Below are 219,092 nucleotides of genomic sequence, written 5' to 3' on the forward strand. Positions count from 1 at the left end.
ATATTGTAGACCAAGAAACCAGTTTTGTGAAAAAGAGGAGTTTCCATGCAGTCGAGAGATTATGAAATTATTTTCAAGGATGTTCACTGGAAAATTAAGGTATTCAGAACCACACTATTGATGATCACATTGGAGCATTTCATGCCCATTGTTAAGTACATGATTTAAGAAGAAAACAAGTGAATAAAGAAAATACGTAATCAACCTATGACATGAAAGGAAATTTCCAGAACAAATGTTCTTAATGTGCCATTTGTGCCATTGCTTCACATTTACAAAAAGACTTCAGACCCAGTGCTTTGTGTCTTTTAGGGTGGCCTGTCTCTTCCCCCCAACAAGCTGGAGCCAGGCCAGTTTTACTTTGAGATACTACTGTGATCGAACATATAAACGAGGCCTGACAGCACATTTTGGATCGCGAAGAAAAGCTGAGAAATTTGGCTCCAAAATGGGACAGATTGAAACAATTTTTACCAAAGGGATAGGAGACTACAGAAGAAATGGATTCAGCAAAGGCAGCATCATATCATTTTGAAAAGCTGGATGCGAACAAGTGCCACATGGGCAGTTCTTGTTAGAAGGATTGAGTATGCTGCCCGTTATGCAGGAGCATGTGCCGGGCTGATAAAAGTATTTCCCTGCGTTTCAAACTGATGCTGACATTGCCTTACACGGAGCTGCATATGAAGATTTCTCTCCTTTCAACATTGTGTGGAAACCTGTGGGAGAAATAGACCCGAGGCCAAAGGGCCTTTGGAGCTTCTTGCTTGAAAATCATGCACTGAATTTTGAAATGCCTGCTACAATCAGGGTCTTACACAAAAAACAAACAGGGTCCAGTACGATAGTCTAGTGGCTAAAGTCCTCGCCTTGCACACACCAGGATCCCATATTGGCACCGGTTCTAATCTCAGCAGCCCCACTTCCCATCCAGCTCCCTGCTTGTGGCCTGGGAAAGCAGTCAAGGACGGCCCAAAGCCTTGGGACCCTGCACCTGTATGGAAGACCTGGAGATGGCCCCTGGCTCCTAGCTTCGGATCAGCTCAGTTCTGGCTGTTGAGGACACTTGGGGAATGAACAACTGGATGGAAGATCTTCCTCTCTCTCTTTTCTCTCTGTATATCTGACTTCCAATAAAAATAAATATGTTAGGGCCCGGCCCAATAGCTTAGTGGTTAAAGTCCTCGCCTTACATGCACCAGGATCCCACCTGTATGGGAGACCTGGAAGAGCTCCTGGCTTCTGGCTTCGGATTGGCGCAGCTCCAGCCATTGTGGCTGCTTGGGGAGTGAACCATCGGATGGAAGATCTTCCTCTGTGTCTCTACTCCTCTCTGTATATCCGCCTTTTCATTAAAAATAAATAAATCTTTAATAAATAAATAAATAAATAAATAAATAAATAAATAAATAAATAAATAAATCTTGGGCCCAGCGCAATAGCGTAATGGTTAAAGTCCTTGCCTTGCATGCACCGGAATCCCATATGGGTGCCGGTTCTAATCCTGGTGGCCCCACTTCCCATCCAGCTCCCTGATGTGGCCTGGGAAAGCAGTCGAGGACGGTTCAAAGCCTTGGGACCCTGCACCCACGTGGGAAACCTGGAAGACGTTCCTGGCTCCTCGCTTCGGACTGGCTCAGCTCTGGTCATTGTGGACACATGGGGAGTGAACAACTTAACGTAAGATCTTCCTCTCTGTCTCTCCTCCTCCCTGTATATCCGCCTTTCCTAAATAAATAAATACGTCTTTTCAAAACAAACAAAAAAACCTCCAGACTGTTAGCAAATTTAATCTGCTCTATGTGTTCCTGTTCCCAAAGAGAAATTTTGCTTAGCTAATTTACAGTATATAACCACGATGCCTGAGGAGATTACTACATCTGGGGTTTCCCATGACTAGACTGCCTTATAAAAAAAATGGCACAGGGAATTACGGAATTGGTGATTTTCTTGGGCAGTTATTTATTTTTTATTAGAAAGTCAGATATACAGAGAGAAGGAGAGACAGAGGAAGATCTTCCATCCACTGATTTGCTCCCCAAGCAACCACAACAGTTGGAGCTGAGCCGATCTGAAATCAGGAGGCAGAAGCTTCTTTTGGGTCTCCCTCTTGGATATAGGGTCCCTAAACTTTGGGTTGTCCTCGACTGCTTTCCCAGGCCACAATCAGGGAGCTGGATGGGAAACAGGACCACCAGGACACGAACTGGCGCTCAAATGGGATCCTGGCACGTGTAAGGCAAGGACTTTAGCCATTAGGCTGCTGTGCCAGGCCCTGGGAAGAATTTTTTGTAAAGCTTTATTTATTCATTTTTGTTGGAAAGGCAGATTTATAGAGAGAAGAAGAGATGAAAATTTTTCCATCTGCTGGTTCACTCCCCACGTGGCCACAACAGCAGGAGCTAAGCCCATCTGAAGCCAGGGGCTTCTTCCAGGTCTCCCACGTTCAAAGGACTTGAGCCATCCTCCGCTATTTCCCAGGCCACAAGGAGAGAGCTGGAGAAGTGGAGCAACCAGGATGGGAACTGGCACCCAGATGGGATCCTAGTGCATGCGAGAGGATTTAGCCAGCTGAGTGATCATGCTGATTTCTTGGTTCTTTGGAATGATTCATGGTGGAAGTCTGTGTGGATAGGGAGCCCATGTGATTCATCCAAATCAGACATTGCAGACCCAGAAGTCTCTTGGAACCAGATAGTTAATCAGTGTGTTAATCCAGACGGAGGGACCGGCACGGTAGCCTAGTGGCTGAAGTGCTTGCCTTACATGTGCAGTGCTGTGGCACAGCAAGTTAAGCCAGTCTGCAATGCTGGTATCTCTTGTGGGTACTTGTTTGAGTCTCAGATGCTCCACTTCCCATCCAACTCCCTAGTTGTGCATCTGGGAAAGTAGCAGAGAATGGCCCATGTGCTTGGGCCTCTGGACCTACATGGGGAAATCCAGAAGTTCCTGACTGCTGGGTGGAAAATCCGCCTCCTTTTATTCCTCTCTCTCTCTCCAATGCTAGTTTTCAGATAAATAAATCTTTAAAAAAGAAAAAATTATACCGTGGAGCCTGGTGTGATAGCTTAGTGGTTTAAGTCCTCACTTTGCATGTGCTGGGATCCCATATGGGTGCCAGTTCATGTCCCAGCTGCTCCACTTCCCATCCAGCTCCCCGCTTGTGGCCTGGGAAAGCAGTCGAGGATGGCCCAAAGCCTTGGGACCCTGCACCCGCGTGGGAGACCTGGAAAAGGCTCCTGGCTTTGGATTGGTGCAGCAATGGCTGTGGCAGTCACTTGGAGAGTGAACAAGCAGACGGAAGATCTTCCTCTACATTTCCTCCTGTCTGTAAGCCTGACTTTCCAATAAAAATAAATAAATCTTTAACAAGGAAGAAGTAAGGAAGTCAGGACATGTATCAGCATTCACCTGTGTTTTTGGTCTCAGTGAATAATTTTTACCAGAATCAAAAAATGTGTTAAAGTTTACAAAATGCCATCTTTCCAGCGCTCTCGTTACTTCCACCCTATTAGCTGACATTTCCCTTCCTCAGCCAGGGTTCCAATTAATATTATTTTTAGAAAACATAGACTCCAAGCATCGGGGGCAGGATTTACACTGTTGGCTCTCACCTTCTGATGGAGACTCAACCTGACCAGGTTCCACTCATCCTCACTCTGTATCCTGCAGCATTGGGTCTTTTATTGTAACAATTACTTGGCCCTTGTTGACATGTTGACTGCAATCTCCTCAAGTCATTTTCTGTATATGTTTGTCCCTGTCTAGACCATGACCTCCTCAAGGGCAAGGGCTCCCTAGCAGTATACTTCCTTCACATTTCCTAATGTACTTTTTTTTTTAAAAAAAAAAAAGATTTATTTATTTTTTATTGGAAAGGCAAATTTAAGATCTTCCATCCGTTGATTCATTCCCAGTTAACTGCAGTGGCTGGAGCTGAGCCGATTTGAAGCCAGGAGCCAGGACCTTCTTTCCGGAAGAAGCTCCTTTTTGGCTTTGGCCGTTGCGGCCACTTCGGGAGTGAAGCAGTGGACAGAAGACCTTCCTCTCTGTATATCCTTCTCTCGGTATTTCTGCCTTTCCAATATAAACAAATACATAAATCTTAAAAAAAAAAAAAAAAAAAAAAAAAAAGGTGGAACAGCTCGGACAGGAACCAGTTCCCATAGGGGATGCCAGCATTGTAGGCAAACACTTAGCCTACTATGCCACCGTGCCAGCTTCCCCCCACAGTATCCTTTCCAAGTGAAATCGAGCAGAATTTGCCTCTAATGCCTGTTGGATCATCACAGTGAGATTGTCTGTGTTCTGGTAACAATCTGCCCATATTTCCCAGGCCAGATCTTTCTCCTTCACCACCATGGCTGAATAAGATACTCCAAGAGCCCCTGTGCAATCAACAGCCCAGTCTCAGGTTTCCCTTAAGCAGGAAGAAGTGAAAGAGGCCTGAAAGGGGGCTACCATGGTGGCATAGAGGGCTCGTCCTCCACCTACAATACCAGCAACCCATATGGGTACTGGTTCGTGTCCCAGCTGCTCCACTTTTGACATAACTCCCTGTCAATGGCCTGGGAAGACATGGAGAATCACCTAAGTCTTTGGACCTCTGCAACCATGAAAGAGACCTGAAGGTGGCTGCCTGCTTGGGGTCAACTCAGGTCTAGCCATTGTGGCCATCGTTAGCCAGTGGATGGAAAATCTGTCACCATAAATCTGCCTTTTGAGTAAAAGAAGAAAAACTAGAGGACTGAGTGAGAGAACTGTGGTGGAGGGGAGGGAATTATGCTGTTTTTTTTTTTTAATGTTTATTTTTATTGCAAAGTCAGATATACAGAGAGGAGGAGAGACAGAGAGGAAGATCTTCCGTACGATGATTCACTCCCCAAGTGAGCCGCAACAGCAGGTGCTGTGCCGATCCGAAGCCGGGAACCAGGAACCTCTTCCGGGTTTCCCACACGGATTCAGGGTCCCAAAGCATTGGGCTGTCCTCGACTGCTTTCCCAGGCCACAAGCAGGGAGCTGGATGGGAAGTGGAGCTGCCGGGATTAGAACCAGTGCCCATATGGGATCCCGGGACATTCAGGGTGAGGACTTTAGCCGCTAGGCCACGCTGCTGGGCCCGGTAATGCTTCTTAAACAAAACTAGATATAAATGCTCAAACCCACCTGATCCCCTCCAACCCGATCCAGTCCTTTCATTTCACTCCTATTGTTCTCCTTTCGCTCCTTTATTCCCTTAGTTATAGGTCTTAGCTCAAGGACCTCAAGCAACTGGCTTTATGTGTCTAGAAATAGCTTTCTCCACCTCCTCCTTGACAGGACAGTTCCCAGCCTGACTATAAATGGAATCTTACCATTTCCCTGGCCTGGAGAGCCCCAGGCCGTGCCAGGGGAGACAGTCAAGGCTCCAAGGAGTAAGGCAGAGAGAAAAGCCTCGGCGGCCTCCCTCCTGACAGCATCTGTCAGGGGCAGGCTGGTGCAGCGAGCTGACGCCTGCTCTGTGCTACTCACCTAGGAACACGGACTGGATCCCTCATTTCTTCCACTTTTCTCTTTTCCCCATCTCAGGACCCGTGGTTGTGGAGGAGAATCAGGGGCCAGCTGGCCAAGACCCACCTTTTGCCGTACTCCTTGGATCTTGTCCCCCTCCCATGAAATGTAAATACTAAACAGAAATATTAAAGTGGAACAATCTCCCAGCAAACAGGAAGAAGGGCACACTTGTGATGCAGGCTGCCCTTGGGTACCTGCGGGGGGTGGAGAAGGGAGAGGCCGCCCTTCTCACTGGGTATCACTCAGCTTCCCTCAGGAAGAAAGAACTGTGGCAGGGACAAGAGCCCTGGGAAGTCCTGGGACTGAGTCAGATCGGCAGACACCTGAAAAGGCCTGAGCCAGGCAGGCCTGGAACAGATGAAAGCCAAAATCAGAAACCCAGGGGTCAAACAGCGAGAGTATGAACAAGAGCCTCAGAGGCCAGCACAGAACCAGAGGGATGGGTGTGCGAGCGTGTCTGGACTTTCCAGGCCTGCAGCAGTTTGCACAAACAACATCCCAGGGTCCCAGGTCTTCACGACCACCAATTGAATAGTCCTACCTTAGAAGAATCAGTCTACACTGTCAAGTAGGTCATCCAGCTTCCCCACATTTCTCCTCCCTTCCAAAAGGACCTCTCCTGAACTGTCCCCTCCTATGTCAGAGGCCTCTTGGATCTAACTCCCAGGTGGGCTGGCAGGACCCCCACAGGTGGGAGAAGAAACAACCACATGTGCGATTTACCCATTCACATCTTTAGGAGTCCTCGCTGCCAGGCTTGTCTGTTGAATATGTCTCAAACCAAAAATTCACCTAGAGCCACCTGGCCAGAAATGGTTATCAAAGCTGCAGCTCTCCAGGATGGAGCAGAGGACCCCTGGGATTGTTTCTGTGGTCGTGGTCTGGACAACCTCTCCCGTTAGTCAACTCCCGCCTGCCCCTCCACGCCCAGCCCAGCCCAGCCTCCGGATCCCCCAAGCAGGCATCTCACTTGTAAAAGGATATCGGTTTACATGATACATAAAAATGATACACACCATGTCTGCACCCATTGTATTTATTGCTAGAAACTTTAAACTTTTCTTAAAAAAAAAAAAAAAGTGGTTGAAAATTAGATAACATAGAAAAAGACATCCATAAGGTAGAAAGCAATATTTTCATTTACAAAGTGCTGCAAATTTGATAAAATGTTTGTTGCTGAGAATAACTCAGAAGAGCTTTTGAATGAGTAGATAGAAATTCTTGAAACACCTGAAGCATGACAAAAAAAGAGCACACCTAAGTGGACATAAAAACACTCCCCGAATTGGTCATTAAGTGAGCTGGACTTCAAGCCAATACATTTGTGAGTTGGTTAAGAGATCTAGCTTTAGGTGAACTAGTTTCAGCCAAAATGACTAGAACCAAATCAAACTGGTTCTTCTGCTGCCAGCACCCCCAAAACTCGTTGTTTAGGAGTGGTGGCGGGTCTGAAAGACTTAGGACTGAGTGTGACACTGACCTGAGAAGGGAGTGAGAGTGCACGTGTGTGTGTGCACGTGTGTGTACAAATGCACCGACATGTGCACACCCTCAGCCGTGGGGCTGGCTTATAACTCCTGGGACGGGACGCCGCAATCAGCAAGTGTCACGCCCACACCTGCTCCTCACCTCCCCAGCCGGGAAGAACAGACACCCACTCGGCTTCCCCAGGCCCACAGAGTCCCTGAGAAACAGGCAATCCATGCAGCAGGCCCACCTGGAGCAGGTCCCTGCACCCCGCAGAGATGGGGCACTCTCCTGGTCCACTGGAGAAGGCAGCCAAGAAATAACTCATGAATAAGGACTGGGATTGGCAATTCTTCAACCAGGTAACAGACAGGATACTAAAGAAAATGCCTGGCTGCTTCCACACCTGATGGCACGTGTGGGGGCATGAGAGCAAGAAGCTCCCGGGACGGCCTCTCCTCCCATCACCCAGAACCAGAACATGCTCGCCTCATGCACAAACATGAACTTCAGACACTGTTCAGAAAGGAGCTGAGCCCTCCTAGACATGGAAAGCAGGCCGGTCACCCCCACCCTGGCACTCGGAGGGCGGCTCCTCTTCAATCCATTTGGAATGTTGGAATCTTTGGGTGTCTGGCCCTTGGGGCCCTCTCTATGTGGATTCTTCTGCCAGGTCCGCAGAGCGCGTCCCCTGCCTCGACTGGCCTTGTGAGGGCCTGCCGGCCAGAAGAGTCTGTCATGGTCGTGACGGCAGTGGTGAGGCCCACGGCTCAGATGTAGTTGGTGGGGGGCTGTCGAGCGTTGAGCCGCTGCAAGTGACAGCTGTGACAGAGCAAGTGTCCGTCCAGTGGGAAGCAGCAGCAGCCTTCCTCATCACTCAGCTGCATCCGGCAGTCCTGGGGGGAGAAGGCACCCGCTTCACTTCCGCTCCAGGGCACCTTGGGATGTCACCTGGACACCCGGGAGCAGGGGGGACGGGATCAACCCAGACTGGAGGGCCCGAGAAAATACCCCAGCTGGACACCAGGTGGCGCTGCTGCAGCAGGAATAATGAGCTAAACCCCCATTTCTAGAAGTTACCAGGAGTGCCTGGTCTGGTAGAATTTAAGCCCAGGGGAAGCCAGATTCAAAAGGAACTAGACAAACTAGGACCATGGAGAGGAGCTGGAGGACAGGAAGGGGAGTGAAGATCAGTCAAGGGAACGGGAACCTTCCAGGATTTCTGAGGCTTACACCGTTCCCCTGCAAGGCTGGCTGTGTAAGACTGGGAGATGATGGGAGAGGGGGAGGAGCCAAGTCTCCCAGTAGTCAGCAACTGCACTCACCTCACAGTGGTAACACTCGAAGTGATAATCTCGGTCCATGGATATCACCCTCACGATGTCCTCGCAGCCCTGAAACAGGCAGCCTGTGGGGCTGGGCACACATGGATGCCCCCAACTCCATCCTCACAACTCCTGCCCCTGCATAGACCCCTCCTTTCCAAGAGGAGGGGTACACAAAAGCTCCCAGAGCCTCTCTCTCAATTATCTGTAGCGTGCAAATAGATGCAAATCCAGAGCATGTCCCGTGTGGAGTGCCGTTTCTGTACCAGCCCTGGCTTGCTGGACTCCCCCACCTATGCGGCGAGCAGAGGGAAGGGCAGGGGGGCAGGCAGTGCAGATAAAGCAGGCCAGGCAGGGGACAAGGACACCCAGAAGGCTTGTTCCCCCTCTGCACATACCCCCCCCACCTCCTGCCAGCCCTGAAGACTCTTCCCATTTTTCTCCAGAGCGCCCCCACCCCCACCTCTGGGCTCTCACGTCCCCACCCTCAAAGGAAATCTCCTCTGGCCTGGGATCAAAGATGCGGAGCCTGGGGCCCGGGAAGGCTGTCAGACATGTCCAGGCCCGGATGTCAGGGTCAGTGCGGGTGACCCTGAGAGCAGAGTCACACGGGAATCTCTTGCGAGAACATTCCTTAGCGCCAGCACTTCCCGAGTGAGGCTGTGCGAGCAAGTGCCCTGGCCCTCCCCAGAGGCTGCAGTGGCGGCCCTGGCTGTCCCTTGGGAGAACCCAGACGGACGGATGGACGGACTGACCTCGGAGGGGAGGATGGGCTGGCCGCAGGCCGCACACTTTGGAGCATAGTTTCTGCAAGAGAGCAGGTAGATATGAGCTGTGCTTGGGGTGCAGGGAGAATTCTAGGGCCCCAGGGGGTCCACACAGGGAGACTCACTTGTGGTAGTCAGTAACACAGTACACCTGGTTGGAGAAGTCCACTGTGAAGGGGACGCCATCCAGGCACTTGTTGCACACGATGCACCGGAAGCAGCCCGGGTGATAGGACTTGCCCATGGCCTGCAGGATCTGGCTCGCAGGTAGCAGAACAGTCAGGCCAGCTCTTCAGCCACCCTCCCTGTCCCACCCTCTCCCCTGGTACCCCACCTTAGCCAGCCCCTCCCATCATCCCAGAGCAAAACTCTGTAATTTGTGGAGACCAAGGAGTCTTTCCATAGAGGTAGAAACCCTCAGAAAGCACCCCCTGCACACACAAGGCCCAAAAGGAGGTGCTTAAAAAAAAACCCATGGGGCCTGTACAGTGGCATAGCAGGCTATTCCTTTGCCTACAAGTGCCTGTCTGCATTCCATTTGGGCGCTGGTTCATGTCCTGGCTGTTGTCACTTCCCATCCAGTTCCCTGTTTCTTGTCTGGGAAAGCAGTAGAAGACGGCCCAAAGCCTAGGGACCCTGTACCTACATGGAGACTAAGATGAAGCCCCTGGCTACTGACCAACTCAGCTGTGGTTGTTGGCAGCCACTGGGGAGTGAACCAGTGGATAGAAGACCTCTCTCTGTAAAAATCTGCCTTTCCAATAAAAATATATAAATCTTACAAAAAAAAAAAAAAAAAAAACCATACCTGGATGCTCCCATCCCTCCCCATTCTGACATTTTTTAAAATTAATTATTTTTTTCCCCACTCTGACACCTTATTATGATCTCTGGTGAAGGGTCGCAGGTAGCTTTATTTTTTAATTTTTTTTTAAGTGCTTCCCGGGTGAACAGCCAGGTGGCCAAGGCTGAGACTCACTAAATGTCCCTTATACCCCTTTCTACAGAACAGAAAATGCCAGCTCAACAGGGAAAGAAATGGGATTAAGTCATACCCTTCCCCATCTCCCACCCTGCTCTGCTGGCTTGGGCTAGGTGGCCTGGGGGGGGCAGAATCAGGAGGCCAGAGCCTGTCACGTGGGGACAGGGGTGTCACGGGGCCAGCTGCTCTGGGAGGGAGGGATGGTCACTGGCCTCCTCTCCCTTCCCCCAGCTCCAGCCCGCCCCCCACCCCTCCCTCAGCTGCGGCTCCTCCTTCACCTACCTTCTCCAGAATCAGGTGGCCACACACACAGCACTTCTCTGCTGCCTCCTGGAACCCGGAAAACTAAGGAGAGAGAAAAACCAACAAGAGGACGGTTTGGAGCTGAGTGGGGTCAGGCCCAAGCGTGGGAACCAGGGCTGGGGGGCCCTCACTCACCAGGTAGTCTTCTTCACAGTACACAGAGCCGTTGACACTGTAGAAAGCCTTGCAGCGCAAAGTCCGGCCTGGAAACACCAGAGAAGGGCTCAGACGAGGCGGTGGGCCTGGAGTGCACTGGAACGTGCCCTGGGGCACCTGCCCTCCCCGGCACACAAACAGCCTGAGTGATGCAATTCCAATCTGCTCTGGTCTCATTTCCACCAACTTTCCCACTCCTCTGCTCGCTGCACCTCCAGCCCTCCTCCCCTTACAACCGTCTCCACTAAGCAAACAGGAGAGCAAGGCCACCTGGCGCCTCCAACCAGCCGAGATGGTTAGGGCCTCTCTGAACTGGATGCTGTGCCATTTGCATAACGAAAATCCCAGGCGCACAGGCCTGGCCCTCAGGCCTTTCAGCCATGCTCTGGCCAAACCCTGTCTCCAGGGTCCAGCTCTTGCGGGGACTGCTGGGGACAAAGTGCTGTGTTTGGGAGTGCAGCCAGGCTCTTCCTTCCTGGCTGGACCAGACCCGCTTTCCCCAAGCTTGGAGGGACCCAGGGTCTGCAGACAAAGGCGGCCCATTTCCGTGCAATCAATACCCAGGAATGGGGGAGGAGCGAGGCCGAGATGGAGAATGGGCCGGCTCCCCACCTTTTGCCTTCTTCTCATCAAAATCTCCCACTTGCAGCTCTGCCCAGGGCTTCAGCAATGCTGCCTTAGAACATCACGGGAGGTGGAGAGGAAAGAGAGGAGGGCACACAGACCCCATGGAAAGGACAGACAGACACAGGCGAGCCGGGACGCGCCAAGCGCTGGAGTCAACCAGGCAGAGATAGGCGATTAAAGGTTTAGCGAAAGAATCAGAATGGGTAAGCAGTGTGGAGGGGAATGAGGGGGCTGGGGGGAGTTAAGGCCGTCCTGAGCACCCCCTCCTGTGGGCCTCCTGAACCTACAGCAGCGGGCATTCCTGGAGCGTGATGTCATCAGCTTGGCATGGCCCCAGTGGCCTGCACTCTAGTGAGGTGGCTGAACTCTGACCAGCCAAGAGAAACCCCCCCCACACACACACCCCACTCCCCACTCCTCCAGCCCATTTCCCCCCCCACCTCCTACCCTTCCCACATTCCAATCTTTCACTGTCGTCCCAGGCAACCCAGGCTGCCCGAGCCCCACCAAGCAGAGAGGCCTGAGGGCGGAAGTCCAGGCTGGGCAAGGCAGTGGGGAGGCGCAAGAAAGGGCAAGCCAGGGAGGGGAGGAGGCAGGTAGGAGGGGACACACAAGGGGCACCTGCTCTCGTTGGGCTCGTTGGGCTCCCCTAAGCAGCTGGCGGGCACACTCACCGCAGGAGCAGCAGACAAAGCACTGGGTGTGGTAGAGGCTGTCCAGGGCCTGGCAGGCGTTGCTCTGGCCGTAGATGCCCTTGTTGCACTTGATACAGGTGCCTGGGGGAAGGTGGAGGGGGAGGAGAGATTGTCAGCTTCCCCTCGGGCTCCCCCAGTTCCACACCAGGGACTCCAAGGTCCCTTTCCTGCCTCTGGGAAGAGAGGATAACAAGGACTGGGATGCAGCAAGAGTTTGGTTGGACTGCTCCATTCTCGTTTAGCTGGTTCATCCACAGACAAGATCCAGGCATCTCTGTATCTAGCCTAGCACCTGACATCCAGGAAAACCATCGCATTTCTGCTGCGGAGAAAGCTCTGGACAAGCAAGGTCCATGGTTCGATGTGGGGGACAAATGCTCAGAGAGGGCTTGGTATTACTTGGGGTGGAGGATGAGGGACAGTCAGTAGCACATGGGAGGGAGCCAACTTGGCAGAGTCTCTTGGGTCTAACTGCTTCACTGCTGGGGGACACCATGACCGCCCTCCACTGCAGGCTTCCAAGGAGAGAGAGAGGGGCGATCTGGCCCATCAGAGGGGATTCCTGGGCTGCTGAGAACCCAGGGGGTGTATTCCAGGGACCTGGGTTGGCACACCACCCCCTCCACCCCATCACCTTCTGGTATGGGCACAGGGCTGAGCACTGAAAGGCGCTATCCCAACATCCCCCACTCTCCAAGATGCCTGCACCTGGCTCGAGCAGCCGCCTCTCCTGGGTGTGTTCTTCCTTCCCTCCACTCCCCAATTCCAGGCCCATGAGTGAGGGCTCAGGCCTGTCTTTGGGGAGCAGATCCCAACGAGCCCGCCCCACCTCTCCCCCCTCCCTCGGCACACTGCCACCCTCCCTGCCTGTCGGGGCCCATCCCAGGCTTTGCCCAGGGGCTTGGGAGCCTGTGCAGCAGCTGCAGCAACTGATGGGCCCGGGCCTGCCCTGCTCCCACCCTCTGGCAGCTGGGGAAGTCTGCAGCCAGGGAACAGGGCCCTCCCGAGGGGCCGCCTAGCAGGGGCTAAGGAGATGGGAACAAAAGGGCTCTCCTCTCAGGCTCTGCCAGGAGACACCTGACCCTGGTCAGACTCCCTATCCTCATGCCAGGGGGGGTTGGGAGGAGAGAGCTCCAGGACTGCCATGCCACAGGGTACTCCTGCCCCAAGCATTTGGACACTTTGCAAAGGCCAGGGGAGAGCGTCCCAGGCATGTCTGCCTCACCTCCTCCAAGCCAGCGCACGCACCCACGTATACTTCAGCTCTTCCTGCCATTTACTGCACTCACTGCATTCCTCTGCCCTTTGGCTCTCATGGTTCAGCCAGACTTCGGTCCCAGCTCTGCCTCTCCTGGGCCTCAAAAGGAAACTGCTAAATGGGCCCTGTCACTTGGTCTCCCTTGATCAAAGTGATTTAGCATCATGTACCCCAAGCTGGGCTTGAACTATGGGGGGTCCCCTTCCAGCCAGCTGCCTCAGAACTTCCTCCCCAGCAGTTCCCTTCTGCTCTGCGGTGGGGGGTCCGGGACAGGGAGACAGGTAGAGAGGTGAAAAAGAGAGGTTTGGGAAAGGGAGGAAGGCCACCAACCCTGGGGGCTCAGCCCTTCACTTCCACCACCAAACTCACCTTTCCTCACACAATCAAGTAATGCCCGAGTTTGGGCTGAAACATCCTTAAAGACCCCAATATCCCCTCTGGCTGAGCCGCACAATTCACCCAAACTTCCTCCGCACATTGGGGAGGGACAGGAAGAGGCTGTGGTTAGCCTGAATTGTAAGCGGGTGGACGCGGGTGGCTATTCACCCAGGGGGTGAGCTTGCCCCGAGGGTTCACAACTTTTGTTCTGACTTCCGGGAGAGGAGTGTAAATGGGGGCTGGGGGGCACCAAGGGCCAGCACCATCAGGTAGGTAAACGTCCCCACTGGCAACCCTGCTGGGCTGGGCAGCAACTTGGTTCTCCCCCTTCCGTGCCCGGGCGCGTTCCATTTCCCCGACAGCGGCTGGGGCTGGGGCGAGCACCCCACCCCTGCACCCCACCCCGCGGCCGCAGCCGCAGCGGGCCCTGCCCGCGGGCACCTGGAGCGCCCGGGCAGGAGTCGGCACGCACGCGGCCCGCCCGCCCCGCCCCCCACCCGCGCATTCCCCGAATTCCTGCGGGCGGAGCCTGCGCCGGGGTGGGGGCGCGGCGCGCCGAAGCCTGTGGGGACACCCGCCGCCCAGGGGGAGCCAGCTGGGGTGGGGGGGAACACTCTCATTACCCGCACTAGGATGCCCCCCTAGGAGGTGGCCTACTGCGACCAATCAAGGCGTTAACGCCTGAGAAGCTGGGGAGGGAGACTGCGGCTCACAAAATAATCAAGGCCTCTGAATTTAGCAGGCACGAGGGTCGTGTCCCTGGGAAAATCGGTGCGAAGGGGTCAAAGCGCTTTGGGGCCCGCCCCCGGCCATCCCTCCCGTCGGCTGTCCAGCTCGAACGACCCCGCTGGGCAATCCGAGACCCAAACGCCGCGCCGGCTCCCTTCAAGTTCCTATAAGCACTCCCTCTCTTACTCACCAAAGTAGTCCTCTCTGGCCTCCGGTTCTCGCATCCGGGCCCGGGTGGCCTCGGGGACGAACGGACCTGGAGGTTCCTCGAGACCCGACGGCTCCAAGCAGGAGGGCTCCCCACGGGCGGCGGCTTCCCGTCCGCCCGTGCCCACCGTCAGGCGCAGCAACGCTGTCAGCTCGTCCTGGTACCGGGCGCCCGCGGCGCAGTCCCCATAGCCGGTCACCGAGTGTCGTCCCGGTTGCGCCCCGCGTCTCTCCAAGGGCCCCGCCGCTCCTACTCCGGCCCCGGCCAGTGCTCCGGGACTGCCCAGGGCCGGGGGATACGAGTGGCGGCTTTCCTGGCAGCCGAACCCCGCGGGCCGGTGAGCGCACAGTCTGTCCAGCGCGGCGTGGAGCTCCGGGTAGGCGGACGGGACCCCTCCGGGGGAATAGCCCGCGGGCGCCCCAGGCAGGGGTGGGCCGAATAGGCACGGCCCAGCGGGCAGGGGGCTCCCGTGGCGCTGGTCGTAGCCCATGCTGATGCCGCTGGTTCGGTTGCTGCAGGGCCGGCTGCCTCCTCCGGCTCCGCCAGCCGCCGCGCCGTCCAGCAGCAGGCTGCCCCGGGGGCTGGACGGCTTACTCGCGTCGCTGGCTGAGCTACTGGCGAAGCTGGAGCGGGGGCTCAGAGCCGGAGCCGTGGTCTCCAGCCGAAAATCGGGGGGCAAGGACTGAGGTAGAGGCAAGGCCCGAGTGGGCGGCGGTCCCCCGGGGAAGGAGCCTTCGTAGCGCGGCGTCTCAAAGGAGCTGCGCGGGTTCCATTCTGCGTCCAGCGGTCCTTGCTCTCGGGCGGGTTCCAGCGGCTCATCCCCGGGTCCCCCAGCAGCTCCTCGGGACCCTGACTTCCTAGGTGCCCCGAGCCCACTCAGACGCCCCTTGCCCGGCCCGGGGGTCCCCTCAGCCCCAGACCGGCTAGATTCACCCTTTCTGCGGCCGAACTTGGCGCTGCCGGAGTCCGACAGTCTTAACTTCTCCAGCAGGCGACTGGCTTTCTCCCCTAACCGCTCCATGCCCTCGGGTCTGGGGCCTCCGACCCCCTCCCCGCCCGGCACCCCGCAGCGTCTCGGCGGCCAGGGGCTACTTGGTCCCTGCAGCCGGACTCGGGTTGCCCAGGGGCACGGGGTAGGCACCGGGGCTTAGCGGGGAGCGGCCCGGCTGCCCCGCGCCTGGGACCCCGCAGCATCCCCCGGCGGGAGGGGCAGCGTCCCTCCACACATTGCTGGCGTGAAGCGGGATAGCCAAGGCCCGCAGCTGCGACCGTCCGGTCCGCAGGTCTGTGGACCCACGCGTCCACTCGCCGGGCCCCCGCCCCCTCGCTCTCACGCTCGCTCGGCACAGACCAACTTCTCCCAAACTTTTGTCTGCCTGGCCGGATCTACTTTCCTGGAGGGGCGGAGCGCGGCGTGCGCGAGAGCGAAGGGGCAGCGCGAGGGGAGGGGGTGGTGGCCAAGCAGGGAGCGCGGATGCGTCCCGCGACGAGGGGTGTGGGGGGACCCCCTGGAGGAGGAGACTCAGCCGGCGGCAGGGGATGCGGGAGCCTGGGCAAGGAAGGGGCAGCCAGGACGGTTACGACCCTCAGGAATGGGAACGGGACGGCGCGTTGGGGACCGGAGGGGGACTCTTTGTCTGCAGTTGGAATGCGCGGAGGGGCACAGCGAACGACGCGCTCCCAGGCCGGGGCGACGGGAGGCATGTTGTGCGCAAACAGCGTGACTTTGTTCCTAGTGTGGGCACTGTGGGAGTGCTGGGCAGAGGTGGGCACGGAGGGTGGTGGCGAGGCAAGGAGAGGCAAGGAAAGAGGAAGAAAGGGAGAAAGACGTTCGGAGACGACGTGTAGGTCAAGTGGAGCCAAGAGTAAGAGAGAGAGGTGGAAGACAGGTAGCAGAGCCCGGGCCAGGGGAGGTGTGCGAGGCCCCGGAGACAAAGGACAGCACGGGTTTGTCCGGAGGGCATGAGACACTGACAAGCTGTAATAAAAGACCCTGCTGGCTTTCTAGACCCGCGGCTGTGGGATGCTGGAGAAGGATGGAGGTGGAGGGTGGGGAATTGAGCGCGTTTGCAAGAGAGCAAGGGGGCAGGTTCCGTGACCCTACCTTGACAGGCAGGGAGATCCAGTGTCTGTATGAAGGCTTGGGGACTAAGCCCTACCTCCAGGGTAGGTCAGGTAAGAGGCATCGCAAACACCCCATGGTGTTGGGAGATGAGACTTTTAACTGGATGTTAGAAGTAGAAGGGTCAGGAATAAGGAGAAGAAAGCCCTGGCTGGGCCGTTTTAGCACCAGGCGCCTTGAGTGGGGTGTGTAGGGGGCATTGTAGCATAGTGCGTTAAGCAGCTTTCTGGGACTGCAGCATCCCACACAGGCCCTGGTGAGTCCAGCTGCTCCACTGCTGAGCTAGCTCCCTGCTCATGCACCCAGGGAAGCAGTGAAAGGTAGCGCAAGTGCTCCAGCCGCTGCCACCCACCTGGGAATTTCTGACTCCTGGTTTCTGCCTGTTCCAGCCCTATCATTTTGGAAGTGAACCAGCAGACGGAAGAGTTCTTTTGGCCTTTTTCTCTCTCTGTCTCTCTGCCTCTCTCTCTAATGCTTTCAAATTAGTAATTTTTTTTTTTAACTTTAAGCCAGTCCAGACTGTGACATAGGGACTGGGAAAGTAGAATGGAGAAGGAAAATGGGTCATTTGTATAGATAGCGAAGGAGTCTGGAAGTTATAGGTAAATAGATCATATTCTTTTATTTTAAAGATTTATTTTTATTGGAAAGGCAGATATGCAGAGAGAAGGAGAGACAGAAATATCTTCGGGCCCGGCGGTGTGACCTAGCGGCTAAAGTCCTCGCCTAGGAAGCCCCAGGATCCCATATGGGCGCCGCTTCTAATCCTGGCAGCTCCACTTCACATCCAGCTACCTGCTTGCGGCCTGGGAAAGCAGTCGAGGACGGCCCAAAGATTTGGGACCCTGTACCCGCGTGGGAGACCTGGAAGAGGTTCCTGGTTCCCGGCATCGGATTGGCACACACCGGCCCGTTGCGGCTCACTTGGGGAGTGAAACATCAGATGGAAGATCTTCCTCTCTGTCTCTCCTCCTCTCTGTATATCTGACTTTGTAATAAAATGAATAAATCTTTAAAAAAAAAAAAAAAAAGAAAAGAAATATCTTCCATCCACTGATTCATTCCGCAAGTGACTGCAACAGCCAGAGCTGAGCTGATCTGAAGCCAGGAGCTACTTTTGGGTCTCCCACGTAGATGCAGGGTCCTAAGTCTTTGGGCTGTCCTCCAATGCTTTCCCAGGCTATAAGCAGGGAGCTGGATGGGAAGTGCAACAGCTGAGTACGAACTGGCGCCTATCTGGGAAGCCAGCGCATAGAAGGCAAAGATTTAGCCACTGAGCAATGGTCCTAGGCCCAGATCATATTCTTTTCATTTCAAAATTCTGCACACCTTTTATCATTGTGATGTAGCCTTAGGGAGTAGGGGAAGAAACGAGGGTCTCATCTTTGAGGGAATTCATTTGGCAGGAACCACTTTGGCTTCTGTGTCCTAGCTGCTCTGTGTAAACTCAGGCTCCTGGGAATCAACCTGTCTCTGGTCAGACCTACAGCGTCTTCTGGCCCGAAGAGATTAGGCTGGAATCACTGGTCCCGGAGGGAAGGACTCGGGGTACACTGAGAGCCTGTTGTGAGCAACGTCTTTAGAACCAGCCATGCGGTTCCCCCTCCCTTCTGCTCTCCCACGGGCCAGGAGAAAGCTGCAGTCTTCCTTCTAATTACTCACATGCAAAACATCCACACAGTGCTTTAGGACACCAGCGCTTTGATCCTCCAGGGCGAGAGGGAGAGAGTGAGTCTTAGGAAGAGTTGAGAAGCCAGGCGGGAGTTAGTGGTGGCAGCAGTGAGCACCCATTTGGATAATCATAGCCTGTGGTGGTAGGGGCCTAGAGTGAAGGGGAGGGCCCGGCGTGGTGGCCTAAAGGCTAAATCCTCCACTTACCTGCACTGGGAATTCATATGAGTGCTTAGTTTGTGTCCTGGCTCTTCCACTTCCTATCCAGCTGCCTGCTGTGGCCTGGGAAAGCAGTAAAGAACAGCCCAAGCCTTGGAACCCCAAAGCCACACAGGAGACCCGAAAGAGGCTCAAGTGGCCTCTTATTTTTTAGGGATTTATTTATTGATTTATTTTTAGGGATTTATTTATTTTTATTGGGAGGGCAGATTGACAGAGAGGAGAGACAGAGATCTTCCCTCTGCTGTTTCACTCCCCAGCAGCTGCAATGACTAGAGCTGAGCCGATCCAAAGCCAGGAGCCAGGAACTTCTTCCGAGTTTCCCACACGGGTGCAGGGTCCCAAGGCTTTGGACTGTCCTGCACTGCTTTCCCAGGCCACAAGCAGGGAGCTGGATGGGAAGTGGAGCAGCCAGGATATGAACTGGTACCCATATGGATCACACCAGTCTCCTAGGATATATACCATCTTTTCTCTCCCAAACCAATGCAAGCATCTTTCAACCAGCGCTGCCTGAGATGCTCTCTGAGGTGTGTGACAGCATCTTCTCCCAACATCATCCCTGCAGCTGCTCTGCTATGGGAATGTAGAAATCTGAGTCTCTTGCTGCCCCTGGCCTTCTTGCTAACTCCTCCACCTTTCAGGTGCCAGTTGGAATCTCCCTTTGAGAGGGGCTCGTGCAATGGTTCTACAGGCTAATCCTCCACCTGCAAGCACCAGCATTCCATTTGGGATCCAGTCTTGTCCTGGCTACCCCACTTCCTATCCAACTGCCTGTTTATGGTCTGGGAAAACTGCACCGCAGAGGATGACCCAAGTCCTTGGGCACCTGCGCCCACATGGGAGACCTGCAAGAAGCTGCTCACTCTGGATTGGCTCTGCTTCAGCTACTGTGGCCATTTGGGGAGTGAAGCAGTGGATGGAGAGGTTGGTTTTTTTTTTTTTTTTTTTTTTTTTTCTCCTTCCTGAAAGTCTGTCTTTCAGATAAAATTTTAAAAAGAAGAAGAAGAAAGAGGGCCTGGTACGATGGCTCAGTGGCTAAATCCTCGCTGCCTTGCAAGCACCAGGATCCCATATGGGCACTGGTTTGTGTCCCACTGCTCCACTTCCCTACTTGTGATCTGGGAAATTCGTAGAGGACGTCCCAAAGCCTTGGGATCCTGCACCCACGTTGGAGACCCAGAAGAAGCTCCTGGCTCCTGGCTTTTGATTGGTTTAGCTCCAGTGTTGCAGCCACTTGGGGAATGAGCCAGTGGGCAGATCTGTCTCTTCTCTCTGTAAATCTGCCTTTCCAATTAAAAATATATTTTTTTAAGGAATAAATCTCTTTTGGATTACCTTTCCAGGCTGTAACTGCAGGTCAGTGGTCCTCTGCTATCCACTCCATTGCACACTTCCCACTCCTTACCATACACATTTCATTGCCTGTACAATTACTTCGTTTCTTTTTTTTTTTTTTAAAGCTTTATTCATTTTATTACAAAGTCAGATATACAGAGAGGAGGAGAGACAGAGAGGAAGATCTTCCATCCGATGAGTCACTCCCCAAGTGAGCCGCAACGAGCCAGTGCGCGCTGATCCGAAGCTGGGAACCAGGAACCTCCTCCGGGTCTCCCACACGGGTGCAGGGTCCCAATGCACTAAGCGGTCCTCGACTGCTTTCCCAGGCCACAAGCAGGGAGCTGGATGTGAAGTGGAGCTGCCGGGATTAGAACCGGCGCCTATATGGGATCCTGGGGCGTTCAAGGCGAGGACTTTAGCCGCTAGGCCACGCCGCTGGGCCCAATTACTTCGTTTCTTGACCAGTGAAACCTGTCGTCACCATCTAACCCTATCAACAGGGTAGCCACAGTACCCAGCAAGGTAGCTGATGCCCGGTAAGCCATTGGTATTTGCTGTAGGAATGACTGAATGGATAGAAATTCACTTCTACTTTTCATCCTATTTAAAATGTGTGCTTGTGCACGCATACACACACGTTCCCTGGAATACGGTTTGTCTGACAAGACTAGGAAATAGCTACAGATCATTCAGTCAGCTTGGTCACCCAGTGGGAAAAGTGGTAGGTAGACATAGAAACCCTTTAATCCTTAATTTCATCATCTATAAGATGGTAATAGTGAAATCTTCCTTATATAATTTGATAAATGATGGCTATTATAGCTAGATTCTGGTTCCCAAATTGTAATGAACTGTGAGACTATGGCGGGCAATAATCAAGCCAGTGACTGAACCGGCCACCAGGTGGCAGTATTTTCAAGGACTGTTCCCGATTTCCTCCTGCAGAGCAGGGCTGAAGGCTTGTGTGAGCAAGAGGTAGGATCAAGGCTGCTCCTGAGCTTTGAGTGAAACCCAGGCAGCCAGAGGAATAAAAGACTCAGAGACAGCGGAATATGTAAAGAAGGCCTCATGTTTCTTACACCCAGGATTCTCCTTTCCTCCTCCCTAGGCCTTCTGAGGCACTGTTCCTACTTAGGAATAAGCATCTTCTGGCTTGCCATTCACAGTGTGGGGAGCTCTTCCTTTCGGTATCAGTCCCTCCATCCCATGAAAGCACCCACTGGAGACTGTTTAGGATGTTGAGCAGAGAGACAAGTTGCTTTCCTGGGCTGCAGGGGGCACTCCATCGCCGGTGGAAGCCCCCGCCTCCACCACAGCAGCCCGTTTCTGGGACGTGGGGAGTGCGAGAAGCCAGAGTCATTCCTGGCTAATGGAGTTCACTCGTCCTTTTCCACCTTGATTTCAATGAATGAGTTCAACTCAGGACAGCAGGTTTTGCGCGTTTGGTCAAAGGAAGGGGAGACGGGTCCATTCGCGTCCCTTCCCTCATCCTCCTCCTCCTGGAAGTTGGGGTTATAGAGTTCTGGGGGAAGGAGCTGGACTTCCGCAGAGGGCAGCCTGTCCGAGGGTGGCCCATACACGCGGTTGGCTTTGGTGCCATGCTTGGAGTTAGCGTCCAGGTGATAGCAGAGCTCCGTGAGGCGCCGGGCCCGGAAGCGGGGAGGGCGGGCCACCCAGACCCCTGGCTCGTTCAGACTGTCCTCTTCATCTGACATCAGCTCTTCTGTTACATCTTTCCACAGGTGTTGGTCCTCGGGGCTGAAGTGGCGCATGATGCTGGATCGGTTGGCGAAAAGCTAAAGCAGGAGCCCCGGAAGGAGATGAGGAAGAGAAAGAAAGCGGGGAGTTATGTGGAGGCATGAGGCATGGATGGGGCGGTAGGCTGAGTAAAACTCTGTGTCTGCAGGAAGCCAGTGCCCAGGCCACAACTGGACCCTTGTCTTCTCTGGCCTGCTCCTGGCTCTCACCTCCCTGTTCCACCACCATGGCCTTTGACCCTTTCCAGCATGGTTTGTGAGGACTCACAAGCACAGCCTCGAGAGGAGGCCTGGAAACCTACCCGATAGCGGCGACTTCGAAGCTTCTTCTCCTCTTTCTCCTTCAGGCCTTTGAAGGGGTTCAGAGAGTTGCGGTACTCACGCCTCTTAGTAAGGAAGTAGGCCACACAGGCACCTGGGTGGGGAATAAGAACAGGCTCCTCCAGGATGGTGTGGTGTGGGCTTCTCATTTGGCCCCGGCCGCATTGAGCCAGAGCCTGGCATTGCTGTCTATACCTCAGGCCTTCTCAATGAGTCCAAGGCGTCCACTCAATCCTCTTTGGTTTTGCCCTCCATCTCCAACACTAATTCCTCTCACCAGAAGAAGACAACTGCCATTATTTTTGCACTCACCTCCCCATGTTTGGTGTCTCTCCCAACTCCCAAACCCTGACACTCTGCCAGTGGCAGATTATAGTACTTTCTCAGTGGAAGCTTTCCTAATATCTTGAAGTGAGCTACAAAAAACAGGAGAGTCTAGGAAAGCAGAAAACCCAGACTATAATATTCAGGGACAAAAGGACAGGCCTGGCTTCTGACCACCCCTTCGGAGCACCTCCGGCTTGGGCCCTGTGTAAGCATAATGCCTCAAAGTTGTTTCAGCTCTTTCTTTCTCCCATTTTCATTTCATACTGAGTACAGGAATAAATGGCAATTTGAGGTAATTCTGTGAATATATTGTAGGAGAGAAAAATAGTCCCCCAAAATGTTTTGAAATTCACTATTTTCGAAACCACCTAAATAATATCCATTATGTTTCTTCCCTGAGAATGAAGGAGTGGGAGTGTGGGAAGGAGGCAGGGAGGGGAGGCAATGAGAGTCCCTTCACCTTTCAGTTCCTTGTCCGTGTAGTTGTGGGGACTCGTCACCAGCTCCTGTTTCAGTTTTTCTAGAAGGAATTTCACGACCGAAATATTCCAAGAAGACTTGATGCTGCCCAAGAGAAAAAGGTCAAGAAGGCAGTTGGCTTTCTAAGAGCCAAGCAGAGATACCCAGCATGGTCATCGCCTTCGTGACCTGAAGGTAGGGTGCAACGGGTGCAGGGCCAGGGGCAGCCTTAGCCTTGTGGCTGGGCTGCAACATCCCCCTCTGCTTCCCTCTCCTTGGTGGAGAACCTGGGGCTGCTTCTTCTGTTAAAGGGACCTTACCTTTCAGAGCCATTGAATCTCTTGTCGTTGGTGATATGGTTATGCACATTGTGCACAAGTTTCTAGGGGGAGAAAAAGAACAGAATAAAGCCCAGGAGTGCATATTCTGGAGAGCCTCCTCTGGCTCTTGGCATGGGGGGATGGTGTCCCCAGCCCTGGCTCTGTGTCTGAATGTTCCCATGGCCTGGTGGCCATTTCTGCACACGTCCTTTCTTGGCCAGAGGCCATCCCAGCTGGTATTTCTTTCCTTTTTTTTTTTTTTTAAGGTTTATTCGTTTTTATTGGAAAGTCAGATATACAGAGAGCAGAGAGAAAGAGCGAAAAAGATCTTCTGTCTGCTGATTCACTCCCCAAGTGGCCACAATGGCTGGAGATGTGCCAATCTGAAGCTAGGAACCCAGAGCCTCTTTAAGGTCTCCCACGTGGCTGCAGGGTCCAAAAGCCTTGGGCCGTCCTCGACTGCTTTCCCAGGCCACAAGCAGGGAGCTGGATGGGAAGTGGGGCTGCCAGGACACGAATGGGCGCCCATATGAGATCCCGGGGTGCGCATGCAAGGCAAGGACTTTAGCTGCTAGACTACCGTGCCGGGTGCCCCAGATGGTATTTCTAATGCCACATCCCAGCCCCACATTTTATTGAGTTTGGGTCAAGACTCCAGGCCCTTGCCTGGTCTTATCTCTACCCCTGAAAAATGTGAAGTTTCAGACACTGGCATGAATACAACCCTAACAGCAAACAGCCAGCTTATGTGCAGCTAGGGCAACTCAAAGTAGAACATGTCTCCAAACAATAACTCCTTTAAATTTTTCCTTTGTAAGAAATTGCCCATCCACTGGTTTATTCCCTATTTGCTCCCCAAGAATAGGGCTAGGACAGACTGCAGACAGTCTTGAGCCACCACCTGCTGCCTCTCAGGGGGCACATTCATTCCAAGTGGAGCTGGGACTTGAACCCAAGTACTCTGATACACGGTGCAGGATTCCCCAGTGGCATTTTTTATTTGTTTGTTTTTTAAAGATTGTATCTATTTGAAAGGCAGAGTTAGAGAGAGAATCTTCCATCTGCTGGTTCATTCCCCAAATGGGTGCAATAGCCAGGGTGGGGCCAGACCAAAGTCTGGAGCCAGTAATACTTCCAGGTCTCCTATGTGGGTGCAGGAGTCCAAGGACTTGGTCCATCTTCTGCTACTTTCCAAGGCACATTAGCAGGGAGCTGGATGGGAAGTGCAGTGGCTGGGACTTGAACTAGCACTCACATGGGATGCTGGTGCTACAGAGGGAGGCTTAACTTGCAATGCCACAATGTTCCCCATCCCCATGGTATCTTAAGCACTGAGCTAAATGCTCACCCCCATATTTCTTTCCTTTTTTTCCCCCTCAGATGTATTTATTTTTATTGAAATGCAGATTAGATTTACAGAGAGGAGAGAAACAGAAAGATCTCTGATCTACTGGTTCAAGCCAGGAGCTTCTTCCAGCCTCTCCCTTGTGGGTGCAGGGTCCCAAGGCTTTGGGCCGTTCTTGGCTGCTTTCCCTGAGTACAAGCAGGGAGCTGGATGGGAAGTGGGGCTCCTAGGACTAGAACCTAGGTATCCCAGCGTTTACAAGTGAGGACTTTAGCCACTAGACTATCGCACCGGGTCCACATTTCTTTCAATATAAAAAATCTTGAGCTAACATGATATAGTAGCCTGTGTGCTTGGGCCCCTACCACCTATAGGGGAGATCGAGACGGAGGTCCTAGGTCCTGGCTTTGCTGGACCCAGCCCAGGCCGTTGTCCATTGTGGCTACTGCGGGAGAGAGCCATCAGGTGAAGATCGCTCTCTTTCCATTGTGACTTTATATATATAGTCTTCCGAAATCCTCTAGTAATGTTGATGACCCAAAATGGCCCCAGATCCACCCAAGGCTCTGCAGATACCTTTGCGCACGTCAGGGGTGTATGCACCATGATCTGAAATAATAGAAATGTGACTTGCAAGGACCTAGGAGATTGTCTTGTCTCACTCAGCCTCCCTTTCGTATCATTAAACAGCCTGATTTTCAGCATTGCTTATACAAATCTACTATGATGGATTCTTTTTGTGTCACCTTATTGTATCATTGAACTTCTCTAATTTTTTTTCCTCAAGTGACAGAGAGTGAGAGTGAGCACAAGACAGAGAGAGCAAGAACGAGTTCATCCTCTGGCTCATTCCCCAAATGCAAGCCGGGGTTAGAGCTGGGAGCTAGCACCTGACTCCAGATCTCCCATGTGGTGGGCAGGAGCCCATCGATGCTGGCCAGGACCACTGCCGCCCAGGTGCTGCTTCAGCAGGAAGCCGAATCGGGAACAAGGCAGCATCTTCAAGCATTTTGCTGTAGGAGGAGGGCATCTTCATGCCTTGGCAAACACCTACTCTTGTTTAACTGTTGAAAAGGTCAGCTCTCAGGCACTCTCCAGCCATTCCCTCATCTAGTCTAAACAGCTCCAGGTTCCTCGGGTAGGAGAGTCTTTGGTCTGCCAGTATGTCTCTTACAAAGTGGTGCCTGGAACTGACTGGGACTCTGTGGCTGAGATCTGGCCCACAGGAGCATTCCCTTCCCTGGGCAGGGCTCCATGCTGCTATGAATAGACCCCATGGTGCAACTGTCCTCCCTCAGTGGCCCAGCCCCAAGTCTCCAGGTCATCCAGCTCATTTCTGCAATTATTATTATTATTATTAATGTCTTTTATGGGGCTGGCATGGTGGCATGGCACGCTAAGCCTCCAAACGGAAGACCTCTCTCCTCTGTCTGAAATTCTGCCTTTCACATACATCTTCCATCTGCTGTTTACTCCCCAAATCGCTGCCAACAGCCAGATCTGGACCAGTCTGAAGCCAGGATCTTCCAGGTCTCCCACACTTGAACCATCCTCCGTTGCTTTCCCAAGAAGCTGGATGGTAGTGGAGCAGCTGGGACTTGAACTAGTACCTGTATAGGATACTAGTGCTGTGGGTGGAGAATTAGCCTGGGATGCCACAATGCTGGCCCCACTCCACAGTTTAATCAGGATGTTTACACTTCATGCTACTAAATTTAGTTTTGTTGTTCCTGATTCCATTTTCGTGCAAAGCTCCCTCAGAGAATGCCCATTTCCTGGCCCATCTTGACAGGTCCCCATCCTGATCTAGGGATTTCAGTCCCATACTGCAAAATCCCCGATTTATCCCTCTGCCTCCAACACTGACCAGCCAGACCAACTTCACAAAGTATTATGAATGCTTTGTGGCTCTATGAAAAGGACTGTTATTGTACCAGCTTCATGTTTGACATAGTTATTTTATCTCTTAGAAATCCAAACTGAATGGATCACAAAGGAAAAGGTTGAATGCCTTAGGAAAACAATTTGGGACAGTTTCAAACAAAAAAGAAGCAGGTGAATGTTGGGGCTGCTACTTGGGGCACCCACATGCTGGATCAGGGTGCCTGTTGGAATTCTAGCTGCTCTGCTTCTGATTTAGCCTCCTAAAATCCTGGGGAGCAATCAGTTATGGTTTCGGTCCTTGGGCCCCTGCCACCCACGAGGGAGACCTAGGCGCCATTCTGGGCTCTTGGCTTTAGCTGGCTCACCCCGGATGTTATTGAGCTTTTGGGAATGAACTGGCAGGTGAAAGATGACTTTCTCTCTGTTGTTCTGCTTCTCAAGTAGATGAAAACAAATAAACATTTTAAAAAGAAAAAAGGCAAAAAGGGGAGTTACAAAGTTTCTGACTCAAGTGGCTTGGAAGAGATCAGCTGATAGAAATCCAACCAGGCTTGAAGTAGAAAAGGAAAATACTCCAGACAATGAGTGTGGAGATGGCAAGGCTGCTGCTGGCTCACCTGCCTCCCGTGAGAGCTAAAAATAAACACACTTCCCCGAAGGGCTGTGGCGTTCCAAGGTATTAAGAGTTCAGGCTTGGTTTTGAGGAGCCAGGGGACCCTGGCAGCAACACGCAGAAAGCCTGGCCCACTGGGGAGCGGCTGTTCTGACTCCCTGTGAGAAGCAGCAGCTCTCCCACCCCCTCTGAGCCCAGCACCTGGCACACAGAACATTCTACGCCCCGCTGTGTGGTGGACAGCAAAGACCCTTGCCTGTGCTTCTGGCTCCTGGGCCAGCACTGTGGCATCCTCCCAGCAGGCTCCTGGTTCCAGTGGGCTGGCCAGGCTTCCCCACAGCCCCGCTTCCTGGAAGCAGTAGGCAGGAATGGCGTGGTAGGGAGGAAACCCTGATTTCACATAGATCCCTAGTGGCACATGAGTTTAAGCCTTTAACACCATGAGGTCGGGGAGCGGGGGGGGGGGGGGGGAGTGGTGCTATCCCTAGAAATGCATTTGTAGGTGTGTTGTTCCATCTCTGTCACTGGTAGCCAGAGGGACCTTCTAGGGCTCAAATCCAGGGCAGAGAAATTGAACTAGACCCCTTCTGATAAGGGAGAGGTCCCTGAACACATTCAAAGTAAGAAATGAGGGTTAGAAACAAGTCAGTGGTGATTTATGAATGGGGCCTTCCAGGCAAGGGGATCTCAACATGGAAAAACAAATCCAATGAAGGGAGGAGAGCTGACTCTGGGAAAAAAGAAGGAAGCCTTAGAAATCAAGAAGACGCAAACGGTACTCAGCTGCTTGCGAGGCATCATGGAAGGCATGGGCTACACAGTATGGTGGGATTTGGGTTTGAAGTGGATGATGACTTCCATTCCCAACCAGGACTCCTCCTGTTACCCAACATCAGCCATTAGCCAGAGAATGGGAACTCGTGGCAGATAGTACAGACATGACGTTCATGGCCAAAGGACATTCCCCATAGTCATCAGAAAGAAGGATTTGGGTAGAGTTGATCCAGAAGCCTGGGTCCCCTGTCAGAGGTCTCAGCTTCTGCACTGTGGAGCTGTGAGCAGGAGACTCCTTTGGGGGGTGGCTTGCTGTGTGTGTCATCAGAGGAGATTGTCCATAACACCTGGCCTCTTCCACAGCATCCCACTCCAGCCCCAGGGTTTCCACATGTGCCCATAGGGGACAACCCAGAGGGTGAACTCCCAGAGCGGTTAGGTTCCTGGGGTTTGGGTCAGCAGCCAGGCTGAGGGGCTCCCAACCACTCCAAGGTTTCAGACAGATCTGATACAAGCTGGATTGTGTTCCCCCTTAAGAGCCCTTGCAATGGCTAGAATCTCCAAAACTACATAACGGAACTGAGTGTTTCTGAGGAGCCTGGGCCCCTGTCACACGCAGCCTGGCTTTTGCCCCCATAGGCCCCTTTGCCCCTAACCCTGCACACTGGCTATATCTGTAGGCAGTTCCAAGTGCTACCTTTGGTGACTAATCTGCTGCCCTCAAAGATTTTCCCATCAAAATGATTAAAGGGGCTAGTGCCATGGCTCAAGAGGCTAATCTTCCATTCTGCGGCTCCGGTATCTCCCATGGGTGCTGGTTCCTGTCCTAACTGCTCCACTTCTCATCCAACTCCCGACTTATGGCCAGGGAAAGCAGCAGGAGACAGCCCAATGCCTTGGGTCTCTGAACCCATGGGGAAACCTGGAAGAGGCTCCTGGCTCCTGATTTTGGATCAGCTCAGCTATGGCCATTGTGTTCATCTGGAGAGCGAACCAGTAGATGAAAGACCTTCTCTATAAATCTGTCTTTCCAATAAATAAATAAATAAATAAATAAATAAATAAATAAATAAATAAATCTTTTTAAAAAATATTAGAATCTGGGGGATGTGATAAAATTCCCTTTTCTTTAAAAAGGAAGATATCATTCCAGTTGGATAAAGTCTGGAAACTTCACCTATATATATAGTAAGGGCACTGCTTCCCTGCAGGGCCACGAAGGACTATCCCTCCCATCCTTCCCCCTCCCACACCAGAAGAGTTTAGGCTCTGCTTCCCAAGATGTGGAGGCTTCTGGAAAGGAGAGAGATGGGGCTTACTCACCGACAGTACCAGGTCCCGCTTGCGCCTGGAGTTCTTCTGCCCACTCCCTCGTGTCCGGCACGGAGAAGCAGTGAACCCTAGAGTTTGTCGCAGCTCGCCGGTGCTCCCGGGGCCAGGTTCCTCCAAGGCTCCGTCCAACGGGGCGGCAGCACGGAGCATGTCCTCCGGCCGGGGCGGTGGCAACTTGGTCCCGTTTTCTGGCCCTGTCTCTGAGGCTGCCCGCTGCAGAGCCAACTGGGTGGCTGGGGAGAGCTGCTTGGCATAAGCAGGGACCAGTACCCGCTGTACAGCACCCTCGGAGGCCACATAGTCATCCACTAGCTAAGAACACACACAAGGACAACCTGTTAGCTGGCCCCACTTAGGGAAAGCTAGACGATCACCATTCTTTGGTAGTGGAAAGATGGTGGAGGGCACGGTGTGGGTTGGGAGACAGGGCTGTCCCCCAGTCTTTAATGGCCAATGATCTATTTCTCCTGTGGGAAACTGGACAAACACTCTGACTTTACAGCACCTACAGTGGGTTTTTCCTGGAGAATGGGCACATTTGGGGCTCTGTGGGTGTGTGCATGGCTGTCCATGGCTTGCCCTGGGTGTGAACGTAGCTGGGCAAGTGTTTGATGTAAAAGGGACTAGGGGGGCCCGGCGGCGTGGCCTAGTGGCTAAAGTCCTTGCCTTGAACGCCCCGGGATCTCATATGGGCACCGGTTCTAATCCCGGCAGCTCCACTTCCCATCCAGCTCCCTGCTTGTGGCCTGGGAAAGCAGTAGAGGACGGCCCAATGCATTGGGACCCTGCACCCGTGTGGGAGACCTGGAAGAGGTTCCTGGTTCCTGGCTTCGGATCGGCACAGCACCGGCCGTTGCGGCTCACTTGGGGAGTGAATCATCGGACAGATCTTTCTCTCTGTCTCTCCTCCTCTCTGTATATCTGACTTTGTAATAAAATAAATAAATCTTAAAAAAAAAAAAGGGACTAGGGGAGGAAATGTTGCTGAGAAAGGGAAACCAAGCAAAAGGAGAGGAAAATAAAACAGAAGCCAGGAATCCCTGGAGAGGCAGCTGCATCCCGATTCCCATCCCCTCCCCTGGCCACATCCACCTGACTGCCAGTGCCCACACTCAAGGACATCCAGGATCGGGAAAAGGCAGGAGGGGGCACCGGGAGCGGGAGAGCGGACTTCTGCAGTCAAGAAAACAGTGCAAGTAGGGGGAGAAAAAACACCGCACTATGCAGTGAAGAGCGGGGGAGGAGGCGGAGATTTATAGACCCGTGAGCGAGCGGTTTTCTGTGCTGTGAAATCTAATTCCATCCTGTCGGCTTGGAAGCCGGCCCTGCCTCCAGGAACCACAGCTTGGGGGTGGAGGGGGGCGCCGCCCAGCACGGCACACTCCTCCCTTTGGGCCCAGACCACTGGCTCTAGGTCCTGCCCAGGCACAGATGTGGCCACTGTCTGCCCACGTGGCTTTGCCAAATGGGAGTCGGAGTGGTGTGAGTGATCCTCTCTCAGCTGCAGCAGACGGACTAGGAGTTCGCTCCTGCTCCTTTGCCCCTTGGCTGCGGTGGTTAAGCCCCGTTGTGCCGTGGGAGGAGCAGAAGAGAGGGCAGAGGAGGGTAAAGTGGGAGCGCAGGCGGCTGGGTCCAGGATCTCTGCGGTGGCTTTCTGCGGTCTCCAGCTCCACCAGGCTCTCCTGGCTGTAGGCCTGGTGCCGGAACAGCGGAACAGCACAGATTATGTCTTTTCCTGCTCACAAATACACCTGCTTGTTCTCTTCTGGTCCCTCCTCTCTTACCATTACCGTTAGCTGCCCTTCGCCCTCTGCACTTTCTTCCCTTCCTCCGTCCCATGCCTTCTCCTGCCACAGCTTTAGCTTTCCGGCTTCTTTCCCTCTCCACACCCGTTCCTATCCTCTTCCTTATCCTCTGCCTCTCACCTTCTCTCCTGTCTACACTCCCGTCTCCCACTCTCCCTCTGCTAAATTCCTCCTGGCAAGCAGAGAGCCATGATCAAATATGAATGAGCCGTCTGTACATGGCAGCCATTCTTGCCGCCAGGAGAGGCAGGGGGCCTGGGGAAGAGCAGCTGAGCCAGCTGTGGAGAAGGTGCCATGCTGGGCTGCCGAGTGCGAGGGCAGGACACCACCTGACCACCCATGCACCCCAGAAGTGATCTCCAGCCCGCGACTGATGGATGGATTCAGGAAGGAAGCGGAAGCGCCGAAGCGCCAAGACACACAGGCATAAAAACCTGCTTTCTCGCCTAGGTTGGGTGCGCGCATGCGCAGCCAAAGTGGAGTACAAGCAGTGTGACCCAAGCTCCGGAGCGGCCTCCATACTCACAGGGCTGAGCAGCGGGGGCCCCTCCCCGGCGGCCAGGGCACAGCCGGTGAGCCTCAGGTCTCGTTGCGGGGCGGGGAAGCTCATGGGCCCTGGCGCCACAGCCGAGGCTGCTCCCAGTTGCCGCAGCTCCTCGATCACCACCTGTACGCCACTGCCCACGCTGTCGCACTCCTCTTCCATGGCAGACGGTACCTTGCAGGCCTCCCCTGGACTCTCCTTAAGAGGTCCCGTATCCTGCAGTGGGGTGCTGTGCGTCCGGCCGTCCCCATCTTCCTCTGGGGTGGATGCTTTCGCTTGCCTGAGCTCACCCACTTCCTCCTGGAGGCGTTTCAAGAGCTCGTTGTTGGCTCTGGCCAGCCCCAGGGCGGCCTCGGCCAGACCGACGGCCTTGTCCACCCGCTGGTAGATGATGTGCAGAAGCTGCTCGGAGCTCTGCACCGCCAGGCCGTGGCCGGTCACTGTGATGGGGGTGCTGGGCGGAGGGTTGCCCCCCTGAGCGCCTGTGCTGCCCCCGCTGCTCTCACTCTTGCAGGCGCAGCAGCAGCATCTGGCCTCGCTGCCACTGGGAGGGGAGAAGAGAATGGTGGCACTGAAGGACATGGTGACATGTACAGTGTGGCACCGAGTTCGCGCTGTAGAACTGCTGCAAAAGGAGGCTCGCGTTAGCCGGTCTCACACCGTGGCTGGGACACATGCACCGAGCACTTGCGGGTCACTCTCCTTTCTCACCAAGTGTGATCACAGGAGCCTGGGCCCCAGGCTGTGGATTCTTGGAAGCAGAAGCAGGCGGCAGGGCCAACGGCCCATGGCTGCTTCTCATGGCCTGCACAGGGGACAGATTCTTCTGTTTGCAGATGCACCACACTCCAGCTGTCACCCTCAGCCCTCACTGGCGCGGGGGATGCCTGCAGTGGCCTTGCCGCGAGGCACACTGTTAGAGAGCAGAAGACATGCTTGCTGCACCCACGCGTGGGACCCCCAGCGCTGTGGCCTACGCAACAGACAGGGGCCTCCAACGGAGCCTATGTCATCTGGAAAGATGAGATTAAGGAAGAAAAGAAAGATTTGTCTTTGTGATTCCCCATCCTCCTTCACCAGCCCGACCATAAAAGGCCAGTACTGCCCTTGGTTGCTGGGACACAATTCCTGAAAGAGCTGGAGCGCCCCTGCCACCCCAGGCTGTCACCTGCAGAACAGCACACAGCCTGCTGCAGAGCAAACATGGCACTGGCACCGAAAGTGTACGTCTTTTTCAAGGTGAGGGGAGACAGCAGACTCCAGTCATCGCTACTTCCAAGCCTGTGTTGTGTTTGTCCACTTAATTAACACCACTTTCTGTTGATATAAAGAATCAAGCTTCTGGGCCCGGCATGGTAGCGTAGCGGCTAAAGTCCTCGCCTTGAACGCGCCGGGATCCCATATGGGCCACTGGTTCTAAACCCGGCAGCTCCACTTCCCATCCAGCTCCCTGCTTGTGGCCTGGGAAAGCAGTCGAGGATGGCCCAAAGCCTTGGGACCCTGCACCTGCATGGGAGACCTGGAAAAGGCTCCTGGCTTTGGATTGGTGCAGCTCTGGCTGTGGCAGTCACTTGGGGAGTGAACAAACAGACGGAAGATCTTTCTTTATATCTCCTTCTCTTCATAGGAGGAAAAAAGAATCCTGCCTGAAGTGATAAAACCTTAAGTATGTTGACAGTTTTCCCAAAACATAGTCCCATTCTACACTGTAAACTGTATCATTACATCACAATTAAAAGAAAAGGAGAGGGCCCGGCGGCATGGCCTAGTGGCTAAAGTCCTTGCCTTGAAAGCCCCGGGATCCCATATGGGCGCCGGTTCTAATCCCGGCAGCTCCACTTCCCATCTAGCTCCCTGCTTGTGGCCTGGGAAAGCAGTAGAGGACGGCCCAAAGCTTTGGGACCCTGCACCCGTGTGGGAGACCTGGAAGAGGTTCCTGGTTCCCGGCTTCAGATCGGAGCAGCACCGGCCGTTGCGGCTCACTTGGGGAGTGAAACGTCAGATGGAAGATCTTCCTCTCTATCTCTCCTCCTCTGTGTATATCTGCCTTTGCAATAAAAATAAATAAATCTTCAAAAGAAAAGGTGGTTAGGAGACATTCCTATATTTTGAGGCTCTTTTGGATTTTTTTTTTTTTGAATCAGCAATCTCATTTCAGAAATAGCCAATATCAAGCCTCCGAGATACTAAAACATAAATCTGACAATGCATTTTAATTACACTTGGTTATTAAAGAATAGTCTTTAATTTGCTCTTTTCACCCTACGTGTCGAAGAAACGGCTTTTCTGAGCCAGATATTCACTTCTGCTAAGAACCATTTACAGCTTCGCTGTCAATAGAGTCACTAGAAGGCATCGCTAAACCTGAAACTAAAGGTTAAACCAAATTAAAACTAAAGGTTAAAGGAACGCGCTGGGCCAGTCGGTGTCAATTCACGTAGATGAATCGTTTATGTATTCTTTTCTTTCCTAAATAAGGAACTATACTGCTCCCAAAGCCTTTTATTGCTATTATTTGAAAGGCAAAGATAGAGAGATTCCCACAGCAGCCACAGTTGTGCTGGTTAGGAGCCCTGAACTCAATCCAGGGTGAACTCGGCTCAATCCAGGTCTCCCAGCTGGGCGACAGGAATGCAGGAAGCTGGAACTAAGAGTGAAGCCAATATCAAATCAAAGTACTGTGAGGATGAAATGTGAGCAGCCCAAGGTGCCAAATGCCTGTCCCAATAATTTGAAAGATTACAGTTTTTCTTTTTCTTTTTTTTCTTTTCTTTTTTTTTTTGAAAGGCAGAGTAACAAAGACACACATCTGCTGGTTCACTCTCCACCTGTCTGCAACAGCTGGAGCTGGACCTGTCCAAGGCCAAGAGCCGGGAGCTTCTTCTGGGTCTCCCACACAGGTGCAGGGTCCTAAGAATTGGAGCCATTCTTCGATGCTTTTCTGGGCCATAAGCAGGGAGCAGGATTGGAAGTGGAGCAGGGCCTGTCCCAGGTTGTTTTTGACTAATACCACTGTCTTAAACATAGATTATGAGAGAAGAAAGTTATATTTGATTTAATGCTTTCCAACTGGGTTTAGTATTAATAAAATTGGAAGTTAAAATGTTAGGCTGGCATTGGGGTAAAGCAGGTTAAGCTGCCATGCAAGGCTGGCACAGTACTGCTCCTATATCAGAGTGCCAGTTGGAATCCCAGTTGCTCTGCTTCCAACCCAGCGTCCTTCCTGCGAAGCACCGGCTTAGTGAGCAGAATGTGGCCCATGCCACCCACATGAGAGACCCAGCTGGGGTTCTGGGCTTCTGGCTTCAACCTGGCCCAACCTAGGCCATTGCAGCCACCTGGGGGCTGAACCAGTAGGTGGAAGATTTCTGTGTCTTCTCCTCCCCATAACTCTGCCTTTCAAACAAAACAAATCTATTTTTAAAAAGTAAGAAACAAACAAACAAAAAATTAAAAAACATTAAGTCCCATGGGACACTGGACAGGTTGTCTAACTCCTTTTTGGCATCAAAGTGACAACTGCTACAGTCGGTTTTCTCAAATGGCACCCAAACGGAGGTTACAATGAAAAGTAGTTTTTGTTTTTGTTTTAAAGATTTATTTATTTTTGGGCCCAGCGCCTTGGCCTAGTGGCTAAAGTCCTTGCCTTGAATGCACCAGGATCCCATATGGCCACTGGTTCTAATCCCAGCAGCCCCGCTTCCCATCCAGCTCCCTGCTTGTGGCCTGGGAAAGCAGTCGAGGACAGCTCGAAATCTTGGGACCCTGCACCCAGGTGGGAAACCCAGAGAGGTTCTTGGCTCCTGGCTTTGGATCGGCTCAGCTCTGAATGTTGCGGCCGCTTGGGGAGTGAATCAACAGACAGAAGATCTTTCTCTCTGTCTCTCTTCCTCCCTGTATACCTGACCTTGCAATAAAATATTTTTAGTAGAAAGGCAGATATACAGAGAGGAGGAGAGTCAGAGAGAAAGACCTTCCATCTGCTGGTTTACTCCCCAAATGACTGCAATAGCCAGAGCTGAGCTGATCTGAAGCCAGGAGCCAGGAGCCTCTCCAGGTCTCCCAAGCAAGTGCAGTATCCCAAGGCCTTGGGCCATTCTCAGTTGCTTTCCCAGGCCACAAGCAGGGAGCTGGATGAGAAAAGGAGCCACCAGGACATGAAACAGTGCCCATAAGGGGACCTGGCACGTGAATGGCAAAGACTCCAGCCACTAGGTTACCATGTCAGGCCCTGAAAAGTGGGTTTTGATCTGGCTGCATCATTTATGAATTATGTGAATTTAAGCCAATGATTTCACTTTCCCAAGTCCTAGTTTGCTCAGCTCTGCCCACCTGGAGTGTTCCTGTGACAATTTCAATAATCTATGTATGGTATCCAGAGATGGGTGTACAGCCAGTACCTAAACATGACAGCTGTGTGCCATGCTCACCCTGTAACCTTTTGTATTTCAGCCTGCATAACCATCCCAAAGTCCTAATCTTGAATAAAATGCCAAGGCTAAAAATAGAATTGATGGAAACTGGCTCCTATAGCTATAACCAAATTTCTAAGAAACAATAATTCAACTTTCTATGAATGTGCTTACATAAGCCAACATTGTGGTGCAGCATATTAAGCTGTCCGCTGTAACATAGGCATCGCAAGACTTGGTTGGAATCCTAGCTGGCTACTCCACTTCCAATTCAGCTTCCTGCTAATGCACCTGGGAAAGCAGTATCTGGGTCCCTGTCACCTTCATGGCTGACTTGGGTGGAGTTCTAGGCTCCTGACTTCAGTCTGGCTCAGCCCAAGCCACTGTGACCATATGCAGAGTGAACCAGCAGACTGAAGATTCTCTTTCTCTCTCTCTTTCTCTGTAATTATGTTTTCCAAAAAAAATAAACCTTTTTAAAGTAATTACAGATACAGCCCAGTGCGGTAGCCTAGCAGCTCACCTTGCATACACTGGGAACCCATGTGGGCGCTGGTTCTAATCCCAACCGCCCTGCTTCCTATCCAGCTCTCTGCTTGTGGCCTGGGAAAGCAGTGGAGGATGGCCCAAAGCTTTGGGACCCTGCACCCACATGGGAGACCCGGAAGAGGCTCTTGGATCCTGGCTTCAGATCAGCTCAGCTCTGACCATTATGGCCACTTGGGGAGTGAATCAACACATGGAAAATCTTCCTCTCTGTCTCTCCTCCTCTCTGCATATATAACTTTTCAATAAAAATAAAATAAATCTTAAAAAAAGCATTTACAAATACAAAGCTTTCTATTATATTAGTTAACTGAGGGGAAAAAATCATATGCTTTTGTTTTTTTTACTATTATAGCTTTGAACTAACGATAATAGTTAACTCTCTGTTTTTAAATGCAAAATGTATTTTCCTGCTGTAAGTTCCCTTTGCTCTTGATTTCTCTTCTGCTTTTCCACTTTGCATGTTGCCACACTGCATCCATTTTGGAATGTCACATTCAGAGCAACCGGTATGCAAATTGCTAGGTTGGGCAGAATAGAAGTGACTCCACCACCCTGCCGAAGTCCAGCTGACACTCCCATCCAGGAACGTTTGGAATGCCAAATCACCCTAACTAGGACTCTGCAGGTCAGCACCTGGCAAGATGAGTACCCTGCACTACGCGTCACATGCATGCAACCCAAGGAGCTGCTGCCTTTTCCCATCCCCCGCGCCCAAGATGTATAAAGGCCCAGTGTTTTTTTATAAATGAGCGGCCATTTCCCTTGCGTGGTCACACCACCAAGCGGAAGTAGTCCTGAACCATGTCCTGCCAGGAAGTAGCCCATCAGACTCTCTCCCCTGATTAGTAAAGCCATTTACAGGAACTAAAAGTCTCTTTCTCTCTCATTCTCAATCACCTCTGAACCTAACACAAAGCTGTGTATAAAAGCCTGGTCTAGTACAATGTAGCCCAGTGGACATTCAAATGGCTTTTGGTTTCCATGGACACTCTTGCTGACTTAATTCCTCTGCCTCTTGCTACAGTCTCGCACCTCAACTCCAAGATGCAGAAAGAAATTGGGGTCAGCAAGTAATAAAGGAGTATTTCACTTTTTATTTACTAACCAGATAACAATTTAAATGCTGAGTAGGTGATTACAAACAAAATACTCATTTCATTAGCTGGCTATATCTCTATTAGGGAAGGCAAGCAAATGAAAAGTGGGGAGAAAGTGTTTTTAAAACCCTCTAAACGGGAAGCCACACTAAAAGGATGAATCACCGGAATGGATTGTCACCGCCTAGGTACACAAATAAAGGGACAAAGTCTATACATGCAAGGAGCTCACAGGGAATTTAAGCATGGGAATGCCTAAGGAATACGGAATGCTCTAAATTTAGAATATCTGAAGCCAAAAAGCAAAAAACACACAAGTGCCTCAAAATGGCATATAGATTGAAAAAATCCTGGGGAATTAGCCTTCAGCAATATGAAGGAGGAGGACGGGGAAGGACAGGAAGAAGACCCCATGACCCAGCTGGGTCTGCAGGAGGCATCTGAGCCAAGCGGCTCGTGGGTCAGGCGCAGCGTTGACAGGTGACATGGAAACCAGTCATGGAAGCAGCAGACAAGGGAGGAGAAGCGAGATTTCTCTATAAAGGATCAGACAGGCCACGTGCTCTGTGTCACAAACACTGACCAAGCCCTGCCCCTGTAGCAACAAAGCAGCCATTTACAATATATACACAAACGACCAGAGCCATGCTCCAATAAAACTTTATAGATACTGTACTGTCACAAAATACTATCTTTGATGTTGCCATGAAAAAAAATCTAAGAGCCATTCTTAGCTGGTGGGCCACAGAATAACGAGTAGTAGTCTGAAATCTAGTCTATGGGCTGTAGCTTACTCTGACTTAGATACACAAAACAAAACAGTTCAAGATAAGGAGACTGTTTAAGTCAGTTACAACAAAGCTCATGAGAATGAGGATTGTGAACAAGACAGTGCAACATCCTGGAGGAAGAACTGTTTTGTTGGTTGGTGTAACAGTTCTTACGTAAAAATTATTCATTTGAAAAGTAGGGTGAAAAAAGTAGGGAGAGAGAATCTTCTATATGCTAGTTCACTTTACCAAATGGCCACAACTGGGCTGGTCTGAAGCCAGGAGCCAGGAGCTTCATCCGAGTCTCCCACATGGGTGCAGGGACCCAAGGACTTGGCCATCCTCTGCTGCTTTCCCAGCAGCACTAGCTGGGAGCTAGATTGGAAGTGGAGTAGCCAGGACTCGAATCTCGGCCCATGTAGAATGCTGGCACTGTAGACAGAGCCTTTATCCTGCTACACGACCGCACTGGCTCCAGAACTGACATTTCTTCACTTAACAAACAGAAGTGGAGACACTGTAAAAGACTTTAAGAATATAAACCTAGGTGGGTAGCTGGCACAGTGATAGAGATGCCACATCCCACCTCACAGTGCCAGGGTCAAGTCCAGCTCTGCTCCAGGGTTCAGCTGCCAGCTCAGGCACACCCTGACTCAGAGGCCTGCCATCCACGTGGGAGATTTGGATTGGCTTCAGCCTGGCCCAATCCCAACTGTGTTGAGGGTATCTGGAGAATAAACCCGCAGATGGAAGATGTCTCTCTCTGATCTCTGCCTATCTGTGTATCTCTGTCTCTGTGCTTTTTCTTTTTTAAAGATTTATTTATTTTTATTGAAAGGCAGATATACAGAGAAGAGGAGAGACAGAGAGGAAAATCTTCCATCCAATGATTCATTCCCCAAGTGACCACAGTGGCCGGTACTGCGCCGATCCGAAGCCAAGAGCCAGGAACTTCTTTCCGGGTCTACAACACGGATACAGGGTCCCAAGGCTTTGGGCCTTTGTCAACTGCTTTCCCAGGCCACAAGCAGGGAGGTGGACGGGAAGCGGGGCTGCTGGGATTAGAACCAATGCCCATATGGGATCCCAGCGCATTCAAGGCAAGGACCTTAATCATTATGTTATCACACCAGGCCCAGCTTCAGCTTTTCTAGTCCACTACACACTGCTGAGAATACAAACACACCTAGACTTCATCCTGGCACCTTTGTTTTATTCACAAATGGATAACTGAAATCATGAGTCCACAAAGCCATCACTCCCTAGAATGTTCAGCAAAGCAGTGATTAACACCACTAAACGACCCAGCCAGGGTCGGCCTCATGATTATGCAGCATTAACACTGCCCACTTTAGCAGTTTCAGATTGCTGGAAATTTTATTTTAAAACCAAGACTTGGGGCCCGATGGCGTGGCCTAGTGGCTAAAGTCCTCGCCTTGCACGTGCCCAGATCCCATATGGGCACTTATTCTAATCCCAGCAGCTCCACTTCCCATCCAGCTCCCTGCTTGTGGCCTGGGAAAGCAGTCGAGGACGGCCCAAAGCCTTGGAACCCTGCACCTGCACAGGAGACCTGGAAGTGGTTCCTGGTTCCCGGCTTCAGATCGGCGCAGCACCGGCCGTCGCGGTCACTTGGGGAGTGAATCATCGGACGGAAGATCTTCCTGTCGTTCCTCCTCTCTGTATAATCTGACTTTGCAATAAAAAAAATAAATCTTTAAAAAAAAAGCAAAAAAACAAGAGTTGTTTGTGCTGGCAAACAAAGAAAAACTAGTAATCAACCAAGATTAACCAGCGCAGCATAATACGCATGCTTTTTGTCAAACACCGTAACTTGAATACTTGGGTATTTTTTTTTTTTTAAAGATTTATTCATTTTATTGGGCCCGGCGGCGTGGTCTACCGGCTAAAGTTCTCGCCTTGAAAGCCCCGGGATCCCATATGGGCGCCGGTTCTAATCCCGGAAGCTCCACTTCCCATCCAGCTCCCTGCTTGTGGCCTGGGAAAGCAGTTGAGGACGACCCAATGCATTGGGACCCTGCACCTGCGTGGGAGACCCGGAAGAGGTTCCAGGTTTCCGGCTTCGGATCGGCACGCATCGGCCCGTTGCGGCTCACTTGGGCAGTGAATCATCGGACGGAATATCTTCCTCTCTGTCTCTCCTCTTCTGTGTATATCTGGATGTAATAAAATGAATAAATCTTTAAAAAAAAAACAAACAAACAAAAAAAAGATTTATTCATTTTATTACAGCCAGATATACATAGAGGAGGAGAGACAGAGAGGAAGATATTCCGTCCGATGATTCGCTCCCCAAGTGAGCCGCAACGGGCCGATGCGCGCCGATCCGATGCCGGGAACCTGGAATCTCTTCCGGGTCTCCCACATGGGGGCAGGGTCCCAAAGCTTTGGGCCGTCCTCAACTGCTTTCCCAGGCCACAAGCAGGGAGCTGGATGGGAAGTGGAGCTGCCGGGATTAGAATCGGCGCCCATATGGGATCCCGGGGCTTTCAAGGCAAGGACTTTAGCCGCTAGGCCACGCCGCCGGGCCCTGAATACTTGGGTATTAAGAAAAAAAAATTTAATCTTATGATGCCAAGACAAAATTATAGTAGATGTTACACTTATGTTTTCATCAAACACATGCCCGAGGTTCATGCATTTCAGTGCTGGTCTAATTTTAATACATGGGAAATGAGCCTGAAAAATGTACTTTTCAATAATTTTGATTCTTCTTTTCCTTGATACACATTTAGACAAAACAGAAACTCCGCAGACGCCTCCAGGTGAGACCACCCATAAGCTGAACTATCCCTCTTCTCCCAAGTCACATGTACTTCTGTTAGGACTAAATATACACTTGGCACTTCCCTTGCTTGCTTCCTCTCCACTCTGAATTTTCTGCACGACTGAGTTCACCTGCAAACTATGAAAAATAAGAGTTTTCTTGTTATTGACGAGATGTGCAGGATATGGTGTCACCCAGATGATTTAGGTCTTCCTAATGGGTCAGCCTGGAAATGGCCTCCCTTAAAATGTGATTACGGAAAGCAGGGCAATTCACAGGATAATCTTTATTTGAAGAAATCAAACGGGAAAATGGCCACTTCAAGCTTCCGCCCTGCTGGTGAGCCCGGCTCTGCCACTTTGGGTGCAAAATGGCTCATCTGTTATAGGATCCTCTCAAAACCCATTTCTACCAGAAGTGGGCACCTTCTCACTAGAGATCAGGTAGTAAAAAGCATAAACAGCACAAAATACTCTTATGCAATTTGGGTAACCCATCTAGTGACCTGTAAAAAGAAATCCAAGACCACATTTTTGGGAATTAGAAAAAAGACTCAAAGGACAGGATGGGGGTCATTTTTTTTTAAAGATTTATCTATTTATCTATTTTGGACCCGGCACGGTGGCCTAATGCCTAAAGTCCTCGCCTTGAACGTGCTGGGATCCCATATGGGCACCGGTTCTAATCCCAGCAGCTCCACTTCCATCCAGCTCCCTGCTTGTGGCCTGGGAAGGCAGTCGAGGACCGCCCAAAAGTCTTGGGACCCTGCATCTGCATGGGAGACCTGGAAGAGGCTCCTGGCTCTGGATCCCAGGACGGAGTCTTAAAAGGAGTCCAGGGAATCTGAAAATTCTAAGCACACTTCCATAGCAGGACAAGAATTTCTAACAAGGCATCCAAAAGACTTTTTTTTTTCTTTTTTCTTGGAATTCACTAAGTGCAACTTGACAAGATAACAATTTCTAGTTTTGGGGGCCTGTGTTGTGGCACAGCAAGTAAAACTGGCACTCCTTCCATATGGGCTGCTCCACTTCCCATCTAGCTCCCTTCTAAGGCCTAGGAGAGCAGTGTAGGGTGGCCCAAATGTTTGGTGCCCTATATCCATGTGGGAGGCCACAGACCCAGCCTTGGTGGCTGTTCGGTTAGTTATCCAGAGGACAGAAGATGTTTTTCTATCTGTAAGTCTGATTTTGCAAAAGATAAATCTATAATTTTTTTTTTTAGTTTCAGGTTTTTATAACAAGATTCCTGATATACAGCAATCTTTCCCTATTTCTGGAGAGGCTGGGAAAGGAAAATCCGGCCCCCAGAATTCCATCCTGTGCCCTCGGTAAAGGTTAGCTGATTAAATATTAGTCAAAGATGACAGGGTGTGCACCAGGGACAGCAGAGCCATTTCCGAGGAGACAGCGTGATGCGGCCAGACAGGGACAGCAGTGACACAAGGAGATGAGACCCAGTACCGCTCCGGAGGCCGCAAGCAGACAAGGCGACCTGCTACTGCGCGCAGACAGCCCCGGGAGCGAGGGCAGCGGGAGCGCGGCTACGTCACCACGAGTGGACTACGTGACCACGACGAGAGCGCGCAGAGCCGGCCCTCGGCGCCGGGAACACGCTTCAGGAGCCCCACACGAACGCGTTCCACGGCAGGTGCCCTGCCCGCCGCGCCCGCTGACTCAGCCCGTGTACCTGGCCTGCGCGCTCACGCGGGGAGACACCGCCCGCCAGCCATTCGGCTCCCGCTGATTGGCGGCTGCACAATGGGCGGGAGCAGCTCCAGGGACCCTAGTGGCTACAATTCACAGTCACTCAAAGAGCAGGGAGGGGAGGGCCCTCCTCAGGGAGGGACGCGACTGGGAGGCTTTTTCAAGGCCGCCAGCCGCCATTTTTTGCTTTTTTGTTTACTTGCTTTTGTTCTCTGCTGCTTACTAAGCTGTGTGTACACGACTATCAATATGGTGGCCACAAGTCGGTTTTCTAAATTTCCCAGTGGCCGACTTTCAGTTTCTGCCGGCCATGGCTTCTAGTTTTCAGAGAGCGCTAAAAGTTGCTGTTAGTTAAGCAACTTTTCATCTCTAGGGATCCCAGGTCAAATCAAGAGTCTAGAGATTCACTTTGAATTGGTAAGGAGGCCAAGCCAAGCACAGATTGTGGGAGAAGTTCTTCCTCACAAAGAAACTGCAAGCAAGGGCACTAACAAGCCAATGTTTCTACATGTAGAAACGCAGTAGCCGGGGAGGCTGTGGGCCGCTCTAGTTTCATCAGCCACTAGAAAGTAGGGAAATCTCCAGCAAAAAGTCCCATCTCGCTCGTGATCTCACGGGTCACCAGAAGAGGCCAAGAGCTCAAGGAGACGCAACAAGTCTAAACGAGTAGGATCCACAGTGAAGTTGGTGTTATTACGCACTGATCTGACATCGCTAAAAAAATTAAAAACAAACAAAAAAACACGGGCTAAGAAACTCAGAGGGTTATGATCAGTTTCAAGGCCTTGTACAAAGTCATCTTATCGCAGCTGTTGTTTGAAAGAATGACAATGTATCTCAGCAAATTTGCATTCTCTCCATCCCTGCTACACTTCCTCCTTCCAGTCTCCCTCATCTCCCACAGACTTCCTGGCGGCCACTGCAATCTGATAGAGACCTGATGGGGGAGTCTTCCCTAGACTCCGAGAAGTGCCCCTGGGAGGACAGCATTCCTACACCCCAGACCGCACTGAGCCTGTTTGCGAATTCATCCTCTTTCCTCTCTGACTCTTAGATGCCCCAGGAAGACGTTCCATTCCTACAATGCAGTCTGAGAACCAAAATGCGTTTCCTCCGCGTGCCTTACCTCTTCTTGGCTCCCCCACCACGCCACCCCAACCCATCCCCACCCTAACCGCGTGACCACCAGCACCTACGAGCTGACTTGGGAATTGGGCTGCTAACCGCCCCCCCGGCCCATCCCCCAGCCCTGATACTAGGCCCAGTTATGGAGTTTCTCAAATCAGTCTTCACCAGTGAGCGACCATTTTGTCAACCAGCCAAGAGAGAATTTCCCAACACATCAACCGAACCACACAGAGAGGCCAAAACAGACAGGGCTGCACACGGAAGCACGGGAGACGGTCAAAAGCGAAACCACTCAGCCAAAACAGTCAGCAAGTGCGGCTCTTAACTCCGGATTCCATACTCGGCCTGCCCGCACTGGCCTGGTGGACTAGAGACTCGCCAGCCGGCAGCTCCTACAGGCTTCCCCCAAACGATCCTCCCCAAATGGAGCAGAAAAATCCAGCAAATGCATACAGCACGCGAGTGCCACGTATACCTAGCAGGGACTTTCCTCTAAGCTCTACTTGGCACAAGAAACCCTGCTTGGATCACACTTGGGAACACAACAGAAAAATAAAATAAAATCCCATCCCAGGGGCTGCTTGGCAGACATAAAACCAGAAGTAACCCTTTCGATAATAAAAATCTGACATATATACACACATCAGACATATACACAACGAAGAAACCGCAAGATACATCTCTGAGAAATCATTTGCTTCAGAAAACATACACACACGGAGAAATATCCTCCTGAAACAAGTGTGTGCAAAACACACAACAAGGGCTCCCCTCCCCCTCCCCCAGGGAAATGAGTGTCACCATAGAATATCCCAATTATTTTTCACCTATTGGCCTTGGATAGTTGCCACATCCAAGCCACTTGATTTGGGTTCTGGGGGTGGGTGTGTAAAAACGCACGAGAGATCTGTTTGTGAGGGAGCCTCAAATCTCTGCTTCCTTCCTTCAACGTTGCAGGTTTTTCTACATGATCCCTTCAGCCCGCTTAAAAAAAAAAAAAAAAAAAAAACTACACTTCCCAAGCGGCGAGATCTTTTAAATTCCTCAACCACAAAAATTTCCCAAGTCCTTAACATGTGATACCAAAAAGAAAAAAAAAAAAACTCTTATCAATTTGGCTGGAAACAGTTGTACACGGCCATCCTGCTTCTCAACTTCTGGGTATATTTAAAACCTCGATCAGGAAAAAGAAAGAGGAAGACAGACAGCCCAAGGAACGGGAGGAAAGGCGCACATTCCCCCGTTCGCCACAGTTTCCTCACCCCAGCACGGCCACAGATCTCTATAGTTTTTTAAAAATCTTGAAAACGCACACGAGATGAGGGAGGAGGGGGGGAAAAATGGAAAAAGGATACCCGAAGGTCGTTGGGCTCTTTGTATTCGTGTGTGTGCAAAAACGAGGACTCGCGGCGCCGAGCCGGCAGGCCCCGCCCCTCCCGGCCGGCCGTCCGGATTGGCCGCGCCGGCCGCCCCGCCCACGAGCACACGCGGCGCGCCCGCAGCTGCGGCCCCGGGCGGGCGCGGGGCTGGGGGGCTGCTGGGGGCCTCCCGACCCCCGACCCCGCCGCGGGGTCCGCGGCCGCCGTGCTCCCCTCGCGCACCTGCCTTTCGCTCTCAGCCTTTCCCCATCTTTTGTTGTTGTTGTTGTTGTTGTTGTTGTTTTCTCGGTAAAACCAGGCCTGGCCCCAACCTTATAATCCGCAGACACTTTGGTGAAACTTGGGGAACTCACTATTTACAGGATGAGTCTAGACTGCGATTTACCCAGCAGGGGTGCGGCGCGAGGAGGCGGGGGCGAGGTGGAGGTGGGGGAGGAGGGCAACCCTTGGAATTTTTGTCGCTGAAGATCCTCAGGTTTAAATGAACTCACAGTAAATGACCGCTTTTCCATGAAAAAGCCCTTGTGTGTGTGTGTGTGTGTGTGTGTGTGTGTGTGCGCGCGCGCGCGTGTGTTGGGGGCGGTTGTTTAGGCACAGCCTGGACACCTAGTTTTTTTTTTGTCTAAACCCAGTGACAGAAACTAAAATGGCTCCCTTCACTTCCTGCTGAGGTCTCCGGGCTCTTACCTGAGTTTAAGCCACTCTCATCCGACCCCGCCCCCATATTTGCTGTTTGTTCCCCGCTGCCCTCTCTTACCCTGGTATGATATCATGCCTTTTCTCAGCTGGTCTTGTCTGTCTGAAGTAATGCCAGTCTTTTCTGCTCCTGTCAGTGTGAAGTTTATTTTTGTAAAACTTTATTTATTGGGCTCGGCGGCGTGGCCTAGTGGCTAAGGTCCTCCTCACCTTGATCCCATATGGCCGCTGGTTCTAATCCCGGCAGCTCCACTTCCTCTCTGTCTCTCCTCCTCTCAGTATATCTGACTTTGTAGTAAAAATAAAATAAATCTTAAAAAAAATAAACTTTATTTATTTACCCAAAAGGCAGAGTTACTTAAATAGAGGGAGAGACACGCAAAGAGAGAAAATTTTTTATCTGTGGTCCACATCCCAAAAAGCTGCAATGGCCCCACTGAGGCCAGGATCTGGGAAGGCCATTTGGGTCTCCCACTAGGGTGCCAATTGGGCCATCTTCCTTGCTGCTCTCCCAGATGCATAAGTAGGTTGTAAGTGAAACAGCAGGGACTAGAACTGGTGCCTATATGGGATGGTGGGATGGCAGGTGGTGGCTTAGCACACTATGCCATGATGCTGGCCCCCAACATGAATTTTGTGCTCACTCAGGTTAACAGTACTTGATTTGACTTATTTATTTATTTATTTTTTTAAGATTTATTTATTTTTATTGGAAAGGCAGATATACAGAGAAGAGGGGAGACAGAGAGGAAGATCTTCCGTCCCATGGTTCACTCCCCAAATGACTGCAACGGCTGAAGCTGAGCCAATCTGAAGCCAGGAGCCTCTTCCAGGATTCTCACACAGGTACAGGGTCCCAAAGCTTTGGGCCGATTTGACTTTTTTTTAAACATTTGTTTATTGAATGTTGAAGGGTAAGAGCAATGTCATGCCAGACAAGTCTAAGGTTTATTAAGGAATCTTCATTAACCAAGCTTGGTGATAACAGAGCCCACTAGAAATAGCAAATCACAAGTCCATATAGCAATCCAGTCATTCGAAACCCCAAGAGGAACAAATGGTCATTACCCTGAAGTCCATCTGTTAAACTGACAACCTATGTCCTAGTTTCCCCAGCAATATAAGTTATCCTAAGCGAATAACCTGGGCACACTTACAAAGCTGCAGGCTCTCATCTTTCCCTGGCTTCTCTGCCCACGTTACATTACTACTAGGCCTCATCTCTCCTGGAACTCTTGAAAGTACACAAGTTAAAAATACAAAGCATCTTCGCATTGCTATCTTCACTGTCCTGCCCAAGCAGTGAACAGAGGAATATAGACACACAGGGGCTATGTTCAGGGGCTATCTGTCCTTAGAGTCTGTCCTCAGGAAGCCACAGAGCAAGCAGGTATTGGGGAGGCCAAGAGTCAGAGTACAAGAGTGAAGGAAGCTCGGACCAACAGAGCGAGCCCCTGCCTATCATGGTCCTTTATAAGGGCTTGTGCGGGGAGTGGTTACACAATAATGCAATACCTCCCCTTTCACATTCCAGGTGACAAGCTGCCTACCTCACTACATTGGAAAGGCAGATCAGATTTATAGAAAGAAAAGGAAGACCTTCCATCTGCTGGTTCACTCCCCAAGTGGCCACAATGGCTAGAGTTGAGCTGATCCGAAGTCAGGAGCTTCTTCCATGTCTCCCACATGGATGCAGGGTCCCAAGGTTTGGGCCATCCTCAACTGCTTTCCCAGGCCACAAGCAGGGAGCTGGATGGGAAGTGGAGCAGCCAGGACACGAGCCAGTGCGCATATGGGCTCTTGGTGCTTGCAAAGTGAGGATTTAGCTGTTGAACTATCACACCTTGATTCCATCTTGTCTTATATATTTTACTAATTTCATCTCAATTAAGCTGTTGGAGATCAGAGATTCTACATTTTCTATTCCAGAAGTGCTACTTACTAGTAGCAGACATAATGGAAGATACAAAGCATTGAAAAATAGACTTTATGTTTACATTAGAGGATTTATTTTATTTGAAAGGCAGAGTGACAGAGAGGGAGGGAGAAAGGGCTTCCATCTACTGGGTCCCTCCCCACATGGCTGCTACAGCCAGGTCTGAGACAGCCCAAAGCCTAGAGCCAGAACTACATCCTGGTCTCCCACAAAAGTGTCAGGGGCCCAAGCATGTAGGCCATAGAACACTGTCCTCCCCATGATGACTGACCTGACCATCATCCCTTTCAAAATTGATAAGAATGACCATTTCAGACTTGACACCATTTGGAATATCTGCTTTCCCTAGGTCTCAGTTTACAGGTTCCTGCCCTTTCGGGTCAAATTTTATGTCCACCAATATGCTTTAACCTCACAGCATGGTACCTGACGGCCCTCTCCGCCAATCCCTTATGGCTCCGTCCCCCCCCCACTCCCCCCCAAAGCACCTCCAATGTGCCTGGCGGCTCTCTGTCTCTTCCCTTAGAGACCCCTCCTATCCCTATGACAGCATTTCTCTGTTCCTCTTTCTCTCTGCCTTCTCTCCCTCTCTGCAGCCATCTTCCTCTGCTGTGCTTTTCTCCCTTCCCTGCGGCTGTCTCTCCTTGCTGGAGAAAACACCTGCATGACTCACTGTGTTTGGCATCTTGGATTCATGGCGAAAGTAGATAACACTCCCAACCAACACTTCGACATGGGAAACCCACATTGCAAACCACAGTCCAATGCAGTGGAACACAATGTCAGCTGCATAATGTAGTCCAGATGCAGCTGCATGGCCCAAGTTCATAAGCACTGTGCCTCACGTACTGCATTTTCCCATGGGGTCTGCCTAAGCAGAAAGCTGGAGTTAGGAACAGGAGCCATGAATGAGACCTGGCCCCAACCCCACCCCACCAAGCCCCAATGTGGCATTTGTGGCACTTGACTGTCTTACCCACTAGGCCAAAAGCCCTCCCTACCTCCCTGGCTTTCTAAACCAGTTTTTAAAAAAATGTTGTCAACCTGATTTATCCTTGCAGCTTTCAGTAAGACAAATGGGCTGAGCTGAACTGAAGGTCAATGTCAATGAAGCCACACGCAAAGATGAGGGGACTATTCTAATTACAGAACAAGAAAGTGACATGACCACAAAATACAAAGTCTGAAAAAAACAAATTGATATTACTAGGATAATTGGGGAAAATTGAATGTGGCCTGGATTATAAACACTTTGATTGTATCAGTGTTAAACAGGAAAGTTATTGACATCCCCATTATGCAAAAAAGCCAGGATTTGCAAGGCCATAGGCACATCCCTACATGTCTCTTGTCTGGTGTGTTAGAGTTCTCAGAGAAAGTCTAATGGTCTTCATTCACTGGCGGGGACCTGCAGTGCGTCGTTAGTGCCCAGGTTAGAGACATGCCTGAAAGGAGGGTTGGTTAGGGGGCTCCTCCCTCTGCTCTTCAGGACCTGTTGGGTGCCTGCTGTGGTGTTCTCCAAACCTTCTTTTTTGTTCTTCCAGAAAAAAAAAAAAAGCTGGGATTCATCACTTATGCCAGGCAGCTGATCTGGTGCCCATGCATGCACACATCCCGAAACTCGCCACCCATCTTTGTTTCCAAAGTACAGAATGTTCTTGTTAATTTCTGGTTCTCGGGCCTGGTGCGATGGCTCAGTGCCTAAATTCTCATCTTGTAAGTGCTGGGATCCCATATGGGCATCGGTTCATGTCTTGGCTGTTCCTCTTCCCATCCAGCTCCCTGCTTGTGGCCTGGGAAAGCAGTCGAGGACAGCCCCAAACCTTGGGACCTAGGCCTGGCATGGTAGCAGGGCAGCAAAAGTCCTTGTCTTGCACACACCAGGATCCCATGTGGGCGCTGGTTCTAAATCCATTGGCTCCACTTCTCATCCAGCCACTATTTGTGGTCTGGTAAAGAGGTTGAGAACGGCCCGAAGCTTTGGGATCCTGAATTTGCTTGGGAGACCCAGAAGAAGCTTCAGGCTTCTGGGATCAGATGAACTCAGTTCTGGTCATTGTGGCTACTTGGGGAGTGAATCAGTGGATGAAAGATCTTCCTCTCTCTCACTACTCCTCTCTGTATATTTGCCTTTCCAATAAAAACAAATAAATCTTGGGCCCAGCGTGGTGGCCTGGCGGCTAAAGTCTTCGCTTTGAATGCCCCAGGATCCCATATGGGCTCCAGTTCTAACCCCAGCAGCCCCCCTTCCCATCCAGCTCCTTGCTTGTGGCCTGGGAAAGCAGTGAAGGTTGGCCCAAAACCTTGGGACCCTGCACCCGCGTAAGAGACCCAGAAGAGGATCTGGGCTCCTGGGTTTGGATCGGCTCAGCACTGGCCATTGTGGTCGCTTGGGGAGCAAAACAGTGGACAGAAGATCTTCCTTTAGCCACTAGGCCACCGTGCTGGGCCCTCTTTTTCAGCTTTAATAACACAAGCCTACTGTAAAATCATGGGGGAAATCTTTGCTTTTGATAGGCCTTGTCTAGTATACCTCATAGTCTCAAATATACAGGTGATACAGATTTTTCAAAAATATTTGAAGGAAGGGAAAACACATGATACTCATGGATATAACCAGCAGTTTTGAGAGGTTTATGTGTTGGTGGGAACTCTGTATTTCCTTTAATCAGTTGCGTGGGATAGGCACTGCTGTATCACTGTATCCTCCCACTGGGGAGAGAGCAGAGACTGCGGGAGGTGCGGTGGAGTTCATCAGCACAGTGGCGGAGTTGGCTGTGCTGACTGCGGGCAGAGTTGAAATCCAGCCCACCTCACTCCCACCTTCTATTCCTGCCTGGCGAAAGGCAAGATGTCTTCATTCTTCATTCTTGTACTCTTCCCAACCCCACTACAAAAACCGCTGGCATATATTCTTAATCACGAATTCGTTTCTCCAAAGGTCAGCGTAAAGCTAGGAAAGCCATTTATTTTGAAGTTTAGTCTTCCCCTCTGGTTATCTTTGAGTAGCAAGTTGGAGTAGAGCAATTGGGGCTATGAGGGAATGCAACTAGGAAGCAAATGCGTCCCTTTCAGCTACAAGTAGTAATTTCAACTCCCAAGTATTTGAGATTTTAAATATTAGACTTTGCAGCTGCCTCGTTGATGGAAGAAAAGCTGCTTTTTTGGCTTTGAGTCAAGTGGATCTTGTCTGTGCTGTGGGATCCCACAGGGGCCTCCTGACGGTGAATTCTAACTTCCCCTAGGGTTAGCTCCGGAAGCTGCTTGCCACAGTCATTCATTCACACATTTGAGAGCATCTTGGAGCCGGGAGCGGAGGCAAAGCCTGTGCCAGGTCTTTACAGACCCTAGAGAGGGAAGAGGAGGCAGAGCCACAGAGACCAGGGAGCTTGTAGCAAGGTGGAAGACAACGCAAAGGTGGAGACTAGGGAGGCAGGTTGGCAGGTGGTCATCTGAGTAGGGTACTCAAAGAAGTGTGAAAAGGAAGAATGGGCTTTTGTTTTTTGTTTCTTTCGAGTGAGAGCGAGCAAAAGAGAGAGAGAAAGAGAACTCACAGCCATGGGCTCACTCCCTGAATGCTGAAGTACAATATGGAAAATGGAAATTCAACCCAGGTCTCCCACATGAGTGGCAGGTGCCCATTTACTTGAGCCATTCTGCCTGTCATCCCAGCAGCATTAGCATTAGCTAGCTGAAAGCTGGAGTTGGTACTCAAACCCAGCTATTTTTATGTGGGGCATGGGGCATCTGATTTATTTTGTTGAAAGACTGAATTACAGAGAAGGTTAGAGAGACAAGGAAATGTTTCATCTGTTGGTTTCATCCCAGATAGCAACAACAACTGGCACTAGGCCAGGCCAAACCCAGGTGCTTGGAGCGTGACTGGGAGTGCCTTTCTACTGCTTTTCTCAAGCCATTAGCAGGCAGGTGAATTGGAAATGGAGCAACCGGGACTGGAGCTAGCATTTATGTCAGTATTTATATAGGATGCCAGCATTACAGGTGACAGCTTAGCTGCAGCACCACCATGCCGGCCTAATAATTTTAAAATAATTAAGACATCATTAAAACATTAAATAAGATGCAATAACATTAAAACTAAAAATTTGTTTTTTAAAGATTTATTTTATTACAAAGTCAGATATACAGAGAGGAGGAGAGACAGAGAGGAAGATCTTCCTTCCAATGATTCACTCCCCATGTAAGCGCAGTGGCCGGTGCTGTGCCGATCCGAAGCCGGGAACCAGGAACCTCTTCCAGGTCTCCCACGCAGGTGCAGGATCCCAAAGCCTTGGGCCGTCCTTGACTGCTTTCCCAGGCTATAAGCAGGGAGCTGGATGGGAAGTGGAGCTGCCGGGATTAGAACCGGCGCCCATATGGGATCCCGGGGCGTTCAAGGCGAGGATTTTAGCCGCTAGGCCACACTGCCAGGCCTAAAACTAAAGATTTTTACTATACCCTATTCTGGTTCCAGGACATAGTAGGTTAAGCCTCCGCTTGCAGCACCAGCATCCCATATAAACATCGGTTGAAATATCCCAGCTGCTTCACTTCCAGTCCAGCTCCTTGATTGTGGACTGGGAAAGCAGTGGAGGATGATCCAAGGCCTAGAGCCCCTGCACCCATGTAAGAAAACTGGAGAAGACTCCTGGGTTTGGATTGGCTCAACTCCAGCATTTGTGGCCTTTGGGGAATGAATTAGTGGGTGGAAACGCGGTCCTTTTCTCTCTGTCTCTCCTTCTATTTCTGAACTCTGCCTTTCAAATTAAAAATTACTGGTCCTCTTCTGTGTCTCCCCCGTGGGTGCATGGTTCCAAGGACTTGAGCCTTCTTCCATTGCCTTCCCAGGCCACAAGCAGGGAGTTGGATGGAAAGTGGAGCAGCTGGGACATGAAGTGGCGCCCATATAGGATCCCGGCCCTTGTAAGCAGAAGATTAGCCCATTGAGCCAGAACACTTGCTTCCTTCCCCCACCGCTCAAATCAATATTAATGAAGAAATGAATGTGTACATTTAGAGCTAAAGCAAATATGGTGACATGAGAACTGGATTTATATGAAGAGTATGACACATAAATGTTTGTTGTGCTAGTCTTTCCACTGTTTTGAAGTTTTGAAACATTTCAAAATTAAAAACAAATAGGAATAAAAACAAATACCATTTGCATTAGATATTTAGATTCTGTCCTTTCTAGAGGCAAGATGGTCTGCTGGACTCCAGGATCCTGATTTATTTCAGGATTCTGTTGTAACGCTTCGGAAAACTCCCAAGTGCACATTAATGAATGCCACCCAAGCTGTGAGAGCATTTTTTTAAATAGGTGGAAGAAAACGATAATGGTAGCTTGTAAAGCAGAGCAAAACACAAATAGCTTAGCTGCCTTTTTTAGGGCATGAGCCTTGGGAGCACAGCTTCCTTGCACACCAGCCATGAAGAGCAGAGCAGGTATGCCGGGACCCCCACCCAAGTAGCAGCCAAAGCACCAGTCCCCACCAGGGTCTAAAACAAACAAAACATGCCTAGGGGGCTCACAGGCAGAACTTCTCAGGGGCCTGTTCTGTGGAGGGGAATCCTGCCTGTTAAAGCAGAGGCCCTGCAGGGGCGGGGCCTGGGCAGGTGCACTGGGTGGAGGATGTCTCTCCCTACCATCATCTGCAACCAGGAGGTGGCACAAGCATGACAGAGATTCTTAGCACAGATAATCTTAATTTGTCTGATTTTTAGGAATTAATCAGAGGGACTTTCAGAAAAGGTTTATGGAAAACGCACGCATATTGTGAAAAAATTAAGCAGTGGATTTGAAAACTTGTACCAAAGTAAACTTAACTTCATTTTCCCATAAATTTTTGGAAGTATCCTTGTGTAAGTTTCATAGGATGTTTTTGTAGTCTTTTAAAACTTTCATTTCATTCATTTGAAAGACAAAGTTACAGAGAGAGAGAGAGACAAATTCGTCTGCTAGCTCAGTCCCCAAATGGCTGTGATGGCCAGGGTTATGCCAGGCTGCAGCCAGCAGCTAGCATCATAAACAGATGCTTAACCTGTTATGCCACAATGCAGACCCCTTGTGCTATGTTTAAAAGGAACACACTGTCAACATTGTGGCACGGTAGCTTAAACTACTGCCTGCAATGCCAAGATCTTTTGCCACTAGGCAACTACGCAGGGGCCCAGCCTGCATTCTTGAACCCCTGCACCTACAGGAAGACTCAGATGGAGTTTTGGACTCCTGACTTGAACCTGTCATACCAGCCCCAGTCTCTCTCCAGTTTGCCTTTCACATAAATAAAATAAATACATGTATAAAAATAAGACAGACAGTATTTTGAAACTAAGCATTAATAGCACTGGGAATCACAATGCTGAACAAGGCAAGAATCAGTGGCATGATGGCACCAGGGTGAAATCATTCACTCATTGTGTTCATTGCACATCTTAGTAGTCAGCACCGAGCTAAATACCCTGGGGAACAAATAAAACGAACACTATACTTAAGTGTTTATTTATTTTATTTTATTTTTTGTTGATTCAATCTCAGTGCATGTTATTGGGCTATTTAGATTGTTAATTGCTTCTTGATTGATTCAATTTTGGTGGGTTGTGTATGTTCAAAAATCTGTCCATTTCCTCTAGGTTTTCTGATTTGTTCGCATATGGTTGCTTATTTTATTTTATTTTATTTTATTTTATTTTATTTTATTTTATTTTATTTTATTTTATGTATTTATTATTTTTTGAAAGTCAGATACATAGAGAAGAGAGACAGAGAGGAAGACCTGATTCACTCCCCAAGTGGCCACAACGGCTGGAGCTGTGCCGATCTGAAGCCAGGAGCTTCTTCCAGATCTCCCATGTAGGTGCAGGGTCCCAAGGCCTTGGGCTGTCCTCGACTGCTTTCCCAGGCCACAAGCAGGGAGCTGGATGACAAATGGAGCAACCGGGACATGAAGCAGTGTGTGTATAGGACCTGGCCTTTGAACAGGAGAATTTAGCTACTGAGCCACCATGCTGGGCCCCTATTTATTTATCTTTACAGATTTATTTTGCTAATTTTAAAAACAGAATTACAGATAGAGAGGGAGAGACAGAAAGAAAAAGAAATCTTTCATTGCTGGTTCATTTGCCAAATGGCCGCATTAGCTGCAGCTGGCCAGGCTGAACTCAAGAATGTCTCATGTGGGTTCAGGAGTCCAAGCACTTGGAGCATCTTTCTTTGTTCAAGTGTATTAGCAGGGAACTAGATAGAAAGTGTAGCATGGTGGTTCTAATCCCGGCAGCTCCACTTCCTCTCTATCTCTCCTCCTCTCAGTATATCTGACTTTGTAATAAAAAATAAAATAAATATTTAAAAAAAAAAAAAAAAGAAAGTGTAGCATGGGCCCGGTGTGATAGCATAGTGGTAAAGTCCTCACCTTGAATGTACTGGGATCCCATGTGGGTGCCAGTTCTAATCCCGGCAGCTCCACTTCCCATCCAGCTCCCTGCTTGTGGCCTGGGAAAGCAGTGGAGGTTGGCCCAAAACGTTGGGACCCTGCACCTCCGTGGGAGACCTAGAAGCGGCTCCGGGCTCCTGGCTTCAGATCGGCTTGACTTCAGCCTTTGCGGTCACTTGGGGAGTGACCCATCGGATGGAAGATCTTCCTCTCTGTCTCTCCTCCTCTCTGTATATCTGCCTTTCTAATAAAGATAAATAAATCTTAAAAAAAAAAAAAAAAAGAAATTGTAGCAGCTGGGACTTGAACTGGTGCTTGTAGGGAATGCTAGTGTTGTAGTTGGTCAGCTTAACCCACTGAGCCATGATGCCAGCATCGATGGTAACTTTTTAACTGAAAAGGCAGGCAGGCATAGTTAAAACAACCAGAACAAAGATGTTCTTCGAGGTAGCACATACTAAGTCTGCTGAAAGGAGACACAGAGTACCAGTAACACCCAGCCAAAGACCATACTTAGGCCCTGTAGGTTCAAGGTCAGTCTGTCTCTATGCACATTTTTCCACTCAGGGAGGTTCTTGGATGTGAGGTTTGAAAAACCACGATTGTTTTCTTTTTCCAATACCCAGCTGGGAGTACAAACTCAAGAATAGATGGAGGGTCCGACACAGTAGCATAGTGTCTAAAGTCCTCTCCTTGCATGCACCAGGATCCTATGTGGGCACCGGTTTTGTTATGGCTGCTCCTCTTCCCATCCAGCTTCCTGCTTGTGGCCTGAGAAAGCAGTGGAGGACGGCCCAAAGCCTTGAGTCCCTGCACCCACATGGGAGATCCGGAAGAAGCTCCTGGCTTTGGATCGGCACAGCTCCGGCCATTACGGTTACTTGGGGAATAAATTAGTGGATAGAACATCTTTCTCTCTGTCTCTCCTTCTCTCTGAATATCTGCCTTTCCAATAAAAATAAATAAATCTTTATTTTAAAAAAAGAATAAAGGGAAACATGATTATGAGCCTTCCACATAATGGTGTGCTCTGAGAACTTCCTATAATCAGATTTGAAATAAGCTATGGTCAGATCTATGGGTATGGGAAACTTGCATTGTATGGGGAAGCCTGGAACACAGACAGCCTTGAGAGGTTGGCAGAATGAGGCGAGGCTGTGAAAAAAGCTAGATTAGTTACAAAAATATCTCTTTGACCTCAGCCATATTTGGACCTCAGAGTAGTCTTTTTTTTCATATTCGTTTATTTTATTTGCAAGATAGAATTGCATTAGAGAGAGAGATCTTGCATCTGCTGGTTCCGTTTCCAAATGACTACAGCCACCAGAGTTGGGCTGGTCCAACACCAGGAGCCAGGAGCTTCTTCTGGGTCTCCCTTCCGGGTGCAGGGACCCAAACACTTGAGCCATCCTCCACTGCTTTCCCAGAGCATTAACAGGGAGAGCTGAATGGGAAGTGGAGCAGCTGGGACTCAAACCGCCGCTCACATGGGAGGCCGGTGCTGCAGCACTTGCCCCATATATCCTTTTTTTACCTTCTGTCTTCCTGGGAGTTCATGGCTCCCCTCCCTTTTTGAACAGCCTTCATCCTGACATGTAAGTTTGTACAATGAAAAGGGACAGACTGTAACGTGTGTGGCTGGAGAGTGTGGAGGTGAGGGGAGAGATGCCTTTTTCGTGAGCCTGGAACTAGTGTTCCTAGGGTCAGAAGCTGTGGTCTGGCCTCATTTTACCTTTTTGCCTTCAGGAAGGAGGTTTTTACCACCTTTCTGTCTTTGGCCTAACCAGGTTGGGAAGCGGCAAGACCTTCTGGTCAACCTTGCCTAAGTGGTGCAGACATGGAGCGATCCTGGCAGGATGTAAGTGACTGTGACAGCACGGGGCAGGAGGCACGTGTTCATTATGTATGGCTGGAGGAGTCATCTGTCTCCAGGGGCACATGTTTCACTGCGCATTAACTTCCAGCCGCATCCTCCCTGCTTCTCGGCTCGCCCTGTGCGTCACCCCTGTGCCCACTCCCCGGCTCCTCCTCATTCCCAGCCCAGCTCACCTCTCCTGCACAGTGCCTCGTCTGGCACTTGCTGTCTGGGAGTTGCCTTTCTGCCACTGTCCCTCCTTCATTGTCTCTTTCTCTCTTCCATTCAGTCTGTGTCCTCTGCTACACAAGCTATTTTGGGTCCCCTGCAGCTAACGATAACCTTTTCTGGTAAAGGAAAATCCCACTGCAGGACTGGATTTATTGATGGATTGGCTTTTATTTAAATTCCGTGGAGAAAAGGAAAAAGAAAGAAAGAAAGGTCTTTTTATGAAGTGAGAGAACAGAGAGAAAATTGTGAAACCTGGAAGGAGAGGAATAGCCTCAAGAGAGGGGAGGCGGTTGGGGATGTCGGGGGAAGAGATGAGCCCATGCTCTCTTATGTCGTTCCAGATCAACTAGGTCAGAGGCCCCTGGCAGAGGACAGCTTGCCCTGAACTCTGAGGGGTTAAGCACCAAGTTAGGCTTGGCGTCTAATGCAAAGGCAAAACCTTCTGGGAGAAAAGGAGTTGAGTTAAATAAACCCAAGACGCTGACGTGCGAACAATTTCTTCTGCCTGACCCACTAACAACTGTGAATAAGGACATTTAAAAAGCGGGTTTTCTCTTATTGTGCTTCATGGGGCAGAACCCCTGCAAGGCAGAACCCGGCTCCCAGGCAGACCTGGGGAGCCCTGCAGGATGGGGACACTGCAGGATGGGGACACTGCAGGATGGGGACAGTTGGCTGACCCGGGGCGGGGCGGGGGGAGGGAGTGAGGAGGAAGGGGTGGCCCAGGCCAGGCAGGAGGCGGCAGCAGCTGCTGAGTCAGGGCAGTTTTTGCTCCCTGCTCTTGCCTGCCTGCTCTAATTAATGCCTTCCCAATATGATTCTGGCTTCCTGAGGGGAAACCAGAATTTATACAAACAAACAAGCAGCAAGCACGAAGTGGTGGAGATGCATAGATTGGAAATGGTAAAGTGCTTAGCAGAACCCAGAGATCAGGGCTGCGGGTCAGTTTCAAAGCCCCTGGTTGTCGGAATTTGAATCTCTCCTAACAAAACAGAGAACTAAACGCACAGGATGACACAGGCCGATCCCCTGCATTCTCTACTGACCCCTCCCTGGTGACTCCGACAGAAGGAAGTGCGACCCAGGGAATCCACCCCGCCCCCCGCCTGCCCCCTCCTGGCTTTCCCCTCACTCCCTTGTCACCCCTTGCTTCCTTTGCCTAGCAGGCCACATAGAATCCATGGGCTAGAAGAAATCAATTGTTTTATTTCCCCTCAAAAGATGTGAACTGCCGTTGCCCAAATGGCTTTGACGCTTCTCTCATTTGCCGGCTGATGATGGTATCAGAAGACATTGACCTTCTGGTCTTTGCAAACTGAAGAGGGAACATTCAGTAACTATCAGGCTTCCGTCTCTCATTTGCTTTCACTGTATCCTCCCTCCTTCCACCCCTTTCCTCCCTCACCTCTCCATGTTTCTTCCTGAACATTCTGTCCACCCCATGGCACATAGCTTCCCCTCCCACATCCCTGCCTGGCCTGCCTCCAGCCCCACAGTGGTTCCTACTACTGAGACAAAGCACAGGGCCTCCAGGAGCCTTGCTTCTGACTTTCCGTGATTGGGCCTATCACCTACCTGTAGGAGTAGGATTGTGGTGTTCCCAAGATCTCTGCCCAGAGAACTTGTCAGACATTATCACTGAGAGAGCCCTGTCCTTTGCATGCCTGGGAACTGCTGGGAGAAATAAATCTTCCAGCTATTTAAGGCAGGTTTTTTTCCATCATCCTTTGTCAAAAGGACTGTTCTGGGAGATGAATCTGAAGGGAGTCCCTGACCTGGCACATTTCCACTCCATAGCATCCCTGAAGTGTGAGGTTGACACTCGCTATCCCCGGACAGCACTGGTGCCCCAGCTACCCACCTCTCTGCCCAGGGTGGGTACCGCCAGCCTGGCTGAGGTCCGTTACTTTCACAAAACACCTGCCACAAACTGACCACTGGTTGCATTCAGTCAAGTCCCCTGTCCAGTCCCAGGAAGACAGAAGGGCAGAAGCTAGAACCACAGAGCAGAACACAGGGCTGGGAACTGGATGCCAAGAGCCCACAGGTGCTGGTGCGGGCGAGGTGTTTGGCTTGAACAGTCAGACCCCTGCCAGGGCAAAGTGAGAGACAGAAATGGCAAGGGGCTGTAAGTTGCCCGATCATCTCTCCTCTCAACTGTGCTTCCTGTTGATGGAATGAGGCCAGGGAGTCTGGCTCGCTCTCAAGTCATGCAAGGAAATTCCAATTCTCAACTCTACCCTCAAGGCTATTTCCCAAGGCAGTGTTTTTCAAATTGTGTTCTGAGGGGTTGCAAGAAGTGCCAGGGAAGTGTGCGTGTGTGTGTGTGTGTGTGGAGTGGGAACAAAGACTCATATCCCCTTCACTGTTATTTTTCAACTTGATTTCCACTCTTTTTCAGCTGTTAGGATTTTTCCTCAGAATTCACATTTAAAAAAAAAGTCCTAGTTTCTGAAGAGATCCACAGACAGTGGTGTCCTGAGAGGACGATGATGGCACCTTTCCCTGCTGGCCCCTGGCACACAGTGTACACAGGACCCAGGGGACACACAGCATCACCCCCACCAGCTTCGGCAGTGGAGCAGGCACAGGTGCAGCTGGCGGCTCCCGGGATACTTTTGCAGCAAAAACGGATCTCTGTAAGAACCAGTAATTTGTTTTCCAAACTCCTTTCTCCAATCTCACTAATTCCCAATTTCCCCACATTTGACAAATGCAATTAACAAGCCTCGATCAGTTCTTGGCCGACAGCCCTCATCAATCAATACACGAAATGCACTAGGCAGAAGCGGTGGAGGGGGCAGGGCTGGTAGCTGCAGCCCAGGGCAGAGGCCTCTGCCCCCATTTCTGTGAGCCCTTCCTAACTGCTGAGTCGCAGAACTTGACCCTCCCTCTGGGCCTGGTGGCTGTGTCCTCCTCTTGCACTTTTCAAAGCCCCCATCCCTGGCTTCTCCCTCCTCCCCATGTCTTTTCCTTAACAGAAGGCCTTGCCATCTGCTGCCACCATAGCTTGGGAACCCCTCGATGCAGAGTGATAAAACAGCCATCTCTCTGCAGCGAGACCTCTTCCCCACCCACACATCCCACTGGTTTCTTTGTGTGGCTTCCTGCCCACGAGGCTGTAAGCCTCCATCACTGGCTCAAGCCACTGGGGCCAGGATGGCCACTTGTGTGGTCAGTACTGCTTCACATACACTTCTTTTCTCAGGCGCCTAGTCTTCTGTCCTCTTTGGCTGCTGATGCAAACGCCTGTCTCCTCACCCTTCTGCTGACATCACATCCCCCCCACCTCAACCCCGCCCTGGCAGACCCTCCCTGTTTCCATCTCCTTGTAAAGAGAATTACAAGTCTCCCTCCTTCCCCTCTTTCTCCTTTGTTATTAGGTTCATGAGCGGCGACGTTAATATATTCACTAGGCAATGTCTTCACACCACTGTTTCTTGTAATTACAGTTTCTTTCCTCCCACTGTCCTGGCTGATTTCACTGTAAAGTGCTTGGAGGAGGTACTGTGTGGACAAAAGACACAAGACTGGCTGAGGTCCAGTAGGTGGGTAGTGTAATGCTAACATCCAAGAAAAGAAAACAAACAGTCACACTCTGCAGCAGCTTATTAACAATTAGTAACATACAGAGGTCAATGTTCCGGAACTTTCACAAAGCAATCAAATACCTGTGGGCCCTTCCACTATAGGAAAGGGTGCTATATCCATATTATCAGTGAGAGTCACCCCAAGAAGTGCAAGTAGCCAATTGCACCCCTCCTTCAGGGGGTGGAACCACTGTACTTGTCATGCAGGTCAGCAACATTGTCGCTGGACACCCGGATCCAGCCGTCCTCCCGCACGTGGTAGAGGTTGACAGCGCCCCCTGAGTAGGCATCTCGGTAGGTAGCTTGGTAGATGGCCCGGCGGGCTAGGTCGTAGGCCTCCTCCACTTCTAGGTTGTAAGAATAGCCCCGATCCATGACACCGTAGGCGTACACAGAGCCAGAGCCCACAGAGAAGGTGGCTCCCGAGATGCGGTTCCCTTCGCTGTCCACATAGTAGAGGCCTGGGGAGAGAGAGGAAGCTAGCAAGGAAACAAAGCACCGTCCCTTTCATTTTTCCTTCCTTCCAAGGCAGGCATTTTTTAGCACCTTGGAAGTCAGGGCAAACCAACACGAATAAGAGAAAACAGAACTTCTACAAAATCACTTAAAGAACCACTTCTTCTTCCCCACTCCAGCCACTAAACCCCAGGTGAAGGAGTCAATTCTGACATCAACATGCTGGGATTCTGGGGTTGGCGCCACAGCTCAACAGCGGAATCCTCTACCTTTTGTGGTCATATGGGGAGTGGACACTAAATGGAGCATCTTTCCTCTCTGTTAATCTGCCTTTCAAATAACTTGAAAAAAACATAAAAACAGGCCCAGAATGGTAGCCCAGTGGCTAAAGTCCACGCCTTGCATGCACCAGGATCCTATATAGGCACCAGTTCATGTCCAGCTGCTCTACTTCCCATCCAGCTCCCTGACTGTGGACTGTGAAGGCAATAGAGGATGGCCCCAGGCCTTGGGATTCTGCACCTGTATGGGAGACCCGAAGGAAGCTCCTGGCTCCTGGCTTTGGGTCAGCTCAGCTCCAGCCACTGCAGTCACTTGGGGAGTGAGCCATGGGTTGCAATATCTTTCTGTCTCTCCTTCTCTCTGTGGCTCTTTCTAATAAATAAATCTTTTTTTTTTTTTAAGATTTATTTATTTATTTTTTATTGCAAAGTCATGATATATACAGAGAGGAGAGACAGAGAGAAATAGCTTCTGTCCAATGATTCACTCTCCAAGTGACTGCAACGGCCGGTGCTGAGCTGATCTGAAGCCAGGAGCCCCAGATCCTTTTCCAGGTTTCCCACGCGGATACAGGGTCCCAAAGCCTTGGGCCGTCCTTGACTGCTTTCCCAGGCCACAAGCAGGGAGCCTGATGGGAAGCAGGGCTGCTGGGATTAGAATCGGTAGCCCATATGGGATCCCAGTGTGTTCAAGGTGAGAACTTTAGCTGCTGGGCCATGGCACTGGACCCTCTAATAAATAAATCTTACACACGCACACACCCCTCTGGGATTCCACAACATGTCATCCCATCTTATCTCAGCTTCTCTGTCCTCATATCATATTCACAAAGCAACTCTAGGGGCTGGTGTTGTGGTATAGTAGGTAAGGCACCGGCCTGTGTCCAAGCTGCTCCATTTCTGATCTAGTTCCCTGCTAACGGCCTAGGAAGGCTGTGGAAGATGGCCCAAATGCTTTGGTCCCTGCCACCCCTGCTTCTTCCAGAAGAACTGGGAAAAGCTTCTGACTCCTGGCTTTGGCCTTGCTCAGTCCTGGCCATTGTGGCTATCTGGGGAGAAAACAAGTGGATGGAAGATTTCTTCTGTGACATTCAGACAAATATATAAATTATTTAAAAAGGAAACTACAGGGGGGAGGGTTGGGGGAATCCCAGTACCTAGAAAACTGTGTCACATAATACAATGTAATTAATTAAAAAAAAAAAAAAAAGGAAACTATAACCCAATGGCTTTAGTTTTACGTACAGGATTTCAGGCACTGAGGAAGGCAATGTTCAAAAATAATCCCACCCCTCCACGTGTTAGACTATGTGGGGGCCAAGCCATACATCCACACAGCAGACATCAGGCCACAGTCCTCAATTCTGAAGACTTACTGTCCAGTACAATAGCCAGAGGCCACTTGTAGCTATTGAGCATGTGGAGTCAAAACTGCATGTTTTGCACTATTTGCTGAGCTATTTCAAATATATTGGGCTGAATAAAATACATAATTAAAATTAAAATTTTTAAAGAAAAAAACAAAAGATAAGAAAATTAATTTCTTTTTAAATATTTGAAATGTAGTACTTTTGACATTTAAAGTTACTTCTGTGCCTCATCATGTGTTTCTTTTGTGGTATAGACCGGGAGCTGGCCAGGTCAACTATTTTTTTTTCTAATAAAGTTTCATCGGGCCCGGCGTTGTGACCTACTGGCTAGAGTCCTCGCCTTGAAAGCGCCGGGATCCCATATGGGTGCTGGTTCTAATCCCGGCAGCTCCACTTCCCATCCAGCTCCCTGCTTGTGGCCTGGAAAAGCAGTTGAGGACAGCTCAAAGCCTTGGGACCCTGCACCCGTGTGGGAGACCTGGAGGAAGTTCCTGGCTCCTGGCTCAGGATCGGCATAGTACCAGCCTCTGCGGCTCACTTGGGGAGTGAATCATCGGGCAGAAGATCTTCCTCTCTCTCTCTCCTCCTCTCTGTACATCTGACTTTGTAATAAAAATAAAATAATCTTAAAAAAAAAAGTTTCATTACAATACAGCTATACCTATTTGTTTAGAGTAATACCGTCTTTGCTACATTCGTGTTACACCAGCAAAGTCAGGTAGTAAGACAAGACCATATGGTCCGCAAGCCTAAAATGTTTACTACTTGGCCTTTAAACTGACTTCTGACACAGATGAATATTTAGACAAAGACTTTAAGCATCAATCCCAGGGGCAACAGTGTGGCTCAGTGCGTTAAGCTGTCAACATCCCATGTGAGGTCAGGTTTGAGCTCCAGCTTCTCTATTTCCAATCCAGTTTCCTATAAATGTGCCTGGAAAGCAATGGATGACTTCCCAAGCTCTTGGATCCCTGCCACACATGTGGGAGATCTGGATAGATTGTTAGCCCCTGCTTCACCTGGCCCACCCCCAGCCACTGAGAGCATTAACCAGCACACAAAAGATCTCTTTCTTCCCCACTGCCTGCTAGAACATTCCAACTGATGAATTTGTTGCAGGTTCAGATCCAAACTCTCTATCTCAGATACCTTTAGTGTGTCTCCATCACACGTTAACTCCTGTCTTTGCAACACTCACAACAACTTGTCCTGTCTTCTAAAATTTTGCCAGTAGCATCTCACTCAACTCTCACTACATTAAAATCATCTAATGGGGCCTGGCATGGTAGCCTAGTGGCTAAAGTCTGCCTTGCACACACCAGGATCCCATATGGGCGCTGCTTCATGTCCTGGCGGCCCTACTCCCTATCCAGCTCCCTGCTTGTGGCCTGGGAAAGTAGTCAAGGACAGCCCAAAGCTTTGGGACCCTGCACCCGTGTGGGAGACCTGGAGGAAGCTCCTGGCTCTGGACTGGATCAGCTCTGGCCACTGCAGTCACTTGGGGAGTAAATCACCGGAAGGAAGATCTTCCTCTCTGTCTCTCCTCCTCTGTGTATATCTATTTAACTGTTCAGTAATAATAATAATAAAATCAACTAAGGAAGACTTCTGGCCACAAAGGCCGGAGCTAGGCCAGCCTGAAGCCAGGAGTTTCTTTGGGATCACCACATGGATGCAAGGGCCCAAAGACCTGAGCCATCCTCTGCTTTCTCAGGCCATCAATAGGGAAATGTATGGAACCTTTTTTGTGGTTTGTTTAAGACTTGTCAGCGTCACAGGCAGTGGCTTTACCACAACACTGGTCCCTGGAAGTTTCTTTCATACCTTTTAAGGCTAAAGTGCTTTGAGTTCCTGGGTATGGGTGCTTGGCACAGTAATTCAGTTGCCTTGAGAAGCCTGTATCCTACATTCCGGTGCCTGAGACCAAGCCCCGGCCCCACTGCCAGTCCAGCTTTCTACTAATACATGTCCTGGGAGGCAACAGGTGACAGCTCCAGGGCTTGCATCTTTGCCTGCCAACCAGAAAACCTTATGGGCACCTGGGGAATGAACCTGCACATGGAAGAGTGCTGTCTCCTGCTTTTCAGATAAAATAAAAAATTAAAATTAAAAATCAATCAAGGGCCCGGTGCCATGGCCTAGCAGCTAAAGTCCTCGCCTTGAACATACCGGGATCCCATATGGGCGCCGGTTCCAATCCCGGCAGCTCCACTTCCCATCCAGCTCCTTGCTTGTGGTCTGGGAAAGCAGTCGAGGACGGCTCAAAGCCTTGGGACCCTGTACCCGTGTGGGAGACCTGGAAGAGGTTCCTGGTTCCCGGCTTCGGATTGGCGCAGCACCGGCCATTGCAGTCACTTGGGGAGTGACTCATCAGATGGAAGGTCTTCCTCTCTGTCTCTCCTCCTCTCTGTATATCTGACTTTGTAAGTCACCATTTGGGATGCTCACAACAGCTGGGACAAGAATGAGCCATGGGCTTGGTATGATGGCTCATTGGGCCAATCCTCTTCTCACAAGTGCTGGTTCTATACAGGCACCAGTTCGTGTCCTGGCTGCTCTACTTCCATTAAGCCGTACTGCTTATGGCCTGGGAAAGCAGTGGAGGATGTATGTCCCAGAGCATTGGGACCCTGCACCCTGTGAGAGACCTGGAAGAAGCTCCTTGCTCCTGGCTTTGAATTGGTTCAGTTCCGGCCACTGAGGCCATTTGGAAAGTGAACCAACAGATGGAAGATTTTTCTCTCTATAAATCTGCCTTTCCAATAAAATAAAACTTTAAAAGTCACCTACCAGATATGGCACTGGTTACTGTTTATCACCATTTAACCAATCTAGCAGGTCAAAAAGCAGAGGCTGAGAAAATCACCAACCTGCTAGAGGTCACACAGGGACAAGTGTCTCTAACTGTAATCTTGTGCCCTACACTACAGTATCCACTTGGCACACCATACCCAAGACCACCTGCAGCATACCCTCAGCACCCACACCGGGCCTTTCATCCAGCTATTCATCCCCTAAACCCTTCTCCTCCGCAGTCTCAGCCCAAGGTTCCACTCACCCGGGCCCCTCTTATCCCAGCCGCAGATCATGGTGCCCATGGAGAGCCCCATGCCCTTGTACTGGTACACCATGTTGGCCAGCAGCTTGGAGGCAGCCGCCACCGAGATTCGTTCCTTATTCCGAAGCTCGTAGATGCGACACTGCCGAGCCAGCAGCCGCTCCCAGAAGCTGCAGTCGGCCGCGCCGCCGGCCATGGTGCCCAGCAGGTACGGGTTGATCTCAATCACCTTCTTGACCGTCTGGGAGGCAATATAGGCCCCTGCTGTGGCCCGGGAGTCGGCCGCGACGATGACGCCATGGCGGAACTGTTGAGATCAGAGGAAGACAAAACAGACCTCATCAGAGCACAAGAACACACCCATGTACCCCCCACATTCCTCCTCGGATTAAGCCCAGTGTGTCTTCCTCTGCGCTTTAGGAATTCATAACAACGTTCCTTGAGTACTCATGTAACGTGGGCTTCACATCAACTTCTGACCTGAATCTCACCAGTCTGAGGCTAATACAGTGGAGGAAAACGGTTTACTGAGACCAAATCCCTCTGCCCTAGACCTAGAAGTTGCTATTGCAGAGCAGGGGTAGGAACCCCAACTGCCCGACTGCTAAAACGGCGTTCCCTCAGCTGCAATCAGTCAACTCCTCACTCCACACACCTGCCTGGTGATGCAGCCCAGTTTCCCAAACCTCAGGTGAATATTATGGCAACGCTCTTACCCCACCCCCACCCCCAAGGCGCACTGTGGCTGCGATCTCCACTTTCCCAGCAAAGAACTCCCGACTCGAGCAACCCGGGAAGCTTAAGAACCAACCTTGTCGTCCTGGGTTCCTTCCCTCTTCTTGTCCCCATCCCCCACCCCACCTCCCAACAGTGCCCTTGTCCCGCCAGAGCGAGGGCCGAGGCCTTCCCGAGCAATGAGACAGCGAAACCGCCGGGCCGGGACGACAGGACCGAGCCTCAGCCTGGGCTCTGTGCCCACGGCCACCGCCGGCTGCTATCCGGCTGCGCGGCCGGGAAGGGCGCGCGGACTCCGGACTGCATCCCGCCAGGCGGCTGGGGTCGCACCTTGAAGGCCAGCGTGGTGGTTCCATGGACCATTTCGATTCCCGGCTCCTCTGGGACGCCCCAGCCGGGCGCGGTCAGGCTCAGCCCATCTCTGGGACTCCCTGGACCCAGATCCAGCAGATCCGTACGACCTCCGAGTCCGAAAAACCCGCGCTGGTTCACAGGTAGCGGAGTCTCCAACACGCTGGCCAGCGCCATGTCTACTAAGGGCAAAAGGAACTAGCCCCAAGAGGGGTCGGGCAACGCTTCGCCGTCACAGCTTCACTTCCTAGGAAATCTGTTCCGGGGAGGAGCCATTTTGACTTCTGGCAAACTTGCTTCCGCCAACAATAACTGAACGTAAGGCACCATTTTCGGCGAGAGAAAAGAAAATAATCAATGGATTAAATTTCAAAAGGATGTAGCTGATATCTTGAGTTTGGTCACGCAAAGCAGTCCAGGATCAGGTGCACCTCAAATTCATAGGAAGGGATAGGAATTACACATGTTGCGTGAGCGAGGTGGTGTCGGCCATCTTTGAGAAGGGCGTGACTGGTTGGAATCGGTTCTGAAGGCTGAGCCGGAGTTTGTCCCCGCCCAGCAGGTATCCAGGCAACGCGTCACACCTCTGCTGCTCCTAGCACCTAGCTAACGCGACTAAGGTTGCTGTTTTCTTTAAGAGGACCCTGTGCTACTGAGTAAAATAACAATTTACTCTGAAGCCATCTACCCAGGCTGTAGTAATTTGCAGTAATTTATGATGAAAAGCCCAACGTAGTGTGTGTCGCCACCCATAAGTATCCAGTAATCAAATTTTGAAGTCCAATATTCTCTTCACTCGCTACTATAGGAAAGTCTAATGAAAACTGAAATGCTTAAACACCAAATGGAAGTTTTTAAGAAGGAAAACAGGAGCCAGCGCCGGGACGCAAGCTAATCTTCCAGCCTGTGGTGCAGGAATCCCATATGGGAGCCAGATCGTGTCCCGGCTGCTCTACTTTTGATCCAGTGCCCTGCCGATGGCCTTAGAAAATGGAGGATGGCCCACGTGCCTGGGACCCTGCACCCCTGTGGGGAACCTGGAAGAAGCTCCTGGCTTCCAGCTTCAGGTCAGCTTAACTCTGGCCATTGAGGTCACTTGGGGAGTGCACCAGCAGATGGAAGATCTTCTCTCTGTCTCTTGTTATCTTTGTGAAATTTACCTTTCAAAGAAAAACAAGTAAAACTTAAAAAAAAAATAAAAGAAGGAAAACAAAGGGCTGACTTCTCATTTCAGCAGTAATTTACTGTCTTGGGGGCCGGGAAGAAAGTTGAGGCTCCATGAAGATGTGTCCAGAGATTCTCTAGCTCCAGTTTGCAGAAATGTACTGTATTTCATTGTCTCTCTACTACCCACCTTCAATTTTCACCTCTTTGGGGAGCTGTAACAAACAAGTCAGGAAGTGGGCCTAGGCATGAAATATTACCTCCTGCTTTATGGGCTGTGACATCAGTGTCTGGCCTCTCTTGTTGGATTCTAGCAGCAACATCTGTCAACACCTCAATTCCACTTTCCTCTGATGCCCAGTTCAGCTCCTCCTCCCCCCAACCCCCGTCTTGGCCCCCAGCAGAATCTGCATGTTCTGTGTTTTAACACTAACATTTGGCTACTCTCTCCAAGTCCAAAAAGTAAGATGTGACAATGTGGAGAGCAGTAATTGTGGCTTACACTTGGACGGTGTGGAAAATGCAAAGTTCCTCTGTTGAGCACATATTATTTGCATTATTTTGCAGTCATCCCAGCAATGCAACTAGTCCACCCTTCTGACTTTTAGTAGTTTCATTGGCACTAATTGCATTTGTACCTCTTAAAGCACTTAAACAAATTTTATTTATGGACCAAGCGTGGTAGCCTGACACCAGTGCATACCCCAACTGCTCCAATTCCCATCAAGCTTCCTGTTTGTGGCCTGAGAAAGCAGTAGAGGATGGCCCAAACCCTTGGGACCCTGCACCCGTGGGAGACCTGGAAGATCCTGGCTTTGAATCAGCTCAGCTCTGGCCATTGCGACCACTTGAGGAGTGAACCAGCAGATTGAAGATCTTTCTGTCTCTTCTCCTCTCTGCAAATCTGACATTTCAATAAAAATAAATAAATCTTTGAAAACAAAATTGTATTTATTAGAAAAGCAGAATCACAAAGAATGGGTGGGGAGATTTTCCACCTATTTGTTCACTCCCCACATGGCTGTGACAGCTAGGGCTGGGATGTCAGGCAGAACCCAGGATCATGAAACTCCACCTGGGTCTCCCACACGAGTGGCAGGAGTCGAACGCCTTTGGTTGTTCTTTGCTGCCTTTTGGGGGAACTAGCTGTGAAGTGGAGTGGCTAGGACTGGCAGCGATGCCCCCACGGTGCCCCCACAGGATGCCAGCATCACAGGTGGTCCAACTGCCTATACCACAACACTGCCCCCTCTTCAAGCACTTTCTTATTTTACCTGGTTACATGCGAACATTTTCCTCTTGTTGGATCATAAGCCTTTGTTTTCTTTGTTTTTGTTTTGATCACGAGCTTTTTTTTTTTTTAAAGATTTATTCGTTTTATTACAGCCAGATATACACAGAGGAGGAGAGACAGAGAGGAAGATCTTCCGTCCGTTGATTCACTCCCCAAGTGAGCCGCAACGGGCCGGTGCGCGCCAATCCGATGCTGGGAACCAGGAACCTCTTCCGGGTCTCCCACACGGGTGCAGGGTCCCAATGCATTGGGCCGTCCTCTACTGCCTTCCCAGGCCACAAGCAGGGAGCTGGATGGGAAGTGGAGCTGCCAGGATTAGAACCGGCGCCCATATGGGATCCCGGGGCTTTCAAGGCGAGGACTTTAGCTGCTAGGTCACGCCACCGGGCCCGATCACGAGCTTTTGAAGTCAGGTATTTCTCTGTTTTCATCTCTATACTCCCAGTCTGTTTCATACATGTTGTTCAATGAATACATAAAGGAGGAATAACAATTATGGTCCCAGGTGCCTGGCTCATCTCTGGCCACTCCCTTCCTTTTTCCCACTTCCAGTGAGTTGCCAAGTTTCTGTTGATCCTCCTTCTGTAATATTTCTCACATTCTTTTTCATTGCAACTGATAACATCTTTGACTTGTTTCCTCATTCCTAAATTACTAAAATATCCTCGTAACAGATTCTTCGGGCTCTAATTCGTCCTACACAACATCAGATTGATTTTCTGAAAACACTGTTTTGACCTCATCAACCCAACCTGCTTCAACATGTTTGGTGAAGTTCAAGGACCGTGGTACAGTATTCAAGGCCTTCCCTGTGTAATTGGGCCACCGTTTCCCTTAGGTGCTTTGCTGTAGGTCCCTACTTAGGGGACCTCACAGAGAAGAACAATCAATGCTGTAGTTCAGAGGTAAAGAGGCATTGAGTATAAATTGCCATGAGGCATGGGTCCAGGCTGACTTTGACAAGAAGGTATTAATTCATTTTATTAAATCCTTCTCAAGGGTGAAAGAGGGTTGGTTCAATGGCTCAGTGGCTCAATTCTTACCTTGCAAGTACCAGGATCCCAAATGGGTGCCAGTTTATATCCCGGCTGCTCTACTTCCCAACCAACTCTCTGCTTGTACCCTGGAAAAATAGTAGACGATGGCCCAAAGCCGTGGGACCCTGCACCTGCATGGGAAACCTAGAAGAAGCTCCTGGCTTCAGATCAGCTCAGCTCCAACTACTCCACCCATTTGGGGAGTGAACCAGTAGATAGAAGATCTTTTTCTCTGTCTTGCCTTCTTTCTATAAATGTGCCTTTCCAATAAAAAATAAATAAATCTTAAAAAATATACAATTCAACTAGGTGAATGGGGCGGTGGGGGATGTGGTAAAAATTGAATGAAGAAAGGCTGTGATGAATGTATTTGAATTGGATCATAGTAGGATCTAAATGCTAGCCTGGACTGGGTGAGGGAGTTCAGATTTTTTTTTTTAATAAGTAACATCCGATTTTTTTTTTTTAAGATTTTATTATTATTGGAAAGCCGGATATACAGAGAGGAGGAGAGACAGAGAGGAAGATCTTCCTTCCTTCCGATGTTTCACTCCCCAAGAAAGCCGCAACGGGCCGGTACGCGCCGATCCGATACGTGCCGATCCGATGCTGGGACCAGGAACCTCTTCCGGGTCTCCCACACGGGTGCAAGGTCCCAAAGCTTTGGGCCTTCCTCGACTGCTTTCCCAGGCCACAAGCAGGGAGCTGGATGGGAAGTGGAGCTGCCGGGATTAGAACCGGCGCCCATATGGGATCCCGGGGTGTTCAAGGCGAGGACTTTAGCCGCTAGGCCACGCCGCCAGGCCCTAGATGTATTGTTGCAAGTTGACCAAACCTATCCCAGAAATTAGTCAGAGGCAGACTCTTTGAAGCTCAGAAAAGCTGTAGTGGCATGAAAGACAGACACCTAATCAATTTAAAGTGTCATTCAGTTTAAACTATCCAATCAGTAAGAGCTGCATCCCATCTAGTAGCTGTTAGGTTCTGTCCAATCTAACAGTTGCAAACAACTGAACTAGACAAACAGCTCCTTCCAATTCCGTGTACAGAAACCAATTCAGGGCATTCAGTTTACCACATGAGCTGTCAAAGAAGAGCAATAGCTCATCCTGGAATGAGATATTTTCTTGTGATAAGTACTCTCACACCCCTTTTGGGAATTTACAAAAATCTGAGGTCATGGTCACATCTGGAAATGTTTCAAGATATCTGGCTTTACCGTTGCCACTTCTTATTCTCTGGGCTGTCACAGAATGTATGTATCCGTCTTACTATCCATTTGAAGCAGAATGTAAGACTTAGTCTTTAGCTATTTTTAAAGTAGTAATTTATTTGAAAGGCAGCAAAATGGATATTGTCTATTAGTTCACTCCCCAAATACCTATAACAGCTGGGGCTGAGCCAATCTGAAGCCAGGACTCAGGAACCAGATGTCCCATATGCATGGCGGGGACCCAAGTATTTGAGTTATTACCCTCTGCCTCCCAGGGTGCACAGCAAGAAATGCACCTGAAGCGGAGCCAGGACTCAAATGCAGGGACTCCAGTATGGAACACAAGCATACCAAGTGGCTTCTTTTTTTTTTTTTAAGGATTTATTTTATTTGTTTTATTGCAAAGTCAAATATACAGAGGGGATAGACAGAGAGGAAGATCTTCTGTCTGATGGTTCACTCCCCAAGCAGCCGCAACGGCATCCATAAGGGATCCTGGCGTATGCAAGGCAAGGACCTTAACCACTACGCTATTGCGCCGGGTCCAATCCTAGCGCTTTCAAGGTGAGGATTTTAGCTGCTAGGCCACCACACCGGGCCCACCAAGTGGCTTCTTAATCTCTTGGTCAAACATCCACATGTGAGAATCAGTCTTCAGTAAGAGTCCCAGGTGATCCCGTACTTCAGTACTGAGACCCAGGAAGCTGTATTGTCACAGTCCCACTGCATGAGCCTGGATCGCCCATGGGCTTTCTTGGCATGTGGGTCTGTTTCTCTGCAAAAAAGCAGTTCCCAGAGCGCTCCCTTGAGTGGCAGTAGTTAGTGGGACACCTACCCTTCGCTGCTGGAAGCAGTCTACTTGCTCTATTGGAAGGACCTATGGTCAGGCTGCAATAATCGCCACCCGCCCCTCCCAACAAGATCACCTCTACTTGTTCCCAGATGTAGACCTGTAAATCAACACTACTGCTGTGTTGAACTACTGGACAGATGGTAGACCAGGAGAGAGAGGGCACTAGCTCCTTCCAACTCCATCATCGGAACTTTGACCTGAGTTGCCAGAGAAGCAGCAACAGACACTGTCCGTACACACAGATGGAGTTTACAGCCTCATTCCCAAGGCAGAGGAGAGGAGAGTTCTAGGTCTTCTCCCCATTTTACCGACCCCCATCCCAGCTACATGAGTAGCAGAGACCCTCGGCACCTAAGCATTGAGCTGTCATCAGATGCCTCCCAGAATATACCAGCAGGAAACTGGATTGGAAGTGATCAAGTACCTGAGACTCGAGCCAGCACTCAGAAATGGGACACAGCTGTCCCAAGATGGAGCTGAACTCATGCTCCACAATGAATGTCTTGCTTTTCAAATGACATAAAACAAATGTTTTGAAAAACTGTGAGCTGGGGGTACTGGTGCTGTAGTGTGGTATAGTGTTCCATGATGCCTAGCTCTAAATAAATATCAGCTATGAGTGGAGATGCAGCGTCCTCTGTTCGCAGGCCTCTGAAGGGGGTCCTCAGCATCGAGGTCTCCAGCAGCCACAGCCTTCCTTGCCTTGCACAGGAAAAGACAAGAGGACAAGCTCTGTCCTTCCTCTGTATCCACTTTCCTTTACTGCTCCCCTCGGGCCCCCATGCTCTCCGGGGAGCTGCAGGATGATAGACAGGAGACTCTTTGGGGGAGCGGGTTTGCGGGGGACAGACTCTCAGATGTGTCATGGGCAGCTGCTTGCAAAAGTCTGAGTGATGGCAGGGAGACGCCAGTAGCTTCATCCTATCACCCTCAGAAGTCCCCTGGGACAGCAGGAAGCAGATTCCTGAGTCAAGCCCCAAGCAAGGGCTCATGCACACCTTCTGGCAGCGGCCCAGCTTCTTTGTGGCGTCTCTCCGCCCCCTACTCCCAGCACCCAGCCCAAAAATCCCAGCTCTGCCCCTTCCAGTCTTCATTCAGCCCCCAGCAATGGCTCTGGAGCAAGTATGCAAGTGGCAGGCTCCTGACACCCAGGCCCCAACGCCACATCTGCCCCGCGCTGGCGGCTGGGCCATACCCAGGGGCTGTGACCCTCAAACCTTCCTGCAACTCCACGGACCTCAGCTGGCCCATGGCACCACCACCCTGGCCTTCCGCTTCCAGTATGGAGTCATCGCTGCAGCTGATACGCGCTCCTCCTGCGGCAGCTATGTGGCCTGCCCAGCCTCCCGTAAGGTCATCCCTGTGCACCAGCACCTACTGGGTACCACCTCTGGCACCTCTGCTGACTGTGCCACATGGTACCGGGTGCTGCAGCGGGAACTACGGCTGCGGGCCCTGAGGGAGGGCCAGCTGCCCAGCGTGGCCGGTGCAGCCAAGCTATTGTCGGTCATGATGTCCCGCTACCGGGGGCTGGATCTGTGTGTGGCCACTGCCCTATGTGGCTGGGATCGCTCTGGCCCCGCCCTCTTCTATGTCTACAGTGATGGCACCAGGCTTCAGGGTGACATCTTCTCAGTGGGCTCTGGATCTCCCTATGCCTACGGTGTGCTAGACCGCGGCTACCGCTACGACATGGAAGTCCAGGAGGCCTACGCTCTGGCTCGATGCGCTGTGGCCCATGCCACCCACCGTGATGCCTACTCGGGAGGGTCTGTAGACCTTTTCCATGTGCGGGAGAGTGGATGGGAGTATGTGTCACGCGGCGATGCCTGTGTGCTGTATATGCAGCTGCTGCCGGAGCCCGAGCCAGAAGAGGAGACCAGCCAGGCCCATCCTGAGCCTGCCATGCCCTGCAGAGAGATGGGAACTGGGGGACTCTCTGCAGAGTCAGAGGAGGCGACACCATGAGACTTCAGGATACCAGCGGAGACTGAGAGGCTGTGAGAAGCAGCACACCTGGAAGCGATTGATGGAGGCCCTGGGAGTAGGGGGCGGCAGGTGCAGATGCCCCCAGTATCTACTTCCAGCTGGATGGGGTTCATTTGGTTGGTTTTGCATCACTGCCTGTTCTGCCTATAGTTACTTACAGCTTTGTTCAACAGGTCCCCTGTGTCACGCCGCGTGGCTTGGTCCAACCTGCAGGACATCTGTTACACGTTAGGAGAAGGACAATGCTGTTTCCTCACCGTCCCACGCAGTCTCTTTTTTCCTTGCCTCTTGGTTCTCCAACTCAGCATCTCTGCTTTTCCTTCTCTTGGCTCCTGTTGTACCTGGCTGAGAGGGGGAACGGTACCTCTCAGAAGTAGGTGGTGCAAGGAGCAGAGCAGTTCAGGTCCAGGCTGTGTGCCCTTGTGCCCTGCTGACAGTCCTGGCAGGGGATTGACTTGGCTCATCAGCTGGGTGGGGGGCGGAGGGACAGGAAGTGAAGAAGAGAGGGGCCCTCTCCCCGGGCTGAGACAATGCCCCCTACCTGTGACTTACTGCAATTCTTGTAACAGCCAGGAGAGGCCAAAACCACTCCTGAGGTTGCTGGAGAGGAATCAGAAAGAGCTCTGTGCCGCGGCCCTACCCAGCAGGCAAGAGGCAGGGCTGGGGGCCCAGGCTTTCTTCTCCACACGTCCCCTCCAGGCCTCCAGGGCGTGATGTACAGGTAGGGTTGATGGAGGAGCTACCTTCACCCCTCACCCCCTACCAAGCACCCACCGTGCTCTCTGGACTTGTTGCTGCAAGCCCGTCCTCCTGACGATGGCGTTTAGAGGTCGGCCACCAGCCCATGGGTCTTGCTGACATGTCTGTTTCTCCACACTCTGCTTTTCTCCTTGAATTACTTAATGAAGTGCACGAGGACTTCACGGGGGGTTTAGGGACAGGCAAAGGTCAGTTTCCCATTCCGGGGGACGACTCACAAGCAGGAGTCTCAGGGGTCATTTTCTCTTGTCATTCTGCCCACTCCTGAAGCTGTAGGGTTTGCTCTGCCTGCCGGGCACTGGAGTCCTTGTGCCTCCTGACACCCTGCCTGGCATACTCGTTGCTTGCTGTCTTTGACGACCTTGGGGGACAGACAGCCTGCTCTTGTCCCTGGACTGTTAGGGGTCCAGGGCACCAGCTCCAGCTCAGGGCTGGAGAGTTCTCCCTCCATCTGGTTGCCCTAACTAAGCAAGGTGTAAGTGTGATAAGCCAGGTTCCCAGCTGCCAGCATGTCACATTTAGAAGGGAGGGTCTCAGGCTGCCTCAGCCCACCTGCTCCTGTGTGTCTCAGTTATCACACTGGTTCCTGGGCCGATCCCATCTCCACTTCTGGAAGGGAGCATTTAGGAGATGCTGGCAGCGCCTTCAGGGCTGCCACTTCCCACCTCGGCTTTGATGCTGTCCCTCCACAGCCACCAAAATGAAGGCCTTGGCCAAGAGGAAAATTAAAAGATGGAAACAGGGCCCGGCGTGATGGCTTAGCGGCTAAAGTCCTCGCCTTGAACGTGCCGGGATCCCATATGGGTGCTGGTTCTAATCCTGGCAGCCCTATTTCCCATCCAGCTCCCTGCCTGTGGCCTAGGAAAGCAGTCAAGGACGGCCCAAAACCTTGGGACCCTGCACCTGCGTGGGAGACCTGGAAGAAGTTCCTGGCTTCAGATTGGCACAGCACCGACCGTTGTGGTCACTGAGGGAGTGCATCATCGGACGGAAGATCTTTCTCTGTCTCTCCTCCTCTCTGTATATTAGACTTTCCAGTAAAAATAAATAAATCTTTAAAAAAAGGAAAAAGATGGAAGCTAAGCCCAGGCTCGGGTATCCCATTCAGACAGCAGGCATTCCAGACCCTAGAAAAGGCTAGCCTGCCCTCCCCCCACAATCCACCACTCACAGTCTGAGAGCCTGGCTTCCTTCTCTGCTGCCTGTCTCCCCACCCTCAATAAGTCCCCCATCTCACTCCCCTTAGACAGCCAGAAACCAACAGGGACAGCAATGGGAGGCATCAGCATCATCTCCTTATTCCCTAAATGCAGAAGCCCAAACCCACCTCTGGTGATGGCTTTGAGCCCAATGAGAATGAGCTGAGGGGTGGGTGGTGCTTGCCCTCTGCTCTCACTTCTGTATCATCTGAGCACAGTGAAACAGGCAAAGCCCCACCCTTACAAAATAAAGTGTTTGTTTATTATGAAATTAGAGATGGAGGCCCCTCCCCTTCCTCCCTCTTTCCCCTTTCCCAGCTGCCTCCCCCTTTTCTTCCCCTCCCTGCCCTTTCCCCAGGGAGGGGAACCTGGGAAGCACGGAGCCCAGGCCCAGAGCTGGGAGGCCCAGGGCAAGGCTGACAGTTGGACAGAGCTCCAGGGAGGCGGCAGCGGCTGTTGGGTCTGGAGCTCAGGCCCTGGGCGGCTGGGCTGACTCTCTCTCTGCTGGAGGCTGTGGAGCCAGGATGAGGCCATGAGTGATGGATGGAACCATGCGGGCAGGTCTGTAAGGACAGGAGCCGGGATTCAGAGCCCCACTGGGGGGCAGGGGCGGAACTGTCCCCCACCTCCTCCCCAGTCAGGGTCAAGGGCCACGGACCTGGGGCAGAGCATCCCCTGCAGGAGGGTGGGCAGCAGTGGCTGGATGTTTCCCTTGTTTTTTGTGGGGATGAACAATAGAAGAAAATAAAACACCCAAAAGGCCAGTCACAGGGACCCACAGAGGAGACGGGAGGGTGGGCAGGAGATGGACATGGCATGAGTTGGGGGAGGGGGCACGGGAGACAGAGAGAGCTTCAGGAACACAGGGACGAAAGCCACCACGGAGGGGTTGTCACAGTGAGAGAACGAAGGATGGCACCGCTGACACGCAGATCCTGGGACAGAGACGTGAGCATGGACCAGTGAGGGACGATTAGGGGGCCCGGGGAGGAGGGAAAGAGGAGGAGGCTGGGGTCTCTGGGCTGCTGCCACCTGCCTCGGCCCCTCCCCTCCCCTGCCCCGCCCAATGGGCTCACTTCAACGGGCCTGTGCACACTGCCCTGCCGAGGCAGGCAGGGCCAGGCCCTGGGGGCTCAGAGGGCTGGGGGCTCCTTGGCCCCGTAGAGCTCGGCCAGGGTGTGGAAGAGAGGCCCCCAGTCGTCCAGTGGCTCGATCGGGCCGGGGGCACCGCCGGCCTCACTGCTTGAGCCCAGCGAGCTGAGCGAGCCACAGGAGGAGCCCCGGCCCTCGTAGCCGTACACCTGCACCGAGTCGTAGGGCGGCACGCTGGGGTCGTCGTCTGCCTCACGCAGCCGCAGCGCCAGCAGCTGAGCCACATCGGCGGGGGCCGGGGGCCGGGGCTGGCGTGGTGCGCGCCCCCGGGGCAGCACGTCAAGGCGCATTGTTGGGGTGGCGCTGGCGGTGGCTGCTGGGGCTGCCCCATCGGGGTTCTGCAGGGCCGTGATATCGAAGGCCTCCGTGTCCTCCTCGCCCCCGCCCTCGTCATCGTAGGTTATGATGTTCTCACGCACGTCTTCCTCCTCCAGCACCATAAGTGCCTCCTGCTTCTGCCTCCGCAGGGCCACAAAGAGCACCACCAGCGCTGCGGCAAGGGGTTAGGGGTGGGGGTTATGTCACAGCAGCACAGCACAGCTGCCTGCTGGGATACATCCCGGAATTCACCCTCTGGGCTCACAGACCCTGGGAAGTCTCTGAGCTTTACTTAGAGGCCACATACAGATCCTACATGCCTCTTGTGGTTGTGGGAAACAAGAAGCCAGGCACCGCATTTGGCCCAGAGTGGAGCACAACAGACAATGTGTATGTCTTGTTACTGGCACTGGGCGTTAGCAGGTCCCAATTCCTCCCCTGGATGCAGCAGGTGGCAGGAAAATCTATATCCCCCCTGGGGAGCTCCTTCCCTCCAGCACAGGGGTGGGGGGGTAGGGGTGGGGGTGAACACATTCATTCCCTGCATCTGGGGACCTTGGTTCCTCTCTGTCCACCCCTGTAGCCTGTGGTGGCCTGACTCACCAAGTAGGGTGCTCACACAGGTGATGATGGCCAGCAGGGCACCAGTGCTGAGCCCAGCAGGTGACAGCAGAGCCTCAGGCCGGCAGGATGCCACGGAGCCATCGGGCCGGCAGCGGCACACACTCACGGTCACGGTGGCAGTGCTGCTCAGTGCTGGCTGCCCCCAGTCCCACAGTGCTATGGGGACCAAGTAGGGGGCCTGGCGGGGCAGAGCAGGGCGAGAGGGCAGCAGCAGGCTGGCAGAGCCATCTGCAGGGGGGTGGGGAAGAAATGTGGGGCACTCCTTTTGCCCACGGTGAAAGGGGAGCTGCCTGGGGAGCCAACCTCCCAGGGGTAGGTTTGCAGGGAGAAAAACAGCAACAAAAACAAGTGCAAGTGCATTTCAGAGCTCACATCTCCTGAGTTGGTGAGAGGCCCACACAGGCGGGGCTGGGGAACCAGGGAGGCCACCCACCTCGGTTATCCCGAACGGTGAAGTTGGCATCAGGGCCCAGGGGACCCTGAAGGGAGACACGGCTACTGTTGCCGACTTCATCCCTGTCCAGGGCCCGGATAACCTGGATGAGCTGTGAGGAAGCAAAGAGGCCTAGTCCCAAGTGGGCCCCTGGAGGCCTCAGGCTCCTGCACCCCTCACTCCCATCACTGCTCACCTGGCCAGGGGCTGCGGAGTCGCACACAAAAGTGTCGTAGGGCTCTGCTAACTGGGGCGCATTGTCGTTCTCATCCAGGGTCTGGATGGCTACCTGCACCCGGGAGGCCTGGGAGGAGCTGTCTGAAGCCAGGACACCAATACAGATGGAGACAAAACAGTTGATGCACTGTATCCGTGGGATGTGGGTGCCTGCCCTGTGCACTGCACACATACACAGAGGATGTGTACAACACACAGGTCTGAGGTCAGTGAGGCGACACCAAGTTTATGGTGTTGGGACCAATGAGGGGCGCAAGACTCCACACACGCTGAAGGGGACACAGTGTAACCCACAGGCAGGGCTCATGCGGCCCAGGTGAAAGGCAGACAGTTCGTACTGTGGATGACAGCCCTGCAGTCCACACGCATTCACACCCTGTATCTCGGGGACACTCAGTGAGTGCATCACTGGGGCTCCCGTGAAGTGGATGGCTGACCCGCACAGTGACTGCAGCAGCACCCCCCTCCCGCTGGGGCCCACAGAATACAATTTCAGGCACAGCACCTGTGGGAGGGACACACACACACACCATCATCAGAGGGCTGGGAAGCTGTGGTGCAGCAATGAATATCACTTAGGGTTGGCCTTGGGGAGGGATGAGCTGCTGCCATCACTTGCAGAACCCAGGACAGCCTAGGCACCCCTGCCGGGCACAGCGGACCCCACCCTGCTTTTTACACACCCATTCATCAGGTGCCTCCCCCTGCTAATGTCCTAAGGGACAGTAAACAAGTGTGGATTCTAGTAACTTCTCCCTGGCTGAGTCTCCCATGTCCTTCAGCCTTTCCCAGGGCAGAGAAAACTGGCTTCCTGGAGACAGCCCCGGAGATAGGGTCCCTGCTTTCACTGCTGTTGGGGCCTACAGCTGCAGGTTGATGATGGGGTGAGACAAGAGCGGGATGCAGAGGCGAGATGGGATACGCACACACACACACACACGGGCACAGCTATGTATATACAAGCAGCCTGCTGCAAACACACACCACAGGGCTAGCCACACAGCCACAACACACACTTGCTTGCCAGGCGGCCCACAATCGCACATATAGGCACATAGGAGGAGCTGATGGTTCAGGCTTGGCAGACTGTCCCCCGACCCTGCTCCAACTGGGTGACTTTGGGCAGTTAACTCCTCATTTGAAGATGGGGACTCAGGGACCAGCGTTGTAACGCAGCATGTACAGCTGCTACCTGTGATGCCGGCATCCCATGTGGGTGCTAGTTCAAGTCCTGGCTGTTCTACTTCCCCGCTAATGTGCTTGGAAAAGCAGTGGAGGATGGCCCAAGTGCTTGTGCCCCTGCACCCACATGGGTGACCCTGGCTTCAGCTTGGTCACCTCTGGCCATTGTAGCTACTTGGGGAGTGAATCAGCAGATGGAAGATCTCTCATGTCTCTCATTCCCTCTCTTTCTGTATAACTCTTTCAAATAAATAAATGCATCTTAAAAGAGAAATGGAGATGGGGCTGGCACTGTGGTTCAACAGGGCAATCCTTAACCCTGGGGCACCAGCATTCCATGTGGTTCATGTCCCAGCAGCTTCATTTCCAATCTACTCCCTACTTATGGCCTAAAAAAGCAGTAGAGGGTGGTGCAAAGCTAAGGATCCTGTAGCTTCGTGAGAGACCTGGAAGAAGCTGCTGGCTCCTGGCTTCAGGTCAGCTCAGCTCCTCTTGTTGAAGCCATTTGGGGAGTGAACTAGTGGACAGAAGACCTGCTCTATCTCTCCTTCTCTCTGTAAATCTGCCTTTCCAATAATAAAAATAAATAAATCTTTAAAAAATAAGGTAATTGATGTAAAAATGTGGGGACATAGTCTCAACTGCCTCACAAAGCTGTCATGAAGGTGGAATGAACAAACTCATTTTGGGGGGCTTGAACCACAACTTGCTTCACACTAAGAAGCATCGGCATCAGCTGCTGCCCACCAACACCTGCACATGCCCAATGACGCTTCCTTTTGGAAGTGCCTTCCAAAGGCCCAGCGAGAACATGGATTACCAACCAACCAGGCCTGGGCTTTCAAACAAAGATCTTTACCTCCACCATCCCTTAAAAAACTTCCTGCACTATGCTTACCTTCCCACACGTGCTTGCGGCTACTCTCCAGAGAGCTACCCACCCAGACACACAAACAGCATTACAGAACCCCCTCACACACACACGAGACTATGTCTGTATCCAGTTAGAGCTGCACGCTCACCAGCATGAGTGGGAATCACACAGACCCCTGAGCACACACCTGCCTACACCTACACATTTACACCTACACACCCACACCCTCCCCCCCACACGACTGGCCACTGCTGATTCTACAGCATGAATGACAGCAGGGGATGGGAGTGCCCCAGGCAAAGCAGGGTATGTGGGGAACCGGTGGGGTAGGGGGAAGGGGGATGAGGGGATTGTTCTAGAGCCAAGGCTAGGGCTACAGGGGACTGACAGGAACATGGAGCTGGTGCCCTCCACTATAGTGGGGGTTCGCTGCCAGGCATCCAAGGGGGCTTTTTCAGACAGTGACTGCTGCTATTCCCCCTGCCTGCTGGTGCTACAGGAGCGATGCTCAGCTCCAGCCTGAAGCTGGCAGTGGGCAGGACAGGGCCTGGCAGTCCCTGGGTAGTGACTCTTTTGGGGCCTTGTTCATTCTTAAGGTCAGCGAAGAAGGTGACTCCAAGCTTAGGAGAATGATCGGGTAGGCCCCTGGGGCCCAACCCAACAGACAGGAGGCTTGCTTGCCAGGGACTCAGGCTGGAAACACTGGCAGGAAGCATTCCCCTCCCCGGCACATGGGGACAGTCCCATCTGCCAGCAGGCTGCTGGCTCCCTGTAGGCGCGGGACTCTCACCGAGCTCTGTGGCCAGCACTGTGAGGTTGTGCCACACGTGAGCCTCGCGATCCAGGGGCACTGCTGTGCGGATGGTGCCATCCTCGGGCTCGATGGAGAAGCAACGTTCGGGATCCGAGTGGGGGAGGATGGAGTACCTGAGGAAGGGAGAGGTGCAGAGCCAGAGCTCACTGACGCCCCTCTGTCCCTTCCTCCTTCCTTTCCTCCCGGCACAGTTGACAGAGTCCACCCCAGGCCCCACAGAGCTGTCAGGATTCAAATTGGAATCCTTCTTAAAAGGCAACCCTTCCTGGAAGGACACCACCATTAGGCACCTGTCCTGGGACTGGGCCACCTGGCTCCCCAGAGAGGGGAGAGGAGATACAGAGAGAGGTGCAGGGCCCTCGTCTTTCCTCCATTCTGGAGAACCCAGGAGCCCCCCCATCTGTCCTGTTCTGTTTCAGAGTGGTTGGGTGACCCCAGATAAATCATTTAGTCTCTGTTTACCCAACTGTCAAATGGGAATCGTACCATTCCTCGCCTCATTGATCCGCTGCAGGGATGCTGGCAGGGGAGGCAACCAGAGGGGCTATTCTCAAGACCACAGCCAAGGCCAGATTCAAGTCCTGAGCTCTGTCTCGCACTGCCCACTCCAATCCTGGCCATTTTAGCCAGTCCCCAGAATGACTGCTGCAGCACCCACTGGATGGGACTCTTGGGAGAGCGAGATGTTACCGAGTGAGACAAACAAGAAGCACAGAGCAGTGGGAGATCCACTGAGCAAAGGAGATGATGGTTTTTGGCAGCATCACCACTGTCTCCCAAGAGGTGGCTGGCGGTGAGCTGCCAAGTGCTCTGTCAGGGCACTTCTTGCAGGCCTCCCAGGTACTCAGGTCTGCGGACCAGCAAAACCAATGACGAGTGAATGGGACACATCCTGAGGGCCCATCCATCTCTCAGCTCACCTAATCGGGCTGGCTGGGGAATCCAGGTCAGAGGCTGAGACTCGGCCCACCAGGGTCCCCGGAGCCTTGTTCTCAAGTACTGTCAGGTGGTAGGCGTCCTGGGTGAAGGCAGGTGGCTCAGGGGCGTCCTGCACGGCCACACGCACGGAGGCCACATCCTTGAAGGGCCCTCGCCGCAGGTAGGCAGGATCAATGAGTGTGTTGGTGGCCTCTACTCGGAAGGAGTAGGAGCGCCGGGTCTCGAAGTCAAGGGGCTGCAGGATGGGGAGGGCACAGTGTGAGCAGGTCAGGGTAGATCCCAGGCTCCTCCGGGAGAGCTGCTGAGTGCTTTCCCCAGCCCGCCCCTTGGACCTGGCTCTAAGTCCTCATGGGGAGCAGTGGTACTGGGGGGCCCATGGGAGGCAGGCTGGGCTGCACGGGTGAGGAGGTGGGGTTGGCAGCTCTAATCTACCCCAGCTCTGTCCTAGATGTGTTAAGTGACCTTGAACCAGTTTCCCCCCACAACCCCCTGGCCCAGCTTCCAAGGACCACCTCCCCCGCCCCCAGCCTGTTCTGCAAGATGACATGACTGCAGACTTGGCGCTTTGCATCACATCAGGGTAGCCCTGAGTCTGTTCATAGCACCCAGGTGGGTAGGGGTTGGGGCAAGAGGGAGCAGGGAGCAGGTGCGAGGGAGCCCGCAGGTGTCAGTGGGTGGGAAGCAAACCTTGAGCACAGTGAGAAGCCCATCCTGGCCCTGCGCGTCTGCGCTGATGCTGAAGGTCTCGGAGCCCTCCCCATCCAGGATGCTGTAGGCCATGAGGGCGTTGTCGCCCAGGTCTGGGTCCTGGGCTTGCAGTCGGCCCACCAGCGTGCCAGGCCCAGCTGTCTCCACCACGGAGAACTGGTACACACCTGACAGGAGCAGAAAGGCAGGCTGATTCCTGAGATAGGTCCCCAGCCCTTCCTCTTAACCCTCCCACAGCCCCCATCCCAGCACTTCCCTTCTCCCGCTGTGCACAGGCTGGCTGTGGTGGGGATGGGAAATGAAAGGCCTGTGTGTGGGGTGGGGTGAGGTCAAAGGACCGGTGAAGCAATGGCCTTACTCTGGGGGAACTTAGGGGGGTTGTCATTGACGTCGCTGAGGGTGACAGTGACTGTTGTGCTGCCCGACAGCCCCCCCATGTGGCCACCCATGTCTTTGGCTTGGATCACCACCAAGAACTCCTCCTGTGTCTCCCGGTCCATGTTGGGGATGGCCGTGCGCACCACTCCTGGGGAAGAGAGAGGCAGTGGCTCACCAGCATGCTCCTCCACGGTGACCCCTCCCACCCCACCCCCAACCCTGAAGTGCTTTCCTCACCAGTTTGGGGGTCCACAGAGAAGAACGGCAGCCCGTCCAGCACCGTGTACACCAGCTTGGCGCTGTTCCCATAGCTGGGGTCGTCAGCGTCGTGGGCAGTCACCTGGATCACTGATGTCCCTGGAGGGATCCCAGCTTGCCCATCAGCCCAGCCATTGGGAAGGGGGCAGGGGGCCCAGGTGGGAGGGAGGCTAGGTAGGCGATGGGGAGTTCTAGGGTGGACAGCTCCCTGCAGAGGTGGCACTAGGGCGCTCACCAACGTTGGACATCTCGGGGACCGTGGCGTGGTAAGGCCCGAGGGGGAAGACGGGTGGATTGTCGTTGATGTCCTGCACCTTGATGATGAACTCGGACGGAGGCTCCAGGGGCCGGTTGGAAGCTCGATCCACAGCCTGGGCCAGCAGCACATACTGTGCCTTCTCCTCTCGATCCAGGCTCTTGGTGACGTGGATATTACCCGTGGCCTCATCGATTACAAACACTGTGCCTGCGCCCTCCCCAGTCAGCAGGTACTTGGTGCGGCCTTCACCACGGTCTACATCCGAGTGTAGCTGCGGGGGTCAGAGAGTGGTGGAAGGTGCCAAGGGCAGGGCCAGAGACTTAAGAGACCAGGTCTGGGGGCAGTGGGGTGGAGGGCATTTGGAGGGACCAAGGTCACTGTGGAAGGGAAAGGAGGAAACCATGGGGCAGGAGAGCCCTGGGGAGAGGGGAGGTTTACCTTGCCAATGAGGACTGGCTCGGGACCGGCGTATTCCTCAATGACAAAAAACTGGTTCCAGACCCAGCTCCTCCGGGTTCGCAGCAACGCAGACCCTGGACGCCCACGGGACCCTGCCCAGGCCCGGGCGGGGGCTGCCAGCCGTCCCATGCAGCCCCAGCCCCCCAGCCAGGCCAGCAGAAGTCTCACCAGGCCCCACATGCTTGGGGTGCAGCCAGGGCTCCGCTCACGGGCCCCGGGTGCTGTGGCTGGGCCAGGCCAGGTGGCCCATGAGCTGGCCAGGGCGGAGGGGCAGAGGCGTTGGGGCTACCCCATGGATGCACACCTGTGGGACAGGTAGCTGTTCAGGGTCAAGGTGGTGATACTTGACACTCCCTCCTCCCCTCCCCCATAATGTCCCGACTGAGGGTACAGTGTAGCTGGTCTGATCTGTCCCTCCTCCCTTTCTGGGCTTTGCCTGCAGCCACCTACCTCCCTTTCAGCCCTCCAAGCTGCTTCATCTCTGGCCAGCCAGCTCTGAGAAGGGAAGCTGGGGAGGGGGACAGGGGTGGTCTTGGAATCCCAAATTCCATTTCCTGTCCTCCCAGCTGGGACTGGGGTGGGGCTGGGGGCTGGGAGTGGGGTGACCAGAGAAAGGCTTCAAATCAGGGGCTTGGCATTCCGGGAGGTGTGGCTTTAACCTGCCTAGGGTTAGGCTGAGAGATGACAAGGCGTGCAGCCAAGGCCAGGGTGTATGCAGAGCCTGCCAAAGTCCCTCCGGCTCTGCAGACACTGCCCCAGCCCACCCTGCTGCTGCTGTGGCAGTCCCTCAAAGTGGGACGGGGCTCAGGAGGTTGTTGGGGGGCAGCCCAAGCTGGAGGAGCAGGGAAGCAGAGAGACCCAGAGCCACGGGGGGCCAGATGGGCTTGAGGACTGTCCAGCAGAAACAGCAAGAGCCACCAAAGCAAGCAGCAACAGACGGAGGGAGCGATAAGGCAGGCAGCCTTGGTGCCTTAGCGGCACAGAGCAAGCAGGTACTAGGCTGGGGCAAGGAGCAGGGGGCGCTTGCAGTGGGTGCCTGGGGCTGAGGGCGGGGGTCAGCCCAGGCCTAGGCAACTTCATTCTGGAAGAGGGAGCAGTAGCCTGGAGAGGCAGAGATGGGGAGGGGCTGCGGGAGGCAGGGGAGCCCAAGAGAAGACCTGGTCCCCTGCGTGGGCTGGCCCTCCCTCTCCTCCTGGGGAGAGCGGTGGTGGCCGGCTGCCCGCCCCTCCTCCGTCCCCCGGAGCAGACACACACCTGACAGTCAGTTTGCTCCCGGAGGGAAGCTGGGAAGCTGAGAGGGAGGCTGGACAAGGAGGAGAGAGAGCAGGGGGTAAGAGGAGTGGGAAACAGGATAGCAGGAAGGTGAGAGGAGAGCCGAGGGCATGAGGAGGAAAGGAGAGCGGGAAAGGGAAGAGAGAGAGGAAAGGTTAGAGGGGGTAAGGAAAGGCAGAGCGGGAGAGGCGTTGGGGAAAGACAGGACGGGCGAGCGGGAGATGAGGGTTGGGGAGGCAAGCAGGAAAGGGCAGGAGAAGGCAGAGACGAGGAAAGGGGAAGAGTGACCGAGAGAAAAAAGCGGAGAGGTGCGCGGGCAGAGCGCGGGAGAAGAGAGCCGGCAGCGAGCTTCCAGCCACGGAGCGCCCCACGCTGAAGACACCCGCAGGCTGCGGGGCCCCCTGCTGCCCCTTCGCGGATTCCCGATCCTCGGGGCTGCCGGGCAGGCGGGCCCTTACCTGGTACTGCCGAGGGGCCCAGGCTGGCCGGGACCGCCCCCGCCGCCGAGTCCCGGGGGCGCAGCCCCGAGCCGGATCGGAGCGGGCGCCGCGGCTCCGCTGCAGGTCTGAGCGGCCCCGGCGAGAACAAGGGAGCGAGACGGAGGGGGCGGGGGAAGGAGGCTCCGCCTGCGGAGGAGCGAGGCGGCTCCGCGCCGCGCGGGAGAGGAGAACCCAGCCTCCGACCCTCCCCGGCCAGCCGGGCCCGCGCGCGGTGGGGGCGGGGGCGGCGCCTGGCTCCCGCCCCCTCGGCGCTCCCGGGCTGCGGGGCGCATACAGATGCGGCGCCCCTTCTGGGCCGGCCCGCAGCGCCCCGGCAGGGCACTGGGGCGGGAGGACATCCAGGCCACGGCGCCAGGTCCTTTCCCAAGAGCTGGCTGGGAGGGCGCGTCCGAGAGCTTGGAGCCACCAGCACGCCCTAAGCGGCGGGGCCAGGCGATCGGCGAGGTGGGATATTGGCTTCCCACCGCGGGGGACCGGGCGCCCCGTTCCTAGACTGGCTCCTAGGGCTGGGGTAGGACTCCCGGCGTCTTGGGAGCCCCGTGCGGAGTACAGTGGTGGGCCGGCTGGCGTGTTCTTAAGGGTAACACAAGGTCCCGGGGGTCCACAAGCCGGGCCCAAGGAACGTGGCGGGGATGGAGGCACGACATAGGCGGGAGGATGGAGGTGGGGAGCAGAGTGTTTTGGGGAAGCTCGTTTACTGGGGCGCATGCAGCGAGGGTCTGCCGCCCCCTGGTGGCAATTTTGGGAAGCGCCTCGAAGGTGGCAAGCAGGTGAGAACGCCGCCTTGTCTGGTGCAGCGAACCAGGAATTAGGAGAGCGACCTTTCTAGTCCTGGTTAGGAGCCCCCTTTCCCTGCACCCCCTCCTACCCGCCACGCAAATACAGGGCGCTCCCTTCCTCAGGGCGTCTTCCCTTCTCCCCTCAAAGCAAGGAGACCTACATCTCCAGGATGGTTAGAACCAGGGCAGGATGGAGGACAGCCGGTTAGAAGGCTTCTGGTCCAGCAATTAGTGAAAACGAGACCAAATGAGCAGTTAGAACGCATGCAGGCATTGCATATTCCAGGCTGTGGCCATGCCCTTTGGTTTGGCTGTTCCCCCAGGCCCAATGAAAGCCACTCATACACTATTTAAAACTAAGTCAGATTTTATTCTTTTTCATAGACCACATCATTTAATAATAAAAAAAATAAAAATAAAAATTGAACAAAAGGAAAAGGTGGATATAAAGTGGAACCGGTCAGCAAGAGGCAAGGCTGCAGGAGAGAAGAGTGGGAACTGCAGGGGCCCCGGGCCTCAGGAGGGGACGCTGATTCAGCTCATAGGTGACCCAGTCCTGGCCCCGGCTGTTCCCAAGGAGGCTGTGAGTACCCAAGGGAGGTGGTGTGAAAAGGATGGTCAAACTGGAGCGGTCGAGGGACACCTGGCTTTCCCCACTCGGGCCAACCACCCTCCCCGCCTTAACCTAGCTCTTCCCTCTCACAGACTCAACAAGGGAAATGAGAGGGAGAAAAGGACCGAGTCCCAGGAGTTAGGTTAAGGGGGTGGGCGAGGACAGCCACTGCTCCATTTGGTTGTGGGGACAGGTGGCAGCCAGACACGAGCACTGGGCAAACGGTGTGAGGAGACCCTTGGTTCCAGGGTGGTTGAGATTGTACCTATCCCGCTGTGGCCTTGCACCCCCCCTCGGGACAGAGTGGCTGGGACCGGCAGCTCTCCTAGTGTTTTCCAGGCTAGCGGCGCCCGCCCCGGTCCCGCACCGGTGTGCTCCGACTCCGGCTCCTGCTGTGGCGCTTGGTGTCTCTGCGATCTCGCTCCCGGCCCCTTTCTCGGTCTCGTTCCCTGTCTCGGTCTCGTTCCCCCCTGTCTCGCTCCCTCTCCCTCTCTCGCTCTCTCTCCCTCTCCCTGCTGTGCTCCCGCCTCTTCTCCCGCTCCAGCTGTCGGGTCCGTTCCCGCTCAGCTTCCTTCTCCCGCTCCTTCTGCTCTTCCTCCTCTTGCTCCTTCCGCCGTTTCTCTCGCTCCTTGGCCCGTTCAGCCCGCTCTGCCTCCTTCTGAACAATCTGCAGCAGGCAGAAAGGCAAAGAGTTGGCACCTCGGCCCCACTCCATCCCCCTGCGGTCCTAGTTCAGGGTCTCCGGCCCAGCTGGGACTCCCCAGGGCACCTGTCCTTCCTCCAAGTTTCCAACTCTTACACACATACGAGGTACAGGCACCACCCCCACCTGGTCTTTGGTGTTTTCCTAGTTTCCGTCAGCCTGGATGTAAACAAATCTTTTTCCTTTACTTACTCAAATAGTCTAAGCCTAAAATTCCCAAAGGCCCATTACTGTGAAGCTGATTTTAACAAGTAAAAACTCTGGAGACTGAAACAGGTGAGTTTGTCAAACAGCCTTTCCAGCTGACTGAAATCACGTTCTAGGAAGCTTGGCTGGCCCTGCCAACTTCAGTTCCTGCCACCCAGGGGCACACTGTTTTGTACAACCGCCCTTTCCTGGGACATTCAGCTGCCTCCCTGTATCTCTCCTAACTCAGGCAGTGGGCCGGCGTGCTCCTGCGGTCCTCCAACTTTCCCCACGCACTGACTCCAGCCCAGATGGCACTCTGAAGATGGCACAAAGGAGGCCACTCACCTGGCTGTCAGTCAGTGGGAGCCAATAAATGCAAGGAGCTGCCTTGGTCTTCCGGAAAAGGTCATCCAGCAGCTTGGCAGGTGGCTCCTCCTGGGCCTTTTCTGAGGTGGAAGAGACAGGGTCACACCGAGTCCCTGGGCCCTCTGTCCCAGCCCACCTCCTAGCAGGTGTGTGCCAAGTACCTTTTTTCTCACTCTTCTTCTCTTTTGATTTTGCACGTTCCTTGCGGCGGCGGTCACGGGAGCGTGACCGGGAACGGGGTCCCTCTCGCACTTTGTCCCGATCCCATTCCCGCTCTGATCGGGTTCGCTCCCGCCGCTCCATTTCCCGTTCCCGCTCTGCCCACTGCTCTCGTACTGCCCGCTCCTGTTCCCGCTGCTCTGCCCGGGGGTGTTGTGGTGGCTGGACTGGGGGTGGGGGTGGGGGGTGCAGGGGTCGTGGTACCCCTTGCTCCTCTGCCTTTGCTTCAGAGGGGCGGTCCACCAAGAGGCCCCGGTGATAATCCAGCTGTGGGCAGAGGAGGGACAAGGACCGTCAGGATGGAATCCATATCCTTGAGGCCCCATGATTCAACTATAGAAACCAGAGAGGAAGGGAGGAGAGCAGAGCAAAGAGCAGTGACTCGGGGACAGCAGCTGTGCCTGGGGTCAGAGTTGGAATCCAGTGGGTAACGGCTTCCGCCTGCACGCCAACCCCCCTTACTTTACTGAGGTCTCTTACCTCTTCTTGCTCAGCATAGTCAGCACAAAGGAATTTCGGGTTGGACTGTGGCCACTTAACCCCATGCAGAGCAGTGCGGGTGGCAACTGCCTCCTCTACTGTTGAGTACTGGTGGAGGAACAAGGCAGAAAATCATGGCATGCTTTCAATAAGTCCCATCTGCTTTATCACTGTGAACCCTGCTGTCAGTCACACAAGGAAGATGCCACAACCCCCAGAATGAGCTTCTCTCCTACCGTGACAAAGCAGTGAGACTTGATCTTGTCAATCCAAAAGGCCTCCTCCACCAAGGTTCCTGTGCGGCCCAATAACTCCTTTAGCTGGCCTAAAGTGAATGGTCGGACCTACCAAGGAAAACAGACATTGGAGCCTAGGGAAAAGCAAGCCCAACTTCCACGTAAGCAGTGCTAAGACTTCGCCAGCTGCCGCTGCGGGAATAGATCTGGGAGCGTTGGTAAGGGCAGAGCAGGAGTGTCGAGGGCGAGTGCAGGCAGCACTCAAACACACATCACGTGCTGAGCCTCGGCAAATCCTGTAGAAGGTAGTTTTCTCTTCCCATTTTCCAGATGAGGGAATAGGTTAATAACTCAGACAGGGTCAGGGAGTTAGTGAGAGGCCTAGGAGCCTAACCTAGGAATCCCCAGCCACTGAGCAAGTCTGGAAAGTGAGAAACAAGTGACTTACCAGGTTGGAGATATGGACAATGTTACTAATCTTGCCGCGGGGCGGGGAGGGCACCTGGGCGGTTCGCACGGGGTCATCGATGGTGATGGACACTCCAGACTTCTGCTGGCTGATGGAGCGCCGAGTTAAGGTGTCACCTAAAGTCACTGTGGGAGAGCGCACGGAACAGCTCTTAGGAGGAGCAGTGCTGGCTTTCCTGCCTCTAGACTGAGCACATGGCCCCACTCCTCACTGCCAAGCTTGCTAGTCTGGAGCGCTGAAGGGGCAGGAAGTGTGAGGGCGCCAAGCAGAGACCTGCCCCCACGGGACATGCGTGCAGTGCTCTGGGAACTCTGGAAAGTTGCTGTCCAGTGCCTCACAAACCTTTCTTGACTTCATGCTCCACAGGTGGAGGCAAGGCCACCTCCACCGACACCTGGGGAGGCACAGGGGGTTCTGCTTCTGGCTCCTTCTCCTCTTCCTCTTCTTCCCGCTGCCCGTTCTCCTGGCCCTCTGCGGGAACGACCTATAAGGGTCATCAGATTACAGTGGGTGTCTGTTAACCAGCAATGGACACTTTTTCCAGCCTGGCTCCCTGGCTAGCAGAGCTTGGCTGCCACTGCAAGCATATGCTCCCAGCACGTTTCATCCTTGGGGGAGAGCTTACCCCCACCAGATCCTGTCATGGTCAACACCCCCCAAATCTGACTCAAGGACAACTGGGGAAGACAGCTGGCACTGGAGGCCTTGTGAGCTACAGTCTCTCTCACCACGACTTGATTTTTGCCACTATAGTGTGCCAGTGGGCCATAGCCATGAGCCAGTGCACTGCTGTGGCTGTGCTCCAATCAAGCTTTCCTTCCAGGAGGCAGCCAGCTGGCCGGGCACTCTGACCCCTGGAAGTGCCAATTAACCCAGCCCTCTGCCCCGAGAGCGGAGTCCCCTACATGACAGTAACTTGGCTCCTCAGCGGCCTGCTCCATGCCCAGCGCCCCGGCCCAATGCTGGAGAGCGAGCGGCAGCCGCACCTGAGTGACTGTCCGGCATATTTTCAGCCCCTTGTCGTGAGTCCCGTCGTCGCCATTCCGCTCTGTCTCATCCTCAGAGATGCGGGAGTCATCGGCATGAAGATCCACGACAGCCTCCTGCCCCGCCAGGGGTTTGATGTCGGGGATGAGGCTCTGGGACACAGATACCCCCCACCCCGTTACACTGGGCCCAGATCTACTCCCACCTTAATGGGGTCATCCTCCCTTCCACGGCTCTCCCACCTCACCTTGAGTGACTCAGTGGTGATACTGATGGAGGGTTTCTTCTGTGTGGTGGCTGTGCTGGCTCCCCAACGCCGCTTCCGACCAGGCTGGCCCCCCTCTGTGTCACTGTTTCCAGCTGGCACCCCCTTGGTAGCTGCTGTCCCCAAGAAATAGGACCCAACAGTTAGATGGTCTCAAGCCTCCTGCTGGCTTGCAGCACAATACCCACAGGTCACCTTCGGCCAGCATTTTAGAAGACGTTAACTCAAGGAAATCACTTCTGGGGGCCTGGGGAAACCGCAGTGTCAGAGCAGTAAGGCCTGGACTTCCCTCCAGGCACATGGAAGCTCTGTATTTCTAAGAGCAATGAGGGAGGAGCAACTCGTTTGGTGAGCAGCTTAAACTTTTAGTGGTAGACAGAAATATCTATAAAGTAGTGGGGAAGGAAGACTAAAAAGGATTGGGATGCAGGAGACACAAGCACACTCTGGGACACAAACACCTAAGCAGAACTAATTGAAACTCGTGATATGATCTGATCATTCTTTAGGTTGATAGTTTCAGGTACAAACACCTATATTAGTGTTACTTTTCTAATCCGAAGTTCTTCACTGGGAAAATGCTAAAAACATTACCAAGCATGGAGCACTTTTTATTTCCTTAGGCACAATTTGAGAATAGTTTAAGCACAAACTGATAAGCATTCCGTGGGAATTCCTCACATCCTCACATTCCTGGTTTGGGAAGCATCAAATGCCTCCAAGACTAGATGGGAATGGTCGGAGATGTGCATGTTCTTATTATAATGTGGTGGGGAGAGAGGACAGGGATTGCCTGAAGCTCTGAACTTCAAAATAACCCTCCTCAGGCCAGGAGGGACACAGGCCTGCAGGGTGGGAGGGGTGCCCCCAGAAGGCCACCGATGGTGCCCAGGAGTCTATTTCTCTGTGAAGGTGGAGTTCTATGGTGTTCCTGACCTTTATCAGGGATTCAGGGCTGGACTTACAGACAACGGAGATCTTCCTCTTGAATGATTTGGGCAGTGAACTCTGTATAGAGAAGAGAAAGGGGAAAAAAAGACACCCCACAGAGAGGGGGGGAGGAGGTTAGATGGAGCAGTCTTAGCACAGCCTCTAAAGACACACAGAGACAGAGATAGAGAGGGAAAGAGAGGGGGAGAGAGAGAGACAGGCACAGAGACCAAAACAGAAGCAGCAAACGGCAAAAACGAAGCAGAATCAATGCAAGTTAGAGAAAAAAACAAAACCAATCATCACAGCAGGGAAGAGCCACCTATTCCGTGGCAGACCTGTGTATTAGTTTAACCAGAAATAAGCGCCAAGAGTTAACGAGCAGCTCCACAGCCCTTGGAGGATGATGCTCTTGCCCTGTGCCACTGTCTCTGGGTCAGGAGAACCCCAGGCCCAATAAGTGCCCAGAACTGGGTCCCCTGGTCCTCCTCACTCCTTCCCTGCCAACTTGAGAGCACAGGAGCAAACAAGGCAAACTGACTCTGGGATGGCAACTTCCAGAAGGCACTTTCTCCTTTTCTCAATGCCAGTCTGAGATCTACTGACAATGGCTCAGTCCAAATGGCCCACACCCTGCCACCCCATGGGGAGAGCAGCAGCAGGCCGGCTGGAGATGAGGCTGCTGCGGCAAGGGCCAGCCAAAAAAGGACGGCCTGGTGTCCCCAGGGAGGTCCCGACTATCCCGCCAGCACACCTGGCTCCAGCAGGCAGCTCGGCAGTAACCTTCTGTGTCTCCCAACACTTGGTGGGAGGAAAAGACTATGAATACATCACAACAAGAGGAAGACAGAGAAAAGGGGAATAGAACATTTGAGATTTAGGTGCTTATTTCTGGAAAAACTAAGACCACCCTACCATCCTTCTACAGGATAGGGCAGAACCCCCTTAATAAACAAACCATCCCCTCTCCCCAGCCCAGCCCAGCCCCGTCTCTGTTGTCTAACCAAGTCTCCTTGGTCTCTGTTAAGGGCCAGCCTGACCCCTAGCCGGGCTACTCTCGGTGGGTAAGTTAGTGAGAAAACAAAACAAAACAAAAAACAAAACAAAAACAAAAACAAAAAAAGAAAGAAAGAAAAAAAAAAAAAGAGGTCTTAACTAAAACAGGAAAAAACACGAATCAAATAAATCAACCCAATAAGGAAATGAGAAAAATAAAGGGGGAAAAAGATTAAACTAAAAAGAAGAAAACAAAGAAGAAAATAAACTAGGAATATGACAAATGTTCCAGGTACCATCTCACACCTGGGATCTTCAGTTCAGCCAATCGCACCTCACTGTGTACTGTATCTAGTCAACCGCCGGTCCAATCAGAATGAGCCCTCCCTGCTAGGCGCTGTGCAATTGGTGGGGGGTTGGGTTGGCAAAAAAGGTGGGCGCACGGCGTGGTAGTCAGCACGGCACTGCCAGAGTCCTCCCAGGGGCGCAGGGGGGGTGGGAGGAAAACGTGTGGGGGTACACTGCCCAGTTTCCATGATGTCAAGACAGTTCACTGGCGGTGGCCAAGCTCAGCGAGGGGTAGAGGGGAAAAGGGGGCAGATACATCAGTCCTGGCCCTGGAGGGGCATCATCTTCCAGTCCCTGATGAGATGGCCCGTGAGGAGCAGGTGCGGGCCTTGCCATCCAGGCAGACAAGATCCTCTGTCCACCAGCAGCAAGTTGCGGCGACACCACCACCCAGCACTGGGTGTCCAGGTGAGGAGTCCAGAGTCCCTTTCTCCTCTGCCTGTATCTGGGAAGGGGTCCTCGCACCGAGGGGCATCACGGAGCCTTGCAGAAAGGTGGTCTGGGGTAGCAGGTGCACATCCCCAGGGCCTGGCACATGTTCGGCGGCAAGGTCAAGGCACTTGTCTTCTCCAAGCTGGGGGTGGCATCTCCTCAGGGACTCCATCTGAGACAGCGGTTCCTGGCAGGTGGAAGAGTGAGGCCCTGCCTCCGGGGGTGGAGAAGTTGGAGCAACCAATAAGCTGCCCTTCACCGTGGATAGCAGGGACCAAAGGAAAGTCCATCTGATGAGCAAGTGGTGACATGGGCTGGGCTGCCACCAGCATTAAATCCCTGGGGCAGAGACCTTACACTCCTCTGCAGGGTTCCTAGTCGTCACAGCTTAAGCTGAGGACCCCACTCAACATTTCACAGCACGGCACTGTGATGTGTAAACATTGACTCTTTAGGTGGCCTCAGTGCCCTAGTCGGGGGTCCCAACAGTCTGTAGCAGACAAGGCCACCTACAGTCCTTGGAAGGCAAGGGCACGAGGGCAGGCGCCCCAGCACTGCACAAGCTCTTCTTGGGGTGTCCCAAGTAGGGAGATGATACAAGTCCACCCCTTTCCAAATGCTTTTTGCTTTCTTAATACAAGTCTTTCCAGAACAGTGCTCTTCTTGGCCCCCTGACGTAAGCAAGACAGGGAGGCAAAAGAAGGCCGGCCCATCACAGGAGCCCATACACATGCCCCCCTCTGGCCAAGACACCTGGGTAGCAGACTCGGCTCTGACTGGGCAGCTCAGTAGCAGCGGGTGGGTCCAGAGGAAGAGGCGGCATCAGCGATTGGCCAGTTGGGCAGGGTTATATTTTACGGGCGGATTACCGTACATGAGGTGCTTGGACAAAGTTTTACGGGGAAGAAGGACCTTGTAATAAATAATATTCTGCACATCAAATCACTTTCACCGGCCCCCGCCCCCGCAACACACATCAGAGAAAGGCTACACACACAACAGTCCCTCCCACCCTGTTACCCACTCCCAAACCCAGCTAATCCCTTCTCTAAGACCTTGAAGAGCCAAGAAGATTTCGCTGGCTCTGAAGCGGGGAGCCCCCTGATTTGGGTGCAGGACATAAGACAATTATATGCCAAAAAAGGAGGAACAGGGGTCACAGATATCTCCTGGATCAACCCGAGTGCTGGCTTCTAAGTGGCTCCATCTCTGAAATGAGACCACTGGGGGGCAGGTAAGAACAGAAATTCCTCAGCATGGCTGGCCCACTAGATGGCGCTGAGCCCCACCAGGCTTGTAAAAAGGAGGGAAAGCCAAAGGAATTACCAGGGGAAAGCTGGAGCCTGATTCCTAGGTAAGCAGCCAGAACAGACTTTCCAGTGGGCTACACACTCTTAGGGGCCTGGACTACTACTTTCCCAACAAGTAAAGGAGCACAAATGAGTCCTGTCCCCATCCCAAGGGGCCTCCCTTGCTAACCAGCGAATTCTCCCTTGGCCCCATCCTGATCCAACACCCTGCCTCAGCCCTCCTCTAAGTCATCCCATTGTGCAAGAGGGATCACCAGTGTGGTCTACCCTCTCCTTAGGTCCACTCCTGCCCACCTACCCCACCAGGCGGCTTGGATATTTACCTCTTTCTTCTCCTCATCTTCAGCACTGCCCTCCGGGCGGTCATCATTACTGACTTGGTCTGCCATAGGCATAGGAGGCTCTGGAACCTCATTCTCAGGTCTGCTTTCACTCGTGTCCATGGTCACTTCCTCCTTCTCCTCACTGACAGGATGGGGGTTGGGGGAGGTTGACAGGGAAGGGCAGGAAAGAACCCAGGGGGAAGAGAGAACAAGACATTAGCTAGTGGCACAGGAAGGCCTCGCAGCCCTTCACTGCAGTGGGATTGGGAAGGGGGTAGTTGGGCTGCTTGTTAGATCACACCAAAGACCTGCTCCCTGAGGAAAAGTGGGGAACCATTTCCTTGGGGAAAGAGCACGGATTTACAGCAACCATGACCACCCACTACCCAGACAGGATAAAGCTGGTACATGTGGGGTCAGCGCAACTATTCTTGGGTCTTTAACTCGCCAGAAAGCAGAAAGACGCTCCTCTGAAAAAAGTCCCTCCAAAACAACTTGATTTGACCACAGCCCTGTGGCTCCCTGTCCCCTGGCCACAGGCATTTACACCTAGCAGGACAACAAGCAAGACTAAGCGAAGTCTGGATTCTTTAAAAAAGGTGAGAAAGAACATGGCTGAGGCTAATGATCCCAACATTGTGTTTAATCAACTGCTTAATCAGTAAATGCCTGTGGACCCACTTGATCTAAAGACACTGAGACTGAAGAGAATGGTGGGTGGGGATGTGGGGGAAGTAGGGCTCCAATAAGCAACCTCTTATTCAAAAGGAGAGGTATAACTGGATGGTAGGAATGCGTGGAGGGTCAGCAGGCTCCCTTCACCTGCGCAGAACTGTAGGAACTGTTCTGATACTCAGCTGATACCTAGTCTCTCCCACTTTCTCCTTCCACCTTCCAAGAGCTAGAAAGGGAAGCCTCGTAGGCAGGGCTCCCCTTCCCTAGTTCCACACAGACCGCCCCCCCCAACACTGGACCCACTCCCCCAAGTTCAATCAACCAAGTTAAGCATTTCAGGCAAAGAATCCCAGAGATGCACTTCAGATAAGCTATCTTCCAGCCTAACCTATCTTCAACTTCTCTTTCTTATTGCACCCTCCTCTGCTGCCACCCAAACACTGGGTCAAAAAAAAAAAAAAAAAAATCACACGAAGATCATCACCCAGGCTCCTAAGACCCGGGAGAGGAAGAAACCAAGTCGCCGCCCTCCCCCCCCAAATTCAACACTCCCACCAGGCTGCCAGACACAGAGGTCAGAAGAGTCCCTGGAGTCCCTGGAGCAGCCAGCGCGAGGACGCACGGGTCTGGGGGAGAAGGGAGAATCGGAACTATGCCCCCAGCTAACAGGCCCCCACGCGACTCAACTGCTTCCATCTAGAGAAAAGGCTGATCAGAATAATGCCCACTTCCCACACAGAGGGCATGTGGGGCCAATTAGAAACGGGGCAGGAAGGACAAAGGGGAAAAGCAGAATGACTGAAAACAACCAAAACCGAAGGAGCTGCGGGGAAGAGGAGGGAGCCGAGGTGAGCTAGCGCCGCGAGCAGAGGGAAACATGGAAATGTGGAGCTCTCACCCTTCTTTGCTTTCTGATAACATGATTTTTTTTTCTCCCCCTGGAAGTGCTGTTTATCCCTTTCTGGAATGGAAGAAATAACAAAAACCAAACAAAAAATCCTAAAAATTAAAAAACAAAAAAAACCTTCCTTGTCCCAAGATCCCACCACCTCCTCCCCGGCCACCCGATCCAGAGAAAACCGAGATGCAGCAACTGGGGATCCAAAAAAATGGTAAATGGAAGGGAGGCGGTGGTGGTGCGGGGAAGCTAAAATAGATCTGGCTTGTAAGAGATAAGCGTTAAGTCCTCACGGCAAACCCCGAGTTCGGCTGGATTGGTCTCTGGAGAAGGAGAAGGAAGAGGGCCAGGCTGCTGGTAGTGGCTGGCTCTATTGTATTGGCGGAGCGGCAGCGATCAGCCGGAGACATGCAGGGGAGCCATCTTGCCACTTACCCAGCAGCCTGTGTGTGCGGATGGGGGAGGGCCCTGCTGCAGCAGGGGAGGGGAAAAGAAAAGAGGGAGGGAGCTGAGCGAGCAAGGTTCTTATCCCCGGGCAGGCCACGGGGCCGGCAGTCAGCTCCAGGGGCCTGCCCTTTTTCCTCCTTTTCTCAGGTTACAACAGCTCCCGGGGACTAGCCCCAAGGGGCGCGGGCACTCCTCCCAAGAGGCGGGGCGGGGCCGGAAGGAGAGGACAAAGTTACAGCTGCCGGATTGGAAGACTCCAAAGAGCTGAAGGGAAGGAAACAGCCAAGCTGGGAGTGAAAAATGATTAAAGAAAAAAGATAAAGCCCACGTTGAAGAAGGGATAAAAAGATAACTAAAGCCTCCGTTCCTCACACGGAAAGGAGGGAGGGGTACGAGCAATTTTTATCACCCGGTGAAGACAGGTCCCGGAACACTGGAACCATCTCGGCCAGTCACTGGCTCGAGGTTAGGAGGTGGGATGGGAGCCAGCCTCTAACTCATCACTGTAGGGACCGGCGCTCACCCCAGGCAGTAAGCGCGTGCTGCTTCCCAGGGATGGAGGAGGGAGGTGGACAAGCAGGTAAGAACTCCTTTCAAACTACCAGTAGGAGCGGGAGGGACCCCTTCCTTAAGAGATAACAACTTTGTTTCAGAGGCTCCGGGGGCTTCTGGAGCCCCAGGGACAAAGATGAACAGGGCGAGGGGACCCTGGGTAGCTGAAGCTCCCCAGCTGGTTCTTGGAGCAAAGATTACAGGGTGAGAGCTCTGGAATGACACTGGAAGTGAAAGGAACCAGGGCCAGGGTGGGGAATGCCTGCACCACTGAGGGCAGAAAGTGATCAGAAACTAAGCAGAAAATACCAACTGTATTCCCCCCATCAAGGTTAAGCGGCAAGCAGATCCTAACAATTTGCTTAAGCACTAAGCACACTCCAGCTGCATACTTGTGACCACAAAGGCGCGCTTTTTCTACACCAGCAGCAGAGGACTGAACACTGAGGCAAGTTTCCGAAACCTTAACCCGGAGCTCAGTTATCTCGTTTTCAACATCACAGCTTTTAGCCTAGAAGAAATGTGTCTTCTTGCTGCTTACAATCTGAAATGCATATGGTCACTGTGTGCCAAAGTGGTCATGTTTTTATGTTACTTTCAAAGTCCCTTTTCACTATCTCTGTGAGGACTCAGAATGGCTAGGGCCCAATCCTGTCCCTGGGCCTGGCTCCACACTTTTAGCTGTGTGACAGCTCTTAAGCTGCTCTGCGTTATCTGCTTCTTAATGTGTAAAGTGGGGATAATAACAATAGCCATCTCCTGAACAGGGTGACCAAGGGTTAGCTCCTCCATGTCTGGCTTGGTTAGGATCCAAGTTCAAAGAGCTGCACCAAACACAGGTGTGTCCCACAGGCCACTGTCTTACTCGATGCCACCTCCTGAGGGCTTGGGACTACTTAGAGAACAGTGCCCTTTAGCTGATGCAAAGTAATCCAGGGACTCGCATGCCAGGGCTCCGCAATGCCTTACCACCATGTGTGAGGACATCTTGCTTGCTTGCCCCCCACCTTCACCTTACAGTGTTACTCAAGGAAACACCACAGTCTTTGGCCTTCAGCTCAGGGAATACCACAAAGAAATGCTCTGTAAATATTTCAGGATGTCACTGCAGGTGCCTAGTGGACACGAAATAGAAGCTCCTTAGGCTAAATTTTTTTTTTGAAAAAAAAAAAAAAAATTAGGATAAAATCACTACAGAGATTGTTACCCCACAGAAAATGTTATCTTTAAGCATTCTCAAACAAATGTGTCCTGTTTGTTCATTGTCCTAAAATACTTTCAACTGCTTAAATGCCTCCCTTGTGCTTCTGTGGTGGGAGAATTCTGTTACTAGAAGTTCTATTTCCCTTGTCTGAGAAGACTTTTACCACATTCTCCTTGGCCTTTGGAAGTCACAGGAAGTCTGTTCCTTTACTGCCCCAGAATGGATTCTGAGGGTCCAAGAAGTTCAGAATCTTTTTTTTCAGAAGCTACTAAGTAGTCTTTGGAAATTGTCCCTGAAGCAGCGCTCTACTTGTTAGGTATGTGTCTGAGTCCTTCCAGAGCTTTCATTTGAGATCCTTTTTCGACAGTCATCTCCCCCAGCATTCTGCTTACTTAAGTTCCTGAAATCTTTGAAAACTGTTTGAGGAATGGAGGTGAGATGGTGGTTGCTATCCCATAATTAAACAGTGCACACATGCACACATACAAAGAGCATTTGTGGTCAAGAAACGGATAGAACCACACAGAGGCCAATAACATCACACTGCAGGTTATACACCCCTGTGAATGTGAATCACATAAACTGACAGAAAAGGAACTCCCCCAGGCAGAGTGGTGTATGTTCAGTTTGCAGTTAGTACAGGAAATCTGTAAGGTGCTGGGTGCTTGATGTGAGAAGTGAGGAAGACAGAGGGAATCGGCACCCTCAGGAGCTTACTAGTCCCCATGTAACCAAGGACAGTCTGAGTCAGAGGCGACGTCCTTGGACACCCAAAGAGCAAAAACTATAGATGACAGTAAGCTCCGCTTTTTTTTCTTAAGTTATGCATCATTTGGGATACTGGCAATGTAGGTCCACTAAAGAGTATGTGATACTGTCATGTCACTTAGAGAAGCATTTCTTTCCTTCTACAACAGGCCAGAGGACAGACAGGCAGAGTACTAACAGTCTAAAGTTGCTGTTGTCTGTTGGGTCTGGGTGCACAGCAAGGTTTTATTTAGACTCTCGCAGGTTTGAATTAACCACCCACTGCCGAATGACACATCTGTCCATATAAATAACATCAGCCTTCTTTCCGCCCCCTTTTTGGTTCAGAAAGCAGAATATGATCATTTTCTGTGATATGAGGACATTTATGGCAGTGAACACTAGATTTACAAACAGGGCTCGACTGAAACAGGAATAAGGGGCCACAGATCCCTGTGCCAAACAATAAAATATGCCTTACCTTTCATAAACTCAAAATTCCTCAGACACAATCAAAATCATAACAGATTTAACCAAGCACAGCAAAAATGTCAGGCAATCTTTTCAAGTGGTGAGAGGTCCTTCAGGTGAAGTCTAACTATTTTTAAGACTTTGTTGCCCACCTGCCCTGCCTTTTTAAAACATGTGATGTCATGTTGAGACTTTCAGGGCCTCCTGAGGTGCAGATATACTTCCTAAAGATTCATTTACCTAATCCACTGCCAAAGCAATCTAGAGTTGAGGCCCTGGGCATGTTTTTTGGTCGGGGTGTCAAAGAGACATCTGGCGAACAGGCAGAAGGAAAGCAGTTAAGAGAGATATGTGTAATCTATTCCTGAACGTCAACTCCATTTTTAATCTATAGGGTGCTTCAGTGTTGCCTGGACAACAACGGGCCTCTTGGTATTTGCCCATTGTACCACTTTGCCCATCACCATGTCAGAATCATGTGACCAGATTATCTCAGTCATAAAATGAAGATGAAAGCCACATTTACCTGGGAAGGAAAACTCTCTATATGATTCCAAGCTTCATTCATCCTGAACTTGTACGGAAAAGTCCAGACATTAGAGTGCTTCACAACAACAAAAATACCTTTCTGTCGCTATGATTCAAGGACTCCTAGACTTTTAAAGCTAGCAAGGAGCTTTTCGGAAAACTGCTTGCTTCTCCAGGTGCAAAGAAGGCAGTTCCTTGGGCCATTTAGAAGCAGACTGTCAATAACACTCTGAAGCTGCCAGCAGACAAAAGTACCCACACGGGATGGTGGTGGCGGGGTTGGGAGAAGGGGAGGTAATAGGCCTGGTTGAAGGACATGGAAGGGAAGATGTCACACCATTTCCTCATCGATGGTATAGCTGGGGAATCCGCTGAGTTCTCACTTTATGATCCTAGAAGAAAAACCCTTTTCCAAAGGATAATGGACCCATCCCAAAAGGAAAAAACTTTTCCAAGGAAGTAAACTTTGGGATTTCAAACTAAAAATGTAATGACCACAAGATGGCAGCAGAGACAAGCATATTAGAATGAACAGTTTGGGATGGGGAGATTCCCGGGCAAAAGCTATATACATCGAGAAGCAGAAAATTACTGAAGTCACAAAGCAATGAGTTAATAAGTCATGTCAGCTGCCCCCCGCCCCCCTGCAAACCAGAGTTAAAAGACTGGCAGAAATTCTTAGAAAAGTATAAATTATGAAACTATTCCATATAGGAGAAAATGTAGTATTGGTGTTCAGATGACCTGAAAACAAGGATGGAACTACTACAGGCCAGCTGTCCACAGAGGACATTCTCTAGAGCAGCTCGAGACGCCGGATGTCTAAGGGCCAAGCAATCTCACGTTCATAATGCTTCACATTTGCAGTTCCCATGAGACTCTGAAGGCAGGAATTTTGGTTCAATTTTTTTTTAGAACACAGCTCAAAATAATAAACGGCATAATTATTTAATTACAAGTTGAATCTAATGTAGCTTTTTGTAGGACTTACAGAAGTAAAAAATCTGTATTAATTATATAAAAGATAAGTTTAATCAACCAAAAGGATCTCAGGAGTCCAGTGTCCTGGGGATTTCAGATTTTGCTGTGCTGCACACTATATGTAAGAGCTAAGTTGGTCAGACTGTAGTGTTCTTTAAAGACCTTCAATATTTAGGAAAACGTGCTCCTGGCTCCAATGGTGCTGGTCATTGTGAGGTGAAGATTGAGTCCGGAGACCCGGAGTCAGCTCCTCTGTCAGGGAGCTACTTTGGCTAGAGGATTCCAATGTGTTTTCCTCACTTCTCAGACACAGTACCTTGAAAGAGTTCTGGGGATAGGTCCTGGTACAATAACCAGGTACGGCTTTTGTCCAAATAAAGCTCTGTATTCCTGTTGTAAACACAATAGGACTGTCTAGGCAGCATAGGGGCCCTAAGGAGCACAGTCTCCCCGATTTTTGTTCCTGTTACACCCCAGTGGAGACGGATCACTTACCCAGGGTGATGAATCCTTCCCGATCCTGGCAGGCGAGAGGACTGGGTCTCAGAGGTCTGGGGATGTGTGGCAGCTGGTGGCTCTGCCTCTTCAGCTTCACATTTCTTTGGACTCCCCTGTCAGGTGACAGCAAAAACAGATAGCAAAGCACTTAAATCTGCTTAGTTCCTTTGCTTCAATCTGCATCTGGACAATGGCAGGGCAAGCTGTACACAGTACCAGCGGCCAGCTCCACATGCAGCCCCTCTGCATCTGCCTGTTTTAGAACACGGGATGGAATATGGCTTAAAGATGCATATTTGAAGAACCTCCAGGCCAGTGATCTATTAGAATTCTTTTTTGAGAGAACTAAAAAAAGGGGGTTAGGCAGACAAAAAGTGTGCTGAGGAAAAACTGACAAAGTACCCTGCTGCTCTGCCCCGGACACAATGTTCCTGACCCAGAGAGCCTACGTGAGGCAAGCAGCACTCCCAGCACTCTCCATTCCCACTACATGTTGTCCAGACTACTCAGCCCAAAAGCCAAGACTAAAGGAAAACTCCTGTGTACTCCTCCACCTCCCTCCAGAGGGTCCTAGGAGCCTACCCGCTCGGGCTGTAACCTCTGGGTCATGTGCTTTTCCACTGGCTCAGGCTGGCTCCGATGCCTCACTGGGGTGGACGATGAGGAGGGGGACATCCTGTCCTTTGGCTCAAGGACTTGTGGTTGCGGCAAGGGTGGAGCTGCACTCTCCTGACCAGAAGGCGGATCTTTGGTTTCCACGAAGCTGGTGCTGCTATCCCTCGAGACGCCAGGGCTCAGGGACTGAAGAATGAAACACACATGAAGAAAAATTACGTGGTATATATTCAGCAGATCACTGGATTTTCCAACTGCTTCTGACCCCTATATACTACTCTGGATCTTTCTGGCCTCAGGTTCCTTCCTGAGCTCCTGTTCTCCCTTGCCTATTTCTTAGGTTCCATCCATATGCTGGGCGCTAGAATACACACAGAAAGACATGCTATATCCTACAGAAGTTTCCAGCTAAGGAAGAAGAGTCAAGGGTCTCAACATGCTGTCTCTGGACTCAAAGGGACCCACTGAGAATGAAAAACAGCCCCATTTATCATCATAGAACTGAACACTAGATTCTGAAGTCAGGAGAAAGTCTGTCCTGCACCTGTCAGGGATCACAACAGGTCCTTCTGGGGAGAGGAGACACTGGCACACAAACAGAACATCAACGCATCCAGGCTCTCATACTCACTTTTCTGCTGTTGCTTGATGCTGACCGGGAGCGGGAACGGGAGCGGGACTCTGACGTGGATCTGGAGCCCATCTTGGGGCTACCACGAGGGTTGGTGTGAGCATGTGGCTGGGATCCATCTCTCTGCTTGGATCTTGGAGGTGAGTGAGACGGAGAGCCTGAACTGTCGGGAGAACGAGATCTGGACCTAGAACTGGAGGATGAAGATGACGACGACCGGCTGGAGGATGAATCAGCTGACTGTTTCAATCTGCGACCCAGAAGAGGATGTGAAGCCCTCCTGCCTTCCTTCTGTTCCAAAGATTGCTCAGAGATCCCTTTGGGCAGTGCTAACTCCTGGATTTTTAGAGGGAGTGGCTGAGAAGATTTTTCTGACTCAGTCTCAAGAACCTTCTGGGCTGAGTACTGAGTTGGTGTGCTTTTCTGAACTGGAGGCAGGACACTCTCCTTGGGCACTTGCTCTGCAGGAGATTCTGCTTTGGTGTCTGCAGGACTTGACGAAGGAGAGAGGCTTCCCACCAAGCGGACAGGACGCTGAGATGTTAACAGCTCCCTGTTCTCAGCATCCTTCTTAAGAGGAGACAACTGCATGAGGACAGGGGGTGCCGGGCCTTCCATGGGCTCGGCCTCTTCTTCACTCTGGAGTTGAGTTGGAGGTGGCGAAGCTGCTTCCTTGGTGAGTAAAGGTGGTAGCGTCTCCTCCTCACTGACCGTTAACCCTGGCGGTAGCACAAGAGGCGCTTTCTCTAGATCTTCAGTCAGGCGAGGAGGGGAAGGCGATTTCGATTTTGCCTCCAAGCCCTGTAAAGGTTTTATTTCTCTTTCTTCCTCAAGGGGAGAAGCTGTTCTCAGCTCTCTCTCCTGCTGCTGTCGTGCTAGATGACTTCTTCGGGCCTCATCCTGGGATCTGGTAACTCGGCCGCCTCGCTCTACAACCCCCTGCTCGTGGGACACGATGGGTTTGCATCTCTCATCCACTACCTCCTCTGGCTTGGCAATGGGCATCTCTTCGCCCTCTTCTTCCTTGAACTGTTTTAAGACCGGTGCTTCCCTAGATTTTTGTCCCTCCTCATTTTCTTCCTCTTCATCATCTTCCTCCTCTTCTTCTTCTTCCTCCTCTGTTTTCAAATTTCGATCTGTTCTAATCCTCAGATTTCTAGAAGGCGCTTCCTGATCTTCCTCCTCCTCAGCAGCCTGGCTGCACTCTTTTGCAGCTCTTGCCTAGAAGGAAAGACAGATAATGGCTCCAAATCTGTTCACAGCTGGCAGAAGAGAAAACGGTGGCTGGCAAGGCGGCATAGCAGTCCTGACCTGTGTTGCCAGCATCCCATGAGTGTCAGTCCATGTGCCAGCTCCCTGCTGCTGGCATGGGAAAGCAGTGGAAGACAACCCAAGTCCCTGATTCCCTGCATCAATACAAGAACTGGAAAAACCTCGTGGCCCCAGCTTTGGACCAGCCTCACTGTGGCTACTGTGGCCATTTGGGAGAGTAAACCAGAAGATGAAAGATCTCTCTGGTCTCCCTTCCTCTTTCTGTAACTCTGCCTTTCAAATAAATAAATAAATCTTTCAAGAAAAAAAAAAAAAGGAAAAGAGAAGATGTGACTCCGTCAACCTTTCAGATAAAATAAACTTTAAAAGAAAAACAATATCTCAATGAAAGATATCCCTAAAGAAGTCAATCACTTTTTCCACAAGAGAGATGTGGCAGTACACAAAAATGACTAATATGTAACTCTAGCTTTCAAATAAAGAAACCTTAAAAAAAAAAAAAGAAAGCAGCCTACTAACTTTCATATATATGTATTTTTCAATTTATGTATTTTAAACATTTATTTTTAAATATTTATTTTTATTATTGGAAAGTCAGATATACAGAGAGGAAGAGAAAAAGAGATCATCTGTCCAATGATTCACTCTCCAAGTGACTGCAAGAGCTGGAGCTGAGTCGATCTGAAGCCAGGAGCCATGAGCCTCCTCTGGGTCTAACACGTGGGTGCAGGGTCCCAAGGCTTTGGGCTGCCCTTGACTGTTTTCCCAGGCGACAAACAGGGAGCTGGATGTGAAGGAGGGCCATGGACACGAACTGGAGACCATATGGGATCCCAGTGCATTCAAGTTGAGGACTTTAACTGCTAGGCTACCGCGCTGGGCCCTAAAATGTAGTTATTAAGATTTATTTATTTTTATTGGAGAGTCAGATATACAGAGAGAAGGAGAGGCAGAAAGAAGTTCCATCCACTGGTTCACTCCCCAGGTGGCCAGAACGGCCTGCTGAAGCTTAGCCAATCTGAAGCCAGGAGCCAGGAGCTTCTTCTGGTTTAAACACGTAGATGCAGGGTCCCAAGGTTTTGGGCCATTTTGATTGTTTTCCCAGGCCACAAGCAAGGGGCTGGATGGGAAGTGAAGCCTCCAGGATAAAAACCAGCACCCATATGACATCCCAGTGCTTGGTGAGCACTTTAGCCACCAGGCTACTGTGCTGGGGCCTAATCTTTTTTCATTTTTATTGGAAAGGCAGGTATACAGAGAGAAGACAAGATAGACAGATCGCTGGTTCACTCCCCAAATGGCTGCAATGGCTGGATCTAAGCCGATACAAAACCAGGAACCAGGAGCTTCCTCCAGGTCTCCCACGTGGGTGCAGGGTCCCAAGGCTATGGACTAACTTCCTCTGCTTTCCCAGGCCATAAGTAGGGAGCTGAAGGGAAGTGAAGCAGCTGGGATATGAACTGCCATCAATAGAGGATCCATGCACATGCAAGGTGAGGACATAACCATCGAGCCAGGCACATTTTTGAATTTTTTAAAGATTTATTTATTTTTATTGGAAAGGCAGATATAGAGAGGAGAGAGAGAGGAAGATCTTCCATCCGATGGTCCACTCCCCAAGTGGTCACAGTGGCTGGAGCTGATCCAATCCGAAACCAGGAGTGCAGATCCTCTTCCAGGTCTCCCACACTGGTGCAGGGTCCCAAGGCTTTGGGCCGTCCTTGACTGCTTTTCCAGGCCACAAGCAGGGAGCTGGATGGGAAGTGGGGCTGCCAGGATTAGAACTGGTGCCCATATGGGATCCTGGCACGTGCCAGGCCCCCGGAATTTTATTTCTTTAAAAATATTCAAAAATGGGGCCCGATGCGATGGCGTAGTGGTTAAAGTTCTCGCCTTGCACGCGCCGGGATCCCATATGGGTGCCGGTTCTAATCCCGGCGCCCTGTTCCCATCCAGCTTCCTGCTTGTGGCCTGGGAAAGCAGTCGAGGACAGCCCAAGGCCTTGGGACCCTGCATCCGCTTGGGAGACCCAGAAGGGCTCCTGGTTCCCGGCTTCAGATCAGCACAGTACCAGCCTCTGTGGTCACTTGGGGAGTGAATCATAGGATGGAAGATATTTCTCTCTGTCTCTCTTCCTCTCCTATATGTACTTGGCTTTGCAATAAAAATAAATAAATCTTAAAGAAAAAAAAAAAAGAAACAAATATCAGAGCCCGCCTCGGTAGCCTAGTCTTGAGAGTTATTAGGAGTCGCCCCAACAAGGCTGCAGCTCCCACTGGTTTATGTGGCCAAGTGTCTGGTGGGCAGGATTGGGATGGGTTCCAACACCCACTGGTTTGTGTAGAAGATGGGACTCGAGGCAGAACTGACCAGCAATCACAACCACCAGCATATGCATAGGCTGACAGGGGTGACAGTCTGTGCCAGACCCTGTACTGCCAAGAATTTGGTCTGGGATTACTTCAGATGAAGTTTCTTTGGGCATCCCCCCAATTGAACTGCTGGACTCAGAACCCCAACCATGAACAGAAATGTAGATTCCATGGTCTGACCATGGAGTCCACGTATCAAAGCTGAGCCTCCTCAGTGTCACAGACGGAGCAGTGGACAGCAAATCCAGGTGCACATGGAGGATATGGCAGTCCATCAGAACCTGCAGAGGACACCTGGTACCACAACTGATGACAGAACAAATCAATCAACTAGTCCAGCCAAGGATTGGCAGTGAAAATTTGGGCAAGTGGAGATGCTAAGCTGACCTATGTCAATCAGTAGATTCTGAAGAGATTTCATCATGCACAAAATGGCAAGATCGGCAGCAATTCAGAACAGTTGAATTATCGAAACCACTTGAGCAGTGGCCTCGGAGCATGCCCAAACTGGAGACCCTGGGGTGGGTGGGATGGTGGATGTGGCTTCTCCCTTTTTCTCTCCTCTTTCCAAAGATACAGGAAGGAAAAAAGGGAATGTGGAAACAATGGTAGCTCTTGACCCTTTGAACCATAATCAACTATGTAAAGATCACCAAAAAAAAAAAAAAAAAAAAAAAAAAACCTGGGCCCGGCACAATAGCTTAGTGGTTAGGGTCCTTGCTTTGAACACACTGGGATCCCATATGAGCACTGGTTCCAATCCTGGGAGCCTCGTTTTCCCATCCAGCTCCCTGCCTTTGGCCTGGGAAAGCAGTAGAGGACGGCCCAAGATTTTGGGACCCTGCACCCGCATGGGAGATCCGGAGGAGGTTCCTGGCTTCGGATCAGCTCAGCACCAGCCGTTGCAGTCACTTGGGGAATGAATCATCGGATGGAAGATCTTCCTCTCTGTCTCTCCTCCTCTCTGTATATCCTTCTTTCCAATAAAAAATAAATAAATCTTAAGAAAAAAAAAAAAAAAAAAAGAAATATCAGGGCCTAGCACGGTAGCCTACTAATTAAAGCCTTGCCTTGCATGTGCTGGGATCCCATAAGGGCACTGGTTCTAATCCTGGATGCCTGCTTCCCATCCAGCTCCCTTCTTGTGGCCTGGGAAAGCAGTCGAAGATGGCACAAGGCCGTGGGACCCTGCATCCGTGTAGGAGACCTGGAAGAAGCCTCTACCTCCTGGCTTTGGATTGGCTCAGCTCTGGCTGTTGCAGCCATGTGGGGAGTGAATCAGCAGATGAAAGATCTTTCTCTTTGTCTCTCCTCCTTTCTGTAAACCTGACTTTGTAAGAAAAATAAATCCTAAAAATAAATAAATAAAGCTACTTATAAATGTGGGGGTCAAAGTAACTAAATGAACAAACAAAAACAAAAACCATGAAAAATCTGAGACATAAAATGACCCAGTGATCTGGAGTCCATTTCTAGAAGTGTGAGGAAGAAAGGGAGGAGTTGGCTACGGGGCCCCGTGAGGCGAGCCTGGCTGCGTCTGGAGTCACCTGTCTCACGCGGGAGGAGCGCCTTTCCCCTTTCCTCGGCTTCTCGTCATCAGAGTCACCTTTCTCTTCAGAAACAGAGGAGCCTTTTCCTAGTAAATGAAAGGAAATCAAGTCAGGCTCATGATAGCAGCATTCATTCACAGTTTTCTAAAGTCAGTTCCCAAAATCCAAGTAATCACTGCAGGAGCTGGTCAGGATAGATCTGTAATTTCTTTCACTTCTGTGCTCAAGACAAGATTTTCTATATTCATACATCAAACGCCTTCAGGAACAGTGATAATTCCTGCTGTGCCTGTCCAGAATTTTTTCAAAACCTGTCTTATTCACATCAAACTCCAGTAAAAGTAAAATAACTTCCAAGGACCTTAAATTGTCTAGCGGAGATGTACAAACACAAGTTCATGCACTTCTATAAATTCTTAATTAGTTTAAGATTTCATCATTTTTATGTCCTTTTTTAGATTGCCTATTGTTATTACTTCTGAGTTTTGACCAAACTTTTGCATCTAAATTTTACTCTTTTTGAAAGATTTATTTATTTTTATTGGAAAGGCAGATATAGAGAGAGGAGGGGAGACAGGAAGATCTTCCATCTGATGGTTCACTCCCCATGTGACCACAATGGCTGGAGCTGTGCCAATCTGAAGCCAATCTGAAGCCAGGAGCTCTTCTGGGTCTCCCACGCGGGTGCAGGGTCCCAAGGATTTGGGCCATCCTAGACTGCTTTCCCAGGCCACAAGCAGGGAGCTGGATGGGAAGCAGAGCCGCCGGGATTAGAACTGGCGACCATATGGGATCCCAGCACGTGTAAGGTGAGGATTTTAACCACCATGCTATCACACCGGGCCCACATCTAAATTTTATATTTAATTTGTACAATCACAAAACAAAAAATAAGTAATTAGATGAGTGGTTTTTCAGACCCTGAAGTTCCCAGATCATTTCAAGCAACCCGGACAGGGATTCAAAACAGCTCCTTTTTTTTTTTCTTTAAGTTTTTTTTTTTTTTTATTGGAAAGTTAAACATACAGAGAGAAAAGAAAAAAATGTTCCACCTGGTGATGATTCACTCCCCAAATGGATGTAATGGCTGGAGCTGAGCCAATCTGAAGCCAGGAGCTCCTTCCACATCTCCCATGTGGATAACATGGTCCCAAAGCTTTGGACCATCCTCAACTGCTTTCCCAGGTCATAAACAGGGAGCTGAATGGGAAATAGAGCAGCTGGGACACGAACTGGTGCTCATATGGGATCCTTGTGGTTGCAAGGTTAGGATTTAGCCACTAGGCTATAGAACTGGGCTCCAATCAATTAGTTCTTTTTTTTTTCCCCTAAAATTTATTTATTTTTATTGCAAAGTCAGATATATAGAGAGGAAGATCTTCTCTCCAATGATTCACTCCCCAAGTGACCACAATGGCTGGAGCTGCGCTGATCCAAAGCCAGGAGCCAGGAGCCTCTTCCGGGTCTCTTGCATGGGTGCAGGGTCCCAAGGCTTTGGGCCGTCCTTTACTGCTTTTCCAGGCCACAAGCAGGGAGCTGGATGGGAAGTGGGGCTGCTGGGATTAGCCCATATGGGATCCTGGCACATTCAAATCGAGGACTTAACTGCTAGGCCACGGCGCCAGGCCCCTTTCAATTCGTTCTTATACATTAGGTCTCAAGGTGAGAGACATTTTTTAAGAAAAATATAAAAAGTTCTGTTAAAAGAACCTGGGGACCCGGAATAAGTTCCTGGTTCCTCACTTTTGTCTGGCGCAGCACTGGGTATTACAACCATCTGGGAACGTGCACCAATAGATGGAAGTTCTCTTTCTCTGTAACTCAATCCTGTCTCCCATTTCAATCCAGCTTCCTGTTATCATGCCTGAGAAGCAGCAGTTGATGTCCCCTCTCCACCACTGACATGGGAGACCTGGATGGATCCTGACTGCTGGCTCCAGCCTGATATCTGGCTGTTACAGGCATGTGGCAGTGAACCAGTGGTAGGAAATACTGTCTCCTGTTTTGCCTCTGTCTCTGAAAAAAAAAAAAAAAAAATTTTGAGATTTATTTATTTTCATTGGAAAAGCAGATTCAGAGAGAGAAGAAAAGACCTGAAAGATCTTCTATCTGCTGGTTCACTCCCCAAATGGCTATAGTGGCCGGAGGTGATTTAAAGCCAGGAGCCAGTAGTCTCCCTGGATTCTACTACATGGGTGCAGAGTTCTAAGGACCTAGACCATATTTCACTGTTCTCCTAGGCCTTAAGCAGGGAGCTGGATGGAAAGTGGAACAGATGGGACAAGAATTGGGAACCTACATGGGATGCTGGTGCTTAGAGGTGGAAGATCAGCCAGTTGAGCTATAGCTCTGGCTCCTGTCACTCTGCTTTTCAAATAGCAAATAAATCTTAGCACAAAAACAAAACAAAACAAAAAACAAAAACAAAAGCTTAGGGTTCAGCACAATAGCCCAGTGGCTAAATCTTCACCTTACATGCGCAGGGATCCCATACAGATGCCGGTTCTTGTTCTAGCTGCTCCACTTCCAATCCAGCTCCCTGCTCCTGGCTTGGGAAAGCAGTTGAGGATAGTCCAAAGCCTTGAGTCCCTGCACCTGCATGGGAGACCCAGAAGAAGCTCCAGGTTCCTGGCTTTAGATCAGCTCTGGTTATTGTGGCCACTGGAGAGTGAACCAGGATGCAGATCTGTCTCTCTTTCTGTCTGTAATTCTGCCTTTCCAATAAAATAAATAAATCTTTAAATAAATAAAAACAAAATGAAATAAAAATGAAGATTGCTATGGCACAGGAGGTTAAGCCTCTGTCTGAGTGCCAACATCCCATACTGGCACTGGTCTGAGTCCTGGTTGCTCCACTTCTGATCCAGCTTCCTGACAACATGCCTAACAGAACAGTAAAAGATGGCCCAAGTGCTTGCGCCCTGCACCCATATGGGAGACCTGGAAGAAGCTCCTGGCTTTGGTCTTGCCCAGTTCTGGCCACTGTGGCCACTTGGGGAGTGAACCAGCCAATGGAATATCTGTCTTTTCTTTTTCTCTGCAAGTCTACCTTTCAACATATATATACACATATACATACATACACACATATATATATAAAGATACAAAAATACCTGGTTCCGGGCCCGGCAGGGTGGCCTAGCGGCTAAAGTCCTCGCCTTGAACGCCCCGGGATCCCATATGGGCGCCGGTTCTAATCCCGGCAGCTCCACTTCCCATCCAGCTTCCTGCTTGTGGCCTGGGAAAGCAGTCGAGGACGGCCCAGGGCCTTGGGAAGGACCCTGCACCCATGTGGGAGACCCGGAAGAGGTTCCTGGTTCCCGGCATCGGATCGGCTCAGCTCCAGCCCGTTGTGGCTCACTTGGGGAGTGAAACATCGGATGGAAGATCTTCCTCTCTGTCTCTCCTCCTCTCTGTATATCTGGCTTTGTAATAAAATAAATAAATCTTTAAAAAAAAAAAAAAAGAAACAAGCAAACAAAAAACCTTAGTTTTTCTATTTCAGGATCCATTCCTCATTTTCAAATTACATTTAGAGCCAAGACAGCCTTTTTCTAAAAATATTCCTTACCAATCATGGCCTCTATTAGGAATTTTAAATAGTTCCCTGTCACTTTATTTAGTTAAAACAAAAAATCTCATACTTACTGGCTCTATTGCATTGCCCCATCTAACTTTTCATTTATTATTTATTTACTTATTAAACTTTTTTTAAAGATTTATTTTTTATTACAAAGTCAGATATACAGAGAGGAGAAGAGACAGAGAGGAAGATCTTCCGTCCGATGATTCACTCCCCAAGTGAGTGCAACGGCCGGTACTGTGCGGATCCGAAGCCAGGAACCAGGAATCTCTTCCGGGTCTCCCACGCAGGTGCAGGGTCCCTCCCAAAGCGTTGGGCCATCCTCGACTGTTTTCTCAGGCCACAAGCAGGGAGTTGGATGGGAAGTGGAGCTGCCGGGATTAGAACCAGCGCCCATATGGGATCCCGGGGCGTTCAAGGCAAGGACTTTAGCCACTAGGCCACGCTGCCGAGCCCAAGCTTTTTTTTTAATGTGAACGGCAGAGTTATAGAAAGGGAAGGGAGGAGAAACAAAAAGAACCTCCAGAGCCCGGCGCAGTGGCCTAGCGGCTAAAGTCCTCGCCTTGAACATGCCAGGATCCCATATGGGCACCGGTTCTAATCCTAGAAGCTCCACTTCCCATCCAGCGCCCTGCTTGTGGCCAGGGAAAGCAGTCAAGGATGGCCCAAAGCCTTGGGATCCTGCACCCACGTGGGACCCTCAGAATAAGCTCCTGTCTTCAGATTGGTGCAGTGCCAGCTGTTGCGTCCACTTGGGGAGTGAATCATGGGATGGAAGATCTGCCTCTCTGTCTCTCCTCCTGTCTTTATATCCGCCTTTCCAATAAAAATAAATAAATTTTTTAAAATAAATCTTCCATCCACTGGTTCACTCCTCAAATGACCCCAACAGCCAGTGCCGAGCAGATGTGAAGCTGGGAACTAGCAACCTCCTCTTGGTCGCCATTGTGGTTGCAGGGTCCCAACGACATAAGCCATCTTCCACCTTTCCAGGAGCATTAGTAGGGATCTGGATGGGAAGTATAGCAGCTTGTAACGCAAATTGGTGTCCTTAAGGGATCCAAATGTGCAAGTGAAGGATCAGCCTACTACACCACCACACCAGATTTTTTTCCTTTATTTTTGAAAAGTGTATTAGTTTCATTTATTTGAAAGGCAATACATAAACAGAGAATGAGAAAAACAGAATTCTATCTGCTAGTTCACTCCTCAAATCTACCACCTTTCCATATACCTGTTTAAAATTGTTTTCTATGAGTATTTCTGAACATGACACACCTTACTCTAGCTAGATCAGTCTACTACCTCGCCTTTAAAAATACCCGATTCATGCTGGGTGTTACGGTTCTGTGAGTTAAATCATTACTTGGGATGCCTGTGTATTCCATGCCAGGGTAACAGTTTGAGCAAGTTCTGGCTGCTCTGCTTCTGACTCAGCTAGCTTCCTGTTAATGCATCCTGGGAAGCAGCAGACACTTCCTGAAGTGCCCTGATGCCTGGCTTAGTCCTGGCCATTGCAGCCACTTGGGAATAAATCGGGAATGAAAGATCTCTCTGGGTAACTGACCTCCAAGTAAATAAATTACACTTTAAAAAATTATTTTTGACTGTCTTTTATTTGAGAAGAAATACTGACATTTTTCAGACGTGTTTTCCTACGGTGGGCATTTGGCTTAGCAGTTAAGCCACTGCTAAGGATTTCCACATTCCATTCCACATCAGAGTGCCCGGTTTAAGTCCCTGTTTTTCTGCCTCTGATTCAGCTTCCTGCTAATGCAGTCCCTGGGGAAGCAGCGGGTATGGGTACCTGGGTCCCTGCCACCCATGCAGGAGACCTGGATTGAGTGCCTGGCCTCTGGCCTTGTCCTGGCCTCGCCCTGGCTGTCAGGCATCGCAGACATCACAGAAGATGGGAGATCTCGCTGCCATTCAAAAAAAAAAGTGCTTTTCTTTTCCTTCCATATTTTTACAAGTAGGGAAAAAACACAGTGTTGAGGGTGAGGGTCTATTGCTCATATGTGAGGAGAAGAGTGGTCCCAGAGGAACTTACTAATAATTCAACAGTTGGATACTATTAATTTACATTCTAAAAATACTGAACATGGAGAGGACCCTCTCCATTAACAATGATGACTCAAAATATGTGTTAACTTACATGCCAGCTTCCTTCATCTACCTGTTCACATGTGTCAAATATATTTTAAGATAAAGTCTTGAAAGTATACTGTCAGTGTATCTTAGCTATCTTTGTGGATTTCTATACTGCAAAATAAGACACTTATTTCTTATTCACTTTGCATGAACTAATGGTTAGAGCTCCCTGTAACATGTTCGCCCATCAGTGCTTCACCCCCAATGCCTTAGCATTTGGCACAACCGTAAGTAATGGTGTAATTAAGTAATATCTATTGCCTCACTGGACTGTAAGTTTCTCTGGACAGACTCATCTTTTTCCTAGAGTCTAGTGCATGCTTGGTATACAACAGGCATGCAATAGAAATTTGTTGAATGAATTACAAAATTACAGTCCTCTTTTGCCCAATTTGGGAAAACAGTGGCATGTGCAACACATAATACATGCAACTAGTGAGGAGACAAAAGAGAGCGGTGACTTAAGTAAGTGTGAAGAGGCTGAAGACGTCAGGATGAGAAAGAACTATCCTGCTTCACCAAACACTGAGAAGGTAATATAACACGCAGGTGAAAAAAAGGATTTCAAAAGGGACAGAATTTCCATGAAACACAAATGGCACATACTGACGCCAGAGAATTTCCCTGCAATTTTCATGGTGACTTAGCGTGAAAGGAGGCTTAACTACCTCCCCCCACCAACTACGCAGGACTGACCCAATAGCGCAGTGGGGAGGGAGATACGTACTGGACGTAGGGCTGGGCGAATGTCTGCTGAGTTCCAGCTCTGGTCTCTCCAGGCTGCTCTGAAAATCAGGAGGCAGCAGGGAAGCCACTCCCTCAGGATGGAGCATCTCGTCCTCCGACTCAGCTGAAGCTTCTGCAAAGCAGGGCGGGAGTGCAGGGCTCAGCGCATGGGGACAAGCAGAGGGGCGAGGCACATCAGGAGATCACACACACACTCACTAAGGGGAGAGCTGCATACAAAGAAAAACTCCCCAGGATTAAGCTCCACCTCATCTAACTGGCAGCTTCATTTACTCAAAATGTTTCCTGTTGGCAGGAATCCTCTAACAAGATGGTTAAATGAAGTGTCCTCTTTCCTGACAAAAGCAAACAGGAACTCAGCTGGCTCCAGAAACTAACAGTAAATAAGTGGCCGTCAGACACTCCCGAAACTGCCTAATGAGGCTCCTTGACAGGGACAGGGACACAAATGAAGCACCTGGACTCTGAAGCGGCCACCCTGGGACTTACCTTCGAGCTCGGCGGCTTCCCGAGCTTCGCGTTCCAGACGCTGCCTCAGCAGCTCCTGCTGCTTTTCCAGATACTGCTTTATGAAACTGTTCTGGCTCATTTCTTCACCAATCTATGTAGAAGAAATGGAAAAGGGTCTAGGAAAAGAAACCAGCTATAGGTAGGCAAGCGTGAACATTCCACAGAACAAAGGCCTACACCTGCTAGCTGGACCCAAGAACAACACCCAACAGCTTTTACAGTAAGGACCAAAACAGATAGTCCTGCAAGTCACAAAGGTGCAGAACTGCATTTGAACTTTTAAATTAAACATCACATCCAACCAAAGATGCTGATGTGCAAATAACTTAAAAACAAAAATTCCTGTAACCGTGCCTTTTAATTCATATATTTAAATAATCTGGAACATTATCTAAATCTGAAGTTTCCTTTCAGTCATGACACAATGGAAAGGGACAACAATTTAGCAATTCCTCCAAATGTCATTCTCTACCAATCCAGGCAACATTCTGTCAAACTTCTACAAGATTCAAGTATGGTATTTAAAAATTAAATCTAAAAGTAAAATCAAGAGACTAAGCATCAGTGAGATACCCACTCTGCGTTGCGACACAGCTGGGACTCCATTTTCTTTGGATGAAGCATAATCCTTGATACAATACCTAAAATCTAGAAGCTTAGCCTTTCTCCCTATAACACGGATCCCTTTTCTGCCCTCCAGCTTTCTCTTTCCAAGTCCTCCCCTGGAATCATCTTAGTATGATCTACTGGAGGACCAAGAAAAAAGGAAAACAAAATCTGAGTAAGCACTTCCCATTCCTAAGCATATTAAGTGCTTGTTTTCAGCTACAGCAGAAATGAGTCTCTGGGTGCTCAACTGACAGGAATCAAGCCTGGGCAGTACCTATCAGAGAATACGCAAGTTTGCTGCAAACTGTAAACTGACTAACTTAGGCAGCTCTTATCCTTTGTGAAGTACTTAGCTAAACCTCTGGAAGTTGGCTAGATGATCCTTACAGCCTAATAGGTGACAACAGGGGAATAAAAAGGCTCTCTTGTTTTCCACAGTACCCCGGAACTTCATCTGGCAATGGTGCTGTGCACCACTGCTTTAATACAGACCTAGATTTTTCCTCTAAGAGCATGGTACATGTTATACTGAGGTGATTTTTAAATCAAAAGGGATCTTAAGAGATTGTGCATTCTAAGAATTGTTTGTAACTGTAGAATGGTTTCTTCAAAGCAATTCTCAAGCAGAACTTGGTAGATAGTAGATCTAATCTAATGTAAGAGGCAGTAGGAATCTTGTTTACTTGGAATTAAGCATCCATCTTCCCTAGTGCGCCCCTCCCCCAAAAGCAGCTCCACAAAAGCCCAACAGAGCAGGTATAACAACTACAAACCTAACTCAACATTTTTTCATGTTACAGATAAGGAATCGGAGGAAACTGCAGCCTCCAGAGGCTAAGATTCTTGTAACCGAGCTATTAGTGATGTTTAGGGGTCATATAACATTCATAATAGTGGGTGATCTACTTGCATTCTTGGAAAAAATCATCTGTCAACCAAAGAATTCTGGATGAGAAAGTATTTTCCTACACAGTCTACTGGTGGAATACTTCATATCTGTATTCAAAAACATTAACTACTAAACCAATGGCAACTGAATGACTTCTGATCCCCTGCCACACTTCACCAGGGCCTCACCTTTCTGTACATTTCCATTTTAACAGTTACACTCCTTTGATTCTGTTCTTTAGTCCATACCCTTGCACAAAAGAGGGCGTGATTAGAATTGAGTGCCCTGTTATGAGAAAACTTCGAAACTAGGGACCTTGCAAAAATCTTGGTGAGGAACTAAGCATCAAATGTACAACACCGTGCCCATCCTTCCATGTGTACGCACATCCAAACAGCCCACTCCATCTACCGGGCCTCCTCTCTTACCTGGGAATTTGGTTGGAATGCAGCATGGGGTGTTGAGTGTTTCTGTAAATTTTCTAGCATTAGAGCCTGGTATAGAGAAGGGCAAAAGTCAGAAACTAGGAGAAAAATACCAGAAAGACCCACTATCCCTCCCCCCACCTTCCCATTTGATGCAATGCCTTAAAGGTACACTTAAACCATACACCTTTTCCAGAAACCTGAAAGACCTTTCTAGTACCATTCTCATTCATCTTCAGAAGGCCTTCAAGGGTAGCCATGGTGACTGCTCCTGAGTGGAGGGATGTGCAGGCACCTAGACACTCAATGACCTGGCCAGGTCATCAGACTGGTGACAGTGACAGCAGCAGTACTACAGCCCTTATTAACCTCTGCACTCGGACTCCTACCTCTTATAAATCCAATGGGGCAGGGAACATCAAACACTCAAAACAGCTTTAAATACATGAAGCCGAGGCCAGGTGCTCAGTTTGGCTTCACTGTGTTACAGGGTCTAACTGTGACCCAGGATTCCAGCTACTTGAATGAACTTGTGTAATTTCTAGGAGAGGAACCCTGAGACTTAGCATGTTTCCGAGATTTTCAAAGCAGTCGCGAAAGAAAAGGACAATTGCAGACCAGGGAATCTGTGGCTTGCCCTCATCCACACCCCCCACTCAAAACCGCCAGCTTCTGTGCTAGCAACGGTCTGCGACTCTCTCCGGCCAACCCCTAGCCGCAAAATCGGCACTACCTGCCACGTATGCTAATGAACTCTAATCAAAACCGGACACATCCTCCTCTCACTCCGTCCACACCAAGCCTATACACACGGTTCACTAGCTCATGACAAACCCACCCTAACCTGCTCAAGCCCATCCAAATCCCTCAACGTAAACCAACTGCTCTCACCACTCCCAACGGTATTCACCAAACTCTCACCGACCCAAACTGCTCCCGGATTTCCTACAGCCACCCCTGGCTTCAAATCCAGGTTTCTCCTCAGCTCACTCCCTCTCTCACCAGGCAGACATTTTATCCCACCCCAACCCTCAGCTAGCAGATACGGACAGCACATCCACCCCCTCCACCCAGCTATACCCCTAACTCCGACCCAGCCCAACTCGCCCCCGGCAGGCCAGCAACGCCGGTGGTAGTAGTGGGATTTAACTCCTTCTGCAGCGCATGCGCCAAGGCCACAGACACAAACAAGGAGGGGGTGGGGGAAGGAGGAAGGAGCTTAAGACACTCCGGGAGAGTAGCGCGCGCCCTCCCATTTTGGGCTCGCGCCGCTGCCGTTAAGGCGGGAACGGGCGCGATCTCAGCTCCAGCGCGAGCCGCACCAACCACCGTGCGCGCGGGGAGCAAAGCTCGCGCTGGCGGCCTCGGAGCTCGCGCCGAGCCCGGACACTGCGCCTGCGCCGCGGCACAGACTCGTCTCTACCGGGTCCGCTCCCCTCCGACACCCCGGTAATGCCGACTCCTCACCCCTTTGAGCCGTTTAACCAGGGCACTCTTCTGCCCGCTCTTGGCTAGGCCTCGCTGCTCCAGTGCGGCCTTCAGGTCGGTCACCCGCAACGCCTGAAGAGGCTTCCCGTCCAGAGTCACCTCCTCCAGCTCCGCCATCTTGCGTGAGGTACTCGGGTCCGTCCCGACGGCTTCGGGCATCTTCGGTAATTTCCGCCAACGCCCTTCGAACGGATCGAGCTGGCCCCGCCCACTGCCGTAGTCTACGCCTCGATTACCACTCAGCACTCCCCGGGTTCTTCCGTAACTATTCGGGTGTTTCCGTCTTCACGTCGGCGCCAATCGGTTCTTCCTATCCGTCCTGCTTCTCCCCCTCCCGCGGCCTGCTTTCAGGCTCGGTTATCTTCGTTTTGACGAAGCTTTGACTCGAAGGTGTTCGGAAGCGCTCGAGGCTAGCATAACCATAATCGGATGTGCTCGGCTGTTTCCGGACCTGTCGCTGGCGCGCTGGGGAGCTTGGGGCTTCGGGGTTGGTCCCGTACCGGAAGTGCGTGGGCAGCCGGGCTGGCCCTGTTTAGGATTTTCAGGAAACATGGAAGCGGCTGCGGCAGCCGGATCCTAAAGGACTCTCGGGACGTTCTCCGGGGACGCTTTGAGAGGAAAGGGTAGGTAAGCAAGGCAGCAGGCTCTCTTCGGGTCTGGTTGCACTCCATGTTTGCGGGCTACCCCTTAGTAGGAAAAGCTTCATATTTGCTTACGGAAACTCCCCCCCCCTTGCCCTGAATTCCTGCCATATCCCCGTTTAAGGTTACGTTGCTATTTTGAGGGGGCAGTAAATGTTATATTAAACATAAAAGTTGTTTATGGTATGTGAATTGCCATACAGCAGTACTCGTGTGCATAGATCAGAATTTTTTGCACCAAAATTAATCTTATCTTTTTTTAATAAAACTTTTTCTTTAAAGATTTATTTTATGTTTATTTGAAAGGCAGATTTTGCTGAGAGAAGGAGAGACATAGAGAAAGATCTTCCATCTGCTGGTTCACTCCCCAAGTGACCACAACGGCCAGCACTGAGCCGATCCGAAGCCAGGAACCAGGAGCTCTTCCAGGTCTCCCACAAACAGGGAGCTGGATGAGAAGTGGGGCTGCTAGGACACAAACTGGCACCCAAATGGGATCCCGGCACATGCAAGGCGAGGACTTTAACCACTACGCTACCACACCAGGCCCTAAACTTACCTTTCTGTGGACGCTTTCAAGTGCTGTTCCCTATTAGATCTCTAGGCCAGCATACCAACTCAACTATATTTTCAGAGTCTTGTGTAAACCCCTGGCTTCTCATTTCTCCTTGCTGTCTTCAATGTTAGGTGGGGCCTGACCTTCCATCTGCTCTTTTAATTTTCCCTGGTGCTTTACGGAAAATGTGAGGTAATGGATATTAGGAAGTTTGGGACACATTTCCTGGGTTCTGTATGCTTTGCGAAGAGGCTATTTGATTATAGATGATGATTTTGTATGTGTGTGTATGTGTCTGTGTGACTGTTTATGGCTCTGTTTATGGTCAATATGTAAGCCCTAACTAGCTTCGTGTACTAAATTTAGAAGTGTGTATGTTTTCATTTTAGAGTTGTATTGAAACAACAGTGTTTTGTTTTTCTTTTTTCTTCTTCTTTACCCAAATTGGAACATAGACGTAGGAGGGAGAGAATGAGCGAGAGATGCTAGTTGCTTCTAGATTCTATAAAGAAAGAAGGAGTGATTAGGGAAGGGAATGAGTTTGAGGAAGAGAGGAAGGTGGTAAATGTGAAACGCAGTTACTCTTGGGTGACTTCTGTAAGGTAGTTGGACAATAGCCTAAATAAAGGACCCAGTTTTCTTGTAAACTCAGTTGATGAAAAGTAATTGTGCCTGTAGCTGCTGATTGAGTGCACTGATTCCTCGGTGCTGGGAAGTTGCATCCTGGCTGCTCCATCCTGTGAGAGTGTAACAGCACGTTTCTGTTTCAGGATGCCGCTGGAATCCTCCTCTTGGTCGCTGCCACTTTCCATGCCTTCACCCCTGCCCTCGGTCCCACAGGGTGCTGCTGACTCTTCCCCTCCCCCAATGTCTTACATCACCTCCCAGGAGATGAAGTGTGTCCTCCACTGGTTTGCCAGTTGGTCGAATCCGCAGCGGGAACGTTTCCTACAGGACCTGGTGGCTAAGGCAGTACCCGGGAAGCTGCAGCCGTTGCTCGAGGGTCTGGAGCAGCTCACCGTGTCTGGGGCCAGCCAACCGCCTTGCATCTTTGAGTGTCAGCTACGTCTTTGGGATCAGTGGTTTCGAGGCTGGGCTGAGCAGGAACGCAACGAGTTTGTCAGGCAGCTGGAGGTCACTGAGCCAGACTTCGTGGCAAAGTTTTACCAAGCAGTGGCCGCTACTGCTGGTAAGGACTGACCACTAAGCATTCAGATCAAAGAGAGTAACCACAGTGAGTGGGCAAGGCTGTGACTATACAGCGAGGATTCAGGTGTGTCCCTCGGGAGGCTGGGGATGTGACCCAGGAGCTGACTAGACCTTGCTGTCCACATGAACACGTCTGTTACACTGTTGTGAATGTATTCAAGTAAATCCAGATCATGTCTGTCTCATGGCTTGCTTCTTTCTAAGAGATGTCAAACCCTCAAGAATTTGATAGTTAATTGGCAATTATAAGCAGAAGGAAATCTGTATGTTATAACTCAAACTCTCCTGCTGGCCCGTGAGAAATACAGTCATGGAAAATTCAAGAGAGGGATACAATTACTTCTTCTTATACACTGTGTGTATTTGAACCCAAATAATATAAATAATAATGACCTTTTTCTAAAAGCACACTTGATATTCTTGGAGATGGTAGCGGCATTCCTGTTCTGTCAGTTTGTTGTACAGTATTGTGAAGATTGACACCCTTTGTAGGGTGAACAGTTTATTTTTTTGTATCAAAATAAAAAATGAATCTTCATGGTCCTAAGACTCCACCTTTTTTTGTTGTTGCTGTTGGAAGACACAAAGATATCTGGGGGAAGTCATTGCAGTGACAGTAAATGTAAGAGCACACAGTAGATGGATTTCCAATGAAAGGTGGTTGTCTTCCAAGAAAGGACCCTCCACCCGCTCTTTGTCATGCTTCGGGAAACACTTCCCTTACACTTTGGCTGGGCCCCTTGTACTGTGGATCTCTTGTGGGTGGCCAGAGGTGGATGGTCCTACCCGAAGAGAAGCTCGTTTCTGGTAAGCCATGGTTCCTAGCATCCCCCCTAGAATGAGCAGCATCAGGCAGAGTCCAGTGGAGAAGTAATGATCCGAGGTGGCCGGTAACCTATGAACATAGAAGGTAATGTTTGGCCTGGAATAATATCTTGGCTCAGAGGGAGACAAGCTGTACCTTTTATGCTTGGGACACACAAAGACTTGCTTTATCTAAACATTGTGCCCAACAGGAAGTCTGTAAGAAAATAGAGAACCCAAAGGTAGGAATAAGACCAAGTCTTCCAAGCAAGTTGAGTTGTGGGAAGGAAACCTGACTAGCAGGGAGATAAGTGGCTTTAAGGAAAGTATCAGAAGACTGAGGGTTGGCTAGCTGGACATGGTACCTGGGTAGTATTTTCTAAATAAGAGCCCTAAGTCCTCAAGATGGGGCAGTTGCTCCACCATGCTGTGCTGGGTGAGTCACTAGTGATGGACTTGGGAACATCATGACAGTTTGGGAACTTTTTGAAAATAGGCAGCCCTGGGCCCGGCGGCGTGGCCTAGCGGCTAAAGTCCTCACCTTGAAAGCCCCGGGGTCCCATATGGGCGCCGGTTCTAATCCCGGCAGCTCCACTTCCCATCCAGCTCCCTGCTTGTGGCCTGGGAAAGCAGTCGAGGACGGCCCAATGCATTGGGACCCTGCACCTGCGTGGGAGACCCGGAGGAGGTTCCGGGTTCCCAGCTTCAGATCGGCGCGCACCGGTCCGTTGCGGCTCACTTGTGGAGTGAATCATCGGACGGAAGATCTTCCTCTCTGTCTCTCCTCCTCTCTGTATATCTACAGCCTTTGTAATAAACTGAATAAATCTTTAAAAAAAAAAAAAAAATAGGCAGCCCTTACAGGGACAGTAGACACAAGTATGCTTATTAAAGTGTGGTATAAACATCTGTATAGAGATTTAGAAGAAAACTACCTGGAATATTCTCTTACTTGCTGTGCTGTGTGATAAATCTAGCTCCTCCATGGTAGACTTCTAGAGGCTTCTGCTGGAGAGACAGGGTCAGCGCTCTGTGCAGCTCAGCAGCCGAAGGCCCTTGACAGCCAGGAGCCTTCCACATGTACACGGTGAACACCAAACTGGTGGTAACTGATGGGCTGTGGAAGTGGCACCTGAATGGGTGGTTGGATCTGTCAGTGGAGGTGAAGCTCCTGGAAGGGTATATTCATGGGGCAACTGTGGGCTCAAGAAAGTGGGGTGGACAGAGTCTACAGAGGAGAGTTGTGAAGTCAAGGACTTTGACCTTCTCCATGGCCCACTGCATAAATAAATACTCAGGCTGAACTGTCCCCGTTACCTGCTGGTTCTACCTCTATTCACCACAGCCTGCAGTATCATCTCAGCCAACTCTTCTCGCTCTTCCTTCCCCAGGGAGAAGCCAGGATGCCCAGCTAATCCAAAAGACAGTTGGAGTAGCTGGTCTTGGGTAGAAGGTCTCAGAGGTGGAGAAGTAACGGTATTGAGATCTCTGTGAGTCTGACACAGCCGACCCCGAGGACAAAAGAGAAGACCATGGTAGCCAGGTATCTGTAAAGAAATACTTGGCAGGGTATACAGCCTCATGTGGAGATCAGAGTCCTGAATTTGGGTAGGTTCTTAGTCAAAATATAAATGAAGATTGAAACATGTTGGACGGTATTGCCCCTCAAACTTTTCCCGACTTTTCTGCCTGGGAACCACGATTCCGTTCCTTGTGGCTCTTACCTGTATAGCTTTTCCTGGAAGGCAGGGGACCCAAGGTGACCCCTCCACCTGCACTTGGTATAATCCCCTCTCCATGCACTGATGTAAGTAGCAGCGGCCAACGAGAGCCACTTCCATGGGGTAAGGGACCCAAGAAGGATGACTGGTTGGGTCTTCAGGGAGCAGCTCTGAAGTAAGGTTGGCAAGGAAACAGCGGCTCTGAGGAGCGTAGATCTCCCCGTGGGGATTCTCGGCCCCAGGTGGCAATCCATTTTCCGTCTTCCAGCACTCACTCTGAAGGGCAGGGTAGAAGGTAGTGCTGTTTTCACAAATGCCCTAGGAGTTGCAGGCCCACTAAGTTTTCTCTCTACTTACACCATTGGCTAAGGGCTTGTACATCCGGCATCCTTCCAGCATGGGATCTGAGGAGCAACGTCCCTTGTCCAGGTGCAGGTAGTGGCAGCCCAGCCCACTGTGTGGCAGGAAAGGCAGAGTGACCCTGGGGTCCCCAACAGCTGTACACTCCCTAACCACTCCACACACAAACCTGCCAGTACAGAAGAAGTCTGAGGAGCCAGTTGCACATGTGGTCACTAGACCAAATTCCAGGCCGGATCCTGCTTGAAGGGGAAGGAAAGAGAGAGAGCCCTTCACAAACGAAGCTGGACATCGCTGATCATACCGCTCATCCCTTGCAGCCTCTTGTCCCAATGTTGGCTTGGGTCATGAGTGTCCCTTCTAGAAAGTTCTCCCCTGTCTCTCACCTTGGCCCCACAGAAGCTCCTCTGCAGCACTGTGGTTGACCTGGTACCAGCCTGAGTCTTTGAATGCAGCCAGCGTGATTGGGTCAAGTCGAGTGCGCTGGGCACCATCGAAGGTGGCAGCCATTATAGAGCCCTGGAGTAGTCTGGCCTCCCAGTGTGAGGACCAAGGGCCCTGCTGGGAGAAGTGACAGGTAGCTGGCCCCTGCCTGGTGGCTCTCTTCATCCCTGCCCCAGCAATCCCGTTCTGACCTCTTCTTCCAAGGGCACACCTGGAGACATCCCTGACACTCCCAGGTGTTGGGCTAGACTGTGGCTCACAGCTGGAGTGATGAGAAGCAACTGGCCCCACTCGTCCCGCCTTGTCACCTGTTGCCTGGTGGAACAGTTCTCTGTCACTGAGGACACAAAGAAAAAAGGAGGCACTATGAGGAGAGAACTTGGGAGAGTTTGGGAGGCATTGGGAACCAGGAGGTAGAAAGCATGAATTCCTTTGGGGTTTGACACTGCACCATCCTCTTCCTCAGGCCTCCCTCTTTACCACTGGGTCCCCAGGGACAATCTCGCCACTTCTTGAAGAGCTGTCCAGAGAAACCCAAGGCGTGGAGCAGTTCATGTAGTGTAACCTGAAGACACAAAGACATGTGACAGCTGAGTGAGGGGGCTGGATTTGTAGTGGGGTTGCCCAGTCATCCCTCCTCACAGTTTGGAATGCCTTCTGTCTGTTCTTCAGGAGCTTCTGCTTCACGGGGAAGTGGAGTAACCTGCCCCTTCCACCCCCACCATGTTGCTTCTCCCTGCTCAGCATGCAGCAGTCACCGTGACAAGGTCCGTGTCGCTGAGGCTGGAGCTCGCGAGGTGATGGGCACAGTAGATAATGGTGCCAGCAAGCGGCCTGTCTTCTGGGTCCAGCTGGCAGTAAGCAGCATAGGCTATGACAGAGGGCTGAGGATGGGCCGGGACAGGGATGGAGGAGGTGGAAAGAAAGAAAGTGGGGTTACACAGATAGAAAGGAACCAGGGGACTTGGCAGAAGTCTCCAGCGTGGTACCAAGGAATGTCTGGGTGTGTGTGTGGGGGGGAGTAGCTTCCACCCCAACTTTATCAGCAGGATTTGTGATCCTCCAACAACCCTTTATATATTTTATACCTTTTTCCCCCTCATTAGCTTTTAAGATTGAGGGCAGGACAGAGAAAAGGAATCTGATTTGAGCCTTACCTCTTGGTGGCATTTGGAAGTGTGGGCGACTTGCACATACAGGAGAAAATCGGTGTTTTGGACCCCGGGTCCATCTGGCTGGACCTTGTGTGGGGGACCCTGTTCAGGCCACAGGGCGTATCCACGGAGATGAGCATCAGGAATCTGGCGGGGAGCACAGCGGAGCAGCTAGCTTAGCAGATGGGCTGGGACTGGGAAAGTGGGTACTAGGAGTAAGGGACAGGGCCTTGGGTTTGCCGTGGTGTCATCTCAGCATTGGATAGAACACAGAATCCTGCTTCCCTCCCCCGCCACTCAAGTCTTGGATTTAACAAGTGTAAGGTGGAGGAATGTATAGTTAAAAGCCCAGCAGCTCTACTGTGGGTGGTCTTGGAGAGGTCTAAAAAGGGCAGAGATCTTCAATCCCCACATTGAAGTGACTCTCACCTTTGCCCCCAGGCAAGTCTCTCCTTTGTACCCTGGATTCAAGAGGTTGCACCTGCCGAGGATGGATGAAGCTCTGTGGTTGGGCCCAAGCCACTGTGCGTATAGGTTCAGAAGTACACGTTCCCCATGACACAAACTCACCTGTGGTAGTTTGGGGTGCCTGGGTCTCCCCAGACAGCGAGGCAGTACTGCCCGGGGTCTCGACTCAGAAGCAGGGGTCCCTGCACTGGAATGACTGAAAAAAACCATGGATCAAGTCCGCCTTGCTGCTGTTCTCTTGCTGGGCTCACCTCCCCCTGCCTGACCTCTCAGCTCTCCACCCTCCCTGAGTCCCCTTCTTCCTCCACTCACCTGCAAGGACACCCCGGATGCGCTGAGTGGCCTCTCTCACTGCGTCCAGGGCTCGCGATCTCCCTCTGGCCCCATCCCCCCTGGGATCCCAGTCTCCATCTGATGTAGGAACCACTACGTAGCAGGTTTGTATTCGCAGGGGTTGAGGATTGTAGGAGGCAGCGGGAGAGAGAGCGGAAGAGCAGGGCTTTGGAGGAGCTTGCGTGGAAGGGGGCCTGAGCAAGTTCACAGACTTCTGGGTCTCATCGTGGAGGCACCTGCTCGCGGCGGTCCTAAGCAGTGCTGGCAGCAGGAGCAGCAGCAGCGGCCTCTGGCATCTCCCCATGATCTACCAGCTCCCTGTCCTCTGTGCCCCTCTGAACCTCTCTCTTTCTTGCTTTCCAACTGCCTTTACTTTCTCCCACATGGCTGCTTGCTTTTTCAGGATTGGAGTGTTGTTGACCAAATCTACCAGGAGGTCGGATGAGCTCCCCAGATGGAGTGCTGGGGGTGGGGGAAGGAGGAGGAAAGGGGGAGGAGGGGAACCTGCCCCTTTTGTGTTGGGAAATTCTTTCCTAATTCTTTCCCAACCCTCAGTCCCTTGTCTAAATTGCCCTGTCTTTCCCAACGGAAAACCCTGGAACCTTCTCGGAGCTCTCCAAGACGAACTGATCGAACAAAGGCAATCAGTGTGCACCTGAGGGACTGTGTGGTGGGTGTGTGTGTTGGGGGGTGTTGGGGCAGACTTTACTAAGCAGAGAGCAAACCACGCACTGCACCACCCCAGCTCTAGTGTGGCCCCTGGTGGCCTCTAGCTGAACTGCAAGTTATTCAGGGCTCTCCCCTCCCTGCGTGGGAGGCTGTTGGGATTTGGTCAGAGTTGCCTGATGTGTGTCAGAGGCTGCTGGGCGAGGTTTATGATGTTTTGGCAGGTGGAGAGGATAAACTCTTCCAGTGGACATTGTGATGGAAGATAAGTTGTGGAAGGTCCTGGTCATCCTTGCCCAGCTGTGTTTTCGGCATCCTGTTCCCCCTGCCCGGCTGCCCCTCCTCCTCCTCCTGCCTGGCTAATCCTGGCCTTTCCTGTAATTAGCTCCGGAAGCCTGTCTTTAAAAGCCTGCCTTTAACACCTCCAGCCCAAATTCCACATCGGCCAGAGGGTTCTTTCCACCTGGGGTGAGCGGCTCCGGGCTGAACGCTTCCACTGTAATTGTTGGGTTAGAGGTTTATCTTCCACACTCAGGCTCCTTTGAAGTAAGTGGCCCTGTCCGGTTTTTGAGCCCACCACCCGCCCATTGGTGCCTGGGCTAAAGGGAAGGTGCAGGGCCAGATAAGGACTAGAGTTAGATAAGGCCTGCTGAGTTCCCAGGGAGGAGCCACACCTGGGACTGGACACGTCCCCGACAAAGCCTAAGCTGATACTCTTTTTTTTTTAAAGATTTATTCATTTTATTACAGCCAGATATATACAGAGGAGAGACAGAGAGGAAGATCTTCCGTCCGATGATTCACTCCCCAAGTGAGCCGCAACGGGCCGATGCGCGCCGATCCGAAGCCGGGAACCCGGAACCTCTTCCGGGTCTCCCACGCGGGTGCAGTGTCCCAATGCATTGGGCCGTCCTCAACTGCTTTCCCAGGCCACAAGCAGGGAGCTGGATGGGAAGTGGAGCTGCCTGGACCAGAACCGGCGCCCATATGGGATCCCGGGGCTTTCAAGGCGAGGACCTCAGCCGCTAGGCCACTCCGCCGGGCCCCTAAGCTGATACTCTTAAGACTGGAGCCACACCCATTCTGCTGTGTGCCACCTATGTAAATTAGGCCAAGTGCTTCAGTTTTCCCATCTGTGGAATGGGAATGGTTGTATTTATTTTAGAGTATTAAGAGAAGGGGATAGTTGTGAAGCATAGAGAACAGTTCATGGTAAATACTAACTCAAGGGCCAGCATTTTGGCACAGTAAATTAACCCACCACCTACACTGCTGGCATCCCCTATGGATACCTGACTCTCAACAGCTGGCTGTAATACTTCCAATCCAGCTCCCCGATAGTGTACCTGGAAAAGCAATGGAAGATGACCCAAGTACTTGGGCCCTACACTCATGTGGGAGACTCAGATAAAGTCCCAAGCCCTCAGCATCTTCCTAGCCCAGCCCCAGCCATTACAGCCATTTGGAGAGTGAACCATTGGACAGAAGATCTCTTATCTCTCCATCTTTGGCTTCCAAGTAAACAAACAAAAAAAATCTTTAAAAACTAAGTCAGGAGGGCTTGGCAGCGTGGCCTGGTGGCTAAGGTCCTTGCCTTGATCCCATATGGCCGCTGGTTCTAATCCCGGCAGCTCCACTTCCTCTCTATCTCTCCTCCTCTCAGTATATCTTTGTAATAAAAATTAAAAAAATAAATCTTAAAAAAAAAAAAACTAAGGAGACTGGCATGGTAGCTAAGTGGCTAAAATCCTCACCTTGGAAGAACTGAGATCCTATATGGGTGTTGGTTTGTATCTTGCTGTCCCACTTCCTTTCCAGCTCCCTGCTTGTGGCCTGGGAAAGCAGTTGAGGACGGCCCAAAGCCTTGGGACCCTGCACCTGCATGGGAAATCAGGAAGAAGCTCCTGGCTCCTGGCTTTGGATCAGCTCTGCTCCAGCGATTGTGATCACTTGGAGGTGAAAGATCTTTTTACCTCTCTCTCCTTCTCTCTGTATATCTGACTTTCTAATAAAAATAAATAAATCTTTTTTTAAAAAGTTCTAAGATCTGGAAAAAAAAGTCAAGCAAAGAATAATGCTACGCATACACTTTCAACTGAGATAACTTGGATCAACATGTAAAAATCTTTAGGGGACTCTTGTTCTTCCTGTTAGATGGGCCTAATCTTTCGTGCAAGTGTGTGCAGCCGACGCCCTATTCTTGGTGGAGGAAACACTCCAGGTTTGGATTTGTGTGAATTGCAGCCCCTTTGGCTGCTGCAGGTGCTCTGGGCCAGGTCCATAACCGCAGCTGGTGCTTTGCTGCCCCCTTGTGGTCACATTGAGACAGGGGGAGTGTTTTTTGTTTTGTTTATTTATTTATTTTTTTTTTTTAAGATTTATTTTTTATTTTTATTACAAAGTCAGATATACTAAGAGGAGGAGAGACAGAGAGGAAGTGGAGCTGCCGGGACTAGAACCAGCGGCCATATGGGATCAAGGCGAGGACCTCAGCCACTAGGCCACGCCGCCGAGCCCTTGTTTTGTTTATTTAACCTTGTCTTTAAAGAGAGGCCAAGGCAGAGACAGAGAGGGATCATCTGTCCTCTGGTTCACTGCCCACATGGCAGGTTTGGGCAGAAGCTGGAATCTCATCTGTGCCTATAAGATGAGAGGCAGGTGGCAAGTTCCTGGGCCATCTCCCCACTGCTTTCTCAGTAGCTGCTGCTGCTGCTGCTTTTTATAATAAACTTGTCTTTTAATCTCATTTTCTGGGAATTTTTTTGAGGGGGGCTTTAAGATTTTTTTTTATTGGAAAGGCAGATATAGAGAGGAGGAGAAACAGAGAGAATATCTTTCGTCTGATGATTCACTCCCCAAGCAATGGCTGGAGCACAGCCAGTCTGAAACTGGGAGCCACAAGCTTCCTCCTGGTCCCCCATGTGGGTGCAGAGTCCCAAAACTTTGGGCCATCCTCCACCGCTTTTCCATGCCATAGCAGGGAGCTGGATGGGAAGCGGAGCTGCTGGGATTAGAACTGATGCTTATATGGGATCCCGGGCATGTTCAAGGCGAGGACTTTAGCCATTAGGCTACCGCAACGGCCCCCCCACCCATTTGAAGTTACTGTGAACATTCTAATGTAATTCTTTCTTTTAAAAGATTTATTTCATTTTTATTGCAAAGTCAGATGTACACAGAGGAAGATCTTCCGTCCGATGATTCACTCCCAAAGTGACTGCAACGGCTGGTGCTGCACTGATCCATAGCCAGGAGCCAGGAACCTCCTCCAGGTCTCCCACGTGGGTGCAGGGTCCCAAGGCTTTGGGTCATCCTCGACTGCCTTCCCAGGCCACAACAGGGAGCTCTATGGGAATTGAATCAGCCAAGATATGAACCAGCACCCGCCCATGTTGGATCCAGGTGCATGCAAGGTGAGGACTTTACCACTAGGCTACCGCAGTAAGCCCCAAATAAGTATCTTTTAAAACCACTTTTCCACACATTTTTAAAATGCCCTTGTGTGTGTGTGTTTAAAGATTTATTTATTTTTTATTGAAAGGCGGATATACAGAGAGGAGGAGAGACAGAGAGGAAGATCTTCCATCTGATGATTCACTCCCCAAGTGACCGCAATGGCTGGAGCTGAGCCGATGTGAAGCCAGGAACCAGGAGTTTCTTCCGGGTCTCCCACGCAGGTGCAGGGTCCCGAAGCTTTGGGCCGTCCTGAACTGCATTCCCAGGTCACAAGCAGGGAGCTGGATGAGAAGTGGAGCTGCCGGGATTAGAACCGGCGACCATATGGGATCCTGGCGCACCCAAGGCGAGGACCTTAACCACTACACTATCGCATCGGGGCCAAAATAAATAAATCTTAAAAAAAAGAAGAAGAAAGAAATGAGACAGACACAAGACAAAGACCTTTGGAAACTGGTAGCTGGAGGGAAGTCCCCTCCTCTGAGGAACGAAGTCAACTTCGGAGGCTTTGCGCCTCAGTCTTTCATTGAACTGCTTGAGGAGTCCAATTGCAGGGCTTGATGTGGCACGGATGTTGGTAGCTGTGTCCCCGTGCTGCTGTTAGGCAGCTATGCTTGATGAAGAGGAAGTGACAGCCTGAGTACAGAAGCCAGTAGGTGATTGTCTCAAGGACATCTTAAAGCACACAGTCCTGTGACTGTGGATTGTTGCTCAGCTGTGGACCCTTGCCTGCAGGCCTTGACCTTGGCCTTGAACTTTTGCCCACTCACAGACCACGGCCCACAGAGTCTGACCTCGGTCTGGGCACCAGCAGTCTGTGACCTCAAGATTCCAGAAACAGGCTGCTCTGCTCTTCTTTATAAGTCACACTGTTATTTTTCACAAAACGCCTACGGCAAAGTAGGGCCCCCTAACTGCATCAGGCCACATCTGCTCTCTGCCTTCCCCACTACAAATCCTCTTGGACAAAAGCCTGCCCCCCTGCCCAGTCATCCTTTCCATCCCACATCCTCTGTTAAGCCCCAGCCCCAGATGGTGTCTGAGCTGCACCTGTTCCCAGGCAGCCAAGGCCCCCTGTCAGAAATCATCCCCCAGGGGCCCGGTGGCGTGGCCTAGTGGCTAAAGTCCTCACCTTGAATGCCCCAGGATCCCATATGGGCACCGGTTCTAATCCTGGCAGCTCCACTTCCCATCCAGCTCCCTGCTTGTGGCCTGGGAAAGCAGTCGAGGACAGACAAAGGCTTTGGGACTCTGCACCCGCGTGGGAGACCTGGAAGAGGTTCCTGGTTCCCGGTTTCGGATCGGCGCAGTACCAGCCATTGCGGCTCACTTGGGGAGTGAATCATTGGACGGAAGATCTTCTCTGTCTCTCCTCCTCTCTGTATATCTGACTTTGTAATAAAACAAATTAAAAAAAAAAAAAAAGAAAAAGAAATCATCCCCCAGGTCAGGCCGTTGTCACTCTAATTGTCATCATCATCAACTCGTGCTGGACACACCCCAGCTGAGCATTTCAACAGCCAGCTGCACTGTCTGTGCTCAGCAGCTAGGAACTGACATCTCCGAGCCCTCAGCCACCTGTTACAAGCCTTTCTCAGTTAGCGTCTTTTGCCTCTCTTCTCGTTCTTATTAAAAGAAGAGAAGTGCTTTTTCCTAAGAAGGTGAGTTTCCTCTGCTGCTCTGAATCCCACCTGCAGGAGATGGGGCTCGGCCACCTCAGTGCCTCCACCCCTAGATGAGGATGCCCTGCCCCAGCCTCTGCCCGGGGATGGGGAAAGGCCTGCTCTTGCGGTTGTGCATGAACTGGGCTCTCGGCGGGACTGCCTGCTGTTTACCAGACAAGCTCCTGCTCATTTTTTTTTTTAATTTATTTGAAAGGCAGAGTTACAGAGAAAGGGAAAAAGAGAGAGGGAGATCTTCCATTTGTTATTTTACCCTCTCAAATGGCCTGGGCTGGACCAGACCAAAACTAGGAGCCTGGAACTCCACCTGGGTGTCTCAGGTGGGTGCAACAGACTAAGCACCCACTGCTTTCTCAGGCTAATTAGCAGGGAACTATATCGAACTGGAACAGGTACTCATTTGAAGTAGTGTTGTAAACAGCAGCTTAACCCACTGTGCCACAATACAGGTCCTCTTGGACAAAAAGGTCTTTATTTTTGTCCAGGGGTCTTTAACATTTTAAAAAAAGTATTTATTTAGAGATTCAACTCAATGTCTCAGTGGTTAATCCTTGCCTTTTAAGCAGTGGCATCCCATATGAGTGCTGGTTCGTGTCCCAGCTGCTCCACTTCCTTTCCAGCTCCCTGCTTATGGCCTGGGAAAGCAGCGGAAGATGGCCCAAAGCCTTGAGATATTGCATCCACATGGGAGACCCAAAACAAGTCCCCAGCTCCTGGCTTCGAATTGTTTCAGCTCTGGCTGTTTGCAGCCACTTGGGGAGTGAACCAGCAGATGGATGATCTTTCTCTCTGTAAATCTGCTTTTCCAATTAAAAACAAAAAACCTTTTTTTTTTTTTTTAGACAAGTATTTATTTAAGTGGGAAGCAAAGAGAGAAAGAGAGCTTTCCTATGCTGGTTCTCTCCCCACATGTCCACATAGCTAGGCTTTGGCCATGCCAATATTGAGAGCCAGGAGTGCAGTTCAGGTCTCCCGCATAGATGGTAGGAACCCAGTCACTTGATTCAACCCCTGCTGCCTCCCAGGGTACACATGAGCAGGAAGCCAGAATTAGAAGTAGAACCTGGACTTGAACCCAGGCCCTCCGCTATGCGTTGCAGGCCTTCAGGCTCTTCCCCTTTCACTTGCTCACCTCTCGGACACCTGCTTCTGTTACTCCCTCCTATCAAAGCATGTGCCCTTGTTCGTATCTCCCCAGTCATCCCTTCTGTCTCACATCATGCAGAATGGTATCTGTCTGTGGTCCTTATTTATCTGTCACCTTCACCAATCTGTGAACCACACAAAGGCAGGGACCGGGGGCTGGTTCTGCGGTATGGCGGCCAGAGCCACTGCCTGTGGAACCAGTATCCTATTTGGAGGCCGGTTTGAGTTCTGGCTGCTTCAACTTACGATCCAGTTCCCTACCAGTGCTCTGGGGGAAGCAGCGGAGGATGGTCCAGTTGCTTAGGCTGCTGCATCCATGTGGGAGACCCGGAAGAAGCTCTTGATTCCTGGTTTCAGATCAGCTGAGATTTGGCCATTATGATCATTTGCAGCATGAAAAACCTCTCTCTCTCTTTCTGTGTAACTCTGCCTAGTAAATAAATGAATCTTTTGTTGGTTTTTAAGATTCATTTATTGGGCCCGGCGGCGTGGCCTAGCGGCTAAAGTCCTCGCCTTGAAAGCCCCGGGATCCCATATGGTGCCGGTTCTAATCCCGGCAGCTCCACTTCCCATCCAGCTCCCTGCTTGTGGCCTGGGAAAGCAGTTGAGGACGGCCCAATGCATTGGGACCCTGCACCCGCGTGGGAGACCCGGAGGAGGTTCCTGGTTCCCGGCTTCGGATCGGCACAGCACCAGCTATTGCGGCTCACTTGTGGAGTGAATCATCGGACGGAAGATCTTCCTCTTTGTCTCTCCTCTTTGTATATCTCACTTTGTAATAAAATAAATAAATCTTTAAAAAAAAAAGATTTATTTATTTTTATTACAAAGTCAAATATACAGAGAGGAGGAGAGATAGCTCGACTGCTTTCCTAGGCCACAAGCAGGGAGCTGGATGGGAAGTGTAGCTGCCGGGATTAGAACCGGTGCCCCCGGGCCCAATAAATGAATCTTAAAAACCAACAAAAACAATGGCAGAGACTGTCCTCTCTATTTCTCCTGTGACTCCTGCAGCAAGTTTCTGGCCTAGAGTAGGAGTTAGTTAAGTGTTGGTTGAGTGGGGGAATGAATGAATGGGTGGGTGGGTATGGAGAGAGCGCGCAGGAGTGAGCAAGGGTGAGAGACAAGACGGCAGCTGAGGGCAGCAGATGGCCAGAAACCAGAGACCCTGGACGCAGCTAGGGACAGAGGGAAGGACCCAGGGTAGGAGTTGTGTGCTAGACTCAAGATCCTTCCAGCTCCTTCCAGATCCCTCCAGATCCTTTGTGACTGGGCTTCCAGACCCCTGGTGGAACATCCAGGACCTTGTGAGGTTTGAAGGCAGGGCCGGTGGGTGGGGCTGGACTTTATCTTGGGGTACAGCCCTAACCTCAGATGGTGACAGAGCCGGTGCTAGCAGGGCTTTTGCAAACCGCCCCGATTGCAGCAGGCCAGCTGTCTCGCGCGCTTGTCTGGCGGGTGGGGCCTGAGCTTATCTCCGGAGTGCAGGACTAACCTCAGATGGTGACAAAGCGGGAGCCAGTGGGCTTTTTGCAAACCGTCCCGATTGCACAGAGCTGGATGGCCTGGCCAGGGGTGACGGTGCTTAGGTGTGGGTGGCCGAGGGACTTGGGACAGTTTGGGGCTCCTGGGTGAGGCTGAGCTTGTAGGGCTGCAGTCTCTGGAGAGCCTCAGGGCTGGGTTGTTTTCTAAAAGAGAAGTGGGAGGCTCTCACTCAAGCAGCAGAGTGTCCGACTAGGCAGCCCTCCTGTCTGGGGTCCTGGGGACATCCTGCTGCTCCCTGGAGTCAGCACTGAGGGCGGTGCAGAAAAACAGCAGGCGTTTCTTTTGGAAAAGGCCTAGTCTCTTCCTGCAGGGAAGGGTTCTCCCGTGCCGCTGAGGTTGCTCTGAGGCCTGGGCAAGTAGGCTGGGGGGTCCAGCTCAGGTCCACAGGTCCTAAGACGAGGAAGGGACCATCTGTGAGAGCACACAGGTCCCTCAGGCAGTCCTGCGGTCTCCTACACAACCCCTTCCATCCCATAGTCCTCACCTCAGTCAGCTTGGGGCAGGGTTGGGGGGTGGAGGTGAAGAGGCCCCTTTCCACCCATAACCCCCCGCCAGGGATCTTGCAACATTGGGATGGGGGCTGTGGGGGCCAGGCGTGTGGCAATCTGTTAGGGAGTGGGGGTAGGGAGGTGTGCACGACGAACCGGGGAGTGGTGGCTTTCACAAGCAGCTGCCGGCCTGACCTTGGCAGACTCACCTTGGGCAGCCTCCGCCCTCTTGGCAGTATCTCTTCACGTTCTTCCTTCTCCTTCGCAGCTTCCCTGCGGCCTAAGATTCTGTGTCTCAGCCCAGACCTCCCCACTAGGTCCCAGTTTTGCTCAAGCAGGACAAATAGGCCCAAGTGGTCTATCTTTGAAAGCAATGGGCTTTGCTTGTGCTTGGCTTACTGGGTACAAAGGGCCTTTCTCCAGACCGGGGCCTGGCCAACTGCCCCTCATTTTTGGCCATCTCCTTTCTCCAAGAGGGCAGCTCAGCCAAGCAGTGAAGGTGAGAGGAGCGGGGAAGGGCAGGGAAGCCCCCCTCCTCTTTCTCCTCCTCCTTCCCGCTGGCTGGCAATGGTTTTCTTGCCTGTCCCCTTCTTCTTCCTCCCAGCCGCCATGCATCGCTTTGTTTCTTTGCCTTGACCAGGACATCTGCCTATGTTTATCTTTGTTCCCTCCTCCCTCTACCCGTCTGCCCTCTGAGCAGTTTTCAGGTTTCAACCTCAGTGTCACTGCCTCACACCAGCTAAAATAACCTCCCTCCCTGCCTGTGGTCCCCAGTGAGCGTCACTGGAGTCCTGGGTGGAGGTGTGAATGAGCAGGACTCAGGAGATGGAGCTGGAGCTGACGCTTCTGCAGGGTGGGGGCTGCCTGGGGAGGTGGGCTACAGGAAGATGTGTACGGGCCCAGGAAGACTCGCAGAACCTCCTGGCCGTTGACTTTCTCTTCCTGCTCCTTCCCCTGAGAACCTGTTCAAAGGAAAAATACTCAGCCAATGCTTGTTGGATGAGTGGAAAGGAGTCGAGGTCAGTTTGAGAGCCTCATTCAGGAATGTGCTCAGAAGGGACTGGGGCGTGCTGGGGTTGCCCCCATGCCCCACGTCCCGTGCCACACCATGTGGGATCCTGTGGGGAGACAGGGATGTGGCTCTTGTCCGGCCAGAGAGCAGGTGTCAGGGAGGATATTGTGGCATGACTGATTAAGCTGCCACTTGCGGTGTCCGTGTCTCACAGCAGACAGCTGACTAGGACAGTTTGAGTCTAGTTCCTCTGCTTCCAATCCAACCTGCTGCTAATGCTCCTGGGAAAGCAGCGGATGGTGGCCCAGGTGCGTGGGTTCCTGCCGCTCACGTGGAAGACCGAAACGGAACTTCTAAGCGTTGGCTTTGGCACAGCCCAGCCCTGTTTGTTGTTGGCATTTGGGGAGTGAACCAGGGGAAGGAATTTTTTTTTTCTTTTTGACTTTTCAAGTAAGTAAATAAATAAAATTATTTTTAAAAGATGTATTTATTTGAAAGGCAGAGCTACAGAGAGAAAGGGAGAGACAGAAAGAGATCTTTCATCCTCTGGTTCACTCCCCAGGTGGCTGCCACAGCTGGAGCTGAGCCTATGTGAAGCCAGGAGCCAGGAGCATCTTCCGGGTCTCCCACGCAGATGCAGGGTCTCAAGGCTTTGGGCCATCCTCAGCTGCTTTTCCGGGTCACAAGCAAGGAGCTGGATGGGAAGTAGAAAAGCCGCGACTTAACCAGTGTCCATATGGGATGCCAATGCCACAGGCAGTAGCTTTACCTGCTACACCAGAGTGCTGACCCCATAAATAAAAACTTTAGGACCAAAAAAAAAAAGAAGTGGAATCCTTGACTATGGGTCAGGCATTTTGGCCTTGTGGCTAGGATACCACTCACAACGCTTGTGTTTCTTTTCAGAGTACCTGGTTTCAGTTCTGGTTCCGCTCCTGGCTCCAGGTTCCTACTAATGTGTATCCTGGAGAGCAGTGGGCCCTGCCACTCCCGTGGGAGACCCCGGAGTTCCCAGCTCGTGGCTGTGAGCCCAGCTGTTCTGGACATTTAGAGCTTCAACTAGTGGATGGGAATTCTCTTCTCTCTCTCTCTCTCTTTTTTTACTCTGCCTCACAAATAAATAATTACAAACTTAGAACGGACAGAAAATCACTGGAAAGTCTCTGCCTACTTGGGAGTTGCTGGGTGGGTGGGTGGAGCACATTTCAGAGCTATGGGAACAAGCTGGGTGTTGATGCTGAAGCAACCCACCTCCCCTCATCCAGAACCTTGAAGAGCAGCAGGCCAGGGGCAGTGGGCTTGGACGGACGGGAGGAAATCCGGAGGTTGAGTCACCACCGTGTTCTGTGCAAACCCCTCCTTATGCAACCTGTGCCTTTGAGCTGAAAGGAAGGTGCGGGATTCTCCCGGGCGCCCGCAGAGGCCAGCACCTTCCCCTTCCGAACTTGGACAACAAGTACATGTGTGCCCGCCAAAACAGACTTGGGGCAGAGGCCCAGGACACAGAGAAGGGAGTGATGGTGCTCCGAGGCCTGGGGGCAAAGGAAGGAAGGGGACTAGGACCTGGGAGAGGGACACGGGCCTGGTGCCCACGGCCGCCTGAGATGTGGGAAGGCCCTGCCGTTGGGGATGTGGAGGCGAGAAAGACAAATAGAGAGAGAAGGCCCAGGATGGTCTCTGCTTCTCAGGAAGTCACTCTTTGGTATCTAATTCAACAGTCACCTAGGAACCTGAGACTTTAGCACCCCCTCGGCTCTATCGCAACACCCCCCACACCAAGGGGCGGTTATGGTCATCTATTTTAAAAAGTTGTTTAATTTTTAAATTTTTTTAAGATTTATTTTATTATTTTTTTTAATTGGAAAAGCAGACGTACAGAGAGGAGGAGAGAAAGAGAGGAAGATCTTCCCTCTGTTGATTCATACCCCACGCGGCAGCAATGGCTGGTGCTGCACCAATCTGAAGCCAGTAGCCAGGAGCTATTCCGGGTCTCCCAAGCGGGTGCAGGGTCCCAAGGCTTTGGGCCATCCTCCACTGCTTTCCCAGGCCACAAGCAGGGAGTTGGTTGGTAAGTGGGACTGTGGGATTAGAACCGGCACCCATATGGGATCCCGGCACATGCAAGTCAAGGACTTTAGCTGCTGGGCTACTGCACCAGGCCCTATTTTTATTTTAGTTTTTAATTTTTAAAGGCAAAGGTAGAGAGAGAGATTTTTCTTTTTTTAAAATTAAAAAAAATTGTTTTTATTGCTAAGTCAGATATACAGAGAGGAGGAGAGACAGAGAGGAAGATCTTCCATCCAACGATTCACTCCCCAAGTGACTGCAACGGCCGGTGCTGTCCCGATCCAAAGCCAGGAACCAGGAACTTCTTCCAGGTCTCCCACATGGGTGCAGGGTCCCAAGGCTTTGGGCCATCCTCAACTGCCTGCCTAGGCCACAGCAGGGAGCTGGATGGGAAGTGGGGCTGCTGGGTCACTAACTGGTACCTGTATGGGATGCCAGCATTATAAACAGCGGCTTTGTCTGTAAGACCATTGTACGACCCTCAGGATCGCGTATTGAATGTGGCCCACGGCCGGCCTTACAATTCCCCCCATCGCCATGCTGCTTGATCTTGAGCAAGGGTATAAGAGTACTGACAGGTGAGAAGCAGAGGGCAGGAGAGGGTGTCAGTGACCTCTCGCCTCCTGTCTGGGCCCGCCCTGCTTCACCTGTGCTGTGTGGCTCCTGTTGCCCTGCTTGTGTGAGGGCAGAGCCCACTGCTGAGCTCCACTTCCCATGCCTGAGGACGCTGGCTTGCTGGCTGCTTGTGTACCAGACCCTCTGCAGTTTGGTGCCTCTGGGTGAGTCCTCACCCCTAGGCACCAGCCCTGAGGCCCCATTCCTGGCCCTGCATCAGGAGCAATGTAGAGAGCTCTGGTTATAGTGAAGTGAAATCATAGACCACATGCACACATCCTGTGTGCCCGGGCCCTGCCTGCTACCAACACTACCCTGCAGTGAGCTAGGCGCTCCATGGACGCCCATTCTGCAGAGGAGGCAACGGGCGCCGGGGAGAAGTCACTGGCTCTATGCCAGACCGCGAGTAAGCAGCAGACTGAGGCAACTCTGCTGCCTCTTGGGCTACAGTCCTCTTAACACCCTCCTCTTCCTCCTTACCCATGTTCTCCAACAGCCCTCGAGATCTTCTGTGGGCCTGTGGGGGAATGGGGGTATGAGGGGCCGGGCCAGGGGTGGGATGGGATGGGAGCTGGTGGGTGGGGACAGTGATCAGCAGTTGTCAGTCTGGTAGGTGAGGCTGTGGGGCTGGAGGGTACAGGACTAAGACAGGAGCTAAGGGGGGCGGGGTGGAGTGGAATGAATGCAGTCACACCCCTCAGGGATGTTGCCTTGTGTCTGGGAAGAGACACAGACCTGGGATCTGCAGGCCTGATCACAGGAGTGTGGGGTGCTGGACCCACCCTAGAAGCTACTGGAACAAGGGACCCAGAGACTGCTCCATGTCCTCTGTGTGTACATGTGCAAATGTGTGTGTGGGGGGGTTGGGATTGTGGGGGCTGGGTGATGCCTTGAGCAACCAGAAAGAGCAGGGGAGGTCCTGGAAGGTGTGTATGGGAGAGGGGCAGGGTGGCAGGCAGATGGCCTGACCCTGGGTGCAACGCAGGGCAGTGAAGAAACAGATCAGTATTCCCACAGACCCATCTCAGTGCCAAAGCAACAGGGATCCAGCCCCAACCCCCCCGCAGCCCCAGGTCCTTGAGGCCTCTTGTAACACATGTGCAACACACACACACACACACATACACACACACACAACCAGTCCCAGCCTCCAGGCACGGTGTAGCTTTATTCAGCTTCACAGTCACCAACCCGGGTCCTGCCCCGACCTTTCCAGCCCTCGGCCATCCGTCCACAGTCAATGTCTCGGGCTCAAGCTCTAGGGCCATCCTGGTCTTGTCGCCTGGCCATGCCAGAGCAGCTCAGCCGCTGCCACCCGCCCACAGTCCATCATCCACCCGCGGGGGTTCAGCTGCAGCTCCCGACGCCCTTGATGAGGTTGGCGGCCTCGGGGATCTGGCGGAAGACATTGCGCAGGGTGTCCAGCTCCTGCGTGAGCTGCTCCACGCGGCTGCGGAGGCGCTCGTTCTCCGCCATATACTCCAGCACCTTCTGCTGCGTCTCCAGGATGCGTCGCTTGGCCTTGTCTCGGCTCTTGCGCACGGCGATGTTGTTACGCTCGCGCCGCAGCCGGTACTCCAGGCTGTCTTTGTTCACTGCCTTCTTGCCCTTGTGCGAGGGGCCAGCCGGGGAGGGCGCCTTGAGGAGGGGGCTGCAGGGAGGCGCTGCGGCTGCGGCCAAGGGGGCCTGGTGGGGAAGGCGCGGGAGAGGTGAGGAAGGGGCCGAAAAGTGGAGGTGGAGCAGGAGTCCGAGCATCCAGGGCGCCGCTTGGGAGCATGGAACAAATGCAGGACATGGTAGAGCCAGCTCCCCAAACAGCTGGAGGACCTCAGGACACAGGGCTTCTGCTTGGGACCCAAAGCCCTGCCCCTCGCTGGGGACTTGCCCCTAACTCCCAGTCTCTGACCAGCACAGGCATCTGCTTTTCTAGAAACAGGCAGTGGAGTACAGCAGGAGGGAGAAGTGGAGAAGCCAGTGGAGGATGGGGCGGTGGTGGTTATGGCGAGGGGCAAGATCAGGGAGATCATGAGCCTGAAGTTTAGGGTCTTGGTTCAGCATTGAGCACAGAGTACTTGAGAGTCGGACAGTTTCACAGAGCGACTTCTAACATGATCTCCAGTGGCAGCCAGGCTCTGCCCTACCCCTCAGCATGGCCCCCTTCTGCAGCGCTCCCCACCCCCCAGAAGGCAGGGAGAAGAACTGGTCAGCTCTTACCTTGAGGACGCGCAGGGGATGGCCCGGTGCCGGTAGGCTTGGAGGCAGGTGCATGGCCGTCTGCCCGCAATGTGCCACTTGGTACTGCAGGGGATTGTAGCTGCCACCTCGGCTGCCACCCCGGCTGCCCTCGGGTCCCCGAGGCTCCTCCTTCACGGCCACAGCTCTGGGGTCGTAGCTTCCCGGGCTGCTGTTGTAGATTCCTTGCCCCAACACCTTCCTGTCCGGGCCGAAGTTGTGCGAAGGATAGGCGAAGGACCTGGGGTCAGCCGACAGGTAGTGGGGGAAGGCAGGGCTCCCTGGCCCCTTCAGGCCGCGGGCCTCCGGGACCGGCTTCATGGCAAAGAGATCGGACAGGAGCTGCTCTTCCCCAGATTCGATGTAGGCCGAGAGATCGATGGAGGCTTCATGCTCACACATGTCCCCCAGCTCCCCCGGCCCGGCAGCTCGGCCCCCTGGGAACTCGAGTGGCTGCTGGCTGCCCCTGGGCTCGCACTCGTAGTAGGTCCCGTGGGACATGGCTGGCCCGCCCCCTGGGCTCCCCTCCCCCACCCTGCACCCCTGGGGATGCTCAGTCTGCCCTCTCTCTATCACCCCCTGCCCTAGATCTGCCCCAGATCTGTCCTCTCCGCGCTCCTGAGTGGCCTCTCTCCTCCCTCCTCAGCTCTGCTTCCTTTTCCTTCCTCTGTAGTCAATGTCTCTCTTCTCTTCCCTTTTTTCCCCCCTTCTCTCTCTCTCCCTGGGTTGACTCAGGGAGGGGCAGGGCGCACCCAGGGGGAGGGATGCCCGGCCTTCCACCAAGGGCAGCTGTGGTCTGGTTGGTTAACAGTTGGGGGGCTGGGGGGAAGCATTTTTTGGCCAGGTGCAAGCCAGGACTCTGGCCATGCCCAGAGCTGATGCTTCTGGGACACCCCCCCCCCCCCCCGCCCCGCATTCTCCATGCTGAGCTCTGGACATGGCAGATCCTCCTTGCTGAAGGCAACACCGAACTCTTGAGTGTCTTCCTCCTTCTGACTTCCAGAAAGTTTTGTGCAGAATCAAATGCCAAGTCAGGGCACATGGAGCAAACCCTCTTCCAAGTGCCAACCCAAGCTTGCTCTGGGTTCCTCCCTGGGCACGCCTTCCACAACCCCCCCCCCCATGCAGTGCTGAGTTCCACCTACCTCCCCTCCACCCCCACCAACAAGCCCAGTTCCTTCTGTAGTCCCGCCTCCCATAGCTGCTTGTTGAGGTGCAGGGGTGGGGTGGTTTAGGAAGCACTGGTGGGTCCTGGGAGCAAGCCACATAGTGGGGGCCCACCCTGGGCCAGAGAATGCTCACTGACTGGGAGTCTGCAGAGCATCTGTGCTATTGCCCAAGTGCTCATGGGAGTTTCTGATAGTGGGGCACAGTCTCTGCCTGCCTGGGCTTGGCCAAGGTGCCTGGGCAGGTGCCAAGGTGCCTGGCACTCCAGTCCCCAGGCTAGCTGCTGTCTCTTCTGGCAGCCCTGGTGCCTCCTCCCAGTTGCAGTGCACTACAAGAGGCTCTGGCTGGCACTTGGCACCCCCCCACTGCCCTGGGCCCGAGGCCTGCCCACTGCTTCCTGTGCCCTGGGCTGCAGGCCTCGGGAGCTTGCTACTGCAGCTCGGCTGGGAGCCTCTCCTTTGCTGTGGCCGTTCTGTGACCTCCGGAGTGTCTCCTGGGTCCACTTCCTCTTGCGGGGTGCGAGGTTGTCATCCCCTCTTCTGGGGTTTGGTTTCAGTGTCCTGTGGAGAAGCCTACCGCTACTCCTTCACAGCCCTTGGATGCTTTTAATTTTTTTTTTTTCTTTCTTTTTCAAAAATAAGGGAAAGGGGCTGTAGCATGGCAATTAAGCCACAACTTGGGGCGCCCACATGCTGGCTCAAGTTCTAGCTGTTCCCGCTGCCAATCCAACTTCTGACTGATGTGTCCCAGGAGGCCTGGCTGACAGCTCAAGGGATTGAGATTCTGCCACACGTGGGAGACCCACATGGTTTTCTCAGCTCCTGATTTTGGTCTGGCTGTTGCAGATGTTTGGGAAATGAACTGGCAGTGGAAGGAAGGTCTCTCTCTCTACCTGTCACTCTACCTTTCAAGCAGGTGAGGGGCCAGCACCATGGCTTAACAAGCTAATCCTCTACCTTCCATCGCTGGCATCCCTTACGGGCACTGGATTGTATCTCAGCTGCTCCACTTCTCACCCAACAACCTTCCTGTGGCCTGGAAAAGCAGCAGAGGTTGACCCAAAGCCTTGGGACCCTGTACCCACTTTGGAAAACCATTGCAGCCATTTGGGGAGTAAACTAGCAGATGGAAGATCTTTCCCTTTGTCTCGCCTTCTTTCTGTAAATCTACCTTTCTGATAAAAATAAAAAAAAAATCTTTCCAAAAAAATGAGCATTAAAATTTATTTTGATGCTTGTTTGAATGAAAGTGAGAGCTTCCACTCACTGGTTTGCCCCTCAAATGCATGAACATCTAGGGCAGAGCTAGGCTGAAGCCAGGAGCAAGGAACTCACTCAATTCTCCCAGATGCACATTACTAACAGGAAGCCAGAATGGAGGGAGAGTTGCCGGGTAATGGATACAGGTGGCTCCAGCAATGACCTAACTGCTGTGCCCTTACTCCACCCAATGGTCTAGAACTAGTGCCTCCACAATGAAATCAACATCTCAGAACCATTGAAACCACTTACGTAGTACCCTTGGAACAGGCTCCACATCGGGGACCCTAGGATGATATCGAGTGACTGTCCCACATCCTCGCATACTGGTGTCGTTAGGCTGCTGGGTCAGTCCTCTCTTCCTCTCCCCTCTTCTCTCAGAAACAGGAAAAATAAAAAGGAAGGTTGGAAGCAGTTGTCTCATCCATTTTTCCCCATTCCTGGACCCTTCCCACCCTGGTTGGTGGTTCACATGGCCATGCATCCTTCTCAACCATATAAACATCAAAAATAAAGTCAATCTATCATACATAAGAAAGAACTGGTGGCTCCACTCCCCCACTCCTTCTTTTTGGAGGCACTTTTTATTTATTTATTCATTATTTGAAAGGCAGATTAAAAACTTAAAACATTTTAAAAAGATGTATTTATTTTCTTTTTTTTTTTTAAAGATTTATTCATTTTATTACAGCCAGATACACACAGAGGAGGAGAGACAGAGAGGAAGATCTTCCGTCCGATGATTCACTCCCCAAGTGACCGCAACGGCCAGTGCGCACTGATCCGAAGCCGGGAACCTGGAACCTCTTCCGGGTCTCCCACGCGGGTGCAGGGTCCCAATGCATTGGGCCGTCCTCGACTGCTTTCCCAGGCCACAAGGCCATGGTGCCGGGCCCAGTTTTTATTATTATTGACATAGCTGAGAGGGATGTATGCTCATGTGGGCCTCTGATTAGGGTGGAGAGGGTAGAAGTATGGAGGAAAGTTGCTGGGACAAATGTTTCAGTTCTTTTTATTGTGCTGGTCTGCTGGGGGCTGAGGAGGGGAGTGGGCTGCTTCTTGCTGTCAAACTATATCAGCACTCAAGGGAGTGGGAGATGGTCCTTTGATGTCACCTTAAAAACCCTGATGTGGGGAAGAATGTTCCAAGGTTATTACCTGAGTGGGTTTGGTAGTTCTGAGATGTCACTGGCTTTGTTGCACTGAGGTTGATGACATTTTTCCAAGGCTGACCAAGCCCACCCTGTGTGCATCCTTAGACCCAGACACTTGCTGCAAAACATGGGCAAGACAGTTGTCCAAACTGTTTCACTTTCTATCCCTTTATGAGGCACTCAACATCCTCTGCTGGCCTAGATGAACTGGCTGTCACATCCTCCATGTGCATTTGAGCATGCTGTCCACTGCACAGGCATCCGTAGCTGAGGAGGCCCAGTTCTGATACATGCTGTGCAAGGTTCGGACCACGTATCTTGTGATTTTCCCTGTGGCCAGGACTTGAGTGTAGCAATCTGTTGGGGACTCCCCTAAGAAACCTTGCCTAGGGTGACCTCAGACTTTGATGTATGCCAGCTAGTGCAGGGTCAGGTGTGGTCTGTCACCTGCACCAGCCAACGCACACACCCATGGGTGCAGCTGCCTGGTCAGTTCAGCTCCCAGCCCCATCTTTCTTTTTTTTTTTTTTTTAAGATTTATTCATTTTATTACAGCTAGATACACACAGAGGAGGAGAGACAGAGAGGAAGATCTTCCGTCCGATGATTCACTCCCCAAGTGAGCCGCAACGGGCCGATGCGCGCCGATCCGAAGCCGGGAACCTGGAACCTCTTCCGGGTCTCCCACGTGGGTGCAGTGTCCCAGTGCATTGGGCCGTCCTCAACTGCTTTCCCAGGCCACAGGCAGGGAGCTGGATGGGAAGTGGAGCTACCGGGATTAGAACCGGCGTCCATATGGGATCCCGGGGCTTTCAAGGCGAGGACTTTAGCCGCTAGGCCACGCCGCCAGGCCCCAGCCCCATCTTTCACATGAACTGACAGGTGCTGTGGCCTAGCCCAGCCCACCCCAGATTTAGCCCAAATGCCAGACTGACCTGCCCCCAGTCCTGGTCCTCATGCTCACCAGTGGAAGCAGCAGGGGAATCTCTGAAGTTCTTCTGTCAGACCTGCTCCCAGACCTGGGTCCTGTGAGTGCCAACAGGTGCTGAGGCTTAGTCTGAGATGGCCCACCCCATGTCTTGGCATTTGCCAGCAGGTACTACAGCCTAGCCCAGCCTGGCCACCCCTCAGCCCCAGTCCACATGCATGCTGATAGGTACTGCAGCCTTGCCCAATCGGGTCTGCCCATAGCCCTGGCTCTCACACTCACCAATGGGAGCTGCAACCTGGCAGGGGAGTCTCCAAAGCTCCCCTGCCAGGCCGGTTCCCAGTCCTGGATCTTACATGAGCTGGTGGGAACTTCAGCACGGCCTGGCATAGAGTGCTCCCAGTCTTAGCCCTTGCTAGCAGGTGTCTAGCCCAGCCGGGTGTGGTCCACACCCTGTCCTGATTCTTGTGCTGTAAGTAGGTGCTATGGCCTAGCCCAAACTACCAGGCTTGCTCCCAGCCCTGGGTCTCATGTGTGCCAGTGGGTGCTGTAGCCCTGCTTGGCTTAATCTGCCCTCAGTCATGGCCTTTGCATATGTCAGTGGGTACTGCAGCCTGGTACAGCCCAAACTCCTCCCAGTCCTGCCTGGCTCCTGCGAATGTCAGGTGAGCTCCTGTCAGGTGATTTCTGTATTCCAGGCAGGCTTGGCCTGTCATCACCCCCAGCTCTCACACAAACCGGTAGGTCTTACAGAAACAAGTCTTCAAGTCCCCCATAGAATATGTCCCCATTTCCAGTTCTCTAGTGTTTGGGTGCTGCAGCCCAACCTGACATGGCCTAATCCCTGCTCCAATACCTTCTTTTTTTTTTTTTAACACTTTCACGTATTACTGCAGCCCACCCCCCTCCAGGCATGTGCCCCAGCCCCAACTTTTGTGTGAGTCAGCAGCCAGCGGGTTGCTTTCCTAGGCCATAAGCAGGGACCTGGATGAGAAGTGGAGCAGCTGGGACCTGAGCCAACACCCACACGGGATCCTGGCAACACAGGGTGGAGGGTTAGCCTGATAGGCCATCGTGCTGGTCCATGAAAGGTAGATTTCCAGAGAGAAATCTCCTATCTGCTGGAGCATTCCCAAATAGCCACAATGACCAGAGCTAGGCCAGTCTGAAGTCAGGAACCAGGAGCTTCTTCTGAGTCTCTCATGCGGGTGCAGGGGTCCAGCCATCTGGGCCAGGCCATTAGCAGAGAGCTTGATCAAAAGTGGACCAAGCAGGACTTGAACCTCCATGACTGCCAGCAGAGCAGGCAGAGCCCTAACCTACTATGCCATGGCACCAGTCTCTGGCGGCACCTTTTATGGCCCTGCTTTGCCCTGTTGGATTTCCTTTCCGAACAAACTGCAGGTCTAGTAAGGGACAAGAGGACACAGAGAACCGTGTAACTGCTCTTCTGACAACAGCAAATGCTGTGGTTGCTGTGAGGGGCAGCAGGTTTATAAGTCAGGCATGCCGGGGCCAGGTGAACGGGTCACTGTGAGGTACACACGGTGGGATCATCACCAGGGCAAGTCGGGCAAGTTAGCTCTTTAGCACCCTCTTTCTCATCATCCCTGGAACCTCTGATCTACTCTTTGGGGTTTTCTGCTCAGGGCTGGAGGTGCGGCCAGATGTGCTTTCTCTTGAAGTCCTGGCTGGCATGGAAAAGGAGATTGCCATCCAGAAATAAATCTCCGTTGGGGAAATTTCTCCCTTCCGTCTTCAACTCTACCCAGGAGATACCAGAGCCGAGTGACTTCAGTCCGGCATCAATGCCTGTGTGGACCACCAGGTGGCAATGCAGGCACGAGATTCCAGCCAGGGCGGCTGTGATTGGAAATCGCGTGGACAGCAGAGGGCGGGCTCCCCCAAGCCCTGGCACTCCCGGGGGCCTCTGGCAGGAGGAAGGAGAAGCATGGCCGAAAGGGTGGCTTAGTGGACAGTTACCGGGCACTGGGCAGGTTGGGGAGCCCGGGGCTAGGGTCTCACATCCAGGAGAAATTCTCCCGCTCCCCTACTTGGAAATAACAATAATGGCAAAGTCTTGCATTTTCTGATAAACTAGGCTTTTTCTTTTTACAAAAAGATCATTTACTTTGAAAGTCATTTACTTTGAGGTCCCAGCAGCGTGGCCTAGTGGCTAAAGTCCTCGCCTTGAGCACCCCGGGATCCCATATGGGCGCCGGTTCTAATCCCGGCAGCTCCACTTCCCATCCAGCTCCCTGCTTGTGGCCTGAGAAAGCAGTTGAGGACGGCCCAAAAATTTGGGACCCTGCACCCACACGGGAGACCCAGAAGAAGTTCCTGGTTCCCGGCTTTGGATTGGCACAGCACCGGCCGTTGCGGTCACTTGGGGAGTGAATCATCAGACGGAAGATCTTCCTCTCTGTCTCTCCTCCTCTCTGTATATCTGACTTTGTTCCAGTGGCCAACCCAGGAGCCAGGCTGAAGCCAGGAGGGTCTCCCACGTGGGTGCAGGAGCCCGAGGACTTGGGCCACCCTCCGCCCCTCTCTCAGGTACACTAGCAGGGAGCTGGATGGGAAGTCAAGCAGCTGGGACTCAACAGGCACCTACATGGGATGCTGGTGTTGCAGGGGGTGGCTTTGCTTGCTACATTGCCAGCCCCCCAAACTAGGCTTTTCAGTCCTTGAAACACACACTTGTTGATGATGACTGCCAATGAATGAAGTCAGAAGGAAGGCAAGGCAGGCAGTGGGTGGTTTTTATCTCTGTAAGCAAGGAAAGCAAGGGCATCAGGTTGAACTCGTCAAGGTCACCCCAGGGCTGACAGGCTTGGAGAGGGGCAGGCAGGGGCTGTGACTCAGAACTGCCAGGGTCTAGGAATGAGGGCGATGAGGAGGGGGCTGCGTGTCACTCCGGATGCCTCTGGGAGAGGGGGGCTGCCTGCGTCAGCTCAGGGCAGCCGCCGGACAGTCAGCTCGGCGAGGAGGCAGGGACGTGTACAAACAGAGCTGGCAGGAAATCAGAAGGTGGGCAGCGTGGGCCTCGGCAGATAAGTGATCTGTGCCGCTGGCCTCCTGGTGGCCGTTGACGTTGCCGGCTTGCTGACGACAGCGTCTCCCGGTAACCAGTAACCAAGGGGCAGGAGGCACTTGGAGGGGCGGGGGCACAGGCTGTGCCCAGCAGGGGTGGGTGCGTGGCGTGTGGCCAGCCGGGCCTCCGCCCTGCATGGCTGCGGCTGTTTGCAGTCATCACAGCACAGCCTGCGTTGTTATCCTCTCGGGGACTTTGTGACAGATCTCCTGGCAGCTCTACCTCCTTGGGGCACCAAGGCTTTCCCCAGGAGCAGTCTGTGACCTTGGGCCGGCTCCGGAATCTTTACCGTAAGATGGTGTCTGCTGTTCTCACTTGCAAGAAGGTAGTGAGTGTAAAGGAGTCGGCCTGACCACCCACTGCTGTTTCACTTGTGTTTTCCCAGCAGGGACGCTATCCCCCTGCCTGGTGTAACGCCCCCATGACACTGCGCCCCTGCCAGCAGACACTTGCAGTTCAGCACAGGGGTCCACAGTCACCTGGTGGGTGGGTGGTCTGTGAGGCCACCAAGTGCATACGCACGCACTTGCTAAGTGTGTTCTTGGCTTCTTCTTTTTTTCTTTTCTTTCTTTTTTTTTTTTTTTTTTAAAGATTTATTCATTTTATTACAGCCAGATATACACAGAGGAGGAGAGACAGAGAGGAAGATCTTCCGTCCGATGATTCACTCCCCAACTGAGCTGCAACGGGCCGATGCGCGCCAGTCCGAAGCCGGGAACCTGGAACCTCTTCCGGGTCTCCCACGCGGGTGCAGTGTCCCAATGCATTGGGCCGTCCTCAACTGCTTTCCCAGGCCACAAGCAGGGAGCTGGATGGGAAGTGGAGCTGCCGGGATTAGAACCGGCGCCCATATGGGATCTCGGGGCTTTCAAGGCGAGGACTTTAGCCGCTAGACCACGCCGCCGGGCCCGGCTTCTTCTTTTTTTCATCTGCTGGTGAACTGGTTTGATCCTTCTGGACTTTGGCATCTTATTTCAGGAGTAACAATGACAGGTGCATTGCCATGTCAATAATTATGAGGATATGCACAGGATATTTTGAAATTTTAAATGAACTAATTTGGGCCCAGCGCTGTAGCCCAGTGGCTTAAGCCCTTGCCTCGCATGTGCTGGGATCCCACATGTGCGCCAGTTCATATCCCAGCTGCTCCACTTCCCATCCAGCTCCCTGCTTGTGACCTGGGAAAACTGTAGAGGATGGCCCAAAGCCTTGGGACCCTGCACCTGCGTGGGAAACCCAGAAGAAGCTCCTGGTTTTGGATTGGCTCAGCTCCGGCCTTTGTGGCCAATGGGGAGTGAACCAGTAGATGGAAGATTTTTCTCTCTGTATTTCCTCTGCTTTTATTGAAAAGCAGAGAATGAAAGAGTCTTTTATCCACTGGTTCACTCTCCAAATGGCTGCAATGGCTGGGGTTGGGCTGAGCCAAATCCAGGAGCTTGGAACTCCATCTGGGTCTCTATGAATGGCAAAGGGACTGAGTACTTCGGTGCTTTTCCAGGCGCTTCAGCAGAGAGCTGGATCTTGAGCAGAGCAGTCTCCAACCAGCGCTCATATGGGACTCTGGCATTGTAGGTGGTGACTAGGCCAGCAGTGTCACAGCACTGGCCCTGAAACCCGTACTCTGAGGAGGAAGGTGGGCCTCCCAAAAGTCTTCGTTGCTGTGCCAAATGTCCCTTCCCAAAACAAAGGATTGGAGTTCTTTGCTGACTTGGAGGTAAATTCAGGACTGTATGTGTTCTTTCCACAGCATGGAACAGAGCTCTTGGGGGCCGTGGTGTGCCTTGCTGTATGACTGCGGGCAGATTAGCCACAAGACTAGCCATTCCCAAAAGGCTCTTAAGGGCAGAACATCTGAAGTGAAGTGACTAAAAGGCTAAGACATGGCCCAGGTCCAAGGTCTAAAGAAATGCAGTGTCAAGCGGTGTCTCCACAGGCTAATCTAGTTAAAAGCAGCAGACCCCCATATGGGCAACAGCTCATGTCCCGGCTGCTTCACTTCTGATCCCTGCTTTTGCTCCTGGGAAGGTGGCAGAGATGGCGGAGGATGACCCAAGTCCTTGGGCCCATGCATCTATGTAAGAGATTGGGAAGAAGCTGTTGGCTTTGGATTAGCTGAGCTCTGGTCATTGCGGTCATTTAGGGAGTGAGCCGGCAGACTTTCTGTCTCCTCTCCTTTCTGTAAATCTGCTTTTCCAATGAAAATACATGAATCTCAAGAGTCCAGGGAGTGAGAGGAGTTGGGGAGGGCAACACAGAGGAGACCTGGGCAGTGCAGGGAGAGGACAGGGGTGTGCAATGGGGAAGGGGACTCCCGAAGGGGAGGTGTGGGAGAGAACTTCCCAAGACTGGCCTTGACCTTGGTGGGACAACCCAGTGTTGGGAGATTTGAGGAACCAGCTGAGATAAGATTAGGTCCAACTCTCACACGCACAGTTTGGAGCAGGTGAGATGAGTTACCTGTGGGCATACTGCTGTAAACAGGTGCCAGGTGTCTGACCTCCCTGCGACTGGCGACCGTCCAGGCTGTCAGGGACAATGACAGCTGCCAAGCAGGCAAGTTGGGACCTGGCCTCTTGCTCCTCTGTGTCCTTGCAATGTCCGAAATTGGGGAGGGTTCTTCAAACCCACCCTCCCATGGCCCTCAGTCATGTTGTCCTTGGGACACCCAGACTTGTAGCAGGGACTGGGACAAATTCCATCAACTTCCTCTAGCAAGGAACCCCAACTCTGGAGGAATTCACTCTGTCACCCCCACTTTGTCAGTCAGCCCTAGGGTCCTAATCCCAGAGTTCTCCGCTCCTGGAGCCCCTGCAGGAAGTCTTCGCCTCAGATGGTCTGGAGGCCGGGGTGGGTGGATGCTGCCTGTGAGCCCAGCCTCCCTTCCAGGGCAACAAGCCCCTCAGGCCCTGGGCCCACCACCTCCGTTAGGTTATGCTGGAGCAGGCGACCAGGTTGATGGGATAGTGGAGTAACCATCCCTCATTTCCTCCTCATTTTCATTCCCAGAATTTCTGCTGGTCCATTTGCAGGCTCTCTTCTGGTACATAGGTCCTTAAAAGCAGGGATGACAAGACTTCGAGCTGGCAATGGGAGGAAGGGTGTTACTGAGGTCCTGGGGCAACTGGCAGGTGCAGCTCACTAGGCTTTCTAGAAATGCCATCCTGGCAAGGACCCGGCTGCCAGAACTTGGGACCAAGAAACACAGAGCAGGGGGACTTGTTCCCAAAGGTCATTTGATCATCAATGCCACTACCAACTTCACTTCCATTTCAAATTTTATTACATGAAAAAGAAAATAAAACCTCCACAAAAACAAATGGGACCTTTTTTTTTTTTTTTCTTTGCTTTAACAAATGGGACTCTTAAAACACCTAAACCAATTCAACAACAGGAGATGACCACCAAGGTTGAACCAACTCTACCCCTCCCCTCCCAACCATCTTACATTAAAAAAAAAAGACTCAAAAGAAATCGAAATACAAGCTTCAAAAATATTTATCCAAAAAGTAAGGCATCCACTTTATAAAACAAACAAAAAAAATCCAGTAATAACTGAAAGAGGTGAGGAGATTGGAGGAATGAGAACGTCCCCCGGCCCTCCTGGGGCCACCCTAGCCCACCTGGCGGAAGGGACTGTCACTCAAACCAAATCCAGCGTCTTGCCAACGATGGTCTGGCAAGCTGGGAGTCCTGCCAGGAGGGGCTCCCTGTACCCCAGTCTAAGCAGGTGCAAAGGGCGGACTGGAAGAATGATGCTCTGGGCTCAGCATCTGCAGCCTCAGGACACCAAGTATGGCTGGGAGGCTGCAGCGCCCCGGGGACAGCCACCCTGCACTCAAGGAAAGGATCAGAGAAAGGGGGGGGGGGGCGGCTCTGTCTCCCACCCCAAGGCAGCACCCTTGTGTCCTTCCCCCAGCCTTCTGGAGCAGGCATTTAACACCGGGTCTGTCCTGAGGACTAGAAGGAAGGAAATATTTTCAGACCCAGTGCTTAACACAAGTGGTGACTTAAGGCTGACGTGGCTCTGACTTCAGACCTTGGGGATCCTCCACGCACCTCCAGAGCCCAGGCCCCAAGGGGCAGGGAAAGGTGAGATGGCTGCCCCCTGGTGGGTGTGTGGTGGCTACTGCAGGGATGAAGGGCACTGGGTAGCGGTGGAGGAGGGGCAAACTCCAAAAACTAACAAGACTTCTGGCTTCAGGAAGCTTTGGCACCACTCTGGAGGCAAGGGGCAGGGCTGAGTCTGCAGGTAGAGCTTTTCTAGAATGTTCCTCTGATCTAGCTTGGGGCTTGAAAAGTCGGGGTTGGGGGGCAGTACTCTGGTTGGTCCTTAGCTCAGTGGGGAGGTGACATCCAGAAAGGAGCCTTGCTTGGGACAAGGAGCCCAGGCTGGGGCAGGGAACAGATCCCTTCTGATTTTTGGGTCCCTGATGAGTGGGGAGGGTTTGGGGTTCTCCAGCAGCCTCTTAATGGTGATAGATTTGCTAACTCCTGGTAGGTTGCCTCCTGTCTCTGCATTAAGATCTCCCCCCAACCATGCAGGGCTTAGGACTGGGTAGGAAGGGAAGCAACGGCAGTGGTGGGCTCAGGTTCCGGAGAGACCCCTGAGGGCCTGGAGACGAGACTTGTGGGGTACCCTGTCTGTCTGCAGTCTCCCCCCGCAGCGTGGAGTGGGGCCTGGGTCATAGATGCTGGCGTGTCAGGCTGGTTCTTTGGGTACAAGGGCCAGCGTCTCTTGTCATTTCTCACTACCATGCCCAGGTCCTGCACAGCTTCCTGATGGAAGCAGACAGGTGTGTGTGTGTGTTTGGGGGGCTGTGTGTGCTGGGGACACAGGCCTGGCAGAGAGGAGGAGGCAGAGTGTAGCTAACGGGACTCAGGGCTGGGGTTGCTCGGGCGAGTCCTTGCTGGCAGGGGGCTGGTAGATGGGTTGTTGCTGCTCCTCTATGTCTTCTTGTGTCCCCTTTGTCTCTGAGGCCCCATCCATCTCGGGGTATACAACCACACACATCTTCTGGCTCACCAGGGTTAGCAGCTCTGTGGAAGGAGGTCCCACGGGGCCAGGTCAATGCTGAGCACCCCCAGGGTCCTCCCCAGCTCTTCCACCCCAGGTTTGGCTGCAGGAGACCAGCAGGTGCAGGTGCCTGTGGGACGCCACCTTGCCAGCCTCCTGCACCTCTAAGATGGCTGCTCTGTGCTCAACCAGGACCCAGCTGTCTACATCGAGGCAGCCCCTGTAGTTTTGGCTGACACCATCCTCATGCATTTATAGGTTTCTAAGGTCTGGGTGCAAACCTCCGCTGTCTTCCTCCTCCCAAAGGCCTTTGGGAAGACATCCACTTCTCCCACCCCTTGAAACCCATTGCCAGAACTTTGTGAGTTCAGGGCAGGATGAGCGTAAGGCCTTTGACCTCGGTCAGAGGGCTCCTCCTCCAGAGCCCGTGCCCAATCAACTCACCAATGAAGTCGTTGAAACACTTGGGCTTGTGTTGCCAGTAGACACCCAGGAAGTAGACAGGCACTCCTGTGAGCATGATGGCCAGGCCAATGCCACACACCACTGGCTCTGACCACAAGCTGAAGATCAGCAGGAAGGCCCAGAAGAGCAAGTAGATGATGGGAAACAGCAGGTTGATCTGTGGAGTGGAGACACTGTGACCTTTGTGGCCCTTGCTGACCCCAGGGTCAGGATATCTGCATTTCCAAGAGCAAAGGTCAGGCATCTCTCAGTTCCCCAACTTGAAGCCCTTGGAGAGGCAGGTGCTCTGGCAACCAGTGTGGTTGAACTTGGGATACGCTAAGACAGGAAGATGGGAGGGCAAGAGGTGGGGCCGCTGCTCATGGCTTCCTTCTTGGTGGGGGTCGGAGGAGGGGGATCAGACAAGGCCTCATCACCCAGGTCATGTGGGCATGGAAGCCAGAGATGCTCTGGAAGGCTGGGTGGCTTCCTGTGGTCCTGCGGGGAGGTCAGGCAGGCAAGAACTGGCCTGCCTCTGTCGTCCTCTGCATCCTCGAGGACGTCTGAGCCAGCTGCCTCCCTCCTCATCAGCCCATCTCAGAGGTGACGCCTGTGCTGGGGCAGAGCTCCAGCTCCCTGCTCATGGGCCTGTGAAAGCAGTGGAGGATGGCTGGCTCAAGCGCTGAGTTCTTGCCACCCACGCAGGAGACTTGGAAGAAGCTCCTAGCTCCTGGCCTGCTCTAGTCCCAGCTGTCTCAGCCATTGGGGAGTGGAGCAGCAGATGGAAGATCTCTCTTTGCAACTCTGTCTTTCAAATAAATAAATACATCTTTAAAGAGGCAAAAGGAAGAAAATCTGAGCCACAGCTAGCAGCAGGAGAGGTAAGGGAGGACACCTGGGGAGGGTGTGCGCTCTGACCTTGATGGGGCGGGGGATGTCAGGCTTCCTCCAGCGAAGGACTATCTGTCCAGCCACCGTGACCCCGTAGAAGAGGTAGTTGATGAAACCCACGTAGTTGATGAGCGTGTACATGTCGCTGGTGACCAGCATCAGCAGCGTGGAGATGCACTGGGGGAGCGGAGAGGAAGGTGGGCTTCAGCAGTGGGCAGGTGATGCAGGGTTGACACTCCCCCTCTCCTAATCCCGCCTTTAGGGGAGACACCACCTCTGAATGCAGTCTCCACGTAACTTTCCAAACCCACAGGACCCGGCGACACCTTCAGTGCTTCCATCAGCGGCAGCAGGTAGCCTGTGGAATTGCCCCCAGGACACAGGCCAGTCTGAAGGGACCCTTGGGCCAGCCATGCAGATGCCACCTGGCTCAGTGTCAGTTCTGGTCTTACCGTCTCTCCCTTGGTGATCGTTCCAGCTCATTTCCTGTGTCTAATGCCTCGAGGGAAGATTGTTAACTGCAGATTATGGCTTTATTTGTGCCCTTTTTCTCCTGGTTCAGTCATCTAATTTACTTTCCTTCCTTCCTTTTTTAAAAAAAATTTCATAAAATCATATAGTACTGGATGTGGCGCGGTAGCCTAGTAGCTAAAGTCCTCGCCTTGAATGCGCCGAGATCTCATATGGGCACCAGTTCATATCCTGGATACTCTATTTCTCATCCAGCTCCCTGCTTGTGGCCTGAAAAAGCAGTCGAGGTCGGCCCAAAGTCTTGGGACCCTGCAACCGCGTGGGAGACCTGGAGGAGGTTCCAGGCTCTGGGCTTAGAATTGGCTCAGTTTTGGCTATTGCAGCTAGTTGGGGAGTAAACCAGCAGACAGAAGATCTTCCTCTCTGTCTCTCCTCTCTGTACATCTGACTTTCCAATAAAAATAAATTAAAAAAAAAATAAAATAAGAATGAAAATAAATCAGTCCATGTTTTTTTCATCCTCCTTCTGAACCTCCACCTTCAGATATCATCCCCGCCTCTGTGATTTTCCTTCTTTGATGTGCTCTTAACACATCAACGTGCCCTTCACACAGGGACTTTCCTGGGTAGATCTCTGATAGGGTCAAAGGTGACTATATCATTGGTCAGGTTACCCAAGGAGGAGTCGGGAGGGCGCTGGTGTGTGTGTGTGTGTGTGTGTGTGTGTGTGTGTGTGTGTGTGTATGAAAGGTGAGTTCCCAGCTCAGAACAAGAGGCAAGATGTATTTGTGGGACGGGGGCAGGAGGGGTTCTTACGGTGAAGAGCAGAGCTGGAATTGGGGTGCAGCGTTTCACATGGATCATGGCCAACACACTGGGCAGGTGGCCTTCTCTGGCTCCAGCAAAGAACAGCCTGGCAGAGAGAAAAGAAGGTCAGCCTGGAGTATCCCAGAAACTGGGGGTCCAGGCTCCCCAGTCGCCACATCCTCCCTCAAGCAGGTAACCCAGCCTTGCGTGCATACCCTCCAGTCCGCTGGCCGCAGGACCCAGGTTCACCAATGCGAGTGCAAGCAAACCCAGGCAGTCCGTGGATAAGAGGACAGATCCCAGACCCTGCTGAATGGGGAAGCCTGCAGGAGCGACCTCCTGTTGCCTAAGGACTCGGTTTCTGTCAACAGTGTTCCTTCCCACCCTTAAGGGACACAGACGTCCACCTACGCTGGCATGAAGTAGTGCACCGGATGCATTAAAATCGCTCTCATCCTTGTCACAGAGCAGCAGTCTTTGGGTGGGTGGGAATCTTCAGGGTTTGCACGTCCCAGCTACTGTGCCTGGGAAAGTAGCAGGGAATGGCCCAAGTGCCTGAGTCCCTGAACCCACGTGGGAGACCCAGAGGAGTTAAGGCTTCTGGCTTCAACCTGATCCAGCTTAGGCTGATGCAGCCATATGGGGACTGGACCAGCTAATACATCTATCTCTGTCTCTCCTTCTCTCTCTGTAACTCTTTCAAATAAAAGTAAATAAATCTCTCTCTTTTTGGTGAAAATAAATTTTTAAAAATCTTTACTACATGATTCCACTTAACTTTCAAAACTACTTAGAGTCATGCCAAAAATATTTTAACATGTCAATTGCTTATCTCTGGATGGTAGGATTATAAATATAAGTAATTTAAGAATAATTCGAATATTTTTCTTTATACTTTGCAGAACCAATTTTTAACCTTTTAAAGAGTTAAAATTTTTATTTTGAGATAATTATAGATTTGCATGCAGCTGTAAGGAATAAAGGTTTTCTTTTTGAAATTATCTCTTGGGCCCAGCGCGATGGCCTAGCAGCTAAAGTTCTTGCCTTGAACAGCTGGGATCCCATATGGACGCCGGTTCTAATCCCAGTAGCTCTACTTCCCGTCCAGCTCCCTGCTTGTGGCCTGGGAAAGCAGTTGAGGACGGTCCAAAGCCTTGGGACCCTGAACCCGCATGGGAGACCCGGAAGAGCTCCTGGCTTCGGATCGGTGCAGCAATGGCTGTTGCGGTCACTTGGGGAGTGAATCATCGGACGGAAGATATTTCTGTCTCTCCTCTTCTCTATATATTTCTGACTTTGCAATAAAAATAAATAGATCTAAAAAAATTATTTCCCACAGGTTTCTTTAATGATATAGTTATTTATTGAAAGGCAGAATTACAGAAAAAGAGAGAGAGAAACAGAGGGAGAGCTCCCATCCACTGGTCGTTTCCCATAGGCCGCAGCGGTGGCTGGAGCTGGGCCTGTCTGAAGCCAGCATCTAGCTTTCTCTGGGTCTACCACATGGGTACTGAGGCCCAAGCACTTGGACTGTTCTCTGCTTGTTTTCCAAGACCATTAGCAGGGGAGCTGGATCAAAACTGGAATGGCCAGGACTCAAACTGGTGCCCATGTGGAATGCCAGTGTCACAGGTGGCAGCTTTACCTGCTATACAATGGTGCCAGCTCCCCCACAATTTGTTGTGATCTCAAGTAAAAGAGGCCACCATGAGGTCCTGAGGGAGTCCTTTCTCTCCCTCAACCTGATATAAAAGTGAAAGTTATTTTTAAAAAAGAAAAATTGGGGAGGGGCTGACATTCATGGTGCAGTGAGTCAAACCATTTGCAACATAAGCATCCTATGTCACAGTGCTGGTTTGAGTCTTGGCTGTGCTACCTCCAATCTAGCTCCCTGCTAATGCATCTGGGAAAACAGCAGAAGACAGCCCAAATGTTTGAGCTCCTGCACTCATGTGGGAAACCTGGAGGGAATTCCAGATTCCTGGCTTTGACTTGACCCAGCCCCAGCTGCTGCGGCCATTTGGAGAACATGGAGGAAAGAGATCTCTCTCTCTCGCTCCACTTCGTCTCACTGGTAAGCTGGCTTCACAAATAAATACATCTTAGAAACGTACAGTCACCTGTTTCATGCAGACACACGCATCCTTTCCCTGCCCTGCCCCTCTTGCCCCATGCTTCCACCTTTCCCCTGGGCAGTTGCATGCTCCCGCCCAAGCCCCAGCAAGAGCTTGGTGGGCCTCATTCGTGCACACAGCTGGAGGTTCGCACTCACAGCCCCCCTCCTCATGCAGCCAGGAATAGCTGTCATTGCCCAGACCTGACAGTACTTGCAAGCGTCAAGCAGAGAGACAATCCTTGCCCAGCTAGTGGACAACAGAGGAGACGATGACGCGAAGCGTGACACACACGTGTGCGCACACACACACACTCAACTGCTCACGAAGTTTCATCCTTTGCACGGCCCCAGGACCCAGGAGAGAAGGAGGCAAGGGGTAAGGAGGGCCTGGGAAGGTGAAGGCGTGCCCCTGAATCCAAGTCTGGGCACGCCACGTGCCACCGTCTCCTGCATGCACACATGAGTCTCCCACATGCACGCAGATCCACAGCATGGCCTGCCTGAGGGACGAACCCCACACTACAGTGACTGCAGCCAGTCACTGCTCTTCCAAAAGGTCCCAGGGAGCCTCATGGGTCACTGCGCTTCCACCGCTCGCCCTGGGTGAGGCCTCGATGTGGCCACTGCTCCTGTGTAACATGCACACATGGGATTGCTGCGGATCAGCGCAGGAGCATAAGGAATGCTGTCCATCCCTCTGCTGCCCTGGGTCCTCAGAACAGGGACCGCTTCCTGATGTGAGGTGACATGACAGATGCTGGGTTCAGGGACTCAGCTGTGGTGTGCTGTCCTTCCTAAGTGCCAGTGGACGAGGTTTGTCTGTGAGCCTCACAAATGCAAAACGTCCAACAGATGCTCACCTTGATTGTGCCCATTCGGGAAGCGGTAACGAGGGGCTGCCAAGGAGGGGCCCAGATTGCCCCTGCAGGAGCTGGGGGGCTTGGGAGAAGAGAGATGTGGGGCTGGTGTCCTGCTTCGACAAGTGCTCTCATCTCGTTCTTCCTCACACCCCTGCACAGTACATGCATTTTGGGTGCCAATTCCACCCTTTCCATCCCCAATCACAGGCACCTCTCTCTTGGGTTGGGGAGGAAGCTGTATCCTCAGGATGTACACACACAGGGATCCCATCATACCTGCATCTGGTTCTAGAACATTCTTGGCAGGTCAGACCCAGAGGCCCTTGCACAAGTCTCTTTCATGGGGGCCCTTGCAAAGTGAGGCTCCTTGCTAGCCAGAGCAGCCAGACAAGCACAAGTTTAGGGGGAGGTGGGGACTTGCTAAGACTGCAGCTAAGACCCCATCCTGAGGCCTGCCACACACAGTGCCCTGCCCTGCGTGGGTGGGTGAGTAGGTAAGTGGTGGTGGTTGTAGGGTTCCTCAGCCTTCAACTTCTTGAGGAATGCAGTGGACTCTTCACAACAAAGCACCTGTGATGTGGTAGGGACCTGCGTGAACAGTACCCACCCCAAGCACTCACGTGGACACACACACACCTGTAGACGGAGACGAGCCCACCATATACACGCGGAGCTGCACAGCAGATAGCCCCACCCTCCCACCCCTGTGCTTCTGGCCTGAGGCAGCACTCACCGGGAGGAGGTGAAGAGAGAGCCATTGACTCCTCCGAAGGTGGACAGCGCAACGGAGATGGGCATGATCCAGGCCATGACCCCTAGCAGCTTCTCTCCGAACGTCTGGGGAGAGAAATGCAGGGGAGAGATGGAGAGAGAGGGGACAGCTGCCCCTCCCGGCTGGAAATGCTCCTCTCCTGTCTGCACCAGCAGCCCCTTGCTGGCTCGCTCCGATCCCCAGCTCAAACCTTTTCCCCTTGCAGAGAGAACTTACATGGGCAGTGTATTGCTTTGGGGCCAGTGACCTGGAGGAGACGGGCTATAGTGCTACTGATACTAAGGAATGAACATTTATCAACTGCTTTCTTGAGCGGAACCGAGGCACACAGCAGAGAAGCTGCGTGCCTAGGTGTACCCACCAGGGCCACTGTTGGAAGCCAGGTGGTATGAGTCCTCGTTTCATGGACACGATCTGACTCCTCCAGCTCAGAGTCCTGCACCGGCTTGTGAGGCCGGTAGGTCTCAGTTCCAATTCCAGCCCTCCCTAACCCTCCATCCGGGAGCTCTGCCACCTTGAACAGGATGTGGCATTTTGGAGCCTTAGATAATTCACTTTTTTTTTTTTTTTTTAAATGGTGCCTGGCTGCGTGGCCTAGCAGCTAAAGTCCTTGCCTTGAATGCATCGGGATCCCATATGGGCGCCGGTTCTAATCCTGGCAGCTGCACTTCCCATCCAGCTCCCTGCTTGTGGCCTGGGAAAACTGTAGAGGATGGCCCAAAGTCTTGGGACCCTGCACCCGCGTGGGAGACCCGGAAGAAGTTCCAGGCTCCCGGCATCGGATCGGCACAACATCAGCCATTGTGGTCACTTGGGGAGTGAATCATCAGATGGAAGATCTTCCTCTCTGTCTCTCCTCCTCTCTGTATATCTGCCTTTGCAATAAATAAATCTTTAAAAAAATATGTGAGATCCTAATGCTTGAAGGAGGATTAGGCAATTGAACCATTGCGCTGGGGCCTCGACTTCCTTATTTGCAAAATGAGGATGGAGTCTAATTCCCAGGGTGGGTGGGGGTGAGGGGTTAGAATTCCTATATACCCAGGAGTAGATGAAATTGATGGGATAACGAGGAGTGGCCAGTGGGCTGAGAAAGAGATGTGCCATTACAGCTCAGTTCTCATGTTCCAAAGGCACAGACAACACAGGAGACTAGTTTTTCCCTGAACAGAGCCAGGAAGCTACCAGCAAGGGCTGGGTACCTACTGGGGAAGGCAGCTGCTGGCAGGAGACTGGGGACTCTCAGAGATAAGCTTGCCAGTCTGGAGCCGGGGAGGAAGCAGCAGGGACCCTGTGTCCTTTCTTCTTAGCAAGAATCCCCTCATTCCTGGGGCTCTGACTTATGATTCATGGACCAGTACCCACTTTCCCCCAGTGTTGGAAAGAGTCAGCTTGCAGGTGTTCCAGGGGAGGCGAGTGGGCAGAGAAGCGAGAATGTCTCCTCCCAAGAAGCAGCTGCCTGGCTCCTGCATGCAGCTGTCGCCAGGAGGGTTTCCGGTGGCCTGGGTGAAGGCTGGCAAACACTGCCTGCTGGCAGGCTAGATGGCAGGGACTCCGACCCAGTGCATGGGCCATGCGGTCTCTGTGGAAACTGCTCACCGCTGCTGCCAGAGCTCTTCTAGGTCCAACCCAGCAGCCAGAAGGCCCCCCCCCAGGAAGGACATGTGTGGCTTCCATCCCAGGGACTCAGGTACACTTCCCTAGGCTGGGAATGCTGAGCAGGCTGGGCGGCCAAGCCCAGGCCAGCACTCCTGCTTGGAAGGCACAGGAGTTTTAGGTTTCTTACCACAGCGACAGCGTTGGATGCCAGCAACTCCTGGGGGGACATTGCAGTGACATAGGCGATGTTGGCAAAGACATATACAAAGGTGACCAGGGGGATGGAGATGAAGATGGCTCTGGGGAGGTTCCTGTAGAGGGACAGGATGTGAGAGAGAGGTTTGGGTGCAGTGGGGGGACAACGAGGGGGTTCCAACTGGGCTGGTGTGGACTTTATCTTGGTCCAGGAATGGAATGAGGCAGATCAGGCTGCCAACACGCTCTGCACCTGCTGGGGTCTCTCTGCCCAAAGCTGTACAATGTACCCCTCCCTTGTCTCCGGCCACAGAGACAGGAAACTGGTCAGAGGCCCAGGAGCCTCTCCTATTACATTTCATTCTCCAAGGCTGAGCCATCGTCTCTACAGCTTTTCCTGCCTCCCGAGAGGATGGCTGGGAAACAAACCAACATGTTGGGGCAGAGCGCTGCATGGTCAGAATGGGAGGAGGGGAGGAGGAGCAGTGGGAACTATCCCTCCTTGCCAGCCACAGGTGCTGTGGCCTCACTGGGGAGATGGGAAGACTGTGTTAGTGCCACTCACTTGTAGGGATCCACCAGCTCTTCAGTCACGTAATTGAGAAAGTTCCAGCCCCCATAGGCAAAGGAGCCCTGAAGAAAAGCCAGCGCGATGAGGCCAATGTCAGGTTCTTGGAAGTTCTCAAAGGCGTTCTTTGGCTCCAGCCAGAAGTATTCTCCTGGGGATACAATGGGCAGGAGCTGCTTGTAGGTGCCCCTCAAGTCTGGCTGGTCTGGTCTTTCTCACCACTTTCCCAGCCATGCCAGTCCTTTGTCCTGCTGTATGGAGTAAACCCAGGGTATGGGAGAAAGAGGGCCAAAAGGATCAGGGAGCTATAGATCCTGGGCTGCCCAGAATCTGCTCACCCCATGGGGGTTCAGATTCCTAGCATAGATCTGAATGTCCTTTAGGGAAGCAATGATTGAGAGGCAGAGAGCCAGCCAGCCAGCCAGTCATCTGGTTCACTTCCCAAATGCTCATGATGGCCAAGTTTGGGTCAAGATGAAGCTAGGAGGCAGCAACTGGATTATCTGAGCCATCACTGCTGCCTCTCATGGTCTGCATGAATAGGAATGCTGGAGCTGGCACCTGGAAGCAGATATTGAATTTACCTAGATACAGAAGGGCTGCTGTCCCTTCAATGCCCCTTTCCTTCCTTCCTTCCTTTTTAAGATTTAGTTTACTTATTTGAAAGGCAGAGTTAGAGAAACTTCCCATCCTCTGGTTCACTCCCCGCATATGGCTGCAAAGGTCAAGATTGGGCCAGGCCAAAGCCTGCGTTGGTGCAGGGGCCAAAGCCCACGCTGGGCCATCCTTCTATGCCTCCCTAAGTGTATTATTAGGGAGCTGGATTGAAAGTGGAGCAGCTGGGACTTAAATTGGTGCCTTTATCAGATGCTGGCACTGCTGGCAGTGGTTTAACTTGTTATACCATGGTGCTGGCTCTCTGAGTGCTCCTTCTTTATAAGGCAAAGTTAGCTGGAAGGAAAGGCCAGGGTAAATCAATGGGCTAGGCTTGTTGGGCTTTGGACATGTGGGACTGCATCCCTGGCAGTCTCCTGCCCTTACTCCCTGATCTGTAAGCTTCCATGCATGGTCATGAAGAAAGCCTCAAGAATAATCCTCAAGCACCAGCTACAGTGGGTCAAGCTTGTCCTGTTTGCTTTGTCAATACCCAGCTCCTCCTATCTCTTTCCAAGGTGTGTGTTTGATCTCCTTTCAGGGCATAGGTTCCTTAAGAACATGATTTTTTTGTTTTTAAAGTCAAGAGTCTTTGAATTGCCTTCCAAACCCTCAACTCAGTGTTCTATTCTATGCATAGCGGGCCTCCCTAAAGGCTGATATAAATCAGAGGTGCCTTATGATTTAATCCCTGTAATCCAGTTTTTAGACAGGAAATAAGATTTGAGTGGACAGGAGCAAGAACCAAGACTGGTTTATGAGGAACTCCTCTAGGTGATTTCCTAGCATCTAAACAACTAGAAAATATATAGACTGCTAACAGAGTTCATTCAATGATGAAGCCCCTCAGACTCATTACACAGCAGGATCGTGTTTGCTGGGGCCAAGTTCTGCCCCTCATGCTGATTTGGGGCCAGGAGCTGTCATCCCACTTTCTCCATGAGATGAGTGGTGCCCTGGGTCCCATAGAAACCAAACACAGATATGACCTTGGAAAGAACCAAATCCAGTGCAGAATGTTGGCAGGGGTCCCAGGAATGCAAGGCACTCTCTGGAAGAGATTATTAGTAATTCTGAAACATGCAAAAAGTCGCCTTTGTAAGACAGGGACGAGAAAGGACGAACGTAGCCAATTCTCCACCTCTAAGTGCTAGCATCCCATTTGGATGTTGGTTCATGTCCCAGCCACTGCAGTGCTGCTTCAGCTACCTACGAATGTCCTGGGAGAGCAGTGGAGGATGGACTGAAGCTTTGGGCTATTGCACCCATGTGGGAGGCCGAAAGAGGCTCCCGGTTCCTAGTTATCAATCAGCTCAGCTCTGGTCATTGAGGTCATTTGGGGAGTAAACCAGCAGATGAAAGATCTCTTTCTCTGTAAAAAAAAAAAATTCATCTTTCAAATAAAAGGACATAAATTATATATATATATTTATATATATATTTTTAGATAGGGACAGAAAGAAACTGAAGGCTAAGTGCAATTCCCCCGAGTGAAGGCAACAAGGTGAGGACCCCAAAGGGCCAAGAGGGGAGCCTGGGAAGACCATTGCTCAGAAGGGGGAGCGTATCCTACCCCAAGCCACCCTGGGGGAACACAACTTATCCTCCCCTTTTGACTGAGTGTGGGCAGGGAGCTCCCTGGGACACTCACCTTTACATATCTGCACAACCCCCATGACGATGATCAGGGCCAGGGCTAGGAGCTTCCCGGCTGTGAAGATGTCCTGAACACGGGTGGCCCACCGCACACTGGAGCAGTTGACCCATGTGAGCAGCACTGAAATGAGACATCCCAGACATGACCTCAGTGGCCAGCCGAGGCTGCAGATGCCCAGGTCACACTACTGAATTCCAGGGGCTGGGATCAGAACCAGCAAGCCAAAGGTGCTACAGGCTCACTCTGGTGACCGAAAGAAACCTGGGTGAAGTAAATGGGTTACAAACGGCGATTATGTGCTCCAAATGAGAGCTTGGCCTGCATGTGGCCTTCCTATGGCTGTGGGTTGGAAGTAGGCATGGAAGTGCAGACATGGTCCTTAGCAAAGGAGAATTCAACACCTGGTCAGGGTGTGCAAACATACATGGGCTTTGCCTTCAAGGGTATCCTGGATGTGACCTTCCTCCTAAGCCTGATTCTGGGGTGAGAGGTTTAGAGGACTCTTTTGTTACCAAGATATGATCTACAGTGAGTACCATGGCTATTACGTGCACAGTCTCATAAACTTTGACTGGACCACTCCCACTGTCAATACAGAAAACACGTCCACTGCTCCCCAAAGCTCTCCTATGGCATGCTCTCTTGTACATAGTCTTCTTCCCCCACCTGTGGCAACTACTCATCTGATTTCTGTCTCTCTAGTTTTTTTTTTCCCCCAGAGGGTCATATAATATTTTGGCTTTTGTGTCTGGTTTATCTGAAAGGCAGAGTTAACAGAGAGAGAGAGAGAGAGAGAGAGAGAGAAACACGGTTTAACCCTTTGTAGTCCCCAAATGGCCACAGTGGCTAAAGCTGGGTCAGGCAGAAGAAGCCAGGAACTCCATCAGGCTTGCCAGCATCCCCAAGTACTTGGGCCAGCTTCCACACCTTTCCAAAGCACAACAGCAGGAAGTTGGATTGGAACTGGAGTAGCCAAGACTTAAACCGGCACTCATAGGGAATGCTGGCATTGTGGGCAGCAGCCTCACTATAACACAAAAGTGACCCCTGGTTTCTTTCATTCAACATAATGATTTAAGATCTATTTGCATTGCTGCACATTTTGGCAATCTGTTCCTTGTTATTGTCAGATCAGATTCCATTATGGGAATGGATTGGGTTATTTTTCCATTCACTGGCTGCTGGGCCCTTGATCACTTCCAGTTGAAGGCAATTAATTATGTGGATAAAGCGGTTACAACCACAGAGATGTCACTGTATGATTCATCAAGGTTCTTGATTTAGGTTTTAGTTTCTCTTGAGTAACTATCTAGGAGTAGGGCTCTGAGTCCCATGGCAAATATATATTTGACTTCATAGGGAATTGTTAGGGGGCAGCGATGTAACAGGGAAAACCATTGCCTGCAGTGCTGGCATCCCATTGAGGGGCCAGTTTGAGTCCTAGCTGTTCCATTTTGATCATAGTCTCTATTAATACTATTGTGAAAACAGCAGACGATGAATGGCCCAAGTGCTTGGGCCCCTGCACCCACATATGAGATCCAGAAGAAGTTCTTAGTTTCTGGTTTCAGCCTGGCATAGCCTTGGCTCTTGCAACCATTTGGGAATTGAACCAGTGGGTGGAAGATTTCTCTCTCTGTTTCTTTTTCTCTCTCCCTCTCTGTAACTGAATCTTTCAAGTAAAAAAAAAAAAAAAAAGGAAAGAAAAAAGGAGAGAGAGAAAGGAAGAAAAGAAAGATTACTAGGGGTCAGGTGGTTGTGGTGTTGCAAATCAAGCCACTGCCAGTGACAGACACCAGCATCTCATTTTCAAGTGCCAGTTTGAGTCCTAACTTCTCTGCTTCTGACCAAGTGCCCTGCTAATGCACCTAAGAAAGCAATGATAGGTGGCCCAAGTGCTTGGGCCCTGCCATTCCCATGGAAGACCTGGATGGAGTTCCAAGGTCCTGAGTTTGGCCTGGTTCAGCTCTTGCTGTTGTGGCCATTTGGGGAATGAACTGGTGGCTGAAAGATCTGTCTTTAAAAAAAAGTGGGGGGAGGGGGAAGGGCAGTGTGATGGCTCAACTGGCTAATCCTCTACCTGTCAGTGCTGGCATCCCATATGGGCACCAGTATGTGTTCCAGGTACTTCACTTCCCTACTAGCTCCCTGCTTGTGGCCTGGGAAAGCAGCAGAGGATGGCCCAAGCATTGGAATCCTGCACCCACATGGAAGACCCAGAAAAAGGTCCTGGCTTTGGATTGGCTCAGCTCTGGTCATTGAGGTCATTTGGGGTGTGAACCAAGATAGAAGATCTCTCTGTCTCTCTTCCTTCCTGTAAGTCTGCATTTCCAATGGGAAAAAAATTATATATATTTTAAAGGTAAGAAACTGCTGTATCTTCTTCCAGAATGGCTTTGCACCCCCACTAGCAGGGAGTGAGATGAGAATTCCTGTTGCTCGGTGTCTTTGCCAACACTTGGCATTGTCAGGTAAAAATATATCTGGTAGGGAATCTCAACTGAACTTGAACTGTGGTTATGCAACAAGGTGGAGGAATCCATCATGGTGGGAGGGTTTGGGGAGGGGTGGGGAGAATCCAAGTACCTATGAAACTGTGTTACATAATACAATGTAATTAATGAATTAAAAATAATAAAAAATAATAATAAAAAAAAAAAAGAAAAAAAACATATCTGGTAGTATTTCCCTCATGATGTTTATTTCCCTCATGACTAAAGATATTGAGCAAGTCTCCCTGTGTTTGGCCACTCTGGTTCTTTGCTCAGGAGTGACAGGGCTTACACAGAAATCTCAACAAAGTGACCCTTCCAGGGCTGGTGAGAGCTGAGGCTGAGCACAGGGAGGGGGTAAGCGGGGAGGGAGCAAGCGGAGGATGAAGGACCTCTCTGTTTTACCACCCCTCTATCCTTTCCAGTTTCCTGATGGCTGTGAGATGTTTGAGAATATGTAGGGCCAGGACTCAAAATCCTTCTGGCTTCCCATCTTCAGGCACAGTGACTGCGACCCAAGAGTTCAGAAGGCTCTTCTTACCTCCTGCCCTACCCTGCCAGCCAGGTAAAAGCCCAAGGCTATTTCTGTCTCCTCAAGTCTCCAAGCAGGTGGATGAAGTGACATCAATGCTTGTCCCTTCCAATGTTCTTACCTTGCTAGGATTTCCCAACTGTACTTGGTTCTGAAAACATGTGAGCCAGGCCAGAAGGTCCTGACGTGACCATCTCCCCTGGAACCTCCCTAGGTGTCCTGTCTCCACCTGGCTGACTGCTCATCTTTCAAGATCCTGTTCCAATGTCACCACTGCTCTGTGAGTTGCTACACTTTTGTCTATTCCTGCCAGGCAAAGTCTCTGCCTTCCCCTGGAACAGCAATCCTACACCACACTGTTGACAGCTCCTTTCCCTACTTCTTTCTTTGCAGCAAAATAAGATGCTTCATTGTTCCTTTCCCCCTATAGACTAGGACAGGCACTGCGCCCTTTTTGTGTGAGTTGCATCCTAAGCGGATCTCTGATGCCTGCAAAGGATTGGTGCTCAACAAATATTTAGTAAAGGAGCTAAGAGCATGTCCTCCAATCTCATCACAATCTAAACATCCCACAGTGCATGCCAAGCTCCCTACTGCTCAGAACCGATATAATCCCCTGTTGATTTAATGGGGCCAAAAGGACAACAGGAGGCTGGATTTCAGGAGGACAAACTCTGACTCCTTGTGGAGAGGCTGTGGTCCAAGATGGTGTCAAATTAGGAGAATCAGAACATATTGTCAGGGCAAGGATTTTTAGTACCCAAACGGGGAGAACATATTGTAAATAACGTGAATGTTCCAGATGGACAGAGGCATCTTGGTAAATACACATGGGGTTCATCTTACTCAATTCAATAAAGGTTTCAGGATCACGTGCCTGGTGACAATCCAACCCACATCACTCTAGCCAGCTGTGTCAACGATCTTTCCCCGGGCTCCACATGATGAGTACAAGGCTGGGCTTCTGCACCCTCAAATTCAAGCGGGCACAAGTAATAGTTGACTAAAGGGTGAAGAAGATTGACTTGTGAAAGAAGAATGAGTGGAAAACAAACCAAATCAAACAAACAAAAACCCCATGTGGCTCCAAGATGGGTAAGGATTACAGAGTAAGGAACAGGAGATGACAGAGCAGGGCAGACATGTGACAAGATAGTGCCTGAGCAAATAAGGGCAGAGGAGGGCAACTCAAAGAGATCCTCCTTCCCCCAAGCAGGAGGTGAAATGTGGCCACCTCTGGGTGTGTTGGACTAGGAAGTGACAATTCATCTCTTTGCAAGATAGGCCATGTCCTGGCATAGACATGCTGTCTCGGTTGAGACATTATAGGCAAGGAACAAAGCTTTGGCAAGGAACCTTGCTGTGTCTTCTGTCCCTGTTGATCTTATCTCTACAACTTCCCTACAACCCAACCCTCGACTAAAATTTAACCTCTCACCTTCATAGCCATCTTGGAGAAAGAAAACTTGTGCAGATGAGGTAAGGCTAGGCAGGCTACCTGTGACATCCGTTGTGTGTGGGACCACCATGGGGATGCAGATCCTTGGGGTCCCCCCCTTTTGCCCTGCAGTTATGTGATTACGGATCACAGCAGGTGAGGTGGGGGTGTGTGGAGAGAAGACTCCCTCCACCACAGGCTGGCTGAAACCCAAACCTGCATCTAGAGAGGAACAGTCAGTGAGTAAAGGCGATACTCATAGGTGCCTGCCAAACCCCTTGTCTGATCAGACCTGCGGTTGTCCATCGGCCACCCAATACCTCTTCCTGTGCTCAGCTAGACCCTTAACTCTGCATGTCCTAGACCTGGTGGCCTCAGGAGAGCCACATGTATAGCCAAATGAGTGGCCACTGTCGTTTGAAACACAAGGGTTTCTATCTATCCACTCACCCACCCACCAATCCATCCGTCCATGCATACGTCTATTTGTCCATCTGTCATCTACCTAGGGCTTATAAGTAGGAGACACTCAGGTCTGTAGGGAAGTTCGAAATAAGTGGTATAGGTGGGCTAAACTGCTGCTTGGGATACTCATGTCCCACACTAGAGCACCAGTTTGAGTCTTGGCTACTCTATTTCCAATCTGATTCCTTGTTAAAGTGCCTGGGAAGGAGCAGCTTAAGCAAGTCCTAAGCATCTGCCACCCAAGTAGGAAATCTTGGCTCTTGGGCCTTTGATCTGACCCAGTGCTGGCTACTGCAGTCATTTCAGGAGTCAATCAGCAAATGAAAGCCCTTTTCCTTCCACTCTCACTCTTCCTTTCAAATTAATATATTAACAAAAAGAAAAAAATAGAAAAAATAAAAAAGGGGGAGGGCGGGGACACAGTTCCTGCCTTCTGGGAGTTAAACACTGTCAGGAGGAGGGTTTTTTTGTTTGTTTGTTTGTTTTTTAAGATTTATTTACTTATATTATAAAGTCAGGAATACAGAGAGGAGGGGAGACAGGAAGATCTTCGGTCCGTTGATTCACTCCCCAAGTGCCCACAGTGGCCAGATCTGTGCTGATCTACAGCCAGGAGCCCAGAGCCTCTTCCAGGTCTCCCACGTGGGTACAGGGTCCCAAAGTTTTTTTTCAACTGCTTTCCAAGGCTACAAGCAGGGAGCTGGGTGGGAAGCGGGGCTGCTGGGATTAGAACCAACACCTATATGGGACCCCGGTGTGTGTAAACTGAGGATTTTATTTTTTAAAAAAGATTTATTCATTTATTGCAAAGTCAGTTGCTAGGCTACTGTGCAGGGTCCAATGAGTAACTTTTGAAATTACCACAAATTTAAGTGGTGACAGCAGAGCCACTCATGGGAGCTGGCTGGTGGGCAGCCATTAGCAGTCCCTAAGTCTGCCTGAGGAGATCAGACACGGTTTTCTGCAGAAAGAGAGCCAAGCCACAGGGAGAGGTGCCTGGATGAAATCAGAAGGCAAGGTCTCTGGTTCTTACACACCGTAGTGAAAAGCACAAGAGTGCTGCAGCTGCTGCATGGCCCCCGGCGGAATTGTGGCCTTACTGCATTTCTTCGTCATTTTCTACCCTCTGTCTTTTTGTTTCCTAGGTTTCTGGATAAGGAGTCAATCAAGATGAGACTCAAAGAAGACACAATTGCTTTCTTAACCTCAAAGAACACAAGATTGCAGAGACATGCAAAGAATGACTCAGGCACGTGCCGTGTGGTGGCTCAACATGCTAATCCTCCACCCTGGCTTGTGTCTCAGCCGCTCCACTTCCCATCCAGCTCCCTGCTTATGGCCTGGAAAAGCAGTAGAGGATGACCCAAAGTCTTGGGCCCCTGTACCACATGGGAGATCTGGAAGAAGCTCCTGGCTTCATGTCAGCTATCTGGGGAGTAAGCCAGCAAGTGGAAGATCTTTCTCCCCGTTTTTCCTTCTCTTCGTAAATTTGCCTTTTCAATTAAAAAAAAAAAAAAAAGCAGGCAGGAAGGGAAAATATCAGACCAGCAAACTGGTGGCTTTTCCGGATGCAGCCCAGGGCCTCTCACAGCCAAGAAGCAGAGCAGCAGAGACGGGTTCTACATTTCCTCTCCATGCGATGAGAGAGGCAGTGTTCCTGCTGCCAACCTGGAACGTGTTAGCCCAGCAGAGAGCTGGGTAAGTCCTGCTTCTGCAGAGACAGCAGCTCTGAGCACCCCCACACCAACAGGCCTGCCCTTCAGACTTTGATCCACAGCATCGCAGGAAGCCTGTCCTTGCCTTCCTCCCTGGGACAATGACAGTGGCACTCACGGGGCCTTTGGAAGGTGGACTCCTGGCCTTCCTGGGGCTGCCAGCATCCCAATCTCTGCACTTAGTGACTGTGCAAAAGGCACCGTGCACGTGCAATTAGGTTTGTGATCCAGGGATGGGCAGATTAGGCTGGGTTATCAGAGAGCCCCATGGATCTCCGTACAAGTGGAAGATCGGAGCGGCCCAAGGAGCAAGACAGAGGTCGGGGAGCAAGAGGACTCAGGCAACTACTATTGGCTTGGAATACGGAAAAAGCCTTCTAGCCAGAGACTGTGAGAGGCCCCTAGAGGCTAGAAAAGACAAGGAACCCATTCCTGCACCCGAGTGCTGACCTACAGAATGCAAAAACAAGTGCAGTGTGAAGCCACTCAATCTGCAGTTATCTGATATAGTATCAAGAGGAACCAAAATAGCGACAGGTAGAAGGACCAGAAAGCAGAGGCACACCCTGAAAGAGAACAGTCTAGAAAGCACAGTCAGGAAACACACACTTAGACCCCAAAGAGGGGTGGGGACACCAGAAGGAGGGAAACAGAGGGCCCCCAGGAGGTGGGAAGCAAAGGCAAGGTCACCTGAGGGCTAAGCGAGCTGGTCACTTCCCCACCCCATGGCAGTGGCCCAACAGCAGGGCTCCTGCAACAAGTGGGTACCACTTCCTCGTCCTCCCTCTGGCTATCCTGCACGGTCACAAACAGGCTTGCCCTTCCTAGCACCAGTCTTTTCCTGTCTTCTCTACTGAGAGAACTTCATCCCAACATACACAGTTGCAGGGTACAGAAAAGGCCTTTCTTGTGTACCATGTACGCATGGACAACATCAAGCACACTATGGCAGGGCTCACTGTGCGATTTCTCTAGCCTGAATCAACCCATCCTGATTCAGTAAATGGTGAGGTATGTGAGGTGTAAGGGACAACACAAGAAAGAATAGGATGGGGCTGGCACAATGGCTCAACTGGCTAATCCTACACTTCTAAACCTGGCACCCAAATGGGTGCCTGTTAGTGTCCTGGCTGCTCCACTTCCCATCCAGCTCCCTGCCTGTGGCCTTGGAAAGCAGTAGAGGACGTCTTGGGACCTTGTACCCTCATGAGAGACCCAGAAGCTCTTGGCTTCGGATTGGTTCAGCTCCAGCTGTTGTGGTCATTTGAGGGGTGAATTGGCAGATGGAACCTCTTTCTATCTGTCTTGCCTTCTCTGTAAATCTACCTTTCATGTCTGGGTCTCCCAGGAGTGGCCCATAGGCCCACTTTGAGAGGTTGGCTTCCCTTTAACATCTAAAGAACTAGGCCTGCCCTCCTCCTGGGATTCCTGGGATAAGTGAAAACACACGGTAGAAATGGGAGGGGGAAGGGTGCAGACGGTGGAGAAGGCAGGGAGAGTGGATCTGGGAGGCCAGGAGAGGAAGAAGAGGGAGAGGGGGAGTCCCACAGCCACGTGACAATCAGCAGAACAGAGAAGGCCAGGGCCACTGACCAGAAAGATGGAATGTACCGTGCAGACAAGCCCAGAAACAGGAAGCAGTGACACCACTTTCAAGAAATCAGAACAGCCTGTTCCTCATCTGAACTTCAAAATAAGCGCCTGGCCGGCATGCAGCGCAACCCTGGCAAACAGGCGAGGTTTCACCTGGGGCTCACTTGCTTGGGACGGGGTGGCATGGGGGCAGTCAGCTCCCCGAGTCACGCCCTGGGAGTGGCCCTGTGGTGCCCACGCTGCTGCAGCCTGCAGGGTGTGTGGTGACACTGGGCTCAGCCATTGGCTGGGCTGCGCTCCCGGGCCGCCTCCCCGCTTGCGCGTGGCAGCCACTAGGCACGTGTTTCTAATTGTGGAAAAGCTGCCTGGGTTCAGCCGGTCTAACTGCAATCGTTCTGTGATCTACAAGGTAAGCAGTCGCAGCAGCCAGCAGGCCCGGATGAGTAAAAAAAAAAAAAAATCTTTTTTGCCTGTCTGCATGCCACCAGAGGCTTTGGGGGAGGTTTCATTTCTTCCCCGAGGCATGCTGTTCATTGCGAGACCTGGGCAGGGAGGGGGGGTAGCCTTCGGGAAGCAGGGTAAGAGTGGGGTGACCCTTCTAGAAACCTTCCCCGTTCCCCTCCTCCTACCCAAGATAGGCATCCTGGGGAATTAAAACAAAGGTTTGTAGTATTGTATCTGTCCTATGACTCAGCGGGGTAAAATTATATGGATAAACAGCTGGACACGTGAAAGGCAAATAAACATCAAAACAGTAACCACGAAAAAAAAAAAAATCAAAGTGGCCCTTCCTTGGACATGCAGCTTTGATCCCGGCTTCTGGGAAGCACACAATTGCTTTAGAACTCGATCTTCCCATTAACATTTTTGCCTGTTGCAGCTCTTTTCATCTCAGGGCAGTGATACCACCTACTCAGAAATCTCAGAGCCTCTCTCAGGAGGGGCATGGCTCCTGCCAGGGCAAAGCCCAGCGGGAGGAGTGGGTGGGGGCAGAGGAGCTATGGAACCTGGGGAGGTCCTTAATTCCCTAGGGTCTCCTCCAGTTCCAGCTAAACTCCCACCCATGCTGCCCTTGCCCTACCCCTTCCTTCTTGCCCTGTCCCCTCAGGTGCCAGCTGCTGGACCTGGCATTTCTGCTGAATCACCACCCATGGCTGAAGCCCGAACTCTCAGCTCAGCATTTTCCAAAAGCTGAGTAGTTCTCTTTTCAGCAGGAGCACATGGTTCTGAGCTGGGTGGAGCAGGGGAGGAGAGTGGAACTCTGTCACCCTGCAAACAAGCCAGGGGTGACCCAGCTGACATGTTGTGTGACCTCAGGGAGCCTGTTTTTCATCCTATTCATTAATTTTCCAGCCTGGGCCAGAAAGATGCCCGATATCTCAGGCCCTGATGGCCAGAGCTGCTTCTCCCAAGACACAAGCAAGGTGGATAGCAGTAAGCTGTTGGATGTACCTGTCTTGGAGGGGGTGGGAGCAAGAGTGGGACCTGGGAGAACTGATTGGTCCGTGGGACTAGTTGGCTGTGGGATCTGTTAGTGTTCATCAAGGTCTAGAAATCTGGTGAAGAGTTCCCCTACTTTTTTTTTTAATTGAACAGTCAAATATGCAGAAAGAAGGAGACAGAGAAAGATCTTCCATTTGCTGATTCACTCCCAAGTGACTGTAATGGCCGAAGTTAAGCTGATCTAAAGCCAGGAGCCAGGAGCGTTTTCCAGGTCTCCCATGCAGATGCAGGGTCCTAAGGTTTTGGGCCATTCTCGATTGCTTTCCCAGGCCACAAGCAGGGAGCTGGATGGGAAGCAGGCCACTGGGACAAAAACCAGTGCCCATATGGGATCCTCGCGCATGTAAGGCGAGGACTTTAGCCACTATGTTATCACGCCGGGCTCTAAAACCCACTGCTGATGGTTATAACCCACTTTACAGTATTTCTAGGTTTCCCTCCCACAAGTATCCTGGTTTTATGCTCTGGGGTATGTGATATAAATATTTGTTAGCTTTTGAGGCCAGCTCTGTGGGCTGAGACAGCATATTAACTCTCTGTCTGAAGAGGGACTGGCATCCCACATGGGCACTAATTCAAGTCTTGGATGTCTTACTTCTGAGCCAGCTCCCTGCTAATGCTTCTGGGAAAGCAGCAGAGCATTGCCTAAGTGCTTGGGCTGCGCAAGCACGTGGGAGAGAGCTCAGTGATGGAGCTCATGATTTGAGCCTGGCCCAGTCCTGGCTGTTCCAGCCATCTGAAGAATGAACCAGCAGATGAGAGATTTCCTTTCTCCCTGTACAACTGTGTTGTTGCTAACTCTTAAACGCTCACCAGATGCAACAAATGGGTGACTTCATATACCCAGGGGCTGGCTCCCCTGGGAAAAACAAGTGACCCTTTCAAGTAAGGAACAAAGTGCCCGCCCAAGGAGAATGTGAGCTGCTGGGCTGGTTCAAGAAAGTAAACAAGCTGCTGGCATAACCTGGTGGAAGCTGAACTTCAGGAAAGCTTCCTGTTTCAGGGAACCTGGATCCCACACACTATTCCCTCAGGATGTGGCTGTGAGGGCTCACCCTTTGAAGACACAACTCCAGGTTGGCAGTAAAAGGGAGACCAGGAGAGGTCCTGGGGAAGTCGGGAGGGAGCAGGAACTGAAGCTTGTTGAAGCTTCTCAGTTTGCCAGAGGGAGGCAAGAGGCTGGCTTGTGGCACAGCCAGTTAAGCCGCCACATCTCTTCTGGGTGCCACTGTGTACCAACTGCTCCATTTCTCAACCAGCTCCCTGCTAATACACCCGGGAAGGCAAGAGAAGATGTGCCAGGTGTGAAGGCCCCTGCCACCCATGTGGGAAAGCAACATGAAGTTCCAGACTCCTGGCTTTGACTAAGTCCAACCCAAGCCTTTGGAAGTGAAACAGCGAATGAAAGATGCCCGTGTTGCCCTCTCTCTCTGTAACTCTGCCTTTCAAATAAATACATCTTAAGGCACATAAACACACCACCACTGCCAACAACAACAACCTGGTTCGAGAACAGTTAGGATTTCAAACCAGAAGTGTCCAACACAAATGCATCGCTACGGAGGAAGATCTCTGAAAAATGCTTGAATTCTCTATGGTGTTCACAGCTACTTATTATGCCACAGAAACTAGAATCTATGGTACCACTAGCTGTGCTGCTTATTGGCAATCAAGTTAGAATGCTTATTACTGAAATGTAAAATGAGGTTAACAGAGATAGCTTTGTGCCCAGTACCCAAGGGATTTTAGGCATCGAAGGAAAATGATACTAAAGAATGAACATTTATTCTGCCATTACAGACATGAAATTCAAAAGCACTTGGGGAGTGAACCAGCAGATGGAAGATCTTTTTCTCTATTTCTCCTCTCTCTGTAAATCTGACTTTCCAATAAAAATAAAAAATAAATCTTTTTTTAAAAAATGTATATTTCTCGTTTATTTTTTTTTAAAGATTTATTCATTTTATTACAAAGTCAGATATACAGAGGAGGAGAGACAGAGAGGAAGATCTTCTGTCTGATGATTCACTCCCCAAGTGAGCGCAAGCCGGGAACCTGGAACCTCTTCCAGGTCTGCCACGCGGATGCAGGGTCCCAATGCATTGGGCTGTCCTCGACTGCTTTCCCAGGCCACAAGCAGGGAGCTGGATGGGAAGTGGAACTGCCGGGATTAGAACTGATGCCCATATGGGATCCCCGGGCTTTCTTTCTTTTTTTAAAAGATTTATTCATTTTATTACAGCCAGATATACACAGAGGAGGAGAAACAGAGAGGAAGATCTTCCATTCGATGATTCACTCCCCAAGTGAGCCGCAACGGGCTGGTGCACGCCGATCCGAAGCCGGGAACCTGGAACCTCTTCCGGGTCTCCCACACGGTTGCAGGGTCCCAATGCATTGGGCCGTCCTCGACTGCTTTCCCAGGCCACAAGCAGGGAGCTGGATGGGAAGTGGAGCTGCCAGGATTAGAACCGGCGCCCATATGGGATCCCGGTGCGTTCAAGGCGAGGACTTTAGCTGCTAGGCCACACCGCCGGGCCCGATCCCGGGGCTTTCAAGGCTGCTAGGCCATGCCGCCGGGCCCTATTTCTTGTTTATTATTTATTTGAACGAAAGAGTGATTTCCCATCTGTCCGTTCATTTTTTAAATGCCAATGTTCAAGGACACAAGGAGGGGCCAAGCATGCAATCTGGGTCTCCAATTTGAGCCATTACTTGCTGCCTCCCATCATGCACATTAGCAGGAAGCTGGAATACAGAGTGGAGATGGGACTGAAGCCCAGGCTCCTGATATGGGATGGGGGTATTCCAAGTGGCAACTTTAGCACTGTGCCACTGATTTGGGAAGAATGGCAAACACAGAGGAGCCAAGTCAGTCTGAAGCATACCAATGAGATGTAGAAAGATGATTGGGGGGGGGGGGCGGCTTTCTTCATGTCATATAGTGAGCAAAGCATCTGCTTACAGCACTGGAACCCCATATGGATGCTTGCTCAAGTGCCAGCTGCTCCACTGCTGATCCAGCTCCTTGCTAATATGCCTGGGAAATCAGCAGAGGACAGACCCAACTGCTAGATCCATGTTGGAGACCCAGAAGCTCTGGGCTCCTGGCTTCAGCCTGCCTCAGTCCTGGCTGTTAACAACCATTTGAGGAGTAAATCAGTGAATGGATTTCACTCTTTCTAATTCTGCCCTCCAAATTTCATTTATTGGAAAGGCAGATTTACAGAGAGAAGGAGAAACAGAAAGACCTTCTGTCTGCTGATTTACTCCCCACGTGGCTGCAATGGCTGGAGCTGAGCTGACCAAAGCCAGGAGCCAGGAGCTTCCTCTGGGTTTCCCACGTGGGTGTCGGATCCCAAGGCATAGGGCCATCCTCGACTGCTTTCGCAAACCACAAACAGGGAGCTGAATGGGAAGTGGAGTAGCTGGGAAATGAACTAGCACTCATATGGGATCCCGGGCATGCATGGCGAGGACTTTAACCACCAGGCTACTCCGTTGGGCCTCATCCTTGACTCTTTGAACCTTAATCACCAAGTTCTGCCGACTCTACCTCCTAAATGCCATGTAGTATCTATTTTTCTACTCTGCCTCTGCCCCACACACAGTTCACATCATTGTTCCTGTCCTGGGTTCTTGCACTGTCATCAGTTTTCTTGCCTCTGATCTTCTTTCTTTGCCAAGCTATCCTTGACCCTTGCACCATGATGATTCTTCTAAAATAAGTATGCTAATGCAACTAATTTGTTTATAACCCTGCAGTGCTGCCTTCCTGCCTCTCAGAGCAAAGCCCAGTTGTCTTCAACACCAACCAGAAAGGCTCTTCATGATATGGACACTGCCTCTCTCCCTGCTTCTTCCCTTGCAGTCCAAGCCATGCTACCCCAAGCCTGTAACTTCCCCCGGGGTCATGCTCTTTCTTGTCCTGCCTACCCTGGCATTTGTTAATCCTTCCTGCAAGAGCATTGTCCCCACTGCATCCTACTCCTCTCTTTTCTTCACGTAGGTCATTGCTTGGCTGTTTCCAGCTGATTTTTTTTTTAATTAGCCTCCACTTACAATTTTTCTTGCACTTCAGTCCACTCCCATCATTTCTCTTACACCTAGACCCCTAGTGTTGCTTTCCCAGGGAACTCACTATGAAGTGTGAGTCCTTCAGTACAGGAACTCGTCTCTCTAGTTCTAGCGCAGCGCCTGGAGCAGAGCAGACACTCCAATATTTGAAAGTGCCTGGAGATAATAAGCTTCCTGTGTCCTCTGTGGGACTGTAGACAACATTGTAGATTCAGCAAATAGGAGGGTCCCTCAAAAAGTTCACGAAAAAATGGGAAGTAGAAGATAGGTTTACTTTGGCACCATAATGTTTTGAAATCCAGTCTTTTTCCTAATACACTTTTCCATGAATTTCTTGAAGACTCCTGGTGGTTAAGAGAGAAGCTATAATTAATTTGCTGCTGCTGTTTGGAATCCGAATGAGGTTGGTTCACTGTTCTGGCCCCTGTGCCAAGGACAGGATCTACCACTTCCTGGCTCTTGATAAATGTTGTTTGGATGAGCAAAGTCTGTTGAAATTCTCAGCTATTTGTCATTTTTTTCCCCAAGGGTGCCAGTCGCTTTCTGAGTAACACTGCTCAGCACCCCTCAGGACCCCAGAGAGGAAGTGGAGGACAGAGAGAACTGTCTCCCGGCTCCGCACAGACACTGGAGACACACTGTAACATATTTCATTTTGATTTGTAGGTGAACTAGATAGCTCCTCCTGAGTAGTCAATCCATCAACATGGCCAGCTGATTCTACTCCTAAATCTTTCTTGTTTTTGTCACCTTTCCGTCCGTGTTATTTCTTTCTAGTTCAGGTCATCACCTCTCTGGCCAAGACACATGCTTGCTTGTCACCTCGCTTCGAGTTTCAGTGTTTCCTTCACTCAAATGTGAATCTAATCATGTTACTCCTCTGCCTGCTATCCTTCTGTGGTCCCTGTTCCTTGGATAACATCTACTCTTTTCCAATTAATATACGGGATCCTGAGATCTGCCTCCTGCCCACCTGTTCAGCCTCACTTCCACTCAAGTACTTACTTTTCTTGAACCTGTCCTTACACTTGATCCTAAGACTAGCCTAAGAGCTAATCTCTACCTGACCTTCTTACTTACCTTAAGATTTAGCCCAGGGCCTGGCGCAGTGGCCTAGCGGCTAAAGTCCTTGCTTGAAAGCTCCGGGATTCCATATGTTCACCAGTTCTAATCCCAGCAGCCCCGCTTCCCATCCAGCTCTCTGCCTATGGCCTGGGAGAGCAGTCGAGGACAGCCCAAAGCCTTGGGACCCTGCACCCATGTGGGAGACCCAGAAGAGGATCTGGGCTCCTGGCTTGGGATCAGCGCAGCACCGGCCATTGCAGTCACTTGCGGAGTGAATCATCGGATAGAAGATCTTCCTCTCTGCCTCTCCTCCTCTCTGTATATCTGACTTTGTAATAAAAACAAATAAATCTTAAAAAAAAAAAAAAAAAAAAAAAAAAAGATTTAGCCCAATCTGGGAGCCATTCCATTCCTAGCACTCTCTTACCAACTTCCAAGCACCTTTCTCTGTATTGGACACACTTTCTCCATCACATTGTCCTGTAGTTATGTGTGCAGCAATGTCTCATTACCATTCAAAGTAGGAGCCAAACAGGGTAACTAACTGATGCATTTTCTAGTTTCTTTCCTTCTCCCAAGGAAACCCACTTACAGAATAGTTTTAGCCTTAAAACATCATAAAAATGAAGAATGAGATTTTAGCTTGACTAAAACTCAAGAGATGTTCAGCGCATGTAGAGTTTAATGCTGGCTAGCTAGAGGAAGTACAGAGAAAAGAGAGGTCAAAATCTTGACCAGATTGCATTTTCTGAATTCCTGTAGGTAAGGCTGATCAGACACCGAAAGAGTTCTTTGGGGAAAGGACAAGAGGACAGGCAATACTGTTCAGGTATTTGGGGCAACAGACTTAGTACTTGGGGATGGGAAGTTTGCAGCTAGAGAATGTGAAGGCTGGCAGGGTGGAGGGATGTGCAGTGGAGGAGGAAATGAACAGAGAGGAGATTTAAATACTAGGGAAGGCTGCTGAAGCCCCTACTGGTAAAAGGACTCATTCACAAGAAACTTATAAAACATGCAACTTGAGGCTTCAGACAGTGGTGGCAGTTTCTGCAGAGGGATTGCAGAGCCACTGGGATCAGAAGGTATAGGTGAAGCAATTTGCCTTCCAAATAACTCAAGGAAGAAGGAGAAGGAGAAATATGAAGCTCTGGAAAACCAGCCTCTTAGGAATCTCAGCAGAAAGATAGAAAACAAGATAATAAGCATTTTTTCCTTTGTGAAATGCGCTGCAGGGTACTCCTTTCTGTTGAGGGGTGAGGAAAAAGAAGGAACTTCTGGGAGGCAAGATCTTCAGGGAGAAGGTGCTACTGAGATGTGAGATGTGACCCCAGCCCCAAAAGAGCAGGCCTGGAGTGATCTCAATTGAAGGTGGCCCTGTCCCTAGGAGAAGGAAGGCAGGACAGACAGACCCCAAAGGAAAATCCAAGTTAGGGACAAGACACATAAATAAATAAATGTAAGAAAGGATATTCCCCCACCCTCCAGGCATGTACTTGGTACCAGGTTTGTGTCACCACGGCCACTCTGGGTAGACACAGGTGTTTTAAGTAAAAATGACAGGACAAGCCTTTGTGCTAGACACAGCTTGGCTCTGGTCCCCACCAAACTGAACTAAAAGTCAAAATGGTGTCACTCAAGCTAAAGTTCCAGTCACCAAACTGAAACTAGACCTTTGATCTGACCCGTCAGACAGGATTAGGGAGATAACAGCCACATTTCTCAAATACTCAATGGGACATTGCTTTAATCCCCAGAACAAAAAGAAGTAACAGAGGTTGGCTAACTAGCTATCTTCATTTCATTCTGTCCCTGCGTCCCCATTCCCCCACCCCACCTCCACCTCAGGCCAGGGAAAGTAACTGAAAATAATCAATGCTTTTTTGCATTGTTTCTGCTTTCTTCAATATCTTCTTCATCTAAACAAACAGAAAACCTACAACAAACAATCTCAACTTGGGTCCTTGGAACACTCGCCCTATTTTCTGGAATGTTGCTGATTTTTAGAATTGAAAATAAGGCCAACTAAGATCTTCAAAGGGTTGCAACTTTGTTTTCTGACACCATAAAGGTTCAATGATTCAAGGGCAAGTTACAGAAACAATCTGTTAATGTGTATGTGCTGATCTACCCAGATGTGTGCATGAATATCCACCTGCCAATGTGTATGGTGAGTCACTCAGACACACACCTGGATGCCTTCTCTTCACGGCACCCAACCACTATTTCTGCAGCACTACTGACCTGCTTTGTGCCCCCCGTGAATCTCTGACATGGGTCACATAGCCTTTGCTTCTGAGATAACAATAACCAAAAAGAAAACAGAAAGATATGCATACCCTGGTTCTGATGAGGCCCAGTCTGCTCTGTCCTCCCTCCTTCCCTCTCATCCTCCTACACTTGCTCTGAAGAAAGGACAAAGGCCTTTCATTTAATTAAAATGTAAAATATTTTCTCTACTGCCTGGAAGCCAGGGATATTCTGCTGACTCAGCAGTGAATAATCGGCTTTGACCTAAATAATAGAAGAAATCCAAAGGGTCGGCTGCAGTTGCATAAGCGTGCTCCAAATCTGTAGTTCCTTCCTCTCCTCCACCCCCTCCAGGCTCCCGAGCAGGCAAGCCAGTTACAGCAGACTCTTTTTGCCTTTCCACCCCCACCATCTGGCTCATCCCAACTTCATTTTTTCATCAGATCTCTTCCATAACCGGCCCCACCACAGAACCAGACTTGACCTCATCTCCTCCCCTCTCACAGCAAACCCTAGCCAGGGCCTTGGCCACAGCCACCCTCCCCGCTGGGCGCCATGCCCTGTCCTCCGGCAGCGCCTGGCATTACACACCGGTGACCTCCCTGCAGAGGGTGGTGGCCTTTCCTCAAAGCTTCGCACAGCTCAGGGGACGTGCCAAAATGAAACAACAGAAAGCTGAGTTTCCTATGTAGAGACCTTCAGGCTGTACCCATGCTCTCTCCCACTTCTCTCCAGAGGCTGGCTAGGCTGGCATGCCTGGCACCTGCTAAGAAGATGGAGTGGGTAGGATGGTGGTGGTGGTGGTGGGTGGGTGCTAGAATAATGGATGTCCACACTTCATGACAGACAGCTATCCGCCAAATCTTTCACTGACTACATTAAGACAATTTCAGGGCCTGTAGTGTCTAAAAAAAGAATTCAAAAAACCAGACTCAAAGCAGTTGGGAGTGTCTGGCTTAAAGAAGAGGCGAGAGGAAGTTGTGTGTGTGTGGGGGGGTTGCATATCCCTGTAGGTGGGTACCCTGCAGGGACACTACCCAGGGAGAGTGAAGGAGCTGTTTTCCAAATCTGCTTGGCAATAAAAAGGTTTCAGAAGATTTTTCTGCTTCTGCCTGTGGGAAATTCTTGAACGCAGATTTCAAGGACACTGAAAAATTCCTGTCCCGGGGGCTGCTCTGACGGCTGCTAAACTGGAGCCCATTTCCTGGCGCTTTACCTCCGAGACAGCCCTGGCCTGACGCTTTACGGAACCTTTGATGGCCGGAAAAGCAGAGGGCAGGATTTGTGTGTGTGTTTTCATGGATGTTGGTGCCAGGTGCTTGGTGCTGGGTGATGGGATATTAGGCTGTGGAGGGCCTGTGGGTAGGAAGGGGCTCTCACCTTCCCACCTGCAATGAGGTCACGGCCTACACCCCTAGAGAGGGTTTTTTCATAAGGTGGTTTAGAGAAGACAAAGGAACTGCAGCCCATGGCTCTGACCTTGGCCATGGCCGCGGCGGGGCTCCTGTCCTAGGGGTAGGGACAGCCTCTTGTCTGAGCTACTTCAGCAGCGTCAGCAGGAAAAAGGAAGCTGTCTGTGTGCACAAGACACCAAAACAGCAGCGGCCAGCACTCCTGTGGTCCTCCTCCCCATCACCCCCCACTGGCCTGTCTCATGGCAGAAACTTCCACTCTTCCTGCATTCCCACGGCCTCCTTCCTCCCTGGCCCCCTCCTGCTCTGGCCCCAGCTAGGAAACAAGGAAGCAGAGCCCTGCCACATGATGCCCGAGCCCACTCTTAGTGACTGATTTGGGGGGGTGTGTGTCTCATTCCTTCCCTTGGGCTGTCTTGGTCAACTGCACTCCTGGAGCCAATCTTCTACATGGGGAAGGGGGCTGAGAGGGGACACACAGACCCAGGCATCCCCGTCCTGGGTGCACACCCCTCCACCACTAGAGAGGTATGAGCTGATATGATCTGATAACGTGGGAGGAACCTACTCCCATGTAGCCAAGGCTACAACCTGGCTACTTGCTATGACCAGAGTTGACCATCAGGGCCAAAGAGGACATGCTTGCCAAGAACCTCTTGGGTCTCAACCACCTGGCCTGCGAGATGTTACTGTGATGACGAGTTGATGCAGAATATCCCCTCATCCCCCATCGCCCATCCACCAGCAAGACAAAAGCATCGGGACCTGGGAGAGGTATGCCTGGCACGGCCACTCATCTTTTGGTGAGTGTCTAAAAGGTGGGAGAACGCAAGTGCTGAACGAGCTCTGGAAGTACAGCCTAGGAAACATAGCCAAGCCCTACTTTAGAAAGTAGTCTGTCTTTGGGTAAAGATGGAAAATAAGGGGCTAGCATTGTGGCACAACTGGTTAAGCCACCACCTGGGACACCAGCATCCCATCTGGGCATTGGCTGGAGTGCTGCCTGCTCTGTTTTTCAAATAAACAAACCTTTATCTTTTTAAAAAAAGATGGAAAATACTTCCAATCCCTTGAGATTATTGATAGAAATTATGCACCAATTGCTCCTGGTAATGTTCTGCAGAACTTTTAAAAGCATTAGTTTATTTATTTATAAGTCAGAGAGATATTCCATCTGCTAGTTCACGCCCCCGATGGCCAGAATGGCCAGGGATGGGTAGGACAAAGCCAGGAGCCAAGAGCTTCTTCTAGGTCTTCCACAAGTGTAGCAGAGGCCCAAGGACCCAAGGGAAACAGGAACCATCCTCTGCTGCTTTCCCAGGTGCATTAGCAGGGAGCTGGATAGGAAGTGGAGCAGCCAGGACTTGAACCCGTGCCCATGAGATGCTGGTATCGCAGATGGCAGTTTTACCTGTTCTGGCTCCTCTGCAGAACTTGTTCATGGAGTGTCCCTATCTTTTTCTAGAGAGCCTTCCCTATTTACTGAATTACGGTTCCAGGTGAATCCTAAACACAGAATTTCCTCCAGTTAGAAAAGCCATCTAGGGGAATAACCATGGACACACGCTCCTCCTTGAGTTTATAAAGTGTGGTTGGGCAAGGTGAGGTAGTGGACAGACTCACTGTCACAGGCCAGAATCATCTTCTGGATCAGTGGCTGGGAGAGGCCAGCATGGGCACTATATGCTAGGAGGGGGAGAAGGAGAAATCAGGAGATCTAGACTCCATTCAGGGGCTGCCTTCTTGGGGCAGGCACTTGCTTGGTCCCCTGTTTCCTTATCTATTTGAGGAAAAGGATAAAACCCGCCCAGCTGACATGGTGGATCTGTCATGAGACTCAAATCAGATAATAGAGGTGAAAGTGCTTTGTGTCATGAAAAACCCAGCCAGAATGAATCACAGCTCCATGCTAAGGCACCTGGAAGGACAGAGAAAGATGGGCCACGTGGGAGACCCAGATGGAGTTCCAGCTTCCTGGTTTTGGCCTGGCCCAGCCCAGTGAGGAAATGGAAGATATCTTTCTCTTGGTAATTTAGCCTTTCACATCAAGCAATCAATCTTTAAAAACAGAAAGGAAATGACAGAGCAATCTTTAAATAGCTAATTGTGCTATTTAAGTTTCTTCTTAACACCAGATAATTGGATGCAGAATTCTTTCATTCACCCAAAACACTTGTGCATTCATAGAAAAGTAACAGGGAATGGGGTGGGGGTGGAGGGGGTGATGTGTGTGTGTGTGTGTAGACCAAGGAGGGAAAGGAGAATCAGAGCCGAGCGGCCCTCCATGAAGGCCAGAGTGGCCATACCACCCACGAGCAAGCGAGCGAGGTTTTGGAGACACTCACATAAGCAGATGGCAGCCAGGAGTCGAAGGCCAGAGTCCGGGGGGAAGCAGGTGGGGAACAGCGGCTGCAGCACATAGTTGGAGAAGGTGAGGGCGATGACGGCCTGGTTGGTGGGGTAGATCACCAGCACAGCAATCCACAACCTCAGGAACCTTGAAGGAGGAACAGCCAAAGGGCAGGGCGGGGGTCAGTCATGGGGAAAGCCTGGACAAGTGGGGCCCCCTCCCTTCCCTTAGCAGGGTTGAATGGGTGCATTCCCAGCCTCACTTAGGGATGCTGAAAAGAGTCCAGCCCAGCCCCACCCTCTAAGGAGACAGCCAGCTCCAGGCGATGACAATAAAATGGTTTAACAATCCAGAGCTACATTTCAACGAGCTCCAAAACACTCTTGGCGTGTCCTTTCTGTACTTGGCTTTCATCCTCCCTCCTCTAGCTACTTTGGCTCCCACCATCCCACAGTGCAAATACAGAATTTGCAACCCCAGAATTTTGATAGTCACAGCTGGTTGAGGGCATTTTAAGCCACTTCCTGGGGTTGCATTGAGAGGGGGTTTCTGGGCCCTTCTTCCTCTGGCCATGGGAAGGGTTGACTTCTACCATGGCAGGATTTGTTAAAACCGGAAACTCAGGGCCTGACTTCCCCGGGAGGCCACTTCTCTTGGCATTGTAAGAAGAGGGCACAGGTGGGTGTATCTTAGTGGTCACTCCCATTGTTCAAAATCAAAGGGTTTTGTTTTATGAGGGTGCTCATGGTCCATGTGACCTCTGGTTCTATTTGTTCTCACTCCAAGTGTTTTGTCCACTAAGACCAACAGAGCTCCAAATTACAGCCTGGTCATTCTCAGGGGCATCGAGAGCACACAGAGCCACATTACCCAATGGAGACAAGGAGAAATCCTGCCCACATTCATTGTAGAGAGAGCTTGGCCATGACTTCCTCTCTTGAGCTGACATCTTTTCTGGGCTCTTTCTCCTTCCCCCTTGGACCATTCCTCAAAACTCTTAAGATCCTCTTACCCAGCCAGTCCTCCAAAGATGTCCTTGACATATGAGTAGTCACCCCCAGATTTGGGGATGGTGACCCCAAGCTCGGCATAGCAGAGGGCTCCCACAGCTGTGATGAGACCCGTCACGATCCAGACGATGAGGGCAAGGCCCACTGAGCCAGCATTCTCCAGCACGCCCTTTGGCGAGACAAAGATTCCCGAGCCAATGATGTTTCCTGCATAAAGAGACCGAGGGGGGCAGAGTCAGGGCAGCTGGCTGCCTAGTTTCACGTCTGCTCTGCTCTGTGAGTGCCTTGAGCTGGCTGATCATGCAGAGGGGCGTCTGGTGCAAATGATCCCTCAGGTAGGACAAAGGGAGTAGGGCAGGGTCACATACTGACCGTTTCATTATAGAGTCATCTATAATCATGTCCCACATTTTACAGAAGACACAACTAAGTCTTGGTGATAGCAAGTGGACTATCACCAAGTAAGCCATGGGTTTCACAGCTCGGGACACTGGGACTGGGCCACGTGTGGTATACCCACCGAGCTCCTGAGGGCTCCAGACTGGCTGAAGATGGCAGGTCTGGGTCTGTGACTGGTTCTCAGAGACCATTTGCCAGCTAGAAAGCTTTTCAGGGGCGGTCTCTTTTGGCTAGATTGCAGCCACACCCTTTTGATTAGTGGTTCTCATAGCTAGCACCCCTGGAGGCTGGCTTTGCCACCAGACACAGCAGCCCCACCCTTGGTGCAGAACATGCTAGAAGCCCACAGACACAACCCTTCTTGTCTGGAGGTGGTTTGTAGGGGTACAATCCATGCGGAGCCTCAGCACCTGGTTCTTTCTCGGGTCATTCCCTTTCACCATCCCACGGAACCCTCACAAACAACTCTTTGGGAGTCAAGAAGAGACGGAAGGGCAGGTGTTCATTTTGCAAACACACATCACTTGTCGACCTTTTGGCTAAGATCAAGCATTTCGCAAACACAGAGAGGGAGATAGATGTAAGTGGCTCTCTCCAAATTCCACAGCTACTGATGGGTAAAATCAGATCCTAAAGTCAGTCTCCTGCTGCTTAATCCCATGCTTTTTCCACTAATCCACCTCTGCTTCTGTATGCTCCAGGCTGTTTCTGCCTCCTAAGAGGTGAGGCCAGGAGCAAGGACTGAATGGTTGGCTCTCAGGTTGTTTGTGCCAAACAGGGGGAGGAGTGTAGGCGTTAGTGTTGGGCAGTTCCTGACATGCTTCTTCCCAAGTTTTCCTTTGTCCACTTGTGGGGATTAAAGGTGCTTTGGATGGCTTCTGGGAAAGCTCTCACTTCATATTCTGCCCTGCTACGGCACTGAACGCCTGAGGTAAGACACAGAGGCCCTGGGGTATGGTTACGCCAGCCAGACATGGCCGGTGGAGGTCTCTGGGCGCCCACCCTTTCCCGTCCGTGGTTTTCAACCAGCTGGAGGGAATACAGTCTTATGCTCAATTCTCAAAATCCGACTTTCAGATCTCAACTATAACCCAATCTCAACCCAGTCCTGAAACTTGAACTTCTAAACAAAAATTCAATTTTCAATCTAGGGTCCTGTATCCAATTACTGCAGGTACAAGGGGAAGTGAAGGGAATTTTCATATTCTAAAAGCAAATCAATGCTATTCCTCTTGGGGTACAGAACCTGCTGTCCCTTTCAAAGCTAAAAAAATTCCTGCAAGTGTAGTCTGAGAGAATTAATGAGGAGACGGGAGAGGTCCACACAGGCACGGAAACAGTAATAACTTGAGACTTGAGTACAGACTCCAAGAGCATGTGGCCAATGCTACATACCTCTGTCTCAAACTCATCTTCCTTCTACAGGTGCTAGCAATCTACCCCAATGGAACAAGACTGCTTATAAAAATAGAACTAGGGGCCCAGCATGATGGCTCAATCGACTAATCCTCCACCTGCAAGCACCAGCATCCCATATGGGCACCTGTTCATATCCAGGCTATTCCACTTCCCATCTAGCTGCCTGCTTAAGGCCTAGGAAAGTAGCAGAGGATGGTGCCAAGCCTTGGGACCCACACTGCATCCATGTGGGAGACCCAGAGGAGACTCCTGGTTTCAGATCAGATAGGCTCAGCTCTGGCTATTGTGGCCATTTGTGGGGGTGAACCAGCAGGTGGAAAATCTTTCTTTCTGTCTTTCCTTATTTCTGTAAAATCTACTTTTCTAATAAAAATAATTAAATCTCTAAAAAACAAAAAAGAAAATGGAACTAGGCCCTGGGGCTCTGGCATAGTGGGGGAAGCCACCGCCTGTGACATTGCCATCACATGAGCATGGGTGAATGTCCAAGCTACTCCACTTCTTTTTTTAATGATTTATTTATTTTTATTGGAAAGGCAGATACATATAGAGAGGAGGAGAGACAGAGAGGAAGATCTTCCATCCGATGATTCACTCCCCAAGTAGCTGCAATGGCTGGAGCTGAGCCAGTCCCAAGCCAGGAGCCAGGAGCTTCTTCTGGGTCTCCCACAGGGGTGCAAGGGTCCCAAGGCTTTGGGCCGTCCTTGACTGCTTTTCCGGGCCACAGGCAGGGAGCTGGATGGGAAATGGAGCTGCTGGGATTAGAACCGGTGTCCATATGGGATCCTGGTGTGTTCAAGGCGAGGACTTTAACCACTACGCTATTGTGCTAGACCCTAGCTACTCCACTCCTAATCTAGCTCCCTGCTAATGGCCTGGGAAAATCAGCAAAATTGCTTGGGCCCCTGAACTTATGTGGGAAGCCCAAATGAAGCTCCTGGCTCCCTGTGACCATCTGGGAAATGAACCAGTGGATGGAAGATCCCTGTTTCTGTCTCTTGTCTCTCCCCTCCTCACTCCTGTTACTCAAACCTATAAATAAATAAATTTTTTTAAAAGGAGCTAACAGAAGGGTCATGTACTTGTACAATGGTTAAACTCACTTGGGACATGTGAATCCCATATTGGAGTGCCTGGTTCAAGTCTTGGCTCCCACCCTTTCTATTCAGTTTCCTGCCAGTATGTACCGTGGGAGGCAGCAGGTAATGGCTCAAGTCCTTGGACTCCTGCCTCCCAGGGTAGAGACTTGGGTGGAGTTCCTGGCTCTTAGCTCAGACCTGGCTGCTGCAAGCATTGAGGAATGAGTTAGTGGATCTAGAAGATTTTCTTCTCTCTCAAACTTCAAGAGAAAAAGAAATCCTATCATCAAACCCATGCTGTAACTAGATAAATAAAAATAGAAACAGGAAATTATGAGCACTGCTAGTTCTTTAAGCTTCTTCCTTTCAAGTTCCATGATGAGAAGGACTGGTGGTCTTTTGGTGTCCTCTCAACCAGATCCACATAAACTTAGTAAGAAGTGTTGGGTTTAGTGGAGACCAAAAGACCTGTTTATAATATCCCAGTCCTCAGGACATGTTCCTCTGGCCAAATGACTCTTCACCTACCCAAACTAACGGTGCTTCTATTCCTGGGAAGCCACCAAGTGAGGGGCAAGGACAAAACCAGGGACAGAGTTGCTAATATTGCTGCCAGATGATAGTAAATTCCTTGCCTAGCAGGAAGTTATCCACCAAGAGATCTATAGGGCTTATCAAAGGCAGCCAAGAGGTGAGCAATACAACTAGGGTTATAAAATAAGCTCCAGGGGTTAGAAAAACAACCAGTACCAGGAGAAAAACAAGGTTTGACTTTGGTCCTGTAGGTACTGAGAAAGGAGAGGGCTAGCCAGGCCTTTCTCAGAGCCAGGAACGGCGCCGCGAGGCAGAATGTAGAGGTGGGTGTGATGGAAAAGATTGGATCTTCTCAGGAATGAAGCAAGTCAATGTTCCACTAAGAGTTCTTGGAAAACAAATACCCCACTAGGGATCAGAAAATCAGGATCAGTCGGCTCTGACATTTCCACGGCACATGTGTGCTCTCTCTCTTGTCCTGGGTCCCACGAGTCCGTGGCACACGGGACATCCAACACAAGTGCCTCCTGAAGGGTCTAACCCATTTCAAGCCTCCACTTTTGGAGGCTCCCAGAATGATTGGCACATGTGTTTGAGGAAGGAGGTCACACTAGATAAGACATGAGGATTTAGAAGATTGAGCTCCCCATCCCAGTCTTACTACTGACTAAACTAAGTGTAAAGAAGAGTTTAAACACTGGGCTATGCTAGACCAAGCTCCTGGGAACAGGAAACAGAGGAAAACCTTTCTGTGGTTCTAGGCGGCCACTCCCTAGCAAACCAGAATTGGAGCACATTTCCTCCACCTTTGCAGCCTCTGGAATTCCGGCAGGGGCAGGAACGTCACTCCCAGCAGGCTACAGTCTGGAGCGGAAAGAAAATTTACACCACGTTTACCTTTATTCCAAAGCAGTGTCTACTACGCACACTCTTTGGTGTGACTATTTGATTATTTATCTTCCTCCCTGTAAGTTGCAGGAGCAGGGACTGTGCTGCTTTTTTTGTGAAGTGTCACCTCATGCACGGTACATAAATGTTGACTTTGTAAATGATGCCTGGGGGACTGGTGCTGTGACACAAGTTAAATCTCCCTTTGGGACACCAACAGCCCTTACTGAAGTGCTGGTTTCAGCTGCAGCCCATCAGGCTCTGATCCCTTCCTGCTAATGTGCCTGGGAAGGCAGAGGAAGATGGTCCAAGTGCTTAGAACCCTTTCACCCATGTGACCCGAATGGAGTTTCAGGCACCTGGCTTCAGCTTGGCCCAGCCCCGGCTGTTGTAGGTATTTGTGGTATTTGTGGAATGAACCGGTAGGTGCAGATTATTCTGTCTCTCCCTCTTGCTCTGTCACTCTTCAGCTCAAATAAATGAATGTACTTTTGTTTTTAAAGATTTTATCTATTTTTATTGCAAAAGCAGATATACAGTGAGGAGGAGAGACAGAGAGGAAGATCTTCCGTCCGATGATCCACTCCCCAAGTGAGCCGCAACGGCTGGAGCTGAGCCCATCCAAAGCCGGGGTGCCAGGAGCCTCTTCCAGATCTCCCATGCAGGTGCAGGGTCCCAAGGCTTGGGCTGTCTTCGACTGCTTTCCCAGGCCACAAGCAGGGAGCTGGATGGGAAGTGGGATTGCGGGGACACAAACCAGCGCCCATAGAGGATCCTGGCACATTCAAGGTGAGGACTTTAGCCACTAGGCTACCACGCCAATTACACTTTTTTAAAAAATTATATCCGAGGGGCATACTGGGTATAAAGCCACAGATTGCAATGCCAACATCCCATAGCGATTCTGGCTCATGTCTGGACTATTCCACTTCTGATCCAACTTCCTGCTAATTGCTTGGAAAAAACTACTGAAGATGGCCCAACTTTTTGGGCCCCTGCCACCACATAAAAGATGCAAATGAAACTCCTGGCTCCAACCTGACCATTGCTGCTACTTGGAGAGTGAAGAGTGAACCAACAGAAGACCTCTCTCTTTGTCTCTCCCCTCTATCTGTAATGTTCAAATTAATAAACAAATCTTAAAAAAAAAAAAAAGTGTTCGTGGCTCAGCCGGTTAAGTCACCACCTGTGAAATCTAATCTTGTGGGGCCCAGTGGCATGGCCTAGTAGCTAAAGTCCTCACCTTGAACGTGCCAGGATCCCATATGGGCGCCGGTTCTAGTCCCGGCAGCTCCACTTCCCGTCCAGCTCTCTGCTGGTGGCCTGAGAAAACAGTCAAGAACAGCCCAAAGCCTTGGGACCCTGCATCCGTGTTGGAGACCCAGAAGAGATTCCAGGTTCCTGGCTTCGGATCGGCGCAGCACCGTCTGTTGGGGTCACTTGGGGTGTGAATCATTGGACGGAAGATCTTCCTCTCTGTCTCTCCTCCTCTGTATATCTGACTTTGTAATAAAAATAAATAAATCTTAAAAAAAAAAACAAGAAAACAAAAAAAGAAATCTAATCTTGTATGAGAGCTGGTTTAAGTCTTGGTTGCTCCACTTCTGATTCAGCTCTCTGCTAGTGAACCTGGGAAAACAATGGAAGATGATCTAAGTGCTTCTCACCCTGCACCAAGTAGGAGCCCTGGATGGAGTTCCAAGCTCCTGACTCTAGCCTGGCCTAGGCCTGGTCACTGAGGTCATTTGCAGAATGAACCAGAACAATAAAAGATTACTTTCTGTCAGTCTGTCCCTAACTCTGTCTTTTAAATAAGTTTAAAAAAAAAAAAAGAGTTTAGGGATTTATTTTATTTTATTCAGAGAGCAGAGCTGCAGAGATAGAGGGAGCTGGGAGCTTCTTCTGAGGCCCCTGCATGAGTGCAGGGGCCGAAGCTTTTGGCCATTTCCCACTGTTTCCCCAGGCACATTAGCAGGGAACTAGACAGGATATAGAGCATCTGGAAATCAAAAATCATCCATATTGAGATGTTAGCACTTGCATGTGGTGGTTTAACTCACTATGTCACAGTACGTGCCCCTAAAACAGATCAAGTATATGTATAGATAGATACACAGATAGATAGGATGCCTGACATCACTAATTGCATCTCCAAGGAGCAATTTAATATGCCTTTTCACTGGAACCTCCAAATGCTTTGAGAATATTGTGTACAATAAGGAAATGGGTAAAACAACGGTCTATTTGCCCACCGAGAAAAGAAAATTATTGCCATCACCAATTCAGAGTAAGAAAGTGGGTCAATTATTCTCCTTATTTTCCAAATGGGGAAAATATAGGAGGGAGAGATTCTTATCCCCATTTTATGGAAAAGCAAACAGGCCTAGGGAGGTCTCAGCTATTTGTTTTGATCACAGGATAGGATGAGTTAGAGCTGAGGCTAGAACTTAAATCCTGCAACACAGCCTCCAGCTTTTCCTTAAGAGTTAAAGCCACTGGGGTCAACCTTACACATGCCCCTCTGTAAGCAATTCACAGAGCATTCACTAAAGAGCTGGAACACAGAGGTGAATTCCTGCCTCCTGTTGCAGGACCGCTTTGAATAAGTGTCGAAAACCTTTAGTACTGCAACTGCAGCCAGCACTGTGTGCAGCTAATCAAGGGGGTGCTTGTGAGGCTGTCATCCCAGTACGCATGCAGCTCTTAATTTCTGGCTGCTCTGTTTCAGGTCTGGATCCTGTTAATGTGCCTGGGAAGGCAGCAAAGGATGGCGTAGGTATTAGGTCTCTGCTACCCATGTAGGAGACCGCAATGGAGTTCGAGTCTCCTAGCTTTGGCCTGGACCGAGCCTGGAGAAGGAATAAGAGGGATGGAATCTCTCTCTCTCTGCTCCATTCTCTCTAATGTTCTATCTTTCAAAAGAAATAAGTAGAGCTGGTGCAGTGGCTCAACAGGCTAATCCTCTGCTTGTAAAGCCAGCAATCCATATGGGAGCTGATTTACATCCCAGCTGCCCTGTTTCCCTTCCAGGACCCTGCTTATGGCCTGGGAAAGTAGTCGAGGATGGGCCAAAGCCTTGGGACCCTGCACCCACATGGGAGACCTGGAAGAAGCTCCAGGATCCTGGCTTCGGATCAGCTCAGCTCTGGCTGTTTCGGCCACTTGGAGAGTAGTGCAGTGGACAGAAGATCTCTCTCTCTCTCCTCTGTAGATCTGCCGTTCAAATAAAAATAAGTACATTTAAATAAAAATAAGTAACTCTTTTTAAAACAGTCATTATCTTACTCAATTCCCATAACAACTTTCTTAGGTGGTCAGGGCAGTTATTGGGGGGAGGGAAAAAGTTCATGGAAATGTGCATTATGAAAAACTAGGCATGGCCTTCATAATTTTTCACACCAAAAGACATTTGGTTTTCCTTCTCATGTTTGCACAGACTTTTTGAAGTTCATTCCCAACCACTTTCCCGCTTTACTTAAATTGAGGCTCAAAGACACGGGGAGGCTTGTGGGAAAGCACATGCGGCCTCAGCAGCAGGGGCTGGCTGGAAGGCCAGGATTTCCTCCAGGATAGACACTAACCACAGGGCTTTGAAACTTGGCCAGCGTCCAGAGGACACTTCTCCCAGGTGGCTTTGAAGGAGAACTGGGGACGACTTATGTGCCTGGATTAAAAACCTTTGTTGATGAGAAAGGGCACTAGATTCTTGTGGGGATTCTTCCCTTCGCTGTTTTAGATTCATTTCCAGTGAAGCCGATTCAGAAAGAGAAGCACAGCTGTCTGGCACAGCCAGACACTCAAGCTCACGTTTCCAGTCCTGTCCCCATTCACCCCGTGATAACCATCTTATCCCAAAGATCGTCTCTGGCAAAAAGAAGTTCTGGAATACTTGGACAATGAGGCTCCGATTGGCTCATTCTGCCATTAAAAAGCATTAACTGTTGGCAAGTCTTTACTTGAAAAATTACTGGAATTGAGAAAATCCACATTTACCCTTACTATTCACTGACTTCCCCACCTACGGAGAGGCCAATATCCATATGACTCCCATTAAGACATTACTCACACCCAGGCCTGTCTCCACTAGAATGCTGGAGCCATGAAATGATTTCCTAGGGCAAAGCATTACAGACTTGTAATGCTCAAGGAGCCCCCAGGCCCTAGAAGGTTTTTGCCTTCCTCCCTTACTCATGCTAGTCTTGGAATCTAGCCACAGCTGCTTCTTGAGGCTTGGAGGTTCCAGCTATTTCCAACAGGCTCCAAAAACATGCTTTCTGTTTCTTTTATCAAGTGTCTTGGGAGGTCTTGGAGTTTTTTTTTGGCCTGGTAGAACGGAGTGGAAGCAAGTCAGGTATGGCCTGCTGAGGCTGGGCTTTGATCCCCACACCAGGCCTGGCAGGTGCTTCACGTTTCTTACACTCCATATGCTTTAGCATCAGAATTGTACAAACTGGTATCTCAGGGTGGAAAGGATGGGGCAAAAGTCTAGCAGGTACACTACAGAGTTGCTATCTATCTCCTGCAGAATGGAGCTGTGGAGGATGCATGGAGACTCTGGGATTCCTTACTGGAAAGGTGAGATAATGTTATTCTCAGAGCCTGATGGGCCACTGAGTTGCCACTGCCTTGTCTGCCACTCCCCAGCCACGGGACTTGAGATCTGCTGAGGATCACTGCAGAAGGGGAATGCTTCTGCCCTGACTACTTTACAGGGGATCAAGTTGAGGCACTGCCCCATCTATGAAATGCTGACAAGTAGGGAGGATTACTAGGATTTGTAGCAGGAGGGAATGGAGACTTGGCTTCAGAACAGCCTGGCACAGCCAGGACCGTGAAGTACACCTTGGAGATGCTGCAGGTGGGCGGGAAGCAGGGAATTGCATTTCAGAAAGTATTTATGGAGAGCCCACTCTGTACATGCTTGCTTTAGAAGGTAATTGTGTAGCACTTTTCCACACATAGATTTTTAATAAAATAAATAGCCACCCACCACCCACCAGCAATGTGAAGATAAGCACATGAGATACACATCTTGCCCCTCCCTGCCTCCCCCTACCGCACTCCCTCCAGCATTTCCCTGGCTGACTGGGAGGCAAGCACCTGCAATGAGAAGCTTGGTCTGTCTGTCACGTTCAACCAGAGACAATTTTGTTCCCTGTCCTCTCTCTCCCAGGAACCCAGCTGTCTGGAGATTTCCTTGATTATCACAATGGGGTGATGGTGCTACTGGCACCTGGGGATATAGAGGCCAGAGATACTACTAAACATCTTACCATGAGCAGGACAGCTTCTCATAGTTAACCAGTGCCTGGCCTCAGAGAAACCTTGCTCTGTACCTTCCAGTGTCAATGTCACCATCTAGGTAAGCCCAAAGTCTCTTTTTGAATGACGATTTATTTATTTATTTTAAGCTAAGCACAAAAATATATTGCTCATGGGAATAGCTCATTTTAGTTTTTTTTTTTTTAAGATTTATTTATTTTATTACAAAATCAGATATACAGAGAGGAGGAGAGACAGAGAGGAAGATCTTCCGTCCGATGATTCACTCCCCAAGTGAGCCGCAACGGCCGGTGCGCGTTGATCTGAAGCTGGGAACCTGGAACCTCCTCCAGGTTTCCCACGCAGGTGCAGGGTCCCAATGCATTGGGCCGTCCTCAACTGCTTTCCCAGGCCACAAGCAGGGAGCTGGATGGGAAGTGGAGCTGCCGGGATTAGAACCAGCGCCCATATGGGATCCCGGGGTGTTCAAGGTGAGGACTTTAGCCGCTAGGCCATGCCGCTAGGCCATGCCGCTGGGCCCGGAATAGCTCATTTTAAAACTGAGTAATTCTAGGGCCTGGTACAAAGGCTCAATGGCTAAATCCTCACCTTGCAAGTGCTGACATCCTATATGGGTGCCGGTTGTCTCCCGGCTGTTCCACTTCCTTTTCAGCTCCCTGCTTGTGACCTGGGAAAACAGTGCAGGATAGCCCAAAGCCTTGCGACCTTGCACCCACATGGGAGACCTGGAAGGAGCTCTTGGTTCTTGGTTTCAGAATGGCTCAACCCTGGCCATTGTGGCCATTTGGGGAGTGAACCAACAGTGCAAGGTCATTGTTTCTGTCTTTCCTTCTTTCTTCAAGTCTGCCTTTCCAATAAAAATAATTAAATCTTAAAACAAATCTTTTTTTAAAGATCTGAATAACTCTATTGAGGTCCAAATGTATGGTAAATGGACACCTGCACCCGTTTTGAAGCCTATAGTTTGGTATTGACAAGTGCATGCATTCACGTGGTGGTGAAATTAGTGCTGGTGGATTATTTGGTTTTGGGTGCCTGGTGTTTTCAACAAATCTTGTCACAGCAGCACTTAGCAGCTGCTGTTCTTTCTTTCTTTGGTCCTTTTATTCCAACAGGGTAGGAATGGGAGTGGAGGGTGGAAGGGGAGAAAACTAGAAGGGACAGGTCTCCAGTCATGGGGGCAGGTTGGGGGACTGCCAGGGCAGGGGAAGGTGGCAAGATAGGGGGCGGGGAGAGCCAGGTGAAAAGGGAAGATCCTCAGGAATTTCTTGGAGAAGGAAAGACGCATGTATGCAGACATGGAGCTGATGAGGTAGGGTGGAGGGGGCATGAACGCCACTGCAAACATGACAAGATATTAGGCTTGGAACAGGTCACTAGGATGGGCTGTAGAGAAAAGGCTTCCTGAAAAGACAGGGGAATGAGACAGATGTTGATGAGGGAAGAGACATTAACAGAGAGAAAAGGAAAAGCAATTGGCTGCTTGCTAAGCAGGTCTGACTTGAGAGTCGAGTTGGCTAACTCTTCTTTTCACCTCACCACAGTCCAAATTTCTGAACCATTCCAGGAATAAAACATGCTGTAGCAGAGCAAGCCAAACATGGGCATTCTCCATCAGAGTGCCAGTCCCTGCCCCAGCTGTTCTGCTTCCTATCCAGTCTGCTTTTAACACATCTGGAAAGGTGGTGGAAGCTGCCCCAAGTGCGTGGGCCCCTGACAACCAAGCAGCAAACCTGGATGGAGTTCCTGGCACCTGGTTTGGATTTGGCCCAGCTCTGGCTGCTGTGGCCATTTGGAGAGTGAACCAGTAGATGGAAAATCTCCTTCTCTTTGTCTGTTTCTCCCTCACTCTTTCTGCTGCTCTGCCTTCAAATAAATAAATCTTTTAAACATTTACAAACCAGTTGAGTATGTATGTGGGAAAGACCATAGGGGCCAAAAGAAAGTGCCATTTACTGGAAGCACCCTAGAGAGTAGGGGTTTTGTTTTACTACTCCATAAGAATCTTCCAGTAACCCAATAATTAACTTGTTTCATGCTGCTAAGGTTGTAAACAGGGGAAGTTTGCAAAACTCAACAGCATCACCAAGGTGGATCCTATTCTGTTAAGATGGTTGAGGGTTCTTCCTTTTCCCCAATACACTGCTGCAAATCACCGAAAAACATTTCAAGCTTCCTACTCACAGCACCACATCCCGTTGCCTCTTTCAGGCTGCCTATACTAACTGTGTGCTACAGACCCTAGGCAGACTTGTACCTGAAAGAAGCAGCTAAAGTACTGACGCAATGCCTGGACATACAAACAGGCACACAGAGAAACAACACGGATCAGAGAGGTACAGTGGTAATTCTGGAACAATGATAGTCCTTCCCCATGTGCACTTCCCATGTGAGGCTGCCTGGTGCATCTTCATGCTTGTGGTGAAGCCATCCTCCACCCCAAGTGATGTCATCGCTCATGCCAGAGATATTTAAAGCAGGGAGCCAACCACTGGGGATATTTGTGACTGTGACAAAGGATGAGAGCCGAGATGCGATCGATGCAGCTCTTTATCTCAAACTTCACTCGTTCTATAAATAAAACGGCTTAAAATAAAAGTGTGGTATTCTTTGGCTTCTTAGAAATCAAACTCACCAGGGTTCAGCACAGGGGCCTTGCAAGTCTTGTGCTCAAAGTGTGTTACAACCCTTAATCCTAGGAGCAGCACACCGCCCCCCCCCCCCTCGCTCCCCAGGGAGCTGCCTGCACTTAGTCAGCTCCAGATCCCCAGGGTAAAGGTGGTGGTGGGGTTCTCCTCCAAGAGGGGAACGAGGCTTGGTCCTCCTTGCTCTGCTCTGGGAGGAGTTCAAGGTTGGGAGAAAGATTTTCTAGCCCCCGGTCTTGTTTTCTGTAGTTCACAATCTGTTCCTGGAATGACTTGCTCAAGCCTGCTTTTCTAGATCTGCTTCCCCACCTCCGTCCCCACCCCAACACGAATAACAGTAGGACAATAGCAACAACAGAAATTCCTGAGCCATTCTTTGTGGGCAGCCATGGAATAGATAAGCTCTCAGAGGAAAACTGGGCAAGCATTGCAACTTGGGAAGCTCCAACCCGTGTTCTCCAAATCTCTCTACACTTCCATAACCCAATTCAATTCAGAAAACAACCGGAGATATGCTCCCCTCCCCAACTGCAGGGAGTTAGCCACCAGCTGTGATGCCAGTATCCCATATGAACTCCAGTTCAAGTCCTGAATACTCCATTTATGATCCAGCTCCCAGTTAATGGGAAAAGCAGCTGAAGATGGCCCAAGTACTAGGTACCTACCATCTATGTCCAAGATTGGGGGAAAAAAAATCTGGTTGGAGTTGCAGGCTCCTAGCTTCTGCCTGGCCCAGTACTGGCTGTTGTAGCCATTTGGGGGAGAATGAACCAGTGGATGAAAAATCTCTCTCTCTCTCTGCCTTTCAAATAAACACATCTTAAAAAACAAACAGGCCTGGCATGATAGCCTAGTGGCTGTAAGTCCTTGCCTTGCAGGTGCTGGAATCCTGTAAAGGTGCTGGTTGGTATCCTGGCTGCTCCATTTCCCTTCCAGCTCCTGTTTGAGGCCTGGGAAAGCAGCTGAGGACAGCCCAAAACTCTGGGACCCTGCACCCATGTGGAAGACCTGGACAAAACTCCTGGTTCCCGACTTTGGATTGGCTCAGCTCCGGCTGTTACAGCCACTTGGGGAGTGAACCAGCAGATGGAAGATCTTTCTCCCTGTCTCTCCTCTCTGTAAATCTGACTTCCCAATATAAAAAAATAAATAAATCTTTATAAGTAAACAAACAAAACCACTTGGATATACTGTCAGCTTCTCTGAGGTCATTTGATTTGGGCAAGAGATGTTTTTATGGTTGTTTTCCTAAATAAAACAGGCTATTTGGTTCTGTTTCTTGGATACTTTTTTTTTTTTTTAACCTGCTGGGTTCCCATTTTTCCCCCTCACACCTGCTGGTTTCTCATTCTGTACAAGAATATGTTTTCAAGAGAACATATTGTAACCCTGATGTTCGCAGCTTCAACCAAACTATTGTGCTCCCTGGTCCTGGCCACCCTAGACTCCATGCTCTACAGCATACAGTCCAGCCCAGCAGTGATCCGGGTGGCTAATGAACTGTACCACCACCGGGTCACTTTGCTACTTAAACCTTTCTGTAAAAGTATTTGTTGCACGGGCTTAGAATTTTCACGAAGTACTCGTCAGGTGCTATGTACCTGGTGTACACCAAGTGCTCAAGAAAAGGTAACTGCTTATTTTGACACTGTTGAGTTTGGCCTTTCCTTACTCACCAAGTTGTGTGTGTGTGTGTTGGATCCTCCCCACTGGCTTCTGTCCCAGAGTTTTCTTTGGTAACAATGGGAGTTCTAATCATGTGTTCATCTTGAATGAACCAAATCCTAATCCCTGCATTTTTCTTTTCTTTTTAGTTGAAGTACAGTACAAAATCAAGAAGCAACTTTTCTATTCTGTCCCTCTAATCAGCATCGACTAGACATTTTGGGGATTAGAAGCTAACATATCACATTAGAAACTAAAAACATAAAATCTTCAAAGCGGAATAGACCATGTTGGCTTGAACACTTTGGGACCTGAAGTTTTTCCAAGTCAACAAATGCCATTAGAGTTCAGTGATGCCTGCAGCCATACATCTCTATAGACAGACTAGACAGACATCTTTTTTTTTTAGTATAAAAAAGTTGTCCTTTGGCTTTTATAGCATCAGCTATTCATTGTTTTTCCAGATTCTACTCACAGCCTCCCTCCCTTCTCTCCTGCGTACCAGTAAAACCGGGGAATGGTTAAGCATTTACACTATAAAACTAGACCACCTGTTTGTCAGTTATAAGACTCCGGGCTAATTTACTACCAGCTCCATGACCCAATCTCCCCATCATTGTATTATCAAATGCCTTAGGAGTACGGTCAGGTAAAATTTCTGAAAAGAAGAGCCTATGGCACAGAATTGATACTTAGTGAGACCGCAATAAAAACGATGTTTAGGAACCAGTGTTGTGACATAGTATGTTAAACCCTTGGGTGTAATGCTGGCATCCCACACTGAAATGGTGGTTCCAGTTCTAGCTGCTCCGCTATCTTCCTGCATATGCACCTGAAAAGGCAGGAGAGAATGGCCCAAGATCCTGGGTTCCTGCCACCCATGGGGGAGCCCTGGATGTAGCTATTTTGGCTCCTGGTCCCCAGGCCTGTCTGTTTCATCCATTTAAGGAGTGAATCAATGGATGGAAGAGTTGTCTCTTCCTCTTTGTAATTCTTTGCCTTCAAAAAAACAAAAACAAAAACAAAACTGTAAGCCTCCAAAATTATTTAAAATTTCATGTGTATTGGGAGACAGTGATAACAGACCTGATTCTGGCATTGTTCTGGGACTAACACAACAAGTCTGCGATGAGTATTCATTGTGCTAAAATCAGATCGTGAGCATTTCTCTTCAGGCTCCGTAAGCCAGCTTGTTGGCCTTCAGCCCTCCCGTCTACCTAAATACGTGACTAGCACAAAGTTACTGAAGCAGTCAGGAATGCTGCGGGGGCCTCTGTCACGCCTGGGGAGAAGAACGCTGGTCACTACAGGAGAGGTGTGTATACAAGGCAAGTTCATGGTAGCGTGGTCTACACTGGCCAGCGTGGCCTTGAGTCCTTCTATGGGTGCACCAAGAGTGTGACATTCTAACATGCCCAGCTGACTTCCCAGACACCCCTACTCCTGGAACCAGTAACCCTCCTCACTGGAAATATACAACACTAATTACTTCCTCTATAAAAACAAAAAAGAGTTTTGGGCCTAGTTCTTCAGAGAAAAAAAAATCCATTAGGATATAAAAATAGAAATAGCACAAAACACTGGGCTAGTGTTGTGGTGTATGTAGTAGTTTAAGCCTCTGCCTGTGACACGGCCATCTCAGAGAGGTGAAAATTCAAACCTCAGCTGTTCCACTTCTGAGCCAGTTCCCTGCTAACGCATCTGAGAAAGCAGCAGAGGATTGCCCAAGTTCTGGGCCCCTGCAACCACGTGGGAAATTCAGAGAAAGCTCCCAATTTTTGGCTTTGGCCTGGCCCAGTTCTGGCCATTGTGGTCAATTAGGGAGTTAACCAGCACATGAAAAATCTCTGTTACTCTGTATATATTTGCATGCCTCCTCCTCTCTGTATAACTCTACCTTTCAAGTAAATCAAAACGAAATAGTTAAAAAAAGAAAAGAAATACTAGAGAACACTGCCTGAGAGAGCTTAACTCAAGACTCAAAGTGCAGGTCTCAATCTTTTCTGTAGACTTTTTAGTTGTATGACCTTTGGCAAGTCGCTTATCCCTCTGAGCCACTATTTATCGGTACTAAGAGATAAGTGCCTATTACACAGTTTATTTTGAGGAACAACTCAGGCACATTAGGTAATAAGGTGAGCACCTGGTATAGAGCAAGTGGCTTAGCACCAACATCCGTGGTGTTGGCAGTTTTTCTGTCCTTCATACGCGTTTTAGATTTTTGGGGGAGGGTGCAGCATGGTAGCCTAGCAGCTAAAGTCCTTGCCTAGCAAACGCCCCGGGGTCCCATATGGGCAACGGTTCTGATCCCAGTGACCCCACTTCCCATCCAGCTCCCTGCTTGTGGCCTGGGAAAGCAGTCGAGGACAGCCCAAAGCCTTGGGACCCTGCACCTGCGTGGGAGACCTGGAATAAAGCTCCTGGCTTCTGGCTTCGGATTGGCGCAGCTCCGACCGTTGCAGCCACTTGGGAGTGAATCAATGGACAAAAGATCTTCCTCTCTGTCTCTCTTCCTCTCTGTATATCTGCCTTTCCAATAAAAATAAATATATATTTAAAAAAAAGATTTTAGGGGGTACTCCACATTAACAGAGAAATTAAGTTGATTGGCTGCCGGTGAGTTTCCTTAGCCAAGAGAGCAACAGCTTTAATAGGTTAGGACAAGGGTGATGGTAAAAAACTCAAATGGGCTGAGGCTAACATTGTGGCAAATCAGATTAAGCTGCTGCCTGTCACTCTGCTTTTCCATTTCTGATGTAGCCCCCTGCTAATGTACCTTGGAAGGTAGCCCAAATGTTTGGGCCTCTGCACCCACATGGGAGGCCTGGAAGAAGTTGCATGTTCCTGGCTTTGGTCTGGCTCAGCCCAAGCTGTTGTGGCTGATTGGTGGAGAACTGGTGTATGAAAGATCTGTGTGTGTGTGTTTTTGTGTGTGTGTGTGTCTCTCTCTGGAGTTCTACCTTTCAAATCAATAAAGATAAGATTAAACAAAAATGAGCCAAACAAACTGTTCAGGTGATGAGATTACTCCTAGCATAAAGATTCCCAAGTCAAGTCCCCAGGAGCCCTTTAGGTAAGTGCTGCTGACTACCAGCATCTTCAAACATCTGTACAAGAGTCAAGTCAACTCAACAATCATTCAAGAAATTATTTTGTAACAGACAGTTAGGTCCCTCAACCCCCAGTGGGAGATCTGACTGCACCTTCCAGTTCCTGCAGTTTGGCTCAGCCCTAGCCATTGCGCTCAGTTAAGGAGTGAGCCAGTGAATGTATAACTGCCTTTCAAGTAAATTAATAATAATAGTAGTAGTAGTAGTAGACTTAAAGATGCATAAGATATAACTTTTGCTCAAAGAAGTAAGTTTAGTCCTTAGCCTCTTACTCTAAAATCTTCCTGATTATCTTCCTCTCTTCCTCTTTGCACATATCAAGAGGTTTCTTAATCTAATTCTGTATATAAGAGCCTCCTCCTCTTTGGGCCTCCTATCATTCACCTAACTTTGTCCTCCTCCAGCTCTTACACAACTCCATCATATCGAGAATGGTCAATGTTCTCTTTCTAATACCCAGGGATCTGATCTGCTCTCAATCAGCTTATAAATAACTCCAGAGTACGAATCTTCTGCTAGTTCATTTTATAGTCTTATAATATCTGTCATTCTGCAATTCCTACTTTTGATCATCCACAAAGAAGCATAATCCTGTAACTCAGTGGGGGATGAGACCTATCAGGGCAAATGCTACTTTCCTATATCATATGACTTGAGCCACTGAGAAATTTCTTGCCTTTTTTTTTTTTTTCCAAATTTCCCTATATGTTTGTTTATTTTAATCTACTTGAAAGGCAAAGTGACAAAAAGCAAGGGAAACCAAGAGGAAGTGAGATCCACATTGAACCTGCTGGTTCACTCTCCCAATGAGCACAATAACCAGGCCAGGCCTAAGCCAGGAGCGTGGTACCTAAGTACCTTGAGCAGGAAGTTGGACTATAAGAACAGCTGGTGCTCAAACTGGCACTCCAATATAGGATGTGTGCTTTGCAAGTAGTGGCTTAATCTACTGTGCCACAATATCCACCCCTCTTTGTGCCTTGTAATTCTGTCATATGTTGACATGGAGCACCAGACAACTAAATACCACATGGAAAATATCATTTCCAGTTTTGCATTTTGTGTTGGAAAAACTGGAATTGCTCTCATGCACTTGGAAAGCCCTACACATGAGGGCAGCACAGCTCGCCGGCCCATCTGCTCCTTGACATTTGGGCATGAGGGAAAACAGAAAGAGTTTTGGCCCTGTATCATCCTACCAGGGACATCTGGGTTTCACCCTATCTTGTATGGGAGTAGAATTGACCTGATAAACCCTACAGTGATCCTCCATTTTGGGGAACATGTCCCGATTTCTTTGAAATCACATATCTAGAATGTCTTTTCACCACAGAACACCAGAATTGTCCCTCTCTGTCACTGTAATGCCACCAATGGGGACTTTGGGGACTCATGTCATATGGAACAACCACCCATGAGGTCACGAACAAATCACTCTATGGAAACTGTCCATAAGATCTCTAACACTCACATCTTCTCATGGTCTGGGGAAAAATTGCTAGAGACAAAAACCTCCATTTACAGGAAAATACCCTTTCACATGGCACCTGCCCACCTGCAGGGAGAGGTGGAGGGGTGAAACAGGAAGGAGGAGGTCTGTCCCAGGAGCTTGCTCATCCCTGTGGGAATCAGAACCTTCCCAAAGGCAAGCAGAAATGCTTCATTGTATCAGTCAAACTGCTGAAGAGAGGTAACAGGCTCTGGCCTATTTATAGTCCTTCAATTGGCATGTGCTATACATAATGAGTCCTTGGCTGATCTCATTTTTAAAGAACAATTGAGATAAAGTAAAGGAGAGGAAAAGTAAAACGTAAAGAGAGATACGGACCCAAGATATCCTTTTTTTTCCCTACAATATTATCTTCTAATTGGGGATGCCTGGCAAAGTTCCAGGTACTGAGTTGCAGTGGGATTCCATTGGGAAAGACACTGGAGGGGGCCAGCTCACAGAGTCTGGGTGGAAAGGTGCAGAGGATTATCTGAATACTGTAGTGATTTTATTTGATTTCCAGAGAGTTCTCCAGTGTCAACATGGCTCAGGTGCTTGGACCTTTTCTGTGGGAAAGAAGGGAAAGCCCCCCTTCCAGACAACAGGGGGAAATCTCAACCTCTGAAGTGGAGGGGGAGGGGCAGCAAGAGGCCACCTGCCCGGCTTCTCTGGAAAAAAGAGTCACAGGGACTGGTGGGATGGCTCAATGGGTTAATCTTCCCCTTAAAAGCACTGGGATCCCATATGTGTGCCTGTTCATGTCCCGGGTGTGGCCTGGGAAAGCAGTGGAGGATGACCCAGGGCCTTGGGCCCCTGCATCCACATGGGAAACCCTAAAGAAGCTCCTGGCTCCTGCCTTGGGTTTGGTTCCGTTCTGGTCATTGCAGTCATTTGGGAGGAGAACCAGCAGGTAGAAGATCTTTCTCTTTGTCTCTCCTCTCTTCAAATCTACCTTTCCAAGAAAAATAAACGTTAAAAAAAGGAGAAGTGCAGTCTGCAGACAAAGCTGTAGTGCTTGGCTCTCACCCCCGACCTCCTGGTGCCCTGCAGAAGGCTGTGGCCTGCACTGCCATTCCGGATCCCAGGATCCTCACCTCCAGAGACATGCACATATTCCACCTGCGAGTTCTCACTCAACTCTGCTTCTCTTTACTTCCTGTTCCCTCATGGGTCTTCTCAGAGTGTTCATTCCACTGAGTGACTACACAAACCAACAGCAAATGCTCCGTTTACAGAAAGGCACAACCTATCTCTTCTTTTCTCCCACAAGGTCCTAATCTGTGAAGTGGGAACATGAATCCAGCCAGTGTATCTCTGTCACACAGTGGCTGCGTGAGAGGACACAGGCTTCCAGGACCAAGCCCGACAATGGCTGCTGGTGTTGTTCTGAGGACATGTCTCACGGTTTCATATGACACAAATCAACAAAATATGTCCACCATATACAGATGTGGTCCCCGAAACCAGTCCACAGCCTACTGAGGGGCTGCTTGTGCAAAAGCTTGTTATACACTCAGGTGCCTCGGTCCAGCCTTAAGCCTACTGAATCAGAACGACCTAGTGTTCAGCCTGGGGACCTCTCTTTCCATCCAGGTCCCAGGCCAAGGCAGGACTCAAGGACGCATAATCAGCCGGTAAGTTGACCCCGATTCGCTCCATTCTGTGCACGCACGGGGCAGCATTGTTCAGTCTGCTTTGGAGAGGAGGAGGGAGACATCTAACTTTTATGACTTCTAACACCTCTCAAACTTGATCATGGGAGGTAGGTGTCTCGCCAAGTTTTTTGTTTTTGTTTTTAAGTCAGGAATGAAACCAAAACAGTACTTTAGACAGCGTAGCATCCCACAAGAAGGGACATCCCTACTCCCACCTTACAGAGGACGAGGGGACACCGGGCAGAGAAATTGTACTTACCTACGATGATGCCACAGGCACTGACCAATCCGATCTCTTTCTTCAGGGCTACTCCGCCCCCTCCGGAGCCGGTCTCGGGTGTAGCCGGGGATTCGCTCCCACCTGCGTGGTTCTTTTCGGCATTATGTCGGTGCCTGGCTCCTTTTTCCATCTTTTTTCAGTAGAATTTCACCCTCCAAAAGCTGTCTCTCTGTGTGAATGCGTACGCGTATAAATACACAGAGAGAAAAAGAGGAGAAAGAGCCTTTCAAACTAAAATGCCCCTTCCCCAAAATAGGGACCGCTTCTACGGTCTACAAAAGACCAGCAGTTGCATGGCTTGAAAATTCACCCATACTTTGGATTGACACTTTCTCATCACGCGTGCTTACACACCAAGAAAGTGCTGGGGATTTTTTGGAAATAGGGCTGGGGTGGGAGAGCATATATTTGTAAGTATAAAAATAGACCTGCACCAGCGGCTCCGGCTGGACGGTTCCTGAAAGGGATGTGTTTCCCCGAGGGTGGAGCGCCTCAACCCGCCAGCCGCTGCCTGATCCAAACAGTCCTTGGTTCCCTTCAGCTCTCCTGATGGCACGGAGACCGCCTTGACCTCCCCCTTTAGCCTCTAAGGCTGAGGGTAAAAGTAGTTTCTATTAGCCAAATAGGCGATCCTCGGGTACTTTCTTCGCCCCCCCCCAAAAAAAAACACCTAACACCAAGCGGAGGACCCGACCGGCTCGCTCGCGCCAGATCTGGTTTCCACCTGCTGTGCGTTTCTTCTCCCTTGCAGGTCTCCGGCTTCCGCTCTCCCCAGAGGCCCGCTTCTGGCTCGCTCCGTCTTAATGCCCTTGCTTCTTCGCTCGCTCGGCTCTCGTTGCTCAAGGCTCAGGCTGCCCCATCGCGGCGGGCTGCAGGCGAGTGGTTCCTCCGCACGCTCAAGTGCGTCCCTGGGAGCCGGAGGTTTTATTCGCTGAGCCAGGCTCCGCCCCGACACCGCCGCCTCTGCGCCTCTCCATCCTCGGGCGCGTCTCCTCCCTCCTCTGCCATTTAAATCTGAGGACTGAGCCCTCTCCTGCCCCCACCAAGAGCGCCGGGAAAATGGACATCGATGTTGTTCCTGGTCGTTGTCGCCTTTCTCCGTCTTTGTCCTTGTCGCGAAGCCGAGGTGCGACCTTGCATGCCGAGGTGTTCTGCCGAGCGCTCGTCAGTGAGCGTTTAAGATCCTATAAAGGGGCAGTTAGGCGGCCGCGATTGAATGCCCCAGAAGTGGACGTTTGGGGTTGAATCTTTGGGGGATACAAGAAGGCAGCTTGTAAGGGCGTCCTTTTCAAGTTTGTCTGAAGGTCAGAGCGATCCCCCGGAGGGAAGGAATTCAGAAAAATGGGGAAGACATTCATTTCAGTGTGATGGTGAACCATTAAGAGAACACAGAAAACTAAAAGCACCAGGAAGTGGTAGTTTTTATGCAGGCCTGGCTGACACGTGAAGAAGAAGAAAAAAAGATTCAGATCCTTAGTTCCCCAATTTGCGCTAAGTTAGCATTTGAAAAGCAGGCTGGGGAAGTAGCTGCACCTCCCTGGTTGTGAGGTGGGAGATAATTAATGTCTTTCCACATAGTTCCCTGATTTCCTTCCCTTGAAGAATGTCACCAGAAACTCCCTGAAAACAATTGTCTGTGTATAAATTGTAAAGTACTGAAAAAGAAAACAAAAAAACCAACAGTTTGAGACAACAGTGCAAACGATTTAAGTCTAAAATGAAGTTATTTTAAATCTTATTAAATATGCAAAAATTATTTTCAGTACCATCTCAAAAAAGTTTCCCCAACTAACCACTAGCAGGAATCTGGTCTCGCCTTTTGGAAAATGTTGGCAAAGACTTTGGGTTTCAAGGGTTAAAGGAGTACTTAATTTCTTCAAAAATGAGAATGTCAGAGCTTTCGTAGCAAGGACTGGTTACAAATGGGGTAAAGTCCGACAGCCTTTCTTTCTGTCTACCCCTTGATAACTCAGCAAGTATGAAGAGGTTTCAAAGTCTCATCTTTTCTCCTACCAGTTCAACATACAGGGAATTGAAAGCCTCAGCAGAAAAAAAGGGAAAAAAAAAAAAAAAGGAGGGTAGGATATAAAGGATTTTTCAGCCAGGCAGAGAATATATAGTACAAAACTCCAAGGGAGGGGATGAGTCACAGGAAATGAGAAATGTTTGAGCTGCATGTGGCCTTTCCTGCCAGCTTTAGGAAACAAGGAGGGAAAATGTGATAGAGTGATTGGAAGACTTCTGTTTGGATTTCAGTATCAAAGAATCAGACTCAAAGGCAGATTCTTCCAGGATTGTTTTTAGGTATCCTTTGAAGGACTGCAGACTTAATAGGGGCTAAACAGGAATGTGATTCATTTGCACTCTCTTGCCAAGGTCAGCCCAAACCAACCACAATAGGATAAGCCCTGTTACCATACTGAATTATGAATTAGGATGCTAAGGTGAGTTACGGGATCACACACATTCCTGTGCTACGCTGGTCCTAAGTTTGCCAAATTGGAAAGGAATGGCTGTTATAGATTAGTATTTTTTTTTTCCTAGCACTTGGAATTTACAACTGGTTTAGGACTCTTGGTGATGCAATGTAACAGCGAGGAAGGAATCTCCCCATTTCAAGGAACCATTCATATTGAGGGCCTCTTTTGGTTGGGAACTGATTGTGACGTAAATCCTCAGTGGGTCAAAGTTCCACACACCAAGTGAACACTGGAGAAAAAGACAAATCTTGAGGTGATCTTTTGAAAGAATCTGTCCAAAATGATCACTTGAAGCTTATTCAATTTTGACCATGGAATACTTTTTTATTCTGTATTCCACTTTTGCCTTTATATTTTATTTTACCTTTACTAAATACTGCTTTACAGTTTACAAACTGGTGGACAATGTAGCTCAATTTCCCTCTCGTAATTATTAATTAAGGTTATTATTTTTAAAGATTTAAAGAATCGAGAAGCTGAGAATCCCAGAAGTGTCTTAGCTGATGTCAAAGACCAGGCACTTAACTATCCATGCGTAAGTTGGATACCAGTGGTTTACACTGGGTGCTTTCTCCAAGATGCTGCAGTAGCTCATCCACGCCTCAAATTTTGGTCAGGGCCATGGCCACGTGATCCAGAGTTGGTGTCAAAATGTGCTTTTTACAGACCTACCTTAAGACCAGTTCCTAACTGTAGAGAAGTGTAGAAGGACATTGTGATTTGTACAAGGATGGCGAACATAGGAGGACAATTTATAGGATGTCATTTGTATGAGAACAACTGATTGGATACATTTGCATGAGAACTGATTGGATATCATTTGTATGAGGACACTTGATTGGATATACAAAACAAAAAGATAGTTTCAGGCCCAGTGTGATAGCCTAGTGGTTAAAATCCTCGCCTTGGGCCCGGCGGCGTGGTCTAGTGACTAAAGTCCTTGCCTTGAACGCCCTGGGATCCCATATGGGTGCCAGTTCTAATCCCGGCAGCTCCACTTTCCATCCAGCTCCCTGCTTGTGGCCTGGGAAAGCAGTCCAGGACGGCCCTAAGATTTGGGACCCTGCGCCCATGTGGGAGACCAGGAAGAGGTTCCAGGCTCCTGGCTTCAGATTAGTGCAGCACCGGCTGTTGCGCTCACTTGGTGAGTGAATCATCGGACGGAAGATCTTCCTCTCTGTCTCTCCTCCTCTCTGTATATCTGACTTTGTAATAAAAATAAATAAAACTTTAAAAGAAAATCCTCGCCTTGAACATGCCAGGATCCCATATGGGCACCAGTTCTAATCCCGGCAGCCCCCACTTCCCATCCAGCTCCCTGCCTGTGGCCTGGGAATGCAGTCAAGGATGGCCCAAAGCTTTGGGACCCTGTACCCACGTCGGAGACCCGGAGGAAGCTCCTGGCTTCAGATTGGCTCAGCTCCAGCCATTGTAGCTGCTTGGGGAGTGAACCCTTGGATGGAAGATCTTCTTCTCTGTCTCTCCTCCTCTCTGTATATCCACATTTCCAATAAAAATAAATAAATCTTTAAAAAAAGAAAAGATAGTTTCAAACTTAGGTGTGGAAGCAATTGATGGGTTCCATAAAAAGTTTATGGAAACTATGTAAGCTCCTCAATACCTCCTCGCTTATTCTCTGTGAGCCTCAGTCTATAAAAGCCTAATGCCACTATAAACTTTGGCTATCTCACCAACACGGTAGTCCATGTGTGTTATTATAGGTCCCATGCACCAAGTTCATCTCTGCAGGACAGTGAACAGATGAGAACCACAGTATTTAATCTAGGCTCCACCAATATTTGTCACCTCTTCACACAGTCCTCATCTGGTCCAAATTCCAAGTACGTAGTCAACTCTGTGATCAATATCTGAGTGAGCTTCTGTTGCTTTATGTGCTGCAGATGGGAAGCAACTGATCTCTTTACCCAGGGAAAGGGTGGATGAGAGAGTCATATGCTTGAAACATTTGTAGTTGGATTTCAAAAGGCTGTGCATGGCTGACACCTACTGCACAAAAATGGATATGGCATGCCACATAAAGCCGCCCTCAGGTTCCAGGATTCTCTTTTAGAACAGCAGGTTGAAAAGGCCATTTAGGTATGGGAGTTTAATACAGTGGTTAAGCTACTGCTTGGGACACTTTTATTTGCTACATCAGAATGCCTGGCTTCAAGTCTTAGCTCTGTTTCTGATTCTAGCTTCCTGCTAATGCACATGACGCTGCTAGGATGAAATCTGGATTGAGTTCCCTGCTTCTCTCCTTCAGCCTGCTCCAGTTCTGCCTACTGCAGGCATTTGGAGAGTGATCCCAGTAGATGGGAGGTCTCTCTGTCCCTGTCTTTCATATAAAATGAAAATTAATCAGAATTATAAAGACATGCCTGTTTTAACATGAAGGGAATACAACACAATTCATCCCCTGATGAGCTATTCTGATTTTTAAATTTTTCTGGATCCAATGAACACCATGTTATTCTTGCTGTTTGTGGCAGATCTGTGAAATCCAAGCTCACTGACAAGGGTCTCACATCTCTTCCTGTAGGCAATTCACCACCGCACATGCTTCCACCCTGGCCTTCTTGTAGATACATGGCCAAAGTCAGAAGGAAACATAAGTTGAAGTCAACTTTCTTTGCACAGTCCCAGCACCTGAAGTCCATTAGATGGTGGCTTCCCAAGCTGGTGATTGTAAGGATCTTTTATTTCATTGAAAAATGAAAAGCAGATGAAAGTGAGTGAGCAAAGAGAAAGGAAATAAAAAAGGAAAGGTCAAAATAAGTCAGAAAAAAAAAAAAGGAAGATGAGACAAGGAGCCTTAGTTAATCAGCCCTTGTTAGTGTATGCTCTGCTGGCCTTTTGGACGTGGTCGGAAGTTCAAAGAAAGTTGTGTCTTCTAGGGTTTGTGTGGGGATGAGAATTTGGATAGCATGGGGCTTGCTTTGTTATGGCAGTTAATTAATTCATGCTCTTTTGGAGATAATGATGTAGCCTTATTCTGACACCAGAGACAAAAATTCCTACAGATTTCTGCTCTGTCTGCTGCACTTGGCTGGGTTCCATGGAGCCAGGCCAGCGCTAGTGGGAAAGAGAGGTTCACTCCCTGTAGCAGCTGTGCCCCTTGGACGTTCCTGCCAAGCCCTGTCTGTTCTAGGGCCTTACCATTCTTCTAGGTTAGGACATAGGTGATTCTGATGTGGGGGAGCTGAGCTTAGCTTAGCTCAATGTCATAATTTTTTTCATTATGTTTACCTAAGAAGAGGTATCTTATAAGATGTGGAAGATAAGTTCCTTAAGTGCAAAGTCTTGTCTATTTACTGCTGTAACTTTAATTCATAAATTGGTGCCTGATTGTAAAGAAATGTGATTGAATGAACCAATGATCATGCGGTAATAGACACTTAGGCATGAGAAAGAGATAAAATAATCACTGTGGATGGAGGCTGGATTGTGTAAAGAACAAAACATCAAGTTTTTTAAAAAATATTTATTTATTATTTTTATTTGAAAGAAAGATTTCCAGAAATGAGACACAGAGAGAAAGACCTTCCATCTGCTGGTTCACTCTCCAAATGGCTGCAACAGTCAGAGCTGAGCCAACCAGGAGTCAGGAGCCTCTTCTGGCTCTCCAGTGCAGCTACAAGGTTTCAAGGCTTTGGGCCATCTGTACTGCTTTCCCAGGCCACAAACAGGGAGTTGAAAGGGAAGTGGAGCAGCTGGGACACAAAACAGTGCCCATATTAGCCAGTTGAGGCACCATGTTAGCTCAAGGTTTTTGTTTTAATTTAAAAAGCAGAGAAATAAAAACAGATCTTCTATTTACTCCTTCACTCCCCCAAATGTCTACAACAGCCAGAACTGGATCAGGCTGAAGCCAAGAACCTGGCATGGCACTGGAGTCTCCCCGTGTATGACAAGGACCTAACTACTTGAATCATCAGCTGTTGCCTCCCAGGGTGTGCATTAGCAGGAAAGTGGATCAGGACCAGAGTTGGCACCTGCTCCCAAGCAGCAGCTTTTAATCTGCACCTCAATGTCTGCTCTACAATCAAGGTTTTGACTTTGAAGATCATTTCATGTAGAGCCTAGATCTCAGAGACCCTCAGTTTTGCCCCAACAATCCTACTACAAACCTGAGAAGTTCTGCTTGCCCTGCCCGTGAAGCTTGGAGTTTTACGGACACATTCCACTTTCCTTCCCGCTGAAGTGGCTGAGTCTGCCTGTTGCTCCAGTCTATGTTCCCCGCTGTGCACTGGCTTCGCTGTGCACTGACTTCACTGTCCTATCTCCCTGCTCAGGGACTTTGCTCCTGGATTATCCCTCTCTCCTGTGTAACATCAGTTTTTCGATTGCTATCAGCCTTACAATGTGCTGTCACAGCACCCATTAAAAATGAAACAATCGGGCCAGGCGCAATAGCATAGTGGTTAAGGTCCTCGCCTTGCATGCCCGGGATCCCATGTGGGCACCGGTTCTGGTCCCGGCCGCCCTGCTTCCCATCCAGCTCCCTGCTTGTGGCCTGGGAAAGCAGTCGAGGACGGCCCAAAGCCTTGAGACCCTGCACCCACGTGGGAAACCCAGAAGAGCTCCTGGCTCCTGGCTTCAGATTGGCTCAGCTCCAGCCGTTGTGGCTGCTTGGGGAGTGAACCATCGGACGGAAGATCTTCCTCTCTGTCTTTCCTCCTCTCTGTATATCTGACTTTGTAATAAAAATAAATAAATCTTTAAAAAATGAAGCAATCAAAACTTCCCTTGACTTTATGCTCTATTCCAGCCACAACCCAATCTCTCTGCTCCCTTGTCTCCACTCTGTCACTTCTGTGTGTGTTTGAATCTACTGCATGAAAGTGCTTGTCTGCATCACTCAACAGAAACCATTCCTGTCAAGGTCACCGCAGGTCCAATCTAGTGATCATTTCCCTGTCCTTAACTGGCCCTCCTTGGTTTCTCTGGTGTCTTCTCAGGCTCCTAGCTTGATTTTGGGTTCTCTTCCCAACTTTTTTTTTCATCCTCCTCCACTACCAGGGTGATCTCATCTAGTCCTATAGCTCTCAGTAGCATCTCAATACTGATATTTTCCAAATGTATGAACCCAATCCTCATCTCTCCAGAAAGCTCTAGAGGTAGTTGTCTGTCGAGTTGCTTCTTCTGGATGTTTGACAGGCACTTCCAAATGTGTTCAAAAGAGAATATGTGCGGCTTCCTCCAGACTTGATCTTCTCCCAGTATTCCTCACTCCAGGAAATGATACTATTGGTGAATTCAAATGTCTTGGAATCAACCTTGACTTACCTTTATTTCACATGCCCAAATCTGGTTTATCAGTCCACGCTGTTAGCTGTAGCTTTAAATGGCATCTAGAAACCATCTCCACTGCTCCCACTCTGGCTCATCACCACCTCACTGTCCGCAGTCGCCTGATTGTCTAATTGGTCTTTCCTTTAGTTTCCACACTTTTCTCCTCCAAATGCTTTGCTGCAGTCTCTTCTCTGCACGGCTTACAGAATGGTCTTTCATAATCATAAATCAGAAAACTGGATCATGTTTCTCCCTGACTCAAAACCCTTTAAGGGCTGTCTATCACACCAAACTAGAATTGAATCTGAAGTCTTTCTTGTCATATCCTCTTGGTGACCCCTTTAAATTCATCTTCTTCTGCAGTCACCAAAGCCTTCTGATTATTGCTTGGATAGTGAGCTTGGCCTCGAGGCTTAGCACTGAATGATGCCTCAGTCAGGGCCACGGCTCCCTCAGGCAGTCACAGGGGCAGTGACACACGCATCCATCCTCACAGAGGACTTCTCTGACTGTCTAAGAGATAACTCATTTTTTACACTGTCATTTGGGCCTCATTTCTTAAACAATATTAGCCTGTCATCACAAGCATTATTTTTTTCATTTGCTTGCTGTTCCTTGTTTGTCTCTGCTAGAACAGTCTCTTGTAATTTCACATAGTAGGACCCGGCGTGGTGGCCTGGAGGCTGAAGTCCTAGTCTTAAACGCTCCAGGATCCCATATGGGCACTGGTTCTAATCCCTGCTGCCCCGCTTCCCATCCAGCTCCCTGCTTGTAGCCTAGGAAAGTGGTTGAGGACAGCCTTGGGACCCTGCACCCACGTGGGAGACCTGGAGGAAGTTCCTGGCTCCTAGTTTCGGATCGGCTCAACACCGGCATTTGTGGCCTCTTGGGGAGTGAATCATTGGACGGAAGATCTTCCTTTCTGTCTATCCTCCTCTCTGTATATCTGACTTTGTAATGGACATAAATAAATCTTAAAAAAAAAAAGAAAAATTTCACATAGTAAAATGTCAACAGTTTACTTAAATGATCTAATTGGTTTTCTTAAAATTTTACCTAATCTAATTTAATTAATTTTTTTATTGGAAAGTCAGATTTATAGAGAGAAGGAAAGATAGAAAGAAAGATTTTCCGTCCACTGGTTCACTACCCAATACCACAACGGCCAGAGCTGAGCTGATCTGAAGCCAAGAGCCCAGAGCCTCTTCCGGGTCTCCCATGTGGGTTCAGGGTCGCAAGACTTTTGGGGCCGTCCTCGACTGCTTTCCCAGGCCACAAGCAGGGAGCTGGATGGGAAGTGGAGCTGCCGGGATTAGAACCGGTGCCCATATGGGATCCTGGTGCATGCAAGGAAAGGATTTAGACACTAGGCTATTGTGATGGCCCCCTCCCACCCCTTAAAACAAGCATACTAACTTGTTTTATGAAAATAATTTTATGTACATAATATACTCTTTTAAGCTAATCGAAGCTAGTAGCTTCTGCTGGGTTTCTAAGTTTCTCATATGGGGGCAGCGGCATAAAGACTTGAGCCATTTTCCACTTCTTTCCCAGGTCATCAGCAGGGAGCTGGCTCAGGAAGTAGAGCAGCCAGGACTTGAGTCAGCTTACTATGGGGTGCTGGCACTGAAGGCCACTAGTTCACTATGCCATCACACTAGTCCCCATACACATTTTAAAGCAAACCGGTCATTTTAAAGTTACTTGTCTTGTGAGATGGGAATAGAACGACAGATAAAAGGAAAAAAACTGATTAGTTAACATCAGGTGATTTCAATGACTTCTTTGTATAAGAATTAAAGCAGAAGGTGTTTCATTATACCAAAGAAGCTGGTCTGTTTGAGAAACTCGGTTGTTATCTCTCTAATCCTGATTTCTAAGAGGGTCAGACAGATAAACAGGTTTCAGGTTGAAATGTCAGCATGAGTGACTCTATTTTGAGTTTTAGCTAAACCTGCTGGGATGTCGTGTAAGATTTTGGGCCACAACAATGACTTTCTGTCACTTGTATTCAACAAAATATAAACCCCAGATGGCCGGGGTTGTTTGCTTGCTTCTAAGTTGGGGTAACGACACTATGGCCAAAGAATATTTATCTTTTAAAGAGATAGGCTATGCGCTCACTTGGGGAGTGAATCATTGGATGGAAGATCTTCCTCTCTGTCTCTCTTCCTCTATGTATATCTGCCTTTCCAATAAAAATAAATAAATTTTTAAAGA

The 219,092-nt window shown here is 50.8% G+C and overlaps 10 protein-coding genes, 1 long non-coding RNA gene and 1 other non-coding gene across 24 annotated transcripts; 4 read left to right on the forward strand and 8 right to left on the reverse strand.

Moving 5' to 3' along the window:
- Window positions 1-7,151: 7,151 nt before the first annotated feature.
- On the reverse strand, window positions 7,152-15,821 carry AJUBA (ajuba LIM protein). Of its 2 annotated transcripts, none has more exons than XM_004584682.2 (8): window positions 14,431-15,821; window positions 11,855-11,956; window positions 10,533-10,600; window positions 10,377-10,439; window positions 9,238-9,368; window positions 9,101-9,152; window positions 8,346-8,414; window positions 7,152-7,916 (listed from the first exon to the last, which is right to left on the reverse strand). In XM_004584682.2, the coding sequence occupies exons 1-8, from the start codon at window positions 15,467-15,469 to the stop codon at window positions 7,791-7,793; spliced, it is 1,650 nt and encodes a 549-aa protein (XP_004584739.1). In that variant the 5' UTR covers window positions 15,470-15,821; the 3' UTR covers window positions 7,152-7,790. The 2 variants fall into 2 exon arrangements, with proteins under 2 accessions (XP_004584739.1, XP_058522190.1); XM_058666207.1 differs by lacking the exon at window positions 14,431-15,821 and adding an exon at window positions 13,101-13,156.
- A 5,296-nt stretch (window positions 15,822-21,117) lies between these two features.
- C6H14orf93 (chromosome 6 C14orf93 homolog) lies at window positions 21,118-45,182 on the reverse strand. Its single transcript, XM_004584683.2, has 7 exons — window positions 45,088-45,182; window positions 31,265-32,295; window positions 28,925-29,245; window positions 22,986-23,047; window positions 22,667-22,770; window positions 21,861-21,973; window positions 21,118-21,597 (listed from the first exon to the last, which is right to left on the reverse strand). The coding sequence occupies exons 2-7, from the start codon at window positions 31,862-31,864 to the stop codon at window positions 21,178-21,180; spliced, it is 1,620 nt and encodes a 539-aa protein (XP_004584740.2). The 5' UTR covers window positions 31,865-32,295; window positions 45,088-45,182; the 3' UTR covers window positions 21,118-21,177.
- Window positions 45,183-49,062: 3,880 nt separating this feature from the next.
- Window positions 49,063-49,188, forward strand: LOC118759359 (small nucleolar RNA SNORA3/SNORA45 family). The gene has a single exon (XR_004996151.2). It is a non-coding gene; the product is annotated as a small nucleolar RNA SNORA3/SNORA45 family (small nucleolar RNA).
- An 11,614-nt stretch (window positions 49,189-60,802) lies between these two features.
- Window positions 60,803-67,594, reverse strand: PSMB5 (proteasome 20S subunit beta 5). The gene is made up of 3 exons (XM_004584684.3): window positions 67,083-67,594; window positions 66,018-66,324; window positions 60,803-61,313 (listed from the first exon to the last, which is right to left on the reverse strand). Exons 1-3 carry the CDS (start codon window positions 67,278-67,280, stop codon window positions 61,027-61,029), a joined length of 792 nt encoding a protein of 263 aa, XP_004584741.1. The 5' UTR covers window positions 67,281-67,594; the 3' UTR covers window positions 60,803-61,026.
- Window positions 67,595-73,771: 6,177 nt separating this feature from the next.
- Window positions 73,772-74,632, forward strand: PSMB11 (proteasome subunit beta 11). Its single transcript, XM_004584907.2, has one exon. The coding sequence runs from the start codon at window positions 73,772-73,774 to the stop codon at window positions 74,630-74,632; it is 861 nt and encodes a 286-aa protein (XP_004584964.2).
- Window positions 74,633-76,888: 2,256 nt separating this feature from the next.
- Window positions 76,889-87,104, reverse strand: CDH24 (cadherin 24). Its single transcript, XM_004584908.2, has 13 exons — window positions 86,977-87,104; window positions 85,226-85,550; window positions 84,764-85,058; window positions 84,508-84,627; window positions 84,251-84,418; window positions 83,872-84,059; window positions 83,166-83,419; window positions 82,222-82,358; window positions 79,335-79,456; window positions 79,139-79,250; window positions 78,685-78,933; window positions 77,270-78,253; window positions 76,889-77,174 (listed from the first exon to the last, which is right to left on the reverse strand). The coding sequence occupies exons 2-12, from the start codon at window positions 85,424-85,426 to the stop codon at window positions 77,745-77,747; spliced, it is 2,355 nt and encodes a 784-aa protein (XP_004584965.2). The 5' UTR covers window positions 85,427-85,550; window positions 86,977-87,104; the 3' UTR covers window positions 76,889-77,174; window positions 77,270-77,744.
- A 1,039-nt stretch (window positions 87,105-88,143) lies between these two features.
- On the reverse strand, window positions 88,144-120,732 carry ACIN1 (apoptotic chromatin condensation inducer 1). Of its 11 annotated transcripts, none has more exons than XM_058666212.1 (19): window positions 120,486-120,732; window positions 119,022-119,087; window positions 117,075-117,186; window positions 116,566-116,697; window positions 110,102-110,190; window positions 104,911-106,131; window positions 104,247-104,465; window positions 103,662-103,777; window positions 96,664-96,805; window positions 93,290-93,332; window positions 92,307-92,437; window positions 92,059-92,175; window positions 91,415-91,556; window positions 91,052-91,197; window positions 90,604-90,711; window positions 90,368-90,475; window positions 89,830-90,154; window positions 89,648-89,748; window positions 88,144-89,077 (listed from the first exon to the last, which is right to left on the reverse strand). In XM_058666212.1, the coding sequence occupies exons 1-19, from the start codon at window positions 120,663-120,665 to the stop codon at window positions 88,751-88,753; spliced, it is 3,825 nt and encodes a 1,274-aa protein (XP_058522195.1). In that variant the 5' UTR covers window positions 120,666-120,732; the 3' UTR covers window positions 88,144-88,750. The 11 variants fall into 11 exon arrangements, with proteins under 11 accessions (XP_058522195.1, XP_058522194.1, XP_058522193.1 ...); XM_058666211.1 differs by having other exon boundaries at window positions 92,307-92,440; XM_058666210.1 differs by having other exon boundaries at window positions 92,059-92,211; window positions 120,486-120,731.
- C6H14orf119 (chromosome 6 C14orf119 homolog) lies at window positions 120,599-123,461 on the forward strand. Its single transcript, XM_012926869.2, has 2 exons — window positions 120,599-121,133; window positions 122,474-123,461. The coding sequence occupies exon 2, from the start codon at window positions 122,475-122,477 to the stop codon at window positions 122,901-122,903; it is 429 nt and encodes a 142-aa protein (XP_012782323.1). The 5' UTR covers window positions 120,599-121,133; window position 122,474; the 3' UTR covers window positions 122,904-123,461.
- A 171-nt stretch (window positions 123,462-123,632) lies between these two features.
- Window positions 123,633-128,500, reverse strand: CIROP (ciliated left-right organizer metallopeptidase). Its single transcript, XM_058665401.1, has 14 exons — window positions 128,176-128,500; window positions 127,966-128,059; window positions 127,825-127,876; window positions 127,399-127,542; window positions 127,000-127,125; window positions 126,722-126,806; window positions 126,433-126,578; window positions 126,184-126,358; window positions 125,967-126,036; window positions 125,795-125,891; window positions 125,441-125,713; window positions 125,034-125,263; window positions 124,669-124,848; window positions 123,633-123,807 (listed from the first exon to the last, which is right to left on the reverse strand). Exons 1-14 carry the CDS (start codon window positions 128,498-128,500, stop codon window positions 123,633-123,635), a joined length of 2,172 nt encoding a protein of 723 aa, XP_058521384.1.
- Window positions 128,501-142,023: 13,523 nt separating this feature from the next.
- CEBPE (CCAAT enhancer binding protein epsilon) lies at window positions 142,024-143,621 on the reverse strand. Its single transcript, XM_004584690.2, has 2 exons — window positions 143,088-143,621; window positions 142,024-142,559 (listed from the first exon to the last, which is right to left on the reverse strand). The coding sequence occupies exons 1-2, from the start codon at window positions 143,604-143,606 to the stop codon at window positions 142,221-142,223; spliced, it is 858 nt and encodes a 285-aa protein (XP_004584747.1). The 5' UTR covers window positions 143,607-143,621; the 3' UTR covers window positions 142,024-142,220.
- Window positions 143,622-154,929: 11,308 nt separating this feature from the next.
- Window positions 154,930-210,020, reverse strand: SLC7A8 (solute carrier family 7 member 8). 2 transcript variants are annotated; one of them, XM_004584691.4, is made up of 12 exons: window positions 209,526-210,020; window positions 209,077-209,266; window positions 188,654-188,858; window positions 187,637-187,788; window positions 166,747-166,872; window positions 164,439-164,592; window positions 163,866-163,989; window positions 162,041-162,144; window positions 158,341-158,437; window positions 157,081-157,230; window positions 156,163-156,340; window positions 154,930-155,741 (listed from the first exon to the last, which is right to left on the reverse strand). In XM_004584691.4, exons 2-12 carry the CDS (start codon window positions 209,225-209,227, stop codon window positions 155,581-155,583), a joined length of 1,602 nt encoding a protein of 533 aa, XP_004584748.2. In that variant the 5' UTR covers window positions 209,228-209,266; window positions 209,526-210,020; the 3' UTR covers window positions 154,930-155,580. The 2 variants fall into 2 exon arrangements, with proteins under 2 accessions (XP_004584748.2, XP_058522201.1); XM_058666218.1 differs by having other exon boundaries at window positions 209,822-210,019.
- On the forward strand, window positions 166,554-173,098 carry LOC131480581 (uncharacterized). Its single transcript, XR_009245630.1, has 4 exons — window positions 166,554-166,599; window positions 169,670-169,809; window positions 169,906-170,056; window positions 172,825-173,098. It is a non-coding gene; the product is annotated as an uncharacterized LOC131480581 (long non-coding RNA).
- Window positions 210,021-219,092: the final 9,072 nt, after the last annotated feature.

This window comes from Ochotona princeps, chromosome 6, assembly GCF_030435755.1.
Source record: "Ochotona princeps isolate mOchPri1 chromosome 6, mOchPri1.hap1, whole genome shotgun sequence".
In the NCBI taxonomy this organism is placed as follows: domain Eukaryota; kingdom Metazoa; phylum Chordata; class Mammalia; order Lagomorpha; family Ochotonidae; genus Ochotona; species Ochotona princeps.

Bases quoted from the DNA above. Each gene is read 5' to 3' on its own strand.
- AJUBA (XM_004584682.2), bottom strand. From the start codon at position 15,469: ATGGAGCGGTTAGGGGAGAAAGCCAGTCGCCTGCTGGAGAAGTTAAGA. The intron at 11,957-14,430 runs GTGAGTAAGAGA...ACCTTCCCCCAG, and splicing joins GGCCAGAGAGGACTACTTTG to GCACCTGTATCAAGTGCAAC. The intron at 10,601-11,854 runs GTGAGTGTGCCC...TGGTGTTTCCAG, and splicing joins CTTTGTCTGCTGCTCCTGCG to GCCGGACTTTGCGCTGCAAG.
- C6H14orf93 (XM_004584683.2), bottom strand. From the start codon at position 31,864: ATGTCCTTCAGTGCCACCATTCTCTTCTCCCCTCCCAGTGGCAGCGAG. The intron at 23,048-28,924 runs GTGAGTAAGCCC...TTCTCCCCCTAG, and splicing joins AGCGGGACCTGGTACTGTCG to AAACTTGTGCACAATGTGCA. The intron at 22,771-22,985 runs GTAAGGTCCCTT...TCTCTTGGGCAG, and splicing joins AGATTCAATGGCTCTGAAAG to CATCAAGTCTTCTTGGAATA.
- PSMB5 (XM_004584684.3), bottom strand. From the start codon at position 67,280: ATGGCGCTGGCCAGCGTGTTGGAGACTCCGCTACCTGTGAACCAGCGC. The intron at 66,325-67,082 runs GTGCGACCCCAG...TGATCTCAACAG, and splicing joins CCACCACGCTGGCCTTCAAG to TTCCGCCATGGCGTCATCGT. The intron at 61,314-66,017 runs GTGAGTGGAACC...CTCTCTCCCCAG, and splicing joins CTGGGATAAGAGGGGCCCGG to GCCTCTACTATGTGGACAGC.
- PSMB11 (XM_004584907.2), top strand. From the start codon at position 73,772: ATGGCTCTGGAGCAAGTATGCAAGTGGCAGGCTCCTGACACCCAGGCC.
- CDH24 (XM_004584908.2), bottom strand. From the start codon at position 85,426: ATGTGGGGCCTGGTGAGACTTCTGCTGGCCTGGCTGGGGGGCTGGGGC. The intron at 84,628-84,763 runs GTGAGCGCCCTA...GGATCCCTCCAG, and splicing joins CCCCGAGATGTCCAACGTTG to GGACATCAGTGATCCAGGTG. The intron at 79,457-82,221 runs GTGAGAGTCCCG...TCCTGGCTTCAG, and splicing joins AGTGCTGGCCACAGAGCTCG to ACAGCTCCTCCCAGGCCTCC.
- ACIN1 (XM_058666209.1), bottom strand. From the start codon at position 120,665: ATGCCCGAAGCCGTCGGGACGGACCCGAGTACCTCACGCAAGATGGCG. The intron at 104,466-104,910 runs GTGAGTATGAGA...TTCATTCTTCAG, and splicing joins CATCAAGCAACAGCAGAAAA to TCCCTGAGCCCTGGCGTCTC. The intron at 91,557-92,058 runs GTGCGGCTGCCG...TGACCCTTATAG, and splicing joins TATGCCGGACAGTCACTCAG to GTCGTTCCCGCAGAGGGCCA.
- C6H14orf119 (XM_012926869.2), top strand. From the start codon at position 122,475: ATGCCGCTGGAATCCTCCTCTTGGTCGCTGCCACTTTCCATGCCTTCA.
- CIROP (XM_058665401.1), bottom strand. From the start codon at position 128,500: ATGGGGAGATGCCAGAGGCCGCTGCTGCTGCTCCTGCTGCCAGCACTG. The intron at 125,264-125,440 runs GTAAGAGCCACA...ATTTCTTTACAG, and splicing joins TTCCAGGAAAAGCTATACAG to ATACCTGGCTACCATGGTCT. The intron at 124,849-125,033 runs GTAACGGGGACA...CCACCCATTCAG, and splicing joins AATAGAGGTAGAACCAGCAG to GTGCCACTTCCACAGCCCAT.
- CEBPE (XM_004584690.2), bottom strand. From the start codon at position 143,606: ATGTCCCACGGGACCTACTACGAGTGCGAGCCCAGGGGCAGCCAGCAG. The intron at 142,560-143,087 runs GTAAGAGCTGAC...CTTCCCCACCAG, and splicing joins ATCCCCTGCGCGTCCTCAAG to GCCCCCTTGGCCGCAGCCGC.
- SLC7A8 (XM_004584691.4), bottom strand. From the start codon at position 209,227: ATGGAAAAAGGAGCCAGGCACCGACATAATGCCGAAAAGAACCACGCA. The intron at 164,593-166,746 runs GTGAGTGTCCCA...TTGTATCCCCAG, and splicing joins GGTTGTGCAGATATGTAAAG to GAGAATACTTCTGGCTGGAG. The intron at 162,145-163,865 runs GTAAGAAACCTA...TTCTCTCCCCAG, and splicing joins CATCCAACGCTGTCGCTGTG to ACGTTCGGAGAGAAGCTGCT.